General features: G+C 44.0%; 3 protein-coding genes, 2 long non-coding RNA genes and 1 pseudogene across 8 annotated transcripts; 1 reads left to right on the top strand and 5 right to left on the bottom strand.

The window, feature by feature from the left end:
* Positions 1–59,592: 59,592 nt before the first annotated feature.
* LOC124077458 (uncharacterized) lies at positions 59,593–73,267 on the bottom strand. The gene is made up of 3 exons (XR_006846623.2): positions 72,638–73,267; positions 61,977–62,599; positions 59,593–61,793 (listed from the first exon to the last, which is right to left on the bottom strand). It is a non-coding gene; the product is annotated as an uncharacterized LOC124077458 (long non-coding RNA).
* Positions 73,268–88,055: 14,788 nt separating this feature from the next.
* On the bottom strand, positions 88,056–93,725 carry Rps15a (ribosomal protein S15a). The gene is made up of 5 exons (XM_046436678.2): positions 93,605–93,725; positions 92,103–92,240; positions 91,499–91,578; positions 89,252–89,337; positions 88,056–88,198 (listed from the first exon to the last, which is right to left on the bottom strand). The coding sequence occupies exons 2-5, from the start codon at positions 92,233–92,235 to the stop codon at positions 88,105–88,107; spliced, it is 393 nt and encodes a 130-aa protein (XP_046292634.1). The 5' UTR covers positions 92,236–92,240; positions 93,605–93,725; the 3' UTR covers positions 88,056–88,104.
* A 5,564-nt stretch (positions 93,726–99,289) lies between these two features.
* On the bottom strand, positions 99,290–108,852 carry Arl6ip1 (ADP ribosylation factor like GTPase 6 interacting protein 1). Its single transcript, XM_046436587.2, has 6 exons — positions 108,698–108,852; positions 106,228–106,361; positions 105,656–105,775; positions 102,179–102,296; positions 101,632–101,716; positions 99,290–101,006 (listed from the first exon to the last, which is right to left on the bottom strand). Exons 1-6 carry the CDS (start codon positions 108,731–108,733, stop codon positions 100,888–100,890), a joined length of 612 nt encoding a protein of 203 aa, XP_046292543.1. The 5' UTR covers positions 108,734–108,852; the 3' UTR covers positions 99,290–100,887.
* Positions 108,853–110,957: 2,105 nt separating this feature from the next.
* Smg1 (SMG1 nonsense mediated mRNA decay associated PI3K related kinase) lies at positions 110,958–208,487 on the bottom strand. 3 transcript variants are annotated; one of them, XM_046436398.2, is made up of 63 exons: positions 208,035–208,487; positions 184,232–184,395; positions 183,565–183,720; positions 181,140–181,276; positions 179,987–180,045; positions 178,878–179,091; positions 175,597–175,722; positions 175,104–175,176; positions 173,742–173,839; positions 172,373–172,546; positions 170,281–170,505; positions 167,921–168,022; positions 166,491–166,760; positions 164,700–164,830; positions 164,433–164,594; positions 163,979–164,097; positions 163,416–163,503; positions 163,227–163,328; positions 162,821–162,961; positions 162,070–162,269; positions 161,292–161,488; positions 160,955–161,119; positions 159,374–159,528; positions 157,949–158,091; positions 157,621–157,822; positions 155,733–155,842; positions 154,533–154,680; positions 153,994–154,153; positions 153,175–153,295; positions 149,835–150,083; positions 149,202–149,486; positions 147,932–148,076; positions 147,592–147,730; positions 146,122–146,352; positions 145,835–146,012; positions 144,958–145,119; positions 143,864–144,081; positions 143,424–143,578; positions 141,595–141,817; positions 139,980–140,226; positions 139,523–139,752; positions 138,107–138,355; positions 137,173–137,311; positions 136,976–137,085; positions 136,615–136,833; positions 135,830–136,020; positions 134,826–134,998; positions 134,402–134,681; positions 132,604–132,876; positions 131,999–132,233; positions 131,512–131,738; positions 128,505–128,655; positions 128,209–128,398; positions 127,572–128,041; positions 124,324–124,461; positions 122,056–122,208; positions 120,810–120,989; positions 119,654–119,881; positions 118,789–119,000; positions 118,579–118,685; positions 116,756–116,935; positions 116,570–116,676; positions 110,958–115,549 (listed from the first exon to the last, which is right to left on the bottom strand). In XM_046436398.2, exons 1-63 carry the CDS (start codon positions 208,121–208,123, stop codon positions 115,472–115,474), a joined length of 10,983 nt encoding a protein of 3,660 aa, XP_046292354.1. In that variant the 5' UTR covers positions 208,124–208,487; the 3' UTR covers positions 110,958–115,471. The 3 variants fall into 3 exon arrangements, with proteins under 3 accessions (XP_046292354.1, XP_058432444.1, XP_058432432.1); XM_058576461.1 differs by adding an exon at positions 188,538–188,595 and having other exon boundaries at positions 136,976–137,311; positions 208,035–208,171; XM_058576449.1 differs by having other exon boundaries at positions 136,976–137,311.
* On the top strand, positions 168,289–168,490 carry LOC124093390 (small integral membrane protein 11-like; annotated as a pseudogene).
* A 36,678-nt stretch (positions 208,488–245,165) lies between the features above and the next one.
* LOC124087439 (uncharacterized) lies at positions 245,166–258,156 on the bottom strand. 2 transcript variants are annotated; one of them, XR_009226001.1, is made up of 4 exons: positions 258,057–258,156; positions 257,818–257,943; positions 246,629–246,773; positions 245,166–246,349 (listed from the first exon to the last, which is right to left on the bottom strand). It is a non-coding gene; the product is annotated as an uncharacterized LOC124087439 (long non-coding RNA). The 2 variants fall into 2 exon arrangements; XR_006850062.2 differs by lacking the exons at positions 245,166–246,349; positions 246,629–246,773 and adding an exon at positions 256,238–256,992.
* Between the last annotated feature and the right edge of the window lie 30,202 nt (positions 258,157–288,358).

Below are 288,358 nucleotides of genomic sequence, written 5' to 3'. Positions count from 1 at the left end.
CATCCTCTGCACCTGAGGCAATTATCACTCATCATAGACAAGAACTGCCAGCTGCAAGCGGCATTCAGTCCGCTCCTGTTGAAAGGCCTTGTCATCATTTCTCCCTGAGAAGGAATCTCTAGCCCACAGTGGTGAGCGCCAGCGCCCACCGCGCACCACGGCCCACGTTCTGATAAGACAATCTGTCACTGTCCGTCGGGGAGATCAGGGCTCTTCCTGCAGGGCAGAGAGGGAGGAGCAGGAGCGCACACTGCTCCTTCTCTGCCACGGGAGCTGACTGCTGGACGCCTCGGGAGCCTGCCCCTGGCCTGTCCCTGCAGGGGCCTTGACACATGCCAGCAGACAGCATAGAACTCCTGCCTCGCCAACACCCGGGGCCTTCCCTGCTCCACAGCGCTCATGTCCGCTTCTTGTTTTTATTTTTCTCTCCCTCTCTATTCAGAGAGAGAATGGGGGTGTCTTTTTGGACTGAATTAAAGTTGAAGCCAAGAGGAAGAATTCAGAAGGCTTTTGGAGAGACAAGGAGGCCATCAGGGGTAGCCAGTCTTCAAGATGGCCCCAGTTAGCCACCTTTCCTGGAATGCCTGTGATGTCCCCAACCATGCCTGCTGAAGGAGGAGTCGGTCTGTGTGATGAACAGTGCTTGCTCGCTCTCTCTCGCTCTCTCTCTCTCTCTCTCCCCACCCCTCCCTCCTCACTCACTCTGGGGGAAGTCAGCCGCCATGTTGTGAGGAAACTCAACCAGTCACCGTGGGAACTGACACGTACCAGCAGCCACGTGAGTGAGCTCAGAGGCAGAGTCTTCCCCAATGGAGCTGTAGACCACTGTCCCTATATGACAACGTCCCAATCAGCAGTTAGTTGCAAACAGACCCTAAGCTGGAACCCCCCCCCCCAAGTTATACTGCTCCTGGATTCCTGACACATCCAAACTGTGAAAAAAACAAGTGGTATTACTTTAAACTACTAAATATTGGATAATTTGTTGTGTATCAATAGATAACAAACAATTCATCCATCTTGAATCAGTCCACAAATCTAGGGTCCCCATGAGTGTGGGGGTCCTCTGTGGTGAGATGTGGTGCCGGTAACTATGAGACCCAATCATAATAACATAACAGCTAACATTTGTGTAAATCTTATGGAACTGAGCGTGCTGTGAGCACTGGCTATGCATTCACTCATTTAACCCCCTAACCACCTGGTATTGTGAGTCCTGTCTATGCCCGACACCCCACGGTTGAACAAAGATGTGTTTAGTAAATACATGACAAAATGCTCGACATTAGCAATTAGGGAAATGCAAATCAAAACCACACTGAGATCTCATCTCACACCGGTGGGAATGGCGGTCTTCAAGAATACAAAAAATAATCAGTGTTGGAAAGGATGGGGAGAGAAAGGAACACTTTCACACTGTGGGTGGGCGTGTCAATTAGTACCTCAGAAGATTGGGCCTGGAACCACCATTCGACCCAGCTCTGCCGCGCCTCCATATTTATCCTAGAGAATGGACGAGCATTTTACCACGGTGACATGGGCTCACCCAGGTTTATAGCAGCTCAATTCACAATAGAGAAAACTCTGGAACCAGCCTGGGTGTCTGTTAACGGATGATAGATAAAGAAAATGTGGTGTATATACCAGTGGGGTTTTATTCAGCCCTAAAGAAAACTAAAATCATGTCATTTGCAGGAAAAATGGATGGAACTAGAGACCATCATGTTAAGCAAAATAAGCCCAACTCAGAAGGTCAAGGATCCTGTGTCTCCTCTCATATGTGGAGACTAGAGAGGAAAAGGGGAAACAAAAGGGGGAGGTCTCCTAAAAATCACAGGAGACCAGTGGAGAAGAAGGACCTAAGGGGGGAGGGGGGAGGGAGGGAGGACGTGGTAGGGAAGGGTACCCCAAACTGTATTGCCACACTGTGTGCAGGTACAAATAAGGATCAGCAAACCCCATCCAAACACACAACTGTAATGCGCCAATATAAAAATGAGGGAAAGAAACAAAGCTGGGCTTAGTGGCTCGCGGCAGAGAAGGACCCCACACCTTGGGGAGCTGGACAGGCCTTGTAGGAGGGTCCCAGGAGGCCTGCACCAGGACCCTGGAGCACAGGCGTGGGGTAAAAGTGCCATTGTTCAGGACACTGCAGCGGCTCCTGCCTGGTGCTGGGAGAAGGTCGCGCAGTATCCTCTGTGCTCAGACCTGCCTCTTGCAGCACAGCCAGCCTGACGTCCTCCCCTGTGGAGGTTCCCAGGAAGCTGCTTTAGTGGGGACTGTCACAGGCTAGCTGCTGGTACCAGCTGACAATGACCAGCTCCGGCTCTTCCCTTTCTCATCCCCACATGATGTGCTGCCCTCACAGAGGCCCAAAGCCATGGGGCTACCTGACCTAGGACTGGAACCTCCAGAACCATGAACCAATATAATACTTTTCTCTTTATAAACTAATTGCCTCGGGTATTCCATTATAGCAATGGAAAGCTGACCAATACACCTTTGTAATGCTGTGCACTTGAGTTTTTACATGCGGTTATCATCCTTAGAAGGAAGTCCATAGACTGTGCCAGATGCCAAAGGGGTTTGTGGCACCAAAGAGAAGGTAAGGATCCACCACTGCATTGGCTCAGTTTCCGCAGTATCACCGGCAACTGACTGAGCCTAAGGAAAAAAACACTTAACAAAGGACAAGCCCATCAATGCCACCCTTCAGGAGGCAGACACCAACTCACCATCCTAGAGAATATGACTCAGCTCACTGGTTAACAGTGGTGGGCAGGAACCCCTGAAAACCACAAGAGTCGGCCTTCCTAAAGTGTATGTTGGTTGCCAAGAGGAAGATCTCGGAGAAACTCTGGAGTTTAGCAAAGACAATGAGAGTTCACACCTGTTGGCTTCAAAGCAGAGACCCTGTGGCTGTGAACCCCGTATATGTATCCAGGCCCACCTGTTGGAATCTGTGTGATGGTGGGGGAGTTAGTTCACCTGATTGCGTCTCGATTTCCTCATCTGTAAAACAGGCACCATGGAGCCTCACTGTAGTGAGGTCCTAGGTCCTAAGTCCGGGAAGCGTGAATACGTTAATTTCTACAGTAAAAGGCAGCATGGTTGCAGGTGGAGAAAAGGTTGCTGACCTAAAGATAGGGAGGTTATTCTGGATTTTACCAAGGTGACCACCAGGATCTTTAAATGTGGGAAAAGGGGGAAGAAGAAAGTCAGAGGAAGAATTGAAAATGCTGTGCTTCTGGCTCGGAAGATGGAGAAAGAGCCGAGGAATTCAGGAGGTCTCTAGAACTTGGAAGAGGCAAACATTCTCCTGCAGAGCCTTCAGAAAGAATGCAAGCCTGAAACACCCTGATTCCAGCCCTGAGAGGCACCATGACAGAATTCCAGCCTCTAGAATTGTAAGATAATCAATCTGTGGTTGTTTGCAGCCACTACATTTGTGGCATTTTGTTATAGCAGCAACAGGAAACTAATACCCCGTTTTAGAGAGTTTTTGAGAGGATTAATAAGTTAATAACTAATTGACTTATTAACTATAATTAATAACATAATTCATTAATTAATAAGTTAATAATTATGCAGAGCCCTTAAAACTGTGCCTCGAACATAATTGGTGCTATACATTATTAATGCTCTACAAAGGGCAGAGGTATAGAATCAACCGCTTACAAATCAGATCCACTTAGGTCCACACCTTCTTCTATTTTGCAATCCCTAATGAGTTCATGGATCCCGTCATTAATTATACAGCACCTAATGTTACCAAATGAGAGAGAACCAAACATCAGGTACCTCCTGATAGAGAAAAAAAATCGTATTTAAGTGAATGTAACTTCTAGTTCCAAGCACCAATGTACAGGAAATACAGAGGACAGAGGAATGGGTGAAAAATGGTACCACCAAGGTGCAATTAGCAGCACCCAGACTGTGGGAAACTCCACAACAAGGTTTCTCAAACTTGAATGTTGACATCCAGAGACCTTGTTAAAAGGCTCTGCTAACCCCGAGGTCCTGGGCTGGGGCTTGAGAGTCTGCGTTTCTAACGAGCTCCCAGGTGACGCTGATTCTTCTGATTCGTGAACCAGGTTTTTGAGAGTCAAAGCTCCACAAGATAAATAACCCATTTTTCCAAGAATTAAAAAAAAGAAAAGAAAATCTGAGTCGGGCGTGGGGGTGCCCACCTGTAATCCCAGCTACTCAGGAGGCTGAAGCAAGAGGATTATAAATGGGGGGCTGGTGGAGGCAATTGAGCATGATACTGTATCAAAAACAAAAACTTTTTGATTCAAATAAAAAGGGCTGGGGATATAGCTCCGTGGTCGATCGCTTTCCTAGCAGGCACAAGTCCCGGGTTCTGTCCCCTGTAAATACATGCATACCTACGTTAGCAAGCTGAAGGGGAAACTGATGGATTGAAGGATTCACAGATTAATCACAAGGTGTAAGACTTCAGTTGGGTCAAGATTTAAAGAAACTATTTTTAGAAATTAACTGTTCAGTAAGAAATTAGGGCAGCAGCTGGATATTTGATGTTTTAAGCAACTGTCGGTGTTACAGGTATGCTAGTGGTATTGTGGCCATGTTTTTAACAGTCTCTCTCTCGGAGGCACGTGGTATGCATTTGTAGGTGACATTTTAGTGCCTGGAATTCACTTCAGGACAACGAGGGTGGAGGTCTAAGCAGAGGTCTAAGCAAACAGACTGGGCAAGAGTTGGCCATTGGCAAGGCGAGGTGGTGGGCACCTGGGCATTCATTGTAAATTCTCTCTACTTTGGCAAACATTTGGAATTTCCCATCATAATGTTCTTTTAAGCATATTTTCATATCTTCTCTGTTAGCCAATCTCTTTCACTTGGACCACACTCTTCAAATGTCCCAGAAGGGTGCATTTATAAGTTATCATGAGATGGCCACTTTTAACAGTCACAGACTTGGAATTTCATGCCTTGTATTCTCCCTGAGTTCATTTTTGCAAGTCTCATCCCAACACTTGTATAGCTGAGCATGGTCACGCACACCGGTCACCCCAGCCACTCAGGAGGCTGAGGCAGGAGGATCGTGAGTTCAAAGCCAGCCTCAGTGACTTAGCAAGACCCTGTCTCAAAATAAAAATAACAAAGGGCTGGGGATGTGGCTCAGTAGTTAAGCACCCCTGGTACCAAAAAAGAAAAGAAAGAAAAAGAAAAAAAAGACCTTGTGTAGCCACCTAATTATCACCATCCTTAAGGGGAGGAACCTCCAGACCCAGCCTCCTGTCCTCAACTGAGATGTTCCTTCCACCTGAAGTGCTCCTCAGTGGAGCTGCCCCTGAGTGACCCCCCCAACATTCTGCTGACTGACCCCTGTCCTGAGGAACCTCAACTGGTCCCCTGATGTAAGGAGCCACCTCAGGCTCTCTCCAGGGCATCTGCTGAGTGCTCTCGCTGAGACTCTCTAGTTCATTTACATATTTGTTTCTCTTTGTCCTTCTCCATGCAGTGCGTGCCCCACCCTCCCCCCTGGAATGTATTCTCCGGAGGATGAGGGCCTCTCTGCTCATCCACTGCTGTGGACGTGGAGCAGAACACATCTCCAGCCTCGGTGCAGGGAGAACCCATGGATGAGTGAATGCTGCGTGCACACATGCACCCAGCTCGGCAGAGCCTGCAACCTGCAGACGGACTGCGATCTTGCTGGGAGACGGGTGCAGGTGTACAGAACTGTATCCTGTGTGTCCTCTCTCCCACCAGTCAGAGGATGGCCGTCAAACAGAAATCAGGTGATTTCCAGGCCAGGGCAGCACCTCGATGCCCACTACTTCCAGGAGAAGATTAAGTTGCTCTCAACTCTCTCTGGACACCTCTCGTGCTTAGGTCTCTGTGTGCATCAGAGATGATGGGACCTGTGATGGCTGAGGTCACAAGTCCAGACACACCGTCCCCTTACCCAGGAAACCCTCAGTACCCACCTAACTGGCCCTATGCCAGGGCCATCAATGGCCAGGCTTTCCATAGAAAGTTGAGAGTGACACTTGAACAGAGTGTTTCCAGAGAGTCTTCGCTTTAAATCCCAGCTTCATTGACACACACTGAGATGTGACCACAGCGTCCTGGAGACCCATGAGCCCAGGTGTGACTCAGCTTGGCTTCTTCCCCTGCCTGTCCTTGGCTGAGGTACCTGACCCCTCTGGTCCTCAGGATCATCTATAAAATGTGCCTCATAATAAGAAATCTACTTTGTAGTTTTGCTGTGAGGATTTAAATAAGGTGAAATAAATTAAATGCTTAATCCATTTGTCTGGCATAAAACAAATGCTCAATAAAACTGATCCATCTTTATTTCTACTGCTGCTACAACTGCTCTCACCTTCTGATCGTGGGAGGTCACCTAATTCCCCCAGCTCTTGGCTGGGACAGTGTCCACAGAAAACTCAATGCCCCTCTCCCTTATTTTCTTTAGTTCTTTGCTCAAATTCCAGCTGCTCAAAAAAACTCTCAGACCCACAGGCACCACGTAAAACGGTCCCCACTCCCTCCATTCCACGACACCGCCCGGCTTTCCTCTGAGGCCCTCTCTGCCTGATTTCTATTATGGATTTAGTGACTCTCTTCCTTGCCAGAAGGTCATCTCCAAGAGAACAGGACTTTGCCCACTGAGTCTGAAACACCAGCGCGGGGAAGTTGTCCCCGGGGTGGGCCACTTGAAAAGATCCTGGGCAGGATTGAGATGGCTGCTCCTTGGCCCGTGACCCCAGTAAACAGTGTCTGGCCAACCTCAAGGGCGGCCACTGAGGGCCACGGGCCTGCTGCTTTCGGGGTCTCGGAAGTAGAAAGTCAACGGGTTTGATGTATGGCCCCACTTATGGCACCTGAAACGGACATCCATTACCAGGTGGGCGCTGTCCACTCTCCCTCCACGTCACAGCACAAGCCGTGGGCAAGGAGGAGACCTCTTTTCCAGGAGTTAAAATGACCACGTGACTCCCCGGCTGAAAACCTGGCCTGGCTTCAAACCTCTCCAGGAGCAAAGCTCAGGCTGTCCTGTCCGGCACCCCACAGGGTCCCTGGTCCCGCCCAGCTGTCCCTCTGCCATCTCAGACCATCCTCTTCCTCAACTTGACACATTCTCCTCTGTGTTCCCAGAACAGGACGAGCGTGTGGCTCCCACAGACCCTCAGCACACCAGATCCTCCTTATCCACGTCCTGGTCCCTGGTGCCCTCTTGAAAGGTGACCACACCCCTGAGCCACCCATCACCCCTCTGTGTGAGGGTCACTGAAGCCCCTGGGCACATGGGCAGCCTGCAGCCCTCCTTGACTGGCCTCTGTGCCTCCTTCCCTCCCTCCCTGTCCCCCACTTGACCAGCAGGTGCCTGAGTGGAAGGCCCTTGTCCCTCTCAGCCGTGTGTCCCCGGCAGCCCCTCACGCCCAGCAGATACTCACTACGTTACTGTGTAAGGAATGCATGTCTAGGGAGTGGCCTTCGAGAGCAGGAGGCCCAGAGAGCAAATATTCGGGCTTTGGAGGCCACAGAGTCTTGGCCAGAACTACTGGATTCTGCCACCAGAGCCCAGAGTCAGACAGAGGCCATGTGTGAATGAGTGGGCATGACCTTAGGACCCTCAAACTTCATCCACGACATCAGGCAGCCGGCCAGCGGTGGCCGACAGACCTTAGGTTTGCAGAACCGTATTCCAGGCCCAGACTCTAAATTCAAGCCATCCGGTCACCTGACACGGTCCCGTGCCCACCAGCCCCAAGGTCCACTGTGTTGTAGGAACAAACCACTCGGCGAAGATTCCGTGCTCTACCCAGAAATCGCACAAATTCCAAGAAACGCATCTTAGGCGCCTGCCACCTGCCGCCTGCCACCTGCCGCCTGCCACCTGCCACCTGCCACCTGCCAGACACTGGGCTACGTTCTGGGGACCCACAGCCCAGCAGGGAGCAGACCAGGGCTCCAGCGGGTCACAGGAGAGCCAGAAACCATCATGCAAACTCGGGCATCGTGAGGGGCGCAGGGGCCAGGGACGCAGCCCCTGTGAGGCAGAGTCAGGAGGACGGGCTGGCCTGGAGGGTCCAGGAAATGTCGGGGCGTCTCTCCTGCTCCAGGGGGGTCAGGCAGGGCCCCGTCCAGGGTGCCCTCAACAAGATTCCCCAGATATTTCAGAAGACAAGAGCTCCAAGGTCCCCCTTTTCCAAGGTCCCCCTTCCCTTCTCCCTCTGTGAGCCATCCCTGGGACTCCAGAGAGAAGACGCAGTGTGGCTTCCCAGGGACACCAGACAAGCCAAGGTCACAGAGGAGGGAGGAGAGGGCAGAGGGGGTGGGGTCACCGTTTAATGAGCGCACAGTTCTCAGTTTTGCAAAACGCAGAGAGTTCTGGAAACTGACGGTAACCCAGCTGCCCCAACTGTCACGGAGTCACACTCAGAGGGTGGAGAGGGTCACCTGTGCTGTGTATATTTACCACTATAAAAGCCAAGGCATCGTTTATTTATTCGTAATGGGTTGAACTCAGGGGCACTCCACCACTGAGCCCCATCCCCAGCCCTATTTTGTGTTTTATTTAGAGACAGGGTCTCACTGAGTTGCTTAGCACCTCACTTTTGCGGAGGCTGACGCTGAACTCGCGATCCTCCTGCCTCAGCCTCCTGAGCTGCTGGGATTACAGGCATTTGCCACCACACGCAACTCATTTTTAATATTTTTAGGGTCACATAATAGCAGTACGTGTGTGCAGGTGGTACTGGGTATCAAACCCAGAGCTCTGGGCTCCTGCATATATTTTGTTTAATTTTGAAAGAGAGAGGAGAGGAGAGCGTTTTACCCTGAGGCATGAGATCAGTTAACTCCTTGACCCATTTTCAGGATGCGTCCTAGGAGGTCTCTGAGCTGCGCAGAATAAGAGCCAGTGTTTATGCCGGGTTCTGTTCTAAGCTCTTCCTGCGTATTTTCTTCGTTTTTTTTTCCTCAGCACCATCCTACCTGACCCAAAAACAGCCACGGGCTATCAGCAAATGGAGGAGCACAGCTGTGGCCATATGTCAAAAAAAAAAAAAAATAGAAGTTTACTTACAAAAACAGAAATTGGGTTTGGTGGTTCCTTAAAAGATAAAACAATGATCATAGGACCCAGCAATTTCATTCCTAAATGTACGCCCCAAAGAATTAAAAACAAGAGTCCCATCAAAAACTTGCACACAAACATTCATAGCAGCCCTGATCATAGTAACACAAATGTCCATCCATTGAAGAGGGGAAATACAAATTGTGTCATGTCCATACAAGGGAATAGTATTGAGCCATGAAAATGAGTAAAGTATTGACACATGCCACAATACGGGTGAACCTCAAAAAGATCATGCTGAGCAGAAGAAAACAGAAGCTAAGGGCCACATCATGCAGGACTCCATTTATATGAAGTGTTCAAAATAGGCAAATTCATAGTGAGGAGGGTTAAGGCCAGATGGCGAGATAAGGGCTGTAATCTGAGAATATAAGAAGAAATTTAGGCTTCACCCTGAGGGCAGAGGGAGCTCTATCAAGATTTCTCAGCAAAGAAGTTCGAAAAATAGATTTGCTTTGCGGGGGAACGTGAGTCTCAGGGAATCCAGATGACAAACTCAAGAGATTAAGATGCTAGAAGTTAGCAGAGGTTTTCCAAAAGACTTGGCTGGCTCGGTGCACAAACAGAGCTTTAAGACAACTTCTCATGGAAAAGAAAAGTGGGTCTGGTAGAGGTCAGCCTCCTCAGACAGACTCCTCTCTCCAATAAGGAACAAACTTCTTCATTCTTCATGAAAAGGCCACTAAGGACCATCCCAAGGGCCAAGCCACCAGGCTGAGGAGGTGAGCAAAGCAAAAATGGTAAAGAAAACCCAAGAGGAAAACCTACTTTCCACTTGTAACGGAGGCCAGTAGACAGAAAAGTGCTTGCGGTTTTTCCCTGAATAACCACCGAAGGAGGAAAGGGAGATAATTAATATTAGCACTTATGTTAATAATTATATTAGATTGGACAGCTTAAATCCAGCCCACCTTGGGGGACGGAGGCAGTCTAAGGAATTCCATTATCCAAATTTCATTTGTCTCCCACGGTCTCCTTAGCGTGGCTAATTAATATTCTCTCCATAAACAAACAAGCCACGGGGAGGTTGGGAGACTCGCAGAAATGCCACTTACCACGGGAAACGGTGGAGGACAAACAGAGGGGCTGGGGCCACTCGGGTGGTTATTATTATCATCACAGGCTTCCAAGGAACAGCCTGGCCCACTCTCCTCCGCCATATGCCGGGCGGATGAACAGCTTCGAGACAATTGCGAAATTAGAACAAAATCTGTGGTGCAGACACCCCCTATGAAAGCCTTCAGAAAATGCGCAGTTGGCCCGGGTCATGGATTTGTAGCAGGTTTTGTCTGGGGGCGTAGGTGAGGTCCGTGGCTGTGTGGGGTCCGCTTCGTGGGCCAGCCTTTGACTTGACAGCCTGGCCTTCGCGCTGTCTCACTCGCCCTCCACTTCAAATATGCACCCGAGGACACCGGGTTCCTGGTAATGCGCAGGTCACGGTGGCTCCCCAAAGCTAAGAGGGTGGGCTTTGGAGTCTGAGGGACGTGGGGGAAGACCCTGCTTCGGCCACTGACCAGCCACAGCCTGGAGCAAGTTAAAACTCTGCAGAGTGAAATTCTGGATAGTAGGAGGTCTCTTGGGGGATCGGTAAATATTGCCCATTATTACAAAGAAGGACCATCAGAGGAGCCACCATTGATCCAAAGTTCACGAGATGCCAGACGCATGGCTTGGCCCCTTCAATATGTGATCTAATCCTCAAGACGGCACTCTCGGGTCTAAATCTCCACCAGTCTCCATTTTATTTTGAGGGAAAAGGGAAGTTTGGAGATGATGTCGCTTGCCCAGATCACCCAACTGAGAATTTTAGCTCCGGGTATCTGGTTCTAGAAAATTCCAGCCCCCGGTACCCACCATGCTGCATCACCTCCCAAGTAAACCCAGGCCGTTAAACGAATGTCACCGGCAAGTCACCAGCATTCATGTCCTAGGCTGCTGGAACTGATGATCACAAAATGGGTGAGTTAAAGGACAGAAATTTATCGGCTCCCAGTTCTGGAGCTCTGAAAGCCAAAACGAAGGTGCTACCAGGGCAGGTTCCCTCTGAGAGCTGTTAGGGGAAATCTGTTGTCTACCTGCCCCACGGCGTCTGGTGGGGGTCTCCGGGTTCTCTCTGGCATTCCTTGGCTTGCAGGCTCCTGCCTGCATCTTCCCCGTCACGACCAAATTTCCCTTTTAATGACATGAGTAATGTTAGCATAGGAGACCACCCTGCTCCAGCGCGACCTCCTCTTGATGGATTCCATCGGCAAGGCCCCTGTTTCCAGATGAGGTCCCATCATGAGGAGCAGGGGGTGAGGAGTTCAACATGTGGAACTTGTACAGGCACAATTCAATCCATCATGTCACCCCGATCCACGTTGTCTCGGCTATTCCTCCACCTTTTGACCCAGAGGCCCAGGATGGGGGGGGGGGGACGGGAAGGAGGACAGAGTCTGCACACATTCAAAAATCGGCTGCCAGATGTAACCTTCCCTTCCAAACCCCAAAGAGCCATTTATCCTACCTGAGTAAGGAGAATGGAAAAGGGAGACCGTGCAGAAGATGTCAAACCAGAGACGAATGTCCCCTCGGAGGCTACAACTCCCAGAGATTTGAAGTCGCGAGGTTTTGAAAAATGGGCAGGTGAGGAGCAAAGGTGGAGCTTTTCTGAAATCATTGCTCACCCCCAAGACGACACCCGGCCCTCCCCTGCTCGATTATAAATGGGGGGATTGGAAATGGAACTTCTGTTGTGTGGCTTGCGCAGCCCACGGAGGCCCAGGGGCAGTGAATCATTCCTAAGGTAAAGCACTTCCTTCCAGCCCAGGGGAACGAGAAGTAGGCAGATTAAAAAAATGGCCATGCAGGAGGGAGATTTATGGGCAACCTGAAATCCAAACACCAAGATGGACCAGTCGTGGGGCCCCCGCGGGAATAAGAGTCGAAGATTAAACACCAAAAATAAAATCTTTCCGCATTTTCCAAACTCATACAGGAAATTTCACACGGGCCCCTCCCCCGTGACTAATAGAGACCCAGCAAAATGCAGGCTCCTGCGTCTGGCAGTGGACACTTGGAGGCCAGCACTTCTTCTTTCTTTGCACAGTGACTTCCTAAGAGACTGTCACCTGCGGGGCGCTGTCTCTGGTGCTGAAAGGAAACTCCTCAGAACGCTTACAGATTGGGTGGATCCCAAACTCGGGGCAGTTAAATCACAGGTCAGCAAGAGAATCCAAGTGGCCCCCTGGGACAGATCTCGGTCTGGTTTTGTAGGACTCCAGAGTGTCTAAAGTCCCCTCGCGGCCTGGGGCTGGGGCTCAGGGGCAGAGCGCTCGCCTGGCACACGGGAGGCCCTGGGTTCGATCCTCAGCCCCACAGAAAAATAAATAAATAAATTCCCTTTTATTTTGGTAGTTTGCATATTGACCACAAGACATTGCCGTGGGCTTTCGGGCCCTGCCCATCCAGTTGGCCCAGGAGGGAGTCAAGGAGGAAGAAGATATTGTCCCCGGCCTCGGGCTAAGTAATCATCTCGAAGTCACTGCAGATGTGGGGAAAGGTCATTTCCAATATCAAATGACGGTTTATCAGGGCAGAGGTTGAAAACCAGGCAGCCCTGTGTGTGGGCTCCTGACCTGACATCCCTGGGGGGGGGGGGTCTATACTTCCCCCTCCCATCCCGCACCACACACCCCTCCACTTCTTTGTTTCAAAAATCATCAAATCTAAAGAAAAGCTCCAATTATCTTATCATTAACTCTGCAGACATTACTATCACGTGCAGGTGGGCTTTTTTTTTTATTTAATTTTATTTTTTTTTAATTCTTTGAAAATGAGCTGCAGATAAAAGATACTTCCCCTGGAACACTACACTAGGGGTGTAGCCCGAGGGGTCTCACTAGGGCTTAGCGTGTGCAGGGCCCCGGGTTCCATCCCAACCCCTGATACTGATGACGAGGACGATGACGGTGATGTTCGACAATAAAGTCTCTAACGTGTCCACAAAGCAATCAGCTCACCCAAGAAAATGGACAGTGCTCCACTCGGTCACGCCCCTGTCTCTCTACCCGGGCTGTTGACCCGCTCAGTTATAAAGTGTGGAGGCTTCACAGACTCGGGACTTGGTTTCCCTGACGAACGAGAAGATCTTGACCACAGGAGGACGGAATCCTCACGAGGAGAAGAATCTGCTAGAACTGGACAACCCGCCGGCTCTTCCTCTGGCTCTTTCCAGCGGCTCCTGGACTAAAGGGTCTCCCTGAATCACAGTGCAGCAAGCTGCCCCCTCTGCCTGGGGTGCCCCCCTGCTGAGTAACCCAGTCCTTGACCTGCTGGCCCCCCAGGTGGCCCCCCAACCTCCTGGGTCAACAGGCATCTAAGGATGAAGCGTCGCTGGCGCAGAGGTCCACAAGTCTTCTCCCCAGACCCCATTCCACCCGTGGCCTGCCCCACCTGGGAGAAGCCCCTCCATGTTCTGATGCCAGACACCTGGAGTCAGCCCACACACAGTCCCCACCCGACTCCTGAGGACACCCCGTTGGCTCTCTCTTCAGACGGGGTCCAGAATCCAATCACTTGTCTCCACTTTGATTGTGCAAGGACCTGCCAACATCTTGCACTCGGATGGTCATAACTGCCTCATTTTGAAAAGTTAATCTTTACAATCAAGTCCCCCACCCTGGGCTTCCAGTTTTACTCAGTTCCAAAGCAGAGCCCGTAAGGTTCCTCGAGGTCTTCCACCCGCTGCCTCCCTGACCCTCTCTTCCCCCTGCCCCATCCCCTGATCAGTCTTCTCCAGACACACCGCCTCCTCGTCCTGCCAGCTGCCTCAGGGCCTTTGCACGTCCTGTTCTCTCTGACTGCCACAGCCCACCCACTTGGCTCACTCCCTGGCCTCCTTCTAGTCTTTGTCCCAATCTCCCATTCTCAATGAGGCCTGTCACAACCTATTTAAGATGACAGCCCCCTGCCCACTCCCCCACAACCCTCCAGTGACCTTATCCTGCTTAGCTTCCTTCTCTTCCCTGGCACGGACCACCTGCTCCGTCCTGTATAATCATTTCTTTCTTACTTGAGGCTTCCACAGCTAACGTGCCACAGCGGGTCCTGTTCCCTGGTGAATCCACACCCATCCAAAGAGCTTACAATGGGAATGTAAGATGGTGCAGCCCCGGGGGAAGCACCTGGGTGGTTCCTACGCAGAGAGTGACCAGGGGACCAGGAAGTCTCCTCCCAGGGACACACCCAGGGGAAATGCGAGGAGGTCCTCAAACACAGGGACACCGCTGGTCCCAGGAGCGCTACCTACACACGACCTAAGGCTGGAAGGAGGCCAGCTGTGCGCTGGTGGGGGAGGGGGTACTCTGCGCGATGACACCTGGTTCTGGAAGGCCATGTCACTTCTGAGGAATCTGAGGCCCTTCCCCAGGCTCGGTGGAGTCACCCGGGTGGGGCCGGAGTCAGCCCTGCAGTTGGCGTTAGCTGGGGATCCGCGATGGCTCTTGGTGGCCTTGTGAGCTCTGTTGTTCTGTCCATGGAGCAGGAGACAAGCCCGGGGTCCTCTCGGGAAGAAGAGAAGAATCCTTCCTATTGGCTGACCGCGCTGTCTCCCTACGTACCAGGAGGCATTTCTGGGTGCCAGGAGGGAGAAGCCACAGGGCCTGGTCCCATGGCCCGCAGAGAGGCAGGAGCATGGTCTGTCCCATGCTTCTCATCACCACGCCCAAAGCTGGGCCCTTCCCGCTGCCGGTGACCCCGCCACAGGAAAGCCCGGTCCACACCATGCAGCGGGGGCCAGGGAGGCGCAGACGGCCGCCAACTGGAACTAAATTAAAAATAAAGCTCCCCTTATTAAATTCATAATTACTGGGAAGCTGTGAGATCTTATTTGAAACCTCCCGGCTCCTCTCTTTGGTCCAGGGTACCGACCGCCTGCTCCCAAATCCTTGTATATATTTTTTTTTCATTTTTTTGCTTTATGGACAATTTCTTTTTAGCCTTCTGAGCATTTAACCTTGAAAAACAGTGTTGTTTCGCTGCCGTATTTCCTGATTGTTAGTCTGCAGGCATCTCGGTGGCATCTTTATAAATCTGTAGGAGCTGGTAAATATTTCTTGTGGACTCGCCGCTGAAATCTGAAAATACCAGCTCACTTTTTAGCTGTCAGGCAATTAATGTAATTCAAAGGAAATGAAAGGTGCAGGCCACGGGGACTGCTTTTAATAACAGGAGGGTTCCTGGCCCCGGCACAGAGAGGCAAGAGAGAAGAATCAATAAAAAGCAAACAGAAAGGGTAGGAGAGGCCACGGAGTTCTCCAGAAATATTTTGTCAGCATCCTGGCCACACGGCGGATCTGTGCCAAGAGGCTGATAAATGCAGCTACGGATGGTCCACTTCCTGGGTCAACCTTCAAGGCCCAGACCCCTAGGTAGGTGAATTAGGAGAAATTTCCCCTTGTGGATGGACACAGCCTCATGCCAGGGCATACAGCCTGGTGACACACAGTACTGGATTTCAGCCTTCTTCCCAACTCATTGTTCTGACCCAGGCCTTTGTGCAGTGCACAAACTGAATGACTGGATATGACAACCCTAATCCAGTTCACTTCCCGTTTCTCATCCCTTTAATAACATTGGTTTCCCTTTCTTCCCTGATAAGTCGGGAATCAACTACATGAGCTTGGGACTCAAGAGATATGATAACTAGATATAAAGTGTAATATGAGAAGCTAGATTATGGGGAGGTGGGAGAGTAGGGCTCTCACATTTGGCGATGCTATCATTTTTTAATCAAACACAATGGGGTGGAGGAGGTGAAATCTGTCCTACCCATGAGGAATAGATGGGTCATTAAAGAGAAGTATTTTCCAATCCAGAGGAGGCTAATTCTGTCGACAGCTGCTACTTTTCACAGACTCCCACTATGGTGGTAAAGCTGTATGGGGCTCGTGACCACTGTGTATAAATGGAGTCTTCTCTGACAGCATCAAATGAGATGTCATCAGTGCCCTGTGGCTTTAGCAGTAGGACCACACTGGACCTTGCGTGCCTGCACCTTGGAGGCCAGACGGCACCTGGGTTCATGCTTCAACCTCCCAAGAAAAAATCAGAATCAAGATAAATATAAAAGCCAGGCACAGTAGCAAAGGCGTGTCAGCCCAGCAACTCAGGAGGCTGAGGCAGGAGGATCATGAGTTCAAACCAGCCTCAGAAAAAGCAGGCGCTAAGCAGCTCAGTGAGACTCTAAATAAAATACAAAATAGGGCTGGGAACGGGGCTCAGGGGTCGAGTGCCCAGAGTTCCATCCTTGATGCCAAAAACAAAAAAAAAGATAACTATAGAACCATCGAGTGTGATTTTATCTCCTGGCAAGCATCTAGACAACAGGAAGTCCACCTGTGATACTATTAAAAATCAAATACCTAGGAATAAATCTAGCAAAATAGGTGTAAACCTGCATGAAAAACCCTAAAGCATCAAAGATAAAAAAAAATAATAATAAGCATCTAAATAAATGGACGGTTAAGCCACGGTCATGGGTTGGGAGATTCCATACTCTGAAAAATTGACCTGCAGGTGGAACACAACTCCAGTCAAAGCCCAGCTTGTAGTTTTTGTTGTTGTTGTTGTTTGTTTATTTGTTTGTGAAATGGAGCAGCAGATTCTAAAATGTATACATGAATGTAAAGGGTCCAGGTAACAAGGAGAGCATTCTACCCGGTAGAATTATAATATATTATATTCAGAAATATAATGGTAAACACCAAGAGGGTGATAGTGGTGTGGAAATAAATAGAAAAAGAAAACAGTCTGGAAATGGACCCATCCACTTATGAACACTTGGTTTATTAGGAAATAGCAGAAAGGTGAGGAAATAAGACTTTTCAATGAACGGGGCTGAGCCAACTCAACTCCGATACAGAAAAAAAAAACAGTGACCCCCTTACTACACACACAAAAATGAGTTCCAAAGAGTTTGCAGATGGAGATTTTACAAGGCAACACAGCGATCTTCCCCCCGGTAACGTGGGGGTGTGGAATCGCTGTTTCCAGGTAGGAAAAGGTCAGAGAGCCCCTTGCAAAGAAGACACTGATGATAAATCTGGACACTCATCCTATGTAAAAAATCAACTCAACATGAGTCACTGACCTAAGTGGAAACACTTTAAAGCTATAAAGATTCTAGGAAATAAAGCACCAAAGGAAATTTCTGTGATCAAGAGGTAGACAACGATTAGACGTGACACCCAAAGCATCATCCATGTGAGAAAGAATCCATACATTGGACTTCCTCGGCGTCTTAAAACTTCTGATCTTCAAAAGACTCTGCTAAGATCATAAAAATGCAAGCCACCGACTGGAATAGAGTATTTGCATAATAAGTATCTAGTAGAGACTGGCATCCACAGTACATAAGGAATTTTCAAAACCAAGTATGAAGAAGGCTTCTCTTACAGGATGTGATCTCTGGAGTTGTGTTCTTATACATGTTTCATGGTCTTAAAAATAGGCCCCATTATGTAGTTATCATGGTTGTTGCTATTTATTAAAACCTTGACCTTTGAGAATTCTGTCCAAGAATGGGGGTTGTCCTCAAAATAGTAAATATGCTGTGTGTGTGTGTGTGTGTGTGATGCTGGGGATCAGTACCCAGGCCTCCCCCAGGCTAGGCGAGTGCTCTGCCACCAAGCAGTAACTCCAGCCCTAATATTCAATTTTTTAAATGAGCAAAATATTTACACAGACATTTCCCCAAGGAAGGCCTAGAGATAAACACATGCAAACACGATTTGCATCATTACTTATTAGGAAAGTGCAAATTCGAGCCACCTTGAGATACCACCCTACACCTCTGAGCACAGCTACAAATCAAAAATAGATCAATAAAACTGATGTCACCAAGCTCTGATGAAGATAGGGAGCAGCTGGAACTTTCAGTCAGTGCCAAAATAAAAATGCAAAATGGTGGGCTGGGGTTGTGGCTCAGCAGTGGAGCGCTTGCCTAGCCCATGTGAGGCCCTGGGTTCGATCCTCAGCATCACATAAAATAAAGATATTGCGTCCATCTGCAACTAAAAAATACATACTATAAATAAATAAATAAGAATGCAAAATGGTACCGCCATCTTGGAAAACAATATGGCACTTGTAACGCTAAATATAGATTTACCATGGAGCCAGCAATTCCACTGTTAGGTATTCATACCAGAGCAATGAAGACTTATATTCCCATACAAAAAAAAAAATAGATGCACAAATGTTTATGGTGGTTTTATTTATAGTGGCTGAAAAGCGGTAACAAGCCAAATGTCTTTTCACTGGTTAACGGGCGAACAAATTGTTATATATGTGTACAAGGCGCCAGAGCTGATCAGGAAAGGTTTACTAACTCATGCAAGGTCATGGGGGACTCTCAAAGGTATTATTCTGAGGGTAAGAAACTAGACTCCAAAGGCTGCGCAGTGCATGATTATATTGGACGATGTTTGGAAAAATGCAAAACGGTAGGTGTTTGAGAGAGATTGGCAGTTGTCAGACCTGAGGTTAACGAGGAGTTGGTGATAAATGGACAAGAAGGAATTGAGAGAATATGAAAATTTCTGTATCCAATTTACAGTGGTGGTTCTATGACCAGGTGTTTATCAAAACTCACTGATCTGTGTACTAAAGGAGTAGATTTTACCAAACATAAATGAGACCTCAATAACCAAAAATACAAACAAAGAAATATAATATATGGCTTAAGCCCTGAGTCCAGCCACACCTGAAGTGAGAGATTTACACTGGGACTTTCCAGTATGTTCTCTTTTCATAAGCCACTTGTCCCCCCGGTCAATGCTTCGCTTTCAGGTCCTTCGGTAGTCCCCTCCCTTCAGGTATGGGCAGGACCTGTGACAAAATTCTAATCAAGGGACTATGGCAGAGGTGATGGGTGTCATCTCTGCTACTAGGTCACACAAGATTGTGACTCCCCCCTTGATGGCACACACCAGTGCCCATGAAGGCTGTGGGGCTGGCTTGATGGTGCAGGCCGCCATATTGGAAAGGATTTTCTGCAGCCTCATCCCCACCATGATATCCCCACATCTGGATTCTCTGTGGGTGAAGGGTCTCCCCACGGTTCAAATTTCCCAGAACCCAAGCAGAGGTTTGAACTTGGGGTAGCACAATGGTGGGATCCAGGCCCACAGCTCCTTCCTCTTCAGGCCACCTGTCCACACAGGGAAACGGGGGCTCTCATAGGCTGTTGGTGGGAAGGCGAATTGGTCCAGCCGGCGCGGGGAAGGCTGGGAGGTTGCTCAGGAGCTAGATGCTTCTGGTCGAAGCATCTGGTCCAGCAGTTCCACCACTGGGTACATACTCAAGGGAAAAGGAAATCCGCGTGTTGAAGAGGGACATCTGCACTTTGGTGTTCATTTCGGCACCAGTCACAATAGCCAAATACGGAGTCAAACTAGCTGCCCACTGCTGGACGAATGGATCAAGGAAATGCGGAATATTTATAATGGAATATCATTCAGCCATAAAGAAAAATGAAATCCTGTCACTTGTGGCAACCTGGATGAGACTCATGTTAAGTGAAGTCAGGCACAGAGAGAAAAATGCCACATGTTCTTGCTAGTGTGCAGAAGAGTCGATGTCACTGAGTTAAAGAGTAGAACCCACAGTTGGGACTGAGGGAGAGGGGGAGGATGGAGAGATGATGGCTAATACCTGGGGGTGTGGTTGGCTGCGAGGGTAACTCCCGGTGTTCTGTAGCCCAGTGGGGTCACCATGGTTGACAACAATTACACGTATAGTCCAAAATTTCTAGCAGTAACCAGGCCCGGTGGTGCTCACCTGTCATCCCAGTGACTTGGGCAGCCGCTGAGGCAAAAGGGTCTCAAGTTGGAGGCCAGCCTCGTCCACTTAGAGAGGACCTAAGCAACTTAGCAAGACCCTGTTTCAAAATAGAAAATAGGAAAACTTGGGGACATAGCTCAATGTGAGACCCCCTTGGACTAGCAGGGAAGATGTTGCACATTCCCTACACAAAGAAATGATACATGTTTGAGATAACGCATGTGCCAGTTACCCCCATCTCATCATTGTGTTGTAATACGTGGGTTGAAATATCACACCGTGCCTCATAAACATGCATAATTCTCATGTGCCAATTAAAAATCTTTTAAAAATTAAATGAAAAAAAAATAACATTCACCCATCAGACCTCACACCACAGGCTTATAACACTACCCAGCCCGCCCTGTGGCAGGCAGCCTCCAAGATGTCCCCTGGTCAATGCTTCGCTTTCAAGTCCTTGGGTAGTCCCCTCCCTTCAGGTATGGGCAGGACCTGTGACAAAATTCTAATCAAGGGACTATGGCAGAGGTGATGGGTGTCATCTCTGCCACTAGGTCACACAAGATTGTGACTCCCCCCTTGATGGCACACACCAGGGTCCATGAAGGCTGTGAGGCTGGCTTGATGGTGCAGGCCGCCATATTGGAAAGGATGCCAAGGAACCGAGGGTGGCCTCCAGCCCCCAGCCAGCAAAGAACTGAGGCTCTCAAACCTGCAACCCCGAGAAACTGAGTCCTGCCAACACTCACGAGAGCATGGAAGGAGCCCTTCCCCAGTTGAGCTATCGCATGAAACCCCGGCCCGATTGACACCTTGGCTGCAGCCTCATGAGAGACTCACAGCATAGGTGGCACCTGGGTTGAGCCAAACCTGATCTCAGAAGCTGTGAGATAACAAATGTGTTTTGTTTTAAACTGTGAAATGTGGGTGGAAATCTTATGCAGCAATAGATAATTAATACGCTCTCCCTTCACAAAGTATTTCAAAAGATGCGCAGAGAGACCCCTGCACTGTGGGCTCATCACCAGATGCTTACCCATAACAACTGCCTACCTGCAGCCTCCAACTTATTCCTAATTAACTGTGGCCTGATTTTCCTCCAACCAAAGTGAACATCTCCAAACACATTTTTTTCCTCTTCTTTCTGCTTATTTTTTTTTTGATACCCTAATAAAGCATGCTAATCTCTGGGAGCTAAGTGGATAATTTTCATACTATAGATTAAAATTAATTGAGTCACATGGAGAGATAAAAGCTTGCCCTTTTATTTGGAGTTTCTGGGAAGTTGTGCTATGAATACCATGGTAACCAACAGCCCCTTACAGAATTCCTCCTTTAATCTCATTGTCAGGGTAGAGAATTTCCATCTCTATTTTCCCCTCTTTAAATAAATTAGAAATAAAAAGAAACAGAGGTGGCCGGAAAGGCAAAGCAAAGCCAATTTCTTCCTAATCATTCTTATTAATTTGCAAACCACAGCACTTTCTTCTGCCCGATTCTTCATGTTGAACTCTCGCCTGACAGCTTCTGCTTTTTGGTAGAGAAGCCATTCATTGCTTCAGCGTCCACCCTGAGGTCTCCAACTGGCAATGCCACTGAGCAAGGATCCACCACCGCAGCCAAATCTGGCCCGCTACCTTTTTTTTTTTATAAATAAAGTTTTATTGAAACACGGCCACGTGCATTCATTTGCAAACTGGCTACGGCTGCTCTCACCTTGCAATGGCAGAGCTGAGTGGTTGTCACCAAGGTACCTGGCCTGCAAAGCCTGCCACAGTGACTGTCGGGCCCTTCTCAGAAAACTCTTGCTGGCCCTATCAGAGAAGAAATTAGAGAATTCTTACAAAACCCCTATGAAGGAGATGCCCTTGTGACTTCCAGGTTGCAGATGGGGAAATTGGCAGAGATGGTTGTAACTCACCCAAGGTCACAAAGCTGGAGCCAGGATTTGAACCCCCAACAGACTGAGTCCAGAGACCTTTCTGTTAACTGTCTTGTTCTAAAAGAAGGGACACTCTGGCCTTGACAAAGCACCTTGAAAAGAAAAGAAAGAGGAAGAGAAGAGCTCCTCCATCTACCCCTCCCTGTCCAGGGCACGAGGTACTCCCCAGGGCCAGAGGACGAGAGCAGGGAGGGATGGCAGAGTCAGGAGTTCCGCCTGGCGGTGGCAGACCCCTCAGACCCCCGCTCCCTGGGCTTGGCCCCCACCTGAAGAAGGCTTTGAGCACCCCAGAGCAGTGAGGCCCGTTGATGGCCTCAGTCAAGGGACTCCACCAGCCGCCCACCCCGCAGTGGCCCATCCATGCCCAAAACTGTGCCCGGTCTGCCCAACCCAAACGTGGACACACCCCCTGGACAAGTGAAGGGTGGCGGTAGGAGAAGAAGCCTCTTCACTGTATTTTAAGGGGATTAAATGGAGACAATTTGAGGACACTCCCAAGCTGGGACACCGGTCCATGCATCCCCAGGGGCTCTGGAAGAAAAATAAGTAGAGATGGAGGAATTAACAAAAAAACATCAGAGGAAAGGCGTGAACTCAATCCAGGGGTCAATGACCAGTTCCAGAGATGTCAGCAACAGGACGACATTCCTACAACAAATATTCAGTGGGCGGCTACTGTGTGCTGAATGTGACAATGCAGAGGTGACTGGGACTCCTCACACCGTCCCTCTCCCTGGAATTCCGTTCCTCCTCCGTCCCTTCACCTGGACACGTGCTCTCACATGCTGATGGCCATGGCCTCCTCCAGAGACCCTCCTGCGTCACCCTGCCCGTGACGCAGCCACTTAGCAGCCCCAGGTTGCTTAGTGAGTTCTGCTTCCTCCCTGGCTCAGGCTTTTCAACAGTAAATCAGGAATCACGATAGATGCATCCGGGGTCCTTTAGAGGATTCAATGAGAGAACTGTCCCAGGTGTTGAGCTCAGGGACGGGTCCTTTCATTATTCCCGCCCTGTGTGGGGACCTTCCTTCCAGAAGAGTGGCTGTGTCTAGTTCATTTCCAAATCCGCAGACCCACTCCGGATTTCACACATGCTCGACAAAGGAAGGGAGTCAGGGAGGGACCCTCTTCCCAATGTAAAGGTAGAGACAGACGCCTACACAAAGGACTAGAGGCCACTCTGGAAAATGCTACCAAGAAACGTTACACACGCTCCTGGAATCCAAGAGGAAAGGGCCCTTGTGCTGGTGACACTGGGGAAGGCTTCACGGGGCTGGGGGCAGGGAGCTTGCTGAGCACAGCAGCAGACAGAGGAGGGGGTCCCCGGCCAGGAGAAAAGCACACTGGATGGTCCCCAGGCACAAGGACCAAGTCCTTACAGAGGATGGTTCATTGAAAACAAGTGAGTGAAAGAGGGTAGCAATGTTCACAGCACACGCATCCATCGTGGGAAAAGGAGGCAGAGGGGTAAAGATGAGGTGCACAAACATATCACTATCTTTTTTTTTTTTTTGTGGTACCAGGGAATGAACTCAGTGGCACTCAACCACTCAGCCACATCCACTCCCCAGCCCTTTATATTTTTTATTTTGAGACAGGGTCTCACTCAGTTGCTTAGAGCTTCACTAAGTTGTGCAGGCTGACCTTGAACTTGAATCCTCCTGCTTCAGCCTCCCAAGCTCCTGGGGTGCACAGGCATGCACCACAGCATCTGGCTGCTATTTTACCTTTTGTAAATAGCATAAAAAGTGGAGCACAGAAAGTGACTTTGACATGTCTTAAATTAGCAGCAATCAGTACCACACAAGTCATGTTCTATTTACTGCCTCGAGACAGCAGGAAAATTTTTCAGGCTCTCCCTCCCCTTCATCTGCAATAAGAAGCTCACAAGTTTGTTTTTCTTTGTTGCAAATAACATGTATGCAAAGAGGCACGTTTTTTCCTCTCTATAACTGTACATCCATCCACGTGGGCCCTTTTTTTGATTTTATGACTTGAATTTGTTTATATGCACCCCCCCATGCACTCCACCCAGGGTCTCACCATACCCTGAGACACAGAGCTTGTGAGGTGCTATTCATCCGTGTCCTTAATTGCTGCTGACATTTATTAAGTGCTTCATATGCGCCAGGCATGGTGCTGAGTATCCTAGAACTGCTACAGCATAAAACCCTCCCAGGCTTCCTGTGGAAATTCCAGCAGCCCATGGATAATGGCAGCATTGATGTTTCTGTGACAGAAGAGGAAAGCAAGGATCAGAGCTATGAACTTGGGGCTGAAGAGCATTTGCCTAGCCCGTGTTCACTCCCCAGCCAAAAGAGGGGGACAGATGGGGGTGGAGAAGAAGCAAAGGAGGGAGGGCAGGAAGGAGGGAGGAAGGAAATAACAAAAAAGAAAAGAAACATGAACATGTCCTAGGTCAACCCATTAGCAGGTGGTAGTATCAGGATCTGAACCCAGTACCGCTGTCTCTAGAAAAAGAGATTTCAACCATACAGCTCTCCTGCCAGTTCCACCTGGCCCAGGTGAGCATCTCTCCATCCCTCTTCCTCAGTCTCTCCTGAGACCTGAGATGTGCAAGATCACTTCAGGCCAGACAGTGGCCAGAGCACGTGGTACCTGTGTCACAGGTCACAGGAACCTTCTGCTATAGATTTGGGTGCAAAGCCCAGTTGCCTCTTCTCCGATGACTCCAATTGGAGAGGGCTCAAGCGTGCTGACCTAGACCCAAGATTCCTCCTTTTCCAAGAGAACGTCCAGTGTCATTGTCATTCATAACCTGGACACCCACTTCCACTTCAGCCCAAAGGAGCAAAGAAGGAAGCGTCTCTGGGGGGCGCCTGCGTGCGACCGCGGGTAACAACCTTTTTAGGCTCCTCCGTCTGAACTGCGCTTGTGCTTCGAGGGCTCGTGGAACTCATCCAACTCTGACCTACGTGGTGGGTAGCCCTAGGCCCCGATTTACAGGTGGGGAGGAGGAAGCATGAGCCCTTCCATCACGTGGCTACTGTGTTGCAGCAAGACACAGACAAGGAGCAAAGGGTTGCAAAGAAACTGGGGAATAAAATAAAGCCACTCCCTTCTCCCTTCCCAGCTGACACGGAGCAGCAGAGTCTCTATCAAGCAGTTCCTCAAAACCCTCTTGGGGAAATTCGCAGTTTTACTCATTGATGGAGGATCACAAGTGGCTCCCAGCAGGGTGGGGGACAATTTGGCAATACCCCTCAGAATTATCAGGGCGTGTACAGTCTGACATATCCCAAATATCTATTAAAGGCTGTGCCCATTGGTCACATATGAATAGTTATCCAGCCCTTTATTGCAGTGTGTTTGATCTGAAAAAAAAAAAATAGCTGGAGATAATACAATGTCCATCTAGAGTCGCCTGGAAGAATTAAGTATGGTGCAACCCATAACAGGTACTACGGGGCCGAAAGCAAAGTGCGAAGAAGCCCTCTGTGTACTGATGTGGAATGACCTCTAGGATCGCTCAATAAATAAGAAAAACAAAGTCTCAAGGTGCAAAATTAGGAAATCAGAGTAGAAATTAGTATTTACTGAGATGCAAAGAAATCCTGGACAGACACCCCAAAAGAATGTCAGTGATAACTCCCAGGTGACGGGTGTACTGTAGGGAGAAGGAGAGATGGGTGGAAGAATTTTCACTGTCACTTTCACTGACTTATTAAGTTTTGAATCATGGGAATATATGATCTCTATATAAAATAATCAGTGAAAGAAAATGTGTTCGTGGAAAGAAGTCCTAAATTTGGCCAACAAAGAAAGGTATTTGGATCCTGTATGAAGGGTCAGTTTTGTTTTGCAAGAGCCCTAAGTTTGCCAGGCACAGGGGTGCACGCCTGTCATCCCAGCAGCTTGGGAGGCTGAGGCAGGAGGATCACGAGTTCAAAGCCAGCCTCAGCAAAATCGAGGTGCTAAGCAACTCAGTGAGACCCTGTCTCTAAATAAAATACAAAATAGGGCTGGGCATGGGGCTCAGTGGCCGAGTGCCCCCGAGTTCAATCCCAGGTACCCAAAAACCAAAAGCCCAAGTCTTCAAAGCAGTGCCTTTGCTAGCATCTTGATGGGATATTTCTACATCAGATTTTACACCTCTCTCTCTCCATCACAACACCCACTCCCAAATGGAAAATTTAGAGATAGATCCTCCAAAAAATGTTAGCAAAGGCAACATGGTCCTACTCCTATTTTGCACATGAGATGCTTTTAACTAGTTTTTACATTTCCTCCAAACACTGGTGTGACGGAAACATAAAGGATGTACATTAATAGCAACTACATTTTAATAATTGATGATCTGTTTGCTTAACGTTCAGTTATTGCTTGATGTAAGAAGTCTCTGGTGCAAAATATTCTCTGTTAATAGCTCAAATAAAATTGATCAATTGAGGCTGGATGGCGTGCTGCTGTCTTTTTTATGCAAACACCACAGCATCTGCTAAGTTCTTTATCGGTAGATAAGGATATTTCAGAATGTGTGTCTATGCTGAGGCTTTTGTCCCACGGATAGATGACAGCTGTCTCCGTTAGGAAAATAATACTTGCATCCTTAAACAGAGTGGAAAAGCGTTCCGTGACTTGACCCACTGGAGACTTGGTGCTTAGGGTTATTTACAGAGCTGTCAAATCCAAGGTGAGAAAACACCCCCAGGTAAGAAATAAGGAGAGCAGTCCCCAGGGGTGTCAGGAGAGAAGCTGTGAGCATCCCAAGGCGCTGTCCAGGTGTTGGGTCCTGAAGCTCTCCTCCAAACCCCTCTCCACCCACGCACATCTGCAATACCACCTGAGACAGAGCGGCAGGGGCTCCTGACCTGGATTCCTCTGTCACCTGGGATGCAGACCTGACACTGTGGAAGCTCAGCTCGAGGCGGACTCCAAACAGCCACTCTTGTGAGTGATACCAGCCAGGCCCAGAGAACCACCCCTCCAGATCTCAACCTCCATCCTCAAAACAGCAACTGTGTCCACACACCTGGAGGGTCTGCAAGTGGGACCCCCCTGATGCAGACAGGAGCACCGCTGTGGGGTGCCACACCAAGAAGACACAAAAGTGTGTGAGGGAGAGAATAGACAGTAAACTAAGTCAACTGTCCAAACGGCCCCCCAGGGGGAGTGACTTCAGCAGACTTGGGCTCCTTTTTCCTTGGTGCCTATCGCCTCCTTGGGCTTCACTTCCTGATCCTGTCTGGACTGGACCAGCAGTCAGGATGGCTTTTGCAACAGTCGAATATCATGGTCAACTTCAATACCACAGTCCTAAACAGCTCATGACACTCTTAACATTGCATAGATGTAGGTGTGGCCACACTACTGACCCTTGACCTTGACGCTGAACAGACCTAGAAAACTAGAATGACAAATTTTTTAAAATAAAAATATGTAATCAGATCTCATTAGAATTTTTTTGTTTTTTATTGGTGCATAATAGTTATACATAACATTAGGATTTATTGTAACATAATTATGAATGCACAGAGTATAGTCAGCTCCAATTAGTCTTGAGTACTTACCCTTACCCTCCCCCTCCCCCATTCCTTTTCCTCTACACTATTGATCTTTCTATTTATTTACATTTTTTAATTAGTGTCTTGTGGATATACATGATGGTGCAAAAAAATCATATTTTAACCATCGCATTAGAATTTCAAAAATCATATTTCAATCTAAATATTTTTTAATTTTTAATACTTTGAGAGTTAGTATTTACTCACAATTCATGTATAACCTTTCAATTTTAAGAATTTTGAAAACCTTAAGAAGAAATAACATTTTTTTAAAACACATGAAAAGGGCTGGGGATGTGGCTCAAGAGGCCCAGGTTCGATCCTCAGCACCACATACAAACAAAGATGTTGTGTCTGCTGAAAATAAATGAATTTAATTTAAATCTAAAAAATAAATATTAAAAAATTCTCTCTCTCTCTTTCTCTCTCACTCTCTCTTTAAAAAAAAAAACATGAAAAATAATCTTAATTTTCACCTTTGCCATAATATACTTTCTTGGTGAGCTTTATCCAAAAAATTTTTTTGTATTTACTTAGAAGTATTCAGAATGTCAACAAAACAAATACAACTTTTTTTTTTTTGCAATGACAGAGTGGCATTCGGTTAACAAACAACAATTATTTCATATAAGCTGCATGAGAGACAACTGAATTTGGGAAAACTACTATCCCCATATGTAACTAATTTGGACAGTGCACCAAATTTCCATTCCAATTCACAACCCCCACCCTACACCAGGCAAGGCTACTGGCTATAGAAAATGCCATCGGGGCTGGGCACAGTGGCACATGCCTGTAGTCCCAGGGAGGCTGAGGAAGGAGGATTGCAAGTTCAAGGCCAGCCTCAGCAACTGAGCAAGACCCTGTCCTAAAACTTAAAAAAATAATAAAAATAAAAGAGCTGGGGATGTGGCTCAGTGGTTAAGTGCCCCTGGGTTGGAGGAGGAGGAGGAGGAGGAGGAGGAGGAGGAGGAGGAGGAGGAGGAAAGAGAAAGAAAGAAAGAGAATACCATCAGGAGAGGGCCATCTAAAGACACTCGGGAATGTGTGAACTACATGAAAAAAGACACTGTGCAGTTTCAAAACAAACCTTACACAGCCTTGCATTTCCATTTTTTTTCCTTCAAAGGAGAGAGCTGTATGAGGGGTTTAAAGTGCTTTATAGACAAGAAAAAAAAAAAACCTGCACGAGAACCAATTCATGCATCACCGTCTGCGTCTTCTCCCTCCTCCTCCTGTTTTTGATGACTCCCTTCTTCACCCTGGGCTTCCCCTGCTTGGGAGGCAGCAGTGTCCTCTCCGTGTTTGTCCTGGGCTGCAGCTCACTCTTGTCAGCCTCCCGTCATCTGCAGTGCTGGGATCCCGCCTCTCTCCCAGGGTCTTGGCAACACCACCCACGGGGATCCCAGGGTGCTCCCTTTGCTTTGGGGGGCGATGCTCACTACAGAACAGGAAGCCCCCCTGGTGCCTTGGGATCCTGAGCCTCCTTTTTTGTCGCCCCTTTAGGAGGAACACAGGTTTCCATTTCTCTTTGCTAACGGGCGTGTCCACCTTTACTGGTCTCCAATCTCCCTGTCCTGTTAGCGCACACGGTCCTCCACGTCTCTGAGCGCTTAGAAAACTCTGAGAAGTTGACAGAAGCATCCGGGGGCTTGTGGGGCTCCTCCTGCGAGTTTGCACAAAGAATGCACAGATCCTCCAAAACGTGCACAGATCTCGGGGTCCCCTTTGCCCGTGGTCACTTGTTTTTCCTCATGGACGCACAGCATCGCCATCACCCACGGTCCATGCGGCTCTTGGAGGCCCAGTACCATGTCTGTGATCTCAACCTACAGCAAGGGCCGTGAGGGCAGGACCAGACACCGCCTCGCCCTCCACTCTGTCTGTCTCCAAATATTTTGAATATATTTCAAATTTATTTGCACTGCATATTGTGATTATATCCTATGACCTCTAAATACATTATATCTGTTGATTCTCTTTTGTAACCACTAAATTACTGTCGGTGGAAGCAAATTCATGCAAGTCTTGATGAGAAAACAATTATCACGAGTGGTTTTTTCAAGACTAAGTCAAGAAAAAGAAATTTTACAGAATATATAATTTATGAATTTTGTGTATCGTCTTCTGCCCGTCCAAACATTGCCAGTCAGTCCACCAACAGAATATCCGGGGAGTGTCCAATAATAACATCCACCGGGTGATCTTTGGTATTATGATCATTTTCAGTTACGTTAAACCTTGGCTTTATTTGTCCTTTTTAAAATTTTGCCATCACAAAGGTTTATGTGCCGAGGACGGAGCATATAACATATGCCGACTTGTGTTGAATACAAACATGCAGCAGGTGAGCTGCCCCTTGTACTCCTGAACCCAACCCCTGCAAATACTGGGTGAGAATCCTCGGGGCAGGACCTACAGCAGCGCCCGGGAGGTGGATGGGAGTCCCATCCCGACATATTTCCGTAACTGTTCAGATGGTCTGTGGATGGAATGGCCCTGGCGACAATGTTGCAAAGATATTATAGCAAACAGCAGGGGAGACACTTGTCTGCTGCTTTTATTTAGCATCTGCTTATTGCTCCTTAACTATGCACCAGCTACAGGTTTTAGAATCTGGGGATAGACCCAGGAAAGGAAAAAAATCCTGCCCTCGGGGGAAGCATCTGACTTGGGAAGGCAAAAGTCAGGATAAACAGGTAAAATACATGTTCCGTCCAGTAGTGAGACGTGTTTAGGAAGAAAAAAATAAAACAGGGACCGGGGAGAGGAAGAGTTAATGGGAGTGAATTCTAGATAAGATGCACAAGGGACATCACAGGGACAAGATGGCTTTGGAGCAAAGACCAGAAGGCAGGAAAGGAGAGGGAGCCACAGGGGACCTGGGGTGGAGAGATTCCAGGTTCCCGAGGGAGGAGCGGACCTGAGACTCTCCAGGAAGGGCAGGTGGAACCCAGGGCGGCTGGAGCAGTGGGCACCAAAGAAGAAGGAGAGGAGACAAGCCAAATGTTTACTGTGACAGGCAAAGAATAGACTCCGTGGGGTCCCCAGGTCATGGGAAAGACTCTGCATTCACCTGGGAGAGAGGGGACACCAGAGTCTCAGGAGGGAGGTGACCTGTCTCGCAGTCGTTCACAGCTCTCTGGCTGATGTGTGCAGAGACTCCACAGCCAGGCAGGGAGGGGAGAAGGCGGACCACACAGGGGGCTCTCAGTGGCCCAGGCAGTGGCTGATGGCTGCAGGAACCGGGTGGTGGCGGGGGACCTGGTAGGAAGCATCCGATCCCCATCTATTCTGAAGACAAATCCTACAAGATTTGCTCACGGGTTGAACATGGAGCAGAAGAGAGAGGGATAACGACTGGACGGTAGAACTGCTAAGACTGAGACCACGAAAAATGGGAGCATCACTCTCAAAAAATGCTAGACTAACGACAAGGCTGGCCCTGGGCTGGAGATGGTCTCCTGCCCACGGGCCCCTGCGTGTTGACCAGGCCACATGCTGGGATTTGCTGGAAGTGGCGGCTTAGAGGCGTAAGCTCCTCACACACGGGTGAATAATCACAGATAAAAACTACTTTCAAATATGATCAGGCTCCGTGGGAGACCACAGGGGCCAGAGGGAGCAGCTCAGGAAGAGCTTAAGGACCAGAGAAGAAAGTACCCCGGGGCTGCGGGCATCCTCACCCCCTCCCCCCTGTCCCCAGGCCACCACCTCCCCCTCCCCCTAAGCTTTGTGCTGCAGGTTCTGCGGGTTGTTGTTTTCCTCTGGGAACAAGAGAATGCTACCCACGGTGACACTTCAGCTCCTTAATCCAGGCTGCCTGTCACCAACACACACAGGAACCCCACAGAGTTTTTGTTTGTCCTGTTTTTTTCTGACTGATATCATTAATGCAGGTCTTTACTGATGGATGTGTCCTTTGCCTAGACCCCCCCCCCCCGCCATATTCTAGCCCCACAACAAGAGCGAAAACCCAAGGGAGAATTATGCACCAGCCGCTTTCCGTGCTTTACCCATAGCAGCTTAGGAAAGTCGGCCACAGAGAAGGTAAAGAACGGCCCGATGTCACACAGCTCAGAAGTAGCCAAGCTGGGATTCGAACCCAGGCCTCCTGGCTCCAGGATGCATTACCCTAACCACTAAGCAGTACGATCTCTCCATGACAGTGGTCAGCGAGGGTTTCTATGTTACCTACGTGCCAGGTCCTGGGCGAAGCCACTTCTGCACATTGACACACTCAGTTCTCTCAGAAAGCTGAGGAGGTAGCCGTATCTCTTATCCCCAATCTACAGAGGAGGACACCGAGGCTCCTCAGTGACCACTGCAAGCCAAAATGAGTTTTAAGTAGATAAATTTATATATATTAAAAGAAAATAAGGGAACTGGGTTCTGAAATTCTTTCTCAGCTGGCTGCAGGGTACCCATGCTCCTGGTTTCCCAGCTAAGCCGCTGCCCCTTCTCTCCGCCTCCTTTCTCCATCTCAGGCCTCTTTCCCTAACTGAGGGATCTTATCCCCCTTGTGATTTAATTTTCTCTAGGCCACTGACTCCCCAGGGCCTCCAGTCTGGCCCCGCCTCCCACTGCCTACTCCGCATCACTGAGCTGCCTGCCCGATGGGCACCTGCCACCGAGAACACTCTGTGACCGCCTCATCTGGGAACTCGGTCACCATCCATCCTTCTCCCATGAGGTTACAAGCTCTAGGAAGCAGGGACCTTGACATGCTGCATGACATCACGTGACAGCCCCGTAGCCCAGCACCCTAGGTGACCAGTAAGTGCGGATTGAGTGATATATGTGTGACCCGCCATCCCCCCCCCCCAGAATCTTTAGCACCAGCCAGAGAAAGAAATCTGCTTGTGGGTGGCAGAAGCATTGCTGATCTCCCCCGAATCGCAGCACGATTCATGCGACTTTGTTCCTGAAATGAAAGATAATCCTAATAAGTAAGCCCATCTTGAAATTTCTAGATAGAAGCTCATGTCGATGGATGACATAATCTGACAGATGAGAACCGTGCGTGACATCCTCGGGTCAGGAAGGATTAGGAAATAACAAACCATGCGGGCAGACGAGATGCAGGCACGTTGCTATCAGAAACATCTCTGCGTGTGGAGACGCCTCGCCCCTGCCTTGCTCCGGGGGCAGCTGAGATTCCCGGGGTGTGGGGGGTTATAACCACAATTCTGCTGATTTTTTTAGTGTGGGGGGGCTACAGAGGGATTGAACCCAGGGGCACTTAACTACTGAGCCCCATCCCCAGCCCTATTATGTATTTTATTTAGAGACAGGGTCTCACTGAGTTGCTTAGCGCCTTGCTTTGGCTGAGGCTGGCTTTGAACTGGTGATCCCCCTGACTCAGCCTCCCGAGCCACTGGGATGACAAGCATGCGCCACCGTGCCCAGCTTCTGCTGCTGATTTTAAGGTCATCCTGCCAGTAAGTGGAGACTGCCCAGAAACAGGCCATGGGGTGGGTTTTATTTTTCTTCTGACCCTTGTCTTGGGCCCAGGGTAACCTGGATGGCTCCCAATTTCAGTTCTTTTCCAATTTCGTTCCCCCTTCCTCCTTCTTCACTAATGCAAACTTTTGAAGAAGATATTGCTTTGGGGAAGTTAATAACAGCTGTAAAGATCTCTATTAACCATCCTTTATCGGTGAGATAAAGACCAGCTGTTTCACTAATTGCCCTTAACTGCTTGGGCTTGATTATTAATGAATGCCCTTGCCTTGGGTTCAAACAGCTTAATTAGCTAAAGTTAAGTGTTCCCAATAAATTTACCAACCTATGATAAGCTTTTCTTTAATAGGAAACTCTCAGTCCTTAATTAAATAGAATAATTTACAACTCCATGTCTATTATAAGTAATGGTCGCCCAGTTACCCTGTTACCTAATTAGGTGATATTGAAATTCCTCCGAAGGGGGACGGAGGGTAGCGTTGAACATGCACTTGAACAAACCAATTTGTGAGCAGCCGTCGGTGGTGGGGCTGTGGACACCACAGGGCAGAGGTGTCTGGGTTGGAATCTCCTCTCTGCCATTCAGAAGGAGCCTGTTGTCCCATCTGGAAGTCGGGGACCTAATGCCCCGAAGAGCCTCTAGGGAATAGACTGGGGAGCAATCGCAATCAAATAATAAAGAAAAGTCAATGTCCTCTTTGAACACCTCTCGAGTCACATCTTTTTTTTCTTTCAGGAATATTTTAGGGGGGAGGGTACTGGGAATGGAACTCAGGGATGCCCTACCATAGAGCCACATCCCCAGCCTTTTTTATTTTGAGACAGGATCTCACTAAGTGGCTGAGGGTCTCACTAAGTTGCTGAGGCTGGCCTTGAATTTTTGATCCTCCTGCCTCAGCCTCCTGAGCTGCTGGGATGACAGGGTGAGCCAGCAACCCAAGCTTTTTTCAGAAATATGACTTTTTGTTGACATCAAACAATCGTACATATTTACAGGGTAACGTGGGAGAATTCAATTCACATATAGAACGTGTAATGATCAAATCAGTATTTTCGTCTTCTTAAATTGTTATCATTTCTTTGTGTTGGGAAACTTGGAACTCCTCACTTCCAATTCCTTTAAAATCTCTAGCAAATGGGTGTGAACTACAGTCACTCTGCTGAGCTATGGGACATTAGAAATGTCCCTCCTACATTACTGTTGACGGTCACATCTTTAGAGGGGAACGTTATCCTAAGTGGAGTTAAATGTGCTGCTCCCTTGTGATCCTGGGGAAGGCAACTGCCAAACCCAGATTGGGGACTTTCCTCAGGACACCCTGCACCCTCAGGGCTCCTGAAACTGTCTGGGTCATGGAAAAGCCAAGGATAAGACTGTCACAGACCAGAGATGACTGAGGATTCACGACAACTCAATGCAATGCCATCCCCTGAACTGGATCACTGAACGGAAAGAGTACAGGGGCGCACATCTGTAATCCCAGTGACTCCAGAGGTTGAGGCAGGAGGGCTGCAAGTTCAAGGTCATCCTGGGCAACTTAGGCTCTGCCTCAAGATAAACAATACAAGGGGTTGGGGGGCTGGGGTTGTGGCTCCGCAGTAGAGCGCCCACCTAGCACATGAGAGGCCCTGGGTTCGATCCTCATAAATAAAATAAAGGTATTGTGTCCAACTACAACTAAATGATAAACCTTTTTTTAAATAAATAAATAAAAAGGGGGTGCTGGATCTGGAAGAATCTCAGCTGTTAATTAGGTTGGTTATTATCATCCCACCAATGAGACCTCGTTAGACCTAGATCAATCAAACTATCTGCTCAAAAATCACACGGCTAGTATAAGCATCATTCCCACATCCTCGGAAATCCTGCCAGCGCATATTTTGGCAGAGCCTCGGACCTTGTTATGGTTTAGATGTGAGGTGACCCCAAGAGCTCATGCGTGGGACAGGGCAAGAGAGTTGAGGGGTGAAGCGGTTGGGTTATGAGAGCCTTCATGGGATCAGTGGATCAGAGTAAGTGGATTCGTTTGAATGGATGAAGTGGGCGGGGACTGGAGGCAGGTGGGGTGTGGTTGGAGGAGCCCAGTTATGGGGCTGTGACTTTGGGGTTGATATTTTGTCCCTGGTAAATGCAGTTCTCTCTCTCTCTCTCTCTCTCTCTCTCCCCCCCCCCCTCTCTCTCTCTCTCTCTCTCTCGGCTGTCGTGAACTGAGCAGATTTCTTCCACCACCATGCTCGGCCTCATCTCAAGCCCAGAACAATGCACTTGGGCCACCTGTGGACTGAGACCTCAGAAACCATGAGCCCCAAGTGGACTCTCCCTCCTCTGTATGGCTCTTGTCAGGGCCTTCAGTGAAAAAGCCAATAAACACCAGCATGTTCAGGAAAGCCTTCTCATCATCTCATGAAATCATCCCCCAAACCCTAGACAGAAATACAAGAGGGATTTGGAGCTCATTTCTATGATGAAGAAACGGAAGTGGGATGATTTTTCATTTCCTTCTGTGTTGCTCCAATCCCCCGTCCTCTCTCCCGCCACTCACACCACCCATTCCCCTCTCCGGGCATCCCCGTAACAACACACGATTCATTCTTCCCTTCTGTCTCTGGACCCCTATAATCGCATGCAAATGTATGCATTTACAGATTCTATACAATACACGGGACTTTATAGTTTTCCACACACCTTCCTGGCTCCCGTTGTGCAGAAATCCCTCCCGGGCACCTGCGATGGCTCTTATTCATCGCTTTTTAATGGCTGCAGAAAATTCCATGGTGTGGATGTCCTGCAATTTATTCAGTCATTAATAAGCAGTCACTCATTTGCCCCCTTTGGCTGCTACAAACCACTCTGCAATAAACATCCTATCGACAAACATCCTTGCATACATACTATGGTTTTTATTTCTAGGAGACAGAGCCCTAGGCGTGGGATCACCGGGTCAAAGAGCGTGTGCATTACTTTTTTTTAACTCTGCTTAAAAGAAAAAAGCAGGAGAACAGGATTGTGGTTGCCTCTCCAAGAGCAGAGGAGGAGGAGCAGACTCAGGAAGGACTTGCAGGTGGCCACAAAGGTATCCACCGGTTGCTAGCCGGGAGGTGGGTTCATTTTGTCATCACTCTTTGTAATTTACATATATGTTTTCATCTGTATTATTCGGCAGGTATCCAATATGGCACAATCCTTTTTAAATAATCTGCATATTTTAATTTCAATTAATGTGGCCAGAACAATTGCAATGATTCTCATCTTCGCCAACAATACAGCAGGGTAACACTTTCTCGGCTTCTCCAAATAAGAGGTGTGATTAGTGTTTTCCATTTTGTTCCCAGCCTGAGAGCTATATCTCACTGTTACTTTAATTTACATTTCTCTAACACTGGAGAATCTTTGCATCTTTTATATATTAATTTGAATGGATATAAATGGAATTTTAAATGATCTACAAACTCCTTTTCAGGGGAAAGGGGATACTAGAGATCAATCTCAGGGATGCTTTAACCACTGAGCTACACTCCCAGCCCTTTCTATTTTTTATCTTGAGACAGGGTCCCACTAAGTTGCTGAGGCTGTCCTCAAACTAGTGATCCTCCGGCCTCAGCCTCCCGAGTTGCAGGAATTACAGATGTGCACCACACACCTGGCTCCAGACTCTTTCTTAAATGAAGGAAACGAGAGGAGACTGATACTCGGCCCTTTTCATCACCCTCTGAAAGATAAACCTCAGGGTTTTTAAAATGCTACAAAACAGCAAAAAGTAAATTCATCAGCATGAATTGGTTCTATTTCATCTAAAGTTCAAGATGCCATGGTGACATGAGTACTGTTGGGACCTCTGCTGACCATGGAAGTGCAATTGCTGGAGAAAAAGAAATCCCCAGTCTTGTGATTCTGGTTTTGTGATTCTCCATGTACCTGACAGTTAGAGCTTGAGAAATGGCTTCCATATATGTGCCTGAACGGCCCCAAGATATGGCTTCTGCAAACACAAAGAATAACACCCCAGCAACGGGGCACACATACCTAATGGGGTATTGTTTCAGTAACTGGGGTAACGGGGCACTGTTTCTGTAACTGGGGTGCCTAGGCTACCCCAACCTGGGGGACTCTCCAATCTCTGATTGGCCCCTGCCTTTGTCTCCCCCTCCTTCTCCTCTCTCTATATAAGTCCTCTCCCTCCACAATAAACTGAGTTGCTGCGCCATCTCGGCTGACTCAACTCCCGACTCGGTGTGATTTTTGCCAGGCAGGGTGGCAGGCCGGGTCGCGACACTCACCCTCTCGCTCAGCCCGGAGACACTCACTAGCTGGTCTAGTGATTCTCCTCAACCTCTGTCGGAGGACGGTCCGACAGAGTACCCTGGGGGATATCCCCAAATGGGACCCAAATGTGTCCTTCTTGTGGGAATTGATGAGACCAACAGAACATGGACCCTGCCGCGGTGAGCCTGTCCTTTCCTGAGTGAGGGGAGCTGCCTGGCCTTGTAGGAAATCGGGAACCTGCTCTAGGCAGCTGGGCTGGCCACCTCCCACCCCTCCCCCATGTCAGTATGGACTTAAGCTCGGGCTGGAGCATCAGCCAAACTGGACCCGATCTCTGCTCACCACAGACATGTCTCCAGGGAAATATCTAGACAGTGGATTTCTTTTTAACAGCTACGTGACATGGCATAGTAGAGATGGAACAAATTTTATCCAGGTATTTGCTATTGATGGATATTTGAGCTACTTCCAGCTGGTTTTGTATCATTACAAAGACTGCTGCAATAATGTTTTTGCACTTATAATTTTTTTTTTTTGGCAGTGCCAGGGATTGAACCCAGGGCCTTGTGCATGTGAGGCACGGACTCTACCAACTGAGCTATATCCCCAACCTGTGCACTTATAATTTTTTGCACTTACAATTCTAGGGTAGATTTCTATCCATTTCAACTATATAGATCTGATCTTCTCATCATATCCCCTTGCATAGCAGATGTTACTGACTGGTTTTGCCTTTCGGTTGGTTGGGTTGGGTTCGGTCTGGTTGCTTTTTGTGTGTGTTTGGGGATTTTTTTTTTTTTTTGGAAAAAAACCCAAGGGTTTAAGAATAAAACAAATGTCTTTTAGCGTTGGCTTCTTTAGCTGCCTTCTGCAACCTCTACTAATTTTGTAGCTAAATTTTAATTTTATAGTTTTCCATTCCTCTGGTCAATTAATTTATTTCGGTTTTTTTTTTTCCTCCTGGAATTTGGCTATGATTACAACATCGGAATTTAATTTTTATAATTTCCAATTCCCTTTGAAGAATTAATTTCTTGTTGTTATTTATAGGCCAGAAGCTGAATCCGGTACGCACCACTGCCTGGAATTAATATGCAGCGTTAGAGGAGAATTATGACATATTATACATAAGTTTAATTAATAAAATGTGAATTCCATGAAGAAAGTGGTAAAGCATCTCTGGGTCCTAGAGACGGGAGATCTCATCTCTAGCAGACAGCTGAAAAGCCAGTTTGAAGAACTTGGTTTTGAGTGAAGCTTTAAGGCCCTGGTCCAATTTTGACATATGGAAATGGAGGGAGAGAGGACAAGGAGCAACAGTGTATCTTTCTATGACAATGTGATTTCTAATAAGAAATATGTATCCTAGTCTTTATCCCCAGTTCCTATCCTGGAGCTCCTAAGACCCTTGTGACTTCCTGAGCAATAGTGGGGCAGGGAGAATCTTTTGTTCAAATATTGGATCTTGGAGCCTGGCTCCTAACGCCTTGATTTTCAGGGTGATTGACGCCCCTTTGGTTCTAGGGAGGTGACTCTTGGTGCACCCCCGCCTGGGGGGCCAGTCATCAGAAAGACCAAACCATGATCAGAAACTTGGACCATTCAAACTTACCCCCACCCTGCAGGCAGGGAGAGGGTCCACAGGTTGAATTAATAATCATTCCAACATGATGGACCCTCCGTATAAATCCTGAATATGGGATTAATGGGGTTTCTGGGGACCAAACCTGTGGTAGGTGGCTCTCACAGGGACCGAGGAGTTCCACGCCCCTTCCCCACACCCTGCCCTGGGCATGTCTTCATTGGGGATCTGGCCATATCCTTTGTTACGTCTTTCTAATAAACAGGTAAATGTCGAGTACAGCCCTCTCCCGAGTTCTGGGGCCACTCTAGCAAGTGATTGATTGAACCAAGGAAGGGGTCTTGGGAACCCTCACTGCGTAGCCAGTGAGTCAGAAGTCCCAAAGGCCCGGACTTGTAACTGGCATCTGAACTGGGCTCTTCTTGTGGAACTAGGTCCTTCATTTGTGGGGTCTGACTCTCACTCCAGTGGTGTGAGGCCAGAACCGAACTGCATTATAGGCTACCCAGTTGGAGTCTGGCAGAAAATGGATTGCTGTGGGGGGGAGATGCCACACATCCCGTCACAGATGTGTTACATTTGTGAAGCAGGGAGAAAAGCTGTCCTTTTGTTTAGGGTTTTTTTCCCCCCTATTATACATTTTCCTTTTCAAATCCCTGGCGAGCAATAAAAGCAAGTAACCCAGCACTTCAAACCTTCACCCATCATGGATGCCTGCTGTTGAGACGCTACCTGATGGTACGTCAGTGTAATGAACACGTAAGGATGGCCTTCATCGTAGGTATCAGTCAACTCATGGAAGCTAAAAAATACAGCGAGTCGTTTTCCAGATCTAACTATGTGACAGCACTATATGAAAGCCAACTTCATGGCCATCTCAAGCGTATCTCGGAAAAAGCTAGAACATGTCCCAATGAGCTTCATTCACTCAACGACTAACGGATAGTTGGGGTCCAAGAAATAACAGGGTGGGAAAGGCAGCAGAGCCCCCCCAACCTGGGGTTTACAGGCTCATGGGGAACATGGGAAAGTTTGTGGAGCACTAAAAGTAAAGGTTGTGACCCACACCCCAGGCTTCCTCAGTACACTCTCCGGGACCTTGGAGAAAGGGCGGTGTCCAGGGCCCGGGCAGGGACAAGATCACCTGGATCCTCTTGTATGGTAAAAGGTAAACAAGTGCTTAGGATGCAGGGGCGTGTCAAAGGGGGACATAGGAGCTGATCTGGGAAAGCTCCAATGGACAAATAAATAATGTGGTACTGAGCCGGGCGCGGTGGCTCACGTCTGTAATCCCAGCCGCATGGGAGGCTGAGGCAGGAGGATCACGAGTTCAAAGCCAGCCTCAGCAATGGCGAGGCCCTAAGCAACTCAGTGAGACCCTGTCTCTAAATAAAATACACAATAGGGCTGGGGACGTGGCTCAGTGGTCGAGCGCTCCTGAGTTCAATCCCTGGTACCAATAATAATAATAATGTAGTATTGGATCATGCCTGAAAGTATAGAATAAATGATTGATTGAATAAATATACAAATATATAAGAGAAGGACAAATATTCCTCCCAGATCAATTCTGAATAATATCTGTAGACCCCTCCACTGCCAGTCCTGCTCCCTTTGACACTGGGCTGGACTGAGCAGCTGGCCTCTCACAGGTGTGGAGGACAGCTGGCATGGACAGGGAGGACAGTCTCTTTACAGCGGGGAGGCCTGGCCGCACTGCGTTGCCTCTGACCCGAGGCCAGCCCAGCTGTGATAAGCACGTCCCTCAGTGCCACTCCTCCCAGAAGTCCGTCAGCCCTGCCGAAGTCACGAGAGAAACACTTCCTCCCGACCCCCCAACGGGGGGAGGGACATTCCACAAAGCGCCTGAGCGGTCCTCCTAGAGATTGTCAATGTCCCAGAAACAAGGAAAGATGGAGCTACTGTCACAGACCAGAGGGGACCAAGAAGACTCGAGGACTAAATGCACTTGTTTCCCTGGTGGGATCCTGGAACAGACAATCTGTGAAAAAAACTAGGAAATCCTAGGAAAGCCTGGAGTTGGATTTTAAGAACATAGAGGGGTCGGGGTGCGGCTCGGTGGTAGAGGGCTCTCGAGGCCCTGGGTTCCACCAGCAACCCGAAAAGAAATGTTTAATTAAAAAAAATAGAAATAAAGTTGGAGAAGCACTATTGTAAGAGTTACAAGATGCAACAGGAGCACCCACAAGAAGCAACGGATTTAAACACGAAGACTGCAAAGTGGAATAAACATCTGGGCATCATCTTTTAAATCACGAACCCTGAGGTGTCTGCATCTGGAACCTGAGCACCATTGTCAAGGTTCACTGACTCCTATTTTTTTTATCATTGCTATCATTATTATTACCATTATTATCATTATTATTTTAACCAAAAAACGGCTAGGCACAGTGGCGCACACCTGTAATCCCAGGGACTCAGGAGGCTGAGGCAGGAGGATCGTGAGTTCAAAGCCAGCCTCAGTAACAGCAAGGTGCTAAGCAACTCAGTGAGACCCTGTCTCTAAATAAAATACAAAATGGGGCTGGGGATGGGGCTCAGTGGTTGAGTGCCCCTGAATTCAACCCCCAGAATCCCAAAAAATTTTTTAATTAAACTGTTTTAATCGAAAAAACAATCAAATCTTTGTTCTATATTAGTTGAATACAAAGGAAAACCTACTCCTTTCCCCATCATGGTTCTCCGACTGATCCCTCTCCAGATGAGTAGTCTGTGCTTCTTTCTACAATCTACGGTGGGAGCATGAGGAGTGCTCATTGTCACCGGATGTCCTGCTTCAGAAGAACCCATGCACCTTTTACAAACAGGGTGTGAAAGTCAAGTCCACAGACTTGGGCAGCTGTGACACCCACAGAAGCTGAGCTCAATATTGGAATCAAGTTCGATTCTCCAAGTTTCATTCTACAGTCTGTTTATACAAAGAATACCGAAAACTCAGAGAGGAATTTTTCCTCTTTTTCCCTGTTTGAACTACCAAGATGTTATCTTTACTCATTACTCTGCAACTTGCTTCTTTCATGCAAAAAATATATCTCAATGCAATGTCATAAATATTGTCCCAGAATAACATATATAAATCTACCTTGTTCTTTCCTTAAATCAACTTCACTAGGATAAAACCTACGCAGAATAAAATGTGCTCATTTTAAGTGCATGCACAGGTGTGCACAGGTGTGTTACCCGGAGAACCCCCCCGGCACAGCAGCAACTGTTTGTTTAAGGGAGGTTGCCAGGCATCCATCCCACCAAATCCAGGGCCATACCCTGGCTCTTCCTTAGGCATGGGAGGAAGAGGAGGTAGAAAGGAGTAGACAAGCCAAGGAATCATCAGTACAAGTGTGTTCAATGAGACTTGAGTTGTGCCCCAAGGGTCCATGAGCTGGGAGCTTGGTCCTGAGAGTGGCAATGTTGAAAGGTGGTGGAATCCTTAAAAAATGGGACCTGATTACATCAATGGAGGTATTACCCCTGGAAGGGATTATTACTAGTTTCACTGAGTTAATTCCCATGGGAATGGGTTGTAATTAAAAAAAGAAAGAAAAAGCAAGGGACTTGGGGCATAGCTCAGCAGTAGCGTGTTTACCAAGCACGGCAAGCATCTGAGTTTGATCCCCGATATTAGGGGCTGAGTCAGGGGTGTCTAAGTTTCTCTGGCTTCCTATCTCATCATGTGATCTCTTCGACATGTGCTCCCTAAAACACAATGCCACCCACCATGAGCCCCTCACCAGAGGCTAAATGATGCAGCCCACCTGATCTTGGACTTTCCAGCCTCCAGGACTGGGATCAATAAACCTCTCTTCTTCATGAAGTATCCAGCCTCAGTCATTTTGTTGTAACAACAGGCCCTGGACTAACACAGCAAGACTTGCTCCTCACCTCTCCAGGGCACAACCCAAGGCAATGCTGATCCCCGAGATAAGTCTCCATGTTTGATGAGGTGCTACAGGGTGGTGTTGAAAGAACGATCAAGGCTTGCTGTCCGGGAAAATGCCCGTTTATAAATATGCTCTGCATATTTATAGAGCCAGGGGTGGTTTGACAGTTATGACAGTTTAATAGTTGAAGGGTTTGACAGTTGGCATGGGGTGCTTTTTGATTGGTGGGTAAGGATCATGTGAGCCAGCAGGGCTAGTCTGATTGGTGGGTAAGGATCATGTGAGCCAGCAGGGCTAGTCTGATTGGTGGGTAAGGATCATGTGAGCCAGCAGGGCTCACCATTGGACAGCAGGATCATGTGAGCCAGCAGGGCTCACCATTGGACGGCTCTTCTTGGGGGATGGGGAAGTTAGTCTTTGGAGCCTGGGCGACTCCCATCAGGTGTGGGTTTGTTTGTCACACTGTCCCTTGATTTGGATCTATTGGATTGCCTCCCCCAGGTTGTGTTGCTGTGATGTTCTCAGAGGAAACACACCAGGGTCGCTGCTCCGTTAAGATGGTATCTTCTCCTCTCTCCACTCTGAAGTGCTTCACTGTGGGTCAATAAATGGTCTGCAGGGAAATATTTTGAACCTGGTTCCCTACTCTTCCCAACAATATCTTGTCTAATGGTTTTAGCCTGTGTGGATGATTTTGCACGTGGTGACTATTTCCATGGTGGTTGGAAAACATGAGTTTGTAAGTTCACCATTCTTTCTGCTTTTGGCAGAGGGTGCTGGACATGGAACCCAGGTTCTTGTTATTATTACTGGCATTCTTCAGTGAATGTGCGCTCTCCCTTCTCCTCCCTTTCTTCTTCCTTGATGTCATTGGGGACTTAGAGATTCCGTGTCTTATAACCCTTTTCTGCCATTGTTCATTGTGATGACCAGAGTATCTCAGATTTGAGGAGCCATATTTAAATATTTTAAACCCAGAATTTTTTTTTCCCAGTACTGGGGATTGAACACAGGATCTCACGCAGACTAAGCAAGTCCTCTATCACTGAGCCACCTCCACAGCCTTTTAAAAACTTTGATTGTATTTTTATTTTTGAGACAGGGTCTTACTAAGCTGCCCAGCTGACCTCAAACTTGTGATCTTCCTGCCTCAGCCTCCTGAGCAGCTGAGATTCCAGGCATGTGCCACCGCAGCTGTCTAGAGCCAGGTTTTAAAGTCAAGGAAACCCCTGTATCACTGTGACATACCCCTGTCTTGTGTGTGAGTGTGTGTGTGTATTTGCTTCCTACTCTGTGATGGAAAAAAAAGATGCTTCAAATATACCTTGTAACTTTCCAGCTGGGGCCCTGGAATCAGCCATTTCTTGAAGAGCCCTGGTAACCTTTAGTAGTCAGTGGTACTTAGGAACCAAGATCTGAGCGTGAGGAGTGCTCATTACCATGGGACATCATGCTTCAGGAGAACACACGCACTTTTAACAAACAGGGTGTGAAAGTCAAGTCCACAGACTTGGGCAGCTGTGACTTCAACAGAAGCTGAGCTCAATACTGGAATCAAGTCTCATTCTTCACGGGCAGAAGGCACTTGTTGGTTGGTCTCGGTTGCTCGGCATCCCTGTCTCCTGTTGGAGAATTACCTCTGCCCCTTGGGAAGAGTCATGGTGGGACCATTAGTCAAGGTGTCCTGAACCACCCCGAAGCATACCCACGAGGTAGGCCCTAAATCCCTAAATCAGACAGGTGCCACTGGACCCAGGAAGGAAGGGTGCTAAAGGGGAACATCAAGACCGACAGGAAAACAAGAGGACTGACCGTGCATCCAGACTTGACCAAGCCATGTGCCCTTCAAGGTGCCCTTGTACACCCCTTTCTAAGGTCTGTTGCTCTCTCATTTCGCAAAAAAAAAGGCTTTTTAATCTCACAAAGCTAAAAGCTTCCCTGTCTTGGTGGAAAAATCCTGACACAATAGAGCCCATTTGAACTTCTTTCTCTGGGATCAGTTCTGCCCCTCATACTTCCCGCTTCACAGGGTTTAGCTGTTTTGACAAATGTCGAGATGGCTAGTGATACATTTTCATCTCCTTCAAAATTCTCACAACAGATCCCCTGCTTGTAAACCAGCATGGGTTTCTTTTTTCCTTGAAGAACATCTTTGAAAACTTTTGCTCATCTCGTATTAATCCCCGCAGGGGGTTCTTTATTTACCTGCTTGCTTGTGCTGTGGGAAGTTCAAGAAAGCTTGAAATCCTGCTACTCACACCTTCAAAAAATTCTAAGAACCTATACAGCTTTTGTGTTCCTTTCTGCAAATCCTCTTTCCCTTGGAGCCCTTGTTTTCTTTCTGATTTTCAGCATACGGGCTGTATGCGAGACGATGATGTCAGTGAAAAGATGGAAGGAAGGAAGGAGAGAGGAGAGAGAGCAGAATCACAGGAAGGAAGATTTTTAGACTCCCCCATGCTTCATAATGCAAAAACACATGAAGACATTTTTCTTTCCATGAGTGGGATATTCAGCCACCCAATACTCTGAAACTGGACTTGTGTCTCAAAATGATTCGATGACCATGGGTGCCACCACCCTGGGGTTGGGGAAAGCAGAGATGCAAGGATGTTGGACCCATGAGTGCCACCCATCCCCTCTAAATACATACCAGGAGACTTGGGCTCGCTGGGAGCCTTGGGGACCCAAGAGATAAATGGGGCCATGCCGGGTTCATGGGAGATACCAACTGGCAGAGTCTGAGGGCTTCCTTTCCTGCCTGCCCGTATAGATCTAGACCTAGAGATGGGGAAAGGTTCAGTCTCGCCTGGTGAATTCAGCTGTATGCCGATGGAACTCAGATGGTGTCGGGGGAAGAAGTTAGGATCCGTTGTTCTGAAGTTAGGAGCAATCCACAGGGATCTACCTAGGGCATTGCTTGATTTCCTATTTTTTGCTTTTCAAACATTAGCTGAGGGTCAGTGCTACCTGGGAAGGACAAGGGGAGACAGTGCTCAAGTTAGGACTCATCAGCAAGAACGGAACATGGTCGTCTACGCCCTCACCATTGGAATAGTCGTATCTGCATTGTGCAATGTTTGCAGCCAGCGGTGGGCTACCCGCCCTCCAGGGGTGCGCTTCCAAGTACCGGTCCTTGTACAAAGGCTATTGTTTTTCCCCACAGCTGGGGTTATTTATTGTGGAGTTCTAAGTGAGTCCTGTTGAGCAAGTGGGACCCGTGAGACTGCAGAAGGTGGAGCCAGCCTGAGATGAGTAGAAGCGTAGCGTCAGGAGAGCCTCAAGGACAGATGTCCCCGGTCCTCCGATTCCTGCTCCTCGAGATGGAATCTTCAGGCCAGCAGGATAGGTCTGACTGGGAGATCCTGGAAAATGAAGCATCTCTGACCCAGGCTCAGACTTACTGAATGGGAGTCTGCATCTTCACCATCTCTATGATCCGTGGGCACACAGAGGCCTGAGGAGCAGTGCCAAGAACATCTGAGACCTTTCCCACCAGAATGTCTTAGAGTCTCAGTCAGGGCATTAAACAACCAAGGGGTGACCAGATGACTGTTGGCTAAGGTGACTATCTAGTGGTGTACGAGAGGACAGGCACATATTGGGACAGCTGAGAGCTGCAATTGCTCAACACTTACATCATGCCATCCCCCGAGATGCCCACCACCATGCTGTGAGGGAAGTGGTTCTGACAACACCAGTTTCCCCACCATGGGGGGAATTGCACAAAAGGTGCTGCCTCTGCCGGGGATACAGGAAACCGCCATCCCATTGTATAGTTGGAGAAGCTGAAGTTCTCAGAAGTAAAGTGACTCAATGGCTCTGATGAGGTCCCACCAGGATCGAACACTGACTGCCTGGCTCAAGGAAATGGATTTTGTCTTGGTCTGCTTTCTGTTGCTGTAACAAAATACCTGAGGCTGAGCACTTTATAAGTAAAGAAGTAGATTTCACTTACATTTCTGGTAGCTGGAGGGTCTGAAGAGCATGGGGCCAGCATTCTAGTGAGAGTCCCCTGGCTGTGTCACTACACGGCAAAGGAGCAGAAAGAGAACCTGCTTAAGGGACCGAGCAGTGGAGTGGCCTTGCTTTACAACAGCCTCTTTTTGCAAAAGCTAATGTAATTGTCAGACCTGATCCACTCGCTCAAGATAGCATTGACCCATTCATAAGAACGGAGGCCCCAGGATCACTAAGCTCCACCTCAGTGGGGCTCAAGCTCCCAGCCCATGAACTTTTGGGGAACACACCACACTCAAACTTCAGCAGGGACTCTCCTGCTGCCGTTTCTAAACCAGAACAATAATGACCTGACTTGTTACTTCATGGAACTAAAACAGGAGCTGCCCCCACTGGTAAGGAAGCAGGATTTCTCTGGTGGGAAGCTGGGAAACGAAGATACGCTGCCGTATCAGCTCCTGGGTGCCCAGCTCCATGAAGAACCCATCGTCACATTCATCGCCTTCCTCGGTACCTGGGGGTGAGCTGATGCCAACAGGCCATCCCTCTGAGACCCAGAAACCATCCAGGACAATGTGCAGCCCTCGAATCTGGGACAGGTGCCTCCTCTGGGTGATAATGGCCTATTTTTCTCCTCAGCGGGGCGACTCAACTCTTTCTTTCATCTCCAAGTGAGGCTGAAAAAAATCAGATTTAGGGCGTCTTGCTGATATGAACGAACTGGAATGGGAAACCCATTGTTCAGCTTTGTTTCCCCAGCTGCCTGCTAACCTGATTGTCGTCACTTAGGGACACGTTCCCCACAGAGAGTCTGAAGAGCTTTGCTTCAAGTCATCGCAGAGACCTCAGGGTTTCACCAACTACCGTGCCTGTTTCCTTCTCCTCCGGCCCCACCAGCCCTCTTAACATCACCCAGAAATCGCTGGTGCCCGATGGGCCTCCATAAAAGGGTCCACGTGGGTCCCTAATCTAGGGCAAGGCTGGAGAACTGAGGGCCGTGTGCAGGAGATCACCATTTTGTGGACAGTTTAGCTTGGTATCACCCTTGTCTGCTCCCCGGGGCCACAGGCTTCCTATGGGAGGCCCAGGAGGAGGGAACAAAGCAGAATTCCCAGATCCATGCCCAAGTAAGTTAACTTGGCACATCACTGGTTCATTTCAGCCCACCTTCAGGACAAATCAGAAAACAGAAGTCCAAAGGGAAATCTTGACACAGATTCCCAGGCGTCCAAGCATTGGCTAGCCATGTTCATTGTGTTATTAAAAAATATAATTTGAGGGTCTCCAGGTCCTATAGAAGTAAGGCTGGCCAATGTCTTCCTCCAGATAGTGCATCCTAAAAGGAAGCTGGCTGGCAGGAAATAGGGTGTACAAACTCCCAGCCCTAGCCATACAGAGCCCATTATGGAAGAGCCCACGTTTGAAACCAGCACATCAACCAAGCTGTCCCAGGTTGACAGTGCCACCTTGTGGCCAGCATTGGAAACAACATGACCCACCATCTTTCTCTTCAGGGAAGAGAACCGCCAGCCATTCATTCTGTTATCTCCCTATCACTTTTGTTGTTGTTGTTGTTGTTGTTGTTACCAAGGATCAGACTCAGGGGCACTGGACCACTGAGCCACGTCCCCAGTCTTATTGTATATTTTATTTAGAGACAGGGTCTCACTGAATTGCTTAGGGCCTCACTTTTTCTGAGGCTGGCTTTGAACTCTCCATCCTCCTACCTCAGCCTCCCATGCCACTAGGATTACAGGCATGTGCCACCATGCCCAGCTTACTCCCGACCACCTTTTCCATTTCTTGACCTTGGGTGAATTGCTTAACTATTCTGAACTTCAGTTTCCTGATCATAAAATAAGGGTAATGATGGCTGAACTCCCCAAGAATTATTATGAAGTTTCCATGAGGTGATGTAGAAGAAGTGCTTGTCAGGGTGCCTTGCCCACAGCAAACATCCTGCTATGGTAGCTAGTGGGAGCAGGACATTCACTTTCATTATTAGCTCCCATGACTTGGTCACCATAGGACTGTGAGCTCCTAGAGTCAAGAGCCACACACCCTCATCTGGTGTTCCCAGAACCTGACACAGTGTCTGGCACCCGACAGAGGAATGAGCCACCCCTTCCTCTTAGTTCCTCTTTTTATGTTTCTCCACTTCTGCTGTAAGTCTCTATCTACTTGGAGTTACGAGCTCACACCCATAGCCTCTCCCTCCCTCCTTCTTCTCCACCTTCTTCCCACTCTTGAATGGAACAGTGGCACAAGAAAGAAAGAACACCAAAGGACCACCAGGTTGAGAAGCTGTTAGTTCATAACAATTGTAAAATGGCCTTTGAGCCACATAATATTACTGTTTCCTGTGTTGTAGGTCAGAAAACACAGGCACAAGCCTGGTGCAGTGGTGCAGGCCTGTAATCTCAGCCATGCGGAGGCTGAGGCAGGAGGATCACGAGTTCAAAGCCAGCCTCAGCAACTTAGCGAGGCCCTAAACAACTCCGTGGGTCTCTAAATAAATACAAAATAGAGTGGGGATGTGACTCAGTGTTCGAATGCCCCTGGGTTCAATCCCTGGTACCCAAAAAGAAACTGAATTGTAGTGATGGTCGTGCAACTTTTTGAATCTACTAAAGATCTTTTGGAGTACATATTACAATTGGTGAATTTTTTAAAAATTAAAGGAGGATTTAGATTCAAGTTCTGGCTCCACCACTTAATCCCCATGTGATCGAGACTCATGTCATATAGTGACATGAGGCTCGGTGAGGACCGTTCAGGGTGGACGAGATGATGTCCACTGTGGCCACAGCACAGGGCCGTCGTGAGCTCTCCACACCCCGTGGCTTTAGGAAAATCATTTCCACCCACATCCATCCCACGTCCAAGGTCCAAGCTCCATTTTTACTGAAGTTGCTGGTTCCCATATGCCCTTGAGCATATGTCAACTCTGCCATGTCCCCAAAGCCCTGGTGCAAGAATTACTCAGAATATTTCTAGAACAGAATAAGGTGAGTCAGCGTCCCCCAATCTGCAGCTCCAGAAACAGGGAGCTGGGACCAGGACACGCACCACCTCGCCACTTTGTATTCAGTTTGTTTGTTTGATTTTTCTAATGAAAGAAAAGAAAGATGGAAGCCCTTGGCTTGGCGGGGGTCTGGCTGTCTAGAGCTGACGGATTCCCTGAAAGTCACAGGAAGCGTCCCAGCCTTAGCGATGGACCTCTGGGGACCAGTGGCCAGTGAGAAGGTGATCCACTCGGCTGAGCTTCCTAATGAGGGCCACAGCTCAGTCCCTTTACGACCTCACCGAAGACTCCATAAAAGTCCTAGATGAAAGGGACGTGGGTGTGAGCACGCGGGGCGCTGTCACAGGCCCCTGATGGCCCACAGCCTCGGGTTTATCACCAGCGCGGTGACAGGTCCAGGCCCGTGTGCCAGGGATGCTTGTCACCCCGGGGAAAGACCGTGCCAGAGGACTCGGGAGCCATTCCTCAGGCCTCCCGGGCTCGGATCTGGGGCGGTGCAGGAAAGGAAAGGGGCCTCCCTCACCAGGCGAGTCCCAGCCTCTGAGGCTGGGCCCATCCAGGTGTCCTTCAGGTGAGCAGCAGATGCCTCATCTCCCACCCTACCTCGCTCCCCACCATCCCACCCACTCTGGGAACATGTCTTTTGTCGTAGGCTTTGACATGAAATGGCTCTAGAAACTTTTTTTTTGGTACAAAGGATTGAACCCAGGATTAGCTCAGTTGACCACTGAGCCACCTCCCCAGTCCCTCAATCACTCTGACTAAGGCCAGTAGGAAGGAAGCCCTCCTGGTTCACCGCCTCTCCCCGGGTAACCCAAACCTTAAGGCAGCACACTGTGTGATCTGGAGTGAGACAGACTAACCCCTGCAGGGCCTGCGGCTGCTCCCCGTAAACTTTAGCGACAGAATTCCTCGGCATCAAAACACTCTGTCACAGACGGATTTAAATATCATACAGATGACAGTCTTTCGCGTGTTGGTATATGGTACACACTGCGTACTGCTCAGCGTATGGCACACACAGAACGTTCCACAGGGGACGTCATTGACTATTTGTTTAGGCCTTGATGATCCCCAACCTCCCCACTAGCTTCTCTCCTAGAGCAAATCATCAAGAGGAACCGAGTCTCTGGGAGGCCACTAACTCTCCCAGCGTCCCAGAGGGGGTGAGGTCCAGGAACTGGAGCTGGTTGGGGGACCCCACCCCCCCAACCTGCTATGTGAGATGGGGAGCTCAGATGCAGGGGATTTTAGCTCCTATTTATAAATATGCTCCAGAAACCTCACTTTGATCTCTAAATCGCATCTCATTCCACCCAAACCAGCCCACAGTGTGCGTTTTTTTTGACGATCCCCTTTCCACACATATGGAAATGGAGGCCCAGGGAGGTCGGGATCCTCCCTAAGGTTTCCAGGTGCCCTCCGCCCACCACCAGGGCCATCCAGATGGAGCCCAGGAAATGCCAGGGGGACCTGGATCAGCTCCTGGAATCCAGATGTTACGTCTGCTAGGTCTGGGGAGGGAGATGCGCGACTTTCCCGTGACATTTCCCCCCTGAGCTGTCCTGCTGTGGTGAAGGAGATTCCCGATCTGGGTTCCAGAGCACTGACTGAGTGGCAGAGTTAAACCCTCTTCCTGGGGGAGGGGGTAGGGAATCATCAAAAGTGAGCCTGAGGAAGAACTGAATCTCGCGCAGCCAGCCAAGGTGGAGGTGAGGCTTCAAAGACAGAAATGACAGAAACCGCAGCCTCGAGTCCTAAAATGTGGATTTCTCCTAAGCAGGTTCTTCAAACCTCCAGATGCTCGGAGGAGAACACCCCTGAGTGGACGCCGGTTACTTATGTCCCCCATTGCCTCTGCAAACTCAGCCTCCCGGGTGGCATTTGCTCGGATCATTCACAAAGTGTGGCTTGCACACATTTTAGGACGGCTGGTGTCTCCTCTTCCCAGCAGAAGAACGTAGTCAGTCTCTGGGAATTGGCTCCAGTTGCTCTCTATACCTGCAAGAATAGAAAGCACTACGGGGCCTGGTGGTGCACACCTGTCATCCCAGCAGCTCGGGAGGCTGAGGCAGGAGAACCGTGAGTTCAAAGCCAGCCTCAGCAACAACGAGGTGCCAAGCAACTCAGTGAGACCCTGACTCTAAATAAAATACAAAATAGGGCTGGGGATGGGGCTCAGTGGTCGAGTGCCCCTGAGTTCAATCCCTGGTACCACAAAAAAAAAGAAAGAAAAGAATAGAAAGGACTAACTCTTGGAGAGAAAGAAAATCAGTAGCCAATGTTTATTGAGCTGTTACTACATGCCAGGCACACATTCTCCCAATCCTAACTGCGACTCTGAGATAGAGATCATTTGACCTCCTCTTGCCCATGAAAGTAACAGGAGACGGTCAACATCACAGGTGCAGGATCTCATCTTTTTTGTTAGCCCCCATCTCAGCAGAGTGCATAGAACCTTCTGGTGCTCAGTAAATATTCAGTGTACCAATGAGGGAGGAAGTTAAGAATCAAAGAAATATGGTGCTGAGCATTAATAAAGAATAAGAAGACACTGAAATTGGAGAGACCTGGGTTTCAGCCTCAAGTTGGCTATTGAACGGCTGAATAATCTTCAGAGGTCACCTACAAAATGGATGTAACTGTGGTCCATGCCTGCTGGAGTCCCGGGAGGATTGAGATCATGCACAGAAACCCACTTGGTAACCAGTCCTTGCTGAATAGCCACTCTCTTTATTAGCTGTGGTTTGGTCCCGTCTACCCTTAAATTAAATTAATGCTTGATGATGCAGGGGGCGGGGTTAGAACCATCTCAGGAGTGATCCTCAGTGGAGAAAGAGACCCTAGCTTGGAAACTTGGGGGAGATTTGTGGCTGGACCAAAACATCCCAGAGGGCACCCAGGATTCAATATTCTCATTGAATTCTACAGTCTCTAGAAGAGCCACATCTGTCTGGAACATCCTGGGGACCCGACTTCAGGCTCCCCCTTTCCCTGCTCCAGCTGGGTGAAGTTAGATGTGACGATTGCTCCCCCCACTCTCCACTTGGGCCATGGGTCTGTCGTTTTGTTTTGTGTTTCGTTGGCGGGGAGCCTCCCCAGGGCACTGTGCACACACGCTAGGCAAGTGTTGTGCCACGGAGCTGCACCGCAGCCCAAGAATTTTTTTTTTCCAAATTTAAATCTAATCCCTTAAAGGACCGTCCTACAAAGCACATCCAAAATGCCCAGAGAGGATGCTTCCTGAATGCATCCCATCAACTTAACCAGTGCCAGCTCCAGCCTCGCCCAGGAGCTTGTTAGAAACGCACTGAGCTCCCCCACCCCAGACCTCCTGCGGGAGAAACTCTGGCCGGGAGGGCACCCAGCATTGCGTGGCTGATCAGGTCCTCGCGTGATTCTGAAGTCGGGGAAAGTTTTGAGAACGGTGGCTCCAACAAAGGACAGACAAAGCCTCCAAACACTGCCCTCCCTCCTTGGTCCCTGAGAGCGTTCCTGGTGTTGAAGCCCAAAGAGTGACACAGAAGAAAGAGACCTGGTTCCTCCCGAAAAGTGTGCACAGGAAGAGCCAGAAAGCCACGTAGCTCGACAAGTCAACCAGAAAGATCTACTGTCATTCAAGAGCCGGGCTGAGTGTCAAGGGAAACCAAGGGTGAGAAGAGCCGATCCCAGCCCAGCCTCTGCCACTGATCGCTGGGTGCTCATGACCTGTGTTTCCCGGGGCCAGCTGCAGAGGTGAAGAGCCTGACCAAACCAAGCCCTGGAAAACCAGAATTCTCACGCACAGCTGGAAAGAGGGTCCGCTGGTACCATCGCTTTGTGGAACAATTTGATACAATCAAGCAAAGCTGAAGGTGTGTAGACCCTCGAGTCCAGCAATTCCCCACCCCGGGGTCCACCCTACACCTTCAGAGGCTCCCTCCGTTTGCACAAGGGGAAATGGGTCCGGTTTCAAGTGTTGAGGTCTGTGACACCTACTGTGCTGTCTCTTTAGAGCTTATAAACCACTCACCCTTCTAAAACATAGGGTACAATGTGACATGTTGATAGTGGATGATACATATTTAATAAAAGTATGTATATAGGCACAAAATTTAAAACACACAACAGCAGAATAGAGGTATCCAGCAGGAAGGAAGGGGCGTGGAAGGAATGCAAGATTAAGAGGAGTCCACGGGGCCTTAAATTGAATTTGTTGTTACTTTTTTTTTTTTTTTTTGTACCAGGGGTTGAATCCAGGGGCACTTAACCACAGGACCACATCCTCAGCCCTTTTTATATTTTATTTTGAGACAGGGTCTCGCTGAGTTGCTTAAAGCCTTGCTAAATTGCTGAGGCTGGCTTTGAACTTGTGATCCTCCTGCCTCAGCCTCCAGAGCTGCTGGGATTGCAGACGTGCGCCACGGCCCCCAACGGTTATGCTACATTTTTAAGCTGAGAAATGGCTAAATGGTTGTTCGCTATATTAGTCTTTATGAGTTTTCATAGTTCATAATGAAAGTATTTTGAATAAGTCATCTCAAGTAATTGATAAGTATAATTGTGCAAAGCAGGGCAAATGCTACAGGGTATCGTAAGAGGAGATCTGAGGTTTGGTTTGGTTTGGTTTGGTACTGCGCATTGAACCCAGGTGAGCTCTACCACTGAGCTACATCTCCAGTCCTTTTTATTTTCTATTTTGAGACAGGGTCTCACTAAGTTGCTGAGGCTGGCCTCAAACTTTCAATCCTCCTGCCTTGGCCTCTCAAGTTGCTGGAATTATAGTCATGAGTACCATGCCCAGCTCTGAAGAATTATTGCTCCTTTATCTCAAAACTCCCTTAATCTTCCTTGCATGTGTGAGTTTGCCAGGATGAACCCAACTACTATGAATAACTATAAAGCTCTAATTAAAAAACAAAAAACTGCCTTTGACATAACTACTTAAAAGTCTGACAGTTAACCCCAGCCAGTTATCAATACTACTTTATTTTTTTAATGTTTATTTTTTAGTTGTAGTTGGACACAATACCTTTATTTCACTTATTTGTTTTATGTGGTGCTGAGGATGGAACCCAGGATCTCGCACATGCGAGGCGAGTGCTCTACCACTGAGCCACAATCCCAACCCAATGCTACTTTATTTTTGCTTATCTAAATTCCTCAATTTTTTTCCTACTAGGAAAATATACCACTTATGTTTTGAAATCTCTGACACTTTTGAAGGAGACAGTCAAAATCTACTTATAAAAGTTTGCAAAGGATTTCCCAATGTTCTGCATAGCTAATGCATGTTTATAAGGATACACAAGGAGGAGGAGGATTCCTGAAAGATGTATGTAAGAAGGCAAGAGTTACCACCTCTGGGTTATAGAAATGCTGGAAATGCATATTTGCTTCTTCCCTAGGGACACCTGTTATCTTCATCCAATGTGTCCCTTACTCTTTCTTCTGGAACAGACTCCCCTTCTATGCAAACCTACTTCAAGTGGGACCTTCCTGCATTGTGTTTCCCCTGGTCATGAAAAACTGACCAATCAGAGCACCTCAGGGATTACAGGAGTGGCCCAAGGAGACACATCTGATACAAACCCACCAGTCAAGCCCTTCTCTGAGATTTGTGTACCTGAATACTAAGAAAAGACTATTTCCTTCTGGTAGGTTGTCCAGTTGATAGGGATTCATCTGGGGGTTGATAATGTCAACATTTTCCTCCCTCTGGAGAAGGCTATTGGAGAAATGGACTGAGAGAATGAGAAAGATGCATTCAGCCAATATTCTTCAAGCCCTGGATGCAGCCACGCCTGATCCACCCCTTGAACATCCCTTTTACAAGGGGCAATACCTTTTCATGAATTGCCTCAACCGGTTTGCAAATTTCCAACACGTTCAGCTGAACGAGTTCTAATTTTTACAAGTCTTTTGTTCCCTTCTATTTTCTCCATTGTCCACAAAAAGCATATATCTTGTGTAGAACATATCTCAGATTTAAAAAAAAAAAAAACAGCAATAAAGAAAACTGCAGATGTGCACTGTCTGTAGAGAGCGGCTGTGGACACCCTTCCTCCAAGGCACAGGCTGAGTTTGTCCCGTGGGGGAAGGCCACCATTTGCCTGTGGATCTGCAGGTCCTCTGGCTCTTGGAAGGTCTCCAGACCTGACTCACTTCTTCCACACTAAAGCCTTAACCCCCGCAAATCCAGGGCCCTGACAAACCCACCTTTTCCAGCAACCCCCTCCATTGGGTCTCCACTTTAAAGTGATAATTAATACAAAGTTGGGTGTCTTTTTCCCTCTGGGAGAAAAATTCTTTAACAGCATGAAGTGGAGCGGAGTGTGGGTGGATTTAACAAGGAGGTGGGAGCTTATGTAAGTGGCATTATTATATATGATTATATCACCAGGGTAAGAGAAACTGGCTCCTGTTTGGGTGTGACACCGATCATTAAGTTTGAGGCTTACATGAAATAAGATGAAGAGAAGCCAGAGGGGCCTTTGCAGCCCAAATCTGTCCTCTCTTCCTCATCAGAATAATCCCAACCCTTATCCAGCCCTACTACATCCCAGGCTCTTTATGAAGCCCCTTCCTGCATTAAGTGCTCATGGCAATCCCATGAGATTATCCTTACTGTCCCCATTTTACAGACGGGGAAACAGCTACAGAGAGATGCCCCCACTTTGTGCAAGATCCCTGAGCTGCCAAGCACGAGAGCCAAGATGGCAGCCCATGCTGTCCAGCTCCCAGGTCCACATCCTGAACCCCGAAGACAAGCCAGCAGCAAAACCACACAAAACCAGAACCCCCAGGAGGACCCCTGAGGTCAACCAATCACACCATCCTTTAGTTGGTGAGGGAGTCGACCCAAATGTTTTCACTGTGTTATATTTTTTTATTAAATCGACTCTCAGACTTCCTCCAACCCAGACCGTCAGGAATATTCTACACATTGTGCTTGTAAGGCAGAGAGTTCACACTGGAGGGCCATCGACCAAATCCAGCCCATAGATGTGTCTGCTTGGCCAGATCGGGTTCTTATTTTTCCAAATATTTCATTTGGGGTGGGTGCTGTCTGGTTTAGAAGTCGCCAGTCCTCCCGAATGTCTGACACCTGGCCCACGTCACTCAACTACAGGGAATCTGAGTTGGCAGCTTGCAATATAAGGAACCCCAGGTCACAAAAAGAGGAAACTGTCATTAGCTCCAAGAATATAGGGTGTCAGGACAGCTAGGCGGTGTGGAGCACTTACTCAGTGTCACAGGCCCTAGCCTTGCCCCATTTGATCAGAGTTCATCCTGTGGGAGGGCAGTGCTCTTGGCAGGTCTCCTGCTGTGGAGAGTGTAACCCAGCAGGGGCCCCACTAGACTCAAAACCCAGTGCACCCCTCAATAATACAGTGCATCGAGGAAACGAAGGTCTCCTCCTGGGACACCCCGACCTTCTCCAGACTGCAGGGCCCAGAGCCCCTGACCCTCTCCTCTCCTGCCTTCCTCTGCCTGGTCCCACACCGCAGTTTCCTAATGACATCCCTGCACCCTGAGACTGCCCCCCCCATCCCTGTCTGTCTGTCAGAGGACCCAGACTGACACTCAGGGCTTTCCTGAGATGTTTTAGCCCGTTTTTTCACTGCTGTGACTAAAAGACCCTACAGAACAATTGTAGAAGAGGAAAAGTTTATTTGAGGGCTCACAGCTTCAGAGGTCTCAGTCCATAGACAGCAGCTCCATTCCCTAGTGAGGAAGGACATCACAGGTGAGGCAGGACATCATGGCGGAAGAGGGTGGCAGCCAGAAGCAGCTCACATGGTGACCAGGCAGCAGAGAGAGAGGTCTCCACTCTCCAGATACAAAATATGTACCCCAAAGCCACGCCCCCAGGCCCACCTCCTCCAGCCACGCCCACCTCCTCCGGTCACTCCCACCTCCTCCAGCCACGCCCTCCTCCTCCACTCACGCCCTCCTCCTCCAGTCACGCCCACCACTGCAGCCACGCCCACCACTGCAGCCACGCCCACCACTGCAGTTACCTCTCAGTTGATCCCCATCAATTCACTGAAGCTCTCACAACCCAATCATTTGTCCTCTGGACCCCCTTGCACTCACACATGAGCTTTTGGGGGACACCTCACATCCAAACCGTAATATGAGATCACACAACCAGGAAGCCACTCGCCAGGACCCGAACAAACCAGGTCCCCAAGCTGAGCTCTGAACCATTGTCTCCTGGACAGTGTCCCCCCCACCCCACCCCCGTGCTGGGGGTTGGTCCCGGGGTGCTCTACCACCGAGCTGCATCCCCAAACCTTTTATTTTTGTTTTCAGACAGGGCCTTGCTGCTGAGACTGGCCGGTTACTGTGACCCTCCTGCCTCGGCCTCCCCAGTAGGGGGGACTGCAGGCGCCCCTCCAGCTGGTCTTTCCGCTGCTTCAACCCATCTGCATGTGTCATTCGCCCTCGGGAACCGCAGTGAGAGTTGTTCATTAATCCCCACTGAAGAAATCCCTCCTGAGCCCACAGAAGCCCCACAGAGACAGAAAGGAGAGCTCAGCGTTTTCCGTAGTGAAGGGATGGATGCAAGCCAAAGGCACACCCAGATCTCCTCTCTCTCCAGTCAGGACGGCAGCCATCGAGGATGCAAATGACAATCAAGGCCCGAGCGGAAGTGGAGACAAGGGGGACTGTGAATCAGTACAACCGCCTTGGAAATCAGTGTGGAGCCTCCTCAAAAGACCAGGCCCCAACCACCAGGTGGCCCAGCCAGGCCGCCTCCGTATTCATCCCAAAGAATTAAAGTCGTCTTACGGCGGTGACAGGTGACGTGACGCACGCCTACAGCGGCACAATTCACCACAGCCAAACTGTGGAGCCAGCTGGGTGTCCTCAGTGGCTGAATGGACTCAGAGGGTCAAGGTCATGTGTCTTCTCTCATAGGTGAAAAGAGGAAAAGCCATGGGGGGGGGGGGGGGGCATGAAAGTCAAAGGGGCCCCAGCAGGAGGAAAGGGACACAGGAGGTGCTGGGGAGGGGCGCTGGCCAGGGACAGTGGTAGTGCTCTATCGTGTGTGTGTGAGTACGTGACCTTGAGTCCCACCATTCTGTGCAACTGTAATGCAACAATAAAAAAATACGGGGAATAAAAGACACACAGGCCCCCAAAATTTATATTATAACTTGGCCCCAAATAATCGCCCTCCCAGACTCTCCCTCAGCCCCTCCTCAGAACTGCCAGAAAGAACATCTAACACCCACCCCGATTTATGGTCATCTGCCTAAAATCTCCCAAAGGTGATCCATGGCCAGTTCTCTTTGTTTCCCCAGGAGAACCCAAGGGACAGGTCCTGGTCACCTCAACCACACCCGTGGGCACAGCAAGGGCAGGAGGGGAGTTGGAATTGCCAGCAGATGTTCTCACCTCCTCCCTGACATGGCAGGAAGCTCATTCATAAGCAAGGAGACAGGGGAAGCACGGGGACATTCCTGTCTGGGGTTTTGTTAAGTAAGTTGTTAGGAAGCTTGTTTTCAGGAACCATTATCACTTATAAACGGCTTCCCAATGGGATGGGCTGCAGACTGAGAAACTTTGACCCACAGCCTAGTAGGTGGTCAGGAAATGTGGGTTGAATAAATAAAGGTATGAAGATCAGAAGAGAGGACATGACAGGAGGGAGTGAGCTACTGGATAGGGGCCCAGAGATGGTTTTATGGTTTTATGGGCTTAGGAAGGGCCAATGGTGTCCTGTGCCACCCTCTCAGACCCAAGGGAATCACAGCTCGGGACAGCTGCCATTCAAGATGCATCATCTCTGGGGCTAGGGTTGTGGCTCAGCGGTAGAGCACTCACCTAGCACGTGCGAGGCACTGGGTTCAAATCTCAGCACCACATAAAAATAAATAAATAAAATAAAGGTATCATGTCCAACTACAACCAAAAAATAAATATTAAAAAAAAAAAGAACCACCATCTCTAGCTGCACGGTGTCTGAGCTTCACCTGCATCATTATATACTTCATAGATTTATTTGAAAGCAACTCACTTCTAAAAAAAAATTAAATGCATTTATTGACAACGGAAGCTGGGTGACACTTCTGTAAATGGAAAGCCAATATTCACGACATAAGCTGTAGGCAACCATAAAAAAAACGAGGACAAAGAAGACATCCTCAAAATTCAATTCTAGCTATAGCCCTCTGCTGAACCCCGCTCGCCTTGAGGGCTTCTCTGTCTTTGCTAAGATAAAGGGGGTGCAGGGAGAGGGGTAGGAGGCGCCCCGGTCTCCTACTGATATTCTCCTGGGTGTAGTGAAATTAAACCAGAAGCAGGATAGAATTATCTTGAGATAACACCTGATTTTTTTGGTGCTGGGTGGAACTGGGGGCGGGGCCTGTTAGGTTTGTGCTCTGTGGCTGAGCCACACCCCCCAACCCGAGCAGCGTGAACCTCTGCAGCCTCCTAGTGCAGGCCCCGCCCTCTCTCTCCCAGCTGCTCAAAGTGGGAGGGGCCAGCAGCCCCTGCAGCACCTGGAAGGTTGTTAGAGCTGCAGACTCCAGGGGTGGGACTGGGGCCAGGTTTAGCTATCCCTGCAGGAGATTCTAATGCACCCTTAAAATTAGAGACCACCCAGCCTCTGACGGGTCCACCTGCCCCCTCCCCTGCAGCCACCAGCCCAGCCAGCGTGACTTTATTGATTTATTTGATATTTTGGTGCTGGGGATGGAGCCCAGGGCCTTGCCCACGCTAGGCAGGCGCTCTGTCACTGAGCCACACACCAGGCCAGAGCGGTCTTTCCAAAAGCAGAAATTACATCACTTCGTTTCCCTGTTTTGGAAATCCCTCCACAGGCTTTCCACTGGGATTAAAATAAAATCCAAATTCCTTCCTTTTCCATCAAAAGTCAGAAGCTAGGCCCTACCCCCACCTTGGAAAGCCCCTGATACTACTTCCCTCCCTGGTGGGTTCCAGACACCCTCCCCTTCTCTGGGTCCCTCAAATTGCCCCAAGGACACTCCTGCCTCAGGGCCTTTGCATGTACCCCTGCCTGGAAGAAAACTCGGCCTGCGTGCCTGTAGTTCTCTCCCTTGGGTCATTCAGTCCCTGGTCATCTGGCACATACCCAGAGAGGCTGTCCCTGGCCACCAACTAAAAGCTGCCCCTCCTACAGACCAACTCATCCCAGCCGAGCCAGGATTATCCCAGTACATGATCATTATCTGTCCTCACTCTAGTGTCACACCAAATTTTAAAAGTGACAGTCCCAGCGAATGGGCGGAGCTGTCCCCCCCCCATGGTCCCCACTGGCCCTGCACCCTCGGCTGCTCTTTTTCGGGTTTTGTCTTCAGATCGCCGCTGTTGGTTCTCTCCTTCCTCCCCGCGGGCCTGGGTGCTCCCCCAGGGCAGGAGTGAGGGGTGATCCCCCCACAGCTGGATTCCTGGCCCCCAGCCCGACTGGCACCAACTCACACTACACCCAGAGAACTGCATTTGCTGAGCTCCTGCTGCTGGCCGCGGTGCAGAAGGGTCCCCAGGCCAGGATTACTGCCAGGACCATTCCCGGGGCCACCAAGGACGCCCAAGGTCAAGGTTCTGAGACGGCCCAGACCTCAGTTCCCACCACCAGGGCATCACAGTGCTGGGGACTGGACCAGGGCCTCCCCGGGCCAGGAAGGGCTCTCGGGTGGGCCACACCCAGCCCTGCAGGAGGCCTGGAGAACCGGACCACGCCTGCTGCCCACTGTGGGATTCTGAGCCCAGAACCACAGGGGCTAATAGGGTGGATTTAAGCCCTAAAACTAAAAACGTCTGACTCCCTGTCCACCTCCTCTGCTTCCACAGGCCCCGGCTGCGGCCTGTGTGGTTCAGGGGCCTAGAACCGGGGCCTGAGGCAGCAGACCCTCCACCATCGAGTGCTGCGGGAAGTGTGTCCTTCTGCCAGGTTGAAACTCTCAAGCCCCTGGGCGGGCTGCAGGGGGCCTTGGGGGTACCAGGCCACGGGAGAAAGCCTGGCACCCCGAGAACTCCCAGGGGCTCCATCTCCCCCCTTCCCATGGGGCACACGACACCCTCAGTGTTCCGGGGGGGTGCCGTGGAGTGTAGGTCAGAGGTGGGATCCAGGCTCAGACCTCCTGGGCTCGGATCCTGGCTGGGTGCTGTCCAACCAGATGACATCACAGTTACCGCGTCTGAAATCTTCCAAGAGCCTCATCTTTGAAGTTTCGTTAAAAGCTGAAATGACCCCCAGCACCACCCCCCCAAAAAAGTGAGATTAATTTTAATGGCATCTTTTATGGAAACCTAATCAATGCAAGACATGGTCATCCGACATGGGATCCATATAAAAAGGATCCGTGGGATATTTGCCTTCCCTCCATGCACCCACTGCTCCTGAACTCCCAGGTGTGATCTTACCACCGTTTCAGTTGGGACCTTAAATTCTCAGCCGTTAAAGGGAAACACAGTCCCGCGGAAACAATCACGTGCTCACAAGAGAAGACGCGGCTCTGGGGGTTTAAATGAAATGTAAATTAGTTAAAGTTCAACAAAATTCAAAACCCACTCCTTCCCGCCCGAGGCTCATCTCAAGGGCTCCCAAAGCACGCTGATGGCCAGGCCACCCTGCCACCTACCCCCGGCTCCTGTCTCCTTCCGTCATCCACAAAATGGGCCGCTTTGTGTCACCACCTTTGTGGCAGGTGAAGCCAGGGTGACAAGTCACAGGCACATGGCGATGGCATCATAGGAGGCTCAGCCTTCACTGTCCAACGAGGGAGCCACGGCCCCCCCAACCTCGAATAGGCCACTTCATGGGGACTCAGCCTCCGGGAAGACGTTGACCCGCACCCCAGGTCCAAGCCTGGGCCGGCAGGGACACCCAGCCTGGAGCCCCCAGCAACCTCCACGTGCTCTTAGGGAGGGTAGGGGCAGAGCTCCCGCCTCACCCTCAGGTCTCCACCGAGTGTCTGAAGGGGGACCCCACTCACCTCCCCACCTCCTGACCTTGGGCAAGTCCCTTCGTGGCTCCTGGTCTTCAGCTGTAAATTGAACAGAAAGCATTGGTGAAAATGTGGGCCGTGCCTGGCACACAGTAAGTGCTCAATAAGTGCTTAACCTGCCAACTCCCTGGGGGCAAGGACCACAGCTGAGTCTCATTGCCAGCTCCACGCCCCATTCCCAGAGCTGAGTGGGTTCTGCACAAGCATGGTCGTGTGTGTGTGTGTGTAATGAGAACTGGTGGTTTGCTTCCTAGGTGCCAGGGCCACGGTGAGGGTGAGGCAGTGAGGTCTTCTTTTGGGGAAAAAAAATTGACAGGGCAATTGGGCACAGTGGCACACACCTGTCATCCCAGTGACTCGGGAGGCTGAGGCAGGAGGACTGCAAGTTCAAGGTCAGCCTCAGCCACTTATACTCTGTCTCAAAATAAAAGTAATTAAAAAGGGCTGGGGATGTGGCTCAGTGGTTAAGCGCCCCTGGGTTCAATCCCCAGTACCACGGGGATACCAAAAATCCCAGTCATCAAGATATTTTAGGGGTCTGGGGCTCGCCTGGCAGGTGTGCAGCCCGGGTTCGATCCTCAGCACCACATACAAACAAAGATGTTGTGTCCGCCGAAAACTAAAAAAAATAAATAAATATTTAAAAATTCTCTCTCTCTCTCTCTCTCTCTCTCTCTCTCTCTCTCTCTCTCTCTCTCTTTAAAAAAAATAAAAATAAATCTCGGGGGATTCAATAAGGATAGGATTGAGGGTATAGCTCAGGGGTAGGGTGCTTGCTTAGCATTCCAGGGACCCCAGGTTCCATCCCCAGCATCATTAAGAAACAGAAATCAAAGAAAAAGAGGAGAGGAAGAAGGAAGGTATCCCAAGTACCCAGCAGCACAGCGCGCGCGACAGACAAGGGCCCAGTGGGGACAGACTGCAGTCGGCGGTTTACCCGGGTTGCAGTGTCTCCTGCTTATACGACCTATGGTACCAACGGACCCGGTAACTCAGTCCCTCATGAGAAACGAACACCGAGAAATGGCCCCTGGGGAACAGTGGGCCGTAGTTCTGTTGAGAAATTCAAGCAAAACTCAGAAACTCGTCACCTGCGCCCCCTCCAGGGACTCCATGTCCACTGGGCTGTGGGAAGCACAGCAGCATCGCCCCATAATGTGTTCCCAGGTCCCCCTGAGGGCAGCCCGGGCAAGAACGGCCAAGGGAGTGGGAGGAAGGGGCCTCCAGGAGGACCAGGGCTGGTGGGCACCTGGGGACAGACGCCAGTGTCCACTTGAATAATTCTTCATTCACAGCACCCTCGTGTTTTCTGTATTTTATCCATGAATATTATATTTCATAGTTTTAATTTTTGGGGGGTTCTGGGGATTGAACAGGGGTGCTCTGCCACTGAGCCACATCCCCAGCCCTTTGCTGGTTTTGATTTTGAAATGGTCTCTAAGTTGCTGAGGCTGGCCTCGAACTTGTGATCCTCCTGCCTCAGCCTCCGAAGTAGCTCAGCTTCGTCCCAACTTTTTACTGTGAAGCATATAAAGAATCACTAAAGCATTCTGTGCCACGAGGGCCCTCGGACCCCCAGCCAGCCCTGCCCTGTCCCACCCCAGGACCAGCTATGACAACATTTCTTCCCTATTGCCATGTGTACCTCTAAAAGACAAGGGCTCTTTTCTAACAAACCACCCACCACCTGAAGAGCGGATCCTCCTGAATGCCCAAGACGCTCAGATTTCTAAATGTCTCACACAGACACCTGCTTTCACTTTGATCAGGGGTTAAGTAAGCTCTGCTTGCTGGGAATTGCCTGCTTTGTCTCCTAAGTCTTGCCCGTAAGTTCTCCTTCAGGGCTTCCCAGAATTCATGTGCCCGTGTGTGTCCTGGGGACCTTTTGAAAATGCAGGTTCTGACTGAGTGGGTCTCGTGTCACCATCAGAGGGTGTCGATGCCACGAGTCCGTGGGCCACACCTTAAGTGGTGACGACTTCAGAACAAGAGGAAGTACCGTTTTTAAAACTAAGCAACGCTGTCATGTTGGGCAACGTCCCACGTCACAGCTGGAAGGGAGGGGGCCCCTGTCTTCCCTGGAGGGGCAGCTGCTGATCACCCCTGCCTTGGGCACCTGTCTCCCAGAGGCACACCTGAAGCTGCTGCACTGGTGCCTGACACCCTGACCACCCAGGTGCTGGTCCCGGTGAAGTCTGACCATCCCCACCCTAAAGGCCACCCATCGGGTCCTGGGGACCTCTGGAAGTGCACTGATTGGTTCTGTTTCTGGCAGGAACCAGAAACAGAAGGCCCTTACCTGTTCTTGCAGTTACAGGGTTAATTAAAAAGCCCCGGGCTGTGGCCCGGCACCCCCCCCCACCACCACCACCACCACCACCACCACCCCCACCACCACCACCACCACCCCCCCGCCCCCTGTCCCCACCCCCACCCCTGCAAGACACAAGACAGGGCGGGAGAAGACTTGATCTTCCTCTGATTTTGCTCAGGCCCAGTTCTCACAGGGCTGCCGAGCCCCCCAGTCGACGTCCGGCCCAGGCTGGCCCCGAATGGTGACCAGCACCGGCATCACCACAGCAAGCCGAGGCCTGCGCCCTCCAGAGCACCGCTGGTCTAATGGGACAGTGGCAGCATCCCGTCACCAAGGTCACCCTAAGCCAACACACACGTCCCCCCAAGGCATTCTCCCAACTTACACGTTAATATAATCTATTTATTTATGTGCTATTTCCTGATGACTCCATCATGTGTCCATACCAGAGGTTTGGTCTCTTTCAAATTATTTTCTTCGTGCCATTATTTTTTGGGGGGCGGGTACTTGGGATTGAATCCAAGGGCACTCGGCCACTGAGCCACCTCCCCAGCGCTATTTTGTATTTTATTTGAAGACAGGGTCTCACTGAGTTGCTCAGGGCCTCGCTGTTGCTGAGGCTGGCTTTGAACTTGCAAACCTCCTGCCTCAGCCTCCGGATCAGCTGGGATGACAGGCCTGCCCCACCGTGCTCAGCTGGGAAGTTATCTCTTAATGCTCCTAATAGCTAACTGGAATGGAATGTCCCTTCCATCATGAGGACAGGCGACAAAATGTGGTGGCGTCAGCAGAACCTGCCACTTTGTCATCAAAAGCAATCACGGGTGTTCTCCTGTCCTGTTAACATTGTTTTTGCAGAGACCTTGGAGTGTCATTTACACTCATCGTGGCTTTGAAATTACAATCGTAATACGCTGCCCACCCACCCCACCAGATCTCAGGGTGTTCATAAGAGGCCCTCTGGCTCCATCACGGTTGGACGGTGACATTTGGATCGCTGTGTTTCCATATAGTCGTGGCCTCTATAAACCTATGGATTTCGTGTTTGGAAGCACCTCCCTGATCCCCCAGGAGCCAGGGTGCAGAGGAGACGCAGAACTGGGCTTGGGAGCCGACACCCTGGTCACCCGTGGCTCAGGCTGAAGAGGGGCACAAACAGCAGCCCTGGGCAGGATCCTGCTGTCCTCCTTCCCAGGGCAGGGACCTGAGGTCCGGCAGGGGGACTTGAGCTGGCAGGACACCTGGCAAGGCAGAACCTGGGACTGAAGAGGAAGCCAGGGTGTCCCGCGGGCAGCACGGCACCTTCCAGCTGCACCATGCTGCCACCTAAGGACACAGGCTCTCACGCTTGTGGCTGAGCAAGGCCACCGGGGGCCGTCTGTGCAGGAAGACAGACGCAGGTCCATCCTGAGTTCTCACTGCACGGTCATCATGCGCTCACGCTCTGCCAGCAGGGATGCCACTCGGGTCAGCTGCTGGGACAGGCACCCTGGGGGCATTGGGGGGAGATCCCATTCTTACCAGCCCCTGTATTCCAAGGAGACCTGCACAGGACCCTCCCGGACCCTCGCTATGTGCTATAAACAGTAGGTACATAAATACCCAGGGACCACTGCGAGCAGTGGCCCACGCCTGTCATCCCAGCAGCTCGGGAGGCTGAGGCAGGAGGATCCTAAGTTCAAAGCCAGCCTCAGCCATTTAGCAAGACCCTCACCAACACCGTGAGACCTTGTCTCAAAATAAAATATAAAAAAGGGCTGGGGATGCGGCCCAGTGGCTCAGTGCCTCTGAGTTCAATCCCCAGTACCCTAGATAAATAAATAAACACCCAGCAACACAGCAATAACTACAAAAAAAAAAAATAAGACCAACATAATAAGATGCTACACAGAGGTAAGAGAAATTAGTTCTATGTGTAGCAGCAAGAGTTGGTCTCAGCAACACATTGTTGAATGAAAAAGGCCAATTTGAGAAACCTACACACAGCAGGCTACCCCTTCAGGGTCTCGGAACACTAGTAAAGATGGCCACAGGTGTCTGTGTCTTAAGGTCTTCAGGTCACATAGCATGCTCACAACCATGAGGGGCAGAACTGGGGTACGGTGATTAAAAAGACTGGGTTTGCATTTTCAAAAAAGAGTAGATGCTCCCCTGTTAGCGGGGACTCACAGCTGAGTCCCTCAGGATGGAACTGAGTTGGGATTAAGAACCCCAACCCACCACCTGGTGATGCTTCCAGACAGTAAGTGGAGGGTCCCTCCCGAGGTCCTGGGACCCACAAGGCCAGAGCCCCTCAGGACAGAGAATCCGAGCATCAGTCCCATCTGACATACTGCCTGAGCCCCCATCCTTCACCCACGAGCACCAATGAGCGCCTTCTGCATACTGGGCACTGCCCCCCCACCCACCCCATGGGGCCTGCAAGACCAAACCCAGCAGCAAGATGACAAGATCTGGGGGGGAGTTCCATGAAGAAGGCGCTGTCACTCGGGACGCGGGGTAGGACCCCAGGGCTCTGAGCACCTCCAGATGAATGCAGACCTCTCTCCTGGGGAACGCCACACTTATCTGGTGTCTGCTGCTTGCACGTGTCTGAGAAGGAAAACCCGATCTTCTGGTTTTTTCTGTTGAAAGAGGAATTGCCGGGACTTTCCAAGGTCTGGCCACATTCTGTGGCTTCCTGCACAGTCCACGAGTTGGGTGCCCCTGACCAGGGTCCTCTCCCCCCCTGGCAGTCCTGGGCCTGCACTTGAGTTTGGGGGTGGCCCCTGCCACCTCCTCCCTTGAAGCACCGTGGAACCCAGTCCCCTCAGGAGCTCCACCTCCTTCTCCTAGAACAGGTGTGTGGGCTGGACGAACGTGTGCAGCAAACAGCTCAGCCCACCTGGGCTCCCATCTCCGTGGCCATGCTGGGGCTTGTCCCCCACTGTCCTTCCCCCTCGCCCAGGTCACGCACCTGACCTCAGAGCCCCGTGCTGAGTTTCCAGGGGGGCTGGCACCTGGCCCCCAGCTTCAAAGATTCCCCCAGTCCCCCTGGGACAGGGACAGCTTAATGGAAGGAGAGGGACCCAGTGTACCTGGGGCCAACCACCAGGGAGGGGCGGGGGAGCCGGCAGCAGTAAGCAGTGGCCGCAGGAGGACTTGGGGGTCTAAGGCAGACCCCTCGCGGACCCTCCCCAGAGCCTTTTTAGGGTGAGCAGACTCACACAGTCCTGCTATGGATTTGGTGAATAATTTTTCATGGTTGTTACTGCTGTTAAAAAAATTAATTAACCCCAGCACCACAAAAAAAAAAAGTTAATTTAAATTAAAAAAGAGTGTGATATACTGTAGGGCGGAAGCAGCCCACTAGGAAAGAGCCCAGGAGGTGGAAAAAGCCCGGGGTCAGCCAAAATCACAGAGAGGACTGGAGCCTCCCTCTGGAGGCGGGTAGAAGGTGAGGCAGAAGGAACCTTCGGGGAAATGTTACTGAGGTCACAAGGGGCAAAAGGGCCCTCAGATGATTACCTGGTTTATACTAAAAATCGGAGAAGCAGCCAGGCGCAATGGCGCAGGCCTATAATCCCAGCGGCTTGGGAGGCTGAGGCTGGAGGATCGCCAGTTCAAAGCCAGCCTCAGCAAAATCAAGGCCCTAAGCAACTCAGTGAGACCCTGTGTCTAAATAAAATACCAAATAGGGCTGGGGAGGTGGCTCCGTGGTCGAGTGCCCCTGAATCCAGTCCCTGGTACCCCCCGCAAAAAAAAATCAGAGAAGCAGGAAGTAGTAATGTTAGAAATGGGATGCTAATAGTGGGCACCACAGACAGGTCCAGCAGCCTTCAGAGTCAACTGGAGACAGAATAGTAATCCTGACACTCGGTGAAATAAAATGTAGGAGCAGTTATTGTGTGTGTGTGTGTGTGTGTGTGTTATTGTGTGTGCATGTACATGATATATATAATACGTGTGGGCCTAACTATGTAAGTATTACACCTGTAATTCCAGCAACTCCAGAGGCTGAGGCAGGAGGATCGCAAATTTGAGGCCAGCCTGAGCAACTTAGCAAGACCCCGTCTCAAAACATAGAAAAGGGCTGGGGTAGAGCACCCCTGGGTTCAGTCCCCACTACCACAAAATAAATAAACAAATAATCATTTGTATGCACGGGTATATCAGCACAGGTGCCCCCAAATATTTGTGGGATGAATGGATGGATGAATGCTGCTGGCTTCCAGATCTCAAAGCAATTCTTTTCCCTCAAGACCAGCCTCCGCCCCAGTCTCCTTCCTCCTCTCTCCTGATGGCTCCTTTTTGCACGTGGCTAGTAAAGCCAGCATCTGACCAGCCCTCTTTCAAAAGCCGAGCTCTTGGGAGCACTATTCCAGGACATTTGCGGTCCCGTGCTGCCACCTAGAGGGAGTTCTCTGCTACTGCACCGAGAGCCAGTATTGCAAAGCTCCGTGACAGCTGGGTTTCTCACGCAGCTGGTCACAAAACTGCGGCGTTTGGAAGGTGCAAGGGAAGGTCTTGGCAGAGCCTGTGTTGAATTAACAACTGGTTTGAAATCTTTCAAAGGATGGAACTGCTGGCAAGTTCAGATGCACAGAGCCCAGAGATGAGCGCGCCCTGGGGAGGTAGCAGGTGCATCAATAGAGCCGGGAGAGCGAGAGGGGGCCCCAGGGAGGTGAGAAAGAGCCCCCATGCCCTGACTCTGCGACCTGGAACTGTCTCATCCCCTCTCTGCTCCAGGCCTTATATTGCTCAGCTGCGACACGGGCCAGAAGTTCCATCACAGGGGCACGAGGTGTTTTCACAGCCCTGCGAGGTCTGGATCCGGTTGGGGATATTATTTAAACAAGAAAATGAGGTCCATAGGAGTTGGACGTGGTGGCCCATGCCTTTCATCCCAGCAGCTCGGGAGGCTGAGGCAGGAGGATCACGAGTTCAAAGCCAGCCTCAGCAATAGTGAGGCCCTAAGCAGCTCAGGGAGACCCTGTCTCTAAATAAATACAAAATAGGGCTGGGGAGTGGCTCAGTGGCCGAGTGCCCCTGAGTTCAATCCCTGGTACCCCTCCACCACCACCACCCCTAAAAATAGTCCTGCGGGAATGCTCAGGAGGCTTGCAGAATGCAGACGGAGCCAAAGAAGCCAGCCTCAAGAAACCCAGGTGCCCAGAGGATCCCCGCAGAGGAAGCCAGGGACTCTGGGTTTCCCACCTCCTGACCCAAAGGCAAACTCCTGCCCGGGAGGGTCCGAGGAGCCCGTCCTGGGTGGTGTGACCACTCAGAGGTGGGGTCTCTGCCTCACGGCCCTGACACCAGGTGTCCCCACGGCACAGGCAAGGGACTGCCCCTGAGGAGTGGCCACAGGCCTGGGCACGTGCCCAGTTCTCTCAGGGTACATTCCCAGGAGCTGCGCCAGGTGGCCCAGCACCTGGCGGCAGGGGGGATGCTGCAGGAACACGCTGGGCACCCCTCCGGGGGCCACTAGGACGGGGACAGGCTCCCGCGGGCCACGCTGCTGACTCAGACTCCTGCCCTCAGGTTCCTGCTGACCACGAGTGCTGTCAATTCCTGGCTGCCACTCCCCAGAGCCTCTGCTGACTCCAGCCTCCTCTCCTGACTTTCCTTCCACCCTCTCTCTGCTCTGCCGGTCCCACTGCTGATCCTCCTCCAACTCTCATGTTCCCCCTCTCCAGGAGAAAGGGTCTCAATGGCCCCCAGGGTCCCTGGTGGCTGTGTTAGGGGACAGACAGGTGAGGGTGGTGGGAACTTGGGGTTCAGAGAATGATTCTGTAAAAGGCCCACGGGGCTAACCCCCACCTGCTGGCTTTTCCAAGAAGCAATTTACCTGCAGCCCTGCCTGGCCTCAGGGGACAGGCTGTGTCACATCCCCCAGCAAACAGCCTGTCACTGCAGGAGAGACGCAGGCCCCAGATAACATTGAGGACAGGACCCGGGGGACTTTTGTGACCAGATCCTGAAATTCTGGGAGAGAAGGGCAGTTCCTCCTAACCCTAAAATCTAAGAATGCGCAGTTAAGAATCGAGGTGACCTAGAGTGGCCATGACAGTGGGGACCTGAAATCGTCTGATGTCACCTGCTGTCAGTCAAAAGTCAAGAGGTGGACGTGGGTAGGGCTCTCTGGAAACTTCTCTAGGATTCCCACTAAAACTAGAGGCAGGAGGGGCACAATGTCCCTCTCCTCTCTGAAAGGACCCACTTCCTCTCTCAAGAGTGTCCCCCTCCCCCTTTCCCCATTTCAATAAAGTCATTCCTCCCAGTGACATGTCTGAAACATTTCTGTCATGATCGCAAGAACTGGGGTTTGAAGAGGGGTCTTCACAGTGCCTCGTTTTCTTGGAAGGTCCCCAGCTCCGTGACAGCTGGGTTTCTCACGCAGCTGCCTGGCTGCCCCCTGACCAGCCCAGATGTTGTCTGTCTTTCGACAGGGTGTCCACGCCCGTCAACCCAGGGCGATGAGCCCCTCTGAAGGGGCTCTGGGGTGGCAAGGCACAGCTGCCATGGCTCCTCTACAAACAAGCTAGCATGCGGCAGGACCAAGGTTCCAGTCCCGGTCCTCTGGCTCCAAGTCCTTCCCTCCTGAGCATCCAGGCTGCCTGTGTCTGTCATCCCAGCTACACAGGAGGCTGAGGCAGGAGGATCACAAGTTCAAGGCCAGCCTCAGCAACTTAGCGAGACTCTGTCTCAAAATAAAAAAATGAAAGGGCTGGGGGTGCAGCTCAGGTTCAATCCCCAGTGCCAAAAAAGAAGAAGAAGGAGGAGGAGGAGGGGGAGGAGGAGGAGCCTGTCTTGAAATCAAATAAATAAATAAAAAGGGCTGGGGATGTAGCTTAGTGGCAGAGCACCCCTGAGTTCAATTCCAAAACAGGAAGAGAAGGAAGAGGAAGGAAGGGAGGGAGGGGGGGAGGGGCTGGGGTGGGGAGAAACTGCGCACCAGGGAGTGGGGTGCAGCGGGTGGACAGCTCTCCAAAAGGAATCAAGGACAAGTCCCGCGTATGTCGGTTTTCATTGCTGGGAACAACGGGATGGAGGACAGGTCATCAATCCCGGCTCGTCTTCAGGGGTCTCCTCCATGGTCAGCAGGGCGCAGCAGAGGGAGACCTCTCAGCCCGGACCATGTAGGCCCCTCCACGACATGTCCCCAGCCACCCACGTCCTCCACCGTGTCCCGCGTCCCCATCATCCATTCAACTCCTTCTCTACCAAGGGAGTCGGTCCACTGACGCAGCCAGAGCCCGACCTCTGGACCCTGCTGCAAGGGACCAAGAGTCCAAGCACAGGAGCGTTTGGGGACATTCCAGATCCAAACGTTAACAGTCCGGGAAAGAGAAGAGATGCTGGAATGAGAGATGGAAAAGTAAACACAGCTCGTCGGGACGAGGACTGGCCTCTTTCTCGCGTCCCCATGCCACGTGGGGACAGCTCAGGGAAGACCTTCCTGCTGCAGGATCCTGGGAAACGCCTCCAGCCCAGTGAGGCCCGTGGAACCGCGGAGACCTGGGGCCGTTCACCAAAGCTGCCAATCCAGCTGCCCCCCTCCTCCTCATGCCCCTGCCTCCGGGCGCGCCCCAAACCCCGCTGCACCGAGCGACTCATCCCAAAGCAATGGCCCAGGCCACAGCTCAGAGGGAGGGCAGAGAAAACTGGATTCTCCCCTCTCTCCTGCCTCCCCAGGCTGCCCCCCCCCCCCCGGGCTCCTGCCACCTGGTTGAATACGCCAGGCGCCCCTCCATGCCGGAGGACATGTCTGGCCTGCTCACCTCCGTGTCCTAGGTCCCCGCCATATAGAGGCTCACCATGGGAGGAAGGAGGGAGGCCGGAGGCGCAGCCAATCTGCAACCTGTGGGTCAGTGCGTCCTGACCGCTTGGTGCCAGGAGGTTTCTCAAGATCGTGAGTGGCCGGGACATCCTGTGTGGGACAGCCTGGGACAGACAGCACCCAGAGCAGAGGTATGAACTCTTCAGCTTGAGCTCTGACCCACCCCACGCCATCAAGACACTGAGAGTAGAAGGGAAAGCTGGTGTCACAGGGAGATAGAGGCGCCACTCTCAGGGGACAGGAAGAGGGTGCTGGTGAGTTTCAAATCCCCGCTGGCTTCTGGTTGGTGCCCAGAGTAGCTCAGCCCAATTCTGTATGTGTTCTGCTTGAGGCCACCCAGGGGTAGGGGCGAGGCACCATTGGGATCGTTGGGGAAAAGGGAGGATCCGATTCACAGGGACAAATGGGCCAAGTGGGTGCTTAACAAATGTTGGATGGATGGACCTATTCATAGATGGAATAGATGGATCAAACAGATCAATCAGTCAATCGGTCAAAGGACAATGCCCAACCTAAGGGGTGAAAGGAAGGGAAAAGGTGAAGAGCTCACACCTGTAATCCCAGTGACTCAGGAGGCTGAAACAGGAGGATCACAAGTTGGAGGCCAGGCTCAGTCATTTCAGACCCTGCCTCAAAATAAAAAATAAAAAAGGGACCAAGGACAGAGTTCAGCAGTAGAGCACCCCTGGGTTCAATCCCCACTGGGGACGTGGAAGAACTCACCTGTGGCTTGCAAGGTCAACATCCCCCAGGCTGCCATTTAGAAGCTCCCAATCATGAATGAGGGAGTCAGAGGAAACGGAAGACACCAGAGGAATCATTGCTCAGAGTATGCAGACACCCTCCAACCAAGGAAAATCCTACTTGTAATGATAAGAGGATTATTTGGCTGTGAAATTTGCTTAATAATTGAATAGGGAACTTATTTTTATTCCCAAGAAAAAAAAAACAGACATTAAGTAATGCAAATTCCCATTCAGCTAGGAGCCAAATAAACAGAAAATATGATTCACGGGATTCTTCCCCACACCAAGGCCAAATTCTATGTCATGGAAAAGAAACAAAGAAAACACGATTCCCTGACATCTGGATTTTTCTCTGACCAGCAAACTGACGAAGTGGGTTGGAGACCGACAGCTCCCTTCCTCCCAGCCAGGCCCTCCCCCTGCTCCCTGTACACCAGGCCCCGGCAGAACCCGCCACAGAGGAGTGGCCACCTCCATGTTGTCTTGTGAACCACTGGGGTCCTTTGACGGCCACGGGAGAGACCAGGCGATGACATGAATGACGGGAGAAAAGAGACAGGAGAGGGACATCTACTCAGGCAGAACAGAGGGAGGTCCACTCACCCCAGAATGGGGCGGGGGACACTGGGGACTGAGGACGGCTCGGGAAAATCTTACCTCCCCAAAGCATAAAAGTGCTCAATCAGGGGCTGGGGGTGTAGCTCAGTTGGTAGAGTCCCTCCCTCGCATGCACAAGGCCCTGGGTTCAATCCCCAGCGCCCCAAAGGAAAAATAAAAGTGTTAGATTTGTTCTAACATCCAACAGTTGCAAAACATGATGGTCCCCATGCCCCACCCACCCCCTGCTTTTTTTAACTTTAATTTTTATTTTATTGGTACTGGGGATGGAGCCCAAGGGCACTTAACCACTGAGCCACATCCCCAAACATTTCTCTGGATTTTATTTGGAGACAGGGTCTCACTGAGCTGCTTAGGGACTTGCTAAGTTGTTGAATTCCTTTATTCTTATTTTTTTATTTTTTTAGTGAGGACTGAACTGAGGGGGGCTCTCCTGCAGACTGACACCTCAGACCTGTTTATTATTTTTCTTTAGTTTGAGACAGGGGCTCACGAAGTTGCTGAGGCTGACCTGGAACTTGGGATGCTCCTGCCTCAGCCTCCCCAGTAGCTGGGGTTACAGGCGTGTGCCCTGCATCCAGCCTCCCTAGTCTGTAAGAGTGGCCTGGTCACAAGCACATGTGATGTTAGAGAGTCGGAGAAAGCCCCACTTGTATGTTTGGGTTCTGATACTGATAACAGCAGCTGTTACGAGGTGACTTCTTAAACATCATTCTGGTGCCAAAGCCTAGAGTAGCCACTGGGCAGGTCCCTCATGCAATACTCATGACAAGTCTATGAAGCTGGCACAGTGTTGACGACTGAGACCAGGCTTGATCTACTTCCTGCAAATGCGAGCTGTATGGTGGGGTGACGTGACTGCTCCCCACTCAGTTTCCTCATCCATAAGTAGGTAGGATAATGATACTCACCTTGTAAGACTCACAGGAAAATTCGAGTTCGAATTTCTACACTGTTGATATTGTAAATCAGCACAACCACTACGGAAATCAGGATGAGTTTCCTCCAAAGACTAGGCCTGAGCTGGGCAGGTGATGAACACCTGTAATCTCAGCGGCTCAGGAGGCTGAGGCAGGAAGATCACGAGTTCAAAGCCAGCCTAAGCAACTCAGTGAGACCCTGTCTCTAAATAAATACAAAACAGGGCTGGGGATGGGGCTCAGTGGTGGAGTGCCCCTGAGTTCAATCCCGGGTAACCCTCCCCCCCCAAAAAAAAAGACTAGGCCTGGGACCACCATATGATCCAACTACATTACTCCCAGGTATATATTTAAGAATTAAAGTCACATCACAGTGACACGGGCACATCCACGTTTATAGCAGCACAATTCACAACTGCCAAACTCTGGAGCCAGCCTAGGTGTCCATCAAATGGATGAAGGATAAAGAAAATGTGGTGTAAACACACTGTGGAGTTCTATCTGACCATAAAAAAAAAGAAAAATGAAATTAAGTCATTTGCAGGGAAATGGGTAGAACAGGAGAGCCCCCTGTCCAGCCTCCTGTCCCCGCCCCCTGTCCAGCTCACTGTCCAGCCTCCTGTCCCCGCCCGCTGTCCAGCTCACTGTCCAGCCCCCTGTCCCCACCCCCTGTCCAGCCCACTGTCCAGCCCCAGCCTCCCACATTCCCACTCACAGGGGCCCTCAGTGATGTCCTTCGCCCTTGTCCCTGGGACACCCCAGGAAGGGGAATGTCGCCTCCTCTCTCTGGGGACAGCGGTGGTGCTGGCGTGGGGCTGGGTGGGCTCCCCTCCTGGGCACCCCTGGGGTTTTGTTAAAAAACAGGGTTTTGGTTTTCTTAAAAAACAGGGTTTTGTGTTTTTTAAGAGGAGACAGATGAGTGACCTCACCCCACGGTGGCCAAAGCTGCTTCAACAGTGAGAAAAGAAGACCCCAAACCTCCGGGGTCTTGGGCCACACGTGGACCCGTTGATTCTAAAGAGCCTCCTCCAGGAGCTCTGGAGGCCGTGACCAGAGGATCTCAAGTTCAAGGCCAGCCTCAGCAGTTTTGCAAGGCCCTAAAGCAACTCAGTGAGATCTTGTCTCTAAATAAAATATATAAATGGGCTCAGTGGTTAAGTGTCCCTGAGTTCAATCTCTGGGACCAAAAAGCAAAAAACGCCTTTGTGAAACTTACAGCCAGGCTTTTTGGTAGTGGCCGGGGGGTGCAGTTCAGCGGCAGAGCACTCGCCTGGCACACACCAGGCCCGTAACAGTGTTAAGTCAACATTCTGCTGGCCCCGCGTCCTGCTGCCTCCCGGAGCCTGGTCTTCTGGGGAGTGTCTTTCTTTGTTGTTTTCCCACCATGTCCTTTAGCTCTTTGGGCATATTGAAGACAGGTGATTTGAAGTCGTTGTCTTAGCCAGGTGGAGTGGCACAGACCTACAATCCCGCTACTCCAGAGGCAGAGACAGGACCACAAGTTAGATGCCAGCCTGGGCAACACAGCAAGGTCCTACCTCAAAATTTAAAAACTAAAAAGAGCTGGGGATGTGGCTTAGTGCTCAAGGGCCCCAGGGTTCAATCCCTTGTACCACAAAAAATAAAATGAAAAATAAACGAAGTTTGTTGTCCAATAAGCTCCATATCAGGAGCTTATTTTAATTGTTTTTCCCATGAATGAATCATACTTTGCTGTTTCTTTGTATGCCTCTGATTTTTTTTTTTAAACTGGACTTTTTTTTTTTTTGGTACCAGGAATTGAACCCAGGGTTGCTCAACCACTGAGCCACATCCCCAGCCCTTTTTGTTTCTATTTTTTATTTTGAGACAGAGTCTCGCTAAGTGACTTAGGGCCTCGCTAAGTTGCTAAGGCTGGCTTTGAACTTGTGATCCTCCTGCCTCAGCCTCCCCAGTCGCTAGGATGACAGGCGCATACCACCGCCTTGGATAGCACCAAGGACAATCAGATTCTCCTCCCCCCGGAGCTGACTGTCGCTGTGGTCATTGTGATTGTTTAGTGAATGTCCTTCGCTGGGTGTGGAAAGTGGGTACTCTTTGCCCCTGAAGTCTGAGTTCTTTTGGCTTATTGGTCAGCATGTAGTCTGACAGAGTTACCTGAGTGACCCTGGAATCAACAATAACAACAACATCAAAAAAGAAGAACAAAGGAGAAAAAAGAAGAAAGGAAAAAGGGAACACACCTCCTGATCTTTGCAAATCCCGTGTGGGGCACAGTCCCTCAACCCGTCGGCCACTCCTGCTCTGCCTCGTCTCCACCCCTACCTGCGCAGTCTGTGGCCAGCCAGAGAGGACAGCCGAGGGTCTTCAGGCCTTTCCTGAGCATCCATCTCACCCTGGGCCTGCACAGGACTTTCTGCTGACCCTGGTACAGGAGGGAGGTTTTAAAAGCCCTTACACACACACACACACACACACACACACACACACCCATCTGCCGATGCTTCCAGGCCTCTTGATCTACTTGTCCCAAGGGGGTCCCTTGCCCCAGGCTGCCGATACCTCTGTGTTTAAATGCTCTGGTCAAAAGCCACCCAGGAAGCCACCCCAGCCCTAGAAGTGCCCTGTGTGAACAAACAGGAAGCCTTTAACTTGGGACTTGAGGGTGTCCCCAGGCAGCCTGAGACCTTTGACATGATGCTTTGAGAATTGATTCTGTATTGCTCCTGGCCACCAGCCACTGGCCACTGGCACTGGCCACCAGCTCCATAAGCACAGGCCACTGTCCTCCTGGTCACTGGTGGGTGAGTGATCAAATCTCTTTTACCACAGGGCAGAGGCTTCTTCACCTGGTTTTCCCTTGGTGGTTGAGTTTTGTTAGTTTTGTTTTTTACTAGACTCTAGAGTTGACTGTGACATTGTTTACCAGCTCATTAGTTGTTTGGGGGGAGGGAGGCGTCCCAGACCTCCACAGTCTACCATTCGGGGTTGCCAGCACCTTTTATTTATTTTTAATTAGTTTATTTATTTACCTATTTGTTTATTTTTGTGGTGCTGGGGATGGAACCCAGGGCCTCACCGTGCCAGGCGAGCAGTCTACACTGGGCTGCACCCCAGCCCGGCCCAGCCCCCCTTAAGCGCTCTTCTGTGGCTGGGGAAATTCCTGCGCTGTGAACCTCTAGATCCCCAAGGCAGAGCAGGGATTTGGCTTCCTGTCCCTCCTGCAGCCAGTAGTCCCCTTACCTCCCAGTGAGACTGGCCCTGCACCTCATGAATATATCAAAACCTAAATGTGGGCAGGCACACAAGGTGCTCCTGTCCCTCAGGATGTGACGTTGGGTCCCGGCTCAGCACCGTCTGCACCCCTGAACATCTCAGCCAACACTGCTCGGGCCCTAAAGATGGTCCCCTTATCTCCAGTCCTAAAATCTTAAAACAAAAGGCAGCTGTTCCTGGATGTCAGGAAGATGTGTGGGTGGTCCCCGCCACCAACGTGGGGGACAGACACTGCTCCACAGCGTGCAGGGGTCCTGCATGTCAAAACCCGAGGGGCGTGTGGGGCGGCTCGGAGTAGAGCACTTGCCTGGCATGCACAAGGTCCTGGTTCCTACCCCAGCACCACAAAACAAAAAGCCACACACCCACACACACACACACACACACACAAGAAAAGATAATTAATTCTGAGTTACATTCTCCTCAGAGAGGGTGAATGCAATGGGGCCTCACATAAGTGCCATTTCTCAGCAGTGCAAAGAGCCCTCGTTTCTGTTTCTGCTGGTGTTTTACACTATGGTTCCAGAAGTACACCTCGGTTACGTCACTGCCACTGAGGAAGAGCGTGCCACCACGCCCCTTCCTGATGTGCACCTGTGAGTCCTGGACATGGGAGGTGGAAAGCAATACATGTCTTTAAAGCAACTAGACTACATTGGGGACACTAGAACTGCAAAAAGTTCTTTAGTGTAAATGTGTAATAAGATTTAAGTTTTTAAAACATTAACAATTTATGCGCTAAGAAGTTTTTATCTAAAACTTTGATACTCATATCATGTGTACTTTGCTCTCCAATTTTTATTTATTTTTCATTTGTTGGTGGTGTCAGGAGCACCGGACCACTGAGGTACATCCTTTTTAAAAAAATGTTGAGTCAAGGGTCAGGGCCTTGCTAATTTATTGAGGGTCTCATTAAATTGCTGAGCCTGGCCTTAAATTTGCATCCTCCTGCCTCAGCCTCCTGGGTTGCTGGAATCACAAACATGTGCCTTTTACAAATACTTGTGAAGTGTGTTAATGTGTGTGTCTGTGTGTGTGTGTGTTTTCCCTTTCTGCAGTACTGAGAATCAAACCCAGGGCCTCACCCATGCTAGACAGGCCCTCTACCACTGAGCTATATTCCTAGCCCCTCCCCTTAAAGGCAATTTTATTAAGAGGCTTTGAACTTTTGAAAGTTGTTTTCATTTTTACATTTAGAGATGCTCCTCAATTCATAGTGACGTCATATCCTGATAACTCCATTATAAACTGAAAATACTGGAAACCAAACATGCATTTAATCTACCTAATCCCTCAACATCCCAGCTCAGCCACCCAGCACACCAGAGTGTAGACTGTCCCCTCGGGTGACAGCGCTGGTTGGAACATACGGCACAGCCCGAGAATGTCACCCCACACAGCACTCAACCAAGAAGTGTCGCAATCCAAAATTCAAGGTCATTTCTACAAACAGATATTGACTTTATGACTGTGACACCCATGATAAAGTCAAAAAATTGCAAGTCACACCATCGTAAGTTGGGAACTGTCTGTGCTGTCATTCATGAAAATATATTTTAACATTCAAAGTGTTTTTTTTTTTTACCCTCTAGATTGTTACTACTAGTAGAATATGAATGATGGCAGATTCTTTTATTATGACAACATACTTAGTGATGTTACAGAACTGAGAGCAAAATAAATAAATTTGATGGAATAAACATAGAATAGTTTATAAATTATAAACGTCTTTTATTTCTCACCCAAATATGTTGGCCCAACAACTGGCCCAGACACGTGCAATCATTAAATTTAGTTTTCTTTGCTATTTTGCCAACTTCTCGCACACAAAGCCAGATTTGTTTAGTTTTGTTCCTGTTGCTGGTACGATGGTGGCTCAGCTATCAAGATGGAAGGACAGAATATGTTTTATTAAATGCCTTGTTAGCGTGATTTATAACTTTTACTTTAGTTGTACTTTTTTATTTTTCAGTACCAGGGGTTGAACTTGGGGGGCTTCACCACTGATTCACACCCTCAGCCCTTTTTATTTTTTATTTAGAGACAGGGTCTTGCTATGTTGCTTATGGCCTCACTAAGTTGCTAAGGCTGGCCTTCAATAGGCGATTCTCCCGCCTCAGCCTCCCGAATTGCTGGGATATAGGCACGCGCCACCATGGATTTATAATTTTTAAATGCACAAAGTACATGGCCTCCTTTCAAGTCTTAGCCTGGGAACTGTCCCTTTGCAGTTAGGAGTGACCTTTGGTTCAGTAGCACAGTAGTTCTCCACTAGGAGTCATTTTGCCCCCCACCCCAGGGACCATTTGGCACCATTTGGAAACATTTCTGACGGTCTTGACTGGCACCTAGAGGGAGGTGGCTGGGGATGCTGTTAAACCCCCACAGTGCGCCTGCCACCCCTCACAACACAGACACCGCCGGCCCATAGAGCCAACACTGCCAAGGCTGAGAAAGCCTGTGACAGAGGGTGACATGAGAAAGGCTCAGGGCAGAACTGACTCTAGTGAGGGACACAGAGAAGCCCTGAGCTGTTAGGCCCTTGTGAGCATGTCAGGGACACAGCAAGCCAGAGGGAGGGGGCCTGTTCCCAGTTGCAGAGATGTCCCCACTGGATGGCCAGGGGTGTCATGGGGATGCCACTTCTAGCTGCGAAGCCTCCACACGAATTCTCTGACCCTTCCGGGGCTTCCATAAAGTTCCCTTATGCCCTTCAATAAATCAAACCAGCCAGCGTGGTTTCCCCGGTTGGCGACTCGGAACACTCAGGATACAGCAGGCTGGACTGTGGTCCTGGATTTTATTCAACAGATGAGGACACTGAGCCTCAGGAAGTCCCAGAGCGGATCAGGGAAGAAGTTGAAAGTAGGAAGAACAGGGATTGTTTCCTTGCAAATGACCAGAATTAACCTCACCCCACTTTAAGTGGCAAAAGAGAATGTGACCCTTATGCATAGAGCACAAAAATGGGTTGAGGGCAGGGGTGCGGCTGTGCCGCAGTCCGGCTGCAGCAAACTAACCGGGGGGTGACGAACAACTTGTGTAGGTTGATACAGCAGGAGTGGGAGCAGTTTATTGTAGGACAACAGAGGTATTTATATATTTCACACAGCTTATCTTAATTAGCATAAACTAGATACATCAGTCAACCAATAAGGAATCTCCACACTTAATGGCTCGCTGGTGTTACTTCACAAACCACTCCCTCTGGCATTTTGCCAGGCGCCATCCAGACTTGTTTACAGACTCTAACAGGGCTGCACCTCAGGGACACCTGGGATCCCAGACTCACGCACCAAAGGACTGTGCTGCTCAGGGAAGACCCCCTTCATTGTTTATTCCTGGCAAAATGACCTTTCCCATGGAGAAGCCCCGACATCAGTAGTGCCCAAGGTGCTTATCTCACAATTTCCACCACTTTATAGAGACAACCCTCGCATGGCCCTGGCTCCAGGACCCTAAGGTATCATCAACATGGATCGGCTTGGGGTCCCAGTCAGAGGCTGAGCATCTGTGCCAGAGAGTGGGTGGAGGAAAGGGTACGTAGGAGCCACGTGGATGGAGGAGGTCATGGGAAAAGCATGCTGGGAACGGGACCCCAGAGGTCCCTGGACCCCCACCCAGAGGTAATCCCTTTAGTCCTCTTATCTCATTGTTTTCCTTCCTATAATTTAACAAACCCAGGGCTGGGGATATGGCTCAAGTGGTAGCGCGCTCGCCTGGCATGCGTGTGGCCCGGGTTCGATCCTCAGCACCACATACAAACAAAGATGTTGTGTCTGCCGAAAACTAAAAAATAAATATCAAAAAACATTCTTTCTCTCTCTTAAAAAAATTAAAAAAAAATAATTTAACAAACCCTTATTAAATTTCAGAGGTTGTTCTAAGGACCCGTATCATTCCAGATTGGCCAGATCAGCAATAAATGGAAATCTTGGCAATTCAGTGTACCCAGGAGGCATTCTGCTTTCGCTGCACACCACGGTGGGATGGCTTGGCCTCCGCATCATCCCCGGGCTCCTAGGCCAGGGTACTGGAGCAAAGATGAGCACTGAGGACTTACAGCAGCCACTAAGTGTCCCCACATGGAAGTGACTCAGCATCCCCTGGGTTCACACACAGCTCAATGGCCAGAATTGGTCAAGGCAAAGTACATCCTGCCTCGTGCCCACAAAGGGAGGTCAGGGTATTTGGTAGATAGCTCTAATTACCACCCCAGGGATTTACAAAAATTATATTTAATCTCCACAACCTACAGTAAAGATTACTGTTGTACCTACAGTAAGCAGGAGGGAACTGCTAGGCACAGTGGCACATACCTATAACCCCAGACTCAGGAGGTTGAGGCTGGAAGATCAAGTTTGAAGCCAGCCTCAGAAACTTGTGGGCTCTCTCTTGAAATAAAAAAAATAAAAAGAACTGGAGGTGTGGGTCAGTGGTAGAGCACCCAGGGTCCAATCCCCAATATGGCAACTGCCCCCCACAAAAGAGGAAGAAACTGACTCACAGAAAGGCAAGGTAGGGGTTAGGGTTAACTCAAGGGGTACAGTGCTTTCCTAGCACCCTGGACTCCTTCCCCAGCGCCACTTAAAAAAAAAAAAAAAAGCCACTGGCTCAAGTTCACATAAGCAAGAAGCCATTGGATTCCAAAGCCCCTTTCTGAACCAGGTTTATTGCTCCCTTGCAGTATTTTCTGGGTGACCTCAGCATTTCCATTACTCCTTAGATCACTAAAAACCGATCACTTGCCACTTGGGTGGTAAGACAGTGATTTTGAACTAGAATCCTGCCCACATCTCATTCTATTGCCTGGATGCTTTCAGAGTTTGTGGTTCAGGGATCCTGTGGACTCAAGGATGTAAAAGAGGCACTAACTAGGACTATACTAAAGAAAAAAAAAAAAAAGCCCTAGGGATTGAACACAGAGGCACTTTACTATTGTGAGCTACTAAATTGCTGAGACTAGTCTTGAACTTGTGATCCTCCTGCCTCAGCCTCCCAAATTGCTAGGATTACAGGCGTGAAGATTACGCATCCTGTCCAATGACCATGAGGGTCAGAGATGTTTTGTTATAGGATTTTTCTGTTGTTTTTTTTTTTTAAACCCAAGAGCACTCTAACATTGAGCTACATTTTTTTTTAGACAGGGTATTGCTAAATTGCTCAGATGGTTCTTGAATTTGCAATCCTCCTGCCTCAACCTCCTGAGTCTTTGAGGTTAACAAGCATGTGCCACCACTGCCAACTCACTGAGTTTTTAAAAGGATGGTGACACTCCCTTTGATGGGTAAGATGTTGGAAATACACAGATAAGTATCAGGTTTTGCCCTGAAGAGCTCATGTATTAAGAGATCTCCAGGCTCCAAGCCCACAGATGTGCCCAGCCACAGTAAACATCTTCTAAACAGTGGGAGAGATGAGAACATGAGATACATCATGATAGAGCCTAAATGGAGCAGACTGAGGGCTAGAAGCATTTAAACTCTGGCTTGATCACTTTCTAGTAGGTTAGACAAAAGGCTTTATGTTCTGGGCTTCCCTTTTGTAACTGGAAATATTGGAGCAGAAAATGGTACCCACGATGTGGAAGTGTTGAGCTGAAATTAGATACTACATGCAACACCCTTAGGTGGACATCTGCTGCTGAAATCTAATGGCCACTCATAGTAAGTGGTGGGAACTTTAAGAGGTGATAGGCCATTGGAGGGCCACCCTTACAAAAAGGGTGCCTGATAAGATGGAGACCTGGGCCCCTCTCAGTCTGAGCTCTCCACTCTCCGCCCTTGTGAGGAGCAGACCTCCTCCTCTCCAAAGAATGTGGCATTTAAGGAAGTAGAACCCAAGTTCTCGCCACCCATTTGGAACTTCCCAGGTTCCAAAACCATGACAAAGACATCACGTCTGTCCTTTGGCATTATCCTGTCTGCATTACCTTCTCAGGGCATGCTTTTAGGACAGGTGAGAGGAAGTATAAAAACACATTCTCCTGAGTGGAAGATTTACCGTGGAAGTGACATTTAAGGCTCTTAGGAAGGTGTCAGGGAAGAGGCACAGGTATTCCAGGAAGGGTGAAGCCAAGACTCCACGGTGGAGCCCGTGGCGGACGCAGGAGGAGCAGACATATTTTGGGAAACAGTGCATCACACTGAAAAGTGGCTAGAAGCGGAAAGTGAGCTCCCAGCTTGGAGCGAAGGAGAGGCCTCTTAGAAAGTGAGTGCTCTTGGCTCTGGAGCTCCTCCCATTGAGGCAAAGCCAAAGAGCCTCTAAAAGACACTTAGCACGCACTGGTGCGCAAAACCTGCTGAGTGTGCAGGAGGCCCTCAGCGTGCTCTGCAGTCTTCTGAATTGTGTGACTCTCTCTCAGCCTCTGATCAAAGGCTCTATGGGATGTCTAGACTAATGTGTTAAGTGCTGCACCTTTTTCACGTACCGGACACCTATCCGCCTATCTGTGGATCCTAGGCCCAGAGCCCAGGGACAGGGCAGGTGCTGGGGCCCCTTTTCATACTATGTCCAGGTGGGCCTGGACCATCCAAGATGCCATCACTCCCTCCTGCCCCCAGTCCAGGACGCCTGGTGGCCAGTAGTGGCAGAATGCTGGGTGGGTAGAGAGTATAACTTGGCCCTGTGCAAGTCATGCAGGCAGCAGGAATACAAAACTAGCCCAGCCCCTCAAACTCTGAGGGCTAGGCCCTGCCAAGCAACCTCAGGTCACTTACAGGGTGTCAGATGGCCAAGGCCATCTGCTTCCTTGATAAAATAAAAGAATGTATCACTGAGCCAGGTGCAGTGGTGCATGCCTATGATCCCAGCTTTCAGGAGGCAGAGGTAGGAGGAAAGCCAAGTTTGAGGTCAGCCATGGCAACTTAAGAGATCATCTCAAAAGAATGTAGCTCAGTGCTGAAGTGCCCCTCCCTGGGTCCAATCCCCAGGACCTCAATACATAAAAAAAGTTTTTTCGGATTAAAAAAAATCCATCAACTGGTCTGGTACTTTCTTCCTATTCAGATTTTTCTTCTCAACTCTGGCCAGTTCAAAGGACACACAAGAGCTGCACAAAAGGCCATTTTTAGGCCTTATTTCAGAATTTAAAAGTCCATACCCGGGAAAAGCTGATGATTCAATCCACATGGGTTTATTAAGGCACTGGGTTCCATCTCCCAGCACTGCAAAAGGAAATCAAAACAAAACACCAAGACAGCCTAGTCCCTGCCTCCCTGGAGCCTACATCAGCTCTTTGAAGACCCTCCGGGCCCCCAACTCACTGACAAACACAACTGTGAAGTAAAGTGCTTAGAGGTGAACACTACGAAGCAGTTTCCATCTCCCCTGGCAGGTGAGGGAGGTTCCCAGTGCCCTCATGACAGACAATGGAGGACAGCACGGCCAGAAGCCGTGTTCCTCCTCATGGGTTCCTAAACATGAGACGCCCTCAACCATGCCTCGTTTTCAAGGGGCTGGTATTGGCCCTATGCCCAGGGCCAGTGTCTGGCATTCTTGGCTATCTCCCACATCTTACAAGGCCCTTCTCAGAAGGCCACCCAGCTACTGAACGTGTGGCTATGTCCCCAGCACCTGCACCAGGCCTGCCCTGTGACAGTGCATTCCCACCAGCTCAGTGACCAGCAGCTCTGCACTCCAGCTTCTTCGCCTGGCACTTTCGGTGGCCTGAGCCCCTTCTAGAACAAGTCCTAACAAGTGTTTGCCAAGATGGTGACCAACAACAGCAGCAGGCTCTAAACTCCCACTACAGAGCCATCATAGCCAGGCAAAGTAAACACTGAAAATACTGTTAAATACTAAAGAGCTGGGCTTTTGTGGAAAGGGAGATGTTTATGCATATTAAGAGAATTTTGTCCCTTTTACAAAATAGGTATTTCCCCTGGGACTCTCTTCTGTAAGGTAGCAATCACAACATTCCCCACACTTGTCACAGACTGCTTTTTTAGTTTTCCTGGCACATGTTCAGGCTGAGCTGTGAACTCCACAAAACTGTACACTTTTGATATACAGAATAATCTGGGCTGAGAGCCTCCTTGTAATCACCTCAAATGAGAATGGCACAAGCACTCCACTCTGGGCAAGAGATGACTCACTGCTGCCAGATCTGGGTAAGAAAAGTCCTGTAGTCAATGCCAGGCTGGAGCCCACACTCCTCATCAGCAGTGAGACTGAAATGATCGTTCACATGGCTGCTCAAGTAAGCTCCTCAAACTTGACCACTGACTGCAAGAACACCAGAATAAAGCTTGTAGTGAGATCCAGGTACTAGCAGAATATGCAAAAATAATTTTGCACAAACACGTCCCTAAGCCTGGTTTTCTATTTCTCAAACCCTTCCTTTCCCCCTTGTACTCAGCCAGCTGGGTTAACACACCCCATCTTAGGAAATTAGGAAAACTTGAGTCTCATAAGCCCCTTTAGATGACTTGACAAGGGACCACATCTCTACTCAGGTAGACAGTGCTTTCTGAGGAACTACTTGACCCACCCTCAAAGTAGCCCTTAAGGCATAGTTACCAAAAGTATCTTTTTCATAAGACAAGTAAACTCAGCCTTCTCTGAAAATGTCCAACCTAGGTAACATCAGATAGGTCCACCAGACCCTGTAATTAGATCTGTCTTACAAAGCCCAAAGTCCAATCCCATCATCTTCTGGCCCATAGAAGACAACTGAAGAACAGAATGGGCCTGTCAACTCCCCCATTCTTTCCACCCCATGCCTGGCAGGTAACTTCTGTCCACATGGACAGTTCTCCTTGGCCAGACCCACAGAATCAAGTCTAGCCTGCACTGACTTGATATTCAAGTAAATTAAATAAATGTAAATCAGTGTAAAGATATGCAATTGCGTGGGCTAGGATTATGGCTCAGTAGTAGAACTCTCGCCTAGCAGGTGGAACACCTTGGGTTCAATCCTCAGCACCACATAAAAATAAATGAAATAAAGGTATTGTGTCCAACTGAAAAAATATTTAAAAAAAACAAAAGATACACAATTGAAAAACCCATTTTATGACCAATTACATGCTATAATTTCAACTGTTGGTAAAAATTCAGTGGTCCAATTTCCTTGCCTTAATGTGGTCCTTGTTAATTTGCACTGGGCTAGTGGCTGGGCAGAGGGTGACACAGCCCTACTCTATCTCCCCTGCTGCTCTGTGGTGGTTGAGCTCTTTTAAAAACACTTTCCAGCAAAGGAGTCCAAATTGTCTCCAGGTCCAGAAATTCGTTTTATCTGTTACCCCCGAAATCTTCCTAACAATTCAAATGCAAAGAAACCATCCTGTAACACAAGGAAATCAGATTGATGCTATTGCCAACTAACTGCAGACAGAACAAAATGAGCCAACAGCCCCCGCCCCATGCTGTGACAGGTCTACAGAAGAAAAACGCCACGCCTCTCAGCATTCCCAAAGATGTTTAAAAAGCGACTCTTTTACTAACATATACAGCTAAAAATGTTACTGACATGCCAGAGTTTACTGTGAGATGAGTCGGGGAGCTGTGGACTTTACCTGCCTGTCTTATGAGCACTTAACATAGTCAGAAGTGATAACCTCGTTTTTAGGAATATTTACAACAGTACATAAAATGCGTTGTCAAGCTCCACAGGAAAGTCACCAGTCCTTCCAGGGTATAAACTAAGTCTCCAGAACCTGAACCTCAACCCATATTCAACAACCTAGGGCCATCCCAGCATTCTCAGGTGAACCATGACATGGTATAACTGCAAGACTATCTTGGTCACTCCAGGGAAACAGCATTCACCAATTAGCACAGCAGCTGTACACTGCCATGAAAGCTCAAAACAACCAAGTAGAAGGAGAGTCCAGTGAGGCATTTTATTATATGTATATTTTACATCCCTAGAAAAAGAATCCCAGGATTTTTCCTCCTGTGTGTTTTCTTCTTGCTTCTTCGTGGTCCATGATGCCAGCAGAGGTTGTCAATACAATGAAACTATGAAGTGGGGAAAAAAAAAAAAAAAAACAAGACTGGTGAGCTTAACAGTTAACATGCAGCTGCTTTCTGCTACAGAAGAAAAATGCCACGCCTCCCAGTGGGTAAGCGTGCCTCCCTATGAGCCACACGGGCACTGATGTTGCCACACAAGCTGGGGACTATCTGGGCCAGCAGCATGCAAACATGACTCCTGAAACCAAAGATCCAAATCCAGAGACCCCATCTCTACACGTTCAGAGCCCTGACCTCTGCAAACATGGAGATTTTAAGCTTAACTAAAAGCAAAGGCAGGAAACTCCTTTAACTTAAAACGTTGCCACTTTTTGCACTTGGGTAAGAGACATGAGTTTACCCCATGGCTTACTATGAGACCAATGCAACATATTAGCATCATTATTGGACAGAACTAATTCTCCAAAGAACATCCAATACAGTAACAATCATTAAGTGAGACCATATTCACCCATATCACAAACACAATTGGGGGACTTAGAGGACTTCAGTTCTTAACCACAACAGCATTTACCGTTTCAGATCCTGAAGAGCTTTACCAGAATTAAGTCAGGTAGTATTCAAAGCATCTCTAATCCAAAAACCGAAACTTTTTTGAGCATCATGTTGATACTCAAAAAAGTTCTTGGTTTTGGAGCATTTCAGATTTCTGGATTGGGGGTGGCAACCTGCATTACCATTTTTACAGATGAGGAAATCAAGGCTCTCATTGCTTTCAAGTGGGAAAATGAGGATTATGAGAAAGATTTTCAACTCAAGCTTTCTTTTAAAGCCCGGGATTCAGAAGCCAGTCCAGCAATCACAGGTTACACAGATGGGAACTGCACTATATGCAGCAAGCAGACATCAAAGTGGACCTTAATTCTGCTGCTGTCAGTCTAGACTGTGTCTCAGAACCTAAAGCCTAACACATGCAACGTGGCACCTGAGCTAATTTTTAAGTCAAGCTGACTGGGAGAAAAAAAAAAAAAAAAGCAACCAAGCTGCATCACAGCAATTTATAGCACTAATGTTTCTAGTTGGGGAAAACCAACTTACCCAAACTGACGGGATGGGAGCAGATTATTCTGCCATTTTTCCAGGTCTTTGAGCTGCACATCAAATCTGGGGCTTATCACTCCACACTGGGAAACAAAAAAAAAAAAAATTTTAATTAAATTGTTTACACTTTCACCACTAAACAGAAAAACTAAGCAACATAAAGCAACCCAACATTTTATGGGAACCTATTCCGTGTAATCTGATGTAAATGTCATTAACAAATATCAAAGCGAGACTACGCCTGCCCACAAGAAAAAGTCATGAAAAAGAGAAGGAAAGCAATACTGGCAGCACAGTATCGCTAGTGTGTATCCTGGGGGCTGGAGAGCTGAGAGCCCAAGTCAAGTAAGACTAGGGTCAGACAATCTTCACACTTCACAGAAATGAATCTGTGGGGTCAAATAGTGAACCTAGAAACTAAAAATACAAAATATTTAAACATCTAAGAATAGGCACTGAGCTACTTAGTACTGCCATTACTTCATTTCTGAGTGACAGTGTCCTATGAACTCAGGCAAATTTCCCAATTGACTCTGACAGAAGGCACAAAGAAGCAGTTCTTTCAATTCATTCCATTTCTTTGCTACTAGACACAGTAACCATCCCCTAGAACAAGAGCATCTGACACTTGAATCACTTGACTATATGCCAATCCTAAAACAAATGTTCAAGCATCTACTAACTTAAGAACTTCGTTCACAAAATCCACTCTATAAATCACTAGTACACTTAGGAGACATTCCTTTCCACTTCAAAAACATACTGTGAGGGTCAGAATGAGAAAGAATGGTGATTTCAAACCCTACTTTCAGTTCTTCTAATGGCTAATACTATAACAAAACAACAGACTTAAAATTAGCCTTGTAGCAGGGCATGGTGGCGCACACCTTAATTCCAACTACTCAGGAGGCCGAGGTAGGACCAAGTTCAAGGCCTCTGTAACTCTGCAAGACCCTGTCAAAAAAAATCAACAGGCCAGGCACAGTGGCACATACCTGTAATCCCAGCCACTCAGGAGGATGAGGCAGGAAGACAGTGAGTTCAAAGCAAGTCTCGGCAAAAGCCAGGCACTAAGCAACTCAGTGAGACCCTATCTCTAAATAAAATACAAAATAGGGCTGGGGATGTGGCTCAGTGGTTGAGTGTCTCTGAGTTCAATCCCGATAGCCCACCAAAATTAATTAATTAATAAACCAATTAATTAATTAACTGGGAGGGGGCAAGGGAGACTGAGGATGTAGCTCAGCAGTACAACCTGTGCTGCCCTGGGTTCACCTCAACAGCATTACCAAAAAGCAGCCTTGCAAAGTTCTTCAAATCTTTCACAAAAACTTCAGATTCTGTAGTTTTTACTTAACATGATGCACATTCATCATACAAGGAAGCAACTTTGTAAAACCAGCTGGATTATCAAATAACCCTACCAATCCAGCCACTGCTGGTAACATTACTTTGGAAACCCATTTCTTGGCCTGTTCTTTTTACCCATCTATGTTGGACTACAGGACCTGCTCCTTGCAAATCCAAAAGCTATGCATGAGCCTGAATGCAGAAAGCAGAGTGGCAGCTCAGTTACCTAACTGGCTGACACCAGCTCCCAAATACATGCAACCAATCCAATCACAAAGTCACATGGATCAGAATCAAACAGGTCTACCCAAAGGAAAGGACCAGGGGAGAGGAGAGGGAAAGCACTGGGGATTGATATGGAAGTAAATTGTGTGCATTTACGAATATTTCAAAATGAACCCCACTATTATGTATGACTATAATGCACTAATAAAAATAATTTTAAAAAATAGGTCTCTCTGGTTATACTGATGATAAATCGAATTGAAATGCAGACTAGACCTCAAAGACACAAGTGAAGCCCATGCCTGAACATTGCCATTTAAATCAATTCACTGAACCCCATTTATGCAAAGTTACAAGATGCATTTAAAAAAAAAAAATCACCTAAAGAGAAAGGCCAAGTTAAGCTACCCAAGTTCAAACCATTGAGGTGGACAATATAGAATCCAAAAGTCAAATATCACTACCACTAGAGTTTCAGTAATCACCCCTCATCTCTCTTCAGACAGCTCACATACCACATGAAACTGACAACTGCGAACACCCCGGAGAACAAAGTTAGATGTGATATGAAAGAAATGAACGACTATGGCACCACTAATTCGTATTTATAAAAACCCTTACAAAGTTAGAGAATTCTTAAGGCTCTGCAGTGTGTAAATCAATCCTTACCTTGTTTAACCTGCCTGTGAGGTTGACAACAATTTTCCCAGCTCTGTGATCATCAATGATTTCAAATTCGCCAATGTAACCTATAGAATGTAACAAACCATATAAAATAAAAGACATCAATTTGAGACTTGAACCTTCACGCTTCTCTTAATATTCCTGCTCTTGCCTACTAGAGTATTCTCCCTCACATGGAATGACAGTTGATGTGCACCAGAATTAAGTTTTCACTATATAAAATTCTGGGAGCAGCACCCAAAAGAAACCAACCTGCAATTCTAAAAGGGATTACAATCCCTTTGCCCCTTCAGTTTCCCACTTCCAAAGACTAGTTGTGTCAGACACAAAGCAACAACCCTTCCTTTCCATTCCAAAGAACTCTTGAAAAAGCTCAGGAGCCTATCAGTATTGCAAAGACTTGTCACTTAGCTCCCAGACACAAGCTTCATGACTCTTCAGCAGTTTCATTTGTACAAATGACTCCTCTTCCAAGACCCACAATTCAACAGTATTACTTCCCAGGTGTGACTGACAACACTTCCCCCACCCCATTTCTACAGGACTGGTTCCTTAAAGAGTCTGACACAAAACAGGGCAACACACTCACCATGCTTCATCATCACAGTTAGAAACCGGACAATGACTTTGGAGCACGGCCTAATAAGGACCTGGCGTTTGCCTCTCTTTTCAGCATTGTTGATGCTCTTGAGAGCGTCAGCCAGGACGTTCATGCGCACCATTATGGCTATTCAGGAAGACAAAATGGGTTTTACAAAATGGAATTGCCAACAGTAATATACATCCAGCCATCACAGTACCACTCTTTTCCTTCTAGTCCCCTTGTGAGGAAGCTTTTTTAAGTCTATGCAATATTCCCGGCACCCAGGAAAATTCCCCACTATGATTTAATATGGGTGTTGAAGTACCACTCTTAATACAATCCATGCAGCACACTCATGGTTGAAAACAATATGATAAAAGATAAAATTAGACATAATAAACCCTCGGAATTGGCGGGAAGTGCCAGCTATCCAAAAGAAAATGTCAGGCACACCCCACTATTGAGAACTTAAGCCAAGAATAATCAGCAACATCCCTCTTATTAACAATGTCCTTTAAGTTAATTCACTTTCAACCTTCTCATATCCAAAAATGCTACTTAACGTTCATCTATTAAATACACTAAAACCTATGATATTTCCCTATACCAGGTTAAGGTACCCAAACCCAAGTGTACCACAGTGGCAAACATTTCCATTACAAGCCACCACGAATGGTGTCTTTCAACGGACACAAACTGCAGGCACACTAATAATGATTCTTTCCATATATTTACTTTTTATTGAATTTGTTAATGCTGCAGTCAGTCCTTGCGCTGCTAAAACCATGGCAAAGGAGGAAATGGAATTATGCAAAAACTTATTCACCTATCACACAGCACATTAAAACTTGATTCATATGTACTCTGAAAATTTCACAATCTTATTTTAAAAAGTACAGGAGTTGAAAATAAAGTTTCAAAAGCTCCTATGTACGGAAGCCACAGCGTGTTTCAAGCGCCGAGCGTGAAGATCCAAACTGCTTCCTAAAGTTCAACAAAACCAAAGGGTCTGAGGAGGAAAACCAAAGGGTCTGAGGAGGAAACCCGAAGCACAGAAGGCTGAGGTCAGTGCCCCGCAAAGTGCCAATCCCGGCAGAACGCGACTTTCCCGGCTCAGCGCCTGCAGCAACAAGCTGCACGACCCACCCCGGCCACCGTCCCCGAAGCTTCCCGCCGGCCCGAGCCAAAGCGCTGCCTCAGCCGCTAAAGGAAGTACCAAGCGCCGCAGGCCGAACCGGGGTTGCCAGGACTACTGCCTTTCCCGCGGGTCGAAAGCTCCGGTTTTCAGAGCGATGTGGCCTGCACCCCTCGTGCCCGGGATCCCCTGTTGCAAAGGGTGGGGCGCCCGGCAAGGGTCTTCTCTAACTGTGCCCAGGTCCTCACAAGGCCAGGGTCCCCGGCCCAGGAGGGTCCCATAGTCTTCGCAGGGCATCGAAGCCTAGCCTCAGACTCGGGATGGCTCTGATAACCGACGGATGGAGTTGAAGCTCTCAGAGAGAATCACTTACCGGCACGAAAAAATGGCGGAAAGAGGACGGGAGGGGCGAGCGCACAGTGTTATGGGAAGCGGGTGAGCTCTCGCGAGACTTTCAGAGTAACGCCAGGGAAAAATAGAGCTAGTTAAAGGTGGATGTAGGGGCGGAGCCTCTTCAGGCATTCGCAGTTGAGAATCGATAGAATCTACCTCCCCAGGTGAGTCCTGGAGGAGAGGCACAGGTAAGAAAAACATTGGAGATTCGACGAATTTTTAGCACTTACTCTGCAAAAATAAAAATCCGAAAAAAAAAAAGCCCTGGATATTTGCTAACTTTAATTACAATAACAGTTCACAACTTTTTTTTTTTTTTAATTTGGTGCTGCGGGTTGAACCCAAGGGCTCTTTACCACTGAGCTACATCCCCAGGCCTCTTTATTTCTCATTTTGAAATAGAGTCTCGCTGCCGAGCACGGCGCACGCGGGTAATCCCAGCGGCTCGAGAGGCTGAGGCAGGAGGATCACAAGTTCAAAGCCAGTCTCGGAAATTTAGCGAGGCGCTACGCAACTCAGCGAAACCCTGTCTCAACATAAAAAGGAAAAAGAGCTGGGGGTGTGACTCAGAGCGCGAACACACACACACACACACACACACACACACACACACGGCGCGGGTGGAGGGTGGCCTCCCTAAATTGCTGAAGCTGTCCTCGAACTTGTGATCGTCAGGCTCCGGAGTCTGGGATTACAGGCGTGCGCCACCATCCACCATTTAGAATGAAGTTTGATGCTTGCAGCCTCTAAGAATCCAGAGAAGCCATTTGCCTCTGGGGAGGGCATTTAACTTCCTTTCCTCCACATCCTTTTTTTTTTTTTTTTTTTTTCTTTTTTTGAGACTCGTGTGTATGTTAAAATGTTTTGTTAGTTGGTAGTTTCTTTTTTACTCTAAATCTTAGAACTTACTTATTGGAGGTCCAGCTGCTTTTTCCCAGTTCCAGAACACACAATTTGGAAAAGAGCCACAAGTGATTTGAAATTAACACCCAGAATTCTGAATCAATGGCTTTTGTCCACTTGGCTGCACCCAGACGAGAACTAGTTTGGGTTAGTCATTTATTCTTTCTGGACCTTCCCCAGTTGTAGACTGGGGGTACTACTACTACTAATAATAATAATAAAAGCTGCCTCTTAAAGGTTGTTTCGAGGAACAGATGAGGTAGTGATGGTAAGGGGCTTGAACAAAGTCTAGCACATACTTAGTAGATGCTCACAATTTTGCCTCTGGACAGAGCATAGAGTTTTGGGTACAGCCTAGGGCCCACAGTCTGATCAAATAAGAGGAAGAGAACTCTGGCTCCACCTTCTCTTGGAACTGGGCGATCTAAGTTAACTCACTTTTAAAATATTTGCAACAACCCTCTTACCTCATGGCTGCCACCCTCAACTTCCCCTTTGCCCACCGTGTCTTTCCCACATGGCGATCAGAATAACCCTTTTAAAACTGAAGTCAGAGCAGGCACCCTCAAAGAGCACTCCCCCCGGCCCCTCCCACCCCATCCCACCCCCGTCATTCTTAGTAAAATCCAAATTCCTTACAAGGCTTATAAGGTCCTACTTGGTGCAAACCTCTCCTTACACACCAAACCTCATCCCTGCCCCCAACCCCATATCTCCTCTGCTTGCATTTTTTTTTCAACACTCCAAGCTTGTTCCACCACAGAGCCTTTGATTTTGCTTTTCCCTGTGACTGAGCCTGAGCATTTCTCCCCCCAAGTCAGCCAAGAGGTCCCCAGCTTCTCTCTGATCTCTGTTCAGCCACACACAACCACACACACAGCCCTCTTCCTGTCCACCACCCCCAGCCCCGCCTCCATGTTTCTCCGTAGCGCTTTCCACTTGAAACATTGGAAGTATGACTATGTCAGTCTCCCAGCCCTGGACCACCGGGTTCCAAGCAAGCAGAGATTTCACCGCTGTATTCCCAACTTCTAGATAAGTACCTGGCACACAGGAAGCCCTCGATACACAGTAGATGAATAAGTGAATAAGCAAATCCGTTTCCCCTTCTGTAAAGTGGGGATGATACCAGCAATCACTTGAGGCTCCCAGGAGGATAAATGACAGAATTCATAGCAGGGAGTGACTCTACTCCCTGCAGTTATTCTACACTGTCTCAGTCCAACACATTCGCAGCCACCGTGTCTCAGATTATAAGCAAACTTTGACAAAAACAAAGCTTCCGGTTCCTGTGTCGCAGGGATTTAGCATTCCCTGGTTATATTTTGTTACAGAAGGACCATTTGCTTTTTAAGTGAAAATTCTTTTTTCATACTAGTTCCATATACATTGATGACTTGTTTTACTAAAACTGCACTTTACTGTAACTGAGGGCCTTAGCAACAGTTGAGAAATTAAGGGAACAAAATCATTTTCCTTCAAGAGCCTTAACACAAGTAGAATACTAGCACATCCACCCTCCATGTAGTGCTTTCATTTATTCATTCAACAAACATCTCATGAGTACCTGCCATGTGCCAGGTGTTGTAGCAGGTGCTGGGGGGCGGGGCGGGGGCGGGGCGGGAACAAAACTATGAGTTTCAACCCTTTAGAGATTTGGATTGTTGTAGGAGAGATCCTCCTGCCTCACCTTCCTAAGCCATAGGGATTTCAGGAGTACCACTCTGCCTGGCCTCTTCTAACTCTTGATCAATGTTAAGAATGAGGCTGTTTAGAGCAACACAGCAAGACCCTGTCTCAATAAAAGGGAGGGGGTATTGTCATAATCCTAGAATGTCTACTGCCCCCCACACTCTTTTTTTTTTTTTTTTTTTTGGTACTGGGGATTGAATTCAGGGGCACTCACAATAGAGCCACATCCCCAAACCTTTGTTTTTTGAGAGGACCTTGCTAAATTGCTGAGGGTGGCCTTGAATTTGTGATCTTCTTGCCTCAGCCTCCTGAGTGGCTGGGATTACAGAAATACACCACCACACCCAGCTCCACACATAGAAGTGACCTAGGGAATTGTCAAATGCTACTTGATCTGTGTCAGGAGGGTATTACCAATCTGTGACTGCCACCAAGTGCTTTTCTTAAGTGCTTTAATTTAATTTTATTTTATTTTTTTTTTTGGTGATGGTTCTTGTTTTTGTGGTGCTGGGGATCAAACCCAGGGTCTCATGCATGCTAGGCAAGCATGCAACCATGGAACCACATCCCCCGCCCTTTTTATTTTTTACTTTGAGATAGCATTCCACTTAGCTGCTTAGGGCCTCTCTGAGTTGCTGAGTTTGTGCTATTGCAGGCAGCTTAAATGGATTCAATCATAAAATTAGCTTTTGTTTAAAAAGTCAAAGCAAAGAAGAGGTTATTTGTCTAAAATACTAGTGAAAATTACTTGGTAAAAAAGGATCATGGAGCCAGGCAAGTAACACATGCCTGTAATCTCTGCAACTCCAGAGGCTGAGGCAGGAGGATCACAAGTTCAAGACCAGTTTAACCAATTTAGCGAGGCCCTAAGCAACTTAGCAAGACCTGTCTCAAAAATAAAAAGGGCTGGGGATGTGGCTCAGTGGTAAAGTACCCCCGGATTCAATCCCCAGTACCAAAAAAAAAAAAAAAAAAGGCTTTGTGTGACAGGTATTCTTAGTTTATTATAGCAACCCCCCTGAAACACACACCCTTTGACTGAGATAGGGTCTTGCTGTGTTGCCCAAAACAGCCCTATTCTTTTTTTTTTTTTTTAAGAGAGAACTTTTTTTAATATTTATTTTTTAGTTTTCGGCGGACACAACATCTTTGTATGTGGTGCTGAGGATCGAACCCGGGCCGCACACATGCCAGGCGAGCGCGCTACCGCTTGAGCCACATCCCCAGCCCCATCCCCAAAACAGCCCTATTCTTAACATTGATCAAGAGCTTAAAGGAGCCAGGCACAATGGTACACTCCTGAAATCCCTGTGGTTTGGGAAGCTGAGGCAGAAGGATCACAAATTTGAGGCCAGCCTCAGCAATTTAGTGAGACTGTCTCAAAATAATAAATTGGGCTGAGACCAGGCGCAGTGGCTCATGCCTGTAATCCCAGTGGCTCAGGAGACTGATACAGGAGGATCACAAGTTCAAAGCCAGCCTCAACAAAAGTGAGGTGCTAAGCAACTGAGCGACCTATGTCTAAATAAAATGCAAAATATGCCAGGGGGTGTGGCTCAGTGGTTGAGTGCCCCTGAGGTCACCCAAAAGAATTGCAAGGTGAAGGCCAGCCTCAGTAACTTAGTGAGACCTGTCTCAAAGTAAAAAAACAAAAAGGACTGGGGATATTGCTCAGTGGTAGAGTGCCCAGTAACAAAATAAATAATGCTATGTAAACTTCCTACAAGTTTGTGATTTTTTTTTTTTTTGACAGTCCTGCTGTTATGGCCTAGAACTTTCGATCCTCCGGCCTCAGCTTCCCCAGTAGCTTGGATGACAGGCGTGTGTCATCAAGACCAGCAGGTTTATGGGTTTTATTGTAGGCAAACTGGGACCTGCTGAGTCCTTGGAACAGGACTGATCATGATCAGAGTGAAATAAACGGTAATATACGGAAGATGAACTGCTGGTATGAAATTCCCCCCTTTAAAACTTCCAAGCCATATAGGGTGGAGGGAAGCTCAGGGGGACCATGAACCAAGAATAAACCAAAAACAAAAACCCAGGAAAACCTCCCTCTTGGGAGGTTCATTCCAAATCTCCTCCCATGTGAACTGGGAATCATAGGACCCCAGCACCAGGGCTCAAGGCCAGCATTTCAAAGCATCAAGTGACCATTGGAACCCCTGTGGTGACCTTGGGTTGGGGTGTCCCTTACTGCACATCACCAAACCCTCAGAAGGCTACAAAGAAGGATCTGTATACTTGCTCAGGGGTAGAGGAGCTCAGAACTTAATTTGCTACCAAACTGGTTCTCAGAACCCACCAAGCGTAGCCAGTGAGACCCAAAGGTAAAACATTTGAGGTCCAATTCTAAAGTGTTTCAAGAGAAGACAGGTCAGGCCTGGTGGTGTACAGCTGTAATCCAGGCTACTTCGGAGGCTGAGGCAAGAGGATTTCAAGTTCAAGGCCAGCCTCACAACTTGGCAAGACCTTGTTTCAAAATAAAAATATTAAAAGGACTGGGGATATAGCTTAGTGACAAAGCGCTCTTGGGTTCAATCCCCAGTACCAAAAAATACAGAAGTCACCCAACCATAACTTACCAAGCACCTCTTGTATGTCAAGCAGAGAGCCAGGTCCCAGGCCTTATTCCTGCCCCTTCCTCCAGCCCCTCACACTCTGCCCCTCTTTTCTGTATTTCCTCTTCCACCTAACACAGCATGGTGCCTGGATGTAAGCCTTTTATTTTATTTTTAAAGAGTATCTTAGAGCCATGTAATGATCACATAGAGTGGATTCAGAAATCCATCCCCCTGAACACTAAGTTGGTTCAGTTAAAAACAAAGTGAGCCAGGCCTGGTGGCACATGCCTATAATCCCTGTGGCTAGGGGGGGCTGAGGCAGGAGGATCGCGAGTTCAAACCCAGCCTCAGCAACTTAGCAAGTCCCTAAGCAACTCAGTGAGACCCTCTCTCTACATAAAATACAGAAAAGGACTGGGGATGTGGCTTGGTGGTTAAGTGCCCCTGGGTTCAATCCCCGGTACAAAAACAAACAACAAAAGAAAAAAATGAGACTACGGAAGAGGTTCCAGCTTTTTAAAACTTTTATTCTTCCCCATTACACAAAACAAAGTAGAAGAAATAATACAGGATTAAAACTGCTAAAGTAGTTAATTGGTAGAACATGTATTCACACAAAAAAAATCCAGATAAGAAAACAGGCTTATTTACAATGAGGAAACACGTGTAAAATTAAGGTAGTTGTCATATGAAACATTAAAAAAGAAAATCAAACATATACTACAACGGGTGCCACTGTTTACAACGAGAAAGATGGGAGAGAACAACACTTACTCAGGAGCAGATGCACCAGAAGGTACAGGGTTACAGCATCAGTGCAATAAATTCACAAACTATCTTACAGCTAGTTCATCAGCTTAAGAATTGTTCCCAAATATGTCACATTTTTTGGCCCTCAAAGGTTTATTCCTACAGGTGTTAACTACTCTAAATTTCTAGCTACTGAGAAGGAAAGAATGATAAGCTTTCCAAAGAGTCACAAGGTCTACATAAACCAGAGACCAGCTATCACTACATGTCTGCTGTCACCAACAGCCCTTGAATTTTTCAAAGAAATATTGAGAAAAAAAAAAGTCATCAGTGTAGAACTCTCTTCAATGCCAAACTGAGGGGGACCAAGTAATGGCCATTATTACCAAAGAATGGAATTTTGAGGCTTACCCTTGAAGGCTTTCTCTGGTCTTAAGAATCAGATTATTTTTTTCTCTACTGCAATGAATTTTCATTCAACACCGGCACACTTGTCTTTGTTTAGCTGGTCATGGAGTAAAGGTCACAGACACAGGTCTTGACCTAAGTGTACTTAGGTCAGCTGAAAACCTGAAATGCTAAGTATGCTGAAAATCCTAAATACAGTCTTTTAGAAGTCTGCTGTTAAAAAGGCTTAAGGGTTTACTAACTTGAAGTAGTGCAGAGAACAAGAGCTCTAAGCCTGTCAGATTCCCTGTGGAACAAAGAATCAATGTTTCCTAGAAATGGCTAAGTTTTGCACAAGGGAGTTTGAAACCTATACAAACTAGGGCATGGAATTAATTTCATTTTATTCCATGGGGATTCTTCTCCCATGGTAAAAAACAAACAAAAAACCAGCACAAGGAACGAATCTTAATTGGTCTCTTCATCAGAAGTAGTAAACTTGGTCTCTATATATATTCATGAAGCCAGACAGTTTTTTAAAGTAGACTGTGGAAGCAGACAGTAGATTCAGCTTTTTATAGCCACAGACCACTACCCTGCAGTAGCTAGAACAAATGTCAACACTGTTAATCATACTAAAAAGTAAAAATCACCACTGTTATTTTTAAAGGAAGTCATCAAAAGTAAAAATTCAATTAACCCTGTGTGAGAAAAATCAAGACGAGTCATACTCACTAATGAGTTGTCCACTTAAGGTCAACTGATGAAAATGTGCCCAGCTATACCTGACTCAAAGACACTGTGCGCAAAGCCTTACCTGGCAAGTGTGAATTTCTATCAACTAAGGGCAGAGTGAGGCGGAGCTAGAGCTACTTCTGTAACATTTTCGTATCCAGACAGCATAGTAGCAACTGTTCCCAGGGGTGATGCAGACTCCATTAACACAGGAATAAAGCAGATAGATGCATTATTCATTTTTCTTTTCTTTTTGTTTGAGAAGCTTGTTTATCTCCCTTTTGGCCATTCCAATGTACTTCGAAATGATTCCATGTTGGTTTAGTCCAGGAAGCAACAATAAGAAAGTCACTTAAAATAAATAAGCAAACAAAATTAAGGAGGCAGCAATTACTTTCCCTAAATATTTTAAAGAAGGCAGATCCCCAGACTGTCAGACCCCCTGAATGGAAAGAAGCAATATGAAATCCATTACTTCCATTGGGATTTAACCCAGAAACTTCTGCCATGATGTTCTCCCCACCTCAGTTTATTTTTATCTTTTGTACACTACTTTCTTCTTCTTTTGCTTTTATTTTGTACACTACTTTCTACCTTGGTAATTAAGGTTTTGTCTTTACTTCCCCTGATGATAAATTCCCTGAGAGGGAGGACCTGAATCTCAGTCACTTTTTGTTGTTGTTTTCTTACTGGAGACTGGATGCAGGTCCTCTACCTTTGAGATCCAGCCTCCTCCTTTCATTTTTGCTAAGAACCCAGTCTGGCCTTGAACTTGGAATTCTTCTACCCCAGCCTCCCAAGTAGCTAGGACTACAGGTGTACCCCACTGGGCCCGGCTTATCACCTTTCTGTACACCCACAGTCCTTTGGTCAGTGCCTTAAACTTGGATAAGCATCCACGTGTCTGTTTATTGACTAAGCTACAGGTAGACTTCCCTGATCAGGATATGCCTCTAGTTTTTCTTTGAAGACTTACCTATCAGGTAGGTGAGAAATAGATTGTGGACTTGCTGTCCAATCCAAGCAACCGCAGCAAGAGAAATGATCATGGTCATGAAGTACTAGCAATGAAAACAACAAGAATTGATCAACTCCAAAGTCCGACTCTAAGAGTCTATTTCACCATTCCACAATATGCACATGTATCAAAACTTAACACTTTGTGCACATACATGTAACTTTTATCAAATAAGTTTCTTTCAAAGATTAGAAAAAGAATTTTAGCCTTAAGCTGACAGAGGTAAGCAAACAGATGTTTTCTAGTTATATTTCTTTTACTTTGGTAAAAGAAAGAAAAATTTTGCCCTATTAGAACAAAAAATTAAGTGCAAAATATACTTTTTAACTCTCACTGATTCAGCCTAATACACACACACATTGATGAATGTACTAAGGAGTTATCCAAATGGAGTAATATTCAACTATAACTATTAAAACCAAAGGCCGTCTCTATCATTAGATTGCAAAGATATCAAAATTAACTCAATCTTGAAAAGACAAAGTAAAAAAAATATATATATCACCATTTTAGGCTTTTCTTCCTTTAATGTAAAGAGGCGCTTCCACCAGCCCACAGCTCTGCGTCGGGTCTTCACTAGATTGCTGCAAATTTCATGGAATCTTTGTTGTTGTTCAGTGGTCCTAGAAAAACAATTTTCCTTTTTGTTATAAGCAAATCTCTACAGCAGACAGAAATACACTGTCCTTTTACATGTAAAGAGTTATCTTCTAAAGAAGGCTGAAATAGCTCGGCACAGGGGCATATGCCTTGTAATCTTGGGAGGCTGAAGAAAGAGGATCACAAATTTGAGGCCAATCTGGGGAACTCAGCAAATGCCTGTCTCAAAATTAAAAACACAATCAAGTCTGTGGATGTATATAGCTCCACAGAAGAGTGACCCTGGATTCAGTCCTTGGTATCATAAAAAAAAAAGTCAGTCCAAAATAAAACAAAAATATAATGGTTTACTATTATCTTATGAAGTTTAAAAAGTTACTGCACCTATCTTTAAGACACCTTTTATAGTATAGGAATAAATTTTATATAAAGAAGCTTGTGTGTGTGTGTACATTAATAGCAATCTACACTTTCTAAAGCCTCATTTGGTTAATGACAGTAACAAAAGATTCATGACGCCAGGCGCCACCTGGCACATGCTTGTCATTCCAGTAGCTGGAGAGGCTGAGGCAGGAGGATCGGGAGTTCAAAGCCACCCTCAGCAAAAGCGAGGCACTAAGCATCTCAGTGGGACCCTGTGTCTAAATAAAATACAAAATAGGGCTGGAGATGTGGCTCAGTGGTCGAGTGCCCCTGAGTTCAATCCCTGTTACCAAAAAAAAAAAAAAAAATCGTGACTTATACAAGGCCATGTAGAATTCAGTAAAAATTTGACTCTAGTCCTATATTATTTTTCAGGTCCTAATACATTCTGCATTGTAGCCCATCACACTCCCACCAAATAGCTGTATTTGAGCACTCTGCAGCAAGATGGTAAATATTCAAGGCTTAATAACCCCAACTGGGCTTCATACATTTGATGCCAAGATAGCAATAAACAGTTCAATACTTTTTTTTTGGGGGGTGGGGGGTGGGTGAGCACAGTTAACCCTAGGGATGCTCTGCCACTAAGCTACATCTGCAGCCCTTTTCACTTTATTTTTGAGACAGGGTCTTATAAATTGACTACCCTGGCCTTGCACTTAGGGATCTTCCTGTCTCAGACTCCCAAGTGAGATCATAGGCATATGCTACCATGCCTAGCTCAAATCCAAATTCTTTACACTTTAGTCTCAGTAAGGGACAATAAAAGCATCAAACAATAGTAGTAAAAATTCAAAAACACGGGGCTGGGGCTCAGTGTCAGAGCGCTCGCTAGCACATGTGAGGCACTGGGTTCGATCCTCAACACCACATAAAAATACAAGTAAAATCAAGGTATTCTGTCCCTCTACAACTACAAAAAAAAATTTTTTTTTTAATTTTAAAAGACCCTCTGAGACAGTCCCATTTATCTTGTTTCTGATAAAAAATAAACAATTGTCTCTGGACTGTCTTTGCTACATGACACAGTGACAACTATTAAGGCCTGCACTGAGGAGTGCACTGCCTTCTCTCCTCTACTCCTCATCCCAGGAAAACTGCAGCATCAGATAAAGCAGGAGGATTCCTACTGAGCCTAGGACTTCTTGTATACAAGTAGACCTTGTATGTTGTTCCTGGTCTAGATTAGATTTCAACTATGCAACAGTGTTTTTTCCCCATAAGATCATTCTGGTAAAATCAAAAACTAACATTTGCTATCAACAATTGAGTTCCAGCTGGATGTGGTGGCACAACCCTATAATCCCAGAGACTTGATACGTGTTCCTGGTCTAGATTAGATTTCGACTATGCAACAGTGTTTTTTCCCCATAAGATCATTCTGGTAAAATCAAAAACTAACATTTGCTATCAACAATTGAGTTCCAGCTGGATGTGGTGGCACAACCCTATAATCCCAGAGACTTGATACAGTGAGGCAGGAGGGTGGCAAGTTCAAGGTCAGCCTCAGCAACTTAACAAACCCTGTCTCAAAATCAAATAAAATAAAAAAGACTGGGGATATAGCTTGGGGGGGGGGGGCGGTGGGCAGGGGAAGAGACCATGAGACTATCAGTGTTTATATTTGAAAGCTTTCCTCTGGGAATCATGAATTGCAGATTAGAATGTCATTTAGCTAATAAAGTCAAGGTCAGTGATTGACTGCCTTTGTAAAGTCTGTTATACTGTATGGTTACCAACTTGTCTCAAAACCAACAGTATTAATTCAGGTAAAAAGTAATTCAAGGGACAGTTCCAAAGCTAATCCATTCTGTAAGGAAAACATCTTCACAGAAATATGCAACATACTCATCCCAGAATTTAAGCAAACTCCCCCAAATTCACAGCTATTAAAAATTCATAAGGCACATACTTAAAATTCTCATTTTTATAAATTTTTGTAGATTACTAATTACATTAAAATAAACAACTAAGAAGGAATGGTAACTGGTTAAAAAATCTATTAAAAATGTAATTTGGCTCATTATTTGGATCAAAAGTGAGAAATTCAACATTCTAAAGGGAAATTAAAATAGTTTCAATACTAGTCTTGGCTATTGATATAATCGTACCTATTTGCAGATATAGCTTAAATCTATCCTGAAGTCCTTAGTGTGCATTTAGCTAACTACCACTGCACTGCCTCAATGCCCCTCCAGTGTCCCAATATCTCAGCCTTAAGCACAAGATCAAAATATCTCACAGCACTTAAAACAGTGCGTAACATAGTAGACACTTAATTAAATGTTGCTAAATCAATGTGGATAGAAATCTCCCATTTACTGCTTTTGTATTGATTTGAATATAGTTTGTGAAATTATATTAAATATTAATGTAAATATAAATATGTGACTTTTATATAAACCTCAAGTTTTATAATCCTTTGTTAAAATATTATCCATTTAAAAACAAAAAAACTCACTTCAATAAAGTCTAGAATGGGGGAAAAAAAAAAAGTCAGAACAAATAATCACCTATAAAAGAACTACAGAACTACTGGGTGCAGTGGCGCTTACCTGTGATTCCCAGCTACTTAAGAGGGTGAAGCAGGAGGATCCTAAGTTTGAGGCTAGCCTGGGTAACTTAGGGAGACCCTGTCTCAAAAATTTAAAAAAGGGATGGGGATGTGGCTCAATGGTAGAGAATTTGCCTAGCTTGTCAAGGTCCTGTGTTCGATCCTTAGTATCCACCCCCAAACACATGAATACAAACGAAAAACCCCAAACCCACAGAGATATGTCCTGGAAATTCATGATTTATATCTAAAATTGGCTAAGAGATTCTTCACATAAAAGCAATAAATCTAACCCCTTGGTGTCTGATGGTTAGAGAACTGTCTGTACTTAGTTACAGCATACTAATCACAGCCACCGGGTTCAGTAGCTCCTCAGAAATGAGACTGCCAAATTATGCCACCTACCATTTATTGGAGCCAAAAATTCTAGGTGCTAGAATGGGAACAAGGTAGTCAGCCAAGCACAAATACATAACAAAACAGGAAACACCGGAGAGAACAGATGGATCTAGATAATAGATAATCCTGTTAAAAAAGGAAAAATATTAATCAAAATTAGAAATAACAGTCACCATTATTTCTAGCTGAAAATGTTTAACCATGCATTTAGTCCATAAGTTCTCAAAGATCATATTTGCTGTTTTCTCTTTAGTTTTCTCACAGGTGGTTTTTCCAGAGGCTTCTTGGCCTATCATAGGAAAAATGATTAATGTAAACATAAAAAGTCTAAAGCTCTTTGGGGGTTCACAATACTTTTTAAGAGGGAAAGGGGGTTGAGTGTCACTGATTTATTTAGCTGTGTTAAGTTACCAAGTTTACATAAGTATGACAAATTCTGGAAAGTACATGAACTGCTTATAAGCAAAGGCATTCTTTGCGGATTATATATTACAAAAGCTTCCATAAGTGGAAGCTATGTGCTACTTGAGCCTTTATTACTAAAAGCACAACCCTTAGTAATCTAATAGCTCACTTACAGGAACACCAAGGAAACCACACCCATGATGGCAGGTGGGAACCAGGCTCTCTCCCATCGGAGAATTTTATCGGCCATCAGCATCATTTCTCCCCATCCTTGCAGCTGCTCTTCCAGATTCGCAGTCTCTGCAGCCTACACACAACCAACATTTAAATTGGTTCACAAAAGTGGTTCATTTCTTTTAAGGCACCAGACATGTAAAAGACTTCTTAACCAGATCACTATCTTAAACAAGCTTCTGAAGTTTCTGAAAAACTGCAGTTTTGGCACCAAAGATGGAAGCCAGTAGGAGGAAAAGAACCCTATCCTTTAAAGTTCAAGCATTGGGCTACCTACTCTTTACAACCATAATGGGACATAATCCTTATAGTGCTCCACAAAGAGAGACAATTACTTGTTTTGAAATTAAAAAATGTGAGCTTTGAATGGTTAACTAATTTCACCGAAGTCATAAACAGAATCATGTGGCAGTGCCTAGTATTAATGTTAGATCCTTTAAGTTTGTTCATTTCAGGTGATTAAAATTGATCTGTTGTTTTTGTCATTTCATTGATTTAAACTCCTTATTTCTAAATCCATTAGGAAAGCCTTTCCCTGAACAGCATTCAATCTCTAAATAGCTCTTTGTGTAATGGAATCACTTAGATGTTGGCATTCATTGCACAATTAAGGAAAACTACTTCCACCAAATTTCGTGTGGCACTTCAAGCTCAAAAGCTCCTCAGTACTGTTTCTCTTATCATGTATGAGGTCATTTTGGTTAGACTTCAGATTGCTCTGCAAATCTGATAGCCAAAAGCAGACCTCTAAGATGAGCTAATGTGACAAAAGCCCTTACACTGACTTTGGTAAAGGAAGAAAAAAATGACAAGAAACCAAAGTGCCAGCTGGGGAAGTGGCAAATGCCTATAATCCCAGCTACTCACTTGGGGGTACTGAGGCAGGAGGATCTGAAGCTGGAGGACAGCCTGGGTAACTTAGTGAGACCCTGTCTCAAGGCAATAAATGAAAAGGGCTGGGGATGTAGTGGTAGAGTGCCTCTGGGTTCAATTTCCAGTGTCAAAATAAAAACAAAAACCACACTCCCAAGAGTCCCTACATACTTACCACTGAAAAATACATAAATAGGATAATGTCGGTTAATCTTAATAAAAACACTTATCAGTGCCACAATCACCAAGGTGACCCCAGAATTTCTGTATATCCCACACTTAACAATAGTTAAATAGATTATAAGAAATAGAAACTAAGCATTTTATAGCTTATATTCCAGTTAATCCCCCAAAAATTCTAAAAGGAAGGTGTTGCTAACAAACCCTATTTTATAGAAGGGGAAACCAAGATGCCTAGAGATAAGCAGATCTGAATCTAGGAGATCAAGAACCAAGGCCTTGCCCTTTTTAAAATTAAACTGCTTTGCTGTAAGGAGTGGTTGAGTTCCGAATCCCATTTCAATAGAACTTGGGTGATTTCCTTGCGCCTCAATTAATCCTCTTAAAAGGAACCATGCTGGTGACTAACCATACAGAAGGGGTGTGTGTGTGTGTGTGTGTGTGTGTGTAAGGGGGGGGGAAGGGTGTGGGGGCTGTCCATGTCTTTCAAAAAACCGAATGCAAAATGAAAATCATGCACAATGAAGATGACCCTGTTAAGTCATTTAATCTGTCGGCATTTGGGTTCTTTAAGTACAAAAGTCAAACTGTCTCCTCTTCATTTCTGGCGTGTGGCCTGTCTTTCCTTGGGGAAGGGCAATGGAGATAATGTAAGGCTGTCTCTCGTTTTTGCCGAGATAGTGCAAATTCATTAAATTAGGAAGGAATTAAATTTGTCACTACCTCACGCAGTTTTTTCGCATCCCTGGTTACTATTCTAAAATCGTCCCCAGTCGTTCAGTGCCCCCGCACCCCAGACTTCCAACCTCCGGGAAAATGCCGAGACCTGCCATTGTCCTTTCGGCTGGACCCCACTTGGAGCTCTCTGCAGCGAGCTCGCAGCCTCTCTGCCGTTTTAAGTTATGCCAGCTCCAACAAATTCTCGGCAGCAGCCCTTTCACCCTCCACCCTTGCCCAAGTTTTAGGGGGAACAGAACATTAGGTTACGGCCCAACAGGAGGAAGGAACCGGACATGGCTGGGGCCCGACCCCAACAGCGCTCCCAAGCCCCTGGCGGCCCTCCGCCCCCCGGCACCCCAGGCTTCTCCGCCACAGCCCCTTTCTCCACTTCCTCCTCAAACCCCATTCGCGGTGGCTAATCACGCGACCTTCTCGCCCGGCCCCGCACCTCCCCAGAGGAGACTGGGGGTCCACACGACTGCGGACCGCCACGCAGGAGCTACCGAAGCAGCCCGGGGGTCCGGCGTCGTCGCCTGTCCTGGGAACTGGGGGCCGAGGGCTGGGCCCGCCCCGCTGAGCCCCGCGATAATCCGGAAGCCCGGCTCGGTTCCCTAGGGACAGGCCGCGGGGACTCACCAGCAGGTTGGTGCTGCGATTATCTCCCTCCGCCATCGTCCCTGAGGTGCAGTCTCACCGAGCGCAAGGCACCCTCCAGGTACCTTTCCCGGATACCCGCACCGCGACTGGAGCGCGAGGGAACGCCCCGTAGGCCCCTTATATAGGTCGGGCTCTTTTCCCGACAGCCTTCGCGAGGCTCGCTCCTCATTGGACGAATCAAGCTCAGGCTCAAAGGAGGACAGACCAACCGCTGCTCAGCGCATGGCTTGAAATCAGGGTCAAAGGAGAGAGAGGCCGCGCCGGGTTGAGGGGGTGGGGACACGGGCTGACCAATCAGCGTGCCCGCTCCGGGCTGCCGGAAGCCGTTCAACTGCCGCTGCGGCGGTCTGGTCTCCGTCTCTCCGGGGTTGGCCGCGGCGCTAGCTCTCAGCACCTATTTTTATTGGATCCCAATGCAGCTAAGTTTCCTCTATAGAAAACCGATAAGTTGAAGAATTGTGCTGCTGCGCAGTGTCAGTCGCAAGAGAAATGAACACGTGACAACCCTCCCCTGGGCTGGGGTCCCCATCAACCGGGTGTCCCTCGTCCTCCCTGCACTGACCGGCCTGGCCAAGCCCTTAGCCTGTGTTTGTGACTCCAGAAGACTCTCATGCCCACCTCATGAAATTTCGAGTAAAAGGAAAAAAGAGCTACTTTCTGTGAATTTTGCTGCCTTGTATTCCTCTTACCCAGCAGGAATAAGGCTTAACTTGGGGGCGGGGCAAAAACATAGTTGGAGAACTTGTGAAAAAGGCACCTGGTTATAAAAGGGCTTTCTTCCCATGGGGTATTTAGGGAAGTCCTTTATGGGGCATTTCGGTTAAATAAGCTCCTTCTCCAAAAACGGATGGCTTTGACAGGACCTTCTTGCATTAGAGGTCATATTAAGGAAAGATGTAAACCTCAGGCAGTAGAACGCATAAGCAATGTTAGGACTAACTATGTTAAGAAACTACCTTCTCTATCCAGAATTTCAAAATGCAACTGCTTTTCATTATTCGGTGCAAACTTTTGTCAAACACCTACCTGGTCAGCCTTTTGCTTTGGCTCAATTAAGCATCGTTTTTAACTACCAATCTCATTCATTTATAGTCACCTATATTATACATTGGATTTATTTTGAATGCATTTACCAGATTCTTTAAAAACTCAGGGAATTCAGAAAGAAATATGAGAGAACATAGGCGCAGACCACATACTCCCCTACATAAACTGGCAAGGGCAGGAGTTGTGGATTTCAGGAAATAGTGTGCAGTTTGCCTTGGAGCTTTGGATGGTTGGGAGCAGTCTGGATCACGCTGAAATACTTTAATAAACAACACACCTTTTGCAAAGGAATACTACTCTTCCATGAAGTCACACTTTGGGGAATGTTGGGAGAAAAGAGCAGGAGATTTTATACACACACACACACACACACACACACAAAAGATGCAGTAGAGTGATGGAGCCTATTTGGGGAGACTTAAAAGCTATGAAATTTGAGCAGCAACCCCTGCTCCAAACTTTTAAAAGGACTCAAGTAATCATTCCCCACATTACCATGAGCATTGAGGTGCCAGTCTTGCTGTAGGCACAGTAATATCCACTTCCAAAGGAAAGGACAGAGTTCCTAACAGTCTTTAAGATAGGTTAAAAAACTTCAGCGATTCCCCTGGAATTTATTATTCCCAGAATGTGTTCCCAGATCATTTCCAAATGCATATCCTAGAACTTCAATAGGTCTCTCAATAAATGTCCAAGTGGTTCAACTATTAAAAATAACTACCCTCAATGGAGCTTTCTTCTGAGCACTATTTTTGTACCACAAAGATAGGAAGTAATCTTTTGTTCAGATGATTACGCAGTTACTATAAAATCCCCTTTAACAGAACCTATAGGCAACACACATCATTTTCAACGAACAGCGGGATGGACAATTTGGACAATTTCTATCTTTCATCGGGGTTTTCATGCCCCAGAGAACATACACATTTGCCAAAAGTGGTCTGCTGGAGTTTTATTTGGTAAATACTAAAAGAAATTAAGTTTAATAAATTGACCCTTAATACCAAGAACTTTCCCACTGAAGTGCAAAATTTCCATTGCTGTTCAAAAACAGAACATTATTTTTTTGAGAATTAAGTTTTTAATTTTTAAAGGTAATTAGTGTTTTAAAGAGGGGGTAAAAAAAAGCTACCCATGTTCCAAAATGACTTTTTCTGGAATCTACTTCAATAAATTCAAAGCTTAAATGCTGTATCTTTTAAGAATGAACCTTTATTTTTTGAAAAACAGATCTCATATAATCTTTGCCATGTTAATGCAAATATGCAAAGTAGGCCATGTATTTTTGTTTTCCAAAAGATGCATTATGAACATTTTCAGGAAGCTGGTGTGATTTATTCAACTTTAATCTTAAATACAATCACAAAATTATATCCATCAGGAGGCATTACAACCTTCTGTACAGAGAAGCCACTATTTATACAATGTTACTAGGACAAGGAAGATTCATTCAACTCAACTTGCTCTTATAAGGGTTAAAAACTAAATTAACAATTGAAGTATGGTGTCATTGCCACTGACATTACAGGTGGAAATACAAGGAAAATTTAAACCAGAAAAATAAGTGATGCATTTACTTTAAACAGGAGCCGAAACTTTGTCAAGAAAACAAAAACAAACTATATTTAATCAGCCTGTTTTGAAAGAAAAACATTCTAAAAGTCTGCATTTCAGAACAACATGCTATTTAAGTTTACCATCTTCAAAATTCGAGCTAATTGTATGTCAATTTTTATATCAGCACAACAAAGGGTTTTTTCCTAGTAAGCCCAGCCAAATTCCCATGGAAAGCAAGGGACCCTACCTAAGTGATTGCTTTACAACTAACCCTTGAACCAAAAGCTTCTCACAATAAGAGTCAGTCTGCCATCATGTAAATAAGGATAGTGACATAGTTACCCAGGCCAAAAAGCAGGCAAAGTGCAGCAAACCCTTAGGGTTTCATAAGACAATGAATATCCCCCTTTCCCAACATTTGAAAAGTTCTGTGATGCTTGCTAGTATTTCCCCAAAGGAGGAATCTTTCTAATGCTACCCAAATAATTGAAAACAAAATCTACCTCATTGATGTGACCTTTGCATTAATATTTCTACCTCCTTGATTTAAGGGGGGGAACATCCTAATTCTAAATTATTGGCATTTTTTACAAGCTCAACAAGATATAAAATGGAACACTGGTTTTCATACTCATCTAAATTTTTGTAAAACAAAGATGCTTAAATGTGCTAACAGTAACACATTCACTGAGATCTGATGTATATGAACAGGAGTAACAGGCTAAGAGTAATAGGCTAGTTGTAGGCGTTTTCATTAATATGAAAAGAATTGGGAGAAAAGAAGAACCAGCTCCTTTGATTTTAGTACTGCCAAACAAGTAAGCCCCCAGAAGTAATTACAAAAAGGTGGAGGAAAATAGGCCAGGAAGACTTTGATTGAAAGTACTGCCTATAATACCCCAGATTAAAAAGGACCTAAGATTGCACATCAACTCTAATATTTGGCTGTACTTGCATTGCCCTGCGCGGCATTTTTTAAATGGCTCTTTCCTTAAATTTCACACATCAGAATAACCACAATTAAAAAACAAAACAAAACAAAAAATGCAGGTAACCACAAACATTGGACAATATTTAAAACTACTTAGGAAGCTTAAGTAATAGAAACAAGTGTCAAGGGCAAAAGTGTCAGAGTTTTCCTTTGTATTAGAAATCCTCACCCTGAACCTGGGGTTTGAGCTCTAAAAGAGCAATTCGGGGAAGCAGATCAAGAGCCTAATGATGAGTTCTCACAGAAATCTCATGTATCTCAAAAACAAAAACAAAAACAAACAAAAAACAACTCAGCACAAGCAACAGACACAAAAGAATCTTAATAATCATCCATTAAACTGTGGGAACTTATAACCAGAAATGGAGAAATCACAAGACACGCCAAAGAATCAGTAAAAGAGAAATAGCTCCGTGAACTTCTAGGCCTCCACAGCTTTGTAGAGAAATCAACTAAAAAAATAGATGATTCCATCAAATTAAAGACAAAACACTTAAAACTTCAGATTTCCAAGGGTACTTTGAATAGAAGAGGTTGTTTGTAGATTATTCTGTACCCACTGACTTGGACAGGGGAAGACAGAGGGAGGAATAGAAGGAAGAGACAGAAGGACAGACGGACAGAAAAAGATCCCTGGTTTTCCACAGGTAATTCATCATCAAAAATGTGTGACTTCAAAATCATAGCACTCTAACTTTACAGTATTTTACAAGATAATCCCCAAAATATGGCCCTGTCTTCTCAATCTGATGAGGACTTTTACAAAAGTTCCAAAGGGGCAGGGCTATTTGCAGAATGACGTCACAGAGGAAGCCAAACCTTACAGACTAGGGTCTTGTCCCGAGTGCAGTGAAAAAGCAAGTGCTGAAGTCATCAGCTACTCCTGTCTGCCCTACGACTGTATATGCCACTGGGGGACCATTTTTAAATAAAAGTGATGGACAATTTACCAGAGGCACATGTTTTTTGTTGTTTTTTTTTTTTTAAAAAGAAATAAAGCTGTCTTGTTTTTTGCTTGGATAAGGTGCCAGGTAGTACCTCTGAAGCCTGAAAGCTCACAGGCAATAAAATTCACCTATTTAATTTATCTTCGTTACCAAAGTGGAAGCAATTTCTGAACACTATCAGGACAATCAAGTGTGAACTGGTTTTATCATCATGATAAGTTTTTCCTGGTGACAATAAAGAATGTTGCTGAAAAGACTATGTAATCTTGAGAGAGCAGAGGTAATCAAGTGTTGAATGCAGTAGCTCCCAAAGCTTCCAGGAAATTAAGCAGTGTGCAAAATACAATATGGCATTCTTATTCCAGCTAGGCTGTTTTGAGTGTGAAAGTAAGGTTCAAAAATCAATAAGGAAAAGAAAATTGGATGTGCTAGTTTCCTTAGCTTGCTATTGGACAGTTGGGTATTTAAAAATACCAGCTTTCTTGCAATACTTATTAAAGTATAAAGAAAGTACTGGCACTGAAATGCATTCTCTCACAGGTATTTAAGGATCATAGGTTAATGTGGCAATCAGAACACAGAAAAGGCCCAGAGCTAGGTGCGATTTTTCCCTACTACCTTTCGTCTATGAAGACTGCCAAGTAGAGTGAAGACTGTCCGTCCTAATTTTTCAAATGCAAGAAAAATGTACTCAAAGATTTAAATTGTGTTCTATTTTGTTGATACGTGATTTTAAGAATCCTAGACTGGATTTTTATTTGGATCAATAATTTAGCTCACACAGTCAGTCAGTACTGAAATGCAATGCTAAATTTAAGGAAACCTTAATCATGAATTCATTATATCACTGAACAACAAGCTATTAAAATTATGCAAAAAGTAAAGCACTTCACAGACTATTTTAATAACTGAACTTAATAAAAGATGTTGGTGGTTCTCACTTTGTCTGATGTTTCATGTACATGTCCTGAAATACCAGATAAACTAAAGCACTTTTAATTTACAAGATGTAAATTAAAAGTATCAAATAAGAAAACTGAATTAAACATTTCACTCTACCTCCACCAGAACATCACTTTATTGTTAATCTGTCATCAACAATGTAAAACTCTAATAGGTACTCTATCCTGGTTTTTTAAAAAGGTAAAAGATTACATTGGATTAGCTACTTTCTATGAAAGAAACTACAGCAATCACAGAAGAGGGAAAATCTGAATGACCTCCAAAAATGCACACTATAAGCAGAGGGGAGTGTACATAAAAATCAAATGTCTGTTAGATTAATTACTTTTGAATGCACAGTGACAATTCTGGAAACTGTACATGATAGAATCACAGAAATGACTTAAATAACCAGAATTACATTTTGTATGTGATCATCAGACCTTTAAACAATCCTTGAATTTTCCATGTTATCAGTGGTTTTGGAGAAATTCCTGTTTATCTCTCCAAATATAAGTTAACAGCATGGAGATGGAGTATATGAAACATGAGGATTGAAATAAAAGTGAGTCTGAAAGATGGCTAATCTACTAGATCAGGTTAAAGGGGACCGGATAGGTGGTGGGGAGGAGTGGGATCAGTGGGGTGGTTCTTCCCTTCATTTCAGAAGTAAGTTCTTCCAATGTAGTGTATCTGTTACATAGCTCTCCATTTTCAGTCCATTTCTGAAATTCATATCGCATAGCCTTTTTTGTACCTACTGGTCAACCCAACCAGTACTGTTGCCAAGCAACAAGTGTTTCACGAGAATCTGAATGCATCAAATCTTCCTTGGCTGTGATTTCTTCGCGGCCCCAGTTTTCTCTGTTTCTGAGCGGGGTTTGTTTTTCCTGGATTGTACACACAGGGTCAGGTGGAATGGAGTTCCAAATCACTCTGTGCTCCGCGGTATCCCGATTTCTTTCTCAGCTAACCTCCTGACACGTTTGCAGCTGTTCTGTGGCAGAAAGACAATCTCCGTGTTCAGGCGGTGAGCTTGCTTTCTTCACCCTTGACCCTGGGGTTGCAGGCCACGGTGTTGGGCGTATCCCTGAGTGCAGCTGTCCTGCAGGATTCACTTCCTAGTGCACCGAGATTTCCTAGGTTTCCTCAGAGTAAGCCCCCAGTTGCATCACCACCGACTGTGGTGTGGCTTTGGATGCCTGAGGCTGAGTTGATTCTGGTGGATGTCTGACCTCACTTAACCAGACTCATCTACTGGCTTGCCACTCACACCCAGGCTGTCCAACCTTCATACAGCTGAGCCAAGTTATCTAGATTAGTTGCTTCCTTAATGACATAGTCAACCTGTAAAAATATGCAGGATGGTATTTAAAACCACTGAGAACTTGACATGATTCACATACAAGTTATATGAATTCAGAATAAGTATCTAATCACAAAGGACATGTAGTTGTGATGATAAAAAAGGAGATTAAGTTCTCCGATAACACCATAGATTACAAGATGTGTGTCCTGGGAAAGTCAGAACCCCTTTGAGCATTATGGATCCTCAGATGAAGAAAGCCCTACCAATCCCACTCATGCTCTTGAAATTACATGTGTGAAATACATGTTGTATATACATAAAGACTGAAGAAGCAAATATGAAAAAATGCTAAAATGTTAAGAACTAGTGAGTCTAGGTAAAAAAAGTGTTAAAAAAAAGTATTCCTAATACTTTTCTGTAGGCTTAAATTTTAAAAAAAAATTAACAGTAGGGTTTCAAGAAATCATCCTCAGATTTATATACACAATAATACCAATGAGCATGACAACATCAGGCAAGCACCCACTAATCCTCATGGAGGCTTTATGGATACTCCTATACCTGAAAAAACATCAGTTTTTCATCTGAAACCTTCAGATGGTCCTCTTTAAAATGCAGCTGAATGCCCTGCATGGTAGTACATACCTACAACCACAGTAATTATGTAGACTAAGGCAGAAGGATCACAAATTCAAGGCTAGTCTCAGGAACTTGCCAAGACCCTGTTTTCAATAAAAAGGCCTAGGGATGTAACTCAGTGGTAGAGAGACCCTGGGTTCCATAAATAAATAAATAAATCGAATACAAAAATAGGTAAATTAAAAATGAATTGGAGTTTGAAGGATGTCAAGGTTGGGTCACATCTTAAAAGAAAAATATGCTACGAGAGGAAAAGCCAGAGTAACATGGTGAATATCTGACAACTCTAGAATTATTACCCCAAATCTCTGAAAACCTGTTAAGTTCTTCATTTCCTGGTGAAACACCAAAGAAATGGGCAAGAGGAACAATTAAACTTACACTTTTCCAGCAGCACTAAAATGTTAAAAACTAGTCACCTGTTCAGCAACAGACATCCTCCTGTTCGGATCAACATCTCGGCCCTCTAACTTGGCTTTCACTCTCTTCCACACACTCACTGCATATGAGTTTCTCTCTTGCACAGCTACAAAGCAATAAAAACATACATTAAGACAAAACAATTCCATATAAAATTTTAAGGCATCTTTATTTCAACTAATTACCTTTCCCAGTTTTAGGGTCTCTCACAGCCTTTTTAGGACTACAAGCAACGCTCTTGCCAGTTCCTGGGACGGTGCTTGGTGGAGTATCTGCTGATGTGGCAAGATTTTTCTGAATCAGCTTTTTAGCATTCTGTGACATGACATCTGGCTGAGTCTTCTGGCCAGTGTTGCTCCGGACTGCTGTAGAGGAAGAATTGGTGGCTCAATTTATATGCAAAAAGAAAATATAGGAGAGACAAAGAAGAGAGCAGAAAATAGGTAATGATAAATATCCCAAGTTAAATACTTAACTACCACCTTGAAAATAAACTGACTTTACAACTTCTAAGTCATTCACTGACATAGACATTGTCCTAGAAAGCCTCAATGGTAGGAAATTCAGATATGAATTTATGCAATGATGTTCACTATTCACCAGATTGTGGTATCAAAAACCATAAATAGCTTTGCAATAATGGAATATTAATAAGACACAGACACAGAATGCCATGTGAAATGTGGCCATTAAGTCATTTTTAAGATTTAATGACAGGGAACAGGGAGTAGTGGTGTACACCTGTAATCTTAGCAACCTGGGAGGCTGAAAAAGGAGAATCACAAGTTGTAGGCCAGCCTGAGCATCTTAATGAGACTCTGTCTCAAAATTAAAAAAAAAAAAAAATTTAAAGTGCTAGGAATGGACTGGGCATGGAGGATCACAATTAGAGGCCACCTTCAGCAACTTAGCAAGGCCCTAAGTATCTCAGACTATCTCAAAATTATTTTGATTAAGTTTTAAAAAACCTCTGGGGATGTGGCTCAAGCTATAGCGCACTCGCCTGGCATGCACGTGGCACTGGGTTTGATCCTCAGCACCACATACAAATAAAATAAAGATGTTGTGTCCGCTGAAAACTAAAAAATATTAAAAAATTCTCTCTCTCTCTCTCTCCCCCCCCCCTTAAAAAAAAAATACAAAAAGGACCGTGGATGTTGCTCAGTGGTTAAGTTCCTTTGGGTTCAATTCCCTTCCCAGTACCTCCCCCGAAAAAGGGGAGAGAGGTTGGAGATATAGATCAGAAGTAAAGTACTCCTGGATGATAAGTAGCAGATGACCACCAAAACATACAGGAAGGTTTCATGTAATATTAAATGGGGGTGGGAGGGGAATAAAAATTAAATTTGCAAAATGATGCCAATGCATGTACACATACGCACACACGTGAACACAGAACAGTAAATCAAACACACAGTGGGTTTTATCTTTAGTTGCGTCAAAGTTGCCTAGGCTATCCTCAAACTTTGTCTTCCTGCCTCAGCCTCCCAAATAGCTTGGATTATAAGTGTGTGCTAACCGTTCTAGCCTCAAAAGGCATGTTTTAAAATAATTTACATACTTGTTTTTATATATATATATAAAGTCATTTTATATATATGTGTGTGCGTATAATTTTGGGGGAGGGGGACAATACAAGGGATTGAATCCAAAGCCTCACACAGCAAGGCAAATGTTCTACCACTGAGCTACACCCCCAGTCCTTTTTAAATTTTAAGACAAGTTATCAATAAATTGCTCAAGCTGGCCTCAAGCTTGTAATTCTCCTACCATCACCTCCAGAGTAGCTGGTATTAGAAACATGCACCACTGCATCTGGCTCATAAAATAAATGTTGAGAGAGAATTTGAATAGAAGGTATTTTCACTCTCTCACAAGTCGTTTTAGAGACAAGTCAAAGTTTTTTGAGTTTGATATATGACAGGATTGTAGTGACTAATAATATAGTAGACACTTATGTATAACTAAACAGCGCAGCATCTATGCACAGATCATCGACAGATCTTACCTGCAGCAAAGGATGGCTGATAAGTAGCAGATGACGTTGGACTTGAACATTCATTTGTTGCATCGGTGACTAAGGGTGATGCAAAACTCACTAAATTATTATAGATACTGAAATACAAAATTCATGAAATGTTTATGAAATATTATACCAGATAACTATTTTCAATATTTTGCCTACATTTTATAAATCTTGGCTAAAAGGCATGCTTACCTCTGACTTTGTGTTTTCAAATCCTTCAGGGTGGGAGTGATTTCCTGGAGCATTTCAACATGTTCTTGACTGCGAACCTGACCCATAGCCTGAACTAATGTAAACAGAACTGTCTGAATGTTGTCCTGCCACGATTTATATTCACCCAAGAACTGCCTAACACTGTTCTCATAGGGAACATCTTCACCATCTGCCAGAGCAGCTTCTTCATCCTATAGTCAATATACCAATGATTAGTAAAATTGGTTTTTGTCTGAGTAATTACTCTTAAAAGACAGTCATCTAAGAGAGAACAGATATTTCATACAGCAGTATGTTTTATATTCTTAATATAGTCTAACTTCTTTTCTATAAGAATCTTGTTTCCAGCATCAAATATAAACTCAAAATGATTAAAAATAAATTCTAAAATTGAATTAGTTTTGTAAAGATAAAAGTGAAATTTAGCCTTTTCTGTGGACTCAAGTTTCCTTACTAACTAGACTGTATAAGACACTAAAGGGAATGAACAATATTTTATTCATTTTGGCAGGAAACGAGAAGGGTTTGGGGGTATAGGTGGGGAAGAGAAAGAGAAGTTGAAAACACTCAGACTAAGTTTAATTCTCAGTTCCATTATAAATCATATGACATTCGGTGTATCAATTTAAGCCTCAGGTTTTCTATGTACAAAAATCAGAAAAGTACTCTCTACTTTTTTTAAAAAAGTAGTTGATGAAACCACAACTCAGTTACAAACAAGTTGGAAAATATGACTCAAGTTGTTTTTGTTTACAAAAGATCACTTTTTTTGTTAACCAAAATACTTGTAACTCAGAGAGGGGGGGGGGGGGATATAAACTATGTCAGTGGTAGGGAGTCTTACCTTAGCCATTGCTTTTAGGAGATGTTTGACATCTCCAAGCTGTCGGTTATGACCGGTGAGCACAGTCTTTATATTATCAACAAGATTCTGGATGGTTTCACAGACTGTCTCTATCTGTTGCTCTTTCTCTGTCTGAATTGCTCTTTGAGAAGACATATCCTGGGTCAACTGTTTGTGAGCTGACAGAAGCCATTCAGAGCTACCAATGGGATGTTCAAGACTTGTGTCCTAATAGAACAAGCATTTTTTTTTTTTTGAGAGAGAGAGAGAGAGAGAGAGAGAAAGAATTTTAATATTTATTTTTTAGTTTTCGGCAGACACAACATCTTTGTATGTGGTGCTGAGGATCGAACCCGGGTCGCACGCATGCCAGGCAAGTGCACTACCGCTTGAGCCACATCCCAGCCCGCTAGAACAAGCATTTGATTTTAAGTATCAGGTGGAATAATGAGTCCAATCATCTATCGCCATTACTGCCACATGCCCTCACCAAAAGATCCACTATCAGTAACTCAAACTGATACAAGAACCTCAGTTGCTGAGTCTTGAATTAATTATGTACATAAGAGTATGTAACAATTTCAACAGTCTAGGAAATATAAAGATTTCTCACTTTCTGCATAATTGTTCAGTATATACATTTCTAAAGTTAAAGACCTGAGAAATACACTTGGAACAACAAAGATGATCTATTTCAAGGTCCCTAAACTAACTATAAATAATTCTTTGAAATGAAACCAGAGCTTTCTAATGGATTACCTAAAGCCTTTCCACAAAACACAAGCACTAAACTTATCAACTTGAAATTTCTAGATCCAACTCACCTTTCTAGGATTCATTTCCCAAAGCACTTTTCCCACTATTCTGTGTTCATTGAGTCTGAATCACTGCTATACACTATCTTTCTCCTCCCTTCCAAACTTACACGGTATGCTGTAGCTGAGAAGCCTTTTCACTTCTTCATTCATTACACTATTGAATACGTAAGTTCCATGAGGGCTAAGAGCAAGATTTAATCACCACTGTGTCCTGCATAAGAACATCTTATATGTATCACATGCTCAATAAATGTGAACTGAGTGAATATACTATATTGATAGTGTGACATGAGCTTTATCATTTTCATTACCAACTCTCTACTTCCAGCAAGACTCACCACTCTCTGTAATAAACGAAGCTCCAACTCTGAGACTGAACTGTTGAACTGTGATGCAAATGAACACATTTGCTGACACCGTTTGATGAGTTCAAATAACGCAGCATCCAGGTTTAAGGCTTCTGCAGTTCTTGTTCGTAAACTTTCAAAATGAATGATATTGCTGCAGAGAAAAGTGACCTGTGAAGACAGAAAGGGAACCACCACCACCAGGTGTGGGGGGAGGAGGCAATCAATGAAATAAAATACTGCATACTCATTTCCAGAATTCAGACTATAATTGGTTCTAAAAATGTAACTCTTTTGGGAAATAGATTAAATCCTCATAAAGTCTGTAAATTAATGTACAATTTTTGTGAATACTGTTAGGTCTGAGATGGTCAAAAGCACCTAAGTACAATTAAGTAAATCTACCTCCTACATGATTGTCTTTACATAGAAAATTTACATCATAACAAAACTGCCCAACACTGAGCTATAATTTGTGTTATATCCAAATTTCAGGAAACCCATCTACCAGAACATTTCTCCTTTGCTTCTACTCCTGCCTCATTTCAAAATATTAAGTGGATATTTGACAGTATTAAGCATATTTTAAAAGGTGTGATTAGCAGTATTGTTGCATTCTTAAATAGTTTTTATCTGAAAAGGTACACACTGAAATACTTACAAAATAAAGGAATATATATTGGGGATTTACATATGGAATGGGAGGAAGAGTAGGGAATACAGATGAAGTAAGACTTTAAATTATTATTAAATTTTGTTGATATGGATGAGGTCATCATTTTATTAGTCTAATTTCGTACCTGAATGAAAATTTCCATAATAATTTTCTGGGTTTGTGTGTATGTTCCCAAATATAACAAAGTTAATCCACAAATGTCTAGCAGGGTACAAAGTCCTGGCACTTATAAGACATTTTACTGCCCGGTAGAAAAACTTTCAAATCTTTGAATCACTACAGTTATACATAAAAAAAGCTTAACAAATATGGAATTAAAATCATGTTTAATTTCCAACAGAAGCTGTATCTATTTAATATTTAAATGGGAAACAGTAAGGGCCTAGGAAATAACCAGCTATGAGTTCACACCTGAGGGATGCCCAGAAAGACCTATTGATCTGGCTCTGTGAACTGGAGCAGGACTCTCCCCCTCCTTTCCCAAGGGGCATCACATGGAATTTCCAATCAGTTCTATAATCCTGAAACTGAGCACAATGAGGGTTCACATGATCATGGTACCTGACTTGCTCTTTGGCTCTCTTTGAGGACGAGATTTCTTCTTTCAGCTATTGTTGCTTCAAAATCTTGTAGTACAGGAGCCAATGCAGGGTTGGCACCACCCGCCCACTTAAGTCGCTGCTCAATACTTGCTTCAAGTGCTGCTAGTTTTTCCTATAAAAGCAGTAGAATCTCCATGAATGTTCAGGACATTCTCCACTTCCTATCTGTCAAGCATTTTATATAACGCAAGAGAAATCCAAAATAAAGAGGGTAGGACATGTGTAATTTTGAAAATATCTTTTATCAGCTTCAATTTGGGATTCATCTTGACTTCACTCTGACCAGGAGGCTAAGGCAGGAGGGTTGCAAGTTTTAGGCCAGCCTCAGCAACTTAATAAGACCCTGTCTAAAAATGAAAAAATAAAAAAGGGCTGGGGATGAAGCTCAATGGTAGAGTGTCCCCAGATTCAATTCTCAGTACTGCAAAAGGAGGTGGAGGGAATTTGGGAGTGTTGCTCAGTGGTAGAGATCATGCTCAGCTTCTAATATATGTACTATCTCTAAAGAAAATCTATTCTTACTTTTGGTTGTGAAAGACACAAATCTTATTCCCATAAATGCAAAAGTTTATAAATAATGGTGAAAATCATGGCAAGGAAGGTTTTATATATCAAAGTTATAACATTATTTATTCAAAATTTCAGGTGGAGGTAAAGACCCCCCCTCGTGTACACATACCTCTAAAATCAGAAGGAAAGGGCAAGAGTTAAATCCTTTAAGTTGAAAAGATACCTTTTTCCTGATGAATATGCTGTAATGAAAAGTTATTGCCTTTCTTTGTTTTGTTTTTGCAGTACTAGAGATTAAACACAGGGCTTTACGCATGCTAGACTAGCATTCTGCCACTGAGCTACACCCCCCGTATGAGAAAGATTATTTCAATCTCCAAAAGACTGAGTTCCAAAAACATTTCATTACAAAAATATTATATAAGTGCCAGGCACCATGGTACACACTTACAATCCCATGTACTTGGGAAGCTAAGACAGGAGGATTCAAGTTTGAGGCCATTCTTGGCAACTTAATGCTCTTGGCAACTATCTCAAGATAAAAAATAGAAGGGGCTGGAGATGTAGCTCAGTGGTAGAGTAACCCTGGGTTCAATACTTAGTACCCCGAAATTATGTAAGTAATTACACTTGGTTTTACACTACTATTAACTTATATAAACAGAAAACAAGTCAATACTGAGCACATGAGGCATAAAACATGAACACATATATATAATAACCTTCATCAAGACTAGTTTCTGTCATTTAAAAAACTGACCTAAATATTTAGCTAAAGAAAGATAGTTAATGATAATCATTTAAGAATATTCTGTTGCCTTGGACACCACCCAATTCCATTATTCTATATGACAGAAGAAATGCCCAAGGTTCTTAGATAGTAATAATAACCAGATGTAAATGCTTAAGTATATTTCAGTAAACAAATATCCAAAGTTTTTCCAATCATCAAGGTCCCCCTTCATATATTAATTAGTTATCAAATTCATTAAAAACTTAAAGTATTTAGTATATTTCTACTCCTGATTCAAAATATAATTACTATTCAAGTAAATGAAATATGATTGCTTTGAGATTTGGTTATCTTTGGGGGTAAGAACTTTAAAAATATAAATGAAAGGGGCTGGGGTTATGGCTCAGTGGTAGAGCACTCCCCTCGCACGTGCAAGGCCCTGGGTTGATCCTCAGCACCACATATAAGTAAATAAAATAAAGTTATTGTGTCCAACTACAATTACAAAAAATAAATATTTAGGGCTGGGGATGTGGCTCAAGCGGTAACGCGCTCGCCTGGCATGCTGGTTCGATCCTCAGCACCACATAAAAATAAACTAAAGATGTTATGTCTGCCAAAAACTGAAAAATATTAAAAAATTCTCTCTCTTCTCTCTCTCTTAAAATTAAAAAATAAAAAATAAAAAAAAATAAAAATTTAAATATATATATATGGCTGAGGCTGTAGCTCAGTGGTGAAGTGTCTGCCTTGCATGTGTGAGGCACTAGGTTCAATCCTCAGAACCACATAAAAAATAAAGAAAGATACTGTGTGTTCATCTACAACTAAATAAATATTAAATATATATATAAATGAAATATGAAAGTAAAAGAAAATGATTGTGCTCCTTGGCTTAGAAACCAAGGACAAACATAGAGATACATCAGTGTGAAATATTTCTAAAAGAAAGCAGCTGTTGGAAGGAAGATCTGTCAAACACACCTGAACAGTTGCAATTGAAGTTTCAATTTGACTCAGAGTATGTAGCTTCTTTTTCATACTGGTTAGGATAGCAGACCGAGGGGGAGGCGTAACAGACATGGCTTGAGGTCTATTGATAAGTAGATCTTCATGTTGCCACTGTTCAAAGAAAAAGAAATGTAATCATACCAAGGGGGGGAGATAGATAGACACACACCACTTAAAAAGGGAAGTGTGAATTAGAACTGGGGAAAGAGAAACAAAACCCAGCTGAAAGCTGGATGTGATAGCCCATGCCTGAGGAGGCTGAGGCAGGAGTCTGAGGCTAATCTGGGAAATTTAGCAAGACCCTGTCTCAAAATAAGAAATAAAAGAGGTTGAGGATATAGCTCAGTGGTGGAGGACTTGCCCAGCTAGTGTGAAGCCCCAAGTTGGATACTCAATACCTCAAAGCACAATCAAATAAGCCTCAGCTACAGCAATGTGACTGAATGCAGGGAGAGGGAATAAAGAAACACCATAGAAGAATGGATTCCTCAGGTGGAAGAGGACGGATATATTTCTTGGCTCACTCCATGCAATATTTAAATGGTAATTCTGAAGATTTTAGTAATCTGCATAAAAGTCTAGTTTATAATCACCCCAAAAGACAATCTCTAGGGCTGGGGATATAGCTCAGCTAATAGAGTGCTTTCCTTGCATGCACAAGGCCCTGGGTTCAATTCCCAGCACACACACACACACACAAAAGACAATCTCTAATTATAAAGAGAATGCAAGGGGAGGGGGGGTTGGGGTTGTGGATCAGTGGTGAAACACTTGCCTAGCATGTGTGAGGTACTGGGTATGATCCTTAGCACCATAGATAGACAGACAGATGGATGAATGAATGAAGGTATTATGACCATCTACAACTAAAAAAAAGAGAAGGCAACGGGCTTGGTGGAAGCAGCGCCCGGGTGAAGGAAGTGCAGGAGACTGGAAGAAAGTGGAAGCAGCAGTCACAAAAAAGGAACTCTCCAAATACACAAGCTAGAAGAAAGGGAAGGAACAGGCACTGGCTGCCAGGCGATCAATCCATTCTATATGTTCCAGCAGGGATACCAGATGCCCCAAGAGACAGTTGGCTACAATTTAAAACAGGGGTCAGAGACGTGTAGCTCAGTGCTGAAGAGTTCGAGCTGTGCATGCGTACTCAAGGCCATGGGCCCAACCCTCAAAATCAAATGAAAAAAAGAGTAAAAGGCAATGTGTTCAGTTTTTAAAAAAAAAACTGAAAGAATTTTTGTCATATTTTCTATAACAATTGTCTTTTTTTTTTTTTTAAATTTTGGTGGCGCGAGGGGGATGGGTACTGGGGATTGAACCCAGAGTGCCTAACCACTGAACCATATCCCAAGCCCTTTTTATTTTGAGACAGGGCCTTACTAAGTTGCTTAGGGCCACAATAAATTGCTGAGTCTGATTTTGAACTTCTGATCCTCCTGCCTCAGCCTCTCAAGCAGCTGGGATTACAGGCATGTACCACTGTGCCCAGCTAACTGTCCAATTTTAAGGACATAAACTACAAAACATTTAAAGCTTCACAGCATTAAACATTTTTTTAGAAATAGTAAAATATACCAACCCAAAAGACCCCAAATGATGTGTAGTAAATGCAATTTGAGAAGTCTGAATAAATTATTTTCATTTCTTTATGAGGTAAGAAAATAGCTAATAATAAAATCATATAGAGAAGGACACATACTGGTTCCATTCACTTAGCTCAAATCAGCAATTCTTTGGGGGCACACGATTAATATAATGATACAAAATAATCATTGCTTGTGCCAAAAAAGATTCCAGAAATTGTAACTTCCCAATTATCCCACACTTTACACAACTTGTTTGAAGCTATAGAAAATACTGACGCCTATAAATTTAAAAAGGAAGAAGAAAAACAGGGGCATTTATATTGTGCTTAACATCTTACATTCATCATATTTAACCCTCACAGTCATCCAATGATTCTGCAGATAAGGATAGCAGAGCTTAGGGAAGTTAACATAACTTATATACCTAAGTCTGATTTGAATCCAAATCCATCTCACACCAAAGCCTGTACTGTTATATTGCCCCTAAATATGCAAGCACAAAAATAGCTTCTAAAAACAGCTCCCAGATCCCAGTACTTAAGAGGCTGAGGCAGGAAAATCATCAACTTCAAGGCCAGCCAGGGCAATTTAAGTGAGACCCTGTCTCAAAAAAATGAAATAAAAATATGAGGTGTGACGATGCTGCACAGGATGCAGCTCAGTAGAAAAATGTCCTCGGGTTCAATTCCCAGTACCACAAAAACTCACTTCAATGAATAAAACTGAGAAATTTCCAAAATAAAGACAGATTGTTAGACCCAAAGCTATTCTGTCACATTATCAGAGCCATCAGTGAAACAAAAACTGCTTTAGATAGAATCGTAATTATATGTTCAATAACACAGGATGCATGTCTACATAATGAACAAATTAAATCATTAAAAATAAACAATTCTGGCTGAGGTTGAGGCTCAGTGGTAGAGTGCTTGCCTAGCATGTGTGAGGCACTGGGTTCGATCCTCAGCACCTCATAAAGTCCATTAATATGTAAAAAATAAATATATTTTTAAAAAAAGAACAATTCTCCCATAAAAATGGCATCCTAATTAGAATAATTTATATTCCATATCATGTCAAAATATTCTCTACTACCAAGAATATCTAAAAAGAAGAACTTTTTAAAAAATATATTTATTTATTTAGTTAGTTATAGATGGACACATCTTTATTTTCTTTTTATGTGGTGCTGAGGATCAAACCCAGTGTCTCATGCGTGCTAGGGGAGCGTTCTACCTCTGAGCCACGATCCCAGCCCTGAAAGAACAACTTAAAAAAAGAAAAAAGAAAAAGAAACAATCCTCATTGACACAGATGATGCTTATCACACAACCCTGATGGAACAAATGCAAAGAAGTGTCAATGTGAAATGGTCTCAACCACATAAAAGACAAAGAAGGAATAATTTGAAAGAAAGCACCAAAATGCTAAAGGTACGTTTGTTCTGGGTTGGCACATCTGTAATCCCAGCTACTCAGGAGGCTGAGGCAGGAGGATCAGAAGTTTGAGGCTAGCTTGGGCAACTTGGCAAGACCCTGTATCAAAATATAAAGGGCTGGGTACGCAATCCAGTGGTAGAGCTTTCTAGGTTCAATCCCCAGTACTTAGAATAAAAAACAATAGTAACAAACTGTTCACCTGAAACATGGCAATATGCAGCTGAACCCGCTGCAGGCTTGTCTTACAGGAAGAAATGCTGGTTTCCAGTCTCCGCACCAGGTCATGCTTCTTCCAGGCAGTGTCATAAGAACTTGCTAATACGGTTGCCCTGTTCATGACTAATTGAGAGAACTTCCCGACCTGGATATTGTGCTCCACTGCTTTCTTACACAGATCATCAACAGAAACTTTGCTTTCAGCACCAAAGTCCTTTGCCTCTACTTGAGCTATGATGTCTACACCGAGGGCACTGATAAAACTGCATAGCGTAAGTCCAAGGGCTTGATTTGGTAGTCCTATCAAAAGCTGCCTCACAAAGTCAGCTGTGAAGGCCTTTATAGGCTTGGCCATTTGGTCTTCACTGAAGCAAGAGTTTCTGAAAAGGGTTTTCACATTGACAATCTGTACAGGCCCATTCACAGTATTCTGTTCTTCAAGTGAACTTGATCCTAAAAAAAGGAAATGTTCTTAAAGTATTTCATGCAAAAATAAGATATAATAATAACACTACTTATTTAATGCACCTAAGCTTTTACAAATGCACAATTAAGTGTGCTCCCATCATGTCCCCACTGAAGTACTACCACAACTAAACCAGCATGTTAAAAAATATTACCTGACAATGTTTTAGAAAAGGTACCACAGAGCCTAAAAAACTCCTTGATTGTCTGTAGTCTTTTTAGAAAGAAAATCTCTTCTAGCACCTGACGGTGATTATCATCATCAAAAAAATTAACTTGGGTACTCCTGGCTTCCCGTATGATGTCAATCTTTCGCCATGCTATAGGAATTTCCATCTTGTTTAACTATATAAATTGGGAGGGAAAAAAGTTAATTTCTCTACTGTGCACACAATGAATTGAATAACTCTTGCACTATAATACTCACTCATAAAACCAAATCAGCATTTACCTTTTCAACTAATAGACCAAAAGCAGTTTCAACTTGGGCAAACATGCCATCAAATGCTACCAAAAGCATCTGACCAGCTGACATTTTTGGTGTTTCATCAACTGAGCCATTTCTTGGTTGGATTAATTCACCATATTGAGCATGCAATATTCTAGGGAAAGAGAAAGAGGATTTAAACCCTTGCTGAAGAGCCGTGCATTTGGGAGAACATAAAAGATCAACACTCTCAGAACTAGTAAGCAAAGCATACAAAGTCCTGTGGCATTTAGAAAGAAGGCTGTGATTTAAAATAGTATTCTGAGTCGATTCCAATAATGAAATCAATATTTCTTAGAGAGTAACTGTTCATGAGACTAAATTGTATGCAAACTTATTATTTTTTTAAATCTATTTTTTTTAGGTGTAGCTGGACACATACCTTTATTTTATTTATTTTTATGTGGTGTTGGGGATCAAACCCAAGGCCTTGCACATGCTAGGCAAGTGCTCTACCACTAAGCCACAACCCCAGCTCGCAAACTTAAATTATAACAATAAAAATTATCACATAAAATACTAATCTCACTTGATGCTCAGAATATGCAATATGAATTCCAATAATAAAAAAGAATGTCAAAAATGACACAATTCTAAGGCTGGCAGACACAGAAAATTGCTAGGTATGTTGGAATGATAGCCACATGGTAGAACCAACTACACACAGCAAATTGAGACCATGTTTTGGCATGTTCCATTTTGAATCAGGCACATTTTTAATGTAAGGTCTTTTTAAGTTCACCTTCACACTTCACGTTATTTAAGACTTATACAATATTTATGTATCCAGGCACTATCTCTAAATATTTTATATTATAGGAAATATATAATTTCTAGTATTTAACTGTTACTATCAGGTGAAAACTAAGGTTAACCAGATATTCACCTATATTTCTCACACATGAAGAAATCATTATTCCAGGGCTGGAGTCATAGCTCAGTGGCAGAGTGCTCGCCTAGCAAGTGCAAGACCCTGGGTTCAATCTTCAGCACCACATAAAAATAAATAAGTAAAATAAAAGGTACTGTGTCCATCTACAACTAAAAAAGTATTTTTTAAAAAATCATTCCAAATAGCTGGAACCAGTAAAAGAAAATTTTTAAGATAATTAAAAATGTTAATGAGACACATTTCTATCAGAAAAAGTACAAGATGATATGAAATTTTCCTTGAGATTATTTTAAAAAACCATTTCTCTGAAGCATGGCACAGATGGGCTGACACAAAACCAGTTATGAAGTTTGGTGTCCAAAGCACATTAAATGTTACCCTATATGAGGATAGAGGAACCTGGATATTAAAATCTAAAACTGAGCATAAAAGAAAAGTGTATCAATTTAGCACATTTTAAAATTAAAAAAAAAAAAAAAGCATTTCGATTCATTGTACACAAATTGAGCCCAATTTTTTCATTTCTCTGATTGTACACAATGTAGTCACACCCTTTGTGCAATCAATCATACTTGTACCCAGGGTAATGAGGTCTATCTCATTCCACCATCTTTCCTATCCCCACACCCCTTCCCCTTCGCCCAATCCAAAATTCCTCCATTCTTCCCATGGCACCCCGCCCCCATTATGGATCAGTATCCACTTATCAGAGAGAACATTTGGCCTTTGGTTTTTTGGGATTGGCTCACTTAGCGTGATATTCTCCACCTCCACCCATTTACCTGCAAATGCCATAATTTCATTTTCTTTTAATGTGGAGTAATATTCCATTGTGTATATATACCAGTTTCTTTATCCATTCATCTACTGAAGGGCGTGTAGGTTGATTCCACAGTTTAGCTATTGTGAATTGAGCTGCTATAAACATTGATGTAGCACCTAACTTTTTAAGTATTGCTAGAAATTATGAAAAAGCTATTATGTGAATAATCCAAAAACTATTCAGCTGATAACTATGCTATTATTACAGTCTTTTATTGCATGACTAAAACAATTAAAAAAGAAGCATGAGAAAGCAGGAAATTTATAAATGTGAAATAATTGACAACATTAAGGAACTATGGCAAGTAAGTTTACACTTCATATTTCCCATATTACTAAAGAATTTTTAAAAATTCTTTTAATTGGGCAAAGTAAAACGTAAACAAGACTGAGCAAATGCACATAATTCACAGGTGGCAGAATGGGGTTCATTATGCTACTATTCTCTCTAGTTTCTTGCATCTTTGAAATTTCCCATTGGAGTAAACATGGTGGGACAGTTATTTTTACTCTCTTAATTATACTTTTTGTAATGAATCAGACACTGGAATGACAAAGAAATAAAGAGTTCCTAAGTCGCTAGGGACAAAGTTAGGGCTTGGCTGTGGGGACATGCATGCCTGGAGAAACTACTCAACCTCCCCAAGTTTGAAAGTCAAACTGCTTTTCTGGATTAAAGAGATAGGAAACACAATATTCAATATCTCATACAAACTTGTAAAAGGTAACTCATTTAAAAGCATTCACCTGAAGTGAAGTGTGTATTCTATTAGCCATGTAAACTATCCCAGATGCCTCCATGGGATTCCTGGAGATGGCCTAAAAAAAATACCATCCTGAACTCTGTGCCTGTGCATGCACTTGTACAACTATAGCAGAAAAATGATATATGCATGTAAGTGAAAGAACTGCACAGAACTACATAAGCAAACACACAAAAACATGTGCATGTATAACCAGTGAAATCCAAGTACATTCTGTGACTACATCACTATCCATTTCATGGTATTGCTACACTACTGCAAATCTGCAGGATACTAACACTGGATAAGGGATAAGGCATGCATGAGATCTTTCTACACTTTTTTAAAGACAACTTCTTCCAGTAAATCTATCATAAAAAAATGAAGCATATGTATGCACGACATTTATAAGTAATTATATCTGCTCTAAAAAATTAGTCAGAGCTCAGAATCCTTTCACCTGGCTGCCTCATATTGTTCATGAGGAAACAAGATGCAGCCAGCATTCACTTGCCTGGCAACATCGATGTAATGAGCATGTGTTTCTTCTTCGAGTCCCATAGCCGCATTTCTTAAATAAGCTTGAAGAGATTCAACTAGAGTCTGCAGAGGAACACCATCAGTTGTTTGCTCAATGAGACTGTCCAGTTCCTGAAGCATACTTTCTAAGGTGTATTCCCCTTTCATCAAACATCTAAGTGCTTCTGGAAATATGATTTGGCGGAAATTTGAATTCAATTCCTATAAATATATAAGAAATATATTTTAATGTAGTCTGACTGTAGATGAATTACACACTTTGAAACCTAGTGCCATAAATTAAAAAACAACTCACACACAACTATAACCAAGTTATGGCTACAAACTTCACGTTCATCTTTATTTTAAATGACTGCTTAAAAACACTCAAAGCAGGGAGTCAAACTGTTTTTCTGGATTAAAGAGAAAGACAACATACAATATCTAAAATAAAAAATTTAAGATGAACTAGACACATTTACCTGCAATGAGGTGTATACCCCATTGGCTAAATGTACTGCCTCAGATGCTTCTACGGGGTTTGGGATGTCTAAGTCCTGTGGTACCAGGTGGCACTGCTTCAGTAACTGAACCAAGCAGGTGACATTTCCACTCATACTGCACAGCTCCTCTAAGAACCAGGCTCCGTCTCGAGAAGTCAGATCAACCAGCTGCTCCCCAGCACTTGAGGCTGCACCTTCCATCATCAGGTTACGTCTAAATGAGAGAGACACTTGCACAGTAAAACTGACTCAGGTACACACTTAAGAGAAAAGACTTCAAAATCAGAAAAGGAGGCAACTCTAACATAGGATAAGATTAAGGAAAGGAAAACAGTACATTAAGGTGTGAGATTAAAAATTTAGACCTCACAAAATCTCAATAAGCATCTTTTTTTTTTTTAACTTTTTAGTTGTAGATGGGCACAGTACCTTTTTAACATTTATTTGTTTTTATGTGGGGCTGAGGATCAAACCCAGTGCCGCAAGCATACTAGGCAAGCATTCTAACACAGAGCAATACCTGCAGCCCAGCATCAATGTATTTAGGACAATGAAATGGTCCAGGATAAGGTTAGCTAACTCACCTTGTAAGGGTACAGAGGGCAGAAATAATGACACTGGCTAGACTCAAAGATCCTTCTTCTCCGTTCTCATGAAGGAAAACTTTAATGCAACGTTCAATTTCTTTCAACTGATCTTCACAAACTGGCACAGTGACCGCTTCTTGTTTCAAGCGTTCCACTTGTCGAATAAGTCTGCTGTTTATGTCTGCTGCATACCGCTGCAGGGTCATTTCAGTGGCAGTAATGAATTGACATACTGTGGGGGGTGGCTGGGGAGCATACTGCATTTCATATCTATAAAATAAAAAAAAGGAGGTACCTGCTTGTAACATTAGCACCCAGTTTGCAAATAATGTTCCCACTTTACAAAATACTGTACAAGAGAAAATTGCATTCTATCCTCAAAGAGACAAGAGTCATTAGTTCCATTTCACAGTCTCAAGAGCTTAAACAACTTCCTAAATGACTCACTGAGTCAAACAATCCATGTCTGAACCTCACTCTCTTTAAACCAATCCTACCACACTTAAACTAGAATATATTTTAATTGATAAGGAAAAACACATATGTGGGAAAACCATGAGCATGAATCTTTTTGCTGGGTGCAGTGGTGCATGCCTGTAATTCCAGCAACTCAGGAGGCTAAGGCAGGAGGATTGTGAGTTCAAAGCCAGCCTCAGCAACAGCAAGGTGCTAACCAACTCGGTGAGACCCTATCTCTAAATAAAATACTAAATAGGGTTGGGATGTGACTCAGTGGTTGAGTGCCCCTGAGCTCAATCCCCAGAACCCCCTGCCCACCCCACCCGCATGCCAAAAAAAAAAAAATCTTAAAAGTAACTCCATTCAAATTCCTTCCACTGTGCTCACTTTAGAGCTCACTCATATTAGCATGGCCCTGCTCAGGGATGAAATGCAAGTTAGTGAAGTAACCTGTGGTTTTTTATAACCACTACAGAAAGAAGCATGGCAATGCCTAAAAAAAAAATTAGGAAAGGAATCACCAATGACCCAGATATTCTACTCCTTGGTACTTATCCAAAAAGAACTGAAATCAACATAGTACAGTCATAAAGCACATCAAAGTTTGTAGCAGTGCAATTAACATTCTAGCTAAGTTCTAGAATAAGCCTAGGAATCCGGCAATAGATGAATGGATAAATAATTAGTGGTATAAATACTCAGTTATTTAGAATAATGAAATTATGTTATCTGCTGGTAATTGAATGGAACTGGAGAGCATCATGTTAAGTGAAATAAGTCAGACCCTGGAAAGTCTAGGGTCCAGTGTTTACTCTCCTATGTAGAAGCTAGAGAAGAAATAGGAATTAAAAAACAGGGTTTCTCATAAAAATAGAAGGCAGAACAGTAGAGTAGAAGGGATCAACATGAAGAGGTGGGAGGGAGGAGAGAAAGGGGAGGAACTTCAAAATGAAACTAATCAAATTATTCTAAGTACATGTAAAAATATATCACAATAAAGCTCATTTTATGTATAATGCATCAATTAAAAAAATATATATATAAACATGAAAGGCCAGTAAAGGAAGTGGGGGGAAGGGGAGGGAAGGGAGAAGTAATGGGGAATTAAATGAAGCAAATTATGTTTTATGTATGTACGTATGAATGTCACAATCAACCCCACTATTATAATTAAAATGCAATAACAAAAAAATTAAAAGAAAAAAAATTCCATCTATTAACCATTTCTTTCAGAACAGTAAAACACAAATGCAATTTAAGTATCAAACACAACTTGCTTGTACCCTCAATGGAACCCCCAATGAGAAATGAATAAAATCAAATACTTTAAACATACTTCCTATAGAGTTCTTGACAGCGCTCTACTGTGGTGTTACAGATAAGTTCTTCCATCCAAGTTTTCCACTGTTCAATTCGATGTTTCTGAAATATGGCTTTTGGATACTGCAGAGCGACAGTTGCATAGTGATGCAGCTGTTCCAGACAGCCGCGGAGCACAGAGCGCCTCTGCTGCAGAAGAGCACCAACTTCCCCCTCCAGCTGCTCACACTGGCTAATCAAGTGGGCCTGGCCCGCATTCTGCAGAAAGGCGGTTGCTGGCACATAACTTGGGGGACCTTTTGGTAAAAGATAATATTAATCACAGTAAAGCCATTTCAGTCATCAGTCATTGAAAGGGAGCATAAACCAGACCCCACACACAAACACAGAACTATAGGACTTGCATGCTCATACTCTATCTAAAATAAGTCAACCCATACCAAGGTCCATTTGTGTGCTTATCTCCTGAAGCAAACTTGCAAGCTGTGTTGCTTCTAAATTATTGAATGCAGCCTGATAATGTGTTATCCACTGTTCAAATTCATTCAGCTTCACCTGGATTGCTTCTTGAACAGCTCTTTGCTGAGTCTGTAGTTGAGTGTGTTCAGAATACCTAATCGAGGGGAAACACAACAAATAAATCCAAAGATCACTTGCTACTCTTCTACCTACTTTAATAACTTGGACTTTGCTCAGATTTGGACTGCCTGATTAGCTCCTTTGCAATCTTAAGGGCCCTGAATAAATATACCTTACTCCTGCGGTCTCATTCGTGACCCCGTAATTCCCTCAACTAGGCTCCTAATATTTTAAATAAAACTATCACAACTCCCAGGTTTTGAGTTCCTTTAAGGTTAAACTCGGTAAGTCTGAGAGTCTCAAGCAATGCTTGGTACTTGCATATTCAACCACCTTTTCCTGAGCACCTGCTATGTAAAGTTCATTTGTTTAGATCACTCTATTCAATTAAATGGTTTTTAAAAAACTCAGCAAAGTAGATGAAATAACTGCCACTGTACAAATGAACAGGACTCAAGATACAATCACTGAGAGAAACTAAATCCCAGAGTTTCTAAATCCAAGTATTCTTACCACTATGCCCACCTATCTTCCATAACTGGCCACACATTTAAATATAAGAGAGCAGAAAATTATTGCTTCTGCTGCTATTTTTTGGTACTGGAGACTGAACTCAAGGATGCTTTACTATTGAGCTCTATCCCCAGCTCTTTTTTGAGACCAGATCTTGCTAAGTTGCTGAGATGGCCTCAACCTTAAGATCCTCCTGCCTCAGTCTCCTAAGTTGCTGGGATTACAAACATGTGTCACTACCCGTGGCAGTAAACTGCTACTTAATAATTCTAATTCAAACTGACAAGGTTTACACAAAATGAAAATTCTCCTTAATGACATGTACTGAGAAGAATTCAATGCTGTTTCAAACCTGTGTTGGAGTGTGTGAGACGGATGATCTACTCCTTCAGCTCCTTCTAGAAACTCTATTTCCTCCAGCAGTTTGCCTTGCAGTTTTTCCACATCTGTCAGCTGCTCTTGCAAACTTAGGTATTCATCTAAGCTGCTATCAAGTTTGGGAAGCACAACCAGCATCTCATCCCTATTCTTAAACCAGTTCACCTGTAAAAAGGCATTCTGATTAGGAAGATGCTTACAGGGTCACCTGTGTGACATGATGACATGTATCAGAAGAATCATCGAAGGACATTTTGAACATATTATCCTACCTAAAGCCCATCAAAGCCAGAAAAGGATGATGGTGTCACTCCCATTTTACAGACAAAGATAACATTTGCACTGACGTATGCAGAGACATAAAATGACAAACTCAATCCCATAACTACACCACCCAGAACAGGATCAGCATCACTGGCTACAGATGGGGAGGGAAGACTGTGCAATTAAAAAACATTTAGTACTGTCAGTGCTTAAACACATTTCAATATATTTTAAAAGTAATAAAATTTTTTTCAAATCATTAACCTACGTCCTAGGAGGTAACTATGTCTTTGTGTGGGAGCACTGCCTAATTAAAAATTAACACCAAATTCCCATATTTAACTGCCATTTCAACATTATATATTACAATCTTGCCCCCAAAAAAGTTCGTTTTTTTTTTTTTTTTAAAGAAAAACTGATTTACTCAACTTTTTTACGGACATATTTACTCTATTAACAAAAAATGAGGATGACTATGACATCACTGGGCTTTACCTTAATTTCAGCTACTCTGGAAGAAAAGAGGCTGCGGGTGATCTCTCGCTCCATCTCTCGCTTGCTCTGCTTGCTCTCAGCCTGCTGCCCCCCTCCACCATAGACAGCGCCAGCAAACCCAGCCTCGCCCCCAGCAGTCCAGTCCACCAGGGGGTCATACACAAAAGCCTCCAGTAATGTCAGCAGCGTCTCCCTGCCACGCCGCATGATGTGGAGCACCTGTGTTCAGGAGAGTTCTGAATAAGTCTTGCCACAAGTCTCCTCATATATATATACAGCATATATGTGTATATATATATATGTATTCATTCCACAGGTTTTTATTCATTTAACATTACACTAGAGGTAGAAAACAGCATACCTGCTCACAGGAAAGCCTAAAAACACCTTCTACTCCAGTTACACCCAATGCTGTTTCAATGTTTTGTGTCATTCGAAAAGGTACTTTCTCAGGAACTCTAAGGCTTTTACCTTGAAAAGACAAATCGTTATATTTTTGCCCTTTCACCAAAAAATATTTGACCCTCATACAAATGCAAAAGTCCATATTTATTTTACCTTTTTCAAAGCAAACATTGTAGTCTATGTGCACCACTTCTCCAGTCGTCATATCTATGAGAACATTATCCAGATGTCGGTCTCCAAGGCCAATTATGTATCCAACCATGGACATGACTGCAGTAGACCTTGCATAAGACTAGAGAGGAGATGAGGGGAGCAAGTTAAGGATTATGAGCAAATTTTCCCAACATGAACTTGATGCTCTAACATTCACAAAACTTCACAACCCTACTTCCTTATTTTAAAATAAACAAACAACAAGTCCTCCTGGGGTTTGCTGCATGTGGTCAGGCAGGCTCTGTACTGTGCAACCACATTCAATACTATGTCCCTGGTTGGGACTACTCGACTATTATCAGAATGCTGGATTTCTTTTTTCTTTTTTTTTTAAATATTTATTTTTTAGTTATCAGCGGACACAACATCTTTGTTTTGTATGTGGTGCTGAGGATCAAACCCGGGCCGCACGCATGCCAGGCGAGCACGCTACCGCTTGAGCCACATCCCCAGCCCCAAGAATGCTGGATTTCAAAACAAACTTTCCTTCGCCTAGTTCTTCCCTTTCTAAATTTTTTGTTCTTTTTTCCATTTCATCCTTACCGCCTTCCCATCCTGTCCTCAGACACAGTCATGGCTGCACCTTTATTACTGTACATGAGATTCAAACGCAGGTCTCAGACTACCAAGCTTGAAGAGCCACAGGAAGGAAGAGAAGGAAAATGAGTAAGAAAGACAGGTGAGAAGGAGATGGCCAAAGAAATAACTTAGATCAGGGATGGTGCTGTAGGTCATGGCAGAGTGCTTGCCTACCATTGAGAGGCACTGGTTTCAATCCTTAGCATTACATAAAAATAAATAAAATAAAGACATTCTGTCCATTTACAATTATAGAAATAATAAGAAGAAAGAAAGAACAGATCATTTTCCTTACCTGTGTGACTCTCCACCACTCATCAGGTGTTGTGCAGGACGACCACAGCTCTTTGGCCAGGAGATTTGGGGGTGTGGCCTCCATTAACTCCTCTAGCACTGCCTTCATCACATGGAGGGGCCAGTCCCGACGGGATACATCCAGACTGAGCCCAACTGTTTTCAAAGCAGGGCCAATTTTACTATAATAAAGCTCACTAGGACGGGGTACAATTCCAGGATTCTGAGGAGTCTGGTAAGAATCTTGGGCCTTCAAAAAATATTTTAAAAAAAAAAGAAAGATTAAAATAAGGATAAAAATTACTTTGAATATAAACTAGAATTTTAAAACTGATTTATCAGTAACATTATCCACTTAGCTTAATTTCACATATAAACAGTCAATTCTTCTGGACTATGTATCTTTGTTATAATTTCCACCTTTCTTCTATTTAGACATTCCTTCTTTATTGAAAAAGTTTGCCTGTTACATTTTCTTGATTCCAAACTCAATGCCCAGGTTATTTTATTTTGGGTAATCAAGATGGAAATCAGGATCATTCTATCTCTGAGCTATAATCCCATCCCTATTTTTGTAATTCTATAATAAACAGATAGGGTCTTGCTAAGTTGCCCAGGCTGGCCTTGAATTTGTGATCCTTCTGCCTTAAGCCTATGAGTGGCTGGGATTATAGGCACATGCCAACCCATCCATCATTATATTCTTCTTTGTACCGCATAATTCATTTTTTAAATTATAATTTACATTCATTTGTTATATTTCGCTCTTCACTGATGACTTAACCATCAATATGAAATCCACAACAGATACTGAGGAGCATGCTGCATGAAAATTTAGTCAGCCTTCTCTAGTTCCTATCTTTTTGCTCCCCCCACTGCTCCTTTTCCTTCCGGTGCTGGGTACAGAACCCAGGGGCTTGTGCATGCTAAGCGCACTGTCTACCGCTGCATTCACACCATTGGCTCTAACTCCTACCTTTAATTTACCCTTCAATAATTGTTCTGCAGGCTCCTACGCCTACTCTTAAAACCTGACTCCTGGGGCTAGGTGCATAGTCCAGTGGTATAGCACATGCTTAGCGTGCAAGCGGTTCTGGATTTGATCCTTAGCATTAAAAAATTTAAAAATAAAGAAAAGAAAATATGACTCCTTTCTATATCTCCCACTAATTTAGAAGCATTTTTATTTAGCTAGATTTGAGATCTTAAGGTTGAGATTACATAAAATTCATATTAGTATCTGCTTCTTAGAACTTTTAGTTTTATGTACCTCAAAAACACTTTCCTAAGGACTTCAAGTCTTGCAAAACTGTTCAAATGTAAGTCTACAAATATTTTACACAACCAGAGAATAAGCTGATCTGTCCACTTGTTTATGAACATTCAAAAAAAAACACACATTTTAATTTTACTCAACCTTTTGTGCTTGCAAGGCAGCTTCCCGCTGTTGCCATCGTTTGTAAAGACCAAATAAGGGTGTGGCTCCATCCACCCACTGGATCAGTCCTGACCTTGTTCCTAGTGGTGTTACAGAATAATGTCGTGCATGGAAACGGGGCGTTTCCTGTCGATTAATTGTAGCAAACATGGTATTCACAATAGATAAGAATTGCATTATCCTCTCATCCAGATGTAAGTCCTCCAGCCCTATGAAAACAAATTTAAGTTGGAGGGTGGGTGACCAAATGGGGTTCCAAGAACACCACTTTCTTTGTATTACTTAGCAATAGCATGAGGCACACTTGAGAGCATTAGAGAATTCCATTCGGTGGCAAGTTGTCAATACTAAGTGTTAACATTATATTACTATATCTCAATTCTTTCTGCTCATACAAGTTCATACATAAAGAGGATAGAAATCTTCCTACACAAACCTTTGAAAAGGTAAGGATAGCTCTTCCCATCTGATCCGAGAAAGAGAAGTTTCTTGGGCTTAGTTTTAGTTGGTAAGATTGTGATGGTTCCGCCCACACTGTGGATTGTGACAGTGTCTCTGGCTGAGACTTCCCCAGGAAGAGCAATTTCAGTGTTAGTCATAGCAGCCAACCATGGACTGATTTCTTCAAGACGTAAGATATAACTTGCACGTTTCTGTGCTCTCTGTTGCAAACTCAGCATTATCTATATTCAGAAAATTGGAAAAACAATCCTACATTATGATTACAATTTTGTTCCACATTAAACTTGGCATAAAAGTAAAGTTAACCCTCCTTCCCACCAAACACACACACACACACACACACACACACACAAACCTGCTGCTCTAGTTTCTACGTTTAATTTGGTATGAGGGCTTTGGACCACCCTGAGAGGGAAATAATGGCGGGCTGAATAGGATTCCTACTTTGTTAAGGCCCCACCTCCTCTTCTCTGTCCAAATTAGTAGTTAAATCACAGGAGACAGAAGGAAAAGGTACTGATGTGGTCACCATATTCAGGGCTTTTCAAAAACTAATTTCCCACTGTTGAACTATGCCTGAACAATGCCAACACAAATCAAGTCTGTCCTTACAAAATGGCAAAAGAGAAAGAAAAGTTAGCTGTCAGGTAGACACAGCCTTAAGGAAGTCTTCTGCAAAGTAACTGACATTATATTACGAGAAAAAAAAAATGAGATTCTATCTAAAGAACAATTTAATGGATATATAAGAGACTTAACAAAACTTAAAGGTGCACAAAAAGACGACTTTTTCCCCCTTTTGGTGTTACTGCGGATTGAACCCAGGAGCACTCTACCACTGAGCTACATCCCAGCCTTATTATTTATTATTTTGAAACAAAAGTGCTGCTAAGGTGCTGCTAAGGTGCTCAAACTTGCAAGTCTCCTGCCTTTGCCTCCTGAGTAGCTGGAAATTACAGGGGTACAAAAAATATACAGAGGTTAAAAAAATATTTTTGGGTGGGTGGGTACCAGGGATTGAACTCGGGCACTCAAAAACTGGGCCACATCCCCAGCCTTATTTTGTATTTTATTTAGAGACAGGGTCTCACTGAGTTGCTTAGGGCTTCGTTTTTGCTGATGCTGGCTTTAAACTCGTCATCCTCCTACCTCAGCCTCCCAAGCCAGTGGAACTACAGGCGTGCATCACAAGAAAATTTTTAACAAAGAAGTTAACAGTTTAGAGCTCCATTGCTTGATGTATAGAGTAAAACACCATACTCCTTTCCAATAATCAGAGGGGACAACTGATTGTAGGTACAGTTGTTTCTCCATGTATATCTAATTCAGTAATCTGCACCTGAATTAAGAAACCATGGGGTCTGTTTTCCTGTGAAGAATTTTAAAGCAGTCTTCAGCAAGTTTTAATGGTTAACAAAAAGAAAAAAGAAAAAAGAAACACCTCAAGTGTTAACTGACAGAATAATGGATAAATAATGGATAAACAACTGTATTTTCACATTGTTATCCATTACACACAAAACATGGAAGAATCAGGAAAAAAAGATCTGAGTTTATAACACAAAGCATTCTTTGAGAATATTCTGTACCTCTTTAAATGGAATCCAGCTGCTTCCAGGCTTTGCAGGATTCGAAGGGGTCTTCAGTTTTTCGAGGGCGTTTTCAATCGCATCACCGTAGTTATCCTGAAACCACTTTTCATGAGGTGTTTCTGCAGGGGCCGCTGTGATGCTCCTCACATGCTCCAGAGCAAACACAATGGGCTTCATTAAAGCTGTGTGTTTCTCTCGCATGATGGCAATTTTCTCTTCTCTGATTAGGAAAACATTGTATTTCATAAGCTTCAATGTTCAAAAGTTTTATAAAAACACAGGGCAATTTAAATGTTTAAACTGTGAGTAAATAGTATAAAAGAATGAATTTAAATAGAGTAATAAAACATTGGCAAAATAAACAGGTGCATGCCTTTTAATCCCAGCAATTTAGGGAGGCTGAGGCAGGAGGACTGAAGGTTTGAGGCCAGCCTCAGCAACTTAGTGAGACCCTATCTCAAAATAAACAAATGTAAAGGACTAGGGATGTCGCTCAGTATTAGTGTGTCCTGGGTTAAATACAGAGCCCTCCCCCCACCTTTCCAATAAATAAATAAATAGGCAAAGTAATTTTATAACATAAAACAAAATTTAGCACATAAAACAGGAAGCTTTTCTTTTCAATAATGTGGGGCAAATGGGATAAGCACATACAAAAACTTCAGTTGTATCCTTATGATACACGATGCAAAAAAACCCAAACTAACTCAAAATGGAGCAAAGACTTCAACTTAAGAGCTAAGACTATAAAATTCATAGATGAACACATACAGAAAAGCCTTCTTGACAGTAAGTTTGGCAATGACTCCTCAGATATGGAAAGATAGATCAATGTAAAATGTTAGAAGTTACATTCATTGAAAGATACTATTCAGAGAGCAAAATGACAACCCACAGAAAGGTAGAAAATATTTGCAAATTATGTATCCAGTAAGGAGTCAATATCCAGAATGTATAAAAAAACTCCTATAACTCAACAACAAATACATACAGCCCAATTAAAAAATAGGCAAAGGACCTGAACTTTTTTCTGAAGATAAACAAATGTCCAATAAGCAAATGAAAAAATGCTTCACATCATTTGTCATCAGGGAAATACAAATTCAAACCATAATAAGATACCACTTCATATCTAATATGTTGGCTATTATCAAAAAATAGAAAAAAGAGAAAATTAACAAGTGTTGGCAAAGACTTAAGAAAAAAAAAAGGAACACTCATGCACTGCTGGTGGGAATATGAAATGATACAGCCACTGTGGACCTCAGCTTTTCAGATCCTGAACAAGTTAAACACAGATAAGTCAACAAGATCCATTGCAAACCTACTACATCATCCACAAAATAATTCAAAAAGCAAGGACTCAATCAGATATTTGTACACCAATGTTCAAAGTGGCATTACTCACACAGCCCTAAAGAAGAAGCAATCCAACCGTCTACTAACAGATGAATGGAAACAACATGTGGTACACCTATACCAAGGAATATTCTTCAGTCATAAAAAGGAATGAAATTGGGACTGGGGCTGTAGCTCAATGTCAGAGCACTTGCCTAGCATGTGTGAGGAACTGGGTTTGATCACCAGCAGCACCACATAAAAACAAATAAATGAAATAGAAGCATTTTTAAAAAACAGTACAGCAGTAGTGTTTCAGAGCCTAGGAAGAAATAAAAAACAGAAAAGCAGGGGGGAGGGGAGGACTGAACTCTAATACAAGTTACAACTCAGACAAACCCTGAAGTCTATACAGATTACTGCTTTTTCTTTCTTCCCTGTTTTTTAAAGGTAGTTTCTTTTGTGAGCAAAAGTGAATAAAAACATACTTGCGTAAAGTGTTGTTGTTTTGGACTCTCTTCACTTCATCTTCCAGCTGCTGAATTCGTCTCAAGACATACATGTGCTGCTGTAACAAAACTCCCAGCCAGAGCTCATCCCAGAGCACAGTGACCCTGCGCAGCTCAGCCACGAGCATCTGAACCTGCATACACATATCCAAATAGGTCACCAACACATCTGCACACAGTGCCCACTGTTCTTTAAACGCCAAACATCACAAGTTGTATGGGTGCAATTTTTTTCATTTAATAATTAAAGAATCCTAATTAGTGACTCTTATTGACAACAGGCTGGCAAACCCATTTGATTATCCTTAAAGCTTTGGTTCTCAAATAATAATTTCCATGAGTTATATTTGTAGGGTGTTTTGGTGAGGGATGCTGTAATAAAAATTTCTATTAAAAAATTGAGCTGGGCGTCTTTGTACCTGTAACACCATAGTTGGGTTTGCAGAGGACAGCTTGTCTACAATTTTGCTGTAGCAATCCTGCATCATGGCTTGGTCTTCATTTAATCCACTTTTTGGTTCATCCTTATTGCTATCCTGAGAAGTAGGAGGACTTCCTCCTTCACATTCAGAAACCAGCAGTTCTTCTCCTTGAATGTTTCCAAGTAAAGTTGGAATTGCAGAGGAAAATTTATTTCCTACCGTGAAATGGGGAAATGAAATACTTTTAAGAAATTTCTCTTATATACTTACACTGAGTTAGGGGAAACATGGATAATCTAATGAACCCCAGAGTGCTTAACTAATTTGCCTTTTGTACATTAAGTTGACTATAAAGATTATCCTGCCTTTTTTATAAGCTGAGCTTATAAAATTCATTAATATTTATTAATATTATAAACTAATAGGAGAATCACGAGAGAAACATAATGAGTCTCTAACAGATAAAGTATCCTCCTAGTCGGAGTCAAGAACTTGGTCTAATCCCTACTTGGCAGTTAAAGCTCCATAATCTGAGTTACTTCAAAAATAACTCATCTTGGTTCTGGGGACTGAACCTACATTCTTTTTTGCTACTGGGGACTGAACACTGAGGCCCTTTACCAGCGAGCTACATCCCAGCTCTTTTTATTTTTTTATTTGAGACAGGGGTCTCCCTGAGTTGAGTAGGGCCTTACTAAATTGCTGGGTCTGGCCTTGAACTTGCAATCTCCCCACCTCAATTTTCCAAGTCACTAGGATTACAGGTGTGTGCCACTTCAACACCCGGCTTTGGTGGGTTAAAGACGAAAGAAAAAATGCAAAGCATATGTCCTAGTACCAGATAAACAGTAGTTACTCCTGCAATAAATAACAATTATTACTATTGAAAAAACTACAAACTTTACCAACTCTAGAAGGCAAAAAATTGAACAAAATTATTATGAAAACTAATTTATATATAAATTAGCAGAATTTATTTATTTATTTTCTGTGGTGCTGGGGATGTGCCAGGATCTTGCAAATGTTAGGCAAGTGCTCTACCACTGAGCAACATCATCAGCCCAAAGTAGCAGTACCTTAACATAGCATACCTGAAGCCTGGGATTCACTGCTGAGCGATATGGTTCCCACTATTGCAGGATACAATATGAGATGTGGGGAGTCTTGAGCCACACGACAGAGAAGGTTACAAATACTTTGGCGCACATACACTTCAGGGTGGTTTAAACGAGAAAAAAGCTGCGGAATAATTCCTTCAGGATAAGAACAAAAAGATACTTCAGAGTTATTACAAACTGTCCACCTTGTAAAGTAAAAGGATAAAATCTGATGTGTGTCAGCATCAGCAAAAATTTTAAGGACTTCAAAGTTCTCCCAGGGTAACAAGGAATCATATACAATTACTGTTGATGTCCAAGTCTGATTAGGGCTATAAATCAAAGTACAAACCAATTAAAAAATACTTCTAGACTTTTTGTTTTATAGTGCTGGGGATTGGATTCAAGGATGCTCCATTACTGAGCTATACTTCAGTCTTTTTAATTTTTTTTTTATTTTAAGACAGGGTCTACGTTTCCTAGGTGGCCTTAAACTTGCAAACCTCCTGCATCAGCCTCCCAAATGGTGGGATCATAGGCGGGCAACCAGTGATAAATGTGTAAGAAGTTTACAAAAAGGGAAGCACAATTTTTTACAAAGGGAGTATAAGATCTTTTGAAACTTATTTTTGCTGCTCTCTTCAAAATTAGTATTGTATATAAAAAGTTCCTACCATTCAGCTTCTCACTCCTCTGAAAGGTAGGAGAAAGGATCTTTGTGGTGTAACAAACAGCCTGGAACGTCCTATGAACTAACGTGGCTATCAAACACATTCAAACAACAAACATAAAGGAAACGCTTTTAAAAAAACTGTTTTATGTATCCTGCTAAAAACAATATTGACTGATAAGATTTAATTCAGGCCTTCACCTCTCCATGGAGCAGTAGGTGTTGTCTCCAAGCCATGTTCCAGATACTGCCGGAGCTCGCCCGCATGCTTCACCAGCAACCGGAGCAGTCGCAGAGTGGCCATCACAATCACGTCGTCGGTGCTCTGCTCCGCTCTATGACTTAAATGTAGCCTAGGGTCATCCTCTTCTAAAGGAATCTATAAAATGGGAGATTAAAGGTAGAAATAAGAAAAATTTCAGTCTCTTGCTTTTGTTTTCTAGAAAAGAAATCTCAAATAACTTTTCTTAGAACACTATGCCACCTACTTGACCAGCGTTGAGTTTAAGGAAAGTAAAATATGCACTGCAAGACAGTTTGTACAGGCTGAAGATTCTATCTACAACTTTCCTCCACACTTTAATAACTCCTTCTGTTGCACTTTCATCAAGCTCCGAAAGCCACGGGCAGCTTGATATTAATTGGCGCCAGATAACATCGACCATGTCATCTTCCTCATTGTCTTCATTCTCTGTTATCTGAAGGGTTATATCTTCATCCTGAAGGAAAATTGGGTATAAAATGCTATTTTTTAAACATAAAGTGAAGAGAGAAAGGTAAGTGATTTGACATAAGAAAACATTTTTATCACTTATGAGGCTAATTTATTCCATATTATTGATATTATATACACTAACTCAATGTCAACAGAATTCTCTTTATGGTGAATTCTTTATGCAGCCAATAAAAAGAGATTTAAGCATTTAAGAATAAAAACATGTTATTCTTTGTACTTTAAATGTTTCCAAACTACAATATTCTGCCTGCAGAAAAATAAATGTGATCTGTTCAAAAGCCTGAGGCTGAACATACACAGAACACATCAAACAGACCTCACTCCCTTTGTAATACCACATATAACGCCTAATACCAGCTTTGTCTGAGACTTATTTGTATTGTTGTTTAGAGCAAGAACTCGGTCAACAGAGTTTAGTCTGGCAAATAAAATACATGGCTTTGAAGACTGCAACTAATTACTCATAGTGATATAATTCTAGAACACACAGGACTTTGAGGGGGGAAGGAGTGAAGGCTATAGCTCATCTCGCCCACTGTTTTTCACCCTGGCTAGGTAGCAGAAAGACCTGGTGAGCTTAAGTGTGCCCACAGGTCTGGTTCAAAATCCCTAGGGATAGGGTTCATGAATTAGCATATTTTAAAGGTCCCAGCGTAGGGATAAAAATAATTCTGCCCTTTTCCCAATACTAGGGATTAAGCCCAAGGCTACAAACATGCAGAGCACAGGCTGAGCTACACCCCAGCTTAAGAACCACCTTTTTTTTTAGGGGGGTGGGTGCACTACCACTATGCTATATGCCTGCCCCTTTTTATTTTGAGACAGCCACACTAAGTTACCCAGGCTGGCTTTGAACTTGCAATCCTCTTGCCTCAGCCTCAGAGTTGCTGGCATTACAGAGGTATGCCACTGCACACAGTCCAAAAACTTAACTTCTGATCACAAGATCAATTTAAACAAATTTAGTTTTATACCAAAAGAACTTCACTTTTAACTAGAATTCTAAGGAAATTAGTGATTTCTCAAGAAATTAAGTCTTTCTTAGAAAAGTACAACTTACTTTATTTCACCTTAAAACTCAAAAAAAATTTATTTGCAAAATAATTGCCTAAGTGCATTCAATATTTAATGATGTATATGTGACCAGTTCCCTCAAAATAAAGAAGTTGAAATAACAATCTTGTCACTACCTCCCCCAAACACTGTACCATGTTTTCCTTACCTGAATTCCTGCTGGTCGACAGACTGCCTGTCCAAGAATACCATATATTCTCTCTTTCTCTTCTTCCGTTATAGTGTCTGGAAGCAGATTTTGAACTTCAGATTTTTCTCTAGGCAACAGACGAACACCTTCTCCCTGACTATAAAAAGGAACGATTTGTCAAGTATTTGAGCTACCAAGGTTTTACCAAATCAAGAGATACTTTATTTTGTTGTTGCTGCTTTGCAGTACTGGGGGTCAAATCCAGGTCCTCACCATTAAGCCATATTCCAAGTCCTTTAGCACTTTAAATTTCTATTTTGTAATGCATTAAACAAATTACACATTGAAGTATACATACCTGGCATTGTCAACCACCTTTCTGCCCCACCTGTATGCCCAACTAGCCAATGCTGCCCAGGATTTGGCTACTTCAGGTGCCTGTACTGAAGACAGGTGATACAATTGTCCCAAAATGAAATCAGGTTCTCCAACTCCAATATGTACTGCAACAATGAGGAAAAAATAAAAGAACTTGGCATTACATTCATAAATTTTAAATGGAAGCCCCATTAACATCTTATATCTTTATTGTACACAAGCAATTCCTAAGTTCCAAATTACTGTGCATAATTTGGTAAGGCACAAATATGGATTATGCTTCTCTAAAGTTTTAGCAGAGATTAGGACCTGTGGTACACATCAAAGTCTTCCATGACACTGAACTCTATAATCAGTTCAGGTGTTAGATGCTGTAAAATGTCTTGCAGTCTGCATCTGATTGGCTATTTCATCAAGACTAGATTAATTTCAAATTCTAACAAAAAATAATGCACAGGAAGTAAGTACGCCATCTCATTCAATTGCAGAGACTCATGAGGCAAAGATCTTTATTCCCATCTTAAAGGGAATAAATGTCACAGTGCATTTGCCACAATTTATAATGATAAGACATATCCCAAATGAATATCTGCTAATATGTGTATATTAGAATTACTTCATAAAACCAATGTACATAATTAAAATCCTGGACTTCAGGGCTGGGGATGTGGCTCAAGCGGTAGCGCGCTCGCCTGGCATGCGTGCGGCCCAGGTTCGATCCTCAGCACCACATACAAACAAAGATGTTGTGTCCGCCGAAAACTGAGAAATAAATATTAAAAATTTAAAAAAAAAAAAAATCCTGGACTTCAGCAAAATGAGACTGAACAGCTCCCAAACTTTAAAAGTAGCACACTCAAAAAATTTTTTAAATTTTTTGATTGAATGAATCTACTGTGATTAGCAGTAGGGTCAGAATGTGAAGCCTGAGTCCTTCTGTAGTTTCTAAGCTCTATCAATCAAGAGGAACACAGCTACTCCTTTATATCTCTGTTGCTCCTTCTGGTGTGAAGTTAAGCTTTAGATATCAGGGGCAGGACCATACTGGTGGTAAAAACATCTATGGCATAAAAACAACTTGAATATGGAAAGTTGGAAGGTACTGGATTGTAAAGAAATATGTATTAGTTACTTCCAGGCAATATAATAGACTGCACAGACACACTTTTGTGACAAATGATCACCAGCAGAACACTATAAACTTTAGGCTTCTAAAATAATGTTTTTAAAGCTAATGAAAGAAATCCTACCTGTAGACTCACTCTCAATCCGAGGATACTCTTCTTCCACTGTATTAACAGATGGGAGTTCTATTAGAGTAAGTATGTTTTTAGACAAAGTGGAAAGACCTGAGAAGCTCTGCTGTTGCTGAGCTCTGTACACCTGCTTCAGCTGTCCTGAGATCTCTTTCCATTCTGCCTGGATCCACTTAGCCAGAGTCAGAATTGATTTTGCAACTGCATATTCAGCTTTTGCAGACTTGCAAAAAGATATGGCACAAGAACTCAACATTTCCATTGCATGTGTTGACTGGCCTATAGAAAACCAAAAACTGAATCAGCACTTACCCTTAAAAGCAAATGACTGAAATTATTTCAAGGTAAAATAATATTTTTCTTTTAAAAACATGTAAATTCAATGACAATCAATGATTTTTGAAAAATCCTTTTTTTTTTAAACTTTAATACTTCGCAGCCAAGTTACTTCTTTTAAAAATTCTGATTTATAGAGATAAGTCAATTACAAACAACTTATTCAGGAATCCAATGTTCAGCAACAGCTGGAAATAATCTTCTCTTTTATTACCTTACCCCATAAACAATGACATTCACAAATTTTCTTTTTATTATATTCATGTACTAACCATGATTCATTTTACTAACCTGCTGTATATAGCAATTTGGTTTTTTCAATATCAAGTTCAGGCCCCCATTTTTCATCCACTTGACCTTGTGTTGACAGTTTTTTAAAATGCTGGACTAAATCCTGGGCAGTGGTGGTCTTCCCCAGTTGAACCTCACTGCATTGTGCCAAAAGTCTTGTTGCAAGTGACACATTCCCCCGTTTTCTAGCAAATTTTGCTGCTGTTAGACCTAATTCCATGAGATGGCTTCTAATTGGGACTGTTTGTTCTGAACAGAAGAAAATGTTTTATTAGTCCCCTATTCATCTAACCCCAGACCACATTCCCTGACTATCCCCCCTTCCTTATCACCTCCCCAAAGATAACATCTTCAGTATTTGTTTAATCAAATGTATATGATGAAGTGAAAAACGTTTACTATAAAAAATTTTATTTCTAAAGAGTCTAAGCCAAAGGGAGGGGAAAGAGTATAAGGTTAAGTAAACCATCCCAGGACTCTTCTGAAAGTACCTGCTGCCTTTCTACTCTGTTATTCTCTTCTGGATTTCCTCTTGCCTCACACAAGAATCCTCCAGGCTCCTTGCCTTCCATTATCCATCCCCTCCTCCCACTCTGCACTCACTTTCTCTGGACAAGATACCTGCTCCTCTGACTTCCAACTAATCATACAAAAGCTGATCACTTGAGAATCTTTAGCCCAGATCTGACAGCTGAGTCCCATATCACCCACATTCTAGGTACTTGAAAGGTCCTACAACCCGTGTCAAGTGGAGTTCATTATCTACCATCCTAAAAACCTTTAACCTTTCTCAAGGAAAGGCGCAGGATCACCTGAGCAGAGCCCTGGCAATTACCTTAAGACTTTACTTTCAATCTTCATATCTGATTTGCTTTCTGCTGTCCCTACTGCCATCCCTAGTATCTTGTTTAGCAATAGAAACTTCATCCTACCTGGTCCCTTGCCTCATTCTCTTTGTACTCTAATACATTCTCCAATCTCAACTGAAGTAATTAATACACAAAGTAAATCTGAACATTTAATTTCTTTGCTTAAAACCATTGGATGGCTTCTTACTGCACTTCTGAACAAGCCCACCCTCCTGGCTTGGACTCTAAGGCTCGATGCCTTGCATTCATCCCACTCCAACCTCACCCAGCTGTCTTTCTACACTACAATAGGCACCCTACTAAGTCATGGAAGAATCTTTCATAATTTTCTCTGTCCTTCACACACAATGTTCTTTCTAAGCAAATCAGCCTGCCTCTTTCTCATCTCTACCAGCCTCAAGTCTCAGCTTAAACATTACAAGTCCTTTCCTGATCCCTAGTCCTAAATCAGGTGTCCTCTTTTATGTTCTTTTAACACACCTGCACATATACATTCAACATATTCAAAATAGCCACTCCTTGCCTGATGTCAACTGTTCCTGCTGGACTCTAGAATCCCCTAGGATCTAAGAATGAAGAAATAAGTTTCTCTTGTTCCTCAACACTAGATGCAACATCCAACACACAACCTAGCCCAAAGCACACTTGATCAAGACATGTTGAATAAGGAAACAAAAACAAGGCAGAATACAGATCCATCTCTGAATAGAACCATTGGATTAATGAGTCTCTCCTCCAATTTTAAATCTTGTTTGACATGGAAGGATGGGAAAGGCAATGCAGGTATTTGCTGCCTTATTCTATGCCATACTCTGTACTAGGGCTTTCATATACCATCACATCTCACAGAACCCCTATAAGAAACTCATAAGTGTGGTAACTCCCATAATAATTGAAATGGAAAGAAGTTCAGAAGTTCAATGATTTGTCCAAAGGCCCCTCAATTTGCAAATGCTGGCCCAATGATCCAAATTTTGGTCTGTTTGGCATGGGGGGGTGGGGAGGCACGCTGAGTCAATTGCCCCAGTGATTACCCTGCAGTGCATGTTCTTTTTTTGGAAGCTGGCATCTTACAATTTAACACAGAAATTTACTAACTCCAGCTACCACATTTTCAGCTAAAACACTATAAAATTCTGGCACTGTTCTATTGTACAGCCACCATATAAAAATCTAGCATTTCTTAAACGTCAGATATTTCTTTCTTAAAATTTTGATGCATATAAATATGTATATAAATAGTAATTCTCTAGCCATTAATTTGGGGCATTTATAACAACATTTGTGCTGGGGATGTACCTCAGTGGTAGAGTGCTTGCCTAGCATGCTTGAAGCCCTCGGTTCAATCCCCAGCACCAAAAAAAAGTAAAAACACAAACTATATAAATAAAAACACTTGTGATACATTTCATCTGCCAAAAAACTTGTGCTCAGAACACATAAATAAGTCTTAGCTCATTAAAACTTGAGTAAAAGGTGAACAGAAAATAAAACAATGGCTTCTATGCATATGAAATGATGCTAAAGATTATCAATCATCAGGAAAATACAAATAAAGCCACGAGATAATACTACACTCATAGCAATGATTAACTCCAGTGATTAAAATTAAAAAGACAAGCCAGGCATAGTGGCAAATGGCTGTAATCCCAGCAGCTTGGGAGGCTGGGGCAGGAGAATCACAAGTTCAAAGTGAGTTTCAGCAACTTAGTGAGGCACTTAGCAACTCAGTAAGACCCTGCCTTTAATAAAATATTTAAAAAAGAGCTGGAGATGTGGTTCAGTGGTTAATTACCTCTCGGTTCAATCACCAGTACCCAAATAAATAAATAAATAGACCAACAATTCCAATGATGTAGAACAAATGGAACTTTTTTTTAAGATACCAAAAGAATATAAAATATACAACCACTTTCTAAGAAACTGGTACGCTATAGAGTCACAAGACCCAAGAATCTCACTCCTAGGCATCTTCTCAAGAGAAACACAAATATATGTCCACCCAAAGACTTGTACATGACTGTTCATAGTTGTTCCATTCTTAACTGCCCAATTAGGAAAAAAAGAAAACAAATTTCCATCAAAGGATGTAGAGACAAGCAAATGGTGATACATTTATACAATGTAATACTACTCCAAAAAAAAAAAAAAAGGGTACCTTATTACTGATACATTTAACATGAGTGAAGAGAAGTCAGACACAGGAGAGCACATTCTATGATTACATTACATAAAACAGCAACAAAGACAAATCTATTTTATAGTGACAGAAAGCAAATCAGTAACTGCTCAGGACCAGGTGAATGATGAGAAGACTGAAGAAATAAGGGCACTTTCTAGGAGGAGGTAACTGTTTTGAATCTTGTATTGGTAGACATAAGAAAGATAGGCCCAAATTTATCAAACTGTACACTTTAAATGAATGAGTTGTATGCCAATAAATCTATTTTCAGAAAAAGAAGACAACTTACCTTTAATTTTCTCCAACAACTGATTCTGGTACATAGTATATCTTAAGGCCTCCATCCATGGCCTCACGTCGTGCTGTTTGCATGAACGCAAAGCTTCACTGAAGAGGGGAATAAGACAGTCCTGCCAGAGAAAAGCCAAGATTGCTTAATGTAAAAACATTGCTCCCTGCATATTTGTGGACACACTGCTAATAAGTCCAAGTCTCCAACACAATCAGCTGCTTCAGACTTATTTCAGTTTCATCCACTAAGCTATCCTCTTCCATCACGTACCTTCCAGCACAAGAGGCAAGTACATGCTAATGGAAACTTTTATAAAAAAAATAAATACATATTAATGAGTTCAACTTATCAATATATTTGCCAATAAAGTAAGCACATTTCTATATAAAGCAGAAGCTAAATTACAGGAACATTGAAACTACTGCTTTATAACAGATTCTCATAAATTATAATTCTTGTGGAAAAGGCCCCCTGTATTTGAGTGAACTTTCCCCTATTTGGGAGGAGGGGTTTTATCCTTGATTCACACGCAAATAATAATTTGCCTCCAAGAAATATCTTTAGTATACTACCCTCCACCTGAGGGGAGGGCGGGGGAGGAGAAAAAGGAAAAATAAACCAATTAGCCATTCCTGAGATTAGTATCTTAGGTTCTTCTTCTCAAAATGAAAATCTGCTTTAAAATGGTATTTTAAATTTCTGAATTTACTAGTTTGCCTAACTATAAATGCTATTTTTAAAACTCAAAAATAAAGTTTTGTTCTATACTAATACCTATTATTATTCATAAAATTAAAAAAATATACTTCTACACACCTCTGTTGAAAGTCTATTAGAAACTGTGTTCTCCAAAGCAGATGAGCAGTAGAGCTGTAAGGTACTCAGAACGGGCAAGGACTGGGAAACGGTTAATGTAGAAAGTCTCAGTGGTCCAATAGCTATGCGAGAGGTTTGCTTCAAGTACTTTACCACATTTCTGAAAGAAAATATTTACTGTCAATTAATTAATGAAATTCTTCAACTTGTAACCACTGAAGTAATAATGCAGTTGTTAAGATGCTATCATTTGGCATCAAAAATTGGAAAGAGTAAGATGAGTAGCCTGCTCCATAGTAAAAGAGATAAATAAGTCAAGACATTTGCTTTTGGGAATTTTAATTTAGTTTCAGCATAAGTATGTATTGGTGCATGACATTCATATATGGTATGACTTCCACAACTAAAATTAAGCTATCAGGACTGGTATTTAGCAATCCAGCAACTGTCTCCTCCTGACTGACTGCCTCGGTCCCAAGTAGGCACACTCATCATATGATACATATAATGCACATTTACCTCCTTCAGAATGAACTTACTCGGTTACAGACTGCCACTTCTGATCCTGTTCTATGTGGTTTAAAGCAGTTGCCAAACAAACAGAGCTTCTCAACAACTGAACTTCAATGGATTTCTGAAGTTCCCTTGGATCTGGGCTTAACATGTTAGGAAGTAGTTTTTTCATATCTAAAGAAATCAAACAAATTTCATTAACTTGCTTTAAGTAAACAAGAGTGATAATGGGGCTCGGGTGGCTCAGCATAGAGCACTCGCCTCACACATGAGGCCCTGGGTTCGATCCTCAGCACCACAGAAATAAATAAAATGGAGATACTGTGTTCAAATACAACTAAAAAATAAATATTTAGGAAGAAAAAAAAAGAGTGATAATGTATTTTGATAGTACTTTAAAAAAATCACTAATGAATACTTTCTTTCATTTTTCAGTTCAGCTGGCTGAACACTGTAATTAAGCATTTCTGATAGTTATATAAACATTTTTACTTCCTATAAAATTATACCTCACAGGGCTGAGTATGTAGCTCAGCAGTAGGGCACTCATCTAGCACATGTGAGGCCCTGGGTTTCATTCCCAGTACCTCAAAATATATAAATAAAAATAAATAAAAAGGAATTAAACATCACTCCCCTAAAAACTCTATAAGTCAGGGGCTGGGGTTATAGCTCAGTGGTAGAGTGCTTGGCCAGCATGCGTGAGGCATTAGGTTCAATCCTCAGGACCACAAATAAATAAAAAATATATAGTTCCATCAACAACTAAAAAGTATTTCAAAAAAATCTCTAACTCTACCTACTATTTAAAGATGCAAATCTAGATCTAATCAACAAATGACTACCTAATATTAACACATGAAACTAATATTTTACAAAATGTTCCACTTGTAACAAAGGTCTTAGTGTACCACTAAGACAAAAATCAAGAAAAATATTTACCTTACACACTGCTTTGTACCCTTTCCAATAAAATGTCTACATAAACTTCAAAGTATCTCTAAACAAATCTCAAAATATATAGCTTCTTTTACTTTACACAATTTTAACTGTTTTTCATTTACCAAATCAAATGTTAATAGAATCCTAAAATTTATAGTTTCACTCACATGGGTTAGTACCCCCAAAGAAATGTACAATAAATTCCGAATTGTCTAGTAAAATATAGTAAACCAAACATTTTGAGCAACTTAAAAATATTAATATAAAATTATTTTCTCAAATACCTATTTTTTCTTTAGATCCTCCAGCGAGCAGATTGATATTTTCTCCTGGTAACAATTCTAATTGCTCAGTGCATTCAACAAATTCTCCAGACTCAAAGCTGCTTAGTGATCTGTAATTAAGATATTGGTCAGCTTGTGTTACACCCCATCTAGCCCACAGACCCACCGGAAAAAAGAACAAGTTCTAGAAAAAAGCCTGGTGGACAGCATTATTCTGAAGAAAGGTCTTTCAAAAATTATGTTAACATTTTTATTTTGAAGATGTGACTACCATCTTAATTACCACTGAAATGAGAGTGACAACAGGAAAATCATAAAACATTCAGTTGACGTGCTCATCCCTCTCTCTCTCTCCTCCCTCTTTCCATGTGTTGCAGACTATTCTCCTGGGAAGCCTATTCAACACACTGCACACGGTGGCTTCAACACACCTTGTCTCCAACTTGTCCCTTGGAGACCCACAGGCCTCACCTCCCATCTAAAGCCTGAGGCCCTGGAGGTCTCTCATCTCAGCCTGCGCCTCATTTAATTTCCTGCCTTCTTTTTCCTCTGGCATCCCTTCCCCCAACTCTTCTTTTCACTGTTCTTCCTCAAACCCATATCTTCTTTGAAGAGTTCTTCCTTCCCATTCCTCACTCTATCTTGGAAATGAGGACACCTCTGAAACTTTCCTATGCCCTGCAGCATCAAGGCCAAGATAAGAGCCTCACCCTCCAGGCTCCATATCACTACTTACTAGTCCTCATTCTGTTCCCAATCTCACACAGCCGCTGTCCAACCAGAACAGACTTGGGTTTCTCAGTCTTTCTTCTACTTTTGCCTATCCCCCCTTACTGTGTCCCTTCCCTTACCACTTAGCCTGAAGTCAGCACTAGAAATGTTCACCATGTGATGTACTTTGTCCCTGCTGCTACGGACATCAGTACAACCACTGGCCTCAGGTGAGCTTGACTACTGAGCATGGTGAACTGTTAAGATTTGGTGACCAACACACGTATCATTCCTGCCACTACAGGGGCTGGGATCTTATCTAGGGCAGGTACCTCATGTCCCCAATATGTATGGTTCTATGCTGTCAGCTAATGACTGACTCCATAGGCGTTAGTTTTCTCTACCATTAATATAATCTTCCACATGCACATTCAAACTATGTCTGTGTTCAAGTTTAACTGTTCTCCTTGAGGCACAGAGAGGTGAGGTCTAATCAATCCCTCTGTCAATGTACTTTCTCTGTTTTCTTCAACCTCTGTTTTAAAAGGTTAGGATGCATGTCTGTTTTATGTCCTACTCTATCCCACTGCTCAGTGAAGAATTACCCATTAACCTGTTTACCAGGGGAAGGCAAGGATAGCATACAAAGTCCAGTGACCTTTATCCTTCCAGCCATGTGTCTGGATACTCTCAGAGATACAGTGAGTACTTAATTTTCAATCACAGGATTAATCAGTGAACAGAAGAATGAGAAGAAAACAAAGAGTTTAATTTACAGATGTTCACAAACATTTCATTAAAACAAATGCTTGTATGTATTCAAAACTAATTTAGAAAAAAGGCATCATATGCGATCCTTTCTAAAGCAGTGATAAATTTCTAAAGCAGTGATAAAATATAGTAAACCAAACATTTTAAGCAACTTGTTCATTAAAAATATTAATTTAATATTTACTGGTCTACTTCCCATTGCACAAATACCTTCCCCTCCTCCAGTGTTGGGTTCCCACTGTTGTTAGTTTACAATGATAGTATTATCAGAAATATAATCATGTATGAGTAGTTATGACCAATTTTAATATTTCTCTGCTGCAGAATAAGATTTTACAGTTGTTTGAAAATTCATTTTAACAAGGTTAAGTATTATAATTAATAAATGAAAAGAAAAAGTCCTTACTTTATATAGTTGAAATCAGCTTTCAGGTTGAGGGAAGTACTACTGGTGCTCTTCTTCAAGTCATGGATTGCATTCTGCCACTCCTGTACAGCCGCCCAATCAGCAATTGAAATGTAGCATTCACATGCTTTATTTCCTAAATAATTTATAACCTCAGGGGAAGAGTCAGTTGGTTTGGACAGCACAGTTTTCCTGGATTCACCTGAGTGAAATATTTCATAAAATTAGGAGAGAACCAGAACATTGTGAATATATCAAAGAGCACATAACCCAAAAACACATACTAAAACTATCAACACAAAATACATGACTATTAACTTTTGCTCACCATTCAGAGAATGTTTGGGACTGGCACTGTTGCGTCCAACATTGGCCAACGTGAGAACAGATTTGTCAAAGCTGGAAATGCAGCAATCGACACCTGTCATGGCACAGAGGTGCTCCTGGTATTCCACAGAGGCTTTTTCAAACCTTAAATGCAAATTGAAGCAGTCTTATTATAAATGCCCTCCTTCACTTCCTCCCAAAAAGGTGAAAGAACAAATTACTTACTGAATTGAACTAAGATGAATTAACAGCTGGGAAAAAGGGATAATTAGGATCTCTCCCTCACAACAAATGAAAATGAATTCAGAGACAGTGAAATATTGAAAAAATGAGAGTGTAAAATACTATTGTAAAATATGAGTGTAAAATATGAGTGTAGAGAACACCGAGAAATAACTGGTATCTATGTGTATAAAGTCTACAAAGAAGAAAAAAATGCAAAAGAATAATCCATGAAGTAACAAATCTATACGTAATGACATTCTGGGTATCCAAAATATAATGTGTACTACAAACAAATTTACAAATCAAGAAACTGGATAGCATCAACAATCTTAGTGTATAATAAAATCTCACAAATAAAGGGTAAAAATGAGAGGCCCATGAAGACATAATCCATGCTCTGAAATACCACAAATGCTCAATGGAAAAAGTTCTACCACTATACATTAATGAAGTACAAGTATTTTCATTCTTGGTGGCAGGAATCTTGTTTTTCAGTGACCCTCAGTATTCGTAAAGATGAAAGGAAATGGGATACTATATGGTTAATGACATAAATCAGAGTCATCTTCTCTGTGAAGTAACTTAGCAATATTCTGTTTCATAAGTCATCTGGTCTACAGCCTTCCTTCTAGTAAACACCTTGTAGGAATGAATTCAAAGAAAGTAATCAGAAATATGTGCCTGGGCTGTTTCTGTGAAGAGGAAAATACTACACATGAAAGTCTTACAAACAAAATCAAAGTTAACGGGAAAATGATGAGCAATTATTTCTTTATTTTCCCAAATTTTCAAGATTTATTTGAATTAACATAAATAGACAGGGATTACTATGGTATATCTTCCTTTACCTAGGAAATCAAATGAGTTTAAATGTACAGTTCACAGTACTAATGAGAAATACTCTAGCAATACAGGGTAAATTGTACCAGGATCTGATTTAAAAGCATTTATAAAACAAATGACCGGCAGACTTTGTTTTCCAGCAAGGTCTCTCACTAATTCCTAAATAAGAATGGCATTCCAGTAATGCTGCTAATTAAAGAACAGACTGAGTTGCCTTCTAGTGAAATGATTTTATCAGAAGTTTCAACTGCTAAAATTGAACAAAGCTGCTTTAACATTTAACTACAATGCTAGCCAGCAATACAAAGGATTTAAACACAAAGCAATCCTATTATCAATTTCTTTTCTTCCAACTTACCTCCCTTCAGCCTGCTGAGCCACCGAGTTAATCCAGAGAAGATTTTTCCCAGCAATGGAAGATGACCAGACAGCAATTCCCTGTATAGCTTCAGGACAATGAAGTTCACACAGTGCTTCTACCACCATCATAATGGTTACTTCCAATTCATTCCCCTGAAAATAGCATTTAGAAAAACTTATCACAGACCTCAATACCATCAAAATTCAAATTCCAGCTGGGGGTGTAACTCAGTGGTATAGTGCTTGCCTAGTGTGCACAAGGCCCTGCGGAACCACAAACATAACAAAGCAAAACCCTACTAAATTTACAACTACTCATCACAAACTAAGCCTAAGGTCAAATGTTTTTACCAAATATTTTCACATTATTAACTTACAGTTCTTAAAAGTCACAATAAAAGCGACAAGTGAGTAAAGAGCAGAGAGGAAGGACAGAAGGATGGGGAATGATATTGATCAAGTTATATTGTTATATTGTGTGCATGTATAAATATGTAACAACCAATCCCATCATTATGTATAACTTTAACGCACCCACTTCAAAAAATGTGAAGAGGGGAAAAAACATAACAAATGGTGAATGATAGGGCTGAGGTTGTGGCTCAGTGGTAGAGCACTTGCCTAGCATGTGTGAGGCACTGGGTTTGATTCTCAGCACCGAATAAAAAATAAAGGTATTGTGTCCATCTACAACCTTAAAAAAAAAAAAGATTAATGACAGAACTTTAGCAGCACATGGGTATTAGCTTTTACGTTCTCCCCTCAAAAAAGTTGCCTACATTTTTAAAGTAAACAAAAACATATTTGTAGTTACTTGAAGAGTTCCTAGTTTTTTAAAGTATAATTTATGTCAAAATAATTTTTATTAATTTAGAGAAGAAAATCAATATCTGTAAAAGAGAGACTCTCTTTTGGGTTTCTTCTTGTGGTCACCATGAGTGATTGATTGCTTTTTTATTTCCTCTTCTTAGTTTCACATTCTTCTTTGTTCTGAAACTTAGACCTACATCTACCTTTGACAATCATGGTATGTTTTATTTTTCCTGATGGGGCAATAACTTATATAATGCTGTTTAGTACCAAACTACAATAAATTATATGAACTAAGAAAACAAAAGTTGCTAAATATTTAACCTATGGCTTCTCTAGTAGTTATACTTTGAGTAAACAAAAAGTAGACATTAAAAAGAAACAAACATGAATTAATGAATGATTAACTTTGTGTCTTTGAATACTGACATTAGATTAGTAAATATTTTATTAGTTTTGGATTGCAGTTATTGTAAACATACATGTAACAAAATTACTCAAGCATTTTTACCTACATTATAAAATTATTTTTTTCATAGAAAAATTTCTTATAATTACCCTTAAAGCCCCAGCCCTTAAGCATACGATGTGCACATTTTCAGTATGTTTTATTTGGAAAACATAAATATGTGACTTTGGCAGTTTTCCCTTTTGCAAGCTTTGGAAATAAGTTTTAGCTTATTTTACCTAAAGTTTAAGTCATAGCAAATAAATTAAACCCAACTTTCTCCAATGAAGATTTAAAATGAATCCCCAACACATCCTTTACCTGAGACAGACTATTTGTCTTCATTTCTGTAAGCAAATCAAAGCCGTGTCTTACTGTCACAGCAGGCTGGCCTGCCAACAATCCAACCCTCATAATGGACAGGCGGATCCTGGTTAGCCAGTCCTGACAAGTCTGACGATTGGTATAGAAAAAAGTCCTTATGACCTTAATCATGAAAGGAAAGAAGAGTTCAGCACTGGTTCAAATTACAGGTATAGATCTCACAAATACACACACACAGACACGCACACAAATCTATAGTGATTTCAGCTTTGTATATAGTACCATGTTTGACAGTGCAGCTGCTACAAGGCAACACTATCCCACTGAAACCAACCTTAGGTGGTGATGTTAAGGCATTAGCACACCCTTCATATGCATTATACATTAATTTCTCCAAATTTTCCAGATACTGGAGAAGAAGAACAAGTCTAAGCTGGTTGCTACTGTGCCCCTCATCATTGTCAGCAGTTGTCCACTGGCTAACATCTTGATCAGGGTTTAACGTGTGAGCTGCAAGACTTCTAATGATACCTAAAAGCAAAAACAACATTCTAAAGCAAAATTATTTTTTTAAGGTTTTATCTATAAGTAAGTGGGAACCCTCTCTGCTTGTCTATCCATCATTTAAAAAATTAAAAATCCCAACATAAAGATGATTTTTAATTTTAGGGGGAAAAGATGGTTTCTCCATATAAATCCCCTAAGGTTTTGAACAAAAAGAGAAACTCCAGTACCCAATATAGTTATTCAATGAAAGCTGATCCTTTTCTCACCCCCCCAAACCGGTGATTGAACCAAGGGCGCTCTACTACTGAGCTACAACGGCATCCCATTTTCACTTATTAAGACAGGGTGTCTCCAAATTGCCAAGGCTGGTCTCGAACTTGCTGCCTCAGCCTCTGACATAGCTGGGATTATAGGCATGATCCACTTTGTCCAGCTCAATGAAATCTTATTCTAACAAATTTACCTAAAAATTACTTACAAGATGCAAAGAAAAAAAACATATACTCTCCAATCTTTATTTTAACAGATAAATTCATCATATCTGATTCTAAATCTTTGAAAGTTATCTGCATTGCAAAGTTCCAAGAGCAAGAAGAGCTGGTTACCTTCAATTGTCTGGAAGGTATCCTGAGCTCTGCCTAATGGAGTTCTCAACTTAGAAAGGACGGTGAACTGTGCTGCTTCCCAAATAGCCCACTGCCAAAGCACAGCATCAGTCTTTAGAAGGTTGCGGGGAATTGTTGATTGGTCACGTTTATCCAGTCTCTGGCAGCTATAGAACAATCTTTCTAACCAATTGTCCTTCCTGGGAAAAACAGTTTCATATTTAACAAACAATAACAACTTCATTTTAAACATCCAAAACAATTACAAGGGGAATGGAATGAACTACAATTTTTTTCTACAAAAATAAGACAAAACCTATGAAATTGGGGGGCACTATATTCTCATCTCTCATTTTAAAATCTTTGTTAAAGCAGATGGGGTGGTATGGGTGAATTATCAGGGTAAATGGCTCATGACAATTTGGTGGACAAGATAAAACTCATCCAATGAAACCAAGCATTTTCACAGTATCTCTGCCCCCACCCACTCCCCAAAGTGTTGAGGACAATCATATCACTTACTGTCAATCAATTTCACCACTGAATTTCAAGGGCCACTTTTGTTTCTACAGATGCTATCTTCAAAGCAAATTTCCTATTGATGAAAACTAAAATGACCCACTTGAGAAGATTGTTACTTTCTATCTTGCCACATTGGACCCATTTTATCCTCAAAACTTGGTGTAAGATCAAGATATTCCTAAAAAAAAAATCATTTTTTCCAGAAGAAATAGTCAAAGAAATGTCTTACCCTGTTCTATGAGAATTCCCATACAAAATAAAACTAATAACATCAGAGAAATCTTGTGGATGGAATGTATTACTTGGTGCTTTACTCATGTGACTTCTTAATGCTAAAGAAATTTCTTGAATTTCTGTATGATTGTTATTGCTGTAGACAGAAAATGAAACCATTGTCAAGCAAAATATTTTGGATAAAAGATCAACACATCCTGTAAATGGCTATCTCCTAAGTTGAAGTAAAAAAGATAAAACTGACTTTAAAATGAACACAGAGATGTTGGAACCTCTTAATCATTGAGAAGAGGCACTATGTGAGAAGTGGTACTAATACACTAATATGGCAATTTGCCTTTTCCTAAACTACACGGTTTTTAGGTAGTAAAATTACAGTGCTCCAAAAAATATTGTTTTACCTTAGAACAACATCTAAAGGAATTGACTTCAACAGCTTTCCAAAGGCTTGTCGAATGCGAGTTCCACTATGGACTAGTTGAACACGGCAAACATCAACACACCTATGAAAAAGGAAAAGGACAAAGCAGATGTGGTAACATTCCTATATCATTAGGGCAGAGTCAGAAGACACAGTCTCTAGTTCATACCTCTGCAAGAGATCGTCTGGCAAAGAGGAGGACAGAGCATGCAGACTGCTGCATGCCTGCAGACAGATATTCACATCTTCAACAAGGGCTATGAAAAATGAAAAGACAACTTACTTTCAGTGCACCACAGAAATCACACACTCAATGTCTGAATTTTCTGAATCCATTCATAGAGTCAACAAACAGGGAACACCTGCTATAGACTATAGGCACTGTTGCCTGGAATTCTCATTGTGGTAACATTTAGGAAAATGATACATTGAACAAAATTCACTTAAGCTAACCCATCTTCATACAAAACTTTTTCTGGGGGAAAATTGAAGACTACATGGAATGCATTAACATTCACATAAGCTTAAAAATGTATCACTTAAAACAATTTTGTTTTCAAATACTTACAAAAAAAAAAAAAAAAAAAAAAAAACCCCAAGCCTGATTGTATAAATGTCATTAAAATGAGGATTATAAACCTTTAGGTCAGGGGAAGTGCTCAACTGTCTACTTCCATCATCAACTATTTCTTTTTAAGGGCTGATAAAAAGTAAAACATCTGAGTCTCTTACTGTTGGCTAAAAGGCCTTTGGAAAATTTATGAAAAGATGGAAGAGAGAACAAAGGTGCATATGTTTCCGACTTCTTCATTAAAACAGCAACTTCCAAAGCCCAAGTCATTAACAGTTTCCTGAAACAAAATAAACACTTGATTTCATATTTAAAAAAAAAAAAAATACAAAAGAACTCTCTTTTTCTTAATGTTGGTTTTTCTAAAGATGTCAATAACAAAAGTTCAAATTACAAACCTTGCTTTTACAAAATGGTGGGGTGCCTTTTAAGAAAACCTCCCAAAGTAGCTTAAATTGTAGCAAAGAATATAAAGTAATAAAACCAAATTATAAAGTGTTTTACAATGAAGACACTGCTCTCTCACCTCTGTAATCAACATTTCTAATTTCCAAATTATAAAGGTGAATGAAAATAGTCTGGAAGAGTTAACATTAAAAATTATTAATTAGTTACCTTGTATCCTGGTTAAGGTTATCTTTCTTCAGCAATATTCCCAGAAGATTTAATATAATTGAGAAATGTTTCTTTGTAGCTGTAGTTACAGTACTAATCACAGCTCCATCAAACAAAGACGGGGAGGAAGAACTAAGGCTACTAGATATAAAGTGATCATGCCTGAAAGACAAAAGTATGGCTCACCATTTCATCTTCAATTAAAAAAGAAACAAGCAAGTTTAAAAAATATTTTTTTTTCTTATGAAAGGTTTGTCGGTACAGTACCTGGTACAATGGGAATACAACGTGTAGAGGACTGCATACTGAATGGCAGGGAAGTGAACAGCCAGGTCACTGTGCACAATCATCAGATTCTTACTCAGAAGTGCAAAGACAGTTGGAGACAGCGCCCACATCTGACAGTATACGAAAGAAAGTATATTTATTCTCCCTCCAAGACACACACCAGCATACAAAGAGTTTATCCTTCAAAATAAGTCTGGACCCTATTTTTTGAGATGGGGTCTCGCTATGTTGCCCAGTCTGGTCTTGAACTCCTGGGCTCAAGCAATCTTAACTCAGCTTTCCAAGTAGATGGAACTACAGGTGCCCATTACTGCACCCAGTTGTAGACATTTCTAAAACAAAAATAAAATTTAGATCTGGAAATAATCGCACTAAACCTGGGGTCTCTACAAACAGTTTTTCTAAAGATTAAGACAGCAAATGTTAGGCTTTGCAGGCTGTAGAGCATCTGTTATAACGTGACAACTCCTCAACTCTGCCACTACACTGAGGAACAGCTACAGACAAAACATAGGAATGAGAACTGATGTGTCCTGATACAACTTTACAAAACAGATGCAGAGTGGTGATGATCACACAATTCCTAACACACTAAAATTCACTCAATTGTACAATTTAAATGAGAACTGCATAATATGTAAAATAAACCTTAGTAGAGATTTAAATTAAAAAAAAAAAAAAAAAAAACAGGAGCTGGACTGCATTTGGCCCACAGTCCAAAATCTAAGCAAAGCCCTTTCTACCTTTTGGTATGGTAGCCTGCACTTCCTTAATTTTTTGACACACTTCAAATAGCAAAGTGCCCTGTCAAAAACAAAACAACGCACATCTCTGAACCTTATGCCTTTTCCATCCTTTCCTTTTCTGCTGCTAAGAAACTCCATTCCACCTGATTGCACTCTTCTCATCCTTTCTCCCCTTGTTTCCAGAATAAGGGACACAAACCTCCTCTAATCTGGACACAATGTGAATTCCTCAAAGATCAAGCTTTTGTATATAAAGAAGGGAAAAGTCTAATAAAGCACCCAAACATAATCTGATACTGGCTATGAGAGAAGCAGCAGCTGTGAGATGGTACAAGGCAACCTGGTCACACAATATGGGGAGCAAACACAAAAAGATGAGATATGACTTTGCTGTCTTCTCTTAGAAAACATTCCTTAATTATATCACAATACTTTCTATTAAAATTAACGTTTTCAACTCTGCAAGGTTCAAAAGGAGGAAGATACACACCACAGGCAATAATTATAAATCAAAAGCAGGGCTACTTTAAATTTCTTAAAGGAAAAAACAAACCTTTATTGTTATTCTAAAAAATACATAAATATTCCTAGAGAAAAACAGGCAATTAAAATATAAGACCACAGGTAAGTGCTATCTTTGGTGGAGGAAAAGGAAAGGAAAAAAGTATCAGAGCAAGAAAGAGACTGTACATTAAAAGAATTAAACAATAAATAATTTTTTTAAAAAAACACACATTTGAGCTATGGAAAATGCTGACAAATTTTTCCTAAGCTGCTATTGTTATTGGAGAAATTCATGAAAAAATATTTTGAAGAAATATAAAATATTTTTTTAAAGGAAAACAGCTATATCCAATGACCCGAAAACATTCCTGCCAATTTCATTTATCCATGCATGTCCTAAGTATGGCCATTTGCTACAGACTGTTTCTGCTGACATAATAACATGATATTAAATAAAATATGTAAATATGCAAGAAGGCTTAACCAGACATAAAAACGGTCCTTACAATTAGGAACTCACCCCGATTAATGAGTTTTTAGCATTTCCAATTGTAGTCAGGGCACTAAGGTCAAATATGACCACAAATTTTGCATTGTCTACATTGAATACATGATTCTTAAAAGCTTCATGTTTTATTTCTGAACAAGCATCAGGAAGTTGTAGACTATGTAGCAGGTTGTTTAGGGCACAAGTCATTTCTCCCAAAATTAATTTATAGGCAGTCTCCAAAACAGGAATATTCTTCAAGCTGAGCACTGCTTGATAAACAGCATGAGCTACAGCAACAACCTGAGAAAGAAAAATTCAGGGAAGTGATAACAGAAAATAAATCTTGTAAAATTATATGGGAAACAAATCACTATCTGCATAGTGCTGATGATACACATCAATTTAAGACTGATACAGTCAAGATCACCTAAAACTGTTAGCTGTTGGTTTTTTTTTAAACCTACCTCTAGGGAACTTAAACACATTAGTGATTAGAAAAAAAAAAATTTTTTTTTTTTTTTGCTTTGATTTTGTAGTACTAGGGATTAAACCCAAGGTGCTCTACCACTCTGAATGCTCTACATTCTCAATCCTTTTTATTTTGAGATAGAGCCTTGCTAAGTTGTTGAGGCTGGCCTTGAGGTTACACTCCTCTGGCCTCAGCTTCCCAAGTTGCTGGGATTACAGGCATTCACCACCATACCTGGCTTAATGAGCTTTTTTTGTCCTCAAACAGGTTATAAAGCTTTATTACAAATAGAGGACACTCTGAATCAAAACTGCCAATATCAAATTTCTTAAATAGCCATGTTTAAAACAAGGTCAACATCAAAAGACATGTACAAATGGCAGTGTAAGATTGATTTCCCCCCCTCCTTGGATGGTGGGTAATATTACTGAGGTTTAAACCCAAAGATGCTCTACCACTGAGCTATATCCCCAGACTGTTTTCTTAATGGTACTGGGGATTTAACTGAGGGCTATTAACTAGTCAGTCACATCCTTAGGTCTTTTTATTTTGAGACAGGGTCTCACTAAGGATGGTCTCGAACTTATGACATTCCTATCTCAGCTTCCCCAGTTGCTGGGATTACAGCCATCAGACACCACACCCAACTTGATTTTCCTGCCTCTACTTGGAAAGTCTGTAGTGGATATGAATAGGGGTTAGCTGAGAAGCTAATAACTTTTATTTTCAAAACACACAGTACTTCTGAAATTATAACTTTATAAATACATCTACTGTTTTTATCTTCAAGAAAATTTACTAAAACAATGTGAAGATTATCTGGCACATCATTAAGGTATATATTACAATAATACATATTAAAGTAATCATTTCAATCACTATTCTAAATGAAATATTTCATTCAGTTTCACTTATGTAGCATACTAAGCAACATAAGTCCAACTCTTCAATGATGGAAGTTATTTTAAGTCATTGTCAAGGTATCACTTACCTCTTTTTCTTTATGATATCGTAAAAACAGGAGTTTAGATGATGGTATAAACAGCTTTTCTACAAATGATGATGGAAGTTTTGTATTTATCTGTTCAACAATCTAAAAGAATAAAATTTTTCAAATGAGCTTATCAGGTCACAAAAAGACATGGAGAAATTTTAAGTGCATATTGCTAAGTGAAAGAAAGCAACCTAAAAGGCTATTACTAGGTGTACGCGTTCTGGATGGTGTCGAGCCTGGTTCTGGAGGATCCGTCACCGCAACTGTCAGACCTTTGAACTCCCAGGACCTAAACTTCCAGCCCCGTCTCATGTACTTCTCTGGGGGACTATGCTGATCAGGAGTGAACTCAGAGTTGGCCCACCATGAAGTGGAAGAAAGTTCTTTAATACATGCCCCTGCTGCTATATATCTTGGCAGCAAAGACACTAATTCTCTGGCATTTGCAGGAGTGAAATGTACCAATAGAAAATACTGGAAGCAAAATAGCAAAATCTAAAGGCTGAAAAGAAGAAGCAATCAGAGAAGAAAGATAACCAAAGGGAAATTGAAGGTTCTGCCATTTAGGTGTCAGCTTGGGTGGACTCCAGCAGAGGAGGAAGAGCAGACAGACAATTACTGAATGATAAGTCAGAAGATAAATTCCTAGCCTATACCTTTAATTTCAAGTAGTATGAATTTTTAAATGCTTTTGAAAGAATCAGAATTTTGTTTATTAAAATGCCTTTGTAAAAATGGAGGGTAGGCTATTACTGCATGATTCCAACTACATGACCTTCTAAAAAAGCAAAACTATGGAGAAAGTAAAAAGGTCAGGGACTGCCAAGAGTTTGAGTTGAAGAAAGTAAAAGATATGATTAGTTGGAACACCAGGGATTTCTAGAGCAGTGAAACTACTATGTATGGTACTGTAATAATGAATATTTGTCATTATACATCTGTTAAAACTCATAAAATGGCCAGAAGCACTGGCATGTGCCTATAATCCCAGCTACTAGGGAGGCTAAGAAGACAGGAGGACTAATAAATTCAAGGCCAGAATGGGCCACACAGTAAGACCCTGTCTCAAAGTAAAACAGAATAGGACTGGGAATGTAGCTCACTGATAAAGCACTGGCCTAGCATGTGTAATGCCCTATATTTCACCCCCAGAATGGCACAGGGGGAGGGACCCCCTAAAATGTACAACAGAGTGAACACAATGTATAATACTGCTCATCAATTTTAACAAACATACCACTCTAACACAAGATGTTAATAAAGGATGACACTGCTGGAGGAGAGGATATATAAAAATCCTATACTTCCTGCACAATTTTTCTGTAAGCCTAAAAACTGCTCTAAAAAATAAAGTCTATTGATTTAAAAAAGAGTTAACAAAACTAAGCTATATTTCAAGGGCTTTTCACAGTGACATTAAAGTGTTTAGACATCCAAATAGGAAACATGCATTTTACAGTAAAACATGAGGATATTCTTTTTTTTTTTTTAACACTAGCAAAACTAGTATAACTTTGGCAGAAATGTTCTGCAGAATGTCATCTAGAATTTTCTTTAAAATAATAAACACAATTGGATGTCAGTTGTGGTGGAACATGCCTGTAATCCCAGTGGCTCAGGAGGCTGAGACAGGAGAAATGAAAGTTCAAGGCCAGCCTCAGTAACTCAGAGAGGCCCTAGACAACTTAGTGAGACCCTGTCGTAAAGTAAAAAACCAAAAAGCTCAGTAGTGAAGAGTCCCTGGGTTAAATCTTTGGTCTGCAAAAAAATTAAGTATAACTTTGGTATAAATATTCAGCAGAATGTCATCTAGAATATTCTTAAAAATAACAAATACAGTTGGAGATGAAGGGCCGCAATGAGGGGGCAGGGTTAGCAGCCTAGATGAAACCAGATGGGCCATGTGTTTCTAATTATAGAAACTGAGTACCAAGTATGCAGCAATCCAATATGCTATTCCATTTTTTTGTGTTTTAGAATGATCATAATGAAAGGTGGGAGTTATTTATGGTTAAGAAATTAAAGGAATAAAAACTATAAAAGAAGTTTTATATGGAAAACAAAACACAACAGTCTTTCAAAATAGCTATCAAGTACTTTCTCTCATATAGTACTTATTAGGGGTATTGAAGAGGCTGAGATGGGAAAAAAAAGGTAAAGCTATGCTGAGATGAGCTATTTCTATAAGTTAACAGATACTAGAAAAAAAGCCTAAAAGATTATAAAAATAAGACTTTTCAATGCACTAAAAAAAAGTCATTAATAAATTTTTTAAAGCCCATAATTTCTTCCACACATATTTAAATTTAAGGGCCTAAATAAACATTAAAAAGCAGCAAAAACAATAATTCACATACCAATGTGAGTAAATTCAAGACTGAGATGATATAATCAGTACCACAAGTCTGGCAATTCTCCAGTTGGTCTAATCCATATGTAATGACCATGTCACAATGTATAGTCATGCTAGGATCCAAGCTGCCGAGCAAAACACCAACACACTCATTAGCAGCTGTCAACACAGCCTCAGAAAAAAACACTTGGTTTGCAGCCGTCACACATCTCATTACTCTGTACAGAACCTGCAAATGGGGAAAACAAGCAGCTTTTTAAAAAAACTCACATGCTTCCACAAAGCAAGAAAATATTTTCTATTTAACTCAGCTTCAACTGATAATTAACTTCTTTTCTTGCCAGGAGTCTCTCAATCTCCTAGATCTTAGTAGCTGAGTAATAAGAGTATCTTTACTACTTAATGCAAAAAGTGAAAAATCCCCAAAGTATTATTGTGACAGAAAATGGAATCTGCCATCTGTATATTACCCTTCTTCATCTCTCCCCAAAGTCACAGCATGGCTAATGCTCAGAGTCTTCATAATATTAACATGGGATAACCTGCTCACACTTACTGAAATGTAGCTCTTCAACTTTTGGTCACCAATCTTTTAAAACTAGACACCCAGTTCTCCTTACGCTAGCAGTGATGTTCACATGCTGATGCTTGCTAGGCAAGTGCTCTCCCACTGAGTTATGCCCCCAGCCCCTGATGATCTCTTCTGAAAAGTAAGCATTTCTATGCTTGCCACATAATACCTATTAAGGATTATAAAAATCAGGTAATTTCTGATACACACACACACACACACACACAAATCTCTGAATTGTAATGGTCAACACTTATGTACCAAATTTCCAATAAAAATAACTTAGGCAAGAAAACAACAGAACAAACTGATATTGAAAAATATTTCTGTAATAGTCAATAGCAACTACATACAGGATTTTTTTAAAACCTATACAAAGATTCTGTTAAAATCATTCACAAATGCCTAAAAGATTCTCATAAAATAATATATTTAATATGTCCCCTTCCTTTCGTTTTACATCTGAGTTGAATGCCCTAATTTCAACTCCAACAGTCTTCAAACAACCACCTTTTAAACAGTAAAGGGGAAACAAATATTAAAACCATTATGATCAGATTTTAAACGGTTTAATATATAACATGAAGGTTTAACCATCTTTAGCCTCTAACATTTCTGCTCCAATATACAATTAACTCACCAAGAACTATATATAATTAATATCCCACTTTATTTAGCATATATATAAGTAAATACTCCTAAAAGCTAATATTATATCTAAACAGTAAAGTTTTAATCATTTAGATTGAATCTTTTCTGACTATATGACATGTTGGTCTACTTTGATATTCAAACAGAGTACATTGGGGTTCATTTCTCCTCTATTAAAAACTGAACCACTCACTGGACTGCAGTGCAACTAAGACTTGGGATCACTGTGTGACGAACTGGCTTTTTTTTACTGCCAGCCTCAGACTACCATGTATTTTAAATTTATGTATCTTTAGACTTTAATGTCAGGCTATCAAAAGATACAATGAGTTTCATCCTGTAAGCTCAAATAAAATACATTTGAGGCTCTCTTTTTAATATTTTTTAATTGTTGATGGAATGTTTTTTTTTAATATGTGGAGCTGAGAATCGAATCCAGTGCCTCACACATGCTAAGCAAGCATTCCACCACTGAACCACAAGCCCAGCCCCAAATTTGAAGCTGTTTATAGTACACTATTCTTAATATGTTGAAAAGCTAAAAAAAACACTCAATAATTTTAAAACAAAATAATTGGTACATTTTAAAAAAAGAATAAACAGATCTTTCATAGATCAATTTATTTATTTGTGAAAGATCTCCTAAAAGAAAACTTTGTGAACATTTAAAATTCCAGAGTGGTACTTTTTTATGGTGTGGGAAGTGGGCTAGAGTGGGTTTCCTTGCTTTTCTGGCTTAGAAAGTAACCAGGCACATATATCATACATGATAAACAAATGCAAGGTTAGTAACAGTTCACTAGGTATGAGAAGCATTCACAACACAAAACAATTTTGCTTTTGAACAACACCTGAAATTCTTAAAGACACTTACATCTGTTACATATGCCTCAGTAATTGGAGGACCCCGAATTGGGCTGAATCGTTCCCCAATGCTCCTCACCACAGTGCTAAATACTCGGAGAAGCGCTGCCAGCTTTGGTAATGATACTGATGGGGGAGGAACGTCTTCATCCACTGATTCCCCAGAGGCCACATGGCTGAGATCCTAGATATGAATTAACAGCATATTTAACCAGTATTTTTAATTTTTAAAAAACCTCCCATTTGTTAGTTAATTAACTTCACAATAGATTTTCAAAAATTAAGAGAAAAGAATACTTATGACTCCAGATATAAAAATGGGTTTGTTTTATTTAAATAAACCCAGGTGAAACCAAATAGATTAAGGAAATACTCCCTACACCAACACATAGGCATTGAGAAAGATAATAGAAAATATACTATAGTTAAATATAAATGGAACTAGAAATCTTTGTCATTTCTAAATTGGTTTTCTGCTAATATCTTATTTTAGGTACTCCTTTAAGCCACGTACCAAAACCTAGGTATTCCACACCAATATTATGCCCAGGAAAAGTAAAGAGAGAGCCTTAAAAATTATAAGACTAGTCCACAGTTGTACCACCTACCTGGGGAAATAAGATACACTCAAAGAAAAAGATTATCTAATGAAATATTAGAACCAATATATTATCTACACATAATTTAGCACTAAAAAAAACTACAGAGAATTAAATGTTATGGAACCCCCCAAAAAATGTCTTTACAAACTACACAGGTGTCTTTTGAAAGGCAGACCAGCTATAAAGGTGGGCCAGTAATAAATACATTCATTCTACATGTTGGAGGCAAAGAAAAAAATGTGGAAGCAAAATATTCCCTTGCTTTGCTCTGAAAGAAAGGAAACATCAACACAGGTAAAAAGCAGTGAAATCCTATTGGCTAGAAGTAGTAAAGGAATTAAAAAAAAAAAAAGAGATGAGGCTGTTTTGATGGGAGCACTTATACAGCCGCACAACCTGGATGAAGCCAAGGCTTAGATGCCATAATGTGTGAGAGCAAAGTCTTTAGGGATCCCCCACCACCACCTGCAAAAGCATCAATTTGCCTTACTTTTAAGATTCTTTTGGTAACAAAAATGAGAATGAACTTCAGAAAATATATTATGAAAAATACTATCGAGTATTTCAAGTTTTGCAAAATATCACGCCTATAATTTTTCTTATAGCCTTTCTGATAGCTCGAAAACAATACTGCAATGGTCTTGTAATTTCTGCTTAAATGTCAGGTAGCTTACATTATTTTCAAGTAAGTCTAGCACTGTTTTGAGACTTCTGTTTTTCATTTTTATTTATATTTCCTTAACTGGCATTTTAAGAATTAACTTTCCAGATACTCACCTCAGCATATGCCTCCATGTCTTCTAGAAACTGACCAAGAAGAGTGGTAGAAAATGCAAGATCAGCTACCCAAAATGGCTCCAAACTCTGCAACCACCCTTGGAATCATATAAGAAATGTTAAAGAGTAGGCAAAATCAAAATTTAAAAGCGATTCAAGAACCTTGTTTTAAAGGTATCTAGTTTCCTTTCTTTCTGGCAGTACTGGAGATTGAATTAGAATCTCACACATACTAGGCAAGTGTTATACCACAGAGCCAAATTCCCAGTCCTCTTTGAGAAACAGGCTGGCTAAGTTGCAGAGGCTGAACTCAAACTTGTAATCCTCCATCTCAACCTTCAGGATTATAGAAATGTGCCACTGTGCCCAGCAAGGTATTGGATTTTTAAGTTGCCTACCCTTAAAAACACGCCTTACGTCATAAAATTAGAACAGCTAACTGTTAAACATGCTGTTCTGATCATGATTAAAGGCATTTTTCAGTGCTGCAGAAATAACCAATCTTCAGAAATTAAAATATAAATCTCATGCTCTTTTTTTAAGCAGATTTAACATCTATATTGTCACTACACACATGATTCAGGCTTAAATACCAATATGTACCATAAACCTGGCTTTCTTTTCTTTTATTTATTCATTTAGTTTTAGTTTTAGGTGGACACAATGTCTTTATTTTGCATTTTTATGTGGTGTTGAGGATCCAACCAAGCGCCCTACGCATGACAGGCGAGCACGCTACCGCTTGAGCCACATCCCCACCCCTCAACCTAGCTTTCTAACCCAGGGCCATGTCTAGCTATCAAAAGTGTGAAAATGAGATCAGACATTCTCACTAGCAAGTCCTATTTTCAGCACTTTACGGCACTAAGTAAGCTAAGAGAACTATAGCACATGGCTGACATGTGAAAATCAGTAGTGCTATCATTCATGGAAGTCGAAAACAAGCAAAACCATAAACATTTCTTTATCATTTATGACAATTCTCTACACTCATCCTTTCTTTTTTGTCACCTCTGAAGAAAAGAAAAAAAGAATCACAAATAACCAAGATAGTCCATCTAAAATTTCAGGATATTGTCACCACCTATCTTTTCCTCCATGCTACAAATGATTCATGGTTAGCCCTTTAAATTTCTCATAGATACAACATTACACTCTGTTCTACCCACTACTAACTACACAATTTTACTTCGAAAAAAATCAATTTAACTAACATACAATGCTCAATTCTGATAACCACAAAATTCCCTCAAGCCATGATTTTTCTTGAATTAGTGAAGAAATGGTCTAACAGCTGGTCTTTGGAAGACCCTAACTCCTTCCCACAGTATTTAAATGACTAATATATGCGAAAAGACTTACCAGACACCTGCTGTGTGAGTGAAGGTTTCTGAGTATGATCTATGTGCCATCCAACTAATATATCAACCGTATCCTTGATGAAGACAAAAAAGGAAAAGCAAATTATTTGAAGGTGAACCAAATCATGATTTTAAAAAAACTCTGTTCCATCTACTTCTTCTATCTGTGAACCAAATCATGATAAAAAACTCTGTTCCATCTACTTGACATTACAGAAACTTAGGGGAAGAGAGAGATGGGAAAATAAAGGAACGCAGCTATGACAGTGATAAAATTTTTATCTTCTTCAAATATCTTTAAGCATCAATGTCAGAAACAAAAATACAGTTGGTACTTTTTATAAAAGTAATACTATTACACCACTCAACCCTGGACTCAAATCTCTGTCTATAGTTAAGGGAGGCAGAAGCATCATTTTCTATCTGATTCCCCAATTCCTCACACACAAACATCCCCTCAGCCCAACCTAAGAGAAGGAAAGTGGGGAACTCACCCTAAAATTAGTGCTGAAAATATGAGGGTAACATCGAGCCACCAAAAGAATGCACTTAACACATTTGCAAAGTAATTCTGGTGTATCCACATTTTCAAGAATGGACTGCAGGCTGGTCATTACAAGCTTAAAAATAAAAGTCACAAACCATGAACATTCAATAAAGTAGGAAGAAAACAAGGAAATTAGATTCATTATTTACTGGGGCTATATCTAAAATTGATTATGATACTGAAGAAAATAAATTCTATGGTCTTACTTAAAAAAAAAACCATCTTATCCCACAAAGACATAAGGTTAAAAAAAAAATACTGTTCTCTATTTTAATATCAATTAACATTATGCCTTTAATATCAATTAAAGTTAGTTCTAAGTAATGTTACTCATAAGTGCTTCATTTATTACCCTGGCTGTGACTATTCCAAAGTACAAAAAGTTAAGATGTGCTTGGGAACTGCAGAAAGAATCACAATTATGTCCCAAATTAAAATGTAGGTCAAATTTTATGCAATTAATGCTTTAGAGCAAAGTTTATACCATTGGCTTCCAATAAGAATCAATCAGAGGCTTCGCATGGCCATCACCATAAAAGACATGCAGGTTCATGTTACCACTATAAATGTTATCAAAATAGCTACAGGGAATATCACTGACAGAATATTTTACAGCTTTTAAAACCTGTTCCCCAAAATGAAGATGTATATATGTTTACAACACTTTCATAAAAGAAAGCTACAAATAAATATGTAAGAAATGCTAGAATTAGAAAACCACCATTTTGCAATAGCCAATGTTACACTCCAAAACCTAAAAGAATATCAAGAGATGATAAAAGTTATTGAGTGAAACACTACTAAAAAACAGGATATTCAGAAGGTCTCAAGGAATCCCGTCCATACTGCTAATTCCAAAAGAAAAATAAACTTTCACAACAGGAAGATGTTGTGGTCATTCCGTCAATCAGGTGATCAAACTCTGCATGTGTGACTAATATCTATGTGGTATCCAACTAACGTATCAACTGTATACTATTTGCCATCTGGTGTCATGCAACAATCAGAATGAAACTTTTACTTGAATCATTAAAAAATAAGATGACAAACTTAAAAAGTAAATCATACTGCTCCATACAAAAAGATGTGGAAAACATAAATCAAGAATAAAAAGGCATATCACCAAAGATAACACTTGTCTTTTGAATTGGTCTTGGATCAGATAGCTCTAAAAGGCATCTTATGAACAATTGTAGCCAAACACTGTAGTGCACATCTATAATCCCAATGACTTAGGAGACCAAAGCAGAGGGATCAAGTACAAGGTCAGCCTCAGCAACTTAACAAGGTCCTAAGCAACTTAGCAATGCTGAAAGACCTTTTCTCAAAAACTAAATAAGAAGAGGTGGGTCTATAACGCAGGGTAGAATCCCCTGGTGCTCATTCCCCAGTACACCCCTTCACACATAAAAGGAACAATTACAGAAATCTGAATTATAGACTATGTATGTAATAAAAACTCATTTTCTTATATAATATTGCTGTTACACAGACTGCCTAATTCATAGGAGATGCATACTGAAAGAAACATGGTGTGAATTGTCATGAGTACAATTTATCTTCAAATGGTTCAACTAAAAAGTGTTGTGCATGTGCGTGCCTGTATATCACATGTGTTTATAAGTGTCAGAGCACCAGGAGCTGTGGCGCATGCGTATAATCCCAGCTAGTACAGAAGCTGAGGCAGAATTGCAAATTTGAGGTCAACCTAGACAATTTAAAGAGAACCTATCTCAAAATAAAGATAGAAAGGACCAGAGATGTAGCTCAGTAATAGGGTGCTTGCCTAGCATGCACAGCACCCTGGGTTCAATCACCCCCCCCCCCAAAAAAAATTGTAGAAATAAAACAACTATAGCATTAATATGTGGGGGCTGGGGAATGTAGCTCAGTGGTAGGATTAGTAGCATGGATAAGACTCTGAGTTTAATCTCCAGTACCCAAAAAAAAAAAAAAAACGCTAATACATGACAAATCTAGAGGAAGTATATATGGGTATTTACTGGTCTAAATGTTCTCCTGAAGATTTGAAATTTTTCAAAATACATAGTTAGGAAATATTCATAATATAAAAGCTGCATGTAAAATAAGCCCAACTTTATGTTACACTCTTTAGTTACAGATAATTATCTGAAACATTCCTAAAATTGTGCTAAGAACTTCTATAACTAGGGAAAAAGATAATTTTCAAAAAGCAGAATTATTTCTTATATCTGATTTTTTATAAAAATGAAAATAAACTAAAAAAGCAAATAAAAAATGTCATATACTCTAAAAACCAAAACTCTAATTATAAAAACATTACCTCAACAAAAATTTAATTAAAAACTTGCTGAAAACTAAATTGAGGCCAGGCATGGTGGCACACGCCTATAATCCCAACTACTCAGGAGGCTGAGGCAGGAAGATCACAAGTTCCAGGATAGCATGGTCAACCTGGTGAGACTCTGTCTCAGAAAATAAAAGGGACAGAGAGAGATCTCAGTGATACAGCACATCCCTTGGGTTCGATCCCTGGTATTGCCTTTAAAAAACCAGACAAATTGAGAACTAGCTTTTTAAAATAAATAAATATATATACATATATATATATATATATGTATGTATATGTATATTTTTTTTTTAGTTGTAGGTGGACACACAATATCTTTCTTTCTTTCTTCTTTTTTAATGTGGTGCTGAGGATCGAGCCCAGTGTCTTACATGTGCTAAGTGAGCACTCTACCACTGAGCTACAGCCTCAGCCCAGAACGACCTTTAATACGTTCAGACACACAAAAGTAAAATAAAACTAAGCTAGTATTCTTTTATATAAAAAAGTTTTTAGATCGCTTGGATTAAAAATTTTCGACATTTTATCAAGCCTAAAAAGCCTTAGAAACAAGGTGTAATGTTTAGCTTCTGTCTCCCTCAAAAAATGTGAGGCCCACTCCTTCCAACTCTCCTGGTTGGAGTTCGTACTTTCGAATCTGTAGATCATTCTAGCATTAAGTAACTTCAAAGGAAAGTTTCTAAAAAGCAAAAAGACCAAATTTTTTAAAACTTACTTTAACTATCTTTACTATGTACCCTTTACCCAAACTCAGAAAGAAAAATCTCATTTACATCCTGTTTACAACCAGTAGATAAGTCCCATTCTGTTTCCTTTCCTTATGCTCCCCTACAAGGACACTTTAAGGTCAATTTTTTTTCCCAAGCACATCACTTGTTTTCTCCCCTCATCCTTACCTGCATTACAGATGAAAAGGCTTTCTTTTCTCCTACAGTCTCTAGTGCTTTGTAGGTGGCACATAAGTAGAGGAGTTTAACTTCATCTTTTGCAGATGAGCTAAATTTACTAAAAATCCATTTGAAGATCTTCTCAGCCTCATAGCTTAGAGAAGCACAAAGAAGGCCAAGACAGCAAGCTCCCTCCTGTCTCAATTCCTGAAGCAATTTGCTACTGTTGATTTTAAAGCAAACGAAATAAAACACATACAAAAGGCATAAGACTTCAAAGATGACAAGAATGACACATCTTACAAAGAATGTCTCAGACATTTTTTAAAATTTAAATTTTTTCATTAAAGTTCAAATTACATAAAAGGCTGAAATTTTGCAAATCTAAATACTGTATTCTTTTTATTCTTTAGTGCTCAAAAGTATCTTTGTCAGACATTACATTTTCTTTTACAAAATCAATTATCAACAAACTGTAAGTAAAGGTTCAGAAGTGCTAAAATTCAGGCTTCAAATTCCATTTCAAACTAAATGATTCACAGAAAACAGCAGTAACAAATGAAAAAACACAATATAAGTAACTCCATTACTTATATTATTCAATATGTAAGGACTATAAAAATGGGAAATGGTAAGCTAAGTATATAATATCTAAAAAATTAAAAATAAATTTAAAAGGACAATATCATTAACTTACCCATAATATTGATAAGCAACTACATAAAATAAAACTATGAAAAGGTAAGCAAGGTCTATGACCTCCTACGTTCTGGGTGCTTTCCAATACTGCCTATTTTGCTCATAGAAGGAATCTCCTTTTTACCTCCATTCTCTAAGCAGTTACAAAATTCCCTAGTTTATAAAATCTAATCCCATTCATTCATGCCTGTGTTAAGAGTGTGCACCATTCCACAAATCGATGTTCACTCCAACTGCCAAATTAGAAAATATTCCCTTTTAGGTGGATTCCTTTGGTACAACAGTAACATATAAATACCACAGATAAAGATGACACAAGGACTCCATAAAACATCAAATATGTTTATTATAAATAAAGTCAGTGGATATATCCTGTGTATATTTTTTAAAGTCAATTAAATGTAACCATATTGACTTACCTTTCATTAAGCACATCATGTACAGCAGCCAAGATATTATCCAATTGCTTCACTAGTACCTTTAAAAAATAATAATAAACTTTTAATTCCTATGCTTTAAAGAATAACATTTGTAGTTTGTTTTCACTTATCTTCCACTCCAAATTATAATTAGAAGTACCTTAGTTTCCTTATTATTCCCAGATCCCAATGAGCATATAGCAGCAATGGCGTGTTTCCCTTCAGACTATAAAAGAATTTATCCATTGGAAACAATCATAATCATCAATGGAGGGAGAAAAACAAAGTCAATGAAGTAATAAGGTCAAATGTCAATGGCAACATGGTGGGTTTAAAAGGTCCACTGTAAAATTCTTTGCTGTACATCTAAAACTTTTCATAATAAAATGTGCAGGAAGGAAGAACCTGCTGTGAACCAAATGTTGTTTTGCTTCTCTATACTATTGTTTTTTTATTAGTTTTCTCATGCCCTATATCAATTTAACTTTAGAAAATTACTTAAATGGATAAAATTTTCTAATTGTACTGAACTTTGTTTTTGAAAGGGTTTTTCCATTTCCTTAATCCTGGTCACAAACCAAACTACCAAGAACAAAATATGTACGCTGTACCTTCATTTCACATATGAAAAACAGATATTCTGTTCTGGAATAGCAAAAGAAAAACGGAGGACAACAGAATTATGCAAGAAAACAAATGTGCTAAAAATTAAAGCACTACTGGGCACAGTGGCACACGCTTGGAACCCCAGCGGCTCTCGAGACTGAGGAAGGAGGATCACGAGTTCAAAGCTAGCCTTAGGCCCTAAGCAGCTCAGTGAGACCCTTCTTTAAATAAAATATAAAAAAGAGCTGGGGATGTGGCTAAGTGGTTAAGCACCTCTGAGTTCAAACTATAGTAACCACCATCCCAAATTAAAGCACTTTATTGCAGAAGGCATCAATATGGATCCCACAATTGTCAGAAGCAGATAAATTATACATTAGGGGTCATTAGGTTCTATAACAGAAGCCAGATAAGTGTGAGATAGAAATCTGCATTTTTTTTCCCTCAGAAACAAACCCTTTCCCTTCTCAAACTGCTCCAGATAGTAATAACTAGTCTATTACACAAACACAGAAATGATCAACAATTCCAAACACACTGCACTCACCAGCTTATTTTCTGGCTGCTGAATAAATTCTTTCAACTGCTTTACAGTAGCCAGTCTTCGGTCTCTGTCGTCTTCCCGGGTGATCCTCCGAAGAAGATTCGACAGTCGAGACTCATCAGAATAAGACATCGATCGCTCTGAATACAAAAACATTTTGTTGCTTACTAAATATAAATAAACATACTAAGTGTATAGCCCAAATATTTTAAAGTACCTCAAAAACCGTCATCTCCAGATTTTTCATTCAGAAACAACAAATGCAGTTCCTGTCACTATTCTGTTCATTTCTATCCATCAAGCTCTATCAAGAGTGCCTAGACACAGATCCATGAACCCTCAATAAAGATTGCTAAAGGAAAGACGAATGAAAACTCTTAAGCAAACCAAATACTTCATTCCAAAGGTCCAAAGAAAGGTTTCGAAACAATTTTCTTTAGGTCCATGCCAAGCTGTTTTCAACATTCTGATAAAAAAGAGTGGGTAGCCAGGCATGTTGGTGCACTACAGTTCAAGACCAGCTGAGGTAACTCAGTGAGACCTATCTCAAAAAATAAAATACAACAACAAAAAAAGAGAAGGGGGATAATGGATTTCTACAAGTTAGGGATGATGACCCGATTAAGTAAATAGGTTGTATGCTTTAGTTTCTCATCTAGATAAACCCTGGAAGAAACCTCTTATTCACACTATCATTTTTCTAAGACAAGGCCTTGGCAAATTGCAACCACACATGGAGTTCAACAAATGTCTAATTACCACCAACCATATGCAAGACATGCTATCACTAGAAAAGTGACAAACCAGAACCTTTCTTCTCTTATTTTTTCATGATAAGAAAAAGCACAAACACTCAAATAGTGCTTATATTAATATAATAAAAATACATGTAAGGACAAAACTTTAAAAGAAAATTTTTAGTTGTGCTATTTACCATGACTAGCCATGTAGCCTAAACAACAAACCATATCAAACAGTGTGACAGTTTCATTTTTCTGTAAAGTGTACAAAGAAAATTGGTAATCCCTCTCAAAGGGGGAACCTATCATCTGGGAAAAGAAACAAGATTTTTACAAATCTCTAGCTCATACAATAATTCAATAAAAATGGACATTGAAGTGTCATTAGGTTATCATCTGGGACATCTACTCTATTTATAATGCTATAACCATCAAACTGTATATCAGTGAGCCTGTGGGGAAGAAGAATTGAACCAAATTAACTTTTTAAAACAAACTCTTTTTTGTTGTTGTAGTTAACTGTTTTTATTTGAGATAGGTCTCACTGTGTTACTTAGGCTGGTCTTGAACTAGTGTACCACCATGCCTGGCTACTCACTCTTTTTATCAGAATGTTGAAAACAGCTTGGCATGGACCTAAAGAAAATTGTTTCTGAACCTTTCTTTGGACCTCTGGAATGAGGTATTCTGTTTGCTTAGGATTTTTCTTTCATCTGTCCTTCAGAATCACATTCTAGCTTCTAGGATATTTTAAATCAAAAGCTTCACTCTACTAACAATATAGCCTTTAGCTCAGCCACTCTACTTCTGAAATTGTACCAAGAGAAATCATTTTTTAAAAAGCTATATGCTGGCCAAGCATGATAGCACACACCTTTAATCCCAGGTACTCAAAGGCTAAGGCAGGAAGAGTGCAAGCTCAATGCCAGTCTGAGCAATGTAGAGTAGCTCAAAGGTAGAATGCTGCTGGGTTCCACCCCCAGTGCCATAAAAAAATAAAAAAAAAAAATTTAAAGTATACACAAAAAAATAACAGGGCTGGGGCTATAGCTCTGTGACAGAGCACTTGCCTAGCATGTGTGAGGTACTGGGTTCGATCCTTACTAACACATAAAAATAAATAAAATCATTCTGTCAATCTACAACTATAAAAATAAATAAATAAAATAAAGAACAAAAAGTTATGTGTACAAAGATGTTCACCAAGATACACATTCACAAACTAGGGAGAAAAAAGTGATATAAGTGTCCAAAGAGTGATTCCAATAAAGAATAAATCTCAATTTATTCTAGCACGTGCAAGGCCCTGGGTTCAATCCTTAGCACCACATAAAAATAAATAAATAAAATAAAGGTATTGTGTCCAACTACAACTAAAAAATAAATATTAAAAAAAAGAAAAGAAAAGGCCCACTCTATATTTAAGACTTGCTATATATACTACCCATTCAGTACTGATAAAAAGCAAGGAAACCCTGTAAGATCTTTATCCAGTCTTCTAAACTTTTTAGTAGGAAATGAATAGTTCACAGGAAACAAACATAAACAAGTGCCACCTGCATGTTTTACAACTTACAGTAAACCAATCAGCTTACACTTGTGCTTGGGGTAAGAAATGAGGCATCCCTGTTAGAGATGTCAGTCTTTGATGATATATAAGTGTTTGTCCCCAGCTTTCCCCACCTTACCCTGTGATTTCCTCATGTCTTTGGTGGCTAATGCACGACTGCCATGCTGAACACTGGTGAACTCAGGGCTGGTCACATTGTTAACTCTCAGCTCTTGCCCCAACGACTTCCGACCATAAGTATTTTCCCCAGATCCTCCATTGACACTGTAGCCACCTTGAAAAACAGCAGAGTAACTTATTATTTTAAGAGTGTTTTGTTTCACTCTGTCCCAGACAGTTCAGGATCTTCTTATCCATCCACAATTCAACCAACCTTTGTTTCTCCCAAGTATTCCCTATGCTGCTTACTTTGAAACCATTTTAATTCCTTCAATGAAAGATAAGCAAAGAAATGAAAACTAAATTAAGTCAAATTTTGCACATTGTTTAAAAACATTTTAAAAGTCTAGAGGAGAAACTATGTGGAAGAACTTCAGTCTTAATAATAATATTGTATATTTTGGCAAATATACAATGCATTTATGTGTATTAAAATATTTAAATCTTAAAAATAATGAAGTGGATAAACTTATGAAGTTTTTAAAAATAAGACTGTATTTTAAACATAGCAGAACAGAGCTGAGAAGAACAAAGAAGGAAAGGGAAGGCAGGTAGGTTAAAAAAAAAAAAGAAAGAAAAGAATAGAAACTAAAAATATGCCTCTAGAAGTAAGAAAATTTATATACCCTTTTCGTCATTCTGTATGTCAGCATGGACTCTGGTATCATCGTGCCTTTGCCGAGACACCACAGCTGAATTTGAAGGTTGCAGTCCATAAGAGGAAGAACCACCCCTATCTCTGGCTGAAGAATATTTTAAATTATCCGGGTCGGCTGATGCACTATCAGTTCTGTAAAAACAGAAAAGAATAAGATTAGAACTTTAAATAAATATTTTAATAACCAAAACCATAAATTTTTCTTTTATACAAGCCACTCTCTTTTCCCTACCTTTTATATTCAACCAGTACTATTATATTACATATATTTATTCATTTGACTAGTCTTTCTTTCTACTGGAAAGAGATTAATTGTTGATGGATGAATTGCCAGTTATTAAGTCTTTTATTCTAAAAATCCATTCAGAAACATGAATGACTACCAGAATTAGGGTGAGCAATTCATCCTAGCTTTCTCTAGACTTTACTGGTTTTAGCACTGTAAGTCTCCTGTCCCAGGTAAAACAGGATGTGGTCACCCTGGTCCAGGATTTTTTTCTCATACTGTGATTTTAAAAAGTAATTCTTCCTAAAGGCTGGGGTTGTGGCTCAGTGGTAGAGCGCTGGTCTTGCATGTGTGAGGCACTGGGTTCGATCCTCAGCACCATGTAAAAATATATAAAGGTATTATGTCCATCTGTAATTAAAAATTTAAAAAAAAAAAAAAGTAATTCTTCCTAAACTGGGTGTGGTGGTACCTGCCTGTAATTACAGCAACTGGGAAGAGCGAGGCAGGAGGATCACAAGTTAGAGACCAATCTAGGCAACTTAGTAATACTTGGTCTTTAAAAAAAAAAAAACACCACAATTCTTCCTAAACTGATTAAGAGTTAATCAGTAAAAACAACAACAAAAAAATTCAGTCTTTTTCAATCATACAAATAAAAAACACTGGAAGCACATGGGGCAGGGACAATGTGTTGACTAACTACTACATATTTAAAAGTATTCTATCAATGTGTCCTAAACTCTCAACTGAATCCTTAAATATGTGGTGGGAAAACACAGAATGATATTTGAAAGCAAGCTCAAATAGGACAAAGAATACATTAGCTGCAAAATAAGATTATGTTTATGCACTGCAATATCAAAGACCTCATTGAAGATGTCTTAACTGTAAAGAATACCAATTAAATTACAAAAAGGGAGAAAACAAAGTTTTAAGAAAATGAAGAGTATATGGAATCCAATAAAGCTGAATCTGAATGCTGTGGTCCATAACCTACATAAGTATTATTTAAAATAATACTTGATCCTTAGATATTAACAAACAAGTGGTACAGCCCAGGGTAAAATTAGCATCCTTATGCACAAGTGTCTGCTCTATGCCTTCATTGCCTCATCAGCAAAAAAGAGAACAAAGCTAACAAAATTTCTCATGAATCTTAATTCTTCCAACCATCAATCACAAAAATGTCAAGAAAGAAAACAATTTTTTTTTTTTTTGGTAGCATGTGAAAAAAATACAAATAAGTAGTTGCTCTCCTACTGATTTTCTCCTGGAAGGAAAAAAAAAATCACTTCTGGCCAGGCATGGTTGCGCACACCTGTAATCCCAGCAACTCAGGAGGCTGAGGCAAGAGGATCATAAGTTCAAAGCCAGCCTCAGCAACTTAGTGATGAGGCCCTCGGCAACTTCAAGAGATCCTGTCTCAAAATAAAATATAAAAAGGGCTGGGAATGTAGCTCAATGAGTGCCCCTGAGTACAATCCCAATATTGAGGGAGGGGAGGTCACTTCTATATTTATTTAAAACATCTTCTGAATCTACGATCATTTTGGAAAAGTTTAGGATACTGGAAAGGGCAGAAACTATTCTAATACTCCCATGTGTAAAAATGATAGCTTGTACACGTATTTCATTAATACTTTTTTTTTAATTTTTTTTATTTTTTTTTTTTCATTAATACTTAACATGAAACTGCATAAGCTCAATCAGCTGGACACCTTAGCCTGTATTATTACAATCACTGTTGATATAGCACGCAGACCACAGGTGCATCCTGGTACAAGCCTAAAAGCATTATAAAGGCTTTTAACCTGAAACTTACTAAAATTCTACAGCCTAGCTAATTAAAATACAGCTCTAATTAATAGATATCTTTTTCAAATATTCAAAGTTCACTTGTTTATAGACAAAGCTAAGTATCAAAACATGGGAAAATAAAATCTATGGAATTTCAAGAAAAAATATATGAGGATATTTTCTAAGTATACTAAATCAGTAAACATTAACACTCAATGGCACCTAAGAACTTTTTTCAACTAATGAAAAGACATTCTCCATGTATCTAAAAATAGCATAATCAACATACAGTTATAAGACCAGGCCTGGTGGCACATGCTTGTAATCATCCCAGCTACTCAAGAGGCTAAAGCAGGAGGATCTCAAGCTCAAGGCCAGACCAGGAAACTTAGCAAGACTCTGTCTCAAAATTTAAAAAAAAAAAAAAAAATTTTTTTTTTTTTTAAAGGACTGCAGATGCAGCTCTAGTAGAATGCTCCTGGGTTCAGTCCTCAGTACTGGGGGCATCCAAAAAAAAAAAAAAAAGGCACATCTATAATAAACCCTAATACACCATATCACTACTTTCTGAAATAAAAAGGGAGGGGCTGGGGTTGTGGCTCAGCACTAGAGTGCTGGCCTAACACATGCAAGGCCCTGGGTTCGATCCTCAGCACCACGTAAAAATAAATAAATAAAATAAAGGTATTGTGTTCAACTACAACTAAAAAAATATATATTTAAATAAAAAGGGAGCTCATAAGTTTTTATGACAGGTTTTGAATTCCATATAAATGACACCTAACACAACCTAGAAAAGCTATTAATAAATGAACAAATAAAATAACAAGATTAATTCTGAAATACAAAGATAACTGAAGTCTACCAATACTTAAACATGACTTCACTTCCTGTTTTCATCATCACCTATACTAACCTAACTGTTATTAAGAGTTAAATATCTGTATCATTTTTGGTGACATAGTAGTAACATAAGGCAGTAGAGAACACAAGTTAAAAAAAGACATGGGCTCAAATCCCAGCTCCAACACTAAAAAGGTACATGTGCCTCTGCACAAATTACTTCATCTCTAGGCCTTGGTTGCCTCTTGCATAAAATGGGGGCTAACAGCTATCTAAGTTTATTGTGAGGCTTAAACAAGATAATGAATTCTTAAATACTTTAGCTTGTAGAGTACATTAAGAGTTACTATAATAACAATAAAAAATAAACTCAAGGTTAGCTGCATAATAGACAATGTACAAGCAGTTCATGAGTGTGTGAACAGAAGCAAAAGTTTTTACATTATACAAAAACTTATTTTAAAATTTTCACTGAAGAAATTAAGCAATTTACCACTATCAACAAATTTCTAACTAGTATGAATCTGATTTCAAACTAAATGTATAAAACCAGGAGCATCTTCCCAATTTGCTAGAAATATTAGGTTTTAAAATCCCATGAGTGGGCTGGGGTTGTGGCTCAGTGGTAGAGAGCTCACCTAGCACGTGAGAGACCCTGGGTTAGATCCTCAGCACCACATATAAATAAATACAATAAAGGTATTGTGTCCACCTACAATTTAAAAATTATTTTTTAAAAAAATCCCATGAGTTATAAGAAGATTTTTTTTGACCCAACAATTAGGGTTTTCAAAAATACAACAACAACAAAAAAAATCACTATAATCACTGACTCAGAGCTGCCTAAAAACTCCCTAGATGCCAAGTTCTTTTAATACAAATCGATCAAAACATTTCCAACCAGAATTTAGGTCATAAATATTCTGAACCCCAAAGCACAGCATTATATGAAATCTCTATTTTTATAATATTTAGACTGCTTGGGTCTCAAAAACTGTCAATGTTAGGCTGTTAGACCAACAAGATCATCCCAGTCCAATAAACAGAAAACTGTTAAAAAATGGAAATGAGCACTTAAAATGAGACAATCAAAGACACAAAATAGAAAATGCAGATTTGAACTCCAAGAGGCAGGAATAAATGTTAAGCTAGTTAGTTAGAAGGGCTGAAAAAGCTATCATCTGCCCGAATTAGTGTCTCAAATTAGTGGAAAAAGAAAATTTATCTATTAGGGCTAAGAATCCAAGCAAGGATCCAAAAATGTGCCTACAGTCCCTTTAATACTCTAAAAATATTATGAAGAGGGAAAAAAAAGAAGAAATGCATAAATTTCCCCAAAATGATAAAACTGAAGTTAAAGCCTGATGTACATGCCACATGAGAGGTAAGTTTCTAAAGCTCATACCTCAAAAATCGCATACTGTATAATATGGAGCCTTTGTGATGTTTTGCATCAAGTCAATCTGTAAGACAGTAGTTACAATATTAGTGAAGACAGTGGGTTAAAACATTTGTTGTTCAAACATGAAGCAAATATCATTCATGAGTTAGGTGTTTTTAGTTGAACTACGGTCCCCTTGGGTTCGTATATTGAAGCAAAAATTGAGAGGAAAAGCCACTGTGGGCCCTAGAGGATAAAGAGGCTTAAGGTGGCAACCAAAAATTTTGGTACATAAAGGAATTTAAATGTTAACTCTAGCATACAAATCACATGCAAATATATAGTTACCACTCATTTTAGTTATAGTCAATATACAGAAACGTAATGAATCTAGGAAGTCATTCATTTTAAATGACCCAAATACTCAGACCTCACATCAAGTATTTAGGGATAGTATCTCCTGGCTAAATGGTATTGTGGCCCAGCACTAGAAAGAACAAACCCCACCCTCCCAAGAAAGCCATCTCTGAAACATGAAGTCAGGGAATTTCCTATCAGGAAGTATTTCCGTAAAGCACCCCAAAATGACTTGATGCAAACACCACACCAGTGGTGCCACTGGAATAAGCATAATGTTACTTCAAGTTGTTTTTACCTGGGCTTATTAAGGGTTTTCACACTTGAAGTGACTTCTAATTTGTAACAGATATAAACCAGGAAATGAGATTTGCACTAAAGCTAAAGAGGTAGGAATGCATTTATTCTCTAAAGCAATGATACTCAAAGACAGTATCACTGTCACAGAGCAGCTGTAGGACACACTGGAAATTTTTATACTAACAGTTGATACTACTTGAAAATTATTTACATTGTAAAACTAAATCCAGTGTTATCTTTATAATGTCTCTTACTCACCTGAATTCAGACATATTTTCATGAGGGATAAGAGGAAAGGCCAAACTATGCATAACCTTGGGCCTTGTATCACTTTTACATTGAAAAGCTGCACTACAGGAGTTTATGACTAAAAATTCATTTGGGAGGCTCAGAGTCTTCATTATACAAAACACTTCTCATTGAAAATTTTAGGCTCAAATATAATAATTTAGATCATGTCAAAATTTTAATTGTAAATTTGTTTGCATCACAGTTTTGCAATATTAAAATATTAAGTTAATATAATTTTTTGGTTAAACTTCCTCAGCTACCTAAGTCTTAGGTGAGTATAATACCAAATCTTAAATTATCCATTTATGAACTGTTGACAATTTTTAATCAGATTAAAACTCATAAATAACCACTGCAGAGAGATAAGAAAGTTCTGGCTTTTTACCTATGACTTCTAGAAGGTAATCTCTAAACTCTTAAAATGCCAAGCCTATTACAGGGGACCTTGTCCACCTGAGGGCTTTGAGCCACACCAAAAAGTCTAACAATGCAATTTATGGTGGTAGCTTTGAGTCACAAGGATCAACTAAACCTCCAGAGGGGCTAAAGACTAAGGTTAGCTGTAGGGCAGTCAGCCATGAAGCCTCCAAAAAACTCTGGACACAAATGTTGAGCAAGCTTGCCAGAGGGCAATACTCCATTAGTATGGTCACACATCAGTAGCAACAGGAAAGTAACACTGTTCCCAGTTCCACAGGGAAAGGCTAATCGTAAACTTCATACCCGGAAGGCCTATGTGCCCTTTAGTCAGGTCTGATTTTAATATGAATCTTTTAGTAGCAATAAACTGTATCCATGTGATAATATCTGTGAGTCCTTCTAGCAGTCCTGGTGAAATATTCAACCCAACCGTGGTCTTTGGAACCCCCAAACTATTTCTGCCAAGGTCGAAACAGCTGCTTGTGGCCTTCTTATCTCTAAAATTCCATGGGTTTTTTTCAGTTTGCCTTACTCATTCTCTCTCAATACCATTCTCAATGAATCTGGACTTTCATTCCAGAAAATTGGACTTTCTTCAAGTCTACGTAGTCTTTTGGTTCTTCACCAGGTTATTAGATTTTGTAGTCCTATCATTTCAATAACACCCAATTAATTTAATTATCTTTATGACTGTTCTCACACCAATCTTGCAAAACTCAACCCTGAATAAGCCCAGTTCTGTGATTCACTGGTAAGTACCACATTCCCGGGCCCTCCAATGCATGCTCCACATACTCTGTTCAGACCTTCCCCATTCTCTCAGTTCCAAAATATCCACCTAACATTCACATTCCTACACCCACAAACTCCCTCACATTCTACTTCACCAAGGGGGAAAATCTGCACCCAATTCTAGGCCTCAATTAGGACTCCATCTGCTTCCACCTTCTCTCAAATACTTGCTCCTAAGGAGTCTACTTTTCCCACAGAGCTAAATCCTCTCCTTAAATGTAAAATTTCCTAATCTCTCTCATTAAAAACCACAGAAGTATGTAAGAAGCAAAAACAGAAAAACTCCATCAAGCCCATATGCCCCTCCATCTCAACAACCTGCCTTAGTTCTTTGGGTCAAGGTAATAAAGTTGTCTATACTCCACACAGTTGTCTATACTCCACATGCACATTTCTTCGCCTCTTCTAGCTTCTTAACCCACACTGGTCCAACTTCTGCATCACTGATCTTTGGCAAATCCCACTTGACTTCCAAGTTGCTAAATCCAAGATATATTTCCGGCCTCAATCTATTCATCCTCTCAGCAGCCTTCTCAGAGCCGCTGAGTAGGGTTGAGCAGTTTGGTCATTGCACAAAGGTGACTTGTGGAAGGACACAGGCAGAATGAAAAACCTACTTTTAAATTTTTTTCCCAATAACCTGTCAGATCCTAAAAGTGTGAGGCAAATGGATTCTTCCCTTTCTGGTCCTACTTTTTCAGGCCCCTTTAGTTTCTTCTATCAAGCCAGCAAATCTTGGAGTCTTTTAAAGCCTATTCTCTAGCCCTCTAGAGATCCTTTCCATTTGTATCCGCCCCTGCAATCCATGCTGACGGTAGTATGTACCCCACCGGCACATCATGTCTGGCCCATCTTTCCGGCACACTGCACAAAAATAATTCTCCCACTGGCCCTTACCATCCTATATACTTTGCTTCACTTTTCAGCTAAATCTCTACCAATCATTTCTTGTAATTCTATACCCCATGCATTCGAACTTTTCAATGCCTAGACTCACCTTGCTCCGTCTCTGCAAGCCTCAAATACCATTGCCATGGCCCCTCACCAACCCTAGCTTTCTTTTTATCCCTCATGCCCCAACTTTTTTGGGAAATTTTCTGACTCCTGAAGTTGACTCAGAGTATCTGCTACATATGCTCCATCAGAGAGCCTAACAGTTTCCCTTACCTCTTACATCATTTGAAACATTCATTTAACTGTGTTCTTTTACAATACTGTAAACACTGCAAGGGCAGGGGGGCCTGTTAGCTTTGCTTATTATTGTTCCCCACTGCCTAGGCGGCATACAAAATTATTTACTGACTAAACAATTGCCCATTTTCATTGAGACCTTTCTCTCCACTCGAATTCAGTTGAGCCTAATATGCCACTAACTTTTCTATAAAATTCAACTTGCAACCCACATTTCCTCTTCAAAACCTTCTATCAAAATCAACAACATTTTTGGGCTTGGGGTATATTTCAGTGCTATAGCACTTGCCTTAGTATGCACAAGACCTTTGATCCCCAGGACTAGAAAAAAATAAAATCCAAAAGATGAACTGAGATGGTTCCAACCCTCAAATAACATAAAAATACATTAGCTTGTATAAGCTGTTAATTTAAATAAGGGATATAAAATGCTCTGCAGTTTCAGAAGAAATCTCATCACTTAATTCATTCGCCAAACTCAGAGCACACAAAATGTGTCCCATACTGGTTCAGAGTCTTGTAGTTACACACTAGTTTCAATTTGCTCTCTTGCTTGACACCTTACTACTGAAGGCAGAAAGTACTACTTTATGCCAATCACCTTTCAGGAGAATTGAACATAAAAGCTGCTGTATGAAAAGCAGAGGAAAGGGTAGGAAAGTAGACGACTGGTGGTAATTCCAAAGCCATTATGACTGTTTAAGTAAAAAAGTTTTCTCTTTTAAGTTAAAAAAGAGGCCAGAAATATAAAGTGGCAGCCCATCAATATATTTAAATGTATTCTGAGTTTTAAAAATCTACATAATATGCATTTTTAAACCTTACTTTTGTACAAAGGACACTATCAAGGGAGTAAAAAGACAACTCACAAAAATCAAAGAAAATATGTGCATCAGACATCTTATACAGGCCTAGTATCCAAAACATATGAAGAAGTCATAGCTCAACAAAAAGATAAAAAAACAAAAATTTCAAAAGAGAAAAAACACTTTAATTATCATTTCTCAAAAAAAAAAAAAAAAAAAGATATACAAGTGGCCAATAAGCACATAAAAAGATGTTCAACGTATTAGTGATTTGGGGAATGCGAATCAAAACCACTAGGAGAAAACACTTCACATCCACCAATATAATCATAGCTTAAAACAAAATAGAAAATAACAGGTTTTTGTGAAGATGTGGAAGAACTAGAGCCTTCAGACATTGCCGGTTGGTATGTAAAATCACTAAGTCACTTTAGAAATCAGGTTGGCCATCTTTCAAAAAGCTCAACAGAGAATTATCATGTAACCCAACAAATTCGGTCCTAGTTATATGCCCAAAAGGACTGAAAACAAGTGTTCAAATAGAAATTTGAACACAAATCTCCACTGCATTAGTCAAGAGGGAGAAAACACGTGTCCCTTAACGGAATAATAGTAAACAAATGTAGTATATCTATACAATGGATTATTATTTAGCTATAAAAAGAATGAAGTACTGACACATTCTACAACATGGGTGATTAGACTAAGTGAAACAAGCTAGACACAAAAGAACATACATTATATGCTTCCATTTACATGAATAGGTAAATAGATAAAGTAGGACTGTGGTTATCAGGGATTGGGAGAAAGAAAATGAGGAGCGAATTCTTAATGGGTACAGGGTTTTCATTTGGGAACAACAGAAGTTCTGGAACTAGACTGTATTGAAGACTGTGCAACATCATGAATATACTTAATACCAATAAATTTAAAAGTAGTAAATTTATGTACATTTACAATAATTAAAAAAAAAAAAAAAACTTAACCATGACCTTTTTGGAAGGGGGGGGGGGTGTTACTGGGAATTGAACTCAGGGACACTCAACCACTAAGCTACACCCACAGCCTTTTTATTTTAAAGACAGGGTCTCCCTAATTTAATTAGGGCCTTGCTAATTTGCTGAAGCTGATCTTGAACTTGCAATCCTCCTGCTTCAGGCTCAGGAGTGTGCACCAGAGCTATCTACCCCCTTCCCCCATCTGTGACTTTCTTGAAAAGAAAAAAAAAAAAAAATGACCTGGGATAGGTAGAAACTGACTACAAAAGGACACAAGGAAATTTGGGGGGAATGGCTATAGTTTGGTTGTGGCGGTAGTAGTTACACTACTATATGCATTTGTCAAAACTGAAAGAACTATACAGCATGTAAATTATACCTCAAAAACCTGACTTTAAAAGAAATGCCTTTCTTGAGCTGGGGAGGTACCTCAGTGGTAGAGCCCCTACCTAACATGCAGGATTCCCTGGGTCTAATTCCCAGCACCACACACAAAAGCTTTCTGTACAGTTAAAGATATAATATATAAGTAAAATACATCATTTACTTTTAATAATTCAGCATTTCATGTCTTATATTGCCTACCATATTTAGCCACTCTAAATGGAAAAGCAAAAAATGTAGCACTAGCTTAAAATCACTGTTCCCGATGAAGCCAGATTACTGGGATCTAAATTAATCAAGTACATAAACAGCTGGAAGCTAAGACTCAAAAAAGGATTAACCTAGCTAAGGTACAAAAAGAAACATACTACTAAAAGACAACTGTCATCTATACTAATATATCATAAAAAGTTCTAAATTTCTAGAACAGTAATTTTATTCTGTCAATGAGTGAAAAATGCCTAAGATAGTCCATACAGCATTTAGTCTTTTTTTTAAAGAATAAACTATAAATTCTAATATTTATTGCCTATTTTTTAATACTGTTTTTTAGTTGCAGTTGGACACAATACCTTTATTTTATTTATTTATTTTTATGTGGCGATGAGGAACAAACAAACCCAAGGCCTTGTACGGACTAGGCGAATGCTCTACCGCTGAGCCACAACCCCAGACCCCTTATTGTCTATTTTGATAGCTTCTAAAACTCTGGCTAAATTCTCAGTAACTAACCATGGAAAGATAATGCAAAAAATTTAAACAGAGTCAAAGCATTAAGCTGGTAAAATTAGAAAATCATGAGCTGTGACGGAGACATGAAATCCACTGCTAATTTAGGTATTTAAGTATTCTGACACTCTACCTCAACTGCATAAATTCATCTTACTAGGTACTGAGAATATTATTGCTAGTTATAAAACCTGGTATATATCTAATCTACAATATAAATATGAATCCAGTGTTCCTTTCACAAAAATAAGTTTATGACTAAGTAATTATTCACCTAAAGTCAACCAAATGGATTTGACTTTCTCCCCGTCTTTATTTTTAACCCCAAAGATACCCTGCTTTGGCTTTCATTTGAATTGCTTATCTTCCTCTTTTGTCAGCAAGTCCTGGAAGTACTCTAGAAACATCCCTTTTAGCCTGGGAAATTGCCAAGGTTGAAAGGAAATCTTTTACTCTATGACCTCTCCACTACAAGGAGGACAAAAAAGACTGAAAAATCTACAAAGAAAGGCCCCCCACACACACACACCCAAGGTTTTTCAGTTAAATACCAAACAGCCTTTCAGGACAGAGAAGTTATGAATCACTAAGAATTACACTGTGGGAATCTTAAAAGAGGAGTCTCTAAAACAGACTGGGCCTCTATAACCAGGGAAAAGGCTATTAACAAACAAAAAGCATGTAACCATCTTCAAAGGCGTAAAAATATGCAAATAATGACTATAAAGTTATTCTTATAAAATTCCTCTAGCAAACAAATTCAAGCACACCCCAAGGGACTGACATGTTTAAAAGATTTTCTAATTACTACATATTTTAAATCTTCTCTTTAAAAAATAATCCTAAAATGTACAAAGGGCTCTTTAAATGTGCTAGTCAAGTGCAATGGCACAGGCTTGTTCAGACAGCAACTCAGGAGGCTGGGGCAAGAGGATCATTAAGTTAAAGACCAACATTGACAACTTGGTGAAACCCTGTATTAAAATTTTAAAAAAAAAAGAAAGGTTAGTGGGGCGCTAGGCATGTAGCTCAGTGGTACAGTGCCTGTGAGTTCCCCAATTCCATAAACAAATAAATACTAAATGTGCCTTGTAACAGGTAACATTACTTTTTTCACAGTTCAATATGGTCAAGAAAAATGATAGGGTCACCAAAAAACACTTCTAACATATTAAGAAAAACAAATATCACGTAATTTGGACATATATGCTCTTAAAGAAAACTACAGTCAAGTGAGTTGTTATTGTCACAATATGGGATTGGGATACCCCACAGATGGTGGCGCCAAGAGAGCAATATTCTAGCCTGCAACTGCAGTTGCATCCTTTCACACGCAACATCGTTAAAAGCCATGGCAGACATGAAAAGGCACTTACGGAATTTTATATTCCACATCACTAATTCTCTACAAAGAGGAAGACATTACCAGAAATATCTAGAGGATGTTTTCAAAGTAAGCATGACCCCAGTCCTCTTAAAATATAAATACTTCTGAGAGAAGAATCCAAAATACCTTGGGGTTCTATTTCCAACTTCACCATTGGAATTATAGTAAGATAGCAAGCAAATTTTTAAAAGGACTCTGATTTCTTTCAACATCCTCAGTAATTCCTACCAGACACCTCTTACATATTCTGAGGAGAAAACAGGCTTAGAACACTGTTAAACAATAAACGGTCAAGAAACATGCTACTTTCAATCAGATTAAATATTCGAGGTAAACTGATCTACTTAAGCATCAGCATCTTTTTTTCAGGGATGTTCCTGAAATAGGCATTTCCTACTGTTTAAAACTAAATAAGGTTGGGCCAGGGTTTTAGCTCAGTGGTAGAGCACTTGCCCAGCATTGTGAGAGGCACTGGGTTTAATCCTCAGCAGCACATAAAAATAAATATTATATTGGGCTGGGGATGTGGCTCAAGCGGTAGCGCGCTCGCCTGGCATGCGTGCGGCCCGGGTTCGATCCTCAGCACCACATACAAACAAAGATGTTGTGTCCGCCAAAAAAATAAAAAATAAAAAAATAAATATTATAAAGGTATTGTGTCCATATACAACTTAAAATAGATAAATAAGGTCTCGGCTAAATTTCCAAAGATATGTCAGTTAGACAAAGGGATGCCCATCTATAATCCCAATCACTCAGGAGGCTGAGGCAGGAGAATTGCAAGTTTAAAGCCAACCTCAGCAACTTAGCAAAGCTTTGTCTCAAAATAAAAAATAAAAAGGGCTGGGATGTAGCTCAGTGGTTAAGCACCCCTGGGTTCAATCCCTGGTACCAAACAAAACAAAAAGATATGATATCATAAATCAACTTTTGAGAAAGATACTTTTCAAATAATCACTATTTTTCTAACTTTAACAAAATAATGAAGACATTTTTGGTAACTACTGAAAAATACTAGTAAGCAGCAATCAGAGCCAGAGAAATAATGTTCCCACTGTACTCAGCAGTAGCCAAAAATTTACTGAGGTATTTTTACTTAGCCTGAAGTTTAAGAAAACTATGAAACACTTTAAAAATCACGTACACCTAGAAGGTATTATGTGCCATCCTTTTTTTGGTTATTGTTCATAATTCTTCAATCAGACTGATTTAGGAGGTTTAAAATAAGTAACTTTTACAACTCCTTTTACAACAAGAGAAAAATCAATGTTTCTAGAAATGAAGTTTCTCAGAAGATACCAATCCTTTACTCATTTTAAGTAAATTTATAATACTACAATTTAAAATAGAACCAAAATCTTATGATTGCTTAATCCTGTATATACATTCTTATATTAATATAAAATTTCATTAGTCTAGAGATACAAGTGGGTTCTCCCTCTTCCCCCAAAGTACTTAAAACTATTACAGGACACAGTACAATCTTTCCATGATTTTGGCATCCTTTCTACTCTAACAAAATTAAATTAAAATACGTATATATACACTAGACAAGAAAAAAATAATTCAACATTTAGCTGATATTCTCAGAATTAGTTCTTAAATTCTAACTGTATAGCAAAAGTTAGCAAAGTACAACCTACCCTTTCTTTTTATTTTTTTATGTTGTGACAATTTTATTTTTAAAAAATCTCTAAGAAATAATATTGCATTAGGAAAAAAGGAATATTTACAATAAAACAAAAATCCATAACAGAAAGCAATTATAAAAAGATGAAGATATGGGCACACTTGAAGAAGCAGGAATGATTTATCCATTTCAAATTACTATACTTTTCCAAAAATTAAGATAATTTAATACTATTATTTATCTTTCAAATATGTTTACCCATTATTTTTCTTAGTCTAGAATCCACTTATGTTCAGGTATTTTGGTGAGTTTCACTGGTCTTGAATGGGTCTTAAGTGAATTGGGAATAACTTATTCATTTTCTTTTTCTTATTTTTTTTTTTGTGTGTGTGTGTGTGGGAATTGAATCCAAGGGTATTCTACTACTAAGCTATATCCCCAGCACTTTTTAGTTTCTATTTTGAGACAGAATCTGGCTAAGTTTCCTCAGCTGGCTTCAAACTCTGGATCCTCCTGCCTCAACCTCCCAAATAGCTTGGATTACAGGCAGCAGTCTTGTGCCCTGCTACCCTTTCTCTATTTAATATCACCTGTACTTGCTCCTCAAAATATCCAAATAGTCACAGAAATGAGATTATTTTTGCTGCTTATGATTTCGGTTGGTAGTAAATTCTTAAAGTAAGAATAGTAAAAGAAGAAAAAAAAGGATCATGAAGATCTACGAAGACAATCCTCACTAGCCAACTTGAAATAGGCGTAGTTTATGGATGCACACTAGGAAATGATGACAGAGAACCACCATACTAGGGCACAATTAATTCTATACCCACCACATTTTTTCAAAATATGCATATAAGTCATACTTAACAAGAAATTTAACAATTATGAGATTCCATTCCATGTGTCCTCTAAAAAACTTGACACAAATTTTGCAAAATTTGTATAAGCTACATTCACATATACTTTTTTTAATATTTATTTTTTTAGTTGCAGTTGGGACACAATACCTTTATTTTGTTTATTTATTTTTATGTGGTGCTGAGGATCGAACCCAGGACCTTGCACTTGCCAGGCAAGCGCTCTACTGCTGAGCCACAACCCCAGCCCCACATTCACATATACTTTTATACTGAGAGGAGAAAAATGAAATCTGAACTTGTGCATGTGTGTGCATGTGTATGCATGTGTGCATGTGTGTAGTAATTTTTAAAATCTTCGTAGGAAAAAGATAATTCAGGAAGGTTTTGCTGCTGCTGTTGTGTTCCCCCTGTGGTGTTAGGGATGGAAGGTGGTTCTCATGCATGCTAGGAAAACACTCTACCAGGAAAAGATTCTGATCCAGACACAGCAACTTATGTAGCACTGGCACAGCTCCTTAATAATTTTGAAAGTAATTTCCCAAACATTATCTTTAACCCTCAAACTTTCACCTTCAGATCTCAAGAATTACGTCCTCAGAGGTACAGGTTCTAGTGCCAATGCAAAAAATCTTTGTCTTCCCATTTTTTAAAAAACATTTACTTTTTAGTTGTAGGTAGATACAATACCTTTATTTTATTTTTATATGGTACTGAGGATCCACCCAAATGCCTCACCCATGCTAGGCGAGCACCCTACCTCTGAGCCACAACCCCAGCCCTGTCTTCCCATTCTTAATCTACTATTATTTTCATGACACCAACTTCTCCTAAGATAAATATTTGTGAAGAATCGATGCAAATATATGGACACATTCTTAAAAATAAAGACACTTAAGCTAGGCATGGTGGTGCATGCCTGTAACTACAATGGCTTAGGAGGCTGAGGCAATAAGACCACAGTTCCAGGCCAAACTTCCCCCAACTTAAAGGAGGCACTTTTTTTTTTTTTTAACTGTCTTGGAATTTATACATACACACATACATAAATAGAGCTAGGGGTGAAGTTCAGCAGTAGAGTGCCTTTGGGTTCGATCCCCAGCACTGTTAAACAAATCTGAGTGAGGATCTAAAACACCTAGGTTCTATTTGTAATTTCTCCAATGTTAAAACAGCAAGCTTTTAAATAGACTAAGAGGGATGGGAAAGTGTTGGTCAAAGGATACAAAGTTTCAAAAAGCAGTAGTTTCAAAATATATTGCACAGCAGGGTGGTTAACTCAATGTATATTTCAAAATAACTAGGAATACATTTCAAATATCTAAGAATTTTAAGTGAGGGGTGACAGCCCACATTATATGCATTGTATACATATACTCAAACACTGTACTGTTCTCCATAAATGTGTACAGTTAGAATGCCAATTAAAAATAATATTAACTTACAATAGGGAAATAGTAATAATGATGCAATTTTTATATCCTCAAAGATTACAGTAAAAACAAAGGGAATACTAACATTATAGTAACTACACAACAAAGACCACTTTAAATAAAAGGCTTCTTTTACAAAACTTTGGTTTTATCTGTTTGTTTATTTGTGGTACTGGGAACTGAACCCAGGGCCACTGGTTGACATCCTCAGCTCTTTCTATTTCTTTATTTTGAGACAAGATCTGCTTAAGTTGCCTAGGCAGCCTCCAAACCTCCTGTCTCAGCCTCCTGAATAGCTAGGATTACAGGCATACACTACCACGTCCTGCTCAAAACACTGATTTTACAAAGCCGGTGAACTGATTACACACACTATTAACCAAAAAATCAATTATAATTTCAGTATTTTCAAGAAATGAACAAGACACTATGCATGAAAATGCTATTGATACAACAGCCAATTTTACTAGAATCTTAACTCAAGTTCTTTGAAAACAATGCAACCTGTAATTCCTTTAAAAAGTTGATTCCTTTAAAACCAGACGAATAAATAAAAACTATATATCTAATTTCAGAGGCTTGATGCTGGGAAACCTGCTACATTTTCATTTTTTCTTCACATTTCTACAAAGAACAACAAAGGCAAGAAATGAGATAGATCTTTTTAGGAAAGAAATTCCAGGACTTCTTTTTCTTCAATTATATCTATATCTCTAAATATATTAATTCTTATGATACTGATGATCATCTTTGGGACTTTTTACTCGTCTAATTAGGAAAGAATCAAGTTCTCAGATATACTGTAAATAATATGAAGAGCAAAATTAACCTCCAAAGTTTCTAACAGGAATTTAATCTCCTTTTTCTAAAGGGAATGAAAATTAATACAAAGAAATAACTATGTTTAGAAATCTGTTGATTCTGGGAAATTTGGGTCTCAACCCCCCAATCTGCAGGTGCACAACTGTCAAGAAGTTTTTTCCCCCACAGGCATTCTAATAGAATGCCAGAAGCCTCAACCCAGAACTTGTCTTTTAGTGATTAAACTCTTTAAATAATGTTCACACAGATAAAATAGATATGAGAGGCCAATGTGCAAAGGAACTTTAAATATATGAGCAAGATGTTTTTCAAGATGGATAAAACCTATGAATCTTAAATTACTATATTCTTTCTTCTGTAAAATATCTGGCCACCCCAGTCCTTTACACCAAGGTCCCTTTGAACCTGCTCAATCAGCTATAAGTTGCTGCCTCAGGCTAACCAGCCTGCTACAAGAGGAACAGTTTCCCTCAAAAAGCCCCCTATAGTAACTGTGTTGTAAACTCTGGAGCCAGCTGAAAAGAAGAAACAAACTTGCATATTCCACGTTCTGATTCTACCAATCCACCACCAAAAAGATATGAGGAAAAAAACCTGCATCTGTACAGTTTTTTCTTGTCACTATTCCCTAAACAATACAGTAGAATATTTACAGCATTTACATTATATGAGGTATTATAAGTAATCTAGTGATGATTTAAAGTATACAAGAGGATGTGTCTAAGTTATATGTAAATACTATCCCATTTTTACATAAGGGACTTAAGCATCTGAGGATTTGTGTATCCCAGATGAGTCCTGGAACTAGTCCCTCTGCAGATACCAAGGGAAAACTGTATTTTCTTGAGGAAAGACACTCAAATAAATATAGACTCCATACTTATGCATGAGTAAGGTAGGAGGGGATATAGAAGTAAAACAATTATATAAGATCCATACACATATCAAGGTTATATTTTGTAGAAGAAGAATAGCATGTGCAAAGGCCCTATGGCAGGAATGAGCTTGGGGAGTGCATTAGAGCAAGTAAGACATGAAAGCATGGGGAAATTACTCAGCCTCAGATCCCAGGGACCTAAACTAATTGGGGGAACAAAATGGATAACTTAAATGCTAAATACGTTCACTTCCATTGTAGATCTGTTGCAAGATTTGGAAAGAAAGGAGATCACAGAAGACAGAGGTAGCAGGGTAGGGCTCAAAGAAGCACAAGTTTAGATGCCAGAGAACATGAAAAGCAGAGCAAAGCCACAGTGAGTACCTACAGAATGCAGAGGGGTCCAAAAACCTGTAGCTCAAAGGAATAAACTCAGCCAAGTAGAGGAGCTCCTTTGTATTCCAGGACTCACATACCTTAAAGTGCTAATGGTGAGTCTACCATCTGAAACCACAGAAATCTTCAGAAACCCCAAGTAAATCAGCAATATTTACAGTAAAAGAGGAACAACAGAAATATATCTGAAGCTGGGCACAGTAGCACATGATTATAATTCCAGTGACTTGGAGAAGTCTGTCTCTCTGTCTCCCCCCGCCCCCTCAGTGCTAGAGGTAAAATTCAGGACCTTGTACATGCTACCCAAGCACTCTATCACTGAGCTACATCCCCAGTCCCTGTATCTCTATTGACTGGGGTAAAGGTTACAAAAGTATATATCTGTCAAATTTACTAGATTTAATTAAGACCTGTATGTGTGAGTGTGTGTGTGTAAATTTTATACACAAGATGGAGAACTAACCATAGAAAACCAAATATTTCTGATTGATATACACCTGTAATCCCAGTGGCTCGGAAAGCTGAGGCAGAAGGTTCAACGGTTCAAAGCCAGCCTCAGCAAGACCGTATCTCTAAATAAATAAAATAAATATATATATATATATATTTTTTTTTTTTTTTTTTTTTAAAAAGGCTGGGGATATGGCTCAGTGGTAAAGCACCCCAGGGTTAATTCTTCAGTACCAAAATAAAACAACAACAACAACAAAAAAAAGAAAACCAAATATCACTGTGTAAGCAAATTCTATGAATAGGTTACACTCTACATTTAAAAAAATAGATACATATATTAAACTGGACCATTTCATATAGGACTTAAATCACAATCTTTCTGCACTCTTTGCTCTTAAGCCGCTATAAGAAGAGGCACATTTTATTATCCAAAAATAAAATGGGTGGTCAGAGGATGTAGCTCAGTGGTAGAGTACTTGCCAAGTATACACAAGGCAATCCCCAGCACCATAAAAATAAATAAGGCTCTGAGGAAACTAAGATAGCCAAAGACAGGTAACCAAAATAACAGTATGAAAAGACAGGAAACTGTGGAAATCCATACGGATGGTTCAGTGAATGAAATTTCAGGGATTTATTTTAGGTAATTAGGGTAAGGAAAGAAAAGGAAAGTAAACAAGTGCCTACTGTACAGGAGAGAGTGAAGGCAGAAAATCCTAGAGTTGTGAGAATTTAGTGTTTCCAAAAGAATCGTAGACCACACACACTCCACTTCACAGGTATGACATTTCATATAAGTGTTCTAAGGCAAAGTGAAGAGTAAGCAGATAAAAAGGACACTTTAGTGATCATTCTCAACCAATACCAGGTAACAAATGAAAAGCTTTTGCTTACATAAATTCCCATATATTGAATTGAATACTGTTGTCTAAAATTTAAATTGTGAATTATAAAACATAGGACTCAGGTCCTTAGCAGCAACCTCTTGTCTAGACTGTACAACTGTCTCCAACTGTGTGGAATGTGTGTGCATACATACACACACACACACACACACACACACACACTCTCTCTCTCTCTCTCTCTCACTCCCCCCCCCTCTTGCCCCTGCCAAGAAGCAACTAGATTTAATCTTCCTAAATTATGCCACTTCCCTGCTGGTAAAACTTCAATGTTCTCTAAAGTCATTGCAAACATCCTTAAACCAAGATTCCAGACCTACATGGTTCCACTGTAGCTCTTTAGCTTCATTCTTTATTTGCACCACTCCTCACAAGTACCCCAAACCTCTAGCCAAACAATTTTTTACCAAGGACAACTTACAGTTTGCCTTATTTTTACCGTCTTCTATTATAAAATTTACTCTCAAAATCGTACAGGCCCACTACTCAACTGTATAGCTTTCCCTCCTCTAACACTCCAGGTTTTAAACTCTATTCATCACATACATGACAAATAAAAACAAGTATACCAAAAATCATAATACAATATTCATATGCTGGGCTGGGGATGTGGCTCAAGCGGTAGCGCGCTCACCTGGCATGCGTGCGGCCCGGGTTCGATCCTCAGCACCACATACAAAAAAGATGTTGTGTCCGCCAAAAACTAAAAAATAAATGTTAAAAAATTCTCTCCCCCCCCCTCACTCTCTCTTAAAAAAAAAAAAAAAAAAAGTATCCTTTCTTTGAAAAAAAAAAAAATATTCATATGCTTTGCCATTTTAAAACTTTTTCATTTCCAAAACTAACCTATAATGTTTTTGAAGACAGCAGTTTTAAAAGTAATATTTAATAATTAGAACATTTTTTTACTGATTAGTATTTCATAATCTCCTGCCATTTAAAAAAAGAAAATAAACTTTCAATTATACTCCCATTTTTAAAAGGAACTGAAACAGATTGAGGAAAAAAGGATTAAAGCTATAACTGCCAGGGGCTGGGGTTGTGGCTCAGTGGTAGAGCACTTGCCTAGTACCCGTGAGGCACTAGGTTCCATCCTCAGCACCACATAAAAAAACAAAAAGGTATTGTGTCCATCTACAACTTAAAAAATATATTTTAAAAAAAGATAAACTGCCAAATGTTTCCCGAGGAAAGTTGATTTGTAATAAAAACATACCATCCCCCATTCAACACTCATACACAATAGCCTGGGCAACACAGAGAAACCATATCTCACCAGAGGGGGGTGAGGGAAGGTGTAATCATAAAATTCTATTTAAAGTTCACACTTATATCTATAAAATATGTAACTCTATTAAACTTTATTCTTTATGTATTTCATTATATTATGTACCTAAGGATATCAGTACAAATGCATAAAAGATAGAGTGACAACTATGGTTTTAAAAATCCAGGTTCTCACATCAAACATACAAGTAACTGACTCTTCTAATTTCACAACGCTTCCATTTTTTTATCTGTTGGGTGGAAAATAAAGATATTTGTACTTTTGAGAACTACGATCTGTCTCCATTCAGAAGATATGTCTAACATGAGGTTTCATCCATTTGGAAGTCTAGAAATAGCTGAGCATAGTTATATGCCCCTGTAATCTGTTACACCGAAGGCTGATGCAGGAGAATCTAGACTTTGAGACCAGCCTAAACAATGTGACAAGAACTCCTCTAAAAAAAAAAAAAAAAAAGAAAAGAAAGTTCACAAACTTGAGTACCACAAGACATCCAATATACCCATTAAATGAATAAAATGCTAAGACTCCCAAGTACAGAAGTAAAGTCTACTTATTTTCTGATGACCCACATGCTATCTTATGCTTTTTTTAACTTTAAATCAACCAATGTCATTTAAGAGTATTAAAATATACAACCAATTACACATTTAATTTTAAAACATATCACTCTGATCTCTATCTTGACTGTTCAAAATAAATCCAGGAAAATGACAGTTTGGCTACTGGCAGTGATGGAAGGAAAAAGGCAAACCATCTTCACGGGTCCGGCATTTCTTTGTGATAAAAAGCCACCTTTCCTGTTCCTCCATAAAAAAAAAAAAAAGTGATTTCAAAACCACCTCAATTTTACATGTGCAGAACCACAGATTTCAAATAATAAAAATGACCTAATACCACTCATTTGCCTAACCACTCTTAAATGTTGAGTACAGTGAATAAAAAGGAAGACAGACTTTAAGCCAGTCTATAAAGACATGTTCCTAGTGGGCTTGCTCTGTTACCACACAACATTAGTGTAGTCTGCCATCTAGAACATTTCCTGTCAAAATGTGTGAAGAATTCTGTATGGCCATGATAGACTCACTTGCCAGACTAACTGGCAAACTAATACTAAAAGAAGCTGACAATAATTTTTTAGACCCACTTGCTCAAAAGCCTAAATCGAAGAAACAGAACCAAAGTTAAAAAAAAAAAAAAAAAACCAGAAAAGAAAGGGCACAGAAAAGACAAACAATTTTTTTTTAAGTCAAAATAGTTAACCAAGTGGGAAGATCAGCCTCCATTCTGTCAGTTACCTAGAGCCTGTCATCTTTCTGAAGAGAAGGGATAGAAAAACCTCATTTAACTTATGAAAAATCTATGACTTGGCAAACATCTACTTTTTTTTTTTTTAAATTGGCTATTTAACAAATCTACTGACCTTGCAAATAAATCACATTATGGGATGTGTCCATTTGTCTCTTTCCCTCAACAAGGAGAGAAGATCAAGTATTTCCAATATCCTAAACTGTTACTCCATGTAACCAAGTGCATTTCACAGTATCATCCACCTAGGCATTAAGTTCTGAGACTGTTACAGCACACAGCTCCAAAGAAAGCTTTCATCCTCTCCCATCCCCCCATCAATACACACTCCAAGAAATAAAGCGCATGAAAGAAACAACAGAGGACACCAGTATGTGGGTGCAACTCTACTGCTCCATTTATTTAGAACTACAAGCTACATCTTATTTTCCAAAAGCTCTGCAACAATTTGGGAAGTGCATTTTAGACCCTCTAAAGAATTGCTAATTTCTCTTATATGTACCAATCACAATACTGAAAAGCCATGGAAAACCCCATTGTTAAAGGAGAGCTCTGAAATGTCAAACTCAAGTTCATTTATCACCTAATACACTGAACACCTAAAATCAAATTGCACACATTTAGATAAAAATGAAAACCAAGCATGTCAATTACAGAATACTAGACAACCGATTTTATTTAACTTACAAATCAAAGCTGTTTTTTAAACAAAAAAAAATTTTAATTAACATCTCAATTCTAGATTCAAGCATTAATTTTTTTAAGTCACCTAGTTATATACATCAGTTCTCACCTGACAAAGTATCTAGGAGAGCATATTAATAAAAACAAGGTGTATCACCCGTGAGCCAAAGATTATTTTGATTTTTCTATCAAGTCTTAAAATTCCAACACCTTACCAAATTCTTTACTTCTAAACGCTGCTGAAATAGGTGTGATTATCAGGAGGCAAAAGGACATCCCAGCAACGTGTGCACTTTACATTTATCTGTCCAATTTCTGGACAATTGAAATGCAAGTGTGCTCCAACGTATGAAAGCTCCATGAATCGACTAATGCTCAAATGCATGTATATAAACTCAGGGAGTTGTTCTAGGCACTGGGTTAAATCCCAGTCTCTGAATATTAGACACGAAAACTAAATTTTTTTTTTTTTAAAGTCAATGGTCCCAATATATTCAAAGCCAACGAAGTCCCAAAGCACCTGAGATCAAATCCTCCATACAAGAGGAAAAGAATTTCTCTGCTCTTAAGTAGCCACGAAGTTCATTCTCAGGTAGGAATTGCTGTTCACCAGTTAAACTGTCCCTGCACTCACGGAAAAAAAAAAAACTTTATTTCACAGGACCAGAGTGGGCTCCAGATCCCATTAGCACGACCTCATCTCCAGCCCCACTAACGCCCAGCCAAAGTCGGACCTTAGTTTACTTCGGGGTTTTTCAAAAATATTAACACGTGGGAGTCACAGGAGAGAGCAGTCTAAGGAGCTCTTTCACGTGGGGCTGGCAGAGTGAGAGACCCAGGAAGTTAATGGGGAGCACAGAGGGTCCCGGACTCCAGGACACCCCGACTGGAGAGGTGGTGCTACTGGAAACCGTCCCCACCCGGCCCCAGGCCTCCTCCTTAACCCTCCAGGACCCAAGCCCGAAGCCCGAGCCTCCTCCGGGCGCGCTGGGTCAGGGCTCCCGCCCCAGGCAGAAGTCGGAGGCTGGGGGGCACTTAGGCCGCGCCTCCCCGCGGCCTTCCTCCCCAGCCCGGGCGGGAGGAGACCCAGGAAGCCGCGCCCGGCTCCCGGGGGGTGGAGGGCCTAGGCCGCGCCTCCGGCCCCGCGGCCCTAGGCCTCGGCCCGCCCCAGGCGGGGCAGGGAGGTCGGGCGGCGGGCTCGGCGCCGGTCACCCACCTGGGTTGCCAGTCATTCCAGCTCCGCGGGTACTTGGTGCCGCCGCCGCCGCCGCTGCTCAGCCGAGACCCCGGGGCTCTGCGGCTCATTACCTTCCCCGACACGACATGGCCAAGCGCCGCCGCCCGAAGAAGCGCGAGTCGCCGCCCGAACCGGTCGCCGCCGACACTCCGCTCCGGCCCGGGGCTGAGGAGGAAGCCGAGGAGGAGGAGGAGGAGGAGGAGGAGGCGGCGGAGGGCGGGGGAGGCGGACGGCCGTTCCGGGTTCCGCCTGAGCCCGCAGCGCAGGACGAGGAGGCGGGAGCGGCGCGGCGAGAGGGAGGCGGAGGAAGGGGAGGCGACGTCTCTTCCAGGGCCGTGCGCGGCCCGCGACGCCGGGGCCCAGGAGGACTAGGACGGTGAGGAGGCGGTGGCGGCGGCTCCTCACGCTCACACGGCCACGGCTTCCCCGCCTCCCGGCTCCGCCCGCCGCGCCGCCGCTGCCGCACGGCATGCTGGGAACGAGGGGCGGTGCCGGCGCCCGCCAGGCCTGGGGAGAGGGGCGGGGCCTGGAAGGTGGGCGGGGCGTGTCGGGGCGGGGCCGCGAGCGGACCGCCCTCCCGCGCCTCGGGGCTCCCCGCCTACCACGCCGAGGTCGGGGTTCGGCCGCGGCGGGTCACAGAAAAGGGACTTTTCGCCACCCGTCGTACCCACGCCTCCTCGCAAACGCTCCCCGGAAAGCACCTGACCCTCTGGGAGCCGGGCAGTCAGGTGCAAGCGGACGTCCAATCGCGGACCTGCCTGCGGTGGGGGGCACTGGTGCCTCTGCGGGCGCGCTCACCCAGGCGTGTCCTTCGAGTTCTCGTGCGCCCACCTGCCCACGGTCCACCCGGGTGGAGAGTGAAAATAGTAAGCTGGAGAGCTGGTGGGTGTGCCCCTTCCCAGCCCCCACTTGACAAGGGCTTACGGAGTCCTAACACCTTGACCGTTTCCTTACAGTGTAAGTAACTAGGACCGCCGGCCCTTGTCTCCTGCAAAATCAAATATGCTTTGAAATCCTCCCACCCTAACACTTGCCCACCTTCCCCCGCAGAAAGAGGCTGGCTAGAGGGAGCGAACCTGAGCGCTGTCTCCCCCATGCCCCCCCCCAGAAAGAATTCATTAAAGCATCTGATAGATTATGTAGATGCCAATACATATTTTTGTTTTGTTTTTAGTGCCAGGGATTGAATATCCAGGGGCACTTAGCCACTGAGCAACATCCCCAGCCCCTTTTTATTTTTATTTTGAGGCAAGGTCTTGTTAAAATTGCTTAAGCCCTCGCTAAATTGCTGACCTGGAACTTGCGATCCTCCCTCCTGCCTCAGCCTTGCAATCCTCGAGCCAGGAGTGCGCCAACCTCCCAGGTTCCCATACATGCTTTTAAAGGTGGGCAAGATGCACTTCGAAGAAGTGCCATAACCTTACTTGCATAAGGAGTCTTGACTTATCATTTTATGTTTCAAGGAAAAGGTCTTTGTACATTATTTGTGTAATTAAAAAATCGTTCCCAAAAATACTTCATTATGTGAAGTTGGTATTTCCACACGCATTTCCCTTCAATTTCCCTTCAATTTCAGGCTCCTTGCTTATGCCCAGGAACCCCCTCATTAAGAGAGGATCTTGCAAGTTCTAAAGGATGGAAAGGCAAATTTTCAAATGAATTTTTCTTTCTCCCCTCCTCTCCCTGCCCTTCCCCCCATGGGGGGATTTCTCTGAAATGACCCTGCTGTTTGACTCAGCACAGAAATCCCCTCTGCGAATTCGGTCATCTACCTATACAAAAATAAATTAAATGGGGCTGGGGAAGTAGCTTAGTGGTATAGAATTTGTCTGCCATGTGCAAGGGCCTGAGTTTGACCCCAGCATTGCAAAACAATAATGAGGATAAATGAATTCAATAAAACGGAATGAATTTGTTGAATCAAGAAGAATATATCCCCACAGGCACACACTCCACCCTAAAATTGCCCTAGATACCCTCACATGGCTCACCTCCCTCTTGCTGAAGAAAGGATAGGAAGAAGTGTCCTCCAGTTGTTAAAAAAAAAGGTGGGGAGGGGGGAGGGAGGGACCTACAAGAGTGTCCTTTCCTCCTGGTTCATCATTTCTTTTACCCTATTCTCTTATGAAGAAAAAAATTTCCACAGGAATCCAGTCCCAAGATTAGGGTCCCTTCCTTAGTATGGTCCCCTGTGGGAGACTGGTATTCCTACAACAGGTATTCTTGTTTGGTTTGTAACCCACGTTTAATTAGACATACGTTGTTGTCCTTATCTTATCCACCCCCAATACTGGGGATTGAACCCAAGGATATTTTACCACTGAGCTACATTCTAAGCCTTTTTTTTTTTTCCTGAGAGAGGGTCTCACTAAGTTGCTGAGACTGGCCTCAAACTTGCAAACCTTCTGCCTCAGCCTCCCGTGTAACTGGGATCATACAGATGTGCAGTACCATATTCAACCCTTATGTATTATTTTAGTGTATAGCCTAATCATGCTTATCCTTTTATTTAACACTGAGCAAAATTTACCAAGCACCTGCCAACCAAGCATTTAAGGACAGTTCAGTTGTCAACCCAATCCCTGCCAGATACAGTGAAACACACCTGTAATCCCAGCAGCATGGGAGGCTGAGGCAGGAGGATCACAAGTTTAAAGCCAGCCTCAGCAATTTAGGGAAGCCCTAAGCAATTTAGCAAACCTGCATCTCAAAATAGAAAAAATAAAAAGCTGGAGATGTGGCTCAGTGGTTAAGTGCCCCTGGGTTCAATCCCTGGTACCAGGTTAAAAAAAACAATCCCTGCCCTCAAGGAATCCAGGGAGTAAGGAGTAGGGATTAGGGAGTTGGATCAATTACAAGAAATGACTGAAATGCTTATGATTGCTCAATCTCCTCTCTCCCACCCTGCAATCCTGTCTTTCAATCTGACCAGAAATGTCCCTTCTCTTACAGCCTTTCCATAGATGTAAATTCTGAGCTTCCTTGGATCCTCTCCTCAAATTCTTTGCTTTTTATGCACCCAAGTAAATTGATGCTCTCTCCTCTCTGGGACGCTCAGACCGACAAGCAAATGGCTGATGTGGCTAAGTAATCATTATGACTTGTTTACAGAGTTGGTCACAATAATGCTGCAGAGACTAAATCATGCCAGTTATTCCAGTAGAAAATGACCAGCAAAGTAACCAGACCCTTAGATCCTTGAGAAATTTTTTCAAATTATAAATGGCAACAGATTAATTTAAGGAAGGGTTCTGGGTTCAAATTCTGATTCCCCCACTCAGAAGAGGAGGTAATGTTGGCAAGTTCCTGATTCATACTTTAAAACGGATATGAAGATAATCGTACCGAGCTGGGGCTGGGGCTCAGTGGTAGAGCACTTGCCTAGCATGTACAAGGCCCTGGATTCCATCCCTACAGTACACACACAAATGAAAATAGCACTGATTTCTTAAGGATATTAGAAGGTTAATAGAAATTCTGCATGTGAAGTGCTTTGCACAGTGCCTGTCACACAGTAAGAAATCCATGAACGTTAGTTAAGAGTCAGATCTACAATTTGCTCTTTGTCTATTTTGACCAATGAGGAAGGAGAAAAATAAAGGTTGCTGGAGGAGATTGTGTCCAATTGCTCAATTTCTTATTTATCCTGTGTGTGTGTGGTTTTTGCATGGAAATAATTAATCCTCAAAAACAGTGTTGGCAAAAGGGTAACGTGAGGACAGAGAAGGTGGGAGACTGTCATTTGGCACAGACTTCCTGGAAAGCAGTTTAGCAGTGTGTATCCAAAATCGTTAATACCCTTTCCCCCAGTAATTCCACTTATTGGAATCTCTCCTAAGGAAACCTGTCACACACAACCAAAGTGATTTTCTTAAAATAAAAAATCAGATCATGATACTAGCCTACTTATAGATCACCAATGGCTTCCTCTTTTTCTTAGAATAAAATCCAGATTCAGCATTGCAGAAAGGACCTACCAGAGGCTATAAAATCTGGTTTCTGTGCCTGGGATGGAGCTTGGTGGTAGAGTTCTTGTCAGCATGCCCAAGCCCTGGGTTTGATCCCTAGAACGGCAAAAATTTAATAAATAAATAAAACCTGGCTTATCCTACACTGCAAATATCCCACAACAGTTTATATCCACAACAAGATCTTAACAGGTGTTCTCAATTTTTGTCTTTGCAATAGCATCCCTACATCTAGGCCTCATCCCAGAATCAGAATCCCTCAGCGTAGGCTCCGGCATCAGTATTTTTTAATCCTCCCTAGGGCATTCAAACGTGTGGTCAAGGTCAAACACCAACACTTGAGAGCCCTTAAAGGGCTCCGTGCCCTCCAACACCCACCTTCCTGATATATGTGGGGAAAATTGGAAGCCTAGTTTTCCCCACTACCTGGATATTTAAAACTACATGTGTCAAATAGGAAGACTCTCCAAACTTTTCAAAAATTTTCAACATTTTTTTCTCTGGTTCTGCCTTTCCGATTCCATCAGAACCAGAGACTGGTTTCTCCACTCTGTTCCTGTTACGGAAACTGAGTCTCTTTACCTAGAACACAACAAGCCTCTGAGTTTTGCACCTGCTGGTCTCTCTGCCTGGAATCCCTCTTCCACATTTATTCCCTGCAAACGGTAGTTAAGTGACTGGCACCTGGGGAGAAAAATTTAAGGCAACACCCACTCGCAGGGCCTTGTGTGTGCCCAAGGTTAAGAGTAGATCTGTCCTTACATTTGGAACCCTGAGACCTCATTTGCCTAACTCTGGCCCCTGTCATGTTTTCCAAGGCCTGTGGCATCTTCATCAGAGAGGTATGCTGTGACTTCCCTGCCCCCAAAAGGTGGGCAGTGCCCTTTCCAGCTAGTCTTTGTCCACCGCCATCTGCAAGTATTGGGTTTCTTTGCACATTTATCATCTGCTGCCCCTTAGGATACCAGCCTTGTGAAAGCCAAGGTCACACCTGTCCCAGCCCTACCCGCTCTATCCCCGCACCCAGCACAGAACTTGACCCATAGTAAGTACTCCAGAAATAGGAGTGATGAAGTAGAAATTCATTATGAAACAAGATGGACAAAAGTATTCATCTCAGTTTGACTTTTTTTAATGTGGGGCTCTAACCCCAGGTCTTGTGCATCTAACCATACACTCCCACTGGACTACATCCACAGCTTTCAGTTCAACCTCTACATCTATCTATCTATCTGTCTATCTATCTATCTATCTATCTCTGCTAGGTATTGAACCCAGGGATGCTCTACCACTAAGCTACATCCCCACCCCTTTTGAATTTGTGTTTTGAGACAGTGTCTACATTTCCCAGACAGGACACAAACTTGTGATCCTCCTGCTTCAACCTCCCAAAAAATGGGGGCTACAGGTATGCACCACTGTGTTTGACCAGTTTGATATCTTTTTTTTCCAGTTATAGTTGGACACAATGCCTTTATTTAATTTACTTATTTTTATGTGGTGCTGAGGATTGAACCCAGGGTCTCGAACATGCTAGGAAAGTGCTCTACCACTGAGCCCCAGCCCCAGCCCCAGCCCTAGTTTGATATCTTAATAGCAAAAAAAAAAAAAAATGAAAAGGAAAAAATTGGAAATTATTCCATTGTCCAACAATAGAAACTGATTAGGAACCGGTACATTCAGAATTGATCTTTTCTGCAACTATTAAAAATTATATTTATAAGCTGGGCGGGGTGATTCTTGCCTGTAGTCTAAGCTACTCAGGAAGCTGAGGCAGGAGGATCACTTGAGCCCAGGAGTTTGAGGGCATCCTGAGCAATATAGTAAGACCCTATCTGAAAAAAAAATTATATTTATAAAGTCAGGAAAGCATTACATTAACATGTTAAATGGAAACCAAAATTTTTTTAAAGCATGAGATTCAAAAGTGAGAAATGTTATGGCGTTAACTAGGTTAAAAAGGGGGTGGGGGGTTTGGGAGTAGAGGCCCAGAGAATAAAGAAGGAAATTTGAAGGGTTGTGATAAGTGGATTATGTGATTACCTTTCTTTCTTGCTAGTTTCCTAATTAGAATAAAGAAATGTCATTTGTCAAACAAACCTTTAAAAACTAAGTAATCCTTTGATAAATATGTGTTAAATAAGCAAAGAATGAATTCTCTTAGGGCGAGGCAGTTTCCCACACAGACCGACTGAGTCAACTTGGGCCACGGCATTGAGTCTTTGCTCTAATAATAGTGACTGACTCCAGCTAATATTTATTGAGCATTTACTAACCCTCAGCTGAGGCAAGTGGTCAATGTAGATTACTCCCTGGTATTCTCCAAAACCACACTCTGAGGTGGGGACCCAGGAGGCCTTTTACAGATTAGCACCTGGATGCCAAGAGAGGCTGAGCAGCCTGCCCAAGGTCAGCCCGTTGGTGGCAGGAACCACCAGGCAGGGAATGTCACAGGCAGGGACAGAAGGGACATTTGGCCCCAACTTCACATTCGTCAAAGGCCTCAGATTTAGAGCTTTGACGTTATTGCCTGGTGTGGCCATCCATACACAGAGTCCTAGATACACACAGACAGGAAGGCATCCAGATATTAAAATTGTGTGCCACCACCCGGCCACATACCTGCAGAGCTGGGCATCAGTCCTGCATAATAAATTAGATTATTACCTGGAGAATATGTAACTACATTGCATCGTAGTTTTTTTTTTCCCCCTTTACGTAGAAAGTGTTCAGTTGCAAAAAGAAAAATCTAAATATAGGACAGGGGCTGAAAGTGGGTAGCTTAGTGACAGAGCACTTGCCTCGTACATATGAGGCCTTTGGTTCCATCCCCAGCATTAAAAAAAAAAATATATATATATATATATATATATATATATATATATATATATATATATATATATCACAAAATTTTGTACCCTGTTTGTTTTTTTATTTCGGAATTATTTATTTATTTTATTTTTTATTTTTTGGTGGAGGGAATGTGTGCTAGAGATGAAAGCAGAAAAGCCATCACCCAAGCTAAGTACGCAGTCTACCACTAAGCTAACCTCCAGGCCCCCTGCATTTTTAATTTTTATTTATTTATTATTTTCAAAGGCATAGACAGAGGTTTATTTAGACACACGTTCAAGGGAGAATGCAGGCTGTGTCCAGAGGGAGAGAGAGCCGTGAATTTTTTATTTACTTGTATTTTAAATCAATGAATAATATCCTTAAAATTTTAAGACATTTGGAGTCTCAAAAATTGTGAGTTATCAGATCCCTTTCTAACTCCTGAAAGACCCTGGAGCCAGGGTCTGTCCCAGGCCCAACCCTTAACCACCAGAATTTTCTTAGAGATCTTCCAAACTCATAGTTAGATACAAAAATTGACTCCTGATTAAACCAAAAGATAAAGCTCTGTCTTTGGTTTTCTTTAAACCCTGTATCTGGGCTAGGAGTCACTCTAATTAGGTACCAAGAATCGAAGAAGACCACTCTCAAACAGGAGACTCAAGTCCAAGGGTGATTTTAAAAACACACTCTTAAAAGTAAATCCACGTCAGAGAGACATGAAAGCAGACTTTAAAAAAAGAAAAGAAACCCAACAGCTCCCAGCTAGGGGATCTTTGTCACAGGTCAGGTTCCCTCAGTAAGGGCTATTTTTATAGCCAGTTTTCGAGTTGGTACAGGAGGAATTTGGCTGGGAAACCTCATGACACATTTGAAACCTCCCCCCGGGCTGCCCCAGCTTGTTGCAGAGGCCAAGCTTCTGTGAACCAGGGCACAGGACGTGCTCCCAGTGGCCCAGGCACTCTGCAGAGAACAAATAACATAGGGATGCTCATTTGAAGCTACGTGTAACAAATAAAGTGGAGAAAACAGGAGGTGACAGTCCCCCTAGTTGGCCCTGACCTGCCCGAGGCTTAGAACATGAAGATTTGTTTGATTATTTATTTTGGTGGTACTGGGGATTAAACCCAGCGGCACTGTACCACTGAACTATATCCCCAGCTCTCTTTCTCTCTCTCTCTCTCTTTTTTTTTTTTTTTGTGGGGTATTGGGAATTGAACTCAGGGGCACTTAATCAATCACTAAGCCACATACCCAGTCCTGTTCTGTATTTAGTTTAGAGACAGAGTCTCACTGAGTTGCTTAGCACCTCACTTTTGCTGAGGCTGGCTTTGAACTCGTGATCCTCCTGCCTCAGCCTCCGGAGCCACTGGGATTACAGGCATGCGCCACCATGCCTGGCTTCCAGCTCTCTTTAATTTTTATTTTCAGACATGGTCTCACTAAGTGGCTTCAAACTTGGTGATTCTCCTGCCTCGGAGTCCTGAGTAACTGGAAATATAGGTGAGTGTCACCACGCCGGGCTGGCATGGGGATTCTAATGAAGCTAGCTCCTGTGCTTCCCGTGACTAAACCAGTATCAGGAATCTACATACATGAGATGCAAAATATGTAAATAAAACTTGGAAGTAGCAAATCATTGTCATCTCTTGTTTATACAGTTATCATTCAACATTCTTTTAGGGGCTGGGGATGTGGCTCAAGCGGTAGCGTGCATGGTCTGGCATGCGTGCGGCCCGGGTTCGATCCTCCGTACCACATACAAACAAAGATGTTGTGTCCGCCGAGAACAAAAAAAATAAAAAAGTATTAAAAAAAAAAAAAAGTAAGTATTAAAAAAAAAAAAAAAAAAACATTCTTTTAGAACGTATTCTGCAACTATCTCTTTCCCTTACCTAACAAATGTACTTCTGAAGAATTGGATTCCATGCAGGTGGTCTTTTTATTCTGCGTAACTCTTGATCTCAAAGCAATGCTCCAGCCTCAGCCTCCCCAGCAAGCAGGACTACAGGTGCATGCCACCACGCCCAGCAACCCTTGGCTTCTGAGGTCTTTCCCTGGATTCTTCTCCAACTCAGGCCCCCTATGCATCTAGCCTAAGGTCAGGGCCACCAGGATTGGGTTGAAGAGAAGGGACCTCAGCATGGGGCAGGGAGTGGGAAGTTAAGCTGGGTGAAGTGCTGCCTTCAGCATTTACTGGCACTGCTTGGAAGTCACCTGTCTGGTGATGATGACATAATAATAATACAATGCACAATAACAGTACTTAACATTTATTGGGCTCTTACTACCAGCCAAGCAAGGTGCTAAGGACCTTAAATAAGAGGCTCAGCTTATTGAATCCTCAAGATAACCACATAATAAAGTCAGCTTCTCTCTCTCTCTCTCTCTCTCTCTCTCTCTCTCTCTCTCTCTCTCTCTCTCTCTCTCTTTCACATTTTACAAGACAACAAAGCAAAGGTTTAGACAAGACCAACTCACCCAAGGTGACTGCACAGCTAGTAACAGAAAAGATGAGACTTAAACCCACGTGCAATTGTTTGCGCCTGCAATGACCTCTAATTTACTTTAACCAATAATCAACCTGTTGTTTGAGTGGTCCATCTTCTTCTACAAAGCAATCAGAAGTTACAATCTTAACTCTGTCTATTAAGAGCTAAACAGGTGGGGCCCTGTGGCACACGCCTGTCATCCCAGCAAGCTGGGAGGCTGAGGCAGGAAGGTTGCAAGTTCGAAGCCAGCCTGGGCAACTCAGCAATTAGCAAGACCCTAAGAACTTAACAAGACCCTGCCTTAAAATAAAAATAAACAGGGTCAGGTGTATAGTTCAGTGGTAAAGCATCCCTGTGTTCAAACTCCAATACCAAAAAAAAAAAAAAGAATTAAAGAGTTAAAGAGTCCACCAAGTGAGGAAGGTAAATATTTCCCTTTGGAGCATCTTGCTGAAATAGGGACATGTACCCTCCTTGGTGGCCAGCTATATCTGTCCTAACCAAAATGATCCCTGCATTCCATGCCAAGGAGGCAAACGAAGGTTTGTTCTGTTCGGTCTTTTGTGAGCAAATGATTTGAAGGTCACACTGCTGGGCATGTGTCTGGACTGTCCCCAGGCATGTCACCACCTCCCAGGGGATCCTCCCTGCAGGGCCCTGGAAGAGGTTCTCAGAAAAAAAGCATGGCTTGTGGTGGCTTTTAGATGAGGGGGAAGCAGATGGCTGGGTATGACATCACCGAGGGTAAGGGAAACAGGAATATGAAAATAATAGGATTGTTTTAAAAAAAAAATAGTCTCATCTCCAAACCATCAGCAAGCATTTGGGAAGTGCAGCGAGCACCAGGGACCAGGGAGGAAGAGCAGGGCTAATGAAAGCCTGGCCCCGGGCTCCCAAACCAAAACCATATTATTCAAATGATAACGGCCTCTTATTAAGAATTGTGATTAGATTTATTTCTTACCATCCACATTCCTCAAACCCTGGGAGGTAAATATCATCAAATCCCCATTTTTACATAGGAAGAAATTGCACTCAGAGAGTGGAGTGAGTAACTGACCCCAGGCCACGCAGCTGGCAATAGAACTTGGATTTGAACTCTGAGTTACCTGATACCAAAGACACCCCCTACCTAAAAACCACACGAGGGGCCCATAAGGAGAACATATTTCTTTCTCATTTGGGGGGTAGGGATGCTGGGGATTCAATTCAGCGTGTGCTGAGTATGTGTTCTACCATGGAGCTGCCTTATATACCCAGCCCCAAATTATTATTTTCTTTCCTTTCCACATTTTTTTATTGGTGCATTATAGTTGCACACAATGGTGAGACTTGTCACCTATTCATACATGCCCACAATATAGCAATATAATTCTTAATTATTATTCTTTTAGCACTCCAATAAGTGAGAGGTCAGGGAGCTTAGGTTCTGAGCACTCAGCCCTGACCCTATTTCTTCCATTGTCCCTGTGAATAATATCATATGTGATTTTGTAGAACGTAAGTCACTGGAGGATTCATAGAATATGAATATGTGGCAGAAACTTGTACTTACCTCTGGGGAACTAGTTGTTTGGGATGCCGAGAGTTGATGGTCAAGGTAATATTGGTAACCTCTAACCTGCAATGTATTGAAAAAAGGCTCTAACTTAGTATTTGCCAAACTTATTACAAATTTTTTTTCTTTTTATTTTTTGTAGTTGTAGATGGACAGATGCTTTTATTTTATTTGTTTGTTTTTATGTGATGTTGAGGATCAAACCCAGTGCCTCATGCATGCTAGGCAAGCGCTCTGCCACTGAGCCACAGCCCCAGCCCACAAACAAACACACACACAGAAAAAAATAAAATAAAATAAAATTGTAACATATTGACAGAACTCTACAGGAAGAGGCATGTCTCACACCTGCAATAGAGTGGATGGCAAAGATAGAACTCTTAAAAAGCGAAGAGGGCTGGGGATGTAGCTCAGTGGCAGAGCACTTGCCCGACAGGATGAGTCCCTGGGTTCCAACCCCGCACCACATAAAAGAAAGACAGAAAAAAAAAAAAAGAGGAAAAGAGCAACTGTTGCAAGATTGTCACAACTTTATTCCTGTCACAGATACACACTGAAATGTAAGACAAGACATATTATAGACTATCCGTCCCTGGATTGAGGACTCACAAAAGCACACCATCTAATTGGTTCTCGCTGCCCACATATGCCATGCCCAGGGCACCTATGTCCCTACACTGTGCAATCTCTCAGGAGCCTTCCCTGGCATCTGGGCAGCTTGCAAATGTGTGGCATGTGCCATCTCACTTGTCCTTCGCTTAGAAGGTCCTTAACTCTGGCTGAGTGTTCAGTTGCTGCCATCTTGAAATGCTCGTGAATTTAGAACCCGGAGCTCCACACTTGAATTTGAAATAAGACCCCCTAATTATACAACTGATCCTGCCCCGGCTATTGGATTATAGCACAGGGGTCAGAAAACTATAAAAGACCAGAGAGAGAATAATTTAGGCTTTTGGGGGGCAATGGGATCACTGTTGTAACTACTCTGCCATGGCGGTGCTAAAGCAGCCAAGGATGATGTCAATGAATGAGTGGGCCGTGTCTCAATAAAACTTTATTGACAACAGTAGGCAGCTAGTTGTATTTGGTACACCCATAACTTGCCCATCCCGGATAGAACATAATCCTTCTTAAAGGAATATTGCAGCAAAGTAATAAGAAACAACAATCATCATGACCTGGTCTATTTTCTGCATATGGAAAGATTTCATACTAATCCTTCAAACGTACTCCAAATGGTGTCCCTGGCTGCTGGGAAGCCAAAAGGGACAGCCTGTGAGCATGTATACTTGCTGCCCTCCATTGGTCCTTCCAGACCTACTCTCCACTCAGCTCTGGGCCCCAGCAGGGCATCTGGTCCTCTGCCTTCTGGTTGAGTTCTACCAGGGAGCCACAGTGGACAGACAGCAGGGGAAGAGGGATGTCTGGGAAATTATTCCTACTGCTTCCCTCCTGAGGCCACCTGGAGGTGGCTGCATCCTCTGCTGAAGGTGACAGGTGATGGTTCCAGAGTCCAGAGTCCTGATCCGACCTGGTCCCAGGCATGGCTGGGTCTTATCCCAGAAAGCTGGACCCATCACAGTGACCCGACTGTTTGAGGTGAACACAGAGGAGGAGGAACACGGTGGCTCTTCCCTTCCTCCCTGGACACCGTGAGAGAGTACAAGTGGATGTTTGGTCTTTATCCCCAACTCCTGGCAAAGGGATTAAAACTGTGGAATTTCCTTAGCGATGGGGCGAGAGGATTGTCTTTTGTTATTCCTGAGCTCTTTTCAAGTCCTCTGAGTTTATGTCAATGAGGTGACTCTTGGTGGTCCCTTGGATAGATAGCTTCAGGATGGAGCTTGGTTGGGGTGGAACCAACCACGTGAGAAGGTTGGAAATCTGAGCCCCACTCTGGACCTCCAAGGAGGGAAGGAAGGCTGGAGGTTGAATTCAATGACCAAAGGCTAATGATGAAGTCAATCATGCCTTTGTAATAAAGCCTCAATAAAATCCCTAAATAGCTGGGTGTGATGGCATCCAGCTAGTCTGGAGGCTGAGGCAGGAAGATCACAAGTTTGATGCCAGCCTTCGCAACTTAGCAAGACCCTGTCTCAAAATAAAATTTTTTTTAAATGCTGGGGATGTGGCTCCGTGGTAGAGTACTTGCTGAGTATGTGCAAGGTCTGGCTTCCATTTACAGTCACACACACACACACACACACACACACACTCAGAGGTGCAGGCAATAAAAGAAAAACAAACTGGATTACATCAAAGTTTTAAACTTCTGGTTATCAAAAGAAACTATAAAGTGAAAAGACAAATACTTGCAAATAGATTGTATATCTGCCAAGGAATTAGTATCCAGAATATATGAAAACTCCTACACGTCCACAAAACAAATAAAACAGGTTTTAAAATAGGGCAAAGGACTTGAATAGACCCATTTCCAAAGAAGATATACAAATGGCCAATAAGTACGCAAAGACACTCAATATCACCAGTTAACAGAAAAAATGCCAATCGAAACTACAGTGAGAGCCCAGTATGGTGGTACATGACCGAAATCTCAGCTACTCAAGAGGCTGGGGCAGGAGGATCGCGAGTTCAAGGACAGCCTCAGCAACATGACAAGACTTGGTCTGAAAAACACAACAACATTAAGAACAAACTACAGTGAGATACAATAGCCAGTGGGGTGGCCATGCCCAGCTAGATGGCTATTACAAACAAAACCAAAAAAAACGAGTGTTGGCTAGGGTATACAGAAACTAAACTCAGGAGCATTGTGAGTGGGAACACATCACTACGGTACAACTGTTTAGTATGGATGTTCTTCTCAACACAAAATTAGTTAGCATATGATCCAGAAATTCCAAGTGTGGATATATACCCCAAAGAAGTTGAAAGCAAGGACTCATATATTTGTACCAGGTTCATAGCAGGAAAAAAAAAAACGGAAGCAAACCAAATACCCGCCAACCGATGAGCAGAATACAGATATTATGTAGGATGGAATACTCAGCTTTAAAAAAATGAAGGAAATTCTGGCATATGCTAAATTGTAGATGTACCCTGAGGACATTAAGCTAAAGGAAATTGTCTAGTCTCAAAAAGACAGATACTACACGATTCAATGAGGTGCCTAAAGTAGTCAATTTCATAGGTAGAAAGTACAATGGTGGTGGCCAGAGGCTGTGGGTAGGTTGGGGAATTGTTGTTTAATAGGTGCAGAGTTTCAGGTTGAGATGATGAAAATGTTCTAGCAATGGGGGCTGGGCACATGGCTCAGTGGTGGGGGCCTTGCCTAGCATGCTCAGGGGGCTGGGTTTGATCCTCAGCAACCCCCACATACTAACAGTTCTCGCAATGGGTGGTAGTGAACGTGCTTAATGCTATTGGACCGCACATTCCAAAATGGTCTCAATGGTAAATCTTACATTATGTATATTTGACCACAATTAAGAAAACAAAATCTAGGGCTGCGAATGTAACTCGATGGTAGAGCACTTGCCCAGCATGTCTGAGGCCCTGGGTTCAATCCCCAGCCCCACCACCACTAAGAAAAAAATCTGGAAAAAAGAGAACAAGACAGGGGAACTGTTACTGCTCTGTACTTAATAACTCCTGATTTTAAGAGGAAATAAAGTAATAATCTCTAACTTTTTTTTTAAAAAAAGACTCAATTTTTAAAAAACTTAATGATTTGGTTTTTTTAAAAAGTAATGAATTACTGAATTTTCTTATGTGGTATAAATAATTTTTAGATTTAAAAACTACTGGGGCTGGGGTTGTGGCTCGGTGGTAGAGCACTCACCTGACACATGTGAGGCACTGGGTTCAATCCTTAGCACCACATACAAATAAATAAGTAAAATAAAGGTATTGTGTCCACTTACAACTAAAAATATATATATATTTTAAAAAAATATATTGTTGGCACAAGCCCAGCCTGGTGTTGCCTGCCTATAACCCAGAGACTTGGAAGGCTGAGGTAGGAGGATTGCAAATTTGAGGCCAGCCTCAGCAACTTAGCAAGACCCTGTCTCAAAAATAAAGAGAACTGGGGATCTATTCAGAGGTTAAGTGTCCCTGGGTACTTCCCCAAATACATGTTCATGTATAGCACAAATTATGTCCATCAGAATAGAGTCTAAGAAAACTGCTGAAACATAATTAACTGTTTTCAAACTTTGGGGAAGAAATGAATGTTATTAATAAAGGTAGTGGTTGAGCTGGACCCTGTCCAAGATGGCAGCCATGAACCACGTGTGGCTACTGAGTGCTTGAAAAGTGGCCAGTTTACACTGAAATGTGCTGTAAGTAAAATACACACCATTTGTGTATTTTAAAGATTCCTTAGGAGAAACAGAGTGAAAAAGGTCTCACAAATAATCCTATATTGATTAAATGAAGTGATAATATTTGGGATGTCTTAGGTTACAAAAAATCCATTATAAAATTGATTTCACCTATTTTCCTTAATTTTACCTGGTGGTTATTATTATCTGTCGCCATGCTGGGGATTCAACCCAGGACTTTATGGCAAGCACTTTACCACTGGGCTATACCCTCAGCCTCTCTTTCTTACATGGGACCTGGGACAGTTTAAAATTAACTATGTGGCTCAAGTGACTCTGAGACATAAAGGGTGGGAATGTGTCCTCTATTGACATTAACAGATGCACACATGCAATGGAGCAGGTCCAGGGGGTGTAAGTCCTGCTGGGCACTGTGGGTCCCCAGCAGTGTCCTCTGAGAATGGTCTGTCTGACTTGCCCTCCAAGGCCCAACTCAACTCCTGCCTGCAGGTTACCTTTTCTGGCAGCATCTTGTCTGCCTGGGACCCTACAGAACCTTTCCTTTAATCACTTGAAAGCCTTCTGTCCTGATTCCCCAACAAAACCGGCAAGGGTGCTCTGTTTTCTGCTTTCTGTAAGGAAACACACAGGCATCCTGCACCTCCCAGGAATCTACACCCACCACAGACATCAGCAGTCAACCACGGCACTGCACCCACCACAGACATTCCGAATCCATCACAGAGTATTTTTCCTCCAATCCTATGGAATGTCTTACAATCTTTATCAATCAATGAAATGCTCCAGGTAGCCACTAACCATTGGTCAAAGTTGTCATGAGAGGAAAAAAAAAAAACAAATCCTATTTGCCACACCCTCTAACAAGGCACTTGGTGAACAGGAAATTCAGCAAAGAGGTACAACTTGACATTGCTCTTATTTATTTATGTCTTTATTTTTGCAGTACTGGGGATGGAACCCAGGGGTTCTCTATCACTGAACTATATTGCCAGTCCTTTTTATTTTATTTTTATTATTTTTAAAAAATATTTTCCAGTTGTTGATGGACCTTTATTTTTATTTATTTATATGAGGTGCTAAGAATAGAACCCAGTGCCTCACACATGCTAGGCAAGTGCTCCACCACTGAGCCACAGCTACTGTTTCTTTCCATTCTATTTTCAGGGTCTTGCTGAGTTGTGCAGGCTGGCTTTGAAATTGTGATCCTCCTGCCTCAGCCTCCTGACTAGCTAGGATCACAGACATATATCACTGCTAAATTTATCTCTTTTCTGTATCACAAGCTATATTGCTCTAAAATGAGACTGATAAATGGATTTTTATTAATAATGTGCCACATATGTTACTGTTGCTCCATACTGTGAATACGGGCAGTTCCCACAAAAAGGTCAGAGATGTTACAGAACATGTTGTCTGTCTCCTTTGGGATTTTTTTTTTTTCAATCTCCAGTTCCAAAATTTCCTAAGTAGGTACAAAACAAAAGGGAGATGTCATCATCTACCAAAGCAGGATTCCCAAAATGAGTTTCAAGGAATATTATGGTTCCCTAAGATGTTAATAAATACCCAATGAGAGATGGACTCTTGGGTCAAATAAGTGAGAAGCATTGAGTCTACATGGAGTTAAAATGACTTACTGTTCCTCTCCAGGAAAATCCAACATGATTCCCCAATTTTTTAACACAGTCCCATTTCACATCCTATCGGGCTGCACTCTAAGAAATATGTTTTGGGAAACGCTGTTCCGAAGATTAATGCTGATGTTTTAGTTTTGAAAGTGGGGAAGGTTGAACATTGAGGGGAAGAATCAGGTGATCTTCCCTTTATTTTCCAATTTATTTCTTGGAACCCAGGTCCTTGTCACCATCCGTTATCTGGTGGAGGCAGGTGATAATGAGTCATCGTTATGGTTATTTAGAGCTGGAAGACAGTTCACCTGTGGCCTGGCCCAACCCCTTGCATTAGAAGATGAGAAAAGTAAGGGTCAAGGAGATTAAGTACCTGCACCAAGGTCACTGAACACATCAGTGTCTAAGAAATGGGAAAGCTGATAAATTTTTTTTTAAAAAAAAAGATAGTTAAAACACAAAGTGGCCCAGAAATTATCACCTCTATTATCTCCAGTCTCTTGGACTTTCCTCATCTATTATTTGTGTATCTGTGGGAGAAAATTGCTTTTGCCCAGAGGGCCATGGATGTAGAGGTACTCCTGTCACCTCTACGGAAACAGAGGGGAGATCTATCGTGGCAGTCGGCAGTAGAGACTCTCAACCTTCCAGAATAAAATGCCAAAGTGAAAATTCACACTGGAGGTCTCTATAGCAAGGACAGTGCCATTTAAAGAGTTCCTTAGCCTGTTTCTGGAATCTGGGATGTCTCTCTCTCTCTCTCTCTCTCTCTCTGCTTTTCTGCGGCGCTGGGGATGGGAGCCAGCACCCTGCACAGGCTGAGCAAGCCCTCCACCATGGAGGCGCGCCGCCTGCCCATGGTCTTACCTCTTCTGAATTCACATTGTCCTCAGAACATGGACCCTGTGACAAGAAAATATGGATGATGGCTGGGATCGGCCTCTCCATGGTACGCTTTGCAGAGTCTGACCACCCAGCTGAACTTTACCTGGGATGGAACTCCACACTCTCACCCTTAAGACCAAAGAGGCCACAAGACATCACCTCCCGCGCTCCATGACCTCTACGGGGTGCAGCTCCAACAGCTTCCTCTCTGGAAAATCGAATGGACTAGGGCTGGGCTTCTCAGCCTGGCCTTATTGGCATTGGGGGCCAGATAGCTCTGTGTTGGAGAGCTGTCCTATGCAGGATGCTCCTATTCCAGAAGCATCCTCAGATCCTGCATCCCTCGGGTGTCAGTAGCACCTCCCCACTGTCACAATCAAGAGTATTCCCAAGCCAGGTGTGGTGGCCCATCTGTAGTCCCAACTACTCAGGAGGCTGAAGTAGGAGGATCACTTGATCCCAGGAGTTAAATATCAGCTTGGGTAACACAGAAGAGCCTGTCTTAAAAAAAAAAAAAAAAAAACATAGTAGGTGTTCATTCACCAATTCATGCCACAAGTATTTATCAGCACCCATTATGTGGCAGACACTCTTCCAGGGATAGAGATACAGCAGTGAACAAAACATATAATATCCGGCCCTGAGGACGTTGCCTTTGAGAGGGAGGAGGGCAAATAAAAACCTACAGAAAAATATGAATAAACCTGTACAGCAATTTTGTCTCCACATGCTCTGAAGAAAAAAACAAATACAGATAAATATGAAAGAGGGCTGCCCCAGCCTGAAGAGTTTATTAATAGGAATCAAAAGGGTAATTGGATCCAAAATAATAGCGGTATAAACAAGATAGAAAGTTTGTTTCTTGCTCAAGTAATATTCAGAGAGCAAATAGTCTGGGGTTAGAATGGCATTTGGCTCTATGAAGTCCCCAGTAACCTGAGCTCTTTCTATTTTTTTTTTTTTTTTTTTGCTTGTGAAGCACATCTCCATTTCCAGAGTTACCTCATGATGCTAGATGATTATTCCAGATCCAGCCATCACATCAGGCACAAGTCAGCAGAATGAATAAAAGATAACAAAGACACGAGGTAGGCTAGCTCTCATTCTCCCTTGAATGCGTATTCCTTGCTTTACCCTGAAAGCTTCTCACACTCAAGATGGCTTGCCCTCTCCCTTGACTGTATATATATATTTTTTTACCCCAGAAGAAATCTTCCCTGATAGAGCCCACATCCTCCCTTGGATGTGTGTCTGCTTTCGTAAATAAATCTGTCTCTGAAAAAAGAAAAGAAAAACAAAGAAGACAAACGCTACGTATGTTTCAATGGTCTTTTAAGAATGGCTCCTGAAAGCTGGATGCAGTAGCACAGGCCTATAATCCCCAGCGGCTCAGGAGGCTGAGACAGGAGGATCACAAATTCAAGGCCAGCCTCGGCAACTTAGTGGGACCGTGTCTCAAAAAATAAAGAGTTGGCAATGTGGCTCCGTGGTTAAACACCCCAGAGTTCAATCCCTAGTAACAACAACAACAACAACAACAAAAATGGCTCCTGAAATTTCTAGCTTACCCGTCTGCTTATATTGTTACTAACTGGAACTTAGTCACGTGGCCACCATCAGCAAAGGGAGGTTAGTGAGGAAGGATGCACTGAAATCAGATTTTAATTCTAGGAGAAGGGGAAGACTGGACCTTGGGGGACAACTAGAAGTCTCGGCCACATACAGGCATGCACCTAACCTCTTCTGAGGAAGAGCCAGTGGGTGTGAGATGTAAATGATGAGAAGCTGGGTGTCAGGATGAGCCTCCTGGCAGGGAGATGAACAAGTGCAAGCCCTGAGCTGCAACAGGACCGGCTCGTTCCCAGTGCGGAGGTGAGGCTGGTCTCAGGGAAGACGCTTTGGCACCGGATCACACAGAGCTTTGTGGGGCCTGGTAACAAGGCTGGGTTTTTGGGGTTTTTTCCTTCCCCCACCTGCAGAGGAGCCCTTTCCATTTTGAGCAAGGAGGAGATGTCATTCATGCCTTCAAAACTCTACCCTTAGCCCGGCTCGGTGCGCACGCCTGTCCTCTCAGGGGCTCAGGAGGCTGAGGCAGGAGGATCTCAGGTTCAAAGCCAGCCTCAGCAAAGGGAGGTGCTAAGCAACTCAGTGAGACCCTGTCTCTAAATAAAATGCAAAGATGGGCTGGGGATGTGGCTCAGTGGTCGAGTGACCCTGAGTTCAACAACAACAAAAATAAAACCCCAAAATACCCTCACCCTTGCTGCTGTGTCAGGATAGAAGTGGGAGAGGCAGAGAACTCAGGTAGAAATCAGGTGGAACGGAGAGGATGGTGGCTTAGGTTGACATCCTGCGGTGCAGATGGCGGGGTGTGATCACATTTCACGTATAAGGCAGTGGCAAATACCCAGGGCTACTCGAGGGGTTGAATGCGGAATGGGATGGAAACAAGAAAAAATACAGCTATTTTACAGGTTTGGGCGTGAAGAGTCCCCGTAGGTCAGTGCCATTTATTGAGGTAGGAAAGTTGAGGGAGAAGGCACACGGGGGTCCAGAGCTCGGCTGTGACCCTGTTAAATCTGAGATGTGCCCGAGATGCCCAAGTGTAGATGTCAGGCCGGGAGGCGAGTATGTAAGGATGTGGCCTAAAGATGCAAATTTGAAAAATTTCAAGTACCTAACAGATGGTACTTGAAGGGCCATCATGAAAACCGTGTTAGAGATAATTGACTCGAGGAAAAAGGGAAGTTATACATTCTAAGTGCAATTGAAGAAAATTTTCAAAACTTAGCATCATCTGTGCTAAAGGCCCTTCAACATCTCTAGAAGCCCCCTTCACAATCTTCAAGTGTGAACTCGGGTTTTGGGGGTTCTAATTAATCCTGCCTTGGAGTCTTGAGGGCCATTTACAGAGAGCAGAAAGCCTTTTATGATCATTTGTTAAAAAAAAAAAAAAAAAAAAGAATCCCAAAGAGCCGTTGCTGCTTCTACTGTATTTGATGGGGCCAAACCTGTTTTCAGAGTTCTTTTTTTTTTTTTTTTTAACTCACAATTGTGCAATATTTAGGCCACTCTCTAGCTTAAATAGGCACTTCTAGTTTTGCTTTGGGGAAGTCACCAATTGATAACCATCTCTGTGGGAAAACAAGCTCCAAGGTACACACTTTGGGAACACAACCTGCTACTTACAAGTCAGCAACCACCACTGCATTCATCAGACCTGACCTGACTCCAGGGAGTTCATGATGTCATAATAAAAATAGCCTTGCTAGACAGCACTTAGGGACACAGCTAGGATCTGCACACGCTCCCCCCGCCCCAATTCACCTTCTTTCAGGTGAACCAGCGGGAACGAGATTGGAAACCCCGTCTCGTTATTTTTCCAATCAATTATGGTTTCCAGCTCAGAATGGATACTCAATTATTTATTAAGGGAATAAACTAGCTCTAACCCCCAATGGGATGGTTTTAGGAGGTGGGACCTCTGGGAGGTGAGTAGGTCTTGAGGGTGGACCTCTCATGAACAGGATTGGTTCCCTTATTAAGAGACCCCAGCGGGGCTCAGTGGTAGAGCATGTGAGGCCGTGGGTTCGATCCTCAGCACCCCATAAAATTAAATAAGTAAGATAAAGGTATTGTGTCCATCCAAAACTGAAATATATTTAAAAAAAGAGAGAGAGAGAGAGAGAGAGAGAGACCCCAAGGGAGCTGCCTTGTCCCCTCATATGTGAGGACGCCAGAAGAAGACCGGGTTGTGAATTATAAATCTGCTGGGCACTTTGATCTTTGACATCTCAGTTTTCACAACTGTGAAAGTCTTGTGGTTGGGCTGAGGGTGTATCTCGGTGGTAGAGCACTTGCGTGGCATGCACAAGGCCCTGGGTTCCATCTCCAGTGTCATTCTAAAAAAAAAATCCTGTTGTTACCTGTCGCAGTTAGGGTTAGGGTTAAGGTTAGGGTTAGGGTTAGGGTTAGGGTTAGGTGCATGCCTGTAATCCCAGCAGCTCAGGAGGTTGAAGCGAGGATTCGAAAGTTTGAGGCCAGCTTCAGCAACTTAGTGAGAGCTTGTCTTAAAATAAATAAATAAATTTAAAAAGGGCTGGGGGTGTGGCTCAGTGGTACAGTGAGGCAGGGTTCAATCCCTGATACCAAAAATAAAATTAACTAAAATCCTGAAGGTCACCCAGTCTATTTTGTTCCAGGTTCTTAAAATAGCTTTCATGTTTTCAAAGTCTCCAGTCTATTTTTTAAATAGCAGCCCAAACAGACTTTGACAAGAATCTACTGTGCACCAGGTAAGACGTTTCTTAGTGCTTTGTGAATGAGCGTCCCAACCTTCACGCGGCCTTAACGGGGAGGTGCTGTCATCCCCATTTTGCAGATGAAAACACTAAGCCTCAGAAGGCCTGTGTGTCGCAAAGCAACTGGATCTGCCCTTCCTTAGACTTTTCTGCGAGTCTAATTACCCAGGCAGCCTTATTATTCATCTCAGGTCGCTCCCCTGAAGGCAGAAACCTCATCTCGTTATTCTCCGTATCAACTATGGTTTCCAGCTCAGAATGGATACTCAAATATTTATTGAGGGAATAAAACAAGCAACACAGTTATGACGACACCAAACCAACACAGTGCATGATAGGGCTGGAACGGTGTTCTAATGGAGCCTGGGATATCTATCAGCCTAGCGGTCACTACCCAGCCTGGCTTCAGGGGGACCTGGCCTCATGCAGGGGAAAAAAAAAAGTGCCATTAGTTTCCAAATTTATAAAGGGAGAAATTACAAATGAAAAGTCAGAGTTTAAAAAAAATATTTATTTTTTAGTTATAGGTGGACACAATATCTCTATTTTATTTATTTATTTATTTATTTATTTATTCTTTAAAACAGGAAGAGAGAGAATTTTAATATTTATTTTTTAGTTTTCGGTGGACACAGCATCTTTGTTTGTATGTGGTGCTGAGGATCGAACCGGGGCCGCACGATTTTGAGACAAGGGCTCTTCCTCTGAGCCACAACCCCAGCCCCAAGATTTTTTAATTATTATTTTTTTGTTGTCCTTGAAATCCGACAACACAGGACCCACATCCCCACAGGTGAGGGAGGGGAGAAGTGCCAAGCATGAGCCACCCTTCCCCCTACTACAGGTTTTCCACCTAGTACCTATTGGCATTTGAATTTGTACCTTCCAGCTGTCAAACTCCCTCTTTTTTTTGGAACTGGAGATTGAACCCAGAGGCTCCTTACCACTGAGCCATATCCCCAGACCTTCTTATTTTTCATTTTGAGACAGAACCTCACTTTCAATTGCTTAGGGCCTCACTAAATTGCCGAGGCTGGCCTCAAACTTGCAATCCTCCTGTCTCAGCCTCCCAAGCTGCTGGGATTATAGACATGTACCATGGTAGCTGGCTTATTTTAGAAGTGAGAAAACGGAGACCCAGCATAGCAAAGGGACTTGTTCTGAGCGAATCAAGGTGTCTTCACCTCCTGCCCCTGCACTCTTCCTACACACCACTGCCCGGGACACAAAGTCAATCCTAAAAATCCCATTTGTTACGACGAGACACACACACACACACACACACACACGTAAAATGATTGTGGGCTTAAAGACTCCACAACAGTGTATGAGCCACAATATCACTTTTAAACTAAAGAAAAAGAACTAAGATGAAATATCTGGATTGGAGTATCACAAAAGATCTTTGTCAGTTAAAAAATCTTCAGAGCAATGAGGTTTCTATTGCTGCGGTCACAAGAGCAGCCTGTTCCATTCTGGGGTTCTTTCTGCTTCTTTAAGGAAATACGAAATCAAGATGAATATTCCAATTCTGAGTCAGCCTTGGTTTCACTTTCTAAATCACTCAGTAGTGATCTGGTAAGATGTTAAGAAATGAGTAAAAAAGGGAAAAAAAAAATTTTTTTAAAGAGTGGGGTGGAGGGGTAGGCACTAGCAGGAGGTCACTCCCAGGTGAGGCTGTAATGAATAACATGGCGGCAGGGCAGCTCCAAATGTTAATTACAGCCTCTCCTCCGGGCCGACTTCTCTCTGGGGCCCCCTGGAGGTGCTCACTGAATTTAATTACTCTCCCAGAGGAGGCCTGCCTCCCCTCCCGCAGCCAGATCTTCACTGATGAGGGGCAGGAAGGCCGTCCGTGTCCCCAGAGAATCAGAAAAACCACCACCACCTCTGGACTGGGTTCAGCTAGTCATCGATCTGCACGTCAGAAAGTTCCAGATGTACGACTTGGACAGGACTGTTTTGCAGCCCGGGCCAGGGCTTCTCACGTTTCACTGCGGCTCAGTCGAGTCAGTAGGGGCTCAGTAGGGGCTGGGGGTAGGGTGGGGGGAGATCTTGTTAAAGGGCAGAGTCCACACTGGCAGGTCTGGGGCGGGGCCTGGGGTTCTGCATTTCTTCCAAGCACCCAGGTGATCCCCAGGCTGCAGATCTAGAGGCCACAGGCAGCGTGGAGAGTCTAAGGGAGATCCCCTGGTTCCCAAACTCGCCTGCCCATCTGAGCCCCCCAGGGCGACCTCCAAGAACTCCTGATGCCTGGGTGTTATCATCAGATCCCGACTTGGATGAAGCCTGACCTTTAGGATCCTACAAAGCTTCCAGGGAGATTCCAGTAGCAGGTCTGAGACACATGGCCTTAGGCTACAGCGGTGGCTTTTCAAACTTTGGCAGACACAGTGTCACCCGGAGACTTTGTTGAAAACAGATCATGGGGCCGGGGATGTGGCTCCGTGGCAGATGGCTTGTTTAGCCTGTACCAGGTTCTGGGTTCCGTTCCCCGCGCTGCAACCAAGAAACCAACCCAGGTCCCTGCGCCCCACCCTCCTGAGTTTGTGATTCAGTAGATCTGGGTGGGGCCTGGGGATTTGCATTTCTAACAAAGTGTTGCCCAATCGCCTGGTCTAGGGATCCCTCTTCGTAAACCACTTCCTGCAGGCTGCGGGAACAGGAAGGGGCTTCACTGAAGCAAGTATGTGTTTGCAGGGGCTGGGGATGTGGCTCCGTGGAAAAGTCTGTTTGGGAACCAGGGATCTTCCCAGGGCCTTGTCCAAGCTGAGCGCACACTCTTCCACTGAGCTATACCCCCAGCCCCTGCAAACCTATTCTTGAAGCCGTATAATAATCTACTCAGATAACGCATCCCCACAGAGAAAACCACGCAAGAGATTGACCTCTAGGGCTGAGAAGTAGGTGGGCCATTAAGTCACAGAAACTTGGGCCCTTAAAGCCCTAGGAACTTTCTGGACCTCTCAGGCTGGACGTTCAAACTCCTGCTGAGACCTGGTTATTTAATTATGCCACAAGCAAAGTTTTAGAAATTTTGCTTCTAAATGTTTTTTCTAGGCCTATAGGGGACCCGGGCTGGGCTGGTGTGTGGTAAGACGAATTTTTGCCTGCTGACAGGGATTTTAAATATTGTTCTTTTGTTTTCCTCCTATTACATGTACACTAAGAATTATACAGCCAAGCCACGCCACCGTATGACAAGGGATCAATTCTATTTTTCCTCTCCCAAATACCATATGCAACACTGACCCGGGAAAGGACTGTGAAATTGACCTTGGAAATGAGATCATTTGTTTAGGTGTGATTCTAGGCCCACAGTGGGGAACCAAACAGACAGCACCTGCCCTCCAGAGCTTCAGAGTGGGCAGAGAAAGAGAAGCCACCAGTAAATGTCCAGCCCCAAGATGGAGATGGAGACCCGTCCCCTTTTGTGTCCACACAACACCAATGCGTCACAGGGCCACTCTTCTGGCTCTGTCCGTCAAGTCCCCTCTCCTTTGCTCCTCAGTCCAACTGGATCTTTTTTTTCTTTGTTTTGTTTTGGGTACTGGGGATGGAACCCAGGGATGCTCTACCACTGAGCCACATTCTCAACTCTTTTTATTTTTTATTTGTTATATATTAGAGCGGAATGCATTACAATTCTTATTGCACATATAGAGCACAACTTTTCATCTCTCTGGTTGTATATAAAGTATATTCACACCAATTCATGTCTTCATACATGTTCTTTGGATAATAATGATCATCACATTCCACCATCATTTCTAACCCCCTGCCCCCTCCCTTCCCCTCCCACTCCTCTGCCCTATCTAGAGTTCGTCTATTCCTCTCCATGCTCCCCCTCCCTACTCCACTGTGAATCAGCCTCCTGATATCAGAGAAAACATTCAGCATTTGGTTGTTTGGGATTGGTAACTTCACTTAGCATTATCTTCTCCAACACCGTCCATTTACCTGCAAATGCCATGATTTTAGTCTCTTTTATGGCTGAGTAATATTCCATTATATATAAATGCCACATTTTTTTTTTATCATCCATCCACTGAAGGGCATCTAGGTTGTTCCACAGTTTAGCTATTGTGAATCGTGCTGCTATAAATATTCATGTGGCTGTGTCCCTGTAGTGTGCTGATTTTAAGTCCTTTGGGTATAGTCCGAGGAGAGGGACAGCTGGGTCAGATGGTGGTTCCATTCCCAGTTTTCCAAGGCCAACCCTTTTTATTTTGAGACAAGGTCTCCCAGGTTTCCCAGGCTGACCTTGAACTCGCCATCCTCCTGCCTCAGCACCTCTGGGTGGCTGAGATTACAGGGGCACACCTCTGGCTTTATATCCCCTTCCCTTTATCTGGCTTTGTAAGTTCAATCTAAGTGGTTCTGAATCACCTGTAGATTTACAGAACCAGGAACATCTGATGACCTTTGTTAACACCCCTCTTTAGTCTTCGGTATTAACACAAAGCCATCTAGAAGGAACTATGGCGAGACTCCAGTATTCTGGCCCGAGGCCAAAGGAGACTCACACAGTGCATGAGAAGACCCTGCTCAGCATGCGTCCATCCTGACCCCTGTCCTTCCCTATGAAAGCTCCTTTGCACCTGAGTTCCCCGAAGATGGAACTGAGAGGTTGGGATGCCCACCTTCTCAAGATTGCTTGTCCTTGAATAATCCTGGTTTCTTTTCTTCCAACTCTCAGCGGCTGGGTATTGGCTTTTGAGCAGTGGGCAGGCCTGATCTTCACCCGGTAACCTGAGAGAAACATAATGGAGGTATCATTTATGGCCGAAGTCCAAAGAGCATGACTTTAGCTGGGCCCTAGAGGATGAGAAAAGGGGGCCCGGGTGAATAGTTGGTGGGGAGGAAGAACATTTTAGCTAGAAGGAAAAGGTCCCTGAGGTGACCAAGAACTTGGCAATATTGGAACTGAGATACATCCTGGGTTAAAAAAAAAAATGATTCATCCAGCCAGGTGAGGTGGCACACACCTGTAATCCTAGAGCCGAAGCAGGAGGGTCGCATGTTCGATGCCAGCCACAATAAAAGGTTGGGTTGTAGCTCAGTGGTAGAGCACCCCCGGGTTCAATCTGCAGCGCCACACAAACGAAATCTTATTTTCTTCCTCCATTTCTTAGTGTCTTCCACGCCTAGCTGTAGAACTGATTTAAACGCTGATCTTTCCTCACTTACTGCCCACGCCCAGATTATAGGAAAGGTCACAATTAAAAGGTAGTTATCAGGAAAGCGTAAAGCAGAGACTGGCTCTGACAGAAACCAGACACACAGACCTGCAGGCCTCTGAACACGGTGTTTTCTTTGATTTAACAGATCTGGGGTGACTCTGTGACCTCTGGATGGAGATAAAACGCTCACAATGCCATTTCTCAAGACTAATGAACCAGCCTGGCGCCCACCTGCCTCACGATGAGGTGACACTCCCACAGAAGGTACTAGATAAACCCTCTCTCGGTGGCACCAAGCAAGGTGGACGCAGGCGTGACGTCCACCCTCCCGCAGGCCAGCTTGTTGCTAATGCAACCTTTTCTTCTCCTGTTCCTCTGTCCCCTGAGTGACTGGCTGCCTTGGGCAGTAGCAGAACCGGACCTTTCACGGTTAGGGAAGGGGAGAGGGAGTCAGAGGGTTCTCCGCAGAACAGAACCAAAGGAAGAGCGAGAAAGAGAGAGATTGTGAGGATTGGCTCACGTGATTACGGTGGCTGTGACACTCTGCGACGTGCTCCAGGGAAACCCAGGACAGCGAGTGCTGTGTTCTAGTCTAAGCCCAGAGGCCTGGGAACTAGGGGAACCAGGGGTGGTAAGTCCCAGACAAGCTTAAGTAGACATGTGGGCGTCCCGTGGCCCAGCCCATCCATGAGGATGACCCACAGAGGAGGTGAGGGAGGTGGTGGGGCCATCTGGTTTGTACCCTGTCAATCTGGTCAAGTGGGAAATACGTTTCCCAGAATCCTCTTCTGGGCTGAACTTGACTTGAGAAAGGGCAGGCGTAAGTCACTCGTGGTCAGACCTGGGGAGAGAGCAGCCTGCGGGGCCTGGTTTGTCCTCGCCTCCTCTGCTCTGAGTCCGGCTCTCCTGACGCCCAGCAGCAGCCGCAGGCCCACCACCAGACGCCTGTTAGCAGTAGCTACTCCAAGGCCCAGTCTGCCAGGGAGGTTTTCCTTGGTTGTCCTGTTTGGGTGGCCGAACGTGCTCGTCTTGTCCAGATGGACTGGCCAGAGCCTCCTCTGATCCTGCAGCTTCCTGGTGGACTGTCCCTTCCCCCCACTGACTCCTTCAACTCTGAAATTCACAGTCATGCGTCTCTTAATCGGGAGGATGCATTCTGAGATATGCATCATTAGCCGTATAATCTCCAGGGATTCAATGTTATTAGGGGATGCGTGACGGTAGTGTGTGTGTGTGTGTGTGTACGTGTGTGTGTGGGGGGGGTGCTGGGGATTGGATCCAGGGCCTCCCACATGCTAAGCAAGGACTCTACCACTGATCTACATCCCCAGACCTTTTTGAAGTTTTATTTGGAGACTAAATTGCCCAGACTGGCCTCAAACCTGCCATCCTCCTGCTTCAGCCTCCCAACTTGCTAGTATCATAGGCGTGCGCCCAGCTGCAAGGCGGTCTTCTAATTCCTAGAATAAATCTGTCATCTCAGAGCTCCCTCTGGACCTGCATCAGGCCGGCCCCTGCCCCAGGAGACCAGCGCCATCGGCTGGCCACCTTCTGTTCCTTAGTGCCTATGTGCGACCAGAAGGTGGGGATCAAAGGTGCGGGTGTCGCTGGACACGGTGGCTCATGCCTGTAATCCCAGCAATGCAGGAGGGCTGAGGCAGGAGAATCACGAGATCCAGACTGGTTTGGTCCACTGAGTGAGACCCGGTCTCAAAATTTGAAAAAGTAAAAAAAAAAAAATTTTTAAAAAGAGGGGGGGGGTGACGTAGCTCAGTGGCAGAGCACTTGCCCAGCATGTGTGAGGCCCTGAGTTGGGTCCCCAGCGCTGAAAAAAGAAAAGAAACACAACATGCAAAGCACATTCTCCCCCATATCAGATGGGAGTTGCTCAAGAAATACCGTCCCCCACCCCACCCCCACACTGCTTCCTGGGAGGAACTTTGGTAGCGACGCATGAAACCAAGCACTTCCTCTACCTCCACCTGGGCCAGGTGGCCATTCTTCTCTTCAAATCTGGTTCCAAGCACCGAGCCTACCACGTGGTCCCGTGTTCCACCCAAAGACCAGGACCACAGCCTACAGTCCAAACGCCTGCACGGAAATCTTCAGCCAGGCTCAGGGAACACCTGTCTCTATGTTTTGAACGTCACTGTGTTTTGTACCGGACAGTCTGCGGACCAGCCTGTTGTGGTTTTTAAGCAAAGAGCAAAACAACTGACATTTGTGTTTCTTTTCTGTTTCGTACTTCTCTGCCCTGTTCTGCACTCTCAATCTATTCCTTTGAAAAATAAATCAGGAGCTCAGTGGTTCTGTGCTTGCCTAGCATGCGCAAGGCCCTGGGTTTCATCTCCAATACAAAAAAAAATATCAGACAGGCACGGTGGCACACGTCTGTCATCCCAGCGGCTCGGGAGACTGCGGCAGGAGGATCCTGAGTTCAAAGCCAGCCTCAGCAAAAGTGAGGCACTAAGCAACTCAGTGAGACCCTGTCTCTAAATAAAATACAAAATAGGGCTGGGGGTGTGGCTCAGTGGTTGAGTGCCCCTGAGTTCAATTCTTGGTACCAAAAAAAAAAAAAAAAAAAAAAAAAATATATATATATATATATATATATATATATATATATATATATATATATGTCTGTTGAAGATGGGAAAAACAACAACAATCTCTTTTCCCGTAGGGATTGAGCCTCACAGACCAAGGTGGGGGCCAAGGGGAGCAATCCAAGGCTCTGAATCAGGCAACTGGCGTCTGTGGCTCCCCTCCCCAGGATCAAGGCCTCAAGGGTTCTAAACAGATCGGGGCGCTGTGCCACGAAACCTGCCCTGGGACAGTTTTGCTATTGCTACTTGACTCCTCGGTCCTTCAGGAAGAGGCGTTGCCTGTTTCCAACAAGCAGAAGGACTACTGAGCAGTGGGGGAGACTCTGGTCCTCTTGGGCACCTTGACATTCCCCAGCTTTGGAGTTGGCAGGGAACAGGATAGTGAGTTGGCTTGGAGCCTGAGAACAGCTCAGTCTGCCGTCTGTCAGGAAGTGTGTGCCTTGCTCAGGGGAATGATGCGTGCCATCCTCTGAAGCAGGCAGGAGGAGCCACCCTCAGAGTCCCCTGGGGGAAATCTTAAAATTTTTTTTCAATTTTTTGTACTGGGGATTCAACTCAAGGGCACTCAACCACTGAGCCACGTCCCCAGCCCTATTTTGTATTTAGAGACAGGGTCTCTCACTGAGTTGCTTAGCACCTCGATTTTGCTGAGGCTGGCCTTGAACTCGCAATCCTCCTGCCTCAGCCTCCCAAGCTGCTGGGATGACAGGCGTGCACCCCCCCCATACACACACCCAGTCTGCGGGACCTTAAAAACAGGTGCCTGAAGCTGGTGTGGAGGCAACATCTGTGGTTCCAGCCGCACGAGAGGCTGAGGCAGGAGGACTGCAAAGTTGAGTCCACCCTCAGCAACTTATTCAGAGCCTTTTGCTGTTGTTGTTGGTACAAGGGATTGAACCCAGGGATGCTCTCCTCTGAGCTACATCCCTGGCCCTTTAAAAATTTTAGATGAAGCAAAGGGGAGACGGGATATTTTAAGAAACCTATGACATAGGGCACATTCCAAATGTCATCTGTTGATCAGAGAGAGAAGATGTCACCCCAAAACATCTCCTGAACAGGGAGACCACTGTAAGCCGTCATGTGACCACCAGACTGATGTCCTCCCCACATGTCCGCCCCCCACCAAAGAAGAGCTCAAGACCCCAGAGCATGGCTCACTCTCCAGGTGGCCCACAGTCTCCCCCTTGAAGGTGTATTCCTTGCTTTCCTGAATGAATCCCTGTTGTGCCTCTGAGGTGTATTGAAATTATTTTCAGTGACATATGTCAACGATGCCATCATCCTGAGTTGGGGTCCCCTCTCTGGGACCTCCTCGGACCCCCTCTGGTGACATCAATCCCTGAAGATGAGGAACACACTTCAACCCTTTAAAAAAATTTAGATTAGGGCTGGGGATGTGGCTCAAGCGGTAGCGCGCTCGCCTGGCATGCGTGCGGCCCGGGTTCAATCCTCAGCACCACATACAAACAAAGATGTTGTGCCCGCCAAAAAACTAAAAAATAAATGTTAAAAAATTCTCTCTCGGGCTGGGGATGTGGCTCAAGCGGTAGCACGCTCGACTTGGCATGCGTGCGGCCCAGGTTCGATTCTCAGCACCACATACGAACGGAGATGTTGTGTCCGCCGAAAACTAAAAAAATAAATATTAAAAAAAAAAATTCTCTCTCTCTCTCAAAAAAAAAAAATTAGATTAAGCAAAGGGGAGATGCTTGGCTCAACCATAGCAGCAGGGCAGGGAGAGAGAAGTGGAAAACCTCACCAGGGAGCATCTCCCTTTTGCTTAATCTACTCTGAAAATCCACGGGTTAGCACACTGCATGGGCCAACTGACGGTGGGCAGGCGATTCTCACAAGAGAGTGGATTTACGGTAACGTTAAGATCTGTCGCATTTCCCAGGGATTTGGAAGTGACAAGCCTGGGGGAAAAACCGGCTTAGAGAGTGACAGAGAGAGTGACAGATCTCAGAGGAAATCTGAAAACACTTTCAGATTGAAGTTTTGTCCCCTTTCCCCTCCTTTCTATCTTTTATTCGTCCTATTCGACCTCATGGGAACCATGGTATCGCAACATGGCAAGGAGTTTTGGAAGGCGGGGCCTAGTGGCAGGTGTCTGGGTCAAGAATGCACCACCCTCCAGGAACCTCCACTTGTCCAACTATCCTGAAGCTCATGAAGGGATTAGTGTCTTTCTACAAGGAAAGGGTGAGCTGTCACAGGAGTCATTGTCCCCCCCCCCTTTTCTCTCCAGTTCCCGTGCCCCTTCCAACTCCCGCCATGTTATGAAACAGCAGGAAGCCCTCACCAAGTGAGGTCACTTCACTTCATCTTGGACTTCCTGGTCTCCAGAACTGTGAATCCAAATAAATCTTTTTTTTTTCTCTTATAAATCATCCAGCGTAAGATATTCTCTTACTGCAACAAAAAGTAGACAAAGACCGTTGGCACCTCTACCAAAATGCAAGTAGAGGTGGTTGCAGCCAGCTTCTGTTTATTCTCATCCACTCTTCATTTCTTCTCGATAGGACAGGGCCTGGCACATGGCCAGCATCTGGGCAGTGACTGTCAATAATGTGACTGTACATTGCTGACGTGGGGCTGGTGTGTTCCTTCCACGGTGCCCCTTGCCTGGATGCCGCAAGCCTACAGCACACTCTCTTGTCTCATCTCAGCCCCGCCCTCTCTCTCGAATTCCAGATCTGTTTGCACAGGGGCCAACTCCCCATCTAGATGGGGACATCCACAGCTCCCTAAACTTCTATTTTCTCCTTTCCTCCCCTAGGTCCTTGCCTGGTTTCTTGGCCTGGACACCCCCGGTGCTCAGGCCAGAATCTGGACATCAGCCTGTGTCCCCGGCTCCTTGTCCCCTACCTACAACGGATCAGTCAGTGGGTCCTGTGGGTTCTCCCCTCCCTGGATGCCTAGCGCTCCACCCCTCCTCCCACTCCCTCCCTGGGTCTGGCTTGGATTGCAGCCCTAACACTGGAACTGGCCCAACTGCCTCCAGGACATTCCTGTCCCATGCACCCTGGGGACATCTCATTTCCCCAACAACCCACTTCTGACCAGAGACCCCCTGACTAACAGCCTCTTGGTCACCCCCAGATAACAGCACAAGACCTGCTTCCTGCTCCCCTGGATCTAGCCTATGCTCTAACCGTGCTGGCTGACTGCTGGCGCCCAGAACATTCCGGCACTCCCTGTTTGTTCTGGCTGTTCTCTCTGCCGGGCACACCTACCCTCCTTCCCTCGCCTCCTGGGCAGGTTGCTCTTCTGCTCCAGCCCTGGCATGTCTCTGTCACCATGGAGAAGTCACCTCCTTGCTGAGCCACAATCACCCCCAGAAACAACTGCTCTGGGCTCAGGGCTAGGAGGAGATTTCTTTTTCCTGCCCCCCCACCCCTCTGACGCACATTCCTTGAGGGCAGGGATTTTGTTTTTTAACCTCTGCCCTCTCAGATCCTAAACAGAACGCCTGGCACTTGGCAAATATCGAAATGTAAATATGTGCCGAGCAAATAAATAGTTACTAAAGAAATGAGCTGAATCAGGGCTCGGTTACCCCCTGGGGTTTAGGGCCCGGAGTGAAACTACCCCCTCAACAGGCAAAAAAAAAAAAAATATGTGCAACGAATTTGATAGTTGGATAAAAGCATTGATTGATGTGTCATTTTGAGAAAAATAAGTGAGAAATTCATGAACTTTTTTTACAGTCCTCTCCCTGGTCTTTTGTATTATTATGTAATCTATTAACAATTACAGAACTCCTTAATTAGCTTTTTAAAAATTTAGGACCTGGGCTGGGGAATGTAGCTCAGTGGTAGAGCATTTACCCAGCCTACGCAAGGCTCTGATTTTTTTTTTTGTTTTTGTTGTTTTAAATATTTTTTTCTAGTTGTAGGTGGGCACAATATCTTTATTTATTTATATGTGATGCTGAGGATCAAACCCAGTGCCTCACAGGTGGGAGGCAGACGCTCTACCACTGAGCTGCAGCTCCAGCCCAAGGCCCTGGGTATTTTTGTGTGTTGTGCTGGGGATCGAACCTAGGCCTTGTGCAGGGTAGGAAAGCAAGCGACCACTGGGTCACACCCCCAGCCCCAGTCCTTTTTATTTTTATTTTTTGAGGCAGGGTCTCACTAAGTTGCTGAGGCTGGCCTTAAATATGTGCTCCTCCTGCCTCAGCCTCCCGAGTTACTAGGAGCACAGGTATGCACCGTGATGCCCGTATTTTATTATTATTTTTAATGTGGATTTTTTTGTGTGTTTGTGTGTGTGGTGTTGGGGATTGAACTCAGCGTATCTCACCTGTTAGGGAAGCAAACACTCTATTACTGAGATACAGTCCCAGCCCAGGCCTTGATTTCTTAAAAAAAAAAAATATGTAAATGCATATAACATAAAAGTACCATCTTAGCCATTTTGAGTGCACAGTTTGGTGACATTAGGGCCTACATAATGTTGTGCAACTGTCACCACCGTTTTCGTCACACAGAACTGAAACTCCATGCCTACTGAACAGTGACTTCCCATCTCTCTCTCCCCAGCTCCTGGCAACCACTTTCTGAATGACATACCCTTTTCAGAGAATCAGAGCTGTGGCTTAAAAAATGCCCCATCTGCTCTATTTGTCTGGTTGCTCCCTCTGGGTCCGGTTCACTCCCTTCCCCGTCTTTCCTGGAAACTGGGAGGTCGCTCTGGAGGCTGGACTGGAGTCTGGCTATGAGGGGGCAGGTCCTGGTGCACAGTAAGAAGGCCTGCAGCCTCCTGTGCCCCCGTGCCATGAGGCTGTCAGTTCCTGAAGGACTTATCCAGCTGGAGTTCCACGACATCTCTTTCTAGTCCCATCCCAAAGGGTCTCTAGGAAGATGCTCCCATTGCCCCTATAACTAGCTGTCTCCAGCAAATTTCATGCTGAATTTTCTCCCCAGCTCTTGTCCTCTGCCTTCTAAACCAGCACTGGGGTGGTGGTGGGGGCACTCGGTGGCAGAACACTTGCTTAGGGTGGTGGAGGCTCTGGATATGACCCTCAGGACCGGAAGACACATGAGCAGCAGCAAATGCGGCATTCATCTTATGTATTTAGTATTGGTACTAGGGATGGAAACCAAGGGCGCTCTACCACTGAACCACACCTGCAGCCCTTTCTGTTTTTTATTTGGAGACAATAAATAAGTCTCAGTTGCTAAGGGTCTCCATAAACTGCTGAAGCTGGCCTCGAACTTGCGATCCTCCTGCATCAGCCTCCAGGTTGCTGGGATGACAAGTGGGCACCATCTTGCACAGCCCCAGCACTAATCTTTAGCAGCCGAGGATGGGAAGTAAATGTTAAATTAGTTATAAATGTCCCCTGGTACCCAGACACTGCTTTTTTTTTTGGAGGAGGGATACCAGGGATTCAACTCAGGGGCACTCGACCACTGAGCCACATCCCCAGCCTTATTTTGTACTTTATTTAGAGACAGGGTCTCACTGAGTTATTTAGCACCTCACTGTTGCTGAGGCTGCCTTTGAACTCGTGATCCTCCTGCCTCAGCCTCCTGAGCTGCTGGGATGACAGGCGTGCACCATCGTGCGCCCCCCCACCCCACCAGGTTTTCTACTTATAGACAGAGTCTCCCTAATTTGCTTAGAACACTGCTTTTTATCTCAAGATGTGTTCTCATCCTTTGCTTTTTGATGACTAAAGGACATGAATCGCTGTGCTTTGATGTTATCAACCTGGTGTTTTTTTTTTTTTCCCTTCCAAACGTGCCCAAGTACACAATTCTGGGAAATTTTAAAAGAGTCAGGTTAAGATCTAGTCTCACTTTCAGTCATGATCTCTAGCTCATCAATCAGAAGCAGAGGTGTCTACATTGGCTCCAACTCTGCACAGAAGGAGCCCAATGGAACCCACTCAGTGTAGAATTTGAATTTGCAAAGGTTGGGGGAGGGGGCTGGCAATAATGGTTACAAAAATAGCTACAAGTTGCTGGACACCTGTCCCATGGCCAGCACATGGACTTCTTTCTACATTAAAATTTGCTGATTCTCCGAGGACAGCCCTGTGTGCCACAGTTCTCCTGAGCCCCTGAGTGAGCTCTGCCATGCACACACGCCCCACGTCCCATTTTTTTTTAACCTAGACAGGATTTGTCTTTCCACAGGTCTGACTTTACAGAACTGTCAATAAATCCACAAGCAGCATTACTTTCATTGGCTCTCCTTCACAGGCGATCATGACCCCGTAATCATAAATTCTTTTTAGTCCTTTTCCCCCACCTAGTACTGGGGATGAAACCAGGTCCACACACACAGTGGGCAAGCACTTGACCACTGATCCACACCCTGCGACCCTTTTTATTTTGAGACAAGGTCTCGCTAAATTGCCCAGGCTGGCCTCAAACTTGCCATCCTCCTGCCTCAGCCTCCCAAGTCCCTGGGATTATAAAGTGCACCCCTGTGCTCCCCCATTCCAATCTTAATTGCTAATATTTATTATGTCCAAATAACACATCGCATTTCGCACAATGACATAAAGGCTACAGAAAGCCCAGAAAGGGTTAGGGGGGCCCCTGGGATTTAAAGAGGCAGTAGGCAAGGAGACAGGAATTGAAGGAGACTCTACAGGTGGTCAGATTAACAAAAGGCAGAGCTGTCACCGGGAGCTGAAGCCCTGGGACAGGTGTATCTCCTGGGCAAGGTGTCCCCCCCCCAGTGACCAGGGGACAGGTCAGCTTGTCACACTGCAGACTGAGATGCCTCTTCTTTTTATGAGTCTTAGGTGAGGGGTTTCATAGGTGTTTGATGAGTTTGCATCTCTGGTATCCCTGGTATGATCTGATATGCCCAAGTGCCCTTGCACTTGGGATTTATTCAATTTGATATGTGCACAGGTGGCAATTACATTATTATCAGCCTGTGCCTTAGGATCCTGCTGTGCCCCTGGGGTCTGTTCTTTTTTGATGAGTTCTGATGTCCAACATCAGGTGGTGTCTACTCTCCTGGACAAGTTACCAAGTCCCCTGTCTTAGAACTTGCACTTAAAATACCCTAGCTCAGGGCAGACTGCTGCCTTATGAAACGGAGTGACCCGGGGCTGGGCCCAGCAGGAAACTGCTGACCATCACGACCCTGAGGGACCCAGAGCAGGGCACAGCTCAACCCCGTGCTCCCACCACCCGGGGTTGGCACCAGATCCCACACAGGAAAGGGGCTCAGTCCCACAGACCACCCCAATTCAGAGGCCAGCCACAGGCCCAGGCCACCCTGACTCCTGACTGATGGCTGTAAATTCGGGGGTTCCCACGACCCTCTCCAAGTCTGATAACTAGTTAGAATGGTTCGCAAAAGCTCAGCCTCCACTCAAGCCTGCCGTTTTATTATATAGGCTATAACCCAGGAACTCCCAGGCGGAAGAGAGAAGTAGGGCAGGGCGCACACGGTGGTGGTGGGAGCTTCAGGGACCTCCCTGGGCACCCGTCCTCCGTTTTCAGAGCTCCACCTCCAGTCCCTCGCCCCTCCCGAAGTTGGTGGGTGGGGCTGAAACTTCTCACCAGCCAATCATTTGTGTTCTTTCAGGTAGCCGGTCCCACCCTCGAGCTACCTAGGAGCCCCACCCTAAGACACCTCATTAGCATAAACTCAGGTGTGGATCCAACTCAGGGTTTGACGGGAGTAAGAGACGACCCTGCTGGCCTCGGAAAACTCAGGGTCCTTTACTATCCATCGGTCTCCTCGTCGGCAGACAGTATTTACCTTCAGGAAGGCAGAGAGGGGTAAAAAGGAAAAATAGCTGGTTTCATTGTAAAAATCAAGTTGGTCCTTGAAAAAAGTACGGAGCCCGTTTGGCAGAATGATGATACCACTGAGCTACAGCATGGATCCCTGAAATATTATTTAAAAGCTTTTCTAACCAAGAAAAAAAGTCTAATAATGCAGGATTAAAACAGAAGGCAGAGGGGTAAGTGTGGTCAACTGGAGAGGTGGTGCATTTATAGTTACTGAACCTTACTGCTAACAAGGTGATTTCCTTAGCCCAGAGAGAGAGACTGGATCTCACTAAATCTGAGGATCTTGCTAAATTGCTGAGGCTGGCCTCCAACTTGTGATCCTCCTGTCTCAGCCTCCGGGGTCGCTGGGATTACAGGCGTGCACCATCACTGCTGGCAGAATTTCCTTCCTGTGAGAGCTGAATAGTATTCCATACGGATAAGCTGCACTTTGTTTGTCTGTGTTCATCCGTTGATTACTGATTAGCCAGTGTGCGTCACATGCCCAGAGTACCTTTTGGCTATTGTGACCAGGGCTGCCACAAACACGGGTGTACAATATCCCTTGGAGTCCCCCGCCCCCCTCCCACTTCCCTTGGGAATAAACCCAGAATTGGAACTGCCGGGTAACAGGGAGGAGTGGCCCTACTGTTTTCTAAAGCCACACGGCTAGCTATCTGGCTCCAGAGTGATGCTGACGCGGCTATTCCTTGGGCCACACACACCAGCTGCACGTTGAGGTGGCCGCCTGCCCTTGACTGAGCAGCTCAGCTTCCACTGTTAAAATTAGAATTAAAAAATTAAAAAAAAAATTACAGTTGGCTAGGCCTGTACGGCTTCCATTTTTAAAAATTTACCAAGAAACTCTGATTTTTGTTTTGGGACTTAGCATTAATGTAAAATCTTTTTAAATTAAAAAAATCGCACAAATCAATAAATACTATAAATTATTATTCTGTCGCACGCACACACACGGACACACACACACACACAAAATCAGCTCTATTCCCCAACCTCCCGAAAGACAGCTGTCCAAGGACAGGGCCCTGAACTCACGTGCACTCAGCTCTCGTTCCTTCAGGGAGGTCCAGGCAGTCACTGGGTAGGATCCGCATCTGCTAGGAAAGCAATCTTTGCAGTTTGGTCCGAGCATTGGCCAGCAGCAAGTGACCGTCACAAGGCAGGTGCCTTACACGGCAGCCTCAGAAACAGAGAAAAGGTTCACACACACACACACACACAAATAAATAACGTAAAATAAAAATAAAATGTCAGGGGCTGGGGCTCTCGCTGGTAAAACACTTGCCTCCCACGTGTGAGGCACTGGGTTTGAGCCTCAGCACTGCATAAAAATAAATACAAAAATAAAGAGATTGTGTTCATCTACAACTAAAAAAAAATTAAAAAAAAAATCAAAGGGGAACGTCACAGGCTGATTTAAGTCCCTGCTTCTTGAGACCGAACAATGGCAGTATTTTGACGTTTCCCATAAAAAAAAAATCTTTTGGTTATAGCTATTAATATGATATCAGAAATCTAAGTTCTTTGAATTGTAACTTCACAGTCCTGTTGCTAAGGACTCACTCTAATCTGTTTCTTTGTGTCTGGAATAATAGGCATAATGGGAATCGTTGAATTTGGTATGAAAACCCATTAAAAAAAGAGCCACAGAGCAGTCAAGGAAATGTCTTCCTTTTGCAGAAATGATACTGTGTGGAAGACGGAAAAGAAAGCCATGGGTACTTATTGAGCACTTCATGGGTACCAAGTGCTCTTCCTATGTTACCTTTTATTTGTCGAGAATGATTTTGGGTGGAAGCAATAGATGACATGAATATAATAGATCTACTAGTCAGCTACTGCTGGCTAACAAACATCCCCCAAATCTCAGTAGCATCAGATAACAAGCATATTGTTCCTCACTCACACATACGTGGATCAGCTGGGGCTGACTACTCTTGGTTGGGTTAGCACCCAGCCACATCTCTTCTAAAGACTGACAGATTTCTTTTTGTTCTTTTCTTATCTTTAAATTTTTTTTTTAGTTGTTTATGGACACAATACGCTTATTTGGTTTATTTTTATGTGGTGCTGTGGATTGAACCCAGGGCTTCACACATACCAGGTAAGTGCTCTGTCCCCGAGCCACAACCCCAGCCCCATCTTTTCTATTTTTTTAATTACTGGGGACTGATCCCAGCAGTGCTTTACCATTGAGCTACACCTCCATCTCTGAATTTTTTCAAATGTGGACACAGGATCTTGACAAGTTGCTGAGGCTGGCTTCTAACTCGCCATCCTCCTACCTCAGCCTCCCGGGTCATTGGGATTATGGGCACGCGCTATCACACCCAGCTGACCAACAGGTTTCTTGAGGACCATTCTTCTCACGGAAGTAGCAGACACACAAAAGAGATAGCCCGATTGCACAAGCATTATCTGAAGCCTCTGCTTATGCTTCATTCATCCATATCCTACTAGCTCAGTCACCTGACCAAGTCCAAAGATAGGACCAGGGCAAGGGCACTGTTCCCTCTGTGGGCCCGCAGGGAACGGATCACTCTACATGGAGCAGAAAACGATTGGACCAACTGCCCAATATACCACTGTGGCTTGGTCAAGTAGGGATCGATCGTTTTTTTTTTTTTTTTTCTCTCATAATAAAAAGTCCTGAGGTGTGAGTTTGCTGCTAAGAGGCAATAATTGATTCAGGCACACGTTTTAGTGAGAACTTCATATAACTAGTATCATATTATATATAGTATGATACTGTATATGATTTTTTTTTTATACCAGGGATTGAACTCAGGGGCACTCGACCACCGAGCCCCATCCCCAGCCCTATTTTGTATTCTATTTAGAGACAGGGTCTCACTGAGCTACTTAGCCCCTCGCTTTTGCTGAGGCTGGCTTTGAACCTGGCGATCCTCCTGCCTCAGCCTCCCCAGCTGCTGGGATGACAGGCGTGGGCCGCCAGGCCCAGCCGTACCCTTTTTTCATCTCTGTTTTACGCTCAACGTCTTTCTGTGTTGATTCACAGAGCTCTAAACTACTCGTTTCAACAATTGGGCAACATTCCACTGCACAGGCACCTCAGTATTCCTTCTCCATGGATGACATCACTGCTGACCAGGCCCGGGGTGAGCGTTTCCCTAGCAGTCCCTCCAGAAGTGGAGTTAGTGGGGGAGAGACCTAAGTCAGTCCCCTTCACCCTGTGCCCTGGGATTGGCCCAAGCACAGCTCTTTGTTTACAGAGGACAAACCTAAACTCCAAACTCTGTACCCCAAACTTGGCAGATCTTTTTTCCCCTCCCCCAGTTCTGGGATTGGACCCAGGCACATGCTACCACCAAGCTTCACCCCCAGCCCTTTCATTAAACCTTTTTGAGACAGAGCCTTGCTAAGTTACCGAGGCTGGCCTTGAACTTGTGATCCTCCAGCCTCAGCGACCTGAGTAGCTGGGATTTCAGGTGTGTGCCTTTTAAGCACCTGGCTTAAAAGAGAAGCATATGTTCGACCTTCCCTGATGCCCTACTATGGTACCTTGTACCAACTTCCATTCCACCAGCCGTGCAGGAGATTTTTCAAACCCCCACAGCCACACCAAGACTTGGAGTTACGAGATTTACCTTTTTTCCTCAGCCAAAGCGTCTCTCACTCAGGTTTTTAATTGCTTTTCTGTGGTTACTAGTGAAGTACTAGACGGTAGTCTTCATGGAAGGGATCTGTTGTGGTCCACAGAGCAGGAGCCTGCACCTTCCAGGCCTTGTACTCCTCGCCCTTTCCTGTGGCACCTCTGAAGGCCATCATCAGATGTGGGCCCAGAACTGCGAACTAAATAAACCTCTTTTCTTTATATAACTATCCAACCTCGGGTATTTTGTTATAGTAATACATGAGAGACTAATAAAGAAGATTGTAAGGGAAGCCAAAAAACTCACTTTTTCCCCCAGCAACACACCAAGGCTATTGGCTGCAAGGACAGCTTTTCCCACAGGAACCCCTGTATAGGGAGGAGGCTGTATGTTACAGCTGGCCTTGCCACTTAGGGGTCAGCACAGAGGTGAACTGGCAGAGGTCACAGTTCACGGATTCAACTTATTTCTGATCAGCTGTGGGGAGGGGGCTGGGTTTGCAGTATAGAGTTTGGAGTTTAGGTTTGTCCTCTGTAAACAAACAGCTGGGCTTGGACTAATCCCAGGGCACAGTATGAAGGGGACTGACTTGGGTCTCTCCCCCCCCCCCCAGTTCTCCTCCCTTCTCCTCTCATTTCCCAGGGCCTCCCACAGCTAGGCAAGTGCTGGACCACTGAGCCACATCCCAAACACTGGTGTCCACTCTTTCTCCTCTTCCTTTGAAGCAGCTCCTGTGTGGCCCTACAGAGGCGGAAGCAGCCAGGGACCAGTCAGGCTGATGGGACAAAGAGACTCCCAATGCAGTGGCTTGGCCAAGATACAGCGGGCCTGTGGTGACGGCAGGGGACTGGTTCCAGGACAACCCCTCTGCCTACTCCCCATACCAAAATCTGTGGACATTCAAGGACTTTTAGAAAATGCCATAGTATCTGCATATAGCCCGTTTCTAGTCTTCCAAATACTTGAAATCACCTCTAGATGATTTATGCTACTTAACCCAAAGTAAATGCTATTCAAGTAGTTGTTATAGTGTATTATTTTAAAATTGGTATTAATAAACATTTCTTTTTTATTTTTCCGAGTATTTTCAATGCAGTTGGTTAAAGATGGATCAGGATTCATGGACATGGAGGGACAACTATAGAGGTATGTCACCCATACCAGCTCATGGGAGTCTTCTGCCTGTGAGTTCAAGGTTGCTGCTCTAGGTCTCACTGTGGGTCCCAGGGCCTGCAAGCCCATTCATTTTAAGTGCCAGACTGAGGTCGAGGCGCTCCTCATTTTTTTCTTGCATTCCATTGGCAAGAGCATAGTCACATGACGATAGCTGCAAAGGACACTGGGAAATGTAGTCTTTAAGGAGGCCAACATATACACTGCTAAAACTCTATTATTTTGAGCTGGGGTTGCAACTGAGTAGTACAGAGCTTGCCCAGCACATGTGAGACACTGGGTTTGATCCTCAGCACAACATGCAAATAAAATAATGGTCAACAACAACTAAAAAATATTTTTTAAAAAGCTCTATTATTTCACTGTAGCTTCGAAGGTAAACATTTTAAGCTTTGTGGGCAATCTGGTCTCTTTTGCAGCTATTCCCCTCTAGTGTCCGAGTATCAAAGCCACCATATATGTTACAGAGATGAGTGTGCATTGGTTGTGTTTCAACAAAATTCTACTTATAGGGCTGGGGATGTGTGTGGCTTATTTGTAGAACTGTTTGCATGTGTGAGACCCTGGGTTCAATCTCCAGCACCCTTCCTCCTCCCAAAAAATCTATTTGTAAAACCAGATGGATGCTGGATTTGGCCCACAGGCCAGAGCTCACCCGTGACCTAGGGAATGGACATTGGTGGATAACTAATGGTGGGTAATTAGAATCTTCTCCAGGTAGGCATGGCCACATGACCCCGGCCTAATCTACGGGACATAAGGAGGTGTTAGCTGGAGGTATTTCCTCCCTAATGAAAACTGAGTCCTGTGAGGAAAAGCAGCTCCCCCTCCAGCCTGCTTTGCTCTACGTCATGTGAGGTCCAAGTGCTTAGAGCTGTGGCAGCCATTCTATAACCAAGAGGCAAGGCCACTGCTGAACCGTGGAATTCACCCCTGGGACATCCCACCTCTCAGCTCCTTGTCATGGGAGAGAAACCCTCGTGGTGTGAGTCACCTTACTTGCAGCCAAACACCTCCCCAACCTGCAGCCCATCTGTTCCCTTTCCCCCTTTCTGCAAGCTCCCGGCTCCTCTGGCCAGGCTTACTCAGGGACACTTGTCCTAAATAGCCCACAAAGGCCACAGTAAGTATGCCCTCTGTGCCAAGAATGTAGCTGCTTACAAAGGACTTTTCTTCACCCAGCGTCCTGAATTCTTCCTTGGTGGTTTAAGTGAGAATCACAGTCACCAGTCAACAGGCATCTACTGCACGTCCCCTGCGTCACAGAGACTGGGATCCTTTCCCAGAACAAATTACCACCAAGGCGAGGGCCCCAACCCACACAACTGTGTTCTCTTAGGGTTCTGGAGCCAGAAGCCCAAAGTCAAGGTGTCAGCAGGACCACCTGTCCTCCAGAAGCTGCAGAGGAAGGCCCCCTCACCTGGGCCAGCTCCCCGCGGCCATCAGCATTCCTTAGCTTGAGGTGGCCTCCCTTCACAGGACCTTCTCCTGGGTGTCTGCATCCCACTCTCACGGACACTCGCCACTGGATTTAGGACCCGCATACAGAGTCCGGGATGTTTCCATCTCAAGAGCCTTGACTTATATCTGCAAAGACCCTCTTTCAGATGAGGCCAGGTTCATGATTCCGGGGGCGGGGTAGGACATGGACACACGTTTTGAGGGGCTACCATTGAACACGCTGCAGAGACTCCAAGAAATCGGGTGACCTGCCTGATATATTGGACCCTGGATTCAGTGCTGTTACTCCCTGGAGCAAGAATCAAGGAGAGCACCTGTCTCCAGAATCAGGACACTTGGGCTGTCATCTCTGTCCCTTATTTGTGGCGTGACCTCCGCTTTTCTCCTCTGTGCAGAGCAGGTGCCTTGGGGCCAACTTAGGCCGGCATGTGTATTCTGCCTGACTTGCCTGGTGCCTTTCTTTTTTTAAATTAAACTAGTTGCCTGGGCTGGGGCTGTGGCTCAAGCGGTAGCACGCTCGCCTGGCATGCGTGCGGCCCGAGTTCGATCCTCAGCACCACATACAAATGAAGATGTTGTGTCCGCCGAAAACTAAAAAATAAATATTAAAAAGTTCTCTCTCTCTCTTAAAAAAAAAAAAAACTAGTTGCCAGAATTAAAAAGCTTAGGAAATTCATGAGGAAGGCCAGATCTCCAAACTTTCATGAGAAAATAAATCTGTCAGGCTCTGCTGAACCACAGCCCTGGTGGCCAGAGCAGAGGGAGCATTGCTCATTTGGATTGGGGATAGCAGTCATGGGCCCCACAGGACCCTCCTAGTCTAGATTTACGTTTTTTGGGGTTTTTTTTGATATTTATTTTTTAGTTATTGACGGACACAACATCTCTGTTTGTATGTGGTGCTGAGGATCGAACCCGGGCCGCATGCATGCCAGGTGAGCGCGCTACCGCTTGAGCCACATCCCCAGCCCCTAGATTTATGGTTCTTGACTGGCCCTCAGACAGTTGATTTCTTAAATTTTGGCTTGGGCTGGGCATGGAGGTGCACACCTGTAATCCTAGCAACTCAGGAGGCTGAGGCAGGAAGATCACAAGTTCAAGGCCAGCCTCAGCAATGTAGCGAGGCTCTAAGCAATTCCTAAAAAAGTCCCTAAATAAAAATAAAAAGGGCTGCGGATGTGGCTCAGTGGTGAAGCAACCCTGGGGTCAATCCCCCATGCCAAAATAATAATAATAATAATAAAAAACTTTGGCTTGCATGATCTCAAAGGATGCAAGTGAAAACCACTAAGAATTCTAGAAAAGTAGAGAAAAAAGCAGTGGCTGGATCTGAAGGAGGTGAGTGGGGAGGGAGGCTGTTCATGGGTTGTTTTGTGTTAAAATGTTCGTAACATGAAGCTTGTCATTTTAGCCCATTTAGAGGTGTGACTCAGTGGCACTCAGCACATTTGCAACATTGTCAACCACTGCCCTTTACCTAGTTCCAGAACTGTTCCATCACCCCAGAAGGAGGGCTGGTACCCATTACGCAGTCGCCCCGCATTCCCACCTCCTTCCCCAGAGCCTGGCAACCACAGTGTGTCTGTCTCTGTGATCCCAGGGGACTGTTATGTTGGAGGAGGTGCCCTCTCCAGGGCAAGAGCCTGCAGATCAGACACCCTTATAAAGAAGGAATTAAATGTCCCCTGCCAAATATCTCTAGCTGCTTCCCCTAAATCCTACCCTCTCTCCCTAAGAAAAAGACATCCCCGAGCTGAGAAGCAGCTCTACCCCCTCCCCTCCCCCTCCCCTCCTCCTCCCCTCCCCCTCCCCTCCCTCTTTCCCTCTCTCTCTTTGGTATTGGAGATTGAACCCAGGGCCGCTTCACCACTGAGTCACATCCCCAGCCCTTTTTATTATTTTATTTAGAGACAGGGTCTTGCTAAGTTGCTTAGGGCCTCAATAAGTTGCTGAGGCTGGCCTTGAACTTGCCATCCTCCTGCCTCAGCCTCCCAAGTCGCTGGGATGGCAGCCGGCTGTTCTTAAACTCGATGAAATTCTCTTGCTCTCTCTTTTTTCCTTTTGTGGGGCTGCAGCCAAGGGCTTCCTGCACACACACAGCACACATTCTACCAGAAGTGACATCCAGCCCTGAAAAAAGATTCCCAAACTGAAATCAGGATAATTCTGAGCATTGTAAAGAGGATTACAAAAAACAGATTCTATGTGTCTTCTAAAATATTTCTGTTTTTATGTTGTACATTCCTGTGTGGGAATATTCTGCATTTTGGTGAGCACTCGCCAACAGGCTTAGGATCCTCCTTGGGCAGCGTGTTGATCTTCCCAGGCTCCTAGGAATCCTTTTCAGAAGTCAAATTTCCAAATGCCAGGCAGGGCCAGGAGCAACTGGATGGGGGTTGAAAATCCTGTCCCTCGAAGCAATGTGACTGTGGATGAGTGACTTCATTCCCCTGAACCTTGACTTTACCATTTTTAGAATGGGGCTAAGAATAGACCTACTCCAAGGGTGCTGAGAACATTAAAAACACAAACATATTCAGCTGGGCACAGTGGCGCATCCCTATAATCCCAACATCTCAGGAGGCTGAAGCAGGAGGATCACAAGTTGGAGGCCAGCCTTAGCAACTTAGCAAGACCCTGTCTCTAAATATAAAATATAAAAAAAGGCTGGGGATGTGGCTCAGTGGTTAAGCACCCCTAGGTTCAATCCCCAGTATAAAAGAAAAAAAAATCACATGATGTGCTTAATATATTAAGCACCCTGTACATACAACCATTATCAGAACTATTGCCATTCGTCTCCTTTATATAAAATTTATTTTCATTTATTTATTATTAATTAATTAATTTATTTATAGTTGTAGATGGACAGATTGCCTTTATTTTATTTGTTTATTTTTATGTGGTGCTGAGGATCGAACCCAGGGCCTCATGCATGCTAGGCAAGTGCTGTACCCCTGAGCTACAGCCCCAGCCCTATTTTTATTTTTTAAGTCATTATGTTAACTGTACAAATTTATGGGACACCATGTGATAATTTGATGTATACTACAGTGTGTAGTGCTCAAATCAAAATCAGCATAGTTCACCTCTCCATGTCCTTAAACATTTAAAAATTTTTTTGATTAACACATAGTTATTGTACATATTTATGGGGTCTTTCATTTTCTTTAAAAGCTTTTCCAGAGCCAGCCCACAGGTTCATGTCGGTAATGCCGGAGGCTCAGGAGGCTGAGGCAGGAGGATCGCGAGTTCAAAGCCAGCCTCAGCAAAATCGAGGAGATAAGCAACTCAATGAGACCCTGTCTCTAAATAAAATACAAAATAGGGCTGGGGCTGGGGCTCAGGGGTCCAGTGCCCCTGAGTTCAATCCCTGGTACCAAAAATAAATAAAAGCTTTTTAGAGGTCTCAAGAGAGAAAAGCTCAGGTTTTTACCTTTTCAAGAAGATCATAATCCAGGTTAATAAATTTCACTTTGCCAGAAAATTCAAGAAAAACCCAACCTGACATTTAAACTGGATTTTTGAAACACATTGGACTCATCAGCCCCTCAGCAAACGCGGCCGTGGCTTCTACCTCTTCATCCATTCAAATTCCCACCCCCTCACACGGAATGGCTCTGGCGGTCACTCACCCGCTCACCTCTGGATCTGGTCACACCTGCCCACCCCAGGCCTGACTCAGGACCCCTCCCTGGGCCCGCTGCAGAGGAAGGACAGAATTCAGGCAGGCTCTGTGCAATGCTGGGCCAGTCCTTCTCCTTCTCTGCCCTTCTCCTTCTCATTGACAAGACAGTCACATTGTGCCCTCTACTGGACCCTGGGGATTTTCTCACTTTCCTAGGCACTATCTTTGTACCCCAACAATCATCACAAAGTTTCCACAGGATGGGGCTTTATGTGCCATGTCACCCTGATCCCCTTTATGCCAGAGGTGAACCTCCACAGGTAGGACAGTTTGCATAGATGTGTGCTACTAAAGAGGAGGGAGATTGCCCTCCAATGCGTTCCTGCCTGAGGTTCTTTACTGGCTTCTAAATTAGTTTTTTTGTTACTATAACAAAATACCCAAAGTAGGCTACTTTATAAAGAAAAAGGGGTTTATTTTGACTTTCAGCTCTGGAGGTGCAAGGTCTAAGGATCCTCACCTGGTGATGGCCTTCTTGGTGGCAGAGTCTGAGGCAGCACAAGACATCACAGGGAGGAAGAGGGACCATGTTTTATGGCCTCTCTCCCACTTTTTTTAAGTGCTGGGAATCAACCCAGGGCTTTGCACTTGCTGGGCAAGTGCTGAGCTACTCCCAGCCTCCCCTCTTCCCCTCGCTGCCCCCCTTTTAAGAATTCGGATGCTAGGGACTGAACCCAGGGCACTTTACCACTGAGCCACGCCCCCCAGTTCATTTTTCAAAAATTTTTTATTTTGAGACAGGGTCTCAATAAGTTGCTGAGGCTGATCTTGAACTTGCAATCCTCCTGCCTCAGCCTCCCTGAGTTCCGGGGATTGCAGGCCTGTGCCACCAAGCCCTGTTCAGCTCTCCTTTTTATAAAGTCCTAGGACTCCATCAGGTGGCTCCACCCTAATGACCGTATCTAACCCCAACCATTGCCGGAGGCCCCACCTCCGAACACTGCAGTTGGATGAAGCTTTTGCTCTCAATACCTCACAGGGGGCCCGGGGGACACTCAGTCCACATTCAGACCACAGTGGCTGGGTGTGAGCCTTGGCTGGGACCAGGGATTCATGGTCGGGTCATTCAGGCCAAAGCAGAAACGGGAGGCGGTTTCTTGTATGCCACAGTGAGCTCTGGGTCCCAAAGTAACAAGCTTCAAAATGTCAACAACAGGGACAGGACTTCAGACTTGGAAGACGGACACACCCAGAAACAACAGAGTGTTCTGGGGGCACCCGGCAGCTCTGCAGACTGCACGCATCTCGTGGGGACGAATCCACAACGTCAGGTGACTTGAACAGGGTCACAGAGCTGGCCCTGGGACTCCACCCCAGGCACCAGCTGAGCTGGGCAGGAGACTCCTGTCACCTGGAATTTCTCCCTGCCCTTCGCACGCGCCTGCCGGAACGTCCTCAGGACAGAAGGGAACACCTTGTCTGTTGGCCATTGCGCTACTCCAGGGTTCCTTGTCAGTCCGTCCCTGTTAGGATGGAAACGCCATGCGGACTGGGCCTTTTTCTTTTTAACGGAGGTGAAATTCAGATCATTGCAATTAGACATTTTAAAACAATCAACGCAGTGGCAACGAGGACATTCACAACATCGTTCAACCTGTACCTAGTTCCCTTGTCATGACCCCAAGGAAGACTCTCATACCTATTAACTATTAAGCCGACCGGTCTTCATCCCCCCGCCCCTCCCGAAACCACTAATCTACTGTTTCTCCTCCCAAGCAGCTGGGAATACAGGTGCATGTCTCAATAACAAGTTAGCATGTTTTTGAGGTTTATTCACCTTGTATCATGCATCAATACTTCATTCCTTTTTACGATTAACTAAAACTCCCTTGTATGGATAGACCATTTTTTTTTAACCTGTTCATGATTTGATGGACATTTGGGTTGATTCTACCTCTTGGTGATTGTGGATAGCATAGGTGTTTGTTTTTATGTGTTCCTTTCCCCCAGTGGCTAGAACACGGAGTGGTGAGGACATGGAGAACAAGGGCGTGCCAGGTATTACTCATCTCTGACCTCTTCCTTACATGGTAGCCACTACTAAAAGGTTTCAAGATCTGAGACCACAAGGGTGCAGGGACCAAGCCACAGCAGAAATCAGTTTGGAAGGAGGAGGGAGGAGGGAGGAGGGGCCCCAACAGGAGACAGGCTTTCCATTTTCTACCCTTTGTACTTGAGAAAGTGAATCGTGACACTGCAGAAATATTTATATGCCCGGTTCTAAGAAAGAAGGTTATTTATCATCAGACAGCAAACACGGAGAGGCATGGGGAGGTTGGGAGACTCACAGTCAATCAGAACTAGGTGGAGACGGTAGATCCTGCTCACTGGGGCGAGCTCCAGGGAGGAGGTCATTGAAATCCAATTGCTTCCCCCACAAAGGACTTCATTAAACTCCGGAAATTACCAGGAGCCTGTTGCAAAAAAAAAGAAAGAAAAAGAAAAGAGATAGCGAAGGGAGTCATTTCTCTTTAATTGTTGGTGCAATTTAGAAGAAATTAAATTGCAATTAAGTTCGTTTACTTACGAGGAGACGGGGTGTGAACACTCTGTGGGGAGACCCCATCAGCCTTTTGGAAAGAACAGGGCTTTTTGTTGGGGATGGTTCGCTGGGGACCGCCCAGTTCCGTAGCGAGTTTGGCGGCTTCGGCGCGCCCCCTGGTGGCCACAGGTGGGAGGTTCGGCCACCGTCTCGGTTCCCCTAGAGGGGTGAGCGCCCCGGCTCCAGAGTGAATCCGCAAATTAATTCACTTTCAAACGGGAAGTGAGGGCTCAGCGTGGGCCCCCGGGGGATGCAAGAGATGCCATGTAGGTGAACCGATTTTTTAAATTTTAATTATGAACTTAATTATAACTATGGTTACAATATCAAATCGTTTTGAGATCATAAACTTAAAAAGTCACTTTCTCAGACCAGTTTTTCCATGACCTTACTCCCCGACCCCTAAAAAGCCCATAGATGGGACCCTATGGGACCCTATATTTCACATATTGTTTCTCTCTCTCTCTCTCTCTCTCTCTCTCTCTCTCTCTCTCTCTCTCTCTCTCTCGGTGTTGGGGATGTGCTGAACCGCACCCCCAATCCAGCTTCTCTCCACAGGGTGTGTTGGGGAACTTCCCATCTAAGCACATGCAGATCTAGTTCATAGTTCACATTTTCCAGTGGCTCTGTCCACCTTGCATTTCATGGATGTACCATAAGTTACTAATGAGTCCCCTAATGATGGACATGGAGGTTGCTTCTTATTTATTTATTGTGCTACCGGGGTGCTTTACCACGGAGTTACGTCCCCAGCCATTTTAAAATTTATTTTATTTTGGAGTCAGAGTCTAGCTAAGTTTCCTTGCCAAGGCTGGCCTTGAACTTGGCCTCTTTCCTGCCTCCCCGCCATCACCCCCCTCCTCACCCCAGTCCCCAGTCGCTGGATTAGAGGCCGGTGACACAGCACCCAGTGCTTCCTTTTTTTATACAAAGTTAAACAGTGCAGAAGTGAACACCCTTATCGTCGTTATTTCTGCATGCCTGTGTGCGAGTTCCTGGCGGCGAAGTGGGCACATTTACTGCTGAAATGATGAAACGGAAGGGACTGTTGAGGACACTGAGAGCCTCTCCCCGCCCTCCCGCTTTCTTTCATAAGCATTCACCGAGCGCCCCCTAGTGGTTGGGATGGGAGACGAGGATACCGAGACCCGTTAGCCAGGGCCCCCATCCTAGGGAGTCCAGGCTTCCTGGGGCAGAGAAGCCCTTTAGGATTCAACTGGGTGTAAAAAATAGTCTACGTAAGTGGGAGAACAGAGTGGCTTGTAGGGACGCTGAGAAATATATGATGGGGCCTGGCACACGCCTGTAATCCCTGGATTTGGGAGGTTGAGGCAGGGGGATTGCAAGTTCAAGGCCAGCCTCCGCAACATAGTGAAACACTGTCTAAAAATAAAAAAAGGACTGGGGATGTGGCTCAGTGATTAAGTGCCCCTGGGTTCAATCCCTGGTGCAAACAAAACAAAAGAAAATCCCGCGGGGGGGAGGAGAGAGAGAGAGAGAGAGAGAGAGAGAGAGAGAGAGAGAGAGAGAGAGAGAGACTGGAGCTTGGGAGAAATCACAAATGCATGTCAGAGGAGGCAGCGAGACTTAAGTGTCAGAAGAACTTCCCAGGTAAGAGGGTAACACCCCTTGCACATGCCCAGAGCTGGGACTCACCTGAAGTCCCTACCTCCATGTGTTGAAGTGATGGGAGGATGAATTGGATCACAGGTGGATCCAGGTAACCAGGGACCTTGTCAATTATTCCTGGGAACTTGGGTCTCATCTCGCACTGCTAGGTTTTTCAGAGGGAGATCTAGGAACCACTTATTTTAGAATCCTCTCTGGAAGGAGGATATCCTTGCTGGGACCCTTCCTGGTCTACTGGAGCATACCTTCTGGGGTCAGGTCCTTGGACTCTGCATTTTAAAAAATCAAGCTCCCTGGGCCATGTGTATTCACTGAGATCTGATGATTCTGCTGCTAGCGATTGTACATGCATCGTTTTCAAACAAATTATTCGTTACCAGGAGCCAAGGTTTATTTTAATCATTAGCAAGGAAATCATCCAGAAGCAAAGATGTCTGGTTCTAAGAGCCGTTGAGAGACAGAATTGATATGTCAGCCAGGGAGAGAATGCAAAAACAAGATTACGACCCAGGCACAGTGGCCTGTGTCTGGAGTCCCAGCGACTTGAAAGCCTGAGGTAGGAAGATCCCTCGAGCCCAGCCTGGGCAAAACAATGAGACTCCACTGAGAGAGAGAGAGAGAGAGAGAGAGAGAGAGAGAGAGAGGGAGAGAGAGAGAGAACACAGATAAATTAGATTTAAGTTTCTACAAGATGCAAACCAAAAAATCATATTTGGGGTTAACTTTGTCTTTGGGGGGCTTTAAAATTATAGTTTGTCACACTCTGACAGGATGTCAAGAGGCTGCCTTTGATTAGCTGTAAATTATTAATCGGAACCTGTGACCCAAAAGCTGAATTCTCCTAGGAAGTAGATAAGGGTCAAACCGACATCTAGTAAATGCGTCAACCCGGGGTGTTAGAGTCTGTAAACAAGTCAGGATGGCGCCTAGCATTTTGCCAGAGGGAGTGGTTAATGTTAAGGTCTGTAAACAAGTCAGGATGGCGGCTGGCAAAATGCCAGAGGGAGTGGTTTGTGAAGTAACTCCAGGGAGCCATTAAGTGTGGAGATTCCTGATTGGTTGACTGCTGTATCAAGTTTATGTTAATTAGATAAGCTGTGTGGAATGTATAAATACCCCTCCTGTCCTGCAATAAACGGCTTCCACTCCTGCTGTATCAACGTACACAAGTTGTTCGTCACCCCCCCGTTATTCTGCTGCAGCCGGACTGCGGCACCGGGGATGGGGTAACCTTTCCCAGGGCCAGATAGCAACTTACGTGTCAGTCGAATGTCTCCGTGAAGATTGCTCAGCTCTGCTCTTGGCAGGGATCAGCTACAGACAATATGCACAGCAGGCACGGGGCTCACAAAACCAGGCAGCGGGATAAATGTGCCTGCAGCCGTAGTTTCTTCGCCCCTGTTAGTGTTTACATTCCACACTGTGCCCCAAAGCACTAGGCCACTGTCCTGGGTGGCTTCTCTCCCTCTTGAGCCAGCTCCTTTGTGCTTCTAAATCACAAACTCCAGTGGTCAGTCCTGAGCCTGTGGGAGGGAGCAGGTTGAGAGGTCATGCTGAGCTCCTGGGATTGAATTCCCAGGAGCCTGAGTCGACTCTAACCCACGCCTCTCCACCCCCACTGGCAGTTGTGTCCAAGAGCAGCCGAGTCCAGTCCCTCAGCATGCTAACCTAGAGAGCCCTCTAGTTCTTGTGGGAGTATGCCCATCCGTGGGACCGTGGGATGTTTTTATTCTCTTTGCGGCGATACGTGATCATATAATACCCAGGGATAATTTTGGACCGATTTGGGTTGCGTTTCCCTATCAGAACTGCAGGAGTGGCAGGGTCACCAGCTCAGCTGGGTTTGATGAGACCGGCACCAACTGGACCCCGAATTTGGCATGATTGGTGATTTGGGGGCCCTTGATTCATAGACCCAGAGCCAGGGGACCAGGAAAACACAAACAGGGACGTTGGCAAAGGCCTAACCCTGAAGGAGACAAGTCAGACGTTGTCATGGGGACGGGTGGAGTCAGGCTCCCTGGTGGCTCGCTGGCCTGGCTCTTGGCTGGAGGCCTCAGTTTCTAGCCACACAGACATTTCCATATGGTCACTTTCGTGTCCTCATAACTCAGTGGCTGACTTTTCCCCAGGTGATTCGAGAGACAGCAAGGAGAAGCCACGAGGTCTCTCACGACCTAGGTGTGGGAGTCACGTGTGGCCATGTCTCCAACACCCCATCGGCCAATGGTCCCGTTCTACACAGGAAGGGACTGAAGAGGACAGGAAGAGCAGAGGAGGACCCCACAGTTGCATTTCAGGGGAGAAGCAGAGTGTGGCAGGAAGACAGCACATCTGAGGGCAGATGTGGCAGGAATTAAGAATGGAATAGTAGTTGAGGTTGTGGGGGTCCCTGTGCGCCTGGGACAGGAGTTTTAACTGGGAAGAAACAAATGGTACCAATACAGGAGAGTGGCATGATCCGCTGGCATTGGGTTAATCTCCTTGCTGGTAATCCCTCCAGAAGACGGAAAGAAAGGAGAGGGACTGGAGGCAGGAGGCCCATTTGGGGACTGTTGTAATAATCCAACGGAGAAAGAGTGAGATGGTTAGGAGAGAGGTGGGCTGCTGTAACAAAGAGACCTCCAAAGAAGACATTGATTTCCTTCTCTCCCAGCAGTCCATGTTGGTGGTGCAGGGCTGAAATTATGTCCTGAGAGAACTGGGGGCTCAGGCTCCTTCTGTCTTCTCATTTTATCCATTCAAACATGAGTTCCATTTTGTGATCCAAGATGGCGGCTCTGGCATTCATTCCAGCCAGGAAAAAGAGGACTGTGCTAGTGAAGGGCACCCTCCTGGTACAACCCAGAAACCACACACACCACTTCTGCTCACATTTCCTGGAATGAAGCCCAATTCGTATGACCAGGTGAACCCCCACAAGGGGCTAGATTGTGGAGAGCCATGTGCCCAACCAAAATTCAGGAAGGAGGAAGGGGATATTGGTTCTTAGGAACTGGTAGCCCCTCTCGGATCGGCAGTGGCAATGGAGACTGAGATGAGACACCAGCATCTAGGGTTCACTCGGATGGAGGGAGACATAAAGGATTTGGAGACTGAGGAAGAGACACAAGCATTTCAGGGGACAGTGTGGCTCTTAACTTGTTAGGGTTGCAGAAGACACTGGTGCCCCAGGAGCACAAGAGGCTGGGACACATCATCCCCCCAGTTACTGATAAGTGCCTCTCCTTGTCCAGCCACGGGGAACTCCCCATAATACTTCTCGCTGGCCCACTCATTTGAGCTGCTCTCCGCCCCCAAAGGAATTTCCAGCTGCTGTGGACTCAGGAAGTAAAAACTAATTTTGGTGTCAGCATGAGCAGAACCCGAATCTCCGAGCAAATCAGCTGCTTCTGCCTCCACACAAGTGCAAGGGGCTTCAGGGTCAAAGAGAAAAGCTTTTAGTCTTATCAGTCCCAAAGTTATCTCTGGATGCACAGCTCAACTCTGTTATGGAGCTAAAAATAACTATTCTCTCCTGCCTCCCGAAATTCTGCAAATTCTGTGTTTGCTTTTTCCTCCACCTGGGACATTTTTCCTCCAGGTCGCTGCTCAAATGTCACCTTATCAGTGACAAGTGGTGGCATCCTTATGTAAACCAAAAGCCCACTCCACCCTGCCTGTGTTTGCCAACCTCTCTACCACTTATCACGCCACTTATCACCAGCTGAGAGATGATATATTTACTTGTCAAATCGTTCATTACAGCCCCTCACTCTCTCAATAGATCCCAAGCCCCACGAGGGCCGTGGCTAGTGTATTTTGGTCCCTGCTGTATCCCCACAGCCCAGAGCCCTGGGATGCCATGACGTCTACTTGGAGATGGCTGTCAGCCAGGGCTGGGAGAGGTGGGAGCTTCTGGAAAAAGGACCCTTCGAAGAAGCTGCTGGTGACAATTTGTCCAGAATCAACTTTCTGGGAGGCAGTTTGACTTGATTCATTTTTCTATACGTTTATCCTAAGTGTAGAATCAGCAGGGCAGACAAATATTTGAACAGAGGTCTGCAAACTTGTTCTGTAAACAGCCAGCTTGTAAATATTTGAGGATTTGTGGGACATAAGGTCTTTGTCCCACAAGTACACAACTCAGCCTCAGAAGCTGCCGTAGCCAATGTGTACACAATGCACGTGGCTGGATTCCAATAAAACTTTATTTACAAAAACAGGTGGCAGGCTCTAGTGGATCCAGCCACAGTTTTGCTGACTCAGATTTAGAATGAAACTCTACCAAAAGATAATATATATAGCATATTGCTCAAAATATAAGTGCTTAATGGTTTCCAAGTGGACAATTCAAAGAAATATATATATATATATATATATATATATATATATATATATATATATATATATATATATATATTTGTTACTGTGGATTGAACCCAAGAGCACTTTACCAACTGAGCTACATCCCCAGCCCTTTTAATGTTTTATTTTGAGACAGGGTCTCTCTAAGTCTCACTAAGTCCCTAAGTTATTGAGGCTGGCCTCAAATTTGACATCCTCTTGCCTCAGCCTCCCAAGCCACTGTGATTATGGGCATGCACCACCACCTGGCTCAGAAAAGAATTTATGGTTTTATGGATAGCTGAACCCGGAGGAACCCTTCAAAGATAAGACCCTCAAAATAGGTGCTCAGTAAGCGTCTCTCGGTCTGTTTCCAAAAGACCAGGGAAGGACTGTGATTGTTTCATTTCCAGTCACATGAATACATCTTGGCCCAATTACCATAAAGTACTGTGGTTTGGCTCAGATTTTCTCTGTGCTTGCCTGGCAACCCGGAGGAGAGTGGTAGGAGCTGACCACTGTACACATTACTGTAAGCTCAGCCACTGCTCCGTGGCTCTTTTCTCTAAGTGTCCACATGTGGCAGATGGTGAAAATGGTAGGTGGGTTCCTGCCCTGGTGCAGCTTCAAGTCTAAGGATCTTTGGGGGAAATTTCCAGACTTTGGTACAGAATATGATAGAGAAATTCCCCAAATCTGTTTGCTGGAGCTCACCTGGTGTCATGGCCCTGTGTTCCAAGGGGAGCTGAGCAGCACAGTTACTTTGAGCCCTTATAGTCTGTGTAGTGCTGTGATTTGCAGTGGTAGGGGTGGGTACCCTGGCTTAAGGGACTGTGTTTTTGAAGATTTGGGGTCTTATATCCCTCGCTTTTTAATGGACCTGTTTACTCATTATTTATTTATTTTTTTCTTTTCAATTGACACATAATAATTGTATATGTTTAGGGGTACAGTGTGATAATTCCATTCCTTACGTTTCTCTTCCTCCCATATAGCCCAATTCTCTGCCTTATATACTCTTTCTTACTTTTTCCTCCTCCTCCCTTCCTCAAAATACTCTACAACTTTCTTCAATTATAATTGCTACCCTGATGATTTCCACTCACTGTTTTTTTTTCTTTTCTCAGATTCTCCTCTTAGTGAATTTAAAATCTAATTCAACTTGCAGAGTTCCCTGTAAAAACCCTTCCAAAACCAATCTAATGTTCACATTGGTCTGTGCGTGTAGGTTGTTGGGTGTTGGTGGAAAATAATTCAGATTCCCTGGGCCCCGCGACAGGCTCACAGATGCGAATCTCTGGGGGTGGGGATCTTGGTTAAAGGATATTCTAACACAATTCTTATAGGTGATCTGATGAACAGGTAGGTTCGGGAATTACCTGTCGTTATTGAACTTATTACCCTTTTAAATTTGCATTAATTACACGTAGATGAATGTCTGTCTCCTCTACCAGATCCTGAGGCTTATGGACTGTGTCCAGCACGTACTGTGTTCTATGTATTAAATTAATTGAAGAAATGGACGAAAACCTAAAGGGTTTCATATGGTGATGCGGTTCCCACAAATAACCAGCAGGTGGCGCAAGAAGCCCGGCCACAGCGGAGAACTACACCTGCGTCCCGGTCACCTTGGGCTTATATTTTTCAAACACGATTTTTAAGAAAATCTCACACATTTATGGAACGACTTCTTCTTACAGCACATTAAAAACCCTACTAAGGATCCTTTTAAAAATTAATTAAAAATGGATGTATGAAATGAATTTCCTGATAAGAATGATTTTCTTTCCCCTTAAAAAAAAATCTCTATTATTTTCCAAGAGTTCTTGGTGTCAATACACACACATGTTGTTTATTTACTTATTTTTGTGTTGCCGGGGATGGAACACAGGGCCTTGAGCATGCACTCTACCACTGAGCCAAATCCCCAGCCCTGAATCATACATAGTTTGCTATCACCTTCCTGGGCCTCTCTTCTGAAAAAGGACACTTCCAAAAAGCCAGCTTTGGAAGTGCCTCTCTAGGTATGAGAGGGTCCCCAGACAGGGATCCCAAAGTTCTGCATCTTGATCTGGATGGTGGTTACACAGGTGTGTTCAGACTTTGAAAATGGAATCCAGTGTGGTGGTGCGCACCTACAGTCCCAGGTACTCTGGAGGCTGAGGCCAGGAATTTCAGGCCAGGAATTTGAGGCCAGAAAGAGTAGCATAGTGAGACCCAGTCTCAGAAAGGACAAAAAAGTGAAGATGGTGAATTTTATGTTTTACCCCCAATTATTTTTTTTTAAATCACAAATTTATTATCTCATAGGTCTGTAGGTCAGAAGTCCAAAATGGAAATCGTTGGGCTAACATCAAGGTGTGGGCAGGGCTGTGCTTCCTCTGGGTGATCCCGGGGAGATTCAGGTCCCTGGCTGTTTGAGTCGTTGGCAGGATTCAGTTCTTTGCAGTCCCAGGTTTCTTGCCGGCTGTCAGCTGAGGGCTGTTCCCAGCTTCTAGAAGCTTCCTCCATGTTCAAAGCTGGGAAGGGCAGGAGCTTCCTTCTCATATGGGGGTCTCTTCTGCCTCCCTCTTTCATTTTTAAGGACTAGTGTGATTAGATTGGGCCCAATTGGAAAATCTAGAATAATCTCCCCATTTTGAAATTGTGGACCTCGATCCAGGTGTCAGAGTTCCTTTTTATTACAGATTCTGGGGAGTCAGGAGGTGGACATCTTTGGGATGCCATGATTCTGCCCACCCTGAGCCTCTTGCTTCTCCCTCCAGATTTCTGTCGTTGATCTCCACGAGACGGCAGGAGAGGAGAGAGCCACAGACCCAGAGATGCCAACACGGATTCTAATCCCAACACGAGGACGCACATTTATTGTATATTGTGTGCCAGACGCATGTCAAAGCCTGTCACAGGTTCCCTGTTTATAAAACTCTCCCGGGGGGGAAATGTCATTCGGTGGTGAAGGAAACACTCTGTTTAATGTCACACCTCTGCGAATGAATGATGGATCTGTTAGAAATTTGGGATTGAAATTCATACATTCTGCGTGTTTAACCAATTAGGTAAACGGACTTTTTAATAAATGTGGAATACAGGTGATGAAATATTGCTAGAAGATGAGACATATATTTAAAAGAAATAACAGGCTCAAGAAATTTGGACAACGAGACATATTTCACCATCAAAGACCCTGACGCTCAAAGGGAAGGTATTTGTAGGTCACGAGGGGAGCCGAGGTCCTAGAGAGAATCCTGGGCTCTTCAGACGGCAAGAGTCTTAAATGTCAGTCTTTCTTGTCTCTCTGCCTCGGAGTGGGACCTCCAATGTCCTGAGAAAATCTAGCTTGGGAGGGGATGTGTGCTGGTGATAAGGGCTTGATTGTTCACCTCTCTTTTCACATGAAAAGAAGCGCTCTTTCAATGCCTGAGAGCATCCGGAGACCCTGCTGAAGCCGTCATGGTCCCCTCTGCTCTCTGAACCCTGGTCTAAGCCATCATGGCGGGGCCTGCACTTGGCAATGGGCCTCAGGACCTGCTCTGGCTACTGGGGTGGTCTACTGGGTGGCTTGTGAGAAAGGTTCTTTCACCTTAAAAACAAAAAAAGATACACAAAGAAGAGGCTCTTATTCTTCATCCTACCTGCCCGCGAGGCTTGGAACTGACCCCAGTAGGTTGAGCAGGGAAGAAGGCCCCGGAAATGGCGGGGCAGGAAGACGGAGGTGTTTCAGTGGGCTGAGCTGCTCAGCTAACTGAACTGGATTCTGTCTGTTGCCCGGGTTCTTATGTTTGCACTGTTTCTGGGGGTGTGCTCTTGCTTGCAGCTGGAGGCCCCTGGCCGACTCGTACACACTGGCTATAGCTCATCTCAGAGCCAGAAGGGCACCAAGGCCCAGGCCTCAGCACGCTAGGCACATGCTCACCACTGGGTGCCCTCAGCCCAGGTCTTGGATTTCACCTAATGTTATCCACCCAGTGAGCCCACATATACTTGTGTCCAATAATAATGTCTCCCTAAGCTCCTTAAAACAATTATTTTTTTGGTAGTACTGGGGACCAAACCCAGGACCTCGTGCATGCTGGGTAAGCACTCTACCCCTGAGCTACAGCTTTAATTATTTTTATTTTTTTGAGACAGAGTCTCTCTAAGTTGCTGAGGCTGGCCTCAAACCTGCAACCCTCCTGCCTCAGTCGTCGGAATAGCTTAGGCTACGTACAGTACATTCCATCATCGTTAGCTTCTAGTTCATTACTTCTTAAATCATTTATTTTTATTACTATGGGCTCATGGCTTTTTTCCCACTTTGGGTTATAATCCAATATTACTTTATGTGTTTCAGATCCCATTGTTCCAGTTATGGCCACTGGGACTCCCTTCAGTGGGCTTCTGTGTCCTTTTGATATGCATACTCCATGGGTGTGTGGGGTGTGTGTGTGTGTGTGTGTGTGTTTGTGTGAGTCTTTCCTTCCTTTCAGCCAGGAAAAGATGCTCCAAGTTCTTTTTGTGCACATTTGTGACCCTGTCCTAGAATCAGTCATCTCTCCAAGGAGCCCTCTGTCCTTCTGTTGAAGAATGCACTAAAGACTTAGGTCCTTTCCTCTCAGCAGACATTGCAAGGAACCTTGAGTCTATACAGCAGCCTGCAAAGATGCCCACAACAGTAAATATTTCTTTATGGATCCACCTGCATATACAGTAACCTACATAAGACGGTGACACCTTGTCACCCTCTTTTTTTCTCTCTCTCTATGCCACACTGCCCTGACAATTCCAGACAATGGCTGCTCCATCAGCCTAAGTTCCTAGAGTGAGGACAATATACAGTCAAGTCCCAGCTGACCCAAAATAGAAATATGTCACAAGCCAAGAAATCAACCTTCCTTGTTTTTAGGTACTAAGATTTAAAGTATTCCTTATAGCAGCCTAACTTAGCCCATCCTGATTGAGAGAATTTCCAACAGTGGAAAATGGAAATAGGGACCCGAGTTGATAAATCGTGGTACATTTCAATAATGGTTTACTAGAGTAGCTCTTGTTCCCCCATCCCCCACCCCCAAAGAAAAGGAAAGAAAAGGCCAATTTTTCTATTACTGATTTGAAGCCACACGAGGATTGATAAATGAGGGGGAAAGCAAGTTGTGAAACAGTTTACTTTGTATGATCACATGTTGTACAGCAAGTAACTCATGCACCATGTTAGTGTCTACATAGGAAAATCAGAACACAGTGTACCAAATCGTCAACCGCAGCTCTGTCTGCATTTTAGACTTTTGCGTTTGAATTTTTCAAGTTCTGAGCCAAGATCCTCTCCTCATCTGTCCGTTGGCAGCTCGGCTGGATTGTGCAAACGACTTTCCCCTTGGATGGATTTGACCTCTTCAAGGTCAAGCCTAGAGGTCAGCACATGGGTGTAATATGGAGGGCAGGCTATATGAACTGTGTTCCTGGAAGTTTTTTTTTCATGCCCTTCAAAAGCACGGAGTATAATGAGGACCCATCTTAATTCCGAGTGTAAACAGTGGTGCTCACCATCTGATGGAGGCTTAGTTGGTCTCCAGGCTTCCACTTGCCCCTTATGACTATTGAAAAAATACTTTCATGGAGCTGTTTTAATAATGAGGATGGGGTTGGGGGTAGGACTAGTCATGTTGATCTTTTTTTTTCTTTTATGGTGCCGGGGATTGAACCAAGGGCCTCACGCATGTGAGGCAAGCCCTCTACCAACTGAGCCACAGCCACAGCCCCAGCCCTGATGTTGCTCTTTGAACCTCATTACCTGGCTCTGGCTCACTACAGGGTGGGTCTTTAGTTAATGTGATTCATAAAATGTCTGTTTTCAGTAATAATAATAATATATATATATTTTTTGCAGTGCTGGAGATTGAAACCAGGGGCTTTTTGAGATAGGGTCTTGCCAAGTAGTTGCTCTGAGGTTGGACTGAAACTTTTTTTGGCGGGTACTAGGGATTGAAGCCAGGGGCACTTAACCACTGAGCCACATCTCCAACCCTTTTAATTTTTTTTTTTTTAATTTTGAAACAGGGCCTCACTAAGTTGAGTAAGGCCTCCCACTCCGATGCTGAGGCTGGCTTTGAACTTGCAATCCTCCTGCCTCAGCCTCCCGAGTTGCTGGGATTACGGGCATGGGCAGTTGCACCTGGCTCTGCAGATAATCTTTTGACACTGGCTCCTGTCACTTGGTTTCTCTTTCTTGTCGAGTGATATTCCCTAATGACTTTGGGGGGCGGGGTGCCTACTTTGTCCCAGGCATTTTTGTAGGTAGTGTGGATAGAGCAAAAGACAAGGCAGGTGTGATACCTAGGGCTTGGAGGTTACAGTCCTATGAATGTCAGGGCCCTAAGGGGTCCAGGAGATCACCTAACCCTTGGGTACTCAGAGTGAGGTCTGGGGGCTGGCAGCACGGGCACTGCCTGAGAGCTTGCAGAATCTTAATCCTTTGGCAGAGCTTTGCAGAAATGCAGAATCTTAGCTGAGTTACTTGGAAAACTGAGGCCAGAGGATGGCGGATTTCAGACCAGCCTGGGTAATGTAGCAAGACCCTGTCTCAAAATAAAAAATAAGAAGGGTTAGGAGGGAGCTCAGTGGTAGAGCACCCCGGGTTCAAATCCTGTTACAAAAAAGAAAAAACAACGCAGACTCTTGAGCCCCACCCAGACCTATGGAATGGCAGTCTCTACAAGGACCCTGGGGGTGGGGGTGGGGGTTCCTGCACACATCCAACTCTGAGAAGTGCGGACCTCACCTCCCCCTCCACACAGTGCAGCCGGTCCTACATCCCTGCCTGATCCTGGTTCCATCTTTACAAGCCCACTTTCGGTGATGGGGCCTCGTTCTCTGAGAGCTGGCCTTCTCCAGCAACCCCAGCTCAAGTTGTTTGCAGTTTTGCTTAGTCTAAATGAAAATTTGCTTTTGTATAAATTCCACACTGCAGGTCTAGTTTTGACTTTTGGCTCAATCCAAAATCCACCTGCTGCTTCTTACGCCTAATCGCTCTTTGGTATTTACAGACTTTGTGCCCTTTTCTGCAGGCTGAACAAACCCTGAGCTACAATCACTCTTTATATTCATTTATTCACCCATTTAATCTATCTATCTATCTATCTATCTATCTATATTTTTTTTTTCCTGGTTCTATTATAATCAGACACTAGACTGGATCAATCTGAAAAAAAAAAAAGAAGTGTGTGATACTGGAGATGGAACCTAGGGCCTCACACATGCTTGGCCAGACCTCTACCACTGGGCCATATTCCCAGGTCTGTTTTATTTTATTTTATTTTTGGAACTGGGGATTGAACTCAGGGGCACTGGACCACTGAGCCCCATCCCCAGCCCTATTTTTTATTTTATTTAGAGACAGGGACTCACTGAGTTGCTTAGAACCTCGCTTTTGCAGAGGCTGACTTTGAACTGGAGATCCTCCTGCCTCAGCCTCCCCAGCCGCTGTGATCACAGGCATGCGCCACCTCACCAGGCTTCCCCAGATCTTTTTAAATTTTATTTTGAGACAGAGTCTTGCCAAGTTTCTAAGACTGGCCTCTGTCCTGTGATCCCTTCTGCCTCAGCTTCCTGGGTGGCTGGGATCACAGGTGCCTGGCTTCGGAACAAATTGGACACGCAGTTCAGGTGGGTTTATTAGATGTTTCGTTCTGATTATTTCTGGTGAGACAGAGATGGTGGCAGGAAAACTTCTAGTGGAAACGCTGACTATGGACATGTGGCCTCATAGGAAATATATATTTGATTTTCGTCCCGGGTTCCTGGAGCATGACTCCTGTAACCTACTGTGGAGGAAGAGGAGGTCCATGCTGTGCCCATGAGACCATTGGAGTCTGGGGCTCCTGGACAGTTCCGGGGTGCAGGCTGGTCACCTGAATAATGACAGGGTGCTCTCAGAGGCTGTGGGAACTTTCAGCCGGTCCTCCTGCCTCTGCAGGGAGGGGAGGGGGCTGGAGAGTGAATTCAGCCATAAGTGGCCCAGGACTTAGATATGGAGCCTCCTAAATGCAGGGTGTGCAGAGCTTCTGGGTTGGGGAGCACGTGGAGGTGCCAGGAGCCAGTGTACCGGGCGGCTTGGAAGCTGCAAGCCAGCGTCCCTCACCCTGGGTATCCCTCTTTGTGACTGTGCCTGGGTCGCGTCCTTCGGGGACAGCAAGTAAAGAGTGTCCCTGGGTTCTGGGAGCCGTTGGGGCAGATTTCCCACCCTGGAAGGGGGGATTCCTTGTGGGAACCCCGATGTGGCAGCAAGGTCCCATAGAAGCGCCAATGTCCTGAGCACCCGGTCCTCGCTATTGGGGTTTGGAGGGACTGAATTCTCCAATCTGGCGTCTGATGCCAGCTCCGGGGGGTGGAGTTGAATCCTGGGGACACCCTGTGGGTGTGGGGGAGGGGGAGAGGCGGTCGTTGGTGTAGAAGCCCCCACGTTCGCCCTCAGAAGTGTCAGGAGTGAACCCAGGTCACAAATATCAAGGACTGGGAGATACGCATCCAAATGCCTGGGGAGGTGACCGAAATACGGTTGTCCCTCTGTCTAGGCAGGGGATTAGTGCCCGTCCTCCTCCCCATCCACCACCCCCAGGTACTCAAGTTCTTTACATAAAATGGTCGAGTATTTTCATATCACCTCTGCACATCCTGCTGTGTGCTTTAAGTCCTCTGGGATTACTTATAATACCCAGGACAATGTAGATCCTGGGTTCATAGTGGTGCTCCTGAATTATTTAGCAACAAATTAGAAGAAAGAGGTCTGCGCCTGCTCAGTGCAGACACGATGTTTCTTTCCAAGTCTGATCAGTCAGGCTTGGCTGGATCCCAAGATGTGGAACCGGAAGATCAGGGGGTGACCGCGTGCCCTTGAAAGGGGGACTTTGGGGGGCCCCTCAGCATCAGCCCGCTGCACTTGCTAAGGAGTCAGGGTGCGATTCCATACAGTCTTCAGATTCTTTCCAAGATGAGTCAGAGACGTGAATTTTCTGATTTTCAGATGTGAGATAGTCTGGGGGTCTGGGTTATCAACTGCTAACGATCCTCTCTGGCTCAAAGCCAGCCTCAGCAAAAGGGAGGCCCTAAGCAACTCAGCGAGACCCTGTCTCTAAATAAAATATAGAATAGGGCTGGGGATGGGGCTCAGGGGTCCAGTGCCCCTGAGTTCAATCCCTGGTACTCCTCCCGCAAAAGAAAAAAAAAAAAGAATGACATTCAAATGAAACGGAAGAATGTCTTCCACACAGATGTCAAAAGACGGAGTCCAGCAGGAAGTTTAGGACAGGAGTGTCACTGGGCTTCCTTCACCACCACAGGCCCAGGAGACAAGCCATGAGTTTGTTACTGGACATGCCCTTGACCAGGACCGGGGACCCTGGCCCTTCCACTTCCCCTCTTTCGCTCCTGGGTGAGATGAGCAGTTGAGCTCCACCAGGGCTCCCGGTCATCCCGGTCACCAGGCCCCAAAACAAGGGCCCAAGAAGCAACCACGGACCGGAATCTCCAAGACCATGATCCAAAATGAACCCTTTCCTCTTTCAAAGTTGATCATCTCCCCAGAGAAATCAGGCACGCGTGGGTGGAGAGACCATGCTTCCCTCCAGATCTCCCCCAGGCAGATTAAAAAAGGGACACGGTTTTTCTCTTCAATTCCTTTTTAATGTCAATTTCCTGAAAAACCTTCTGTAAATGATCTAATTATATCGCTTTAATCCTTCCAATTTGTAGTGGAATCAGGGGATCACAGAGGGATGCGGCAAGTTCCTCCTGGTCTCCAAGCAAAATCAGATTCAGATGGTGCAGGAAAGATCAGAGACCGTGCACACGGAGAAGTGTTTTTTCACATTACCCTTTTTGAATGAAGGACAGAAAGTGTTTTATAGACAGTGGGACTGGCCTCTGGTCTTGATGTTACCGGCCTCTATAGTTTAACCTTGTGATTTCCTCTGGATAAATCATAGCGGAATCATTTCAAGAATAGATCTGAGATGTTTCTAGAGGGTTCCTCCAATGGCCTCAGTGGTGCTGGATGGGGCTGTCCCCGGCCCTGCCCTTGGCCAGTGGCCTTGGACCTGGTCAGAGCTGAGCTGTCCCGGGCTGGGTTTCACGCTGATTCTGCTGCCCCACATTGGCCCAACAGCGGGCTGTGGAAACGGCTCTCATCACCCAGGGGACAGTTCCACTTGTTCAAATGTCACTGGGGGCCAGCGATATTCTTTGAACAAAATAATGATATTAAATCCACAGATCACTCAATATCCGTCCCAAACAGTCCAGAACGCTAGGTCAGACCAAGGAACGTGTAGAAGACCTTTTTTTTTTTTTTTTTAAAAAAAAAGCATGGTCAAATGCACATTGTGAAAAAATTCACCTGTTTTTACTAAACTGCCACTTTATATTTTTAAATGGTTAATTTTATACGATGGGAATTTTACCTCAATTAAAAAAAAAAAAAACCTTAAAGATTCACCATCTTAACCATTGTAAAGTGCCATGCGGTGGCATTGGGGACACCCACGATGTAAGCTGTGTCTCGAGGCCCTGGTTACCACTGATCTGCTTTCTGTCTGTATTTGCTTATTCTGGAAATCTTATATTCACGAGGTCCTGTGATACAACATGGGCATGCACGTGTCCCTGTAGCATGGTGACTTCCATTCTTTAGGATACATACAGGTGGAGTTGTCCAGGTGGGTCACGTGGTGGTTCCGTGCCTAGTCTTTTGAGGAACCTCCACACTGATTTCCATAGTGACACTCCCGCCCACAGTGTGCGAGTGTTCCTCTTCCCCCACGTCCCCTCCAGCATTTAGTATTGCTTGTATTCTTTTTTTGGGGGGGAGGATTGAACTTGGGGCACTCAACCACTGAGCCCCATCCCCATCCCTCTTTTGTATTTTACTTAGAGACAGGGTCTCACTGAGTTGCTTAGCACCTCACTAAGTTGCTGAGGCTGGCTTTGAACTCGAGATCCTCCTGCCTCAGCCTCCCGAGCTGCTGGGATGACAGACGTGTGCCACCGCACCTGGCTATCGCTTGTATTCTTGATGGCTGGCATAATCATTTCTTGAGCTGGGTGTGGTGATGGATGCTTGGAGTCCCTATTACTCAGGAGGCTGAGGCAGGGAGATTTTTGGAGCTCGGGTGTTAAAAGTGGAACCCTGTCTCAAAAAAAAAAGGCCCCAACCAACAAACAAAGCAAACTCCCCCCAACAACAACACAGAAAACACCTCTTTTTTTTCTGGCATTACCTTTGGTTTAGTACAGTATTAGGACTCTTTTGGTTGCTATGTTAGTCACTTTCTGTGGCTATGACAAAATACCCGACGGAAACAACTTAAAGGAGGAAAGGTTTATTTGGGCTCATGGTTTCAGTCTGTGGTTGGTAAACAGTGCATCCTGGCTGGGAAGGTGAGGTGGAGCAAGCTGTCACCTCATGGTGGCCAATAGAAAAAAGAGGAGGGGCTGGCATTCTGTTCAAGGTCATGTCCCCAATGACCTTGAGACCTCTACTCAGCCCTAAAAGTGTCCACTACCTCCCAAGAGCACCACAGACTGAGGGTCAAGCCTTTCACACATGGGCCTTGGATGATATTTAAGATGTAAATGATAGAAAACCAACGTAAACCAGGTTAAATGAGAAAAGCCAGCTTCAGAGGGACTTCAGGTATAGTTCGATCAGGATTTTAGCTCTTTCTCTGAAATGAGTTTAAAAAACACGAATACTTAGTGGGCACTGGTGTCCTTAACCTGTATTCTAACTAATTTGGATATGGGTATTATTAGTATCTCTTACTTTAGAGATGAGGTCTATAAAGGTAATTAAGAAATCTCAAAGACTGAACAGCCTTGACCCAAGACAGGAGACACACACACACACACACACACACACTTCCTTCTTGGCCAGTTCTGACAGCTCAAGGCTGGACCATGGCACGTGGGCACCTGGACAGGCACTGGTGTGGTTGGTACCTGTTGATTCTGGTGGTCAGGGTGAAAAACCTTCGCGGTTGTGACCTTGAGCAAGTGCCGCAGTTCTGAGTCCTGTTTCCTCGTCTGTAAAGTGGACAGAATGGACAGCAGCTACCTCCCGGGTGGCAGTGGAGACCACGGGGTCCCTGTGCGTGGTGGGAGCCCGGGAAGCCTCACTTGTTGCAGGAGCCGGGGCCTTGCCTGTGCCGGGCAGGTGCTCTGCGCCCAGCCTGCGTCTTTATACGGAGGACAACTGAGTTCTCCTGTTGGCTCCATTTCCAGGGACGCTTAGGGGCCTCCCTGGGGTTTGGCACCCACTGCTCCATGCCTCTGTCCAGCTTGGGGGCCCCCTCCAAGCCGCATCGGGATCTTATGAGGATCCTCATCAGGATCCTATCGTGTCTCCGACTGGGCTGTCCTGGACCAGGCAGGGGGTCCTTGTCCCTTGCTGGCCTGCGCCACTGTCTGCAGGGCTCTTGGCTGGGGAGACAGAAACCGAATCCTTCCCCACGATGTTGGGAAATCAGTTTAGCACCGTCTGCCCGTGTGTGGTGACTCAGAGGCAGCCAGCCCAGCAGGACTCATGGGCTTGGGGTTTGGTCCAGGTTCATGTTGTCCTGCATGTGGAGCAGGAGTTGAGAGCTGGGGGACTGGGAGGCAGGGCAGAGGAGGACCTTCTGTTTGCTTCAAGCTCTCCTAGGTCAGCGAGGTCCTCCGTGCTTACCACTATGGCAGATTAGAGAGGGCTCTCAAGAGGGGCAGCAGGGTGCAGGGGAGAGCCAGGGGTTGGCTGGATAATGTGGATGGGTATCCTGTCCTGGTTATTTACTGTGTGACCTTGGGTCAGTAGCTTAACTTCTCTGAATCCCCATTTCCTCATCATTCAAGTGGGGATAATATTAACAACTGAGTTTGCTACACGGAAGAGTGAGATGGGGCATGTAACATACTCAGCTTAACGTCATGGGCTCTCTGTAAACAGGAGCGATGAATGAGACTGGGCTGTACGCTTCCCCCTACCCCACCTCCTCTCCTTTCCTCAGACATCCTCATCTCTCAAACTTCTTAAAAGTACTGGGTAAAAAGCACTCATCAAGTGTTCAGAGGAGGAAAGGATTGGCAGGCACTGTGTGTGGGGGGATCATGAACGGCGTATGTGTCAGAGAGACAGAGACACAGAGATGGGGGGACAGAGACACACTGACACATAGAGTCGTCTCTCAGTACCCACTGGGACTTGGTTCCAGGACCCTCCACAGGTACCAAGACCCTCCGATGTTCAAGTCCCTTATACAAAATGCCACAGTATTTGCATATTAACCTCCGCACACCCTCCCCTACTTCGTCACCTCTCCAGAGGACTTCCGGGAACGAAGACAATGTAACAGTTGTTGCACATGTTGCTTAGGGACAGGCAGGAGCCACCTGTCCAAGGTCAGCATGATGCAGCCTCACAGCCCAGCCACACGGTGCCTGATCCATGGGTGGTTGAATCCCTGGGTTCAAGACCCAGATGGCTGACTGCGGACAGAGACACAAAGACCCAGCTGGGAGCGCGTACAGAGGGGGACAGAAACAGAGCAGGGAGACCTGAACCCGGCACTGCCACCCCTAGCTGTGTGGCCACAGTTGTTTGATCCCTTGGTGCCTCGGCTTGCTTTTCCACGCAACCTGGACAGCCGCAGGCCCCCCCTTCCTGCAGGGGAAACCAGCGCCTCGAGGCAGTTAATGAGTGACCCACAGCAGATGCTCAGGCCCTGAGACCGGCGCCCCCTGGTGTACACACCCTGTACTGCCCAGACCTTGCTGGGGATGGCGCCTGAGCGCAGCGCCCCTCTGCCCCCAGCGCCCCTCTGCCCCCACATTAGCTTCTGTTATAAGGCAAAGGTGAAAGGATCTGCAAACATGATTAAGGCTCCTAATTAGCCAATCTTAATTTAAGCAAAAGGAAGGTTGTCCTGGGTGGACCTGAATTAATTCCATGAAATTTTGAACTCTGGGTCAGAGGGTCAAGAAAGTGTCATTGATGCTCTCCAGACAGCACTGAAGAAGCCAGCTTCCACGTGTGTGTGTGGGGGGGGGGGGGGGGCCGTGGCAGGACCAGTGGGTGGCCATCGGGAGCGGAGGGCCTGGGTCTTACAGCTCTGTCAACAACCCTGCACGGTGGACGGGGAGCCTGAGCCTCGGATGAGACCACGGCCCCAGCTGCCCCTTCATGTCAGAGGCCCTGACCGCTCAGCTGAGCCTGGACTTCTGACCCATAGGAACCGTGAGATGATAAATCAGTGTTTGAGCTGAGTCGCTTGAGTTTGTGAGCATTTCTCACACAGCACGGAAAATCAACACGTAAGCACTGGCACGGCTTCATCCTGAAGCAGAGCTGGATGCGCATCAAAATAAACCCTCTGCAACTTGTTTTCAAAAGCATCCGTATCCACCCTGATCCCTTAGAAGGACGCTTCTCCTCTATGGGATCCTTTTCCAAAAGGCATAACCTGAGTTGAATCATAAAAAAAAAAAAAAAAAAATCTTCAGTCCAGCTCAGATTGTGGAACATTCTAGAAAATCATCAGCAGGTTTTATTATTCTGGTAGGAGGAGGCCCGTAGATCCGGAAAAGATTGCGATTGACGTGGTGGTTTGTAATTCACAGTTCCCAGGGGGAGGCACACCCTGCAGGGCCACGTGAGGAAGGAGTGAGGGGACAATGTGGACAAGGGACGTTGTTGTGGCTTCCATGGGAAAGACAAGGCAGCGCAGCAGCTTCAGGGTGACCCAGTTGGAATAACCTCAGCGGGTGCTGGGGCGTGGTGGTTGTGCCTAGTTGTCTGGTCCCCGGCTCAGGAGTGACTAAGAGAGGGGACGGTGGCCACGTATGTACAGCCATCTCCAATAAAGATGGCGGGAGGTGTGGGCTCTGGGTCAGGGAGTTTGCACACACAGGGCGCGCTCCATGCTGTTTAGTCTCCATAGGAATTGGGGCGCCCTAGGCAGAGCAGAGGTGACCCCGGGTGAGCAAGGGTGACCCAGGGTGACCCAGATACCAAAGCATCAGCAAGATAGGAAATTTAAAAGATATAATTAATACAACTGGTACTTCTCAAAACGGTCACCGTCATTCAAGAACAAAGATAGAGGAACTTTCACAGACCAGGGGAGATGGAGAAATAATGATTAAATATAATCTGGGAGACCCGGATGGAATTTTAGAACAGGAAAAAGACATTAATGGAAACGTTGGTGGAAATCCAAATAAAGTCTGACGTTTTGTTAACAACTTTGCCCCAGGGTTAATTTTGTAGTTGAGTTGATTATACTGTGCTTATGCAAGATGCTGACATCCAGGTAAGCTGGGTGCAGGATGTATGGGAATCCATTGTACTGTTTTTGGAGCTCCTCTGTAATCTAAAATTATTTAACAATTAAAAAACGATCAAACAAGCCGACGAAAATGAGGAACTTCCATTTATTTTGTGCTAACTCTTGCCTGGATCCTGCCGGGTCATTTTTTTTATGCCTTATCTTATTTAATCTTCTCCACAATCCTAGGAGACCTGCAAGTGATGTTATTTTCCCCTATTAGACTTGAAGAAGCCGAGACTCAGAGATCAAGGAACGTTCCCAAGATTACACCGTCCGAATGTGGCAGAGGCTTGATTTGCATGGAGGACTGTTTGCGTGCACAGAGCAGGGACCTGACTCACGACTGGAATCACACCCGCCCATGGACTTCTGCCGTTTTGTTGGTTTGTTTTGGGTGCCTGACACACACCCTCCCCTGTTCTGACACGAACACTTCCATTGGCTTAGACAGCCACCCAGAATCTGTTGCTTATGTTCCTGGTGAGACTGGCTCCTGCTACCACGGCCGAGGAATGGGCACGTATTCCTAAGCGGGAAAACGGATTCCTTTGTCCCAGGAATCTGAATCTTAAGGAAATGCAGCAAGGATGGAAAAGAGTCCAGACTTTGACACCCCCCAATTCATACCTTGAAACTTAAGCTAATCTCCAGGGTGGTAGTAGGAGAAGGTGGGTCTCTGGGAATGGACTAAGTCATGAGGGTGGTGTCCTCGAGAGAAGGGTTGGTACCCTCAGGAGAGTCCCTCGTGAGAGAGAACTGGAGAGCCCCTTCCATCATGTGAGGACAGAATGAGCAGGTGCCATCTATGAACCAGACAGCAAGCCCTCACCAGACATCGAATCTGCTGGTGACTTGATGTTGCACTTCCCAGCCCTCTAGAATAGTAAGAGATAACTCTCCATGGTTCACAAGTTACCCAGCCTCGGGTGTTTTGTTATAGCAGCCTAAATGGACTGAGATCATTGCTGTGCCATGAACTGTGACAAATTTTGCAGCTTAAAACAACATCCAGCCAAAAGCCAGCCGCAAAAATGACAAGACTTCATTCATGTAAGGCATTAAAGGTAGGGAAATTCACAGAAATGAAGAGTGGAAGAGTGATTAATAGGGGCCAGAGAGAGCAGGGAATGGGTACAAAATGCTTTGTGGGTACAGAATTTCAGTCTTGCAAGATGAAAAAGTTGTGGGGGTACTGAGCACCACCACACTGCACATTTGAAGACGGTTAATACGGTAGATATTATGTGTTTTTGCCACAATTTAAAAAAATGCAATTGTCTAGCCCAAATGTCAGATGTCTGAAATTCAATATTGGTATATGCAAATGCCCGAGGAGATATTGGTTTGTGCAACTACTTTCTCCAAGAAGTAGAGAGGGAGGATATTTTTGAAATTTCAGAGATCCTAGATTTTTTATTTTCAAGCTTCCAGGGCATCTAGAATTCTCAAATTGAAGTATTATATACATTATCTATAATATTTTTACTTTCCTGGTCATTTATTTCATTCTTTTAAGTTTGAATGTAAATCATTTGACTTGTATAATTCTTTCTTCTTCTTCTTTTCTTTTTTCTTTTTTTTTTGGTACCGGGGATTGAACTCACTCAACCACTGAGCCCCATCCCAGCCCTACTTTTGTATTTTATTTAGAGACAGGGTCTCCCTGAGTTGTTCAGTGCCTTTCCTCCTGGGTTCAAGTGATCCTCGTGCCTCAGCCTCCCTAGCAGCTGGGACTACAGATGTGTGCCACCACACCCAGCTATACGTAGTATTTTTAAAAGAGGAATATTAGGTGACCTTATTTGTTCAACCAAATTATCAAAATTATTACTTTTTTTTCCAAATTGTGTTTAGAGATACTGTAATAAACATGAAATAATATAAAATTAAGAACTGCATCAAAAATAACCCAGAATAGCGATCCATAAACTAAAAAAAGTAAAAAAATAAAAAAAACCTGTAAGAAATGCCTATTTAATATCTCACAGTTGTGCAGGTCAGAGGACTCTGGGCAGTTTGGCTGGATTCCCTGGTGAGGGTCTCTCGGGGCTGAGATGACGGTGCCATCAGGGTGAGTTTTCATCTGGAGGCCAGGGGAGGAGTCCAGTTAGAGCCAGGTGATTCACCCCAGAGACCAACACAGCCACTGCCTTATATTGCTTGAACTCAGAGAGGAAGTCTTAGAATCCCGTAAGAGGAGGAAATGAGAGCGCCTATGCCCCAGTCTGATTTCAGGACGGAGGCTTCTGTTACGCCCCCGTCCCCTGGACCCTCAAATATTGGACAGATCCTTAGTTCCTGACGGTGATTTCCTGTCTGGGGTGTTCTCTGGCCCCAGGAGCTGGGCCAACCAGCATTCTGGAAATGTTTGAGATTTATGTCCTGGAAAGTGGCCTCAGGCAGAGATGGGTGGGAGCCGGTGGATGAATACTCAACACCCCCGCCCCTTAGACAAAGTCTACAGCCTCCCAGAAGTCCCCAGAGGATCGGTTTTTCCAGTGGTCCCAAGCGGTGCCCTGCTCACGAATGCTCCGTGTACTGGCTCCTTCCCTCCCCAGTGTCACTTCCTGTCCCATTGGTACTCCCTGGGATTAACTATTTGCACCGACTCCTCATCTGAGGGTCCATTTAAGGTTTTCTTCTGTGCAATGCCTTTGTTTCCTTCAGGGAGGTCACCTGCCCACACTCTCAGCCCACGTGGCTGGGCTGGGAGAGATTCTCCTCCCAGACCCCAGGGTGGGGTAAGTCCCCTGTATCGTGCAGTCCGAGGACCTGCATTTTCTGGCCCTAGGCCCGGCTGGCACTCAAGGAGAGCCAACAGAAATCAAGTTGAAGACCACTGCGTGGGAGAAGAAGCCCCCCTCCCCAGGGGTTAGAGAACTCCGTGGAGATGTGCAGAGGCTGCCGCAGACCTCTGCCACACCTCTGGGCAGGCCTGTCTCGGGACGAAGCCGGCACCGAGGAACGGAGGGCTCAGGGATGGACAGAGGCAGCCCTTCGAGGCCGCTGTTTTATGATTATTTAGGAATGACAAGGCCAATAGGCCCGGAGATGTCCGTCATCGACAAGGATGGTTTATTATACTTGCAGATCCCAAGGACATGCACATCAGAGCAGGGCCACACAGAGAAGGACTAGGTCCTATCGGGAGGCCAGGGAAAGGTGGAGGCTGGGAAGGAGGCCTGATCGTGGTTTCCGCAGGAGGGAGTGGGTAAGCCAGAGGAGCAGGCTTAGGATTGGCTGGTTTGTACTATTTCTGTGAACCCTGGTGGACAGGGGCTGTCCCTGGCTGTCTGGCACCTGGCCCTGCAGCGACTGGGGTAGGTGTATCACGGAATGTGGGAGCCCAGCAGGGGAGGTGGTTAGCGTTGGACTCTAGGTTGGTTGGTTCGTATTTCAAAATCACGTTCTGGGAGGAGGAGGACTCCTGAGAAGGGAAATGACCAGGAATGTAGATTGTCAAGGTGACCCGGGCCTTTGAGCCCTTATCAGGTTGTCCAGAGCAAGGAGTGCCTCAGGCACACAGAAGCTAGGAACGTGGGTAATCCAGACCCTGGATCCTGCCATTCTTTGACCTTGAGCCAATAAGTCCCCACTCCTTTGTGGAAGCCAGTTTAAATGTTGTCACTGGTGAACAAAAAGTTATCACACAGCTAATTAAAGGTCGGTTAGGGAGCAGGAAACCAGGAATCTTCATATCCGGGTGGCACTTCGTCCATTGCACCTTTGAAAGTGCTCAACTGTGTCCCAGACACGTGCCATGAGTCCCTTGGAGTGAAGGAAGCCGTGTGGATGACTCAGTGAAGACCATAATGACCCCTTCCCCGCGCAGCCTGATGGGAGAACAGAGGAACTGTGTCACGATCAGCTAGAGCTGCAAGCCCTTCCGCCCAGGCTGGGCACCTCGCGCTACATTCCAGTCTCCCCAGGAAGCAGATCAAAATTCCAGAAATGTGCACCTGCTCTGTATTCAGAAGATTGTTTTCTTTTGTGCATAAAGAGACCACTTGAGGCCCGGGAAGCAAAGACTAATGGGGCTGAGTCAAAGTCTGGAAATTTGATGAGCCAACGTTCTTGGATGGAAATGACTTGTGGGCAAATACTAACGGAGTCACTGCCACGGGGTGGTAATGACACTGCCTTTAGAAAGTGCTCTCCTGTCCTTGAGGGTCTGCGGCCCAAACAAAGCCTTTCCAGAGGGTATTTTCGGGAGACTGCAGGAGAAAGGGGAATGCAGGAGAAAGAGGGAGGCATTATCATGTCATCTTAGTATGAGGATTTGACTGCTGAAAGCCAGACTCAAAGCAATAATGGCTTTTGTGAGATGAGAGTTTGTTTCTCTCTCACAAAAGCCAACAGTGTGGAGTAATCCACAGGGTGGGCTCTTCCGGTTTGCTGCTCTGCCAGTTCCAACATGATGCTCCTATTTGTGAATTCCAAGATGGCGCTGTGTCCCCATTCCAGATGGAAAGAGGAAGGGACAGCATACCTTTTTAAAAATTTTTTATTTTTTAAGGGCATGGTTCAAAAATCTCTCACATCCTGTTGGCTAGAGTTTAGTCACCTGGCCCTACCTGGACTTTATTCTAGGCAGTCCCTGTGCCCAGCTGAAAACCCATACAGCAGGGTTTCTTAATCTATTGCTATTCTGGTCCAGGTAAGTCTTTGTTGTGTGTGAGTGTGTGTCGGGGGGCGGGGACTGCCTTGCTGGTAGTGGGATGGTTAGCAGCATCCCCAGCCCTGACCTTGTAGACGCCAGTCATGTCCCTTCTCCAGGTTGTGATAACAGAAACACCTGCAGACATTGCCAAATGTCTTTTTGGCAAAGTTGGAATCAAAGTTGTCTCTGCCAAGGAAGAAGGGTAGGGGGTGGGGGCACAATTTGCTTTCTCTGTCAGATACAGTTTAGTTTCTTCTCCCTCACACACAGGAAAAAGCTAGGACCTGAATCTAAATTCTACCTAGGCTATGCGTAAGCCTTGATTTTCTCATGCAGAAAAACTGGTTGGGTTGCTAGGCGCATTAAAATGAAGCAATAAGTAGAAAGTGTTCAGAACAATGCCTCACACGGAATATACACTTGAAAATAATAAGAACTAACATGGAGGCTGGTTTTGTTTGGGTGATGGTGGAATCCGGCAATTTATTTATTTTTTTGTACTAGGGATTAAACCCAGGGGCATTAAACCACTGAGTTATACCCCAGCCCTTTATTCTATTTTTATTTAGAGACACAGTCTTGCTGAGTTGCTTACCACTTCGATAAGTTGCTGAGGCTGGCTTTGAACTCGTGATCCTCCTTCCTCAGCCTCCCAAGCCTCTGGTGAACTTTTCTGACAGGAAAGAGGCTTAGGTCATGGGAAGTTACAAAAGGAGAGAGGTTGTTGGCGACCACTGTCTGATTGGGGAACAAAAGAATCATGGGGATCTCAGGGGGATTTGGGTGAACAGCACCGTAAGCATAGATACACTTTCTTTCTTTTGGTACTTGGGATTGAACCTAGGGGCACTTTATCAGTGATTCACATCCAAGTTATTTATTTTTTAAGTTGCTTAGTACCCCACTAGGTTACTGAGGCTGGCTGGCCTCAAACTTGTGATCCTCCTGCCTCAGCCTCTCAAGTCACTGGGATAACAGCATGCACCACAGTGCTCAGCAGCTTTTTTATATCAAAGGCGGAACTGGGGCTAGAATCAGATCCCTGAGTTCCATGCTAGTGTTTTTCTTTACTGTTGCATCATGACTCAGAGTAATGGTGGCCCAAACAGTGGTCCTGGGGGTGATATTCCTCCTACCTGTTGTCGTAATGGCCTTTTGTACTAGTTAGAATTAGTTTTATGACACAAAAAAGAAAAACGAATCCAATTCGTGGTGGCTTAAAAAAATGAGTTGTCTCTCAGATAAGAAAAATCCGGGGGCAGGTGTCCAAGGGGGTACGCAAGCTCAGTGATGTCACCAGGGATCCTGGTTCCACTGGCTTTCTGCCCTAATCATTACAGGTGCCCTTCAACTTCAAGGTTATGGCAAGGTCAGAAGCCACTCCAGTTCTCCCAACCACAGGGAAGAAGTATCAGGAGGGAAGGAAGATGTGCCTCTTATCTGAGTCAGTCCCTTTTGGGGAGCGCCACCAGAGTCTGGCAGCAACTTCGACTGCCATCTTATTGGCCAGAATTAGCTAGAGAAAATCTGAGAAATTCAGTTTTGTAGCCGGGTATATCCCCTCTTCCAACACAGAGTTCTCCAGGGAGGGAGAGGGGAGCCATTGCGTGGGCAATTGAAAGTTTCCGCCTCACTTTCTAAGGAGGGAGCATCTGTGAGTGAGAGGAGAGGGAGACGGGCAGGAGGAATGAGCAAGAAAGAGAGAGAGAAGGAGAGAAAGTACAGAGAGAAGAGAAAATCGTTGCTGAGTTTGATTCTGAAGGGAAAAATCACTCAGGGAAGGTGTTTGATCTGGGTCTTGGAGACTGGGCAGGATTTTGACAAGCACCACATCAGGCAGAATCTTTGATCATAGCTAACTTTAGAAAAGAAAGAATTTGTTAGAAGGGTAAAAGGAAGCCTGAAGAATCAAATTTTTAAAAAAATTGGTGGTGGGGAGAAATCCAGGTAGATCCTTAGATGGAACCGATCAAGAGCCTTTCCAACCATTTTGATGGTGACGTAGGTGTACCCTCTACTACCCAAGATCCCAGGTCCCAGGGGCAAGCATCCAATTGGATCCAGTGACTGGGAGAGGCATCATCCCCAAAGGGAGTCAGGACGCTGAACGAGATGAATGGCCAGTGAGCGGTCACTGGGCGAGCACCATCCCTGTCCCCTAGGAGGCGCAATGGGAAGAGGACTATTTCACAGGAGGAAGGGCGGGAATAAAGGCACAAAATCTGGAGAGTGAGTGACAACATCTAATTGACCAATTGGACAAGTAAGAGTGGGAGACAAAGCCAGATTCCAGAGGTCTTTGATTTCCAGCCTGAAAAGTTTGTGTTTGTCGGGGGTTCTACGCGGAGCCGTGAAGCCTCCGCAGAACAGGGAAAAGTGGTCAATTGGATCCGTGCTCTGGAGATGGGTCCACGTGGTTCCATAAGTGTGGGGGCTCTCTGAGTCCCGGGGACACTTGGATTCAGGAACTCAGCAGGCAACTCCCTCCCACCTCTCTGTCCCCCGTTTCCTCTTTGCTGCTTGTCTCCCCTGTGTCTTTCCAGATCACCTCCCTCCTTGGGATAGAGGGGCACCTTCTATATTCTCCCCTTAACCCACATCTCCCAGCTTCACCCCCTGCTCAGCGCCCAGCCTTGCTCCCCCCCCCCCCCGTCCTAAATTGGAAATTCCAGAGGAATCCTGTGGTTGGCTTAGCTTGGGTCAGGTGACACCCCAGGCCAACCAATGGGGAGACGAGATACACCTGAAGGACTCTCAGGCACACCCTAAGGTTAGAGTGTTGGCATTTTCTAGAGGACGCAGGGATGCCTGTGGATTTGTAGAGATCAAGTAACTGCCTACTGTCCTCTCCCTCCAGAGGTTGTCTGAGGGGCTCCTTGAGCACCTGCTGTATACGGCGCTCTGGGTTCCAGTTACACCCTCAACAATCCCATGAGGAATCCTTGTGCTGATAGCTTTGTGGTGCTGGGATGGAACCCAGGGACTTGTATTTCTTTACCACTGAGCCACCCCGCAGCCCCATGAGGGATTATTATCACCCTTTTTTTTGTGTGTGAGCAAACTGAGTCTCAGAGAACTTAGAATTAACTTGTCAGAGTCAGGTACCAATCTAGATGGCAGATCCAGGAGGCAACCCTTGTCTGGCTCAAGAACATGAACTCTTAACTACATTATTTGGTCAAAGATCCACCTTGGGGCCTCACCTTTCTACCCATGAAGGCATTTGGCAGGGTCACCATTAGCCCTTTATTTAAATTAGAAAAAGGTTCCCATTGACAATGGCTGCAATGTGAATCATGGTGTTTTAGATCACGGGTGGATCTGTTACAGTGCACAACCTGCCCAACTGGGCACACTAGCCTTGATTTGAGGGGAAGAAACCACAGCCAGGAGTTTATTGAACGGCAGGAATTGTGACTGCTGTGGCCTCTGGAATGGGGAGATGTTCTGGGATGTCTGGAGCTGACAGGTCCGAGTCGGAGAGGACCAGGTTGATGCTGAAGCCAAGCACTTCTTTGTCACGTTTCTTCTTGCTCCGGTGCTGGGTCCTGCCCTTTGGCTTCCTGGCCACCTCATAGGGTGGCTTCGCGGGAGGGAACATGGCTAGGCGTAGGTTCTTCCTGAATGCACGTATCTGGTCCATCAGTTGCAGCATGATCATGCCATCCTCAGGGAGGCAGATGCCTGTGGCCTCAGGGATGGCTGAGGGGATCGGGGACTCTGGGGCCAGGAGCTGCCCAGCTGGGAGGGGACAGAGGTTCAGGCAGTAGCAGGTTTTAGGCTGGAGGCCGGGCCCCGTGTTCCCCGTGGACTGCTTGACCAGACTCCTGAGCGAGTCCTGGTCCTTGGGTAAAGGACCTGGGAGCATTTTGACCTTGGAAGTCTTGGGATGCTTGATGGAGGACTCAGGGGCTTCTGGGGGAGTCCTCGGGTTTGTGGGTGCCCGGCAGTAGGGCACCGTCTTGGAGGCCATGTTCTGCGAGGCTTGGAGGAATCTGTGACCAGCCGACGGCTTTGGTCCGGATCAGGGCAGCACAGGAGCAGGTCCAGAGACAGTGGACTCCATGGTGGCTGGAGCGGTCTCGGAGCCCTCTGGAGAGGGGTCCCTGAGGGACCCCAGTGGCCTCCTACGCCTACAGAGGAAGGGCAGTTGGTGAGACTGAGGTGGGAACTCCAGAGAACATTCCTCTCTACCCCTTCATGTCTTCACGCATTTCATCCATTGACTTGCTACCATCCCGTGGCCCAGAATGACCACGTTCCCGTCTCCCCCCATCCCCTCCCTCACCCCCGCTGATTAACTCATCAAGTACTCGCCCCGTGGAAACTGGAGCCGCCAACTC

Source organism: Marmota monax, unplaced genomic scaffold (genome assembly GCF_021218885.2).
Source record: "Marmota monax isolate L192 unplaced genomic scaffold, Marmota_monax_Labrador192_F-V1.1 WCK01_AAM20220418_F8-fsc00035, whole genome shotgun sequence".
NCBI classification, from domain to species: domain Eukaryota; kingdom Metazoa; phylum Chordata; class Mammalia; order Rodentia; family Sciuridae; genus Marmota; species Marmota monax.
Note: the sequence above shows the minus strand (reverse complement) of the source record. Positions and strands in the feature narration are given on the sequence as shown.

Coding starts and splice junctions, on each gene's coding strand:
- Rps15a (XM_046436678.2), bottom strand. CDS start 92,235: ATGGTGCGCATGAACGTCCTGGCTGACGCTCTCAAGAGCATCAACAAT. Junction 91,579..92,102: donor AACTGTGATGATGAAGCATG/GTGAGTGTGTTG, acceptor TACATTCTATAG/GTTACATTGGCGAATTTGAA. Junction 88,199..89,251: donor CTCCCATCCCGTCAGTTTGG/GTAAGTTGGTTT, acceptor CCCACTTCATAG/TTTCATTGTATTGACAACCT.
- Smg1 (XM_058576449.1), bottom strand. CDS start 208,123: ATGAGCCGCAGAGCCCCGGGGTCTCGGCTGAGCAGCGGCGGCGGCGGC. Junction 179,092..179,986: donor CATGATGTGCTTAATGAAAG/GTAAGTCAATAT, acceptor TAAAATCAACAG/TAGCAAATTGCTTCAGGAAT. Junction 118,686..118,788: donor TTGAAAACACAAAGTCAGAG/GTAAGCATGCCT, acceptor TTTGTATTTCAG/TATCTATAATAATTTAGTGA.
- Arl6ip1 (XM_046436587.2), bottom strand. CDS start 108,733: ATGGCGGAGGGAGATAATCGCAGCACCAACCTGCTG. Junction 101,717..102,178: donor AGGAAGAAAAGCCTAAAATG/GTGATATATATA, acceptor TTTCATTGCTAG/TACTTCATGACCATGATCAT. Junction 101,007..101,631: donor ATTTCTCACCTACCTGATAG/GTAAGTCTTCAA, acceptor ATTTATTTTAAG/TGACTTTCTTATTGTTGCTT.